The sequence below is a fragment of the Carassius gibelio genome, chromosome A1 (genome assembly GCF_023724105.1).
Source record: "Carassius gibelio isolate Cgi1373 ecotype wild population from Czech Republic chromosome A1, carGib1.2-hapl.c, whole genome shotgun sequence".
Classification (NCBI taxonomy): Eukaryota; Metazoa; Chordata; class Actinopteri; order Cypriniformes; family Cyprinidae; genus Carassius; species Carassius gibelio.
This window is the reverse complement of record NC_068371.1, coordinates 21044420-21332777: the sequence shown is the minus strand read 5'-3', so window position 1 is coordinate 21332777 and position 288358 is coordinate 21044420. Positions and strand designations below refer to the sequence as shown.

At 39.8% G+C, this 288358-nt stretch overlaps 5 protein-coding genes, 2 long non-coding RNA genes and 1 pseudogene across 23 annotated transcripts in view; 4 read left to right on the top strand and 4 right to left on the bottom strand.

The window, feature by feature from the left end:
• LOC128015549 (transmembrane 9 superfamily member 2) overlaps nt 1-83518 on the bottom strand; it is an 88306-nt gene extending 4788 nt beyond the window's left edge. The window contains exons 1-17 of one of the 5 annotated variants that reach the window (XR_008183948.1): nt 83193-83512; nt 82220-82287; nt 75188-75281; nt 74496-74623; nt 74280-74409; nt 74070-74194; nt 73793-73904; nt 67309-67388; nt 66168-66276; nt 64968-65100; nt 64184-64303; nt 60698-60755; nt 60336-60495; nt 60048-60199; nt 58681-58792; nt 58410-58581; nt 57728-57857 (exon numbers count right to left, since the gene is read on the bottom strand). Coding sequence is in view for 4 of the 5 variants with exons in the window: in XM_052599478.1 (XP_052455438.1) it covers nt 57790-57857; nt 58410-58581; nt 58681-58792; nt 60048-60199; nt 60336-60495; nt 60698-60755; nt 64184-64303; nt 64968-65100; nt 66168-66276; nt 67309-67388; nt 73793-73904; nt 74070-74194; nt 74280-74409; nt 74496-74623; nt 75188-75281; nt 82220-82287; nt 83193-83348 (1977 nt within the window). In the remaining variant the exon portion in view is untranslated. Of the gene's footprint in view, nt 1-154; nt 307-442; nt 603-723; nt 782-5645; nt 5766-6358; nt 6492-7055; nt 7165-8190; nt 8271-10202; nt 10315-10482; nt 10608-10692; nt 10823-10908; nt 11037-11705; nt 11800-13877; nt 15192-15270; nt 15339-29496; nt 29832-56866; nt 57858-58409; nt 58582-58680; nt 58793-60047; nt 60200-60335; nt 60496-60697; nt 60756-64183; nt 64304-64967; nt 65101-66167; nt 66277-67308; nt 67389-73792; nt 73905-74069; nt 74195-74279; nt 74410-74495; nt 74624-75187; nt 75282-82219; nt 82288-83192 lie in introns of those variants that run through there. The other 4 variants (XM_052599478.1, XM_052599451.1, XM_052599469.1 and 1 more) reach the window with 4 other exon arrangements.
• Nucleotides 83519-83838: 320 nt separating this feature from the next.
• Nucleotides 83839-111379, bottom strand: LOC128015525 (zinc finger CCCH domain-containing protein 13). 5 transcript variants are annotated; one of them, XM_052599414.1, is made up of 22 exons: nt 104481-104644; nt 103398-103498; nt 103175-103321; nt 102910-103019; nt 102701-102815; nt 102482-102593; nt 101731-101858; nt 101584-101628; nt 101298-101473; nt 101017-101217; nt 100488-100643; nt 97772-98142; nt 94433-94879; nt 93978-94193; nt 93174-93693; nt 92362-92471; nt 90975-92240; nt 89701-90252; nt 89465-89608; nt 87017-87217; nt 85640-85803; nt 83839-84455 (listed from the first exon to the last, which is right to left on the bottom strand). In XM_052599414.1, exons 3-22 carry the CDS (start codon nt 103310-103312, stop codon nt 84288-84290), a joined length of 5340 nt encoding a protein of 1779 aa, XP_052455374.1. In that variant the 5' UTR covers nt 103313-103321; nt 103398-103498; nt 104481-104644; the 3' UTR covers nt 83839-84287. The 5 variants fall into 5 exon arrangements, with proteins under 5 accessions (XP_052455374.1, XP_052455382.1, XP_052455368.1 ...); XM_052599422.1 differs by lacking the exons at nt 103398-103498; nt 104481-104644 and adding an exon at nt 111308-111379; XM_052599408.1 differs by lacking the exon at nt 103398-103498 and having other exon boundaries at nt 104481-104649.
• A 5464-nt stretch (nt 111380-116843) lies between these two features.
• LOC128015517 (GDP-Man:Man(3)GlcNAc(2)-PP-Dol alpha-1,2-mannosyltransferase-like) lies at nt 116844-123481 on the top strand (annotated as a pseudogene).
• Nucleotides 123482-127473: 3992 nt separating this feature from the next.
• Nucleotides 127474-182374, bottom strand: LOC128015489 (ras-associated and pleckstrin homology domains-containing protein 1). Of its 6 annotated transcripts, XM_052599363.1 has the most exons (17): nt 182119-182374; nt 152128-152252; nt 151270-151372; nt 150006-150589; nt 146037-146123; nt 145599-145673; nt 142272-142349; nt 135678-135837; nt 135451-135572; nt 134780-134845; nt 134272-134415; nt 133610-133720; nt 132324-132422; nt 132004-132124; nt 131687-131826; nt 130749-131547; nt 127474-130706 (listed from the first exon to the last, which is right to left on the bottom strand). In XM_052599363.1, exons 2-17 carry the CDS (start codon nt 152245-152247, stop codon nt 128746-128748), a joined length of 4770 nt encoding a protein of 1589 aa, XP_052455323.1. In that variant the 5' UTR covers nt 152248-152252; nt 182119-182374; the 3' UTR covers nt 127474-128745. The 6 variants fall into 6 exon arrangements, with proteins under 6 accessions (XP_052455323.1, XP_052455314.1, XP_052455321.1 ...); XM_052599354.1 differs by having other exon boundaries at nt 127474-131547; XM_052599361.1 differs by having other exon boundaries at nt 127474-131547; nt 152128-152249.
• A 1666-nt stretch (nt 182375-184040) lies between these two features.
• LOC128015464 (T-cell-specific surface glycoprotein CD28 homolog) lies at nt 184041-188041 on the top strand. Its single transcript, XM_052599315.1, has 4 exons — nt 184041-184384; nt 186311-186637; nt 187130-187248; nt 187666-188041. The coding sequence occupies exons 1-4, from the start codon at nt 184300-184302 to the stop codon at nt 187765-187767; spliced, it is 633 nt and encodes a 210-aa protein (XP_052455275.1). The 5' UTR covers nt 184041-184299; the 3' UTR covers nt 187768-188041.
• A 76-nt stretch (nt 188042-188117) lies between these two features.
• LOC128015462 (cholecystokinin receptor-like) lies at nt 188118-235752 on the top strand. Its single transcript, XM_052599301.1, has 5 exons — nt 188118-189008; nt 210253-210501; nt 226207-226468; nt 230405-230532; nt 234335-235752. Exons 1-5 carry the CDS (start codon nt 188870-188872, stop codon nt 234868-234870), a joined length of 1314 nt encoding a protein of 437 aa, XP_052455261.1. The 5' UTR covers nt 188118-188869; the 3' UTR covers nt 234871-235752.
• On the top strand, nt 192666-195191 carry LOC128015481 (uncharacterized). Its single transcript, XR_008183920.1, has 3 exons — nt 192666-192913; nt 193621-193720; nt 194434-195191. It is a non-coding gene; the product is annotated as an uncharacterized LOC128015481 (long non-coding RNA).
• LOC128015470 (uncharacterized) lies at nt 197157-199733 on the bottom strand. 4 transcript variants are annotated; one of them, XR_008183916.1, is made up of 5 exons: nt 199607-199733; nt 198492-199441; nt 198289-198373; nt 197657-197783; nt 197157-197536 (listed from the first exon to the last, which is right to left on the bottom strand). It is a non-coding gene; the product is annotated as an uncharacterized LOC128015470 (long non-coding RNA). The 4 variants fall into 4 exon arrangements; XR_008183919.1 differs by having other exon boundaries at nt 198492-198607; nt 199607-199731; XR_008183918.1 differs by having other exon boundaries at nt 198492-198642; nt 199607-199726.
• Nucleotides 235753-288358: the final 52606 nt, after the last annotated feature.

The following is a 288358-nucleotide window of genomic DNA, read 5'->3' as shown; positions in this document are numbered from 1 at the left end:
AAGCTTCAGATCTTCCAGTGTTTCTCTACTGATGTCAGAGTTCCGCTTCCCATGCAACTGATACTCAAATTCTATTGGCTCATCTGAATTTGAGGGGAGGGGCTTACTGATAGGTCAATGGGAATCATGGCAACCGTTAATCATCAGCACTAACCAAATGCTGTTGAGGATGAAGAACAGCTGGATGTAGATGCAGCCGAATGGCAGGATTCCACCCATGACAATGCCAGGAAGAGGTTTGGTGTAGAAGGACTGCTCTGGAATCTGTCTGGGGATCTGATTGGTCCGCACAGGATGTTCAATGCCCTGAAATAGAACCAAATTTACAAACATATTAAATTATAAGAAAGAGAAACAGGTATAATTGGATCATTTGACACCAAACACAATTAAGTTTTAAAAAAGGCTCTTGGGAAACAATTTGATAGTAAAGAAAGCTTACGGTCTTCTTAAAACCAAAGTATGCTCCAATAAAGGTGAGGGGCACTGAGACACAGAACCACAGAGCCAGGATGGCCACCAGAGTACCAAAGGGCATGGCAGCTGATGAACCCTCGCCCCACAAAATCAGATTCATTTCGAAAAAATCTGCAAACACCACCCTGAAAACAACAAGTCATATTTAAGCTACACATCAACGATCAATCACAAGACTTGGGCAAGGGCAAAATGGCGAAATGAAATTTCAATTCAAAGAAATGATGTATTCCTCCATTTACCAACCCTGGACAAAGAAATGCTGTCAGCAGAACATTGGTCTTCCACTTCTCCCCATCGAAGGCTGGAATGAGAGAGAGACCAGTTCACCTCACATTTCAACAAGGATCACAAAACGAATATTAAATCACAAAGAGAAACTGCAGTCAAAGTAATACAGTTGTAATACATCATTACATCAGCCTCTACAGACAGATATTTTCTTGTTCCTTAACCCTCTGGGGTTCTTCATTTATGAGTCACACTCAGGAACTTCAGGTCAAAAATGGCCCGGAGGTAGGGATTCAGGTATACTTTTTTTCAGTAAAATCAATCAAATGTATTTTTGTTCAATAATATTTTTTCTTTCTTTTTTGGTGTTTTGAGAGAATTTAATGATAAGGAATTTCTATGCAATAATTATGATCATTTTTTTCCCATTGAATATAATAGAAAATACAGTCAGGTCCATAAATATTGGGACATGGACACAATTCTAATCTTTTTGGCTCTATACACAACCACAATGGATTTGAAATGAACGAACAAGATGTGCTTTAACTGCAGACTTGCAGCTTTAATTTGAGGGTATTTACATCCAAATCAGGTGAACGGTGTAGGAATTACAACAGTTTGTATATGTACATCCCACTTTTTAAGGGACCAAAAGTAATGGTACAGATTAACAATCATAAATCAAACTTTCACTTTTTAATACTTGGTTGCAAATCCTTTGCAGTCAATTACAGCCTGAAGTCTGGAACGCATAGACATCACCAGACGCTGGGTTTAATCCCTGGTGATGCTCTGCCAGGCCTCTACTACAACGGTCTTCAGTTCCTGCTTGTTCCTGGGGCATTTTCCCTTCAGTTTTGTCTTCAGCAAGTGAAATGCATGCTCAATCGGATTCAGGTAAGGTGATTGACTTGGCCACTATTTACCACTATAGAGAATTTACAGCTCTCTGTAGAAAGGCTTGTGAATTCTAGTGATTTTTGCACATATTTGCCTATTTATTTCAGGTTGTGGATCTTAATATATAATCACAGATTCTCAAAGACTATTTTTGTCAAATTTTTGTTTTGGTTTGGTTGGTTTAAATGGTAATTTTAAGTGCCAGTTTTACTTTATAATACAGTCAAACCTGAACATTGCACTAGAAAGAGAACAAATGGAAAGCATTTTGTTACCCATTGTTTTAATTCTAACTTAATAAAAAAAAATATTTCAATCATAAAATTTTTATTAACCTTTTATTATAAACATTCCATTAAAATTATTTTTTGCAATTCAATGAACAGTAACTCTTCAAAATTGCCAACAGCAATTATGAACAAAAAACAAAAATAACAGCAAACGTATAATAATTTTCAAACAGTACATGTAAATGGAAAATAGAAAAATTGAAAGGGTTTTAAATATCATCATAACTAGGGGTGCTCCGATCACGATCGGCCGATCGTTATGCACATCTCGTCAGTAAAGCCGGTTATCTACTCAGCGGTTAATTCCATCAGGTGCGTGATTTCACATAGAGCAGCTGTTACTACACAGAGTCATTGTTAATAGAGAAGATGCGCAAATCCACTTCATTTTCAGCGTTTATTGGCGCATCTTCTCAGTTAACAACGGCTCTGTGTAGTAACAGCTGCTCAATGTGAAATCACGCACCTGATGGAATTAACCGCTGATTAGAGAACCGGCTTTACTGACGAGATGTGCATTAACGATCGGCCGATCGTGATCGGAGCACCCCTAATCATAACTAAATATTTACATATTATTATGTCCATATTATTTAAATTGAATGAACAGTAACTCTTATTCAAAATTGGCAACGGGCAATTTTGAACAAAACTAAACTAACAGTTATCAAACTAAATTAATTATTAAATATAAACTAAAAATTATCAAAACAGTAAATTATCAAACAGTAAATTAGAGAAATAAAAAAAATCTAACTATTTTTACATATTATTTACAAACTAATTATCACAGTTGTCACACATCACAATAGAGTGTCCCTTACAAGTTGGAATGAGCAAACGATGCCTGTTTTCAAATCATCTGGTAAGCAGTAAGCACTTTCTGCATCATCTTCTTTTGGTGGGGGAGGGACCAGCTCGGGAGGGACCAGACGTGGAGGAAACTGCTTCCTCATCACATTGCTGCACCGTCCTCAGAAGTTGCAGAGAGGCTGAATCCTCAGTGAAGTTTGGGTCAGCTCTCTGTAAAATCTTCCTCTTCAGAGACTTGTCATCTGGCTCTGTTCCCTCTTCATCACTGCTATGTAGTAAATAAGCCAGGGTCTCCTGAGCAGTATATCTCTTAGCCATTGTGGAGAATGAACTGTGGGCTGGGTTCAAAGTGGCAATATTTATACCCCAAGTTTTTGTTTTCATAAACAAATGCTGTGATTGGTTTTTTGTTTTCATAAACAAGTGCTGCAATACGCCTGAAGGTTACTAGGGAAGAATTCCATCCTTTGACCTTACTCTCTGTCTGTGTGTGCATGTGTATTTGTGTGTATAAGTGTGTGTGTGTGTGTGTAAATTTTCTTGTCCGTTTTGCACTCTTGATGTATTAAAGACTCACCCCTTCACTGTTGTGTGATTTTTTCTGCATCGTGGCTGATTTGTAGATTGTACACACAAAAAAACTTAGTATTTTCATATTTTTTGCCAATTTCCCATTCATTTCCTATGGCGGGTAATTTTTGACCCGAAGACCCTGAGTGTGACTATTTTTTTACGACCGCTTAGACTTTTCAAATCCTGTCTCCAATTTTTTTGGGTGTTCATATACCAAGTAACAATTAATTCACCAAGTTTCAGACCATTCCGATGAAGCTACGATTTTTAACATTAAAAAAAAAAAGAACCCCAGAGGGTTAAAGCAGTTGCCAGAATTAAATTCATTTACATTTTTTTTGTTTTGAAAATTATTATATTTCATTACTTTCGTTATCTAGATGCAAACATTTAAAAAACAAACTAAAAATGAACAAATCTCTTGAAAGAATCAATTTCCATCACTATTTTTCAGTGGCTCCTAAAACTAAGGAAACTCATTTTCACATTTAACATACTGTTTTATATACTATTTTATTACATTTTGAGAGAATTTAGGATTTGGGGTGCAACATATGTCCTTTCTTATGACTTATGAGTCTATGAGACGGTTGCACTATTGTGAGCCAAGCATTGAGAAACACAGAAGTCAGAAGTTACTACAATCCTGTGCATTAAGTTTGGTGGTTGACGGACAAAAAAAAAAAAAAGAATTAGGTAAAACTTTACAATAAAATTAATTAAAGGTGGGGTGAAATGCTCGTTTTCACTCAATATCCTGTTAATCTTGAGTAGTACTGCATCCTTCATAAATCCAAAAAGTATTTAGTTTTATTATATTCATAAGAGAAAGATAGTCTGTACCGATTTTTGCCGGAAAAACACGACCGACTGGAGGCGTGACGTGTGGGCGGAGCTAAAGAATCACGAGCGCGAATAGGCTTTTGCGTTGAGAGCATGTGGAAGCTGTGACATTACTGTGAGGGAAAACCCATCATCCAAAACAAACCATGGCTTACAGTCAGATTCAACCGTTTATTTATGATCCAGAATCAGATCCCGAGGCTGAAACTGAACGAAAGCAGCATCAGCAACGACTCGCTCCGAGCGGGGCTCGAACCCGGGTCTCTGGCATGGGAGGGGACGCACTAACAAGGAGGCAGAGATATTTGAAGCAGTTTTACTCACCGCCTGCGATTCCAACACAGTGACCCTTTTTCCTTGGGACTGCATCATCCTTAAGAAATAAACGATGTGTAAATCTGTCGTCAAACTGGGCCTTGTTTGTAAAACAAGCATCTTCGAAATGCAGGGAACAAACAAAAACACTTGCACAACTCCGTTGATGCTCTGTAAAAATAAACTCCATCCACTGGTCCCTTAATGCTGATTTTTTAAAATCTGTGCAGGGTTGTCTTGCCCTGGCAACCAAAAACACACTTCTTTTGTGACTTTTCGCGACGCTCTCGCTCTGATCAGTGAAGTCTGTTGTGCTCTCAGTGCTGTGCTATACGTGAGCGCGTGCTCTTCCGGCAGAAGTGCCTCAGGACTCATATAAGGAAATTCCGCTCCATCTAACGTCACACAGAGCCATACTCGAAAAAAACTTTCCGAAACTTGTGACAAACCGGAAGGAGTATTTTGGGAACAAAAATACTCCTTCAAACGTACAACTTAATTTTTGAAACTTTGTCCATGTTTAGCATGGGAATCCAACTCTTTAACAGTGTAAAAAACTCAGTATGCATGAAATAGCATTTAATTAACAGTTACCTGTATTAGTTAACATGAAAAAAACTCCTACCTACAGCATTTATTAATGTTAATTTCAACAGTTACCATTACATTATTAAAATCAAAAGTTGTATTTGTTAACATTAGTTATTGCACTGTGAACTAACATGAACAAAAAAATGAATAACTGAATCTTTAACATTAACAAAGATGAAAAAATACTGTAACAAATGTGGTTCATTGTTAATTCAATGTTCACAAATGACACCTTATTGTAAAGTGTTACCAGAAATGGCTGTTGTAACGATTGAATGTAAATTCCTGTGTGTCCATGATTCAGTTTCTAATAGGAGAGGAAAAACTGAGAGAAGATCAAAGGGGGCAACTAAATGTGTCATATGAATGATGTTAAAACAGCTCAGCAGATGGATCTACATCTGATATCATAGTAAGCAGAAGAGTAAGCTCTCATTGTATTCTGCACAAGCTGTACAACACAAGTAAAGCTAGAAAGCAGCAGGGGTGGGTCGGCCTGCCTGTTCATGTAAATGGCTCCTCTGACACTAATTCAATCTAACGAACAGCAGACAGCCCTAATGGAGGGAGGATCAGAGATCAAAGGTCAATCCTTTGCTGCGGACTTACATTTGTAGTAGCGGGCAGCCACATAACCAGCTGGAGTACCCAGGAGCACCCACAACACCACTGCACACGTCATCAGAGCCCCACGATTGGCAGGTGACAGGAAGCCCAAACAGGCAAAAACTACGGGGGAAAACATGTCAAGTTCAGGGTTGCAAGAATTCAAAATTTTGACGTAATGTCAATCAAACATTCAACAAAATTCTTTATATCGTAATTTAGATGATGCAGCAAATGTAACAGACCTCCAAACGAACTTTTAAAACTGTCCAGGTTCATACATTGTATCAGCCATCACAAAGTAAAAACATTTCTATGTAGTAACTTATCTGACTATATTGGTCAAATTGCATTTTATAAAAATGTCTTGATTTGTTTTTTTTCATTCTTAGTGTTCCTTTCTTGACAATTTAATGATCACAAGACATTGTAAGGTTTTTAACACTGCTATTTTTAAATAGTTGTATATGTTTACATTCATGTCTAATTTATACTACAGATTAAATGTATGAGGTTGATAAGATTTTTTTTATGTGATTGAAAGGTCTCTTCTATTTACCAAGAATCCATTTGATCAAATATACACTAAAAAAAATATATATCTATTGTGAAATACTATTACAATTTAAAAGAATACAATTTTCTATGTGAATTTCTGTGTGTAAGGAATTCAAAGCTGAATTTTCAGCACTCATTACACCAGTCTATACACTTACAGAGAGTAACAAAGGTCATGATGAAGATCTGAGTCCCAGAGCCCAGGAACACAGACAGCAGCATGCCTTTCCTGGGAGGCCTGAAGACATCTCCGTGAACAAGCTTCCAGCCAAATTCCTCCTGGGCATCCTCCTGGAAAAGATGGAGGAAAAGCCAGGCTTCAACAATAGCAGGAGCTAACAGAACCCCGTTCAGGCGTGGGTTTGGGTCTACAGCCCAATTACAGCTAACAGAGATCAAAGGAAGGACGCCGGCTGCTGCTCAGACCAGTGATATACACTGTGCCACTCTCAGTCTGTCCTTAATGAGTCTGATCTGTCAGGACGAGGAGGGGCCATGGTGAAACAGAAAAGAGAGAGCATGTAAAAGCAACAGATGCATCACGCCTGACCCTGTTTGACCCCAAAACCTAGATTGGGGGGGGGGGGCAAATATAGGATATAGAAAGAGATATCTCTGAATGCTAAAGTGTGTGTGTGTGTGTGCGCACTTGTCTCTCCACATCATTAGCAGTGTTTCCACTATCGAGCTAAGACCGGCGTGCTAGTGCGTGCCAGGGCCAGTCGCGTTTCCACTGTCACTTCCGGGGCTTGATCGTGCCTAAAACTATGTCTTACCAGTTTTTAAAGGCCTTAATATGAAGCTTGTCACATGTTTAGAACAAACTGGATTATGCACTTTCTGAGCTGAACTCACCACAGAGTCCATCTGGTTGTATCGGCCGATGTCTTTATGGAGTGTTCGGAGAATGATCATAGCAACCATCCCCGAGAGGAAGAGTACGATGACCAAAGAGTTCATGATACTGGAGGCAGAAAACAGAACGTGTTAGCATGAACAACTGGAAAATGACTAATAATAATTGTTAATTACACTTCTACTTTCAAATGGTCAAATATAAAGGTTTTATTTTGGCAGGAAACCACTGGGAGGTCTTTAAGCTTCTCTTTAGTTGACAACAGATTTTTAAATGCTTCTCATTATTTCTCTAATTTGGGAAGATGTTTGTCATGTTGCGTTTTCAAATGCAGATTCCAAGACACTGAACACACCAGACCATGAGCATCATGCAATTCTTTTACTTTTGCATTTGCCACTGGTTAAAGGGTTAGTTCGCCCAAAAATGAAAATTATGTCATTAATAACTCACCCTTATGCTGAGGAGCTGAATGAATCGTTCGCGAACCGGATATCCAGACTGCTTTGATTTGAACTCTCTCTCACACAGACACGGAAGAGAAGACAATGCTGAATAAAGTCGTCGTTTTTGCTATTTTTGGACCAAAATGTATTTTCGATGCTTCAAACAATTCCAACGGACCCTCTGATGTCACATCGACTACTTTGATGATGTTTTTCTTACCTTTCTGGACATGGACAGTATACCGTACACACAGCTTCAATGGAGGGACTGAGAGCTCTCAGACTAAATCTAAAATATCTTAAACTGTGTTCCGAAGATAAAAGGAGGTCTTACATGTTTGGAACAGCATAAGGGTGAGTTATTAATGACATAATTACATTTTTGGGCGAACTAACCCTTTAAGTGCTTCTGGACCCTGGCTGAGGGTATTCTGCAGACAGCCACTAGATAGAACCGCTAGCTCATAAAGTGTTAGAAGCTATGGTAAACAGATTATATATTCACATGGGTCATAATTCTGTCACACTGGTGAGTAGTTTGCTCTGAAGCCCACACCAATGTGAGCTTTGCAAAGGATGCATCTATAGTACACACCAAGGAGGAGTTTATATGAATGCATGTCCACTTTGAGTGTGTCTTTTAGAACAGGGCAATAGGATGCGTGTAGTGTGTGATATGTGCCTTCACCTGAACCACTGAATGTTGGTGTGTGGCATAGACTCAAGAATATAATCCCATCTAGAGGCCCAGCGAATCTGTTTGTCCTCCTGCAAACACCAAACCAGCAGTTATACATAAAAACCAAGAACTCTGCAGAAATATTGATATAATAAATCACTTTACACTAGGGAGCTACAATCTCTTACAGGCTAAAGGCCCCTTTGGTTGATAGTGAGATAAATATAAACCCAAATTAACATATTTAGATAGTTATGAAGTATAGATTGCAAAGCGTTTGAAAAGCTAATTTTAAATGTAATGACAATTAAATTTTTCATGCATCTAGCATGGGATGAACAATGACGCTTTCGCTTTGGATGAAGTTCATGTAATATGGTATTTTCCACAAAAGTAAATTACATTTATTAGACAATAATGGGCAGATACCCTGCAGGAAACCACAGCTTTACAGAAAACCTGGCATGATGCCAGTATGAACAACACTTCTCACTTTGAAATTAAGAGGAATAGTGATGTAAAGAATAAAAAAGGTTATATCCATATAAACTACTATAAATAATGGAAGACACTTTGAATCAGTTCAGAGTAATATAAATTCACCCCAAAATGTGCATTCTGTCATTTACTCGCCCCCAACTTCCAATTTGTCTTTCGTTGATCTTCACACAAATTAAGGCCTTTTAAACATTTTCAGGATAAATAACCATTGGGCAAATATTGCAGACATTACGCTTAGTAATCTGAGAGAAGAAGAAATTGTTATCACAAAAAAATTATTCCTTGTGGAGTTCTATCTGAATTGACTGAAGCTGACTAATGACACTCCTGTCTTAATCTGAACTTTGAACTGAGTTTCCATAACTGATTCTGCTATTTACATGTTAGTCACTGTGAAGCTGTATTGACACAATCTGTATTGCATAAGGTGCTAAAAAATTAAAGGGGAAGTGACTTTACACTTAATATTTTCTTAACATTTTTGTGCATACATTGAAACCTAACTGTGCGTTCACACTGCCGGCGTCGAGAGCGTCAAAAATGGCTCTTGCAACTCTGCTCACGACGCTGCAGAAAGATTTGTGAGCGCTCAGACGCTCTGACGTAGATCGAATGCTTATTTTGTGTTTAAAGCAGCCGCAATGCAAACAACCTTGTTGATCATAGATTATTGCAAACGCGAAACAGCAATAATCAACCTGTCCTCTGTTGAGCTTGGGAACTAATGGTCGGAGCTGCGTTCTCTGGAATCCTCTCAAGCGTCGGACTTCTACGCGTCATAGCTCATTACCATAAAGTTGCCTTGATTACAACTCTCTTCGACGCTTTCAACGGCCAAGTCGTGTCGCGCCGCTCCTCGCCACTGCTCGACTCCGGCTTACATTGAAAATGAATGACTTCCGGCCACTTTGACGCTCTCGGCGCCGTCGGTGTGAATGCACAGTAAGAAATTAACATTTTCAAGCTTTAAAATGTTATAAAGACATCTTTAAAAAATCCATATTAATTGAATAGTTAATCCAAATCTTTGCAACGACATCTTTTTCTAAAATGAACAGATTTAATTTAGCCTTTTATTCAACACATAACACGCATACAGTACACAGAGCACATTAAATATGTTAAATGGAGGCCCAAACTTGATGCATGAGAACAAAAATGCTTACGTGCTCTATAATGATGCGCTATTCGCTGTTTATTTGTAAACATTAAAACAAAAAAACTAAATTAAAATCTAAAGTGATAGGCTCTGTTAAATGCTTGATTTTCATGGATTACATTTACAGTGTAGTTTTCGAAGCTTGAAAATGTTGACTGTCTATACATAAAAGATAATAGATAAAAAAAAAAAAAAAATCACAGAAATTGAGATTAATACAAATATCTTCATTTCTGTTCCAAAGATGAATAAAAATCTAATGGGTTTCAAACGACAATTGGGTGAGTAAATGAGTACAGAATTTTCATTTTAAGATGAACCAATCCTTTAAGGCTGATATGTAAGTATCTTAATCACTAACCACAAACTTGACGGAGTAAGTGTAGGGAATCTTGACTTCTCCTTTAAACTTTTTGTTCAGACTCATGGGAGGTCCGTTGCAGTCTGGTTTCTCCAGGTTGGTGCATTTATAGCTTTAAAAATAAACAAGAAACATAATCCATATTTACATTTTAAACCCAATATATGCTCAATTTGACAAATAAATATTTAAATATACTGTTGTTTTTTTTAAATTCAATCTTAATCAGCTAAATGGCACCCTTTTTATCGATTAGAATTGATTAAAGACCCTCAAATACCTTTTGGGCTCTAATTTAGCTGCAACCAGTCTGGCACCAGCCGCCTCGTTCTCCACCACGTGGTAGAAAATGGTGATGTCCACATGGTTGAAGATGTAGAAGGTGTCTTTGTCATTGAAGTCGGCCTGCATGAAAATGACCACTGCTTGAACAAGTTGCATTAAACCGAACCCTCGTATGACCTTGAAAAGGCTGGTAAGCGTCACTCACGCTGACTACGCAGGCATCTTTGGGCCGTCCCGTATCAGTGACATAGCAACCAATGGGGAACCCTGGATTACAGAACTTCTGATTGTCCTCCACATCGTAACACCAGGTCACCGGCATATTATCGACGATCCTGAGAGAGTCAAGTGAGTGATGAGATGCTATGCTTGATTGTAGTGCTGTGTTACAGCCAAGAGAGAGACTGAGAGACTGCCTCACCAGTGGTGTTGGTAATTGAGGAGCATTCCCTTCTTGAGAAAGTCCAGCTTGGCTTTTTCCTCAGCTTTTTCTGTGTTGTAAGATTTAAGACAGACACTCTGGCACTCCAAATCCTTCTTGAAGGAAAACTAGAAGAAAAACATTCATTATTAAGTTGTTTTAGCACCATTTGCCTTTAATACAGCTCCAGACCTTCATAAAAAACATTTATACAACTTTTGAATGTACAGATGAATGTTGTCTATCCGAACATCTGCCAGTTATTTCAGAGCTGTTTGATGAGGCAATTTGTATCTCACTCTTTTCTTCAAAACTGCCCAGAGTAGAGGATAATATTCAAGTGATTTGCGTGGCCTGGGCAGAGGTTCGTCTTGGTGCTTCAACTGTCCAGGTTTTATGATCATGACACCATTCTTTTTTTGACATTTTAGCATTGGTGTCTGTGATTAAAGTTTCATTATCATGTATGTTAGCTTTATAAATTCTCTGTAGTTGGATTTTGTGGAAACAGGGTGTCTGTAGTAAATACTGAGGTTTGTTTGGTTGATGGTCCCTATCATTCACTTTCGCTGACTACTCTTCTTCACTGATGACTTTGTCTACAAAGTCATAATCATAAAGACGTTTGTTCTTAAAACACCAAAGAAGTATTTATGCTGCTCCTAAAGCTTCCATGATCCCCCCCCCCCTCCATTAACCCCTATAGTAATGGGTGTTCACATTATTTTGTCCAACCTCTGTGTTGCATCAAGATACACATTATGTCAGTTCATGCATTCCCAAGGGATTGAATATACCTTATACGGGGACAGCTCAATTCTTTCTCCAAACAGCACCTGACCCAAGTTCTCAGATGGACGCTTCTCGGACTCAACAGCACAAAAATCAAACCTGAAAGAATACAAATAATCAAGTATTAATCAGACATAATCAAAAAGCTCAGCAAAAAGGTAATAATTTATCAGGTGACATGACAGATTTTTAAACTGTGTGTGTGTGGCCATTTAAAGAGTGCAAAGGTTTTCAAATACATTTTATTGTTACTTTAATTTAACCCAAACATTAAACTTAAAAAAAACAAACATGCATGGACCACAGAGGCGTTTTTGTATCACTGAAAAAACAACAACAACATAAGACAGGTGCAGTTTGCAGCAATGATGCTTGAGTAGCATCTTAAAAACTTGTATGTGAGAACATCCTTACATATGCCTAGAAATCTTTGTTTTGATGCCTCAGAGGAATTCAGAACTTCAAGTTCAATCAAAATTTGAATTACTTCTTCTGTGGAACATAAATGAATATATTTTGAGAAATATTGCAACAGGATTCCTTTTTGCATACAGTGGAAGTCAATGGTAATAAAACCATATGTTTACCCACATTTTGTGTTCTGCTAAATAAAGAAATGCATACAGGTTTGGAACAACATAAGGTTGAGTAAACTGGATGAACTATCCCTTTAATTGTAATATACACGGTGAGCAGAAAACCTCTGATAATTGGCTGGAAGTCACCAATTAAAGCAAGCTACCTACTAGTGCCTAGCAAAGTTTCCTTGAGCAAAAAATGTTTACATTCGCTGTTTTGGATGTATTTTATTAAAAGAAAGCTGCCATATGGGTACTTGTGTTAATTCAGACAGAACACCCTCAGGACCTTGAGCACAGTAAGTGTAAGGCAGATTAATAATGCAAAGCATACAGTATGTCATATAATTGAATGTCTTATGAGTGTGTAAATATTGTGACAAAAATTTATTTGATCACAATTTAAACCCAGATGATTGTAACCACTCTAAGTTCATCTGTCTTGGGAAAGCTAGCGTCTCTGACATAGTGATAACACTCGGTGCCTTCTCTAGTGCAGCTCAACCAGGCATTACACTGGCATTTCAGCTGCGTTTCAGAAACAATCTACGTCTACACTACATAACCAAAAACGCATGTCACGTGACCATTCAAGCACACTGAGCATGCGCGTAACAGTGTAAACAAGAAGAAGTCGGTTGCTAGTCACTGGCAGGTTCAACAGTGAGCATGATGAGCAGGAAAAGCAAGGACGTCTTTGTGTGGAGAGATGATGAGGTGGAATTGTTACTCAAAGAAATGAATGATTACAAGGCACCCGAAAATGTCGATTGGGAGTCATGCCAAAACAAATACAGCCACATACTCGAAAGAGACATGATACAGTTACACGGTCATCAAGGATACGCAGAGATCATGTGGGCAACCATTCAATTGTTTTTAAAGGAACACTCCAACTTTTTTGGGACTTTAGCTTATTCACAGTACCCCCCAGAGTTAGATAAGTCCATACATACCTTTTTCATTTCTGTGCGTTCTGCAAGTGTTATTTGACGCACCCACCGCTAGCCTAGCTTAGCACAAAGACTGGATGTAAATGGATACTGGTAGCATAGTAATCCCAATAAGTGACAAAATAATGCAAACATTTTCCTATTTACATGTTGTGATCTGTATAGTCACAGCGTGTACAAATAACAAGGCTATATGAGACAGAGATCATTTTTAATCGTATAAATACTGGGAACTATATTCTCACTAGTTGTAGGAGCACAGCTAATGTTACTTGGGCGGAGTGGCTACTTGGACGGAGTGATTAGCACACGAGACGCGCCGTGGTGAGGAGCAGAGAGTTCGCTCAGAGTTGGAGAAATAGAGTCAGCAATTACTAGATAGTAAATTTAAAATACAGCCATCCCATCGATAATAAAGACAGGACAAATTGGATCACCTGTTGCTGCAGTAAGTGTTCCGTTATGACTAACATTAGCCATACTGTAACAGTGCCATGCTAATGTAATATAACCTTAGTAGTGACACTATTACGTGAATAAGGGCTCCGTGTATCCCCTTTATTGTTATTATTGTGACACACTGTATGCAATGGCTATACTACAATTTAATTGAACTATGAATGATCATTATAACAAAATCACTTACTTGGTGGACAGCTGACCATTAAGTTCACTCGGCATGGGGCGTTTCTTCCAGTTGATCTTGTCACAATGGGAAAAAAACAACAAATGCCGCAGGTGTATTAGGGCAGAGAAATCTTCCGTGGCAGTGACGCAAATATTTAGATTGTCATCAAGCCTTGACATTGATGGCAATACCCAGCCCCATTCATTACAACAAAGGCACTCGGTTTCTGTCGGCATAGGTTGGCATGTTCCACATTTACACAGCACCAGTCCGTGTTACTCCTGATTCTCCCTTCGTCTAACAGCTTCCAAAGTTTGTAACTCCTCGTCTGTGTATTCTGGCTCAAAAATATATGGTTCCGGATCTTGGTTTGATACACAGTAAAATTCCTCTGAGTCTGACAATTCCTCAAAGTCAGCCATGATCACGAGTCACGTCTAGCTAGTTAGTCACATTTGTTTTGTTTACGGAACTATCAACAGGGCGTCTCGTGTGCTGCGCTAATCACTCCGCCCAAGTAACATTAGCTGTGCTCCTACGCCTAGTGAGAATATAGTTCCCAGTATTTGTACGATTAAAAATGGTCTCTGTCTCATATAGCCTTGTACACGCTGTGACTATACAGATCACAACATGTAAATAGGAAAATGTTTGCATTATTTTGTCGCTTATTGGGATTACTATGCTACCAGTATCCATTTACATACAGTCCAATCCAGAAATGAAAAAGGTAAGTATGGACTTATCTAACTCTGGGGGGTACTGTGAATAAGCTAAAGTCCCAAAAATTCGGAGTGTTCCTTTAAAAGTCTCCATTTTGGTCTGTTTACACTGAAACGCAACCCCAGAGTTTTCAAACTAAAACAGGGTCAGCATTGTTTTCAAAAGTCTCCATTTTCGAACGTGGAAAACGCCGGAGTAGTGTAAACGATAATCATAGCGAAAGTTTTGTGTTTTAAAATGAAAATGCACTAGTGTAAACAGGCCCTAAATAAAGTTGAAAAAGCATAATGGCACCTCTTCCTAAATCTCTACAATCATTTTTTGAGTAAACCCCCTGAGAAGAACTTAAACCCCCTGAGAAGTACTTAAACAAAGTCAGTAAGTTTAAGTCCACTGCAAAAACATTAACTAGTATTTTTGGGAAAAAGAAAATGTTCAGGTCAAAGTGACCCGAACACAACCAGAGGGTTAAATATATGTTTATACTAGATGAAAAGCTCACAATTAAAACATTGCTTTGGGTAATAAATTAAGAAAAATAAGTTTAATCTAAGTACTCAAATTACCAAAACTGCAATAAAATAAAATGTTTTTAAATAAATTATTAAAACTAAGATATAAAACTAGATGGAAACAGATTCAAACGATTAAATGGGCTACCATTACACATAGTATAATTCATACTCACGCGGTGTATTCATAGGGCAAAACAGACTCCACAGAATCCAGCCTGTTCACAAACAGCTCGATGGTTGACTGACAAAAAGAGAAGCATCAAAGGTTACAGCAATGTTTAAATATTTCCATTTAAACTTTTCTGACATGCAATTACTCATTTGAGGGCATCTTTTCACAACACATCTTTATAAATTATTAGAATAAAGGGCTTTTAGAAAAACAACAACATGTGAACCACAGTCCCCAACAAAAATGTCATAGCTACTACAATTATTGTTATTATTATAAAAACATAAGGTATATCTGACAACCCACTTGTTAATGGAGTATATTAATGACCGACCCCCACATGAGGATATGGACATAAAGACCTGTTTGTTTACATGTGTCACGTAGAGAGACACACAGATCATATTAAACAACACGTTTACATTACACAATTCAAAAAAGCATTATAAAAAAAAAACTTCATGACAGAATTTTAACGAGCCATTTATTTAATCAAGCTCTAAATACAGCTTGTTCTGGATCCATGGTAGAGGTCTTCACGGATCCAAAAATTCTTGCCCGAACCCGACAGAGACCCGTAATGTACTACACCGAACCGACCCGGACCCGTCTATTATTTCAAAAGCTGGACCCGGACCCGTGTAGATCCGAGAAATGCCTACCCGGACCCGACCCGGACCCGTATATTACTTGAAATCTGGACCCGAACCCGCCGGGAAGACACAGACCCGACTGGACCCGACGTTGACAATTTCCACCTTAAATTGCTATTACAAGTCAATAAACCTGTTGCGAAGAACACAGCTTTTTGTCTTACCTAATTTAAAGAGCCGTGGTCTCTCTTCCTTGTACCTGACTGCCTGTGATGCATTACAATCCTCCGTCAAGAAAGTTATTCATGTTATTCCTCTCGTTATTCCAAGTCCAAGCTGAATCCACTCATTATTTCAGCTTCAAAAGTCCACTTGATGTCACGGTGACGGATGACAAATGCTACTGTGCACATGTACATTCTGACTCGAGTTAATTCGCATAATAACTTACACTGTTTGCCTTTTGAACTATAATAACGATCGCTCGTGCAATGCCATGGCCGCTGACATTATTTATTTACTATCATCTGATCTCTGTCTGTGCTCTCTGCTCAGCATCGAGTCTGAATCTGAACCACTAAAACTTTAAGATTAAACGGTTCATTTATAATATTATAAAAATGGGAGAAAATGTAAAACGGGTTTGGCGGTCGAAGTGTCCCTCACTGCTTGCCATAGAAACATGACTGCACATGCGTGCTAGCTTCATCAACCTAAAATGCCTTAACGCAATTTGAGCGTAATAGAAAACATTCATGTGACAGTTCACCTCAGATTGTGTTGCTGATTTGAAATATATTAAACATGAGTGTGTCGAGTCTGCAAGCATTACCGTGTGTGCACTTGTATTAACTCTTGAGTCTGCAAGCGAGAGAGAGAGATCACTTTTTTTGGCTCACTCTTTTCTTTTCCTAATTTTACAAGTTGCAAGTTACAAAAAACACAAGCAGTCTTTGATAACGGCCGGATGTTCTCCGAGTCCGATGACTCCGATCAGCGATCGCACGGGTATTACACACAATGTTAAACAGACCCGGGACCCGAGGTAATAGATTCGGACCCGACCCGGACCCGGCTGATGATTTAAAATATAGACCTGAACCCGTACGGGTCCCGGGTCGGGTCCGGGGTCGACGGGTCTCGGGTGCACTGTGAAGACCTCTAATCCATGGTAAGAAGTGACGTCACGGTGCGAAGTGACATTCCAACCATTTGCATATGACCGCCTCCAGCACAAGACAACTACGCTCATTTCGGATCGTTGTCGCGCCGCGCGCCTCACAAGTGTTCAGTCGATGGACAGCGAGTGGGTCTGTGTACAGGAAATTTACAATGCCACGCAGATGTGCTGTGGACAAACAACATCTTTGAATACGCTGCCGAAAATCCTGACGTCACGGAAAAAGGGATGCAGTTTATTTTTTGCGGACGTCCCAGTCACGGCAGTGCTAATTTAAGTGTTTGTTCTATACATTTTAACGATGACCCAGGTGTCGTAGCAAAGGTATTATTTATTTAATCCTAACCTGTGTCATCATAATTATAAGAAGCTTAAAAGCTTTATTGCCAAAAATTACTGCAATTAAAATTGATAGAATAAAACTTTACATTGTATTTTCTAACGTTATAGAAACACAAACAGATCAGTTCTCACCTATTTATGTAGAATTGTCATTCAATTTCCAAGTTTTACTGCCCGAGACCCTTTGCACTGCAACAGACGATGAACTGTTTTTGCAAGCAAACAGGCTGGTGGAGATTTACAGAGATGGCATTACTACTGATTTCCCAATGCAATTGTTATCATTCCGTTCATGCTTGAAAGACAGTATTTCACAATTGAAAACAGTGCAACAGCTGACAAAGATGTTGATCGTCGAGAACAGCTGCATCACTGCGAGTTTCGGGGAGGTTTGCACTGCTTTCATGGTTTTTCAGACCATCCCAGTGACAGTGGCCTCTGCAGAGTAGGGATGCACCGAAATTTCGGCCACCGAAAATGTTCGGCCGAAAATGGCCTTTTTGGTTTTCGGCCGATAGACTTTTATCACCGAAACAACACGGCCGAAATGTTGTGATGATGCAAACAGAAACCGAGACCTGCACGTGCACCTGAATAGCGCAGACCACGAGCTCCACGCAACATTCACTTAACACCAGTGAGAACATTCTCTCTCTTCGTATTCCTTTATTCGCAGCACTAAAACATCTCCTAACAAAGAGATTAAGACGGACCACGAAGTAAAAACAAAGAAAAGTACAGTCTTATAGAGTCTGTTAGCACACGTCTCACTGAGATCTTGTCGGATCCTCTGCACTTCATCCCTAATGTGCTTGATCCGCGTTATAAAGACCATTACTTGGATGCGGAAATAAGGCAGCGCGCACGAGAAATGATCCAGGCCGCGCTGGATGCGGAGAACCCGTGTGGAGGCGGAGAAGCGCCAAGCGCAGGAGACAGATCCTCAAATAATACTAATACGTTGGCTATTTTGTTCTTAGGCTACTATATATATACACATACATACACACACACACACACAAACATATATAGATACATAATATCAGTTTGTAGCCATATTTATGCTATATTTATGCTAGATTTCTGCTTTAATTTGATAAAAATGTTTATTTATGCCCTGGCCCTATTTAAATACACTCTCTCAAATATTTCTCAAATGTCAGGCAGATGACAAGCTCAACTGCTCAACAGCTAGATGGTTATCTGTCTGAAGTCCCCATCCCCAGAAGTGATAACAGTCTTGCCAACTGGAGAAGTAATTCACTTTCCAGTCCGACATAGAAATATTTCAAATGCACTTCACCTAAATGCACTTTGTTTTTATGAGAACTGTTCATTTTAAAACCTTTCTGCAGGCCAGTAGGCCTGTACATTATTATTAAATATACACATGAGTGGGATACATTTTAAGTTTGAATTTTATTTTATACTGTGCATTGTTGCAATGTGCTTAATAAATATTTGCATCATTTGTAATTATGTATTTTTATGTTTTTAAGTTATGTAATTGTAATTATCTTTGAAACTTTAATATTAATTTATGCAATTGCAATGTCTTAATTTTAGTAAAGTTAGTACACGGTCATAGCAATAAATGCAATGATACTAATAATTGGCATAATTTCTTTCGGTGTTTCGGTTCTCGGCCTTGGTTTCTCTTTTTCGGTTTCGGCCAAGAATTTTCATCTCGGTGCATCCCTACTGCAGAGCGTTCTTTTTCAAAACTAAAACTGATAAAAAGCTATCTCAGGAGCTCAATGGGACAGAGTCGTCTCTCTGGGCTTGCCATACTGTCAATTGAGAATGCACGTGCACGCAATCTGGACCTTAAGGATATTATCGACAACTTCGCACAGAGGAAAGCCCGGAAAATGCAGCTATAATGTAAGTGAGCATCTTTTTTATGTATTTGGACCTATGCCTATGTGTATATATAGCAGTGACAGTAACAGTAACAGTGTGTTATTATGGTGCACCGACAACAGCAGTTTTTTTTTTTTTTTTTTTGGTGCGCTTAGCGTCATCACGTGTTGTAGTAGGGGGGCCCGCCTTTATAATCCTGCTTAAAGGCCCGGTGTTGGCTCGTTACGCCACTGGTGGGCAGCCTGTAACTGTAAGAATGTGTTTTGCCAATTAACCAATGGAACTAAAGCCGCGTTTCCACCGAAATTACCCGGAACATTTGTACCAGGAACTTTTTTTCCCAGGAACTTTTTTCCCCCCAGACCTGTTGCTTTCTGTGTTTCCACCGCGGTGTAAAGTACCGGGTAGATTAGGCAAATAGACTGGTGACGTAGGTCTGCGCGCGTTTCTCAATACAAAGTACCGCTGATTAAAAAAAAAAAAAGTACGCTGATTTTGGACGTGCATCCTCGGTAGTTGGTTCAGACTTTGTGCATTCCTCTGGGGAGTGTGATGTCCGCGACGACGCAAGTCCGGTAAATCTATAAACAGCAGCGTACTTGATAACTTCAGTCTGCTCGTCCTGGCTACTGCAATTTTCCTTACTGTATATTTACAATAAAACGAAATATGATATCAAATACCACTGCCTCCTTTCGTTTTCATTTAAGCATAATAACAACTGCAGAAATGTACTTAGTTCAGGGAAATGTGTATACAGCCATTACAAAGAAACGAAATATTATATAAATTCGCCTTTTTTATTTTCATTTTAACATATAGATAAATTGAATACAGACCAAAGAAAACCTGTTAGATTTACCCCGCAGCTGAATTATATGTTATGTTTAACCACTAAAGACACATCAGAGCCAGCGGCACATATCAGAAGGTCTATCCCAGGAGAGGCTGCTTCTCGGCGGATACATGAGGACTGAGCTCCCGCTGATCGAGTGGAGCTCACCGTCTCAGAGATCGGCGAAACACATTTTTAAATAGGCGCTGTCTTCATAAATAAACCACAGATTTGAGTTTTAAACAACTACATTCTCGCCTGAAATACTTTTAAAATTACATTTCATGACACAATAACAGTAATATTTGAAAATGATCCAAATAAATGGTGTTTGAACTCAACCAATGCTGCGTGAACTCAGATTGCTTTGGCTACTGCAATTTCCCCTCAGTATATTTACAATAACACAAAATAGGATATAAAATACCACTGCCTCCTTTCATTTTCATTTAAACATAATAACAGCTGCAGAAATGTACTTAGTTCAGGGAAATGTGTATGCAGCCATTACAATGAAACGAAATATTATATAAATTCGCCTTTTTTATTTTCATTTTAACATATAGATAAATTGAATACAGACCAAAGAAAACCTGTTAGATTTACCCCGCAGCTGAATTATATGTTATGTTTAACCACTAAAGAGACATCAGAGCCAGCGGCACATATCAGAAGGTCTAGCCGAGGTAAGGCTGCTCTCTGCGGATACATGAGGACTGAGCTCCCGCTGATCGAGTGGAGCTCACCGTCTACGAGATCGGCGAAACACATTTTTAAATAGGCGCTGTCTTTATAAATAAACAACAGATTTGAGTTTTAAACAACTACATTCTCGCCTGAAATACTTTTAAAATTACATTTCATGACACAATAACAGTAATATTTGAAAATTATCCGAATAAATGGTGGTTGAACTCAACCAATGCTGCGTGAACTCAGATCGCTTTGGCTACTGCAATTTTCCCCTCAGTATATTTACAATAAAACGAAATAGGATATAAAATACCAATGCCTCCTTTCATTTTCATTTAAACATAATAACAGCTGCAGAAATGTACTTAGTTCAGGGATAAGTGTAACGTTATATACAGCCATTACAATGAAATAAATATTATATAGACTTGCCTTTTTATTTTCATTTTAACATATAGATAAATTGAATACAGACCAAAGAAAACCTGTTAGATTTACCCCGCAGCTGAATTATATTTTATGTTTAACCACTAAAGACACATCAGAGCCAGCGGCACAGAAGGTCTATCCCAGGAGAGGCTGCTTCTCGGCGGATACATGAGGACTGAGCTCCCGCTAATCGAGTGGAGCTCACCGTCTACGAGATCGGCGAAACACATTTTTAAATAGGCGCTGTCTTTATAAATAAACAACAGATTTGAGTTTTAAACAACTACATTCTCGCCTGAAATACTTTTAAAATTACATTTCATGACACAATAACAGTAATATTTTGAAAATGTTGATCCGAATAAATGGTGGTTGAACTCAACCAATGCTGCGTGAACTCAACCAATCAGCATGTTTAGCGCCAAAGTCCCGCCCCCGAAAGTTCCGGAACTTTAAAAAAGTACCACCTCGCCAGCAGGGACTTTCTGGGGTGCATTTTTTTACCCGGAACTTTTATTTAGTTCCTGGTTCCTGCGGTGGAAACACACCAAGTACCGGACCAAGTCCCTAGTTCCTGGGTAAAGTTCCTGCGGTGGAAACGCGGCTTAAGCTACTTAAACTTTGGGCTGTTGTTATGCATGTTTACATTAATGGGATTCGTAATTTTTGACGATGAGTAATTTTTCAGATCGTATCAAATCATTGAGTAGCTTTAGAAGCGCTTTGGCTGGAATTGTTAACTTATAGCAACAGTAAAATTGGATTTTGGCTTGCAAACAGAGGTCACAAGTTAACAGGTCACAGTTCCTTGATTCAGCCCTGTGCTGAATCCAGAGATCTGGAGTTGCTAATGTGAAGATCGGTGGCTCGGTGATTAGTGAGTGTCGTATCGCGGCGCGTCATCTTTTAGCGCGTGTTCGAACCCGTGCCAACACATATTTACTTTATTTGTTTTTTGTTAATCCTACTTACTTCGGCTGCTACGGGCGATCATACCAATAACTTATATCTTCAAGAATATCAAAATCATGCGATGAGCAAGTCTGAGTTTATTAGACACTTAATATCACGTCAGTTTGTGCTTTCAGAATCGGCGAATCTGCTGCCGTCGTTCCAGCACATCTGCAGCGGAGACCTAAACAGGAAGTTGGTCACAAGACCAGATAACACAGTAACCAGTTAAACCGTAACACGAGGGAGCTGCCAAGATGGCCGCGTGAAATGACGCGTTTACCGAGCTCTTCATCACGAAAGTTAAATAAGTAAGCCCAATTAGTTTAAAATTCTATTCCATCTTTTATAGTGATCTTTATATCACTTGGGAATGGCTGAAAGGAAAAGAAATCGAAATCTGAATGCTGTGTTGAACGACATGTCTGCTGATAAAGTGCTACTTAACCCTTTCGAGTCGATTAACGCATATATGCGTTTTGAGTCATTTTCACCTGATAACCCCGAAAAGAACTTAAATTACACTCTCAGTTTTAATCGTACAGATAAGAGCAATACATCAATCGAATCTGTAAAGGGTCTAGTTTTTTTTGGATACAGACATAATAACAAAAAACCTTTGTGCACTTATAAAATAAAGATAACAAACAAGGTGCGCTGTCTACAGTCTTTGTCTCCGCTGATCGTCATGTACAAACATTTCATTAAAATGAACTGTAACTCCGTGAATACTCAACGAAGAGACATGAGAGAGATATCTATAGAAAGCCTGGAATGTCTACTTTTAAACTAAACAAGGGCTGCCGAAAACAAATATTCTGAGATAAAGTAATCCATATGAAAACAACGCAATGTCTGTTTTTCATATCTCCGCTCATTATATCTAATGTGACCACGCCCCTGCGCTGAACGCGCTATTCAGATTCAAACTGAAGCGCGCGGCTTGAATACGCCCACACAGAAGAAAAAGCAGCCAGACTATTCTTCAAGTTTTTATTTTATTTTACTGTTTGCTTCGCGATGAGAGGACTAAGACATAATTCACCCCAAAAAGATGTGATGTGGTTGAGGATTTGAGAAATGGATTTCCTCAGAAAAAAGAATGAAGCACTTTATTCAGCAGAGATCATAAACATGAGTAAGTCTCTTTTTATTTATTTGTACTAGTTTTCACATAACGTGTAAACATTTTACTAGTTAGACTTTTTCCAAATACTTTTTCCAAACTATAATTCCTGACTAAATGTATAATCAAGTGAAACATTATGAAGTTTCAATAACAATATACAATACTATACCATTCAAAAGCTTGATGTAAATAATATAAATGTGACAAATAGAGATAACTCTAACAAATGTAAAAACAATGCAGTTCTTTCGATTTATTCCCCCTAAAAAAATATTATCAGCTCTTTTCAACATTAATAATAATAATAATAATAATGATGATGATGATGATAATAAATGGGGTTTATTTGGTAGAAAATAAGATTGTTAAAACGATTTCTGAAGGATTGTGTGACTAGAGAAAGGATGCCAAAAAATTTGAAAGTCAGCTTTGATTGTCCCTAATAAACTGTTTAACTGCTCCCCCAAGTGGATATTAAATTATGTTGTGGGATAATTAAATATATTCTTAATAAACTACAAACATAAAATTATATACTTTTATTTTGTTCTCTTTCTTGTAAGTCCTCCCTCACAGTGGCACAGTTGAATGGGAGGCTCATTATGCAGCTCATTATGCAGGCCTTTGTCTTCTCAGGTGTAAATCACAATGATATTCATGATAGTTTACGCCTACTCGCATATGACTTTTACCAACAAAAAGTGTTTTAGAAAATTTAAATCAATATATTGTTTTCTGTGAGTGAGTAAACAAGATGATTTTCACATCATTCAGAAAGAAAAATTCTAGGCTACAAGCTCCAGTTCTCAACTTTTCCGGCAACCAATTTTATGTATGTGTTTTATTGCCTTATTCAAGTGATTTAACATTTTTAGTTTTTCACTAACCATGCATAACATTTTTTTTCTCAAAAATACAATCATGTACATGCATGCATTTCACATATTATTATAGCCCAGTTTGTGCTGATTACAGTGATATTAGACTTTACCCATTTAGATATTTATAAGAAACTGAAAAAAACACAAATGTCAGGGCATGACAAAACTTCTCAAGGCCCCAAAAATACCCTTAGACTCCAGAGGGTTAACAGTGATCACGATTACAGTCAGTGTTGTACTGAAGGAAGAGATTTGGAAATGATGATATTGGATGAGAAGGAATTCCCAGCATTACCGGTAACCCCGAGTGAACCTGCGGCAAAAAAGAAAACTACTAAATCCGTTAAGGATTCTGATTCTGACATCATTGGCACGTTGTCTCGACTTATCAACGAAAGATCTGATAGCATCGAAAAATTGGTGAGCGGCAACACAGAGAGAATTGATGAGCTGAACAAAAAGATTGACATTGCTTTTGCCGATATCAAAGAGATCGAAGTCAAGATATGTAAAGTGGAGAGCCGTGTGTTAGAACTGGAACAGCCCGTCAAAATACTTGAACGGAGGATGGATGAGTTTGAATCATATTCGAGACGGTGGAACTTGAGATTGTACGGTGTCCCGGAGAATAAGGATGAAAACGTGCGTTTGCAGACCATAAAGATATGTCAATCCATCTTGCCAGAAGAGTCATCGCGGCTGTCCGAAGTAATTGATATCGCACATCGGCTGGGTCAAAAAAGCACAACCGATTCCCGTCCACGGCCTATCATCCTTCAGTTCACTTCACGTATGCTGAGAAATGAAGTGTGGAAGCGAGCTAAGACCTCTACATATCTCAAATCTAATGGATTTCTCTTCAAGGAGGACTTCTCTAAAGGTGATCGAGAGAGGCGCTCCAAGCTCTGGCCGTTCGTGAAGCAGGCGCGGGATGCGGGGAAAACGGCTTTCTTCGCCGGAGCTCGAGCATTTATTCAGGGAGAAGGTGAAATCAAGTTATGAATCTCTCTGGATGTTGCTATTTTTCTTTTCCAGAGCAGGTGCTCGTTCTCTGGGTTTTTTCCTCATTTTGTTTTTTCTTTCGTATTTAGTGATTTAGATTCCAGACTGTTCAAACTGTTACTGCAGTTTTAAGCTGCTGGTTGCATCTTTTTGAGTTTACAACACGATCTATCCAAAGAACTTGTGTGGGCTCGAACTTTACTGTTTCACGTGATGTGGCTCGGGCAAACTACGTGCATCGTTCTCGTTTACACTTTACACTCTAATCTGTTCCATATTTTTTGTGTTATTTTGTTATATGTCGTTGTCTGTAGTTTCACTTAATACTAGGGGATTAAGAGAAAATGTTAAAAGGAAAGCTTTATTTTTATTCGCAAAACAGTTCAAAACTGATTTTGTTTTCTTTCAAGAAACACATTCTGTAGGTAATGATGTGAAATTCTGGAGGTCGCAATGGAATAATGACTTATGGTTTGCTCATGGCTCTGAGAGGTCTGCAGGGGTCGCTACGTTAAAGAACACTTTTTCTGGAAATGTTCTGGAGGTTTTTTCAGATCACTTTGGGCACTTTCTTTGTTTACTTTTAAGTTGGAATAATTCAGTATTTATTTTGGTTAACATTTATGGATATAACCTTAACACTGAAAACACTAAACTTTTTGAATCTTTAGAGGAAAGAATTCTACTCTGGTTTCGTAAACACCCACAGGCATTTTTATTGATTGGTGGGGATTTTAATATTACTATAAATGACTTGGTTGATAGATGGCCCCCAAAGCAGCCATGTTCGTCCAGTGTTACTTTGAAGACTTTTATGCAAAAATATAATCTGATTGATGCATGGAGGGAATTATATCCTAATAAGTGCTCTTACACTTGGAGTAACAAAAACGGCACAAGGCAGTCCCGCATAGATTTCTTTTTGGTTTCTAGGAGCATTTTAATAGAGAATATGTCAGTAAACATAATAATTACTCCCTTAACAGATCACAAGGCAATTTCTATAAATATTAGATCTTCTTCTTTTCTAACTCCATGCCGTACTTCTTTTTGGAAGATGAATATTTCTCATCTAAGGCATGAGGCAGTTAAATCGGAACTTAAAAAATTAATTTCCTTTCACTGGGATCTGGCACAAAAGGAAGGTTCTTTCAGTAGGTATTGGGAACTTCTAAAATATGAAGTTGGTAAATATTTAAGGTCTTATGGGAGTTTTCTTTCTAAGCTTAACAGAATTTTGGAGGAACAAGTTGTTTCTGATATTACCTGTCTTTCTATGGTTTCGCCTGATAGACTTTTACCTGAGGAAAAAATTAAACTAAGTGATTTACAGAATAAATTGGATGAGATATACAAACGTAAAACAGAAGGTGCATTTGTCAGGTCTAGAATTAAATGGTTAGAACAGGGGGAACAAAACTCCTCCTACTTCTTTAACCTTGAAAGACAGCGAGGTAAACGTAATACAATTCACCACCTTAATATTAATGGTACTGTTACTAATGACCCAAAAGCTATCTCTCTTTTTTGCTATAATTTTTATGCCAATCTTTATAGATCTAACTATTGTTCTGATTCTGCTACGTCTCTTCTTAACTCTCTTAAAAATACTAATACAATTAGTGATCTGGAGAAAGAATGCTGTGATAAAAATCTGGTTTTAGATGAAGTAATAGATGCTATCAAACTTCTTAAATGTAACAAATCACCTGGCTGTGATGGCATTGCATCAGAATTTTATAAACAATTCTCAGATATTCTTGCCCCTTTTCTTTTAAATGTCTTTACTGAGAGTATCAATAATCATGAACTCCCTCCTAGTCTATCTCAAGGAATAATAAACCTCATACCTAAACCAAAAAAAGACTTACTTCTGATTGAAAACTGGCGCCCAATAAGTTTATTAAATAACGATTATAAAATTCTGGCTATTATACTGTCTAAAAGAATTAAAAATGTTTTAAATTCTATAATAGATGAGACGCAATCTGGTTTTCTTAACAATAGACACATTTCAAATAATATACGTTTAGTTCTTGATATTATAGATTACTCTAATATGATTAGTGATGATAGCTTTCTTCTATTTCTGGATTTCTACAAAGCGTTCGACACACTGGAACATCATTTTATTTTTCAGTGTCTTGAAAAGTTTGGCTTTGGAACATTTTTTTGTAGTGCCATTAAAACTTTATATATGAACGGTAGTAGTTCAGTTATTTTAAAAAATGGAACAACTCGTCGTTTTGAATTACTGAGGGGCATTCGGCAGGGATGTCCTATTTCCCCCTACCTTTTTCTTCTTGCTGCTCAGATTCTTTGTTCTCATATAAAAGCCAGCAGTTTAAAAGGGGTGACTATTGCTGAAAGACAGGTCATTATCAGCCAGCTCGCTGATGACACAACCCTTTTTCTTAAAGATGAAAGTCAGATTTCACTTGCAATAAATATTATTGATTCATTCTCTAAAGCCTCAGGTTTATACTTAAATATTAAGAAATGTGAACTTTTTGCTATTAAAGACTGTAATGAATCATCTGTCCAGAATATCCCAGTAAAAGAAAGAATTTGTTATCTAGGTGTTTTAATTACTAAGGATCCAAAAGAAAGATGTAATCTTAATTACCAACCTCTTATTGATAAAACAGAGAAAAGATTTAACCAATGGCTACAAAGGGACCTGTCCTTAAAAGGTAGGGTACTTCTCACAAAAGCTGAAGGTCTTTCAAGGCTTATTTATGTTGCTCAGTCTGTTCCTATGGACCCAAAATTAGGTACTCGTGTTGACAAGCTCCTCTTTAATTTTGTATGGAAGCGATCAATACACTATATAAGGAAATCTGTTGTGATGAACACATATGATAAAGGGGGTCTTAATTTTTTGGATTTCTGTACTTTAAGTTACACCCTCAAGATTAATTGGCTTAAACAATTTAGAAAGAAGCCAGGATCTATATGGAACTTCATTTCCAATTATATTTTCTCTCAGTTTGGTGGTCTTGAATTTCTTCTAATGTGTAACTATAAAATCGATAAACTACCAGCTGCATTATCTGATTTTCATAGGCAAGTTCTCTTGGCTTGGTCACTAATATTCAAGCACAACTTTTCACCTCATAGATCTTTCATTTGGAATAACTGTAATGTTTTATACAAGAATAAGTCCATATTTTTTCAGAGTTGGTTTGATAAAAACATACTGTTGATCAGTCAGTTGATGAACTCTCAAGGGTTGTTATTGTCATATAAAGAGTTTTTAGATTACTTTCAATTTCCTGTTTCTCCAAGAGAATTTTCCATAGTTATGGACTCTATACCATCAGGTGTTATTGCTTTACTGAGAGGTACTCACTCTCTGTCTCAGGTCTCTCTTAATTTGGTTGATACCTTTATTGGTAGATTATGTTTTGCCGCTCCATGCAAAAATAATAATAGGATAATTCGTTCAATATTTCAGCAGAATATTGTTACTCTACCAGCTGTAACTGCGTATTGGAATAATGCAATGGGTGATATTTGCTGGAAGAAAGTGTGGTTGCTTCCTCATACGTATCTACTAACTAACAAAATAAAGGAGATTTCCTACAAAATAATTCATAAGTTCTATCCAGCAAAGCATTATATGAAAAAATTCAAAAGTGATATTTCCTCTAACTGCTCTTTTTGTGATGACTCTGTTGAAACTGTTGTTCATCTATTTTGGTACTGTTCATTTACAAAGAAATTTTGGCAAGAAGTTTTAAGCTTCATTAGGAGTAACATTTATAATGAATGCACTCTTTTCTGGAAGAATGTTGTATTGGGTTTTTTTGAGTATGAACAGTCTAAAAGGAAACAGTTTTATGTGATAAATCTGATTTTGCTTCTTGCAAAATTCCACATCCACAGATGCAAATATTCAAATTCAAGACCTCTTTTTCTTGTCTTTATAAAAGAATTTGAGCAATATCTTTTATTAATCCAGTTATCAAAAAACAAAAAAGCTTCTAAAACCTTATCTGTCTGTAACTCCTTTCCTATTTTTAATGCTATGTAAACCTCGATTTTACTATATTTTTTGTTTGTATTGTTTTAATCCCCCTGCTGTTTTATTTGTATAATTTATTTTTTGTTATTATTGTTCATTTTTATGTTGTTGATTTATATTTTTTGTATACTTTTTGTGAACTGTGAGCTGCAATAAAAAAAAAAAAAAAAAAAAAAAAAAAAAAAAAAAGTTAAACCGTAACACCAGCATCACACAGCAGACACCCCACTACAGAGAAACACTGCAAATCTGAAACAGTTTAATGAAAATCACTTATTACGCTTATTTATGTGAATATTTACCTTGCAGTCTGGAACGTCGTCCTTTTCTTCTGTCTCGCAGAAGCTCACAGGGTCCAAACCAGGGAGGTAGAAACTTAACGCGTCCCTCAGCGACCCGCACACAAACAACACAAATACAACACGGACACCGTGGAAAACGGCCATTCTTCCTCGACCGACTAGTTCAGGATTCGGTAGAAGTATTTACATGCGTGAAATGTAGATGTGCATGTCAGAATTCAGACATTGGTGCTATCTACGCGCTTTCGGAGCTGCTGCTTCTTCTTCTTCTTTAGTTTTTTTATGGCGGTTGGCAGACCAGCTTAACGGTGCATTACCGCCACCGACTGGGCTGGAGTGTGAATCTTCTTCTTCTTCTTCTTTTAACTTTTTATGGCGGATGGCAAATCAACTTTTGGTGCATTTACCGCCACCGACTGGGCTGGAGTGTGAATCAGGAGATATTGGATCTTAAAAAAAAAAAAAAAAAAAAATTAATCCTACTGGCTAAATCGGTGTCTCTAAGAAACTTAAAAACAAATTGATGAATGTTACTGGATGCTTTCCCTAATAAACCTTGCATTGTAAAATTATTCTGATTGACACTTCTGAGAGACTGAAAAAGCTGGTTTCTTTCTTGGCTGTACTTTGTGCACTGAAATAAAATATGCTCTACAGTTTCTAAATGACTGCAATATTGGCAGTTCCCTGTTGGATGTTTTCCTATTATGTTCAATGAAGAATTGAGCCCAGTGTGTCCTATTCTTAACCGTGTAATTATACTTTCTTCTTTTCTACTCCTACACTCTGTCCTTCCTATATCCACTTCTGGTTATATATTATATAAATGCCTTCCTTTATCTTCATCCACCCAATACTCCTGCCATTTTGATCTTGCATATGCTTTAATGAATGTTTTAGCTTCAGATTTACTATATGGAACTTGTAATATTCTATTGTGTTTCAGTTTTTGTTTTGCAAGTTTATCAACCTCCTCATTCCCTTTCACTCCAACATGTGCAGGTACCCAGAGAAACCTGATTTTTAAATCCTTTGCATTTAACTTTTGCAAAACCATAAAAATGTTATGAATTATATAATCTATTATAGATTTCCCATTTTTTATGCTTTCTAAAGCTGAATAACTATCAGATATAATCACTTATATAAATAGTTATTTAACTATTTTCCCTCTACCCATTCCAAGGCCAACAAAATTGCAACCAGCTCTGTTGTGTATACTGGAAGACAAAGTTCTTATGCAGTACATTATCACACGGTAACACTTTAGAATAAGGTTCCATTAGTTAATGTTAGTTAACTACTTTCGTTAACATGAACTAAGCAAGAACAATCCTTCTACAGCATTTATAAGTCTTAGTTCATGTTAATTTCAACATTTACTAATGCATTATTTAAATCAAAAGTTGTGCTTGTTAACATTAGTTAATGCACTGTGAATTACCATGAACTAACAATGAATAACTGTATTTTCATTAACTAACATTAACGAAGATGAATAAATACAGTAATAAATGTATTATTCATTGTTTGTTCATGTTAATTAATACATTAACTAACATTAACTAATGGAACCTTATTCTAAAGTGTTACCTATCATACTTCTGATTCAAAGTTCAAGGTTGTGAAATCTCCACAGGCTAGTATGTCCAGTCTCTATGGTTCTGTGGTTCTTCTGAGGTTTAGGACAGCAATCCTCCATCAGCACCGACTTAAACAGTTTCATTGTGTGAAAATAATTGAGTTGAGGGTGATCTGAGATCAGTACTTTCAGACTGTACCCACTGAGCACAATCAGGGAGATAGGTATAAACGGAGGTCGGAGCCAGCTCCAAATGGGCGGGTCAGCTCCAAATGGGTGGGACTTCAGCACCAAGTGGGCTGTACAAGCCTCCAGAGCCTTTTGATTGGTTTATTTAATGTCATGGGGTTAATGCACACTGTGTGGATAAATTATGTTCATACATTAAAGGTGGACATTTGCAACAGTGCTTGTCCCTAAAATTGTTCCAGGGGTATGGTCAGAGAATGTCCTAAATGACAAATGATGGAATGTAAATGACATTACATTCTGTATATGTCTCGCATAAATGTGCATTGTACTTTAGTTAATGTTAACTTGTCAACAGTGAATTATTTTAGGATGTCATTGGACTGAATGTTTAGTGACTAATGACACTTCATTCCAGTAAAAATATAATCCATTGCCTTGGAGTGAAAGCAGCAGCAAAGTGTTAAATTGCTGATAAAATGCTGATTAAAAATCAAGCAGGTTAAAACCTCAGGTTCCTTAAATATCTGTTCTACAGGACTGTTTGGGGTTGGACAGATTTTGTAATGGTTTTGAAGTCTGATGCTCACCAGACCTTCATTTATTTGTTCAGAAATGCAGTAGAAACAGTCATATTGTAAATTGTAATAATATTTTACAATAACTCTTTTCTATTTGAGGCAGCAGCGGATCTACCCCAATCATCATTAACGGGACCCCAGTGGAGAGAGTGAGCAGCTTCAATACCTTCAAATGCCCTGCAAAGAGTTGCTGAGCACATGTCCAAAACATCTCTCCCCTCTCTGCAAGACATCCACACCAGAAGATGTAAATCTAGGACTGTTAAGATCCTTAAAGACCTTACCCACCCTGGGAATCCAATGTGTCATCTGCTACAGTCAGGCAGACGCTTCTGCAGTCTGATGGCAAAGAAGGAGAGGCTCAGGAGAAGTTTCTTCCCTCATGTTATCAGACTACTAAACATGGACATTAACACACTGCACTTTATAGACTGTTTGTTTAGGGCTACATAATAACTCTCTGTACACTGCACTTTTTTGACAACCTAACTATGCAACTCCTCCTCACTGCACATTGTTTACATCTCTGCACATCATCTGTGTAGCAGTTTCTGTGTAGCATCTCTACAAATCATCTGTATAGTAGTTTAATACAGTATATTGTGTATATTTCATTATTTGTATTTAATTATCTCCAAAAAAAAAACTTTGTATTTTCTTTTCCTGTTGTTTCATTATTTGTATTATTATTATTATTTTTTTTTTTTTTTTTTGCACGGTCTAAAAAGAGTATGCCAGACCTACATTTCACTGCTTTTTGCATGTCATATAACAAATAAAACTTGAATTTTTAATGGTGTGGAGCATTACCTGTGATTTGAGTTGGTGATAAAAAGGAGATGGGGAAAAGAGTGTCTTAAATTGGACTTTGGTACCAATAATATTTTCCTCTTAAGTCTTGGAATGTTTTTTTATTATTATTAATTCTTGTGTAGCTATTTAGATTTTTTTTTTTCCTTTTTTTTTAAATTAAATGTCTATTTGCAAAATTGATTTCCACGTGTGGCCTTTTGTAATGTTTTTTCACCTAGAGCCAAGGGGGTTGTAACAATTTAAACAATATAATTCTCCCTCAGATTTCAACTTGCATTAAAGAAAAACATTAACATACAGTAAACATTTTATTGCTCTAAATTACTCATTCACTTTCTCCATACTGATAGAATTCTAAAATTAATATAATTTAATATAGGCTACTTGAATGTTTGCAGGTGTCACAAAATTATATAACCTCTTGTTAATAAAATTTAAACTACAATGAAAAACAATAAATCTGTTTTCCATTACTGCTACTTTATGCCATTCTCATTCGCGCGCACCCCGGCAATGACGCAATGTGAAATTTCCGCTTAAACCCCGCCCATTTGTAAAGTCCCGCCCACTCGCGGCAAAAGTTCCTCCCACTTGGAGCTCTCCGTGAAGTCCAGCCCACTTGCGGCAAAAGCTCCTCCCATTTGGAGGTCTCCGGGCTGCAGCGATACCTACTTGCGATCAGGAGACACTCAGCTCTGCCAGTGTGCCAAGCTGTTGGGCTGAATCAGTCTTCTCCTGTCCACTGGACAGGCTGGAAGCCATTTTCTTTTTAAAGAGACGTAAACTCTGTTGCACAAGTTCATTGTCCACCACTAGAGGACTGGTGTAGATCTGCTTGGTTGTGCCCTACACGAGAAGGAATTCAGAAGCATTAAACCAAATACTGAATCATGTGCATCTTAGCTTATTAAACTAAAGGAGAACAAAAAAAAATACTTAAGAAAGTGTAAGTGATGTAGTGTCCCCATACTTGGAATTTGTGCTCTGCATTTAACCCATCCAAGTGCAGACACACAGCAGAGAGTAGTGAACACACACACACCCATTTACTCCCCCCACGACAATCCCTGCCAATACTGAGACTCGAACCTGCAACCTTTGGGTTACAAGTTTTTAAAGGAACACTCCGACTTTTTGGGACTTTAGCTTATTCACAGCATTCCCCAGAGTTAGATAAGTCCATACTTACCTTTTTCATTTCTGTGCGTTCTGTAAGTGTTATTTGACGCACCCACCACTAGCCTAGCTTAGCACAAAGACTGGATGTAAATGGATACTGGTAGCATAGTAATCCCAATAAGTGACAAAATAATGCAAACATTTTCCTATTTACTTGTTGTGATCTGCATAGTAACAGCGTGTACAAATAACAAGGCTATATGAGACAGAGACCATTTTTAATCGTATAAATACTGGGAACTATATTCTCACTAGTCGTAGGAGCACAGCTAACCCATGGGCGGAGTGGTTACTTGGGCGGAGTGATTAGCGCAGCACCCGAGACGCGCCGTGGTGAGGAGTAGGGCTGTCAAAATTGCTCAAAAATGACATTCGAATATTCCCTCTAAAGAAAACACAAATATTCAAACTATTCTGACATCTGTTGGCGCATGTTGTCAATGACGCGCATTACTTCAATAACAGGACAAAATAATACAATGAGACATAACTACTTGTATAGGTAGTTTATTTAAGTTTAAACATATTTGACAACCTATTACCTACAACAAAACAAGGAATTCAACTAATGGCCAAGACTGCAGACCTCACGCTCTTCACACCCTCTCTGCGCATAACGGTTTAAATGAACAAACAAATTTTTCAGTGCTGATCAAGAGCAATTTAAGGTCGTGAATTCGGTCCCAAATATAGCAGGCTTCATTCAGTGTTTGAAACAAATATTAATATTAATTGAAGTTTTACAGCATATAGAACTGACATTGAATGCTCCGAGCGAGCATTTCTGTGGTAAACATGGACCTTTTCCTTGACATGAAACGATAAATAATCAAACCTCGGATCCATTGTTTGACAAAACTCCCCGAAGCCTGCCCCATCCGCGATACTGATCGGCCTTATGTCCTTACAAATGAACGAAATTTATTTATCCATTATGGACTCTTGTCGTGTTGCAGACAAAAAACTTGTGGCGGGCGATGCAAAGTAACGTTAAGTGTCAAGACGTGACTGTTTATCTGGAGTTCCACACATTATGCCATGCTCATTTGGTTCACATTTTTTAAGATGTGACCTCAGGGTTGAATGGTATGCTAACTGTATCTTGAATAGCTTGTATACAACTTTATCTCGCAGGTCAACAAATTTACCTTGCTTTCTCTGCTGTGGTCGAGTTGGGCTCTGCACTAGCTGCCATCTTCCATGAAGACGCGTCAACTTTCAGCAGTGATTCTGTGCCAGACAGTGCCCAAGTACTCCTCGCTGCAGACTGTAGCGCGGCGACGTCACGTATGTACATCACGTATGTGTAAATGTACGTATGTGACGTGTGTTAACCGCGCATGCGCAGTAACGTATGTATTTACCGTAAATACGATTGTGCGCCATACTGACTGTCATTAATGAGAATATTCAAGTTCATTCTCTTCCGGATGTTCGTAAGGTATGGTGGATATGAGATTATTTAAAATATTTAAAATTATTTATTTGGATTAGAAAGATTATATATTTTCAAATTCCTCTTTTTGTAATTGTACATATCCCAGTTGGTTTATTTTAGGTGGTTAAATTTACAGTCTGAGGTAAAATTATGATGATCCTTTTTAACTTGGTTATTAAAATTGGACACTAAAACAGGTGACCGTAATTTTTCTTGATCAAATAAAAGCAACGGTTTTGTTATTTTGTATATATTTTTTTCTACTTTTCAGGACGGGAAAACGCAACAAAAAAAGTTTAACTTCTGATTCATAATCTACACACTCTAATGGTTACGTTAACACTACTGACACCTAGTGGTAAGTTTTAGGAACGTTACTAGCAAATACAAATACATTCTGTCACTACATTAACAATACTCTAAGATTTTCAAAACTTTGTCTTGTGTGAAGTGTTCGTTCTTGTATTAAAAAGCCTTTGTGGTATCCTGGATGCTCACGCGATCCTGTAAAATTAGGCAATTTAAATTTTAAAATATTTTTTTTAAATCACGTTTTGAAATGATTTACTAAAGACAAAAAATCAGTCTGGTAGAATTTTCTGATCATATCTTCACCACAGAGGTAAAAATGATCAATGTGAACCTATATTTGTATTTATGATAATCATTTATATTTAATCTGTGTTTCAGGGCAGTTGGTAAAGACCGAGAGATGTTGTGATGACAGGACAGTTCCTCCTCACCAGTCTCTGCTGTATATGGATGCTTGTCCACTAGCACAGGACATTTACAACATTTTGGAGCCAGGGACCCCTTGCAGATAAGATTTTTCAAGGACACCCTCAGAATTACAAGATTTGAAGGTTTAAAATTATTGTGGGTTGTATTATAATGAACATAATATGATTGTTTTGTTAATTCATTTAGTTTTTTTTAATTGATCCCCAATTTTTAAATAATACATTTGTTTAATACAGCACAATATAGGGCTAAGTTGCACCAGGACAGGAAAAAAAACACATAAGTTGTCGGTGTATAAGAAACATTTTACTATTAATTTCAGAAATAATTTAAATAATAATAAATAAAACAAATGTAAAGAAACTTAAAAACTATAAAAAAACTGTAAATGTTTTATTTTCCCGCACTTTCAAATCATCTATTCAAAACAGAACAAAAATAAAAATATTTAAACCTATGTATAAAATAAACTAATTCTAATGCCATTAGTTACAAGCAGTATATCTTTTGTTAAATAAAGAAACCAAAAAAAAAGCTTGCCATCTCAGTTTCTGTGAACCTCATCTTGAAATGTAGAAAACACAGAGGTACAGACAATAAAGATAATATTTAGGCACACAAACACTTGACTATTACATGAATAAGGAATACCATTTTTAAGAATTTTATGGTAATTGCAGTTTAAATAAAAGTGAAAAAGCTTAAAAAGTGAAGCTCCAACAGGTGCACATAATGTGTGGACCCAACTAAACTAAATTGTTTGTTGTTATTTGTTATCCACTGTATAATGAGTGGAATGTATTTTATTTTGTGTGTGTGTGTGTGTGTGAACACACTGTTTTTTAAGTTTATTTACAAGTAGAAAGATAAATTGCATGGAAATAAACATGATTTAATTGAATGCAGCCTAAGAGTGTTTATTTTGTCCAGAAATCTGAACTCAATTTTAACCTCCTAGAGACATCCTGTGTACGTCGATATTGGACGTCCAAAAGACGTCGAAAAAAGATGTCATAAAAACTTTCATTCTGGCTCTTCAGGGGACGTCATTTCTACGTCCGACAAAGATGTCAAAAAGACGTCATAAAAACTTTCATTCTGGCTCTTCAGGGGACGTAATTTCAACATCCGACAAAGACGTCGAAAAGACGTTGTTGCGACGTACTTTTGCTCAGTGGGATTTCAAACGCTTATGACATGTTTTATGATATAGTATTTGAATGCTGGTCTTTCATAGTCTTATTTCCCCTAAAATGAACCATTAAAGATAGAGTATATAGAGAATATATCAGTGATGGAGGTGAATTTCCAATTTTTTTTTCTTGTGTCATGTCTATAGTCTTAATCTATATTTGTATATACAATTATATTTTCTGTTTTGTTGTTTGAAATAAATAAAAAAAGATCACTGTCATCAGTTTGTTTTTTTTGGAAGCACCTTGCATAAAATGGGATGCAGTCACTGAAAATATACTGTATGTAGTCAACTGAACTTAAAACTACTTTATTGGCTTAAATGTTTCACATGCAGAATTGCCAAAGCAAAAGAAAATTTTTACAGATTTATAGTTAAAAAATAGATAAAAAAGAACCATAGCAAAAGAAAGATTAAAATAAGAACGGCAGTGGCTATTTACACTTAGAGCAAATGGCTATAGGTTCTATTTATACTATGTTTAAATAGCAGGATTTTCTGCCAATTATATATTTCTTATTGTTAAAGGTGGCAATTATTTGCACCTCAGTATTGTAGTACATTATAAAACAGTATGCAATAATGACTGAGTGTAAATTATAATTTTAATTTTATTTTTAATTTACATTTTTAATTACTACCTTTCTAATCTTTTTGTATTCTATTTTCTTTTCATTTATTATGCAATTGTATGTGTGTGTGTGTATGTGTAAAGATCTCTAACACTAGCTTGCTCTATTCTGTTTTCTTTTTATTTATTATATTATTTAAAATCCCATGCTACGTGTACTGTGTTTACCTAACTGAGACTTGTTATAGCAGTTATATATAATTGCTCTTTTTGTTGTTTTTGATTGCTTCCACTGTCCTCATCTGTATGGATAAAAGCGTCTGCTAAATGAATAAATGTAATGTAAATGTAATTCAAAATATTAAATGGATGCCAGCATATTAGGACTATAAAGCCCTCCCTCAAAACTGTTTGATTATTTCCTTCGTTTTTATTTAAAATAAATGCTTTTCTGATGTGATTTGAAAAGGGAGAAACAAACTGTCAAAAGGCAGATTCGGACCCGGATCGATTGCATCAAATTGTGAACAACATTTTACCATCTGCTCTATTAGAGCCGACGACTGTACTTTATCCGTTGTAATTTTGACTAGCTCAATAAGAAATATAAGGTGCCATTAAAGTGTAAAATTACAATATACACAGTGAAGTAAAGTGCAACAGAATGTTAATATATTGTAAGTAAGATACTACACAGATATTGCACAATAAACTTTAATAGGGCTTGGGCATCGTGACGTCATTACTTGGCATTGCCGCCACGTTGACTGCCTCCTTTACTGCCACTCGGACTACTGCGCAGTGTTTAGACATACTCCCTTTCATCAGTGTGTCTTAATTTGATTAATTAAAAATCTATTTTAACCATTTTCAACCGTTGCTATATTGTGGGGTGTAATAATAGCGCAACACATAATCGCCATGGGGAAAATAAAATGAGAATGGATTAACTTTACAACGCTTTCCTCATTGGAGGCGTGACTACAGAGACCATAACATCTGAATATTAATTTATATAGCTTACGTCAACATTGAAAATAAGGGTAATTTCTCGAGTTACTCATCCAAAATACGGGAAATTTCAACATTCATCTTTTTGTTGCTATCCCTCTGCTGACAAAACAAAAATTCGTACAATAAAACTGCTGCAGCTTAACTGATTACTGTATACTGTTTTGCCACTGTTCCGTTTCTATGATTTGCAGCTCCTGAACCCATCCATTTGTGAACTGTACATGAGACTTGTAGCTTCGGAACTATTCTGAAGTGTAGGCGCTCACAAAACAAACAAGGTAGCCGAAGATATCTGTAATGCAAAAGTGCGGCAACAAGTCTCCGTCGGTACTCCACTATTTGTTGGGAGTTTTCATATGGATCCAAACCGTTAATAGTGCCGATTTTGTCCACATTTGCGAAGCTGGCAACATGGCCGCCACATCCCAGAATGCAACTTGGCGCCCAAGCCCTATTCAGTATAATTCTACCTCAGATGAAACATGGTTAAACATGGTTGTTTTTCCCATCTTTTTACACCTTAATGTTCTTTAATACTTTAACATTTTATTAGTTTTCTTTTAAGTATTAAGTATCATTTTAATGCACGCACGATGCGAAAACAACTAACGTCATCACACAATGCAGATTTCAAGCGCATGTGCGGTAAACACATATGTAACGTACGTAAGTGATGTACTATATATATATATATATATATCAAATATATATTCAAATTTAGAATATTCGTTGACAGCCCTAGTGAGGAGCAGAGAGAGTTCGCTCAGAGTTGGAGTAATAGAGTCCGCCAGACATGGGGACTTGTGACTTGGTGACTTGGACTCGAGTCGACTCGAGTCACTATTTTTATGACTTGTGACTTGACTTGACAAAAAATTAAATACTTGAGACTTGACTCGGACTTGGAAGTTAAAGACTCGGGACTTGACTTTAGACACGATGACTTAAATGACTTGAGTGTTAATCACATCATGTTTTCAGTTTGAATATAAAATATATAAATTATTTTTTTAAATAAAATGTATTACTCAGCTGGAGCGCAGGCTGAGAATAGCATTGTCATGACTGGATCAGGACACTATCATCAGTCATGCCCTCTCTACCTTACGCACACCACGCCCACTTAGATCAGATATCACATCAACATCTCAGATGGGGGGTACCGAGGGTCATCGCTTTTGTAGTCAATAATTTGCACCTAAAAACGTGTGGAAAATGCTAGGCGCGCCGCTATCTCCTCCTTTCCAAAGCGCTCGGGCAGTTGCGCCCCTGAGGCGTCTGCCGTTGCTAAGCAACCATGACGCGCTCTCTCCATGAAGACGCGGAAATTTCAGCAAAGGATAAATGGTTTTGTAGCACTAAAAATCGCTTGCAGTAGCTCTGCTACAACATTTATTTAAAAATGGCAATCCATATATAGCTATGATCAGCTGTTCCTTCATCTTGGCTGAGATTTTAACGTTGTTACGGGAAAGGATGAAGCTGATTGTTTAGCTATTGTCACATGACCTGCGGTGCGCTTGCGGAATTCTGAAAAGTTGAGATGTTTTTAACTCGATGCGGTGCGGACACTCCTGGAAAAAACGAGTGCGTCGCACCACGTGCGCGTCGCGACCGCGTTGCTTCCATTATGAGCGCGCATACTGGTGGCGTATACATGGTGGGATCTATAGGCCACATCGTGCTCGGCTTGCAGACAAGACTCTCTCGAATCTTATATTTTGCAAGTGCAATACCTTGTTATAGACTTGTGACTTGACTTGCCCAAGAAAAAAATACTTGGGACTTAGGCCTACTTGAGACTTGAAGGTTAAGACTGAGACTTATTTGAGACTTGCACATGTGTGAGAACACTTGGTCCCATCTCTGGAGTCCGCAATTACTAGATAGTAAATTTATAGTTTACAATCATGGGTGTTCGCGGTATTGTAAAGAGCTGCGACAATAAACAGGGGAGACCAGGTAATAGTATGTTTCATAGAATTCCAACCAAAAACGCTGACCTGATGAATCGATGGCTGCTTGCTCTGGAAATAGATCCAAAACACCTGTAAACACATTTCGTTTGCTCTGAACATTTTACTGTAGACGTCTATTTTGAAAAAATGCGAGTTGCCACACGGACCGTGAAATGTGTGCTAAAGGATACATGCAGCCATCCCATCGATAATAAAGACAGGACAAATTGGATCACCTGTTGCTGCGGAAAGTGTTCCGTTATGTTTTGAGATTACTAACATTAGCCATACTGTAACAGTGCCATGCTAATGTAATATAACCTTAGTAGAGCTGACGATCTTTGCCCGAACCCGACCGGACCCGACGGGTTCGGGCTTAATTTATATCATCTTATGCGGGCTCGGGCCGGGCTCGGGCTTGCGCTCCGGTTTGCGAGGTAAACGAGCGTTCATGTGATGTGTTTCGATTAGCACGAGAAAGATGCAAAAATGAATGCTGAGCAGGTGTAATAGAGGCTTGCCTCTGGTGATTACGTTTTGGTTGCACCAGCAGGCACCAGCAACTAAAGCAAACTCTGAGGAGGTGTGGAAAAGTTTTGACCATGTCTATAATGAGAATAATTAGTGAATAATGACGCACTATCAGTGAGAACAGGAACGCGCTGAAGATATCTACAGTGAATTCAATCATTTTCCTCCACAAAAACATGTAAACCTAGCCTAATCTCTGTGAGTAAAGTTTTTTCAAATGATAACTAAATATTCATTGAGTCTTAAATGCACAATGTTGACAGAGTATTTACACTAATGATGGCATTATTCTTTTATAAAATAAAGCAAATCCGGCAGAGCCTTTATCTTAATTTCGTTATTGCCAAATACCCATCTTAATTTAAAATTTATCTTAATTTAATTTTTTTTAAATGACTCGTTTTTATTGGTGCGTTGGTCTATTTATAGGTTAAATGAGCCCATGTCTAGAATGCTGAGATGTTACGATGTTACAGAGGACTTATTTTATTTCTTTATTCCAACTTCCAAGTGGTCTAGTCTACGTTAGTTATGAGTAAATTATGTTAAAACATGAATTAATTACTCATTGTTGACAAAAGGCAAAAGAGCTGTGTGCGTGCACACATTTGAATAATGTCGGGCTGTAAACGGGTTCGGGCTTTAAAAAAGCTGTCAATCAAAATGTACTTGTCGGGCTCGGGCCGAAACCTGTCGGGCCTAACTTTTAAGGCCCGATTACAGCTCTAAGTGACACTATTACGTGAATAGGGGCTCCGTGTATCCCCTTTATTGTTATTATTGTGTTGTCATGAACACACTGTATCGCTCAATAATATTTTGTGTATTGACACACTGTATGCAATGACTATAGCTACTACAATTTCATTGAACTATGAATGATCATTATAACAAAATCACTTACTTGGTGGCAATGGCGATTCTAGGGGGTGGCCCGGGGCCGGGGCCACCCCTGAAAGGTCATTGGCCACCCCTGTGGCCACCCCAGATCTGATAGCTAGTTGGTCAAGTTCGTCAACACAAGAAAGGAGAAATGCTGTCAATCAATGATGACAGCTGATCAACTGATAAAGGGCCAGTTTAAAATTTTTAACTAACACAGTAACGGTCGTACGGAGACTGAGAGCTGATTTCTGTTCAGTGGACGTTTGGCCATGCAGGTCAGGTGACCTATGAGATGAAAACAAACGTGGAACAAACAGGAGGATGGTCACACACAGAGTAGCAACGACAAAAACGCTGGAATCAGTTGATTGAGATGTATGGTAAATCAATGTTTAGTTATATCGTAGTTCTCTCAGAATGTGAAGGAAAAATGTATCTAGCACTAAGTAGCAGATTAAAGTCGAACTACACTGCACTGGCTAGCTTAGTAGCCTGCAAACTAAGTTAAGCATTGGAGGTTAGAATACCGCCGGTGCAGAAGCAGTCGATCTGCAGTCGATCTGTTCCCCTCGAAATGTCTGTTTCCCCTTACGCAAACATAGTCAAATGACCTTTATTTCTATAGCGCTATTAACAAAAAGGATTGCGTCAAAGCAACAGAACAACATTAATTAGGAAAACAGTGTGTCAATAATGCAAAATGACAGTTAAAGGCCGTTCATCTTTGAATTCAGTGATGTCATCATCTCAGTTCAGTTGCCGAGTATGATCAGAACTAGTGATGTGTCGTTCGTGAACGAATCGTCCTTTTTGAACGAATCTTTTAGGTGAACGAATCGTTTTCGTTCACGCAATCCACTGACTCATATTTCTCGTTCACTGAAGTTCCTCCCTCCACAGCAGTGCGGCGCTATAAGCAGCGCATGCGCAGCTCAGTGAACCGGGTAACAACCATTTCATCCTGTCAAAGAATTACTCAACCTCGAGCCAATAGCCTTCGAGTATGAGATGTGACCGAGTATGTGATTTGTTGATTGTAGTGAACGAATACGCCCTTCGATGAACGAGTTTCATATGAGTCTGAACTAGATCTAGAGATTTTATTGTTCGTGAATGAAATGACTGAACTGGTACACATATCATTCGTGCATGGGTTGAATGATTTAGTACATCTCGTTCGTGCATGAAATGACTGAACTGATACACATGTCGGTCGTGAATGAGTTGAATGAACGGAAATAAGTCTTAGTTTAGTCTGCCATTTAGCATGTCAATCTCGGAAAATGCAAAGCGCAGTTACAGGTACTGTGCACATACGCTTGTTTTGATATTTAGCAACTTTTAATCCCCGATTTATGAATGTGAATATATAATATACAAACTGCCTGACCAAACAATTAATGCTAATTAGGCAAGAAAACAATAGGTTACTGTCATAACCCCGGTTCTCTGAAACATCGAGTGGAGAGATCCACATATGGGAAGGGCACCCGTACCTGACCTCTGAAGAAGCATCCAATTGCACCAAGTCTGGCTAGACAGACAGAAGCGCGCAGCCAATGCCAGGTAAGGCCCCGCCCCCTTACCTAAGGGTATAATAATGGCTGCAGCGCTGCTATTCTCCAGTAAGTATATTCGCTTCTCGTGTGGCAAGCGGGGCAAAACTGGTGGATCTTTCCACACGATGTTTCAGAGAACCGGGGTTACGACAGTAACCTATTGTTCTCTTTCATCATCTCATGTTCGAGATCCACCTATGGGAGAGACATGGACTGCTCCCCAATTGCCCAATACACTCACAGTGAGGTTCTGAAAGCCAGAGAAGGACAGTCGCCCCAAAGAGGCGGTGCCTGACACGTCCCATACTCATGAACCTGCAATACTGATGCACAAATCGTGACTACTGTGCATATGCAGCACATGAAAAAATGTTAGCATCACACACATGGTAACCAATGTGCATATAATTACACCCAGAAAAGCACTGTAAAAACATGCTTGGTGACAGGGATGTGCATGGCCAGCCGGCCCATTCACTCCTTCATCACTTCCAACAGGGTTGCAAGGAAGGGCTAAGAAGACCCCACCCCTAAAACCGAATGTGCTACCGAGATGCTGGTGACATCCAGCTGGTAATAACGCACAAAGGTATGAGAAGCCCAACTGGCAGCGGAGCAGATGTCCTTTAGCGACACTCCCCTAAACAAAACCCAAGAGGTGGAAATGCCCCTCGTGGAATGAGCTCTGATGCCCCCTGGTGGCTGCATTCACTTTGATTCATAAGCCAAAGCTATAGCATTCACAAGCCAATGTGAGAGGTGTTGCTTAGAAATAGGATTCCCTCCATGAGGGGGTGCCCATGAAATAAAGAGCTGGTCGCTCTTCCGGAAAGCACTGGTCCTGTTCATATATGTCCGTAAAGCACGGACGGGACGGGAATCCCTGATTCATCAGACTAGGGGGCACCACCTGAATCGCTCCCTTGTTTAGGAGGAGGCATTCTCTTCCATGTGTGAAGAGAGAACACCTTTGAAATGAGGATGGACTGAGGCAGGGCTGCGTGGCCGCTAGCCTGGGGAACACCAGACGGCGGGATGACCTCCTCGTCCTCTGAGACCCCGAGAAGGGCCGCATCATCCTCATCGCCGGAACCGGCCGGTCTGTCGGCGAGCATGAGGTTGGCCGTGAAGATGTCCTCTTCGGGGAATGCGGGATTGGGCTGGTCAGCTCAAACAAGTGAGGAGGCGCCCCGGGAGTCCCCCGGTAGCGCGTCGTCGTCACCGTGTCCCCCATCTGAGTCAGAAAAACCCAGCTCGGCACACTGGGTCGCTGCAACTTTAAGATTTGATCTAAGTCGCAAATTGCAATCTCAATTCAGTTAAGTAGAAATTAATTGTACTCAGTTGTGTTTAAGGCACTTAAAATAGCCCATTACGCCTACATTATAGTAACACATTTTTTATATAAAATAATGAAGATTTCTGTGCCACCCCAGACTGGTTGCTGGCCCTTCCCTGGCCACCACTATAAAAACATCCTGGCTTCGCCACTGCTTGGTGGACAGCTGACCATTAGGTTCACTCGGCATGGGGCGTTTCTTCCAGTTGATCTTGTCACAATGGGCTAGGCTAGCAGTGGGTGCGTCAAATAACACTTACAGAACGCACAGAAATAAAAAAGGTATGTATGGACTTATCTAACTCTGGGGGATACTGTGAATAAGCTAAAGTCCCAAAAAGTCGGAGTGTTCCTTTAAGAAATGGACACTTAAAACAGGTGGATAACGCTGATCCTGGAGGGCCTGTGTCCCTGCAGAATTTAGCTCCAACCCTAATCAAACACACCTGAACAATATCCGAACATTGCACTTGATATTATTGCTTTTTTGTTGGTTTTGATTGCTTCTACTGTCCTCAATGGCGCCATCTAGTGGACACACCAGGGGCAACATGCAAGGTTTCAGACAGATTTCCTCTCTCCGCTGGGAGATTGACTTTCTCTGCGGAGAGAGATCCTCTCCCCGTAACAAATTCCTTTGATTCGTTTGTTTTAATGTGTTTTTTGTTTTTTTGTGTGTTTTGTGTTGGGGAAACACTGGGGCCGAAGCCTTTATTGGTTGGGTGAGGGGAACAGAGTGTATGCGGTGTGGTGACACTGCTTTTGCACTTTTCCCTCACAACAGGCCCCCTGAACGTGAGGGGGGAACACACACCGTTCATTAAACACATGGGCTGGGCAGCCTCGAGTGGAGAGGAACTGATCCATCCACGGGAGACCCTGCGTCTTTTGAACGGGGTTCCTGGGACAGGAAGAGAGTCCGAAGGGCTCGTGGCCCGTGACAGCGGACTCGATGTCCCCATCAACCAAACATCAGGCAGGCCACTTACATTTCGAGTCGATGGGGTGGGGTTAGATGGTTTTCCCGCCGCAACGGCACAGGAAGTCGATTTTCCCCAGTGCTTAGCAGGTGGTGGGTTATTCAGCTGTGGTGGGGGTTTGTTGTGGGGCCTTTCCTTGCCCTGGTGGAAGTGTCGTCCCATGGCAGGAATGTTAGGCAAACACGCAGGGGGTGCCTGGCGTGGGGCCGCCTTCCTAGGAAGACATAACTTGAAGGCCTCGTCCTCCTCCTTTTTGTCGTCACACCGTTGTTGCATTAATGCGACGGCGGGACTGAAGAGAGCCCGGCCGGGCTCAACCGACGCGCCCGCGATGTGCCGCTTCTCACTGTCAGGAAGGCCTGACAGGTTAAGCCAGAGCGCGCGCTCTCCTACCACAGAAAGCGCCATAGAGCGCCCGGAGGCTTGGACGGCCAGCCGAGCGTTACAAAGGACGAGGTCATTCACCGTGAGGATCTCCTTCCACAAGGGTAGAGAAGGAGTTCCCTTTTCTAGCTGTTGGCCTAATTCGTCCAAAATCTCCGCCTGGTAAGCGGAGAGGAGAGACGAGACGTTGAGGGCCCTGACAGCCAAGGCCGAGGACTTGTATGCGGCCTGGTGAACTGAGACAGAGAAACGGTCCATCTTGTTAGGCAAGACCGGCTTAGGGGGAGCGAGCAGCCCGCCCTGAGCGGGATTAAGATGCCAGGCGATGGAAGGCTCGATAGCGGTTTTCACCCATACCATGAGCTGCCATATCTTTTACTTCAAGGCCTGAAAGGAGGAGGTCCCAACACTTTTCCGTCGTAAATATCCCTCTCCTGGTCGGTGGCGCTCTGTGGAGCCGGCCACTCAATGTTGAGGCGAGCGGCCACTCGTTCACACACTTCCAGGAGGATGGACTGAGGCAGGGCTGCGTGGCCGCTAGCCTGGGGAACGCCAGAAGGCGGGATGGCCTCCTCGTCCTCTGAGACCCCGAGGAGGGCCGCATCATCCTCATCGCCGGAACCGGCCGGTCCGTCGGCGAGCATGAGGTTGCACGCGAAGATGTCCTCTTCGGGGAATGCGGGATTGGGCTGGTCAGCCCAAACAAGTGAGGAGGCACCCCGGGAGTCCCCCGGTAGCGCGTCGTCGTCACCGTGTCCCCCATCTGAGTCAGAAATACCGAGCTCGGCGCACTGGGTCGCTGCAACTTTAAGACTTGATCTAAGTCGCAAATTGCAATCTCAATTCAGTTAAGTAGAAATTAATTGTACTCAGTTGTGTTTAAGGCACTTAAAATAGCCCATTACGCCTACATTATAGTAACACATTTTTTATATAAAAAAATGAAGATTTCTGTGCCACCCCAGACTGGTTGCTGGCCCTTCCCTGGCCACCCCTATAAAAACATCCTGGCTTCGTCACTGCTTGGTGGACAGCTGACCATTAGGTTCACTCGGCATGGGGCGTTTCTTCCAGTTGATCTTGTCACAATGGGAAAAAAAACGACAACTGCCGGGTGGTAGTGACGCAAATATTTAGATTGTCATCAAGCCTTGACATTGATGGCAATACCCGGTCCCATTCATTACAACAAAGGCACTCGGTTTCTGTCGGCATAGGTTGGCATGTTCCACATTTACACCACCAGTCTGTGTTCGTCCTGATTCTCCCTTCGACATCAATCTGTTCGGCATCTTGTCTTACAGCTTCCAAAGTTTGTAACTCCTCGTCTGTGTATTCTGGCTCCAAACTATATGGTTCTGGATCTTGGGTTGATACACAGTAAAATTCATCTGAGTCTGACCATTCCTCAAAGTCAGCCATGATCACGAGTCAGGTCTAGCTAGTTAGTCACATTTATTTTGTTTCCGGAACTATCAACAGGGCGTCTCATGTGCTGCGCTAATCACTAACTCTGGGGGATACTGTGAATAAGCTAATGTCCCAAAAAGTCAGAGTGTTCCTTTAAGAAATGGACACTTAAAACAGGTGGATAACGCTGATCCTGGAAGGCCTGTGTCCCTGCAGAATTTAGCTCCAACCCTAATCAAACACACCTGAACAATATCCTAACATTGCACTTGTTATTATTGCTTTTTTGTTGGTTTTGATTGCTTCTACTGTCCTCATTTGTAGGTCGCTTTGGGTAAAAGCATCTGCTAAATGACACAATTTAAATATAATGTAAATGTAAATAACAAAACTAAATTAAAATTTTAAAACAAGCCCCAAATCAAATACATAACACAAATAAAACAAATTTCTTCATATAAACAAAATAAGGCTTTGTCTGTGCTTTCCAAATAAAATTATAGGCAACCACTGCATGTTTATCATGATCCAAAAAAGATGCTGCATACACGCAACATGAGCAGTTTTTAATTTAAATTAGATTGTATCATTTCTGAAATTCTGTATTTTGAATTTATAGTTTTGTAAAACTATACATAAAAAAGTTTCTGCATGAAACAGCAGATGAGTTGAATGAGACGCAGATTCACTCTCTGCCAGTAGGTGGCACTTAAAGAGTTTCCTTGGTTTCGGCTGTAAACGAAGCAGCGCTGAACTTATGAACTTTAATATGCATTATACAGAGGCAACAATTTAAAAAAAAGCAAACATCTAAACTTGTCTAAAGACAGTAAGTTCCCCTCAGACATGCATTCATATAAACTCCTACCTGTGAACAAATTGCGATTTACTTATCATCTCAACCGATTTGGATCATCACATATTTAAATCGATTTTCCACCGGTTTGCAGTTAATCGTTACATCCCTAATTAATACTGTTTCGGAAAGCCCAAGTTATACCAAAAAAAGTGCCTGTGATTAAAGACCAAAAGAGCACCTTGTCATTTTTCAGGAGCTGTCTACGTATGGCAATGTCTCTGCGAGCACACAGTGCCTTGCAGCAAGGGCCCTGGCTCCGCAGTAGGTTGGCCCTCTCCATTCTTCTGTTGTATGCAGCCATGTTCAGAGCACCCAGATCATGCTCTAAGAGTTTATCAGCATCTATGGATCCAAATAAGATTAAAATCACTCATTAAATAGCCATGTTTGTATAGCTACACTGATTACCAAAAACAAATGTTTTATGAGGCAACATACGTATATCTAAAACTATATACATATAATATACATATAGAGCCTAATTTGAAACAAAAAGAAATTTAGGAAAAAGAAAAAAAAAAATGTAACAATGGATCCTCTGCGGGTGCCATCAGAATGAACATCAAAACAGTGGATAAAAACATCCTTCCAGACTCTCTCTTGAAACCAACATGGAAGTGACGTGCAATTGATTGACTGGCTGCTAGACACTGGCTCAAAAAGGGACATGTTAAAATGGGCAACTTCACAGCAGAAAAAAATATATATTTACAGCCTGCTACAAAAAGTGGTTTTGATTTATATAGAAAATTTTGCCCTTCATGACCACTGTGAGGGGGGTGAATTTTTTAATAACTCATCCGTTTACATTATATCAAGCCTTATAGTTCTGTATAATTAGGGGAGTGGTCACTTAAATGACAGGTGAATTGCTGCTGCTGTCACCACTGTCGAGGACACGACGTCCATGTTTTTATACAGTCTACGATTAAAACAAAATCCACATGACTCCAGTCCATCAATTAATGAAGGAAGTGTGAAGTTTGTAAGAAACAAATCCATTTTTAAGGTGCTTTTACTTCAAACCATTGTGTCAGGCTAAACTACGAGTCCTTAATCCATGACGATGCTTCCTCCAATGAAAAAGCCCATCCTGTTTTATCAAAATATTTGTTTTTAACTGTTTTGTAAACGGTGCTTGATCTGTGCAAATGTCTCTCCTGATTCAGACGAGACAATATATTCACTGGAGAAAGCAATATTATGTATAGAGGACTCGTATTTTAGCCAGGAGCAGCAGTTTGGAGTTGAAATGTTTCAATGATGGATGTTTTTTTACAAACACACAGCTTTTCACTTCACAAGACATTTAATTGATGGAGTGGAGTTGTGTGGATTTTTTGTGGATTTTTCAGATTTGGGTGTAAACTGTTCGGACCCTCATTCTAATGGCACCCATTCACTGCAGAGGATCCATTCCCAAGCAAGCATTGTAATGCCTCATTTCTCTAAATCTATTCCAATGAAGTAACCCATCTATAACTTCGATGGCCTGAGGGTGAGCACATTTTCATGTTTGGGTGACCTGTTCCTTTCAAACGGGATTATTCCTTCAAATAGGTAGATTTGCAAATTTACCTTTAGGGTCTTCCAACTCTCTGGAACACACTTCTTTAACTCTGGCAAGGAGCTGAGGCCCAGCTAAGCGTCTGGAAACTGGACAGATAGGGCATTCAGTATGGTTTTCCGGCCTTGATCCTTACACACAGAGATTGTTCCAGATTCTCTGAGTCTTTGGATGACATTATGCACTGTAGATGATGATAACTTCAAACTTTTTGCAATTTTTCTATGACAAACTCCTTTCTGATATTGCTCCACTATTTTTCACCGCAGCATTGGGGGAATTGTTGATCCTCTGCCCATCTTGACTTCTGAGAGACACTGCCGCTATTTTTTATACCCAATCATGTTGCCAATTGACCTAATAAGTTGCAAACTGGTCCTCCAGCTGTTCCTTATATGTACATTTAACTTTTCCGGCCTCTTATTGCTACCCTGTCCCAACTTTTTTGGAATGTGTAGCTCTCATGAAATCCAAAATGAGCTAATATTTGGCATGACATTTCAAAATGTCTCACTGTCAACATTTGATATGTTATCTATATTCTATTGTGAATAAAATATAAGTTTATGAGATTTGTAAATTATTCCATTTCTTTTTTACTCACAATTTGTACAGTGTCCCAACTTTTTTGGAATCAGGTTTGTAAATTATAAAATTGTGTTTTGTTCTGAATACATAAAAAAAAAAAATATATATATATATATATATATATATTAAAATGTTTTTTTTTTTTAAGTGAACAATGTACATTACCGCAGTGTGAATGAAAATAATTCCATGTATAATCTGTCTTTGATTTCCGAAAGTATAGAAATTTTAGAAAGTATGCTCAAGTGCCTTTATAAAGTTGTCAGAGGTGTTTGGGATGGTAATTGTGAAACATCACCGTTTGAATGAATGACAGACAACGAGTCCTTTCTGTGCAGGAATACATTCACCGGTCTCCACTACTGGGTTAGAAGATGATTGAGAATATCACAACATGAGCGAGACATCTGAGTGAGTGATGTGTGTTATTATGTGAGTGATGTGTCAGGTTCTGCTTCTATGGTGGAGCAGGACCTACAAGCCAAAGTGACAGTGGCATTTGTCAAAAAAGGGAAAACCTGACAAAAATTTTAAACTAAGATAATTTTGTTACTTCTAATACAGAAATGACTCTTTTTGTTTTGTGTTTGAACATTTTCGTAGGATCTGAAATATCTGCAGACTGGTGTGAGCACTGAAGATTCCTTTGTCTCCTTGAAACAATTGCGAAAAAATGATTCATTTAAAAACATACTTTTATTTTTAGTATAATATCAAGTCTTCTCTAAAGGCGAGATCTTCAAACAACTGCCCGATGTCCCCTTTGTGCAGACATCGCAAAGGCTGAGGAAAACCGTACTAGGTAGGGTTTACGGGTTAGTGATGCTATGTTAGTGCATGTGTTTAGTTTTTTTTTTTTTTTCAGGACACAGGGATGTACTTTTAGTACATATTGCAGGTTACAGAACCAGTGAGTGGTATAGAAAAAAAATAGGAACTAGATTTTGTTAAAAAATATACTGAAAAATATGCTAGTACCTACATAATTTTTTTTCTATACATCGACTCAACTGGGTCTCTAATCTGCAATATGCTCTTTAAAATTACATACAAGATCAGAGAAATATTCCATGGTTCTATCTTTAACAATGAACAATCATAATAATAAAAAAGGGTAGGGGAGGGTTAAAAATACTACGCAAAATTTATTGGCTATAACTACAATCACAAAATAAATGGGCAGCCGTTTCTTCAACAAGACCACAAACTGAGTTTCAAGTTTCATCAATATAAAGATATTTAGAGATAACTGAACGTGTCGCTCATATATTTTGCTTTTAAGTTGTTGACGTTTGTTATTACGTCGTAGGTCACATGATAACGTTAACATGACACATGAAGGCCGGACTGCATTCAAACCTAATGCATTCAGGCTAGAGTACTGTTAGCGCTCATTAAGTAATTACTTAAAGGTTTAGTTCACCCAAGAAATGAAATTTAGGCTGCGGATTACTCACCCTGAGGCATCCTATGTGTATATGACTTTCATCTTTCAGACGAATCCAGTCAGAGTTATATTAAAAGTTGTCTTTAATCTTTCAAGCTCTATCATTGCAGTCAGAGAGGGTTGCATTGAGAAGTAAAATAAAAAGATGTTTAATAAAAAGCACCCATCCATTTAAAAAAAATGCATAGATTGAATTTATGGATGTGCACTTTTTTATTTTTTTTATTTAACTTCTTTTGGACTGAAGCAATGACTGCAATGATAGAGCTTGAAATATCAAAGACAATTTATAATATAACTCCGACTGGATTCATCTGAAAGAAAGTCATATACACCTAGAATGCATCGGGGGTGAGTAAAACGCAGCCGAATTTTCATTTTTAGGTGAACTAACCCCTTAAGTACTGAAATTAAGTACCTAATAAGAGAGTATGCAGTTTTGGACGCAGTCACATGTCGCCACTTACTGATAGCACGAAAAAAAATCCAACGGTTAAAAAACAATTGGAGGAACACCAGGTTCCATTTCAATACTTCACTCTTACTGCGTATATGGGAAAAAACCCTTTTTTCTCCTGAACTGAAGCCTTATTCAATCACGCAGTGAAACTGCACAGCCATTGGATCGTGCAGTGTTATTAAAACAAACCAATGGCTTGATAGTGGTGCTGCACGAACCTATGGCAGCGAAGCCCGCCAAAGCCCGCCGAAATGGGGGGGGGATCTGGCTATATATTGGCCGTTTCGCCACAGGAATTCAGATTATTTCTCCTTCAGCGACGACGTCACATCGCTTCCCTGATCTCCGCTGAACTGCTCGCCGTTGACACGCCTCCCACTGGAACGTGACTGCCGGTCCCCACTGCAGATTCTTCGCTTCCCTGCCGCCATCCGGTGAGAGAGAGAGAGAGAGAGAGAGAGAGAAACAAAGAGCAAATCTCTCTAAAAGAGCCTTTCTAATCCTTTCTGTCTCGTCATTGCAGCTGATGACGGGCACAGCGAGTGTGTCGCGTGCTTGGGGAAACCCCACGCTGACACAGCACTCGCGGGGAATTCATGTTCTCATTTTTCTTTTCAGAGAGCGATCTCGCTCCTCGCGCCCTCCCTTTTTCCGCGTTCTCTCCAGGGCAGTGGATGAGCTGGGTCTGGATTGGTCTCCTCCAGAGGAACCAGCCCGTAGCCGTCTGGATGAATGGTTTCTGCCGGGGTGCCAGCAAGCCCCTCGTCAGCGAACTGCTCCGTTCTTCCCGGAGGTCCACGACGAGCTCACTAAATCGTGGCGCGCCCCCTACTCAGCGCACCTGCGTACTTCATCTTCATCCGCCCTCACCTCAATTGACGGCGCTGAAGAAAGAGGATACGAACGGCTGCCGCCGCTGGACGAGTCTGTGGCCGTGCATCTCTGCCCGCCAGCAGCTATTGGATGGAAAGCCAAAGCCAACCATCCGTCCAAACCCTGCCGTACGACGTCGGCGCTCGCTGGGCGTGCCTACTCATCGGCAGGGCAAGCAGCCGCGGCGCTCCACTCTATGGCGGTGCTCCAAGTCTTCCAGGCCAAACTTCTCGCCGCCGCCGACGAGTCTGGCCCAGATGTCGCCACGCTCAGGGAGCTGAGAAGTGCAACAGACTTGGCGCTGCGTGCTACCAAGAGCACTGCCCAGGCCATTGGGCGCACGATGGCTAACCTGGTCGTCCTGGAGCGCCACTTATGGCTTAACCTTATGGAGATCAAGGATGCTGACAGAGCCCAGTTCCTAGACGCACCCATCTCCCCCAGTGGCCTCTTTGGTCCGGCGATAGAGGGATTCGCCGAGCGTTTCACAGAGGCGCAGAAGTCGTCACAGGCAATGCGACACTTCTTGCCGAAGCGCGGTTCATCTGCTGCTGCCAGTCGCCCCAGACAGGTGCCGACTCGTCAGCCTCCTAAGCAAGCACCCGCTGCTACCACCGCGGCCCAGCCGGTGAAACCCGAGCCTCGACACCATTCTCGCTCGGCCACCAGACGGTATCAGTTTCAAGCGCATGGGACCCCAGCCCAAGATAGTGCTGGACCCTGCGCCGCCGCCGTCATCCTGATCAACAGGAAAGAAAGAGGAGGGGGCTAAGTCTCGCCACAGGCTATTCCTTTCAGTTCACACGACGGCCACCACGCTTTCGCGGGGCGGTCACCACTTCGGTGCACAACGAGAACGCTCACGTTCTTCGTGCCGAAGTGGAAAATCTGCTGGTGAAGGGAGCTATAGTAATCATTCCCCCAGCACACCGCGACTCAGGGTTTTACAGCCGTTACTTTCTAGATCCCAAGAAGGATGGCGGGCTGCGCCCCATCCTCGATTTAAGACATCTGAACCGTGCCCTCATTAGACGGCGCATCAGAATGATCACATTGAAACAAATCCTCTCGCAAATACGCTCAGGGGATTGTTTTTTTTTTGCTGGATCTGAAAGACGCTTACTTTCACATGCAGATAGCCCCCCGTCACAGGCCGTTCTTGAGATTTGCCTTCGAGGGCGTGGCTTACCAATACAAGGTCCTCCCCTTTGGGCTGTCTCTGGCGCCTCGCACGTTCACAAAGTGCATGGATGCGGCTCTCTCCCCTCTCAGGCAGAAGGGAATCCGCATTCTCAATTACCTCGACGACTGGCTAGTTCTGGCTCAGTCAGAGGGGGAGGCATTGGGTTACAGAACTATGCTCCTCAGCCATCTGGAATGCCTGGGGCTCAGGGTGAATTTTGTCAAGAGCTCACTGTCCCCCAGCTGATGGATATCGTTTCTGGGAACAGTGTTAGACTCAGTGACTATGAGGGCAACAATGGTGAAGGAGCACGCTGCGGCTCTACAGCGACTTGAGGCCCCTTTCAAAATAGGTGCTTCTCGACCCCTAAAGACATTCCAGAAGCTGCTGGGTCTTATGGCGGCGGCATTACCGGTGCTGGAGCTCGGGCTGCTACTTATGCGCCCCCTCCAATATTGGCTGAAACCACGTGTTCCACCTCATGCATGGCGTCACGGATGCTTGAATATCAAGGTGAGTCAGGACTGTATTTCAGCCCTGACCCCTTGGAGGAACATGCAATGGATGGAACGGGGTGCTCCACTTGGTATGGTTTGCAGGAGGAAAGTGATCTCCACAGACGCGTCCAACAAGGGTTGGGGCGCGCTGTGCGAAGGGAAACCCGCTTTCGGCCAATGGTCGAAAGAGGAGAGCAGGCTTCACATCAACTGCCTCGAGATGATTGCAGTTCAACGAGCCTGCCAGAGCTTCCTGTCAGAGCTAAAGAGCCACCACGTGCTGGTCAGATCGGACAGCATGACGGTGGTCTCTTACATAAATCACCAAGGTGGGCTGTCATCGACGCGTCTCTTCAGACTAACGTCGCGACTGCTGGAATGGACCCAAAGCAATTTGGGGTCCCTGAGAGCAGTGCATCTTCCGGGCAAGCTGAACAAGGGCGCGGATATGCTGTCAAAAAGTGGAGTCTCTTCAGAAGAGTGGAGACTCCACCCGCAGACGGTTCAGAAGATATGGGAGGTCTTTGGCAGAGCGTAAATAGACCTCTTTGCCTCAAAAGACAACTCTCAATGGCCAACATATTTTTCCTAGATCGAGGACGCGTTGTGCCAGGACTGTCCCAACCGTTGTCTTTATGCTTTTCCTCCGGTTCCTCTGATTCCCCAAGTAATCAGGTGGGTCAGGGACCAGAGATGCAGGGTTCTGCTTGTAGCCCCATTCTGGGAAAATCAGCACTGGATAGCCGACCTGTTGCAGATGCTGACTGCGGCCCCATGGCCCGTTCCCCTGAGACAGGACCTCCTTTCTCAGGCGGATGGGATGATTTGGCATCCACACCCAGAGAGGTGGTCTCTGCACCTTTGGTCGCTCGACGGGAGCCCGCGGGACTCCCTGAGCGTGTGCTAGACACAATTTCACAGGCTAGAGCTCCGTCTACACGACGTCTCTATGCCTCCAAATGGTCTGTTCTCTCCACATTGTGCTCAGACCATGGTGAAAACCCAACCTCTTGTGACGTATCAGTGATACTGTCATTTTTGCAAGAGCTCTTGGAGAAGGGACGATCCCCCTCCACGCTCAAGGTCTATGTAGCAACTATAGCGGCGTCACACGCCCTTATAGCAGGCCAGTCGGTGGGCAGAAACGACTTAGTCGTCCGATTTATGAGAGGTGCCAGACGGCTTCATCCGCCTTGCCCTCCCACCGTCCCTTCTTGGGACCTGCCCACGGTGCTTAGAGCCCTGAAGGGGGCCCCCTTTGAACCGCTACAGTCCATAGGCCTTAAGGCCCTGTCGCTAAAGACCGCTCTGCTGTTGGCACTAGCGTCTGTTAAGCGTGTGGGCGATTTACAAGCACTCTCGATAAGCCCTAATTGCCTAGAATTCGGGCCTAACGACTCGAGGGTCGTCCTGAAACCGAGGCATGGCTATGTGCCAAAGGTGCTCTCCACACCTTTTAGAGCACAAGTGGTCACCCTCTCTGCGTTACAAAACACAGAGGAGGATTTATCAGCAGGGAACAACATCGTACATTAAAACAAACAACATTTTTGGAGACAATGAGATTTAATTTCTAATATATTTTTATGGTTTTCTTGTAATCTCATTACCTCAAAATCAGAGAAGTCAAAATCAAAACTGAGTGGCTATCCAAGATTTTAGTTTATGGACACATTTAAATGCTATGCATATATACAAAGAAAATCATTTCGCTGCAGTGCACCTGTGTATGTATGGGGAACTTCATATTTTCACAAACCTGTTCTAAAAAAAAAGAAAAGAAAAAAAGGTTCTTGATTTTCCTGTGATAACGAGGCACACAATGTGTTGAGGCATGAACGGAAACAAGAAAAAAAAAAACCTAACAGTTAAATAGACCCCCCCCCCCCCCACTGGTTATACACAATAATAAACAAGCATTTTTACAGTATCAACATGGAGAGAAATTTCACACAGCCTCACTCTTAAAGCAACTTACAACGAAGTCTTTCCATTTTTAATCTCTAGTTTCTTTTTTGATGCATTTAAAGAAAAAATGCTATTTACAAAATCCTACTTCTGACACAGTGAAGATTCAGTAGCTGGAGATAGTTTATTTGAAATGTATGCATTAACCTTTAATTTAAATGTTAGCAAAAGAAACAAAAGTAAGTAATATTTACAAGGGAAAACTCCAAATCTTAATTACTTTTGTGAGTCGCAGTGACCAATCTGCACATTTGCTGTATTCCATTCCAACTCAAGAAGCAGATGTGTTGATTTTTTTCAGATGGTTGAATATGCACTACTAATGCATGCACACACACACACACACACACACACACAGCAAAGTAACTGGAATTTGTTGATTCAGAGTTGTTGATGTAAAGCAGAGTCGCTGTGGTAACTCCAAGTTAACCAGCGCTCAGGTCCCTCTCTGGGATCTCACATTGGGCGGAGAAGAGTTCAGTCAATCAGAGATTGCTTTTATTTAATCCACTTTGACCACGCTGTAGATCTTGGTGACAAACCAAAAGCAGGCAAAGAATCCAATTGTACCTAGAGGCAAAAATACACTATAGATTACTAAAATGTTACAATTTTACAGACCATTATGTCCGTCAGTTTATTAAATAAATGAATATAATAAAACTCAAAGCACTGTTTGTGCAGAAGTGGCTACAGATATTTTTTTAAGCCCAGTTTGGCCTGTAACAGCAAATAAGCATCTTGTTTATCTACTCTCTTACTCTAACTTGTCTCTTGACTAAAGAAAAAAATTAAAAAGGATTAAAGAAAATCAGCAACCATTATCAGAATGGCCCACAATCAAACATAATCTGAATCAGTTATTAAAAATAACGATTGGTGCACCAATACTTAAATGTATTTAAAATGTATACATTATTATTAATATATTCAAATACTCCAACTCTAACAAAGTCAAAATCAAGATACAAACTGAACCATATTTCAGTCAATCTAATAGGAATCCATGTGATTAGGATTTTCACAAATTTTCACTCAATTTGGTCGCATGAATTGTTTGTTTGTTTTGAAAATGCCTCGTGTGTGAGCTGTCTGTCACTTTAACTCTACACACACACAAACCTGTGAAGAGGAAGAAGATGAGTGCCATGATCATGGTGTAGCCGAAGTAAAGAATGGTGCTGGCGAGCCCACTGATCTGCAGTTTAGAGAAGAAGTAATGGATGGCATAGACCAGGAAATAAACAGCTGTGAATCCGCTGGTGAGGAAGGAGCGCCACTGCCAGTGATAGTCCTGAGACAGCATATACACAAACTAATTAATAAAAAATAAAAAGACTCGATTGTCCAAAATATGCATATCGTCACATGTGTATGCTGTGTGAACTCTTACCTCAGCACACAGGTGGAAGTAGCATAGCAGGATGGTGGCCTCAGAACAGGTGATGACCAGGATGATAAAGACCAGGAAGAGGAAGCCGAACATATAGTACATCTGATGAGACCTGCAATATCGACAGTTTACACAATATTTCAATAAAACTGGAAGTGTTTTAAAGGAGATTGGATTTTATTTTGATCTGAACCCTAAACCTGAACTTTGGAATTTGCTTTTGCAGGGTTTCCACAGGATTTTAAAGCTCAAATTTAAGAGTTTAAGACATTTTTAAAGACCTGCAAAATTAAATGTAGCTTAAGAAATTTTTTTGATTAACATTGTTTTTCAATAATAAAAGATTTTTGAATTTTTGAACGGTCGCTTGAAAGTTAAAGTCATGTCATTTGCCAAGTATGGTTACTCTGAATTGGTGCTCTGCATTTAACCCATCCAAGTGCACACACACATCAGTGAGAAGTGAACACACACCCGGAGCAGTGGGCAGCTATAGATCCAGCGCCCGGGGAGCAACTGGGGGTTCAGTTCCTTGCTCAAGGGCACTTCAGCCATGTGTGTTGAGGGTGGAAGAGAGCGCTGTTCATTCACTCCACAGAGCAGAACATAAAGCAGCACAGACTTTGAAACGACCAGCACTCATAATGATTTAATAAATTAATTGCCTTCGAAATTTAATCGTCACATTCAGCCATATCCCAATTCTTGTCCCCTAATTTAAGACCTCTTGAAATCATAATTAAGGCTCGAGACTTTTTATGGCCTTTGATACAACTAAATTGAAGACTTTTTCAGGACTCACGGAATCAGTGTTTTGTAAACACTGGAATTGACCTATCGGTAAGCCCTGCCCCCTTAAATACTGTTGGTCACTCGGACAAACAAACGGAGTTCCTCACTGTCTCACAATGATAGCCAGAGACACGTTGCCGAAGCAGAAGATGACATTAACGTTCTGCTTGAGCAGAAGAAAAGTGCAACTTAAATGAGTATGCCAACCAGAAAATGAACATTTTCATCTTCATTGTGATTAGGGTTGAATGCTTAGGGACATTTTGCTCCGTTTTGGATGGATTTAGGAAATGGAATAAAATTAATTACATTGCCCATCCTCTCAGGATACCTGGAATTAGTGTTACAAGTACCACAGGCACATAGTTTTCCCATTTTCGTAGCATAAACTCCATTAAACCGATGAAAGCTTCAGATCTTCCAGTGTTTCTCTATGACGCTGAAACCTACTGATGTCAGAGTTCCGCTTCCCATGCAACTGATACTCAACTTCTATTGGCTCATCTGAATTTGAGGGGAGGGGCTTACTGATAGGTCAATGGGAATCATGGCAACCGTTAATCATCAGCACTAACCAAATGCTGTTGAGGATGAAGAACAGCTGGATGAAGATGCAGCCGAATGGCAGGATTCCACCCATGACAATGCCAGGAAGAGGTTTGGTGTAGAAGGACTGCTCTGGAATCTGTCTGGGGATCTGATTGGTCCGCACAGGATGTTCAATGCCCTGAAATAGAACCAAATTTACAAACATATTAAACTATAAGAAAGAGAAACAGGTATAATTGGATTATTTGACACCAAACACAATGAAGTTTTAAAAAAGGCTCTTGGGAAACAATTTGAAAGTAAAGAAAGCTTACGGTCTTCTTAAAACCAAAGTATGCTCCAATAAAGGTGAGGGGCACTGAGACACAGAACCACAGAGCCAGGATGGCCACCAGAGTACCAAAGGGCATGGCAGCTGATGAACCCTCACCCCACAAAATCAGATTCATTACGAAAAAATCTGCAAACACCACCCTGAAAAAAAACATGCATTATTCATTTATTATTTTTATAGTTATTATTCACAACAAGTCATATTTAAGCTACAAATCAACGATCAATCACAAGACTTGGGCAAGGGCAAAATGGCCCAAATCTTCCACTAACTGTAACATTTAACTGCTTAATGAAATGAAATTTCAATTCAAAGAAATGATGTATTGCTCCATTTACCAACCCTGGACAAAGAAATGCTGTCAGCAGAACATTGGTCTTCCACTTCTCCCCACCGAAGGCTGGAATGAGAGATAGACCAGTTCACCTCACATTTCAACAAGGATCACAAAACGAATATTAAATTACAAAGAGAAACTGCAGTTAAAGTAATACAGTTGTAATGCATCAGTACTTCAGCCTCTACAGACATATATTTTCTTGTTCTTTATTTCTGACTTTAAAGCAGTTGATAGAATTAAATTCATTTACATTCTTTTCATTTCAAAAATAATTATATTTCATTTCTTTCGTTATCTAGATGCAAACATTTAAAAAAACGAACTGAACATGAACAAATATCTTGAATGAATCAATTTCCACCACTACTTTCCAGTGGCTCCTAAAGCTAAGGAAACTCATTTTCACATTTCACATGAGCCAAGCAATGAGAAACACAGAAGTCCTGAGTTACTGGGATACTTCCTAGAACTTACTACTCCTATGCATCAAGTTTGTGTGGTTGACGGACAAAAAAAAAAAAGAATTGGGTAACACTTTACAATAAAATTCATGAATTAACAGTTACCTGAATTAGTTAACATGGACAAAACTCTACCTACAGCATTTATCAATCTTAGCTAATGTTAATTTCAAAAGTTACTATTACATTATTAAAATCAAAAATTGTATTTGTTAACATTAGTTAATGCACTGTGAACTAACATGAACAAAAAAATGTATAAGTAAATCTTTAACATTAACAAAGATGAAAAAATACTGTAACAAATGTAGTTCATTGTTAATTCATGTTAGTTAATACATTAAGTAATGTTAACAAATGACACTTTTGTAGCTGATCTGACTCGAACCAGACAAATTAAAGAGTCGAAACAGTCATGACCATCAGTTATTTGTCAAATGTATCATATTCTTGTTATAGGAATCATGTCCAAAATTAGACGCTGCAAGAGAGGGAAAATTCGGACCACATGCTTGATAAGATAACATATGATTTATGATGCCCCCGAGCCAAGACAATATCTGATTGGTCAAGACAACATTTGAGATGTGGCCAACAGGCCAATTTAAATACTTAGGACACCATAAAATCTTGCTTTTAGTTTTAGCTATGCTTCTTAGCTTCTGCTATTAGTCATGCCTGCTTTTAGCTTGTAGCTTTGCTTCCTAGCTTTAGCTTTTAGCCATGCTGTTAGTCATAACTGTTCTTTGAGCGCTGTTCCAGCGTGCTTCAGCCTGCATGTCTGCTGCTACTTAAGCCGCGTTTCCACCGCAGGAACTTTACCCAGGAACTAGGGACTTTGGCCTGGTACTTGGTGTGTTTCCACCGCAGGAACCAGGAACTAAATAAAGTTCCGGGTAAAAAAAATTCCCCTCAGAAAGTCCCTGCTGGCGAGGTGGTACTTTTTCAAAGTTCCGGAACTTTCGGGGGCGGGACTTTGGCGCTAAACATTCTGATTGGTTGAGTTCACGCAGCATTGGTTGAGTTCAAACACCATTTATTCGGATCATTTTCAAATATTACTGTTATTGTGTCATGAAATGTAATTTTAAAAGTATTTCAGGCGAGAATGTAGTTGTTTAAAACTCAAATCTATGGTTTATTTATAAAGACAGCGCTTATTTAAAAATGTGTTTCGCCAATCTCGTAGACGGTGAGCTCCACACGATCAGCGGGAGCTCAGTCCTCATGTATCCGCAGAGAGCAGCCTTACCTCGGCTAGACCTTCTGATATGTGCCGCTGGCTCTGATGTCTCTTTAGTGGTTAAACATAACATAATTCAGCTGCGGGGTAAACCTAACAGGTTATATTTGGTCTGTTTTCAATTTATCTATATGTTTAAATGAAAATAAAAAAGGCAAATTTATATAATATTTCGTTTCATTGTAATGGCAGCATATACACATATCCCTGAACTAAGTAAATTTCTGCAGCTGTTATTACGCTAATATGAAAACCAAAGGAGGCAGTGGTATTTTATATCCTATTTCGTTTTATTGTAAATATACAGAGAGAAAAATTACAGGATTCGCATCGTCGCTGACATCACACTCCCCAGTCGAATGCACGAAGTCAGAACTAACTACCGATGATGCACGTCCAAAATCAGCGTACCTTTTTTTTTTTTTTTTATCAGCGGTACTTTGTATTGAGAAACGCGCAGACCTACGTCACCAGTCTATTTGCCTAATCTACCCGGTACTTTACACCATGGTGGAAACGCAGAAAGCAACAGGTCTGGGGGGAAAAAAGTTCCTGGGAAAAAAAGTTCCTGGTACAAATGTTCCGGGTAATTTTGGTGGGAACGCGGCATTAGCCACAATGAGAAGAAACACTACCTAGTCTCGTCAAACTTTACGTCTTTTCTTTTCCATTTGAGACTTTCGTGTTCTGAGTTAAGTTTTGTAACGCAGTCTGACCTCGACTGCCCATTCAACTTCAACCAGCCCACACAACTCTGGGTCTTCAGCCAACGCCCAACCAGGGCTTCCCAAGACGTCACTTCAACGACAGCTGAACTTCCAGCCAATCAGCGACATCGGGAAACCCCCTTTCAACGACAACTTTACACAGGCAATGTACCCTCAGACATTTGTGCTGTGTATCTAATATAATTTTAACCTCATTGAGGAATTCAATGCAAGGGTTAATTAAGTGATTGATGGTTGTTCATGTCGATGCAACTTAACGTATTTTTGTAAACTTGGGATTCCACATTTCCATTCTCTTAAACTCATCTTTCCCTGACTTTCAATCTTCCTGCAATTTGTGTGAATGTGTGAGTGTGTGCGTTTATGTGTTAGATTAGTTTATATGTCTTAGATTTATCTAATAAAGCCTTATTCATATTGAAAAGAGAAGGATCTTTTGTTTTGTGCTTATAAGTTAATTTCTTAAACTGCCGATCTTGTTACTGTACTAATTGATAGTGTTTTTACTATACTTTGGATATTAATATCCAGCGCAGATTTGATGTTAAACGGCTCGTTCAGTGAATTCGCAGGGCGTCTCAGTGATCAGCCGTGAAACAGTGATTCTGTTCAAATTCCCTTTAAAATCTTGATTTAAAAAAAGATTCCCTTTGAGCTAAATTGACCTGTTTCCCTTACACCTTATTGTACAGTGTTACCAGAAATGGCTGTTGTAACGATTGAATGTAAATTCCTGTGTGTCCATGATTCAGTTTCTAATAGGAGAGGAAAAACTGAGAGAAGATCAAAGGGGGCAACTAAATGTGTCATATGAATGATGTTAAAACAGCTCAGCAGATGGATCTACATCTGATATCATAGTAAGCAGAAGAGTAAGCTCTCATTGTATTCTGCACGAGCTGTACAACACAAGTAAAGCTAAAAAGCAGCAGGGGTGGGTCGGCCTGCCTGTTCATGTAAATGGCTCCTCTGACACTAATTCAATCTAACGAACAGCAGACAGCCTAATGGAGGGAGGATCAGAGATCAAAGGTCAATCCTTTGCTGCGGACTTACATTTGTAGTAGCGGGCAGCCACATAACCAGCTGGAGTACCCAGGAGCACCCACAACACCACTGCACACGTCATCAGAGCCCCACGATTGGCAGGTGACAGGAAGCCCAAACAGGCAAAAACTACGGGGGAAAACATGTCTAGTTCAGGGTTGCAAGAATTCTAAATTTTGACGTAATGTCAACATTTTTAATCATATATTATAAATTTGTCAAAAAATCTGACTACATTGGTCAAATCGCATTTGATAAAAATGTCTTGATTATTTTATTTTTTTATTCTCAGTGTTTTCTTTCTCGACAATTTAATGATCACAAGACATTGTTAGGTTTTTAACACTGCTATTTTTAAATAGTTTTTATGCCTGCAGTTTGTCAATTTTTTTACTACAGATTAAAAGTATGAGGTTGATAAGATTTTTTTATGTGGTTGAAAGGTCTCTTCTATTTACCAAGGAACAATTTGATCAAATATACAGTAAAAAAAATTATATTGTGAAATATTTTTACAATTTAAAAGAATACAATTTTCTATGAGAATTTCTGTGTGTAAGGAATTCAAAGCTGAATTTTCAGCACTCATTACACCAGTCAAAACACTACGTTCTTTAAAAATAAATGCAATTTTACTGACCCCTTTTCAATGGTAGTATACTTATCTTAATTTTTATGGCAAAGACAAATTTCTAAAGCAAACTAAGAAAACCACTTTTTGACCTGGTATTGGTCTTTTTCTAACAATCAGGGCTTGAATTTTCCTCGATTGCTCAGCTCTCTATACACTTACAGAGAGTAACAAAGGTCATGATGAAGATCTGAGTCCCAGAGCCCAGGAACACAGACAGCAGCATGCCTTTCCTGGGAGGCCTGAAGACATCTCCGTGAACAAGCTTCCAGCCAAATTCCTCCTGGGCATCCTCCTGGAAAAGATGGAGAGGAAAAGCCAGGCTTCAACAATAGCAGGAGCTAACATAACCCCGTTCAGGCGTGGGTTTGGGTCTACAGCCCAATTACAGCTAACAGAGATCAAAGGAAGGACGCCGGCTGCTGCTCAGACCAGTGATATACACTGTGCCACTCTCAGTCTGTCCTTAATGAGTCTGATCTGTCAGGACGAGGAGGGGCCATGGTGAAACAGAAAAGAGAGAGCACGTAAAAGCAACAGATGCATCACGCCTGACCCTGTTTGACCCCAAAACCTGGATGGGAGGGGCCAAATATAGGATATATAAAGAGATATATCTCTGAATGCTAAAGTGTGTGTGTGTGTCCGCACTTGTCTCTCCACATCAGTGTGACCCTCACTGTTGGCAGCAGACGACCCAGACCACAAACATAAGTGACATACATTAACACACATTGTTAAGTTATAAACCAAACACATTGAGTGCCACACATTCACACACATGCAAACATAAACATTGTCTATTATGTTTTAGAGATGGGCGATATGGGAAAAAATGTAAAAAAAAACAACAAAAAAAAACAAACAGAAAAATCTCTCTGCATTTTTGGCCAATTTGCAATATACGGTACATGTCTCTGTACTTTTATTTTTGTATTTGGAATACAAAATAAATCTATTTAAATCTGTATTATAAATATCTATATATATTTCTTTTTGACTAACCGTTCAATGTTGTCCAACAAAACAATACATATTAAAGGCTATGAAAACAAATAAACTGAATGTAACCATGTAAGCCTTTATATTATGGGCAAAAAAGGGTAAAAATTACATTTCATTCTGACATTGCAAACTAAAAACTAAAATAAGGCTTTTCAAGTGGAAGTTAAATTACTAAACTAAAAATGTCAATAAATGAGAACAAAATTAGCCTAGTCTCTAGCATCTGATGGGCCGCGCCACTTAATTAATGTGAAACTAAACATTAAACTATGTCTTACCAGTTTTTAAAGGCCTTAATATGAAGCTTGTCACATGTTTAGAACAAACTGGATTATGCACTTTCTGAGGTGAACTCACCACAGAGTCCATCTGGTTGTATCTGGCGATGTCTTTATGGAGTGTTCGGAGCATGATCATAGCAACCATCCCCGAGAGGAAGAGTACGATGACCAAAGAGTTCATGATACTGGAGGCAGAAAACAGAACATCTTAGCATGTGTGTTTTATTTGCTCAACTACATCATAGGTTTATTAGGATATGGACCCTGGGCCAAATGACACACTCAATCCTGCAATCTAGCTTTGGTGACGTAATGCCAGAGGTCCTCCACATTAAAGCTAAACTAGAGAGGAGATGATTAATCAACATCATTATTTTAAATATATATATTTTTTTATTTATATTATACAAATGAATGTAATACTATAGTATTTAACAATAACAACTACTACTCAAAATATATTTATCTTTATATGTATTTGTAAAAATTAAAACAAATAAATACATTACTACTGCAATAATATTTACTTTTTCCACAACTAGTACTGTAAGAATATAATTTAAATAAAAAAATTGAAAATTATTTAATAGGAATAATAATATGATTAATATAATATTACAGAACAACAGGAAAATGACTAATAATAAGTAACATTTTTACTTTCAAATGGTCAAATATAAAGGTTTTATTTTGGCAGGAAACCACTGGGAGGTCTTAAAGCTTCTCTTTAGTTGACAACAGATTTTTAAATGCTTCTCATTATTTCTCTAATTTGGGAAGATGTTTGTCATGTTGCGTTTTCAAATGCAGATTCCAAGACACTGAACACACCAGACCATGAGCATTATGCAAGTCTTTTACTCTTGCATTTGCCACTGGTTAAGTGCTTTTGGACCCTGGCTGAGGGTTTTCTGCAGACAGCCACTAGATGGAACCGCTAGCTCATAAAGTGTTAGAAGCTATGGTAAACAGATATATATATATATATATATATATATATATATATATATATATATATATATATATATATTCACATGGGTCATAATTCTGTCACACTAGTGGGTAGTTTGCTGTGAAGCCCACACCAATGTGAGCTTTCCAAAGGATGCATCTATAGTACACACCAAGGAGGAGTTTATAAGAATACATGTCCACTTTGAGTGTGTCTTTTAGAACAGGGCAATAGGATGCGTGTAGTGTGTGATATGTGCCTTCACCTGAACCACTGAATGTTGGTGTGTGGCATAGACTCAAGAATATAATCCCATCTAGAGGCCCAGCGAATCTGTTTGTCCTCCTGCAAACACCAAACCAGCAGTTATACGTAAAAACCAATAACTCTGCAGAAATATTGATATAATAAATCACTTTACACTAGGGAGCTACAATCTCTTACAGAGATAAATATAAACCCAAATTAACATATGTACATAGTTATGAAGTATAGATTGCAAAGCATTTGAAAAGCTAATTTTAAATGTAATGATAATTTAATTTTTCATGCATCTAGCATGGGATGAACAATGACGCTTTCGCTTTGCTTCGGATGGAGTTCATGTAATACGGTATTTTCCACAAAAGTAAATTACATTTATTAGACAATAATGGGCAGATACCCTGCAGGAAACCACTGCTTTAAAGAAAACGTGGCATGATGCCAGTATGAACAACACTTCTCACTTTGAAATTAAGAGGAAGAGTGATGTAAAGAATAAAAAAGTTCCCTTATCGAGTCGGTCTCTCGACATTACGTATAGGGAAATCCATTTCCTCGAAATTATGAAGTCTGATTGAATAACTCTTTTGCTTGCAAATAGCCAATGGCGCCCTCGCCCTCACCTGATTGGCTGACAGCCATCAATATAGGTGACGGCGGGTGCCAAAAACCTCAGAATCTTTTTTCTTCACTTGAGTCTGGTTTCGCCGTGGATTCATGCATACAGAGCGGAAAATTGTGGAGAATTATCCCCTCTCGTGTTCCGGTGAATTTTACTATTAAAATGTCTCTTTGCCGCATGTGTGGTGGGCCCATTGATTTCCTAGACGCACACGAGCAGTGTGTGCTGTGCCTGGGTCGGGCTCACGCAGAGGTGGCATTCGAAGGACCGGGTTGTCGTGCCTGTGAGGAGCTTCCCATCAAGATCCTTCGTGCAAGGCTTGCTGTTACCCGTAACGGTGGCCCTGTATCTCCTGCCTCTCCCCCGTCCGCCGCCGTCGAGCTGCGAACCGGGAGACTGCAGACAGCTCCATCGACGGATTCTGTCGAGGTACTGGCGTCAGCCCAACGCCCAACGCCCACGCCACCCTCACGTGGAAGATCCCCTCTCATACTCTGAGGCCAGTTGCCGCCCTCCACCAGAAGCGCGGGAAATGGTCTCGTTTGGATATGACGATAACGTAGCCATGTCTACTAATGCCTCAGACCCGGGAGCATGGTCCGAGGTCCCGTCTGAAGCCGCCTCGCTGGATGCCGAGCTTATGGCGATCCTCACGGAGGCGGTGGCAGATATGGAATTGGAGTGGACAGCCCCCAAGGAGCTGCCGTCTAAGAGATGGATGGACGGTTCATTCCTCAGCCCGGGCCGCCAGGCTGAAGCCCCGCAGAGACCCGCGCCCTTTTTCTCTGAGGTCCACGAGGAACTCACCCGGTCATGGCGCTCCCCTTACTCAGCCCGAGCCCATGCACAGGGGACCCAGCTGCTGATGACGGTGGAAGGGGGGGAGAAATTAGGATACACCGCCAAGGCGTACATATCGGCTGGACATGCAGCATCTGCCCTCCACACGATGGCAATCCTGCAGGTCTTCCAAACGCATCTACCTAAAAAGGTAGTGCAGGGAATCGGCCGCAATATGAGCAGCCTTGTGGTCCTGAGGCAGTTCCTGGATGCACCGGTGAGCCCCACCGGTCTTTTCGGTGTCGCGGTGGAATCTCTGTCGGAGAAACATCTTTTGCCGAAACGCTCTCAAGCCCTCCCTGCAGCGAGGTCCAGGTCTTCTTCGGCACAGGGCCAGGCGGGAAATACCAGGCACGCGTTCCCGAGCGCGGCAGAGCGTCGTGAGACAGAGCCACTATTCCGCCAGAGGCAGCCCAGGAAGCCTCGTTTTGGTCTTAAACCGGCCTCTAGCAGCCAAGGGCGCCCGGCGGGCAAGAAGGAGCAGCATTCCTGATGCTCGTGCCAGGGGGAAGAGAGCGCGGGACGTGTTCGTCGGACCCGCGGCGAAGAGGGCGTGTTCCTGCCCAGAGTTCGTCAACGATGTAAATGTTGTGATAATGAAACCGCTGTGTTCTGTTTTAATAAACATGCATTACATGCCTCAGCAAAAGAGCTTTCTTCCTCCCTCTACTATTACCCGCTACATAAGCGAAGCCTCTCCTCCGAGAGACGCTTCGCAAAGCGGAAGCTCGGGGAAACCCGAGGATGTGACTATGTATGTTCCCATGCAAGAAGCTGCGAACGAGTAACCTGCCATTCATATAGCGGTCAATGCGGCTGGTGCGCAAACCCCGCTGCAGCATGCATTAATACCCTCTGTATTGAGTCATCTGAGCGTGTGGGCGACGCTCCCCGTGGCATCTTATTGGGTGATCAACACGATAAAACGCGGCTATACGCCCCAGTTCGCTCGCAGACCACCCCGCTTCAGTGGTGTGATTATGACAGAAGTATCAGAACAGAGCGCCCCGCTGCTACGATCAGAAATATCCTCTCTCCTGGCCAAACAAGCAGTAGAGATAGTGCCCGAGGAACAGAGAAATTCCGGGTTCTACAGCCGTTATTTTCTAGTTCCGAAAAAGGACGGAGGTATGCACCCCATCTTAGACCTGAGATTACTGAACAAAGCGCTCGTGAAATGCACGTTCAAGATGATAACTGTGAAGCAGATCCTCGAGCACATTCAGCCTGACGATTACTTCATTGCAGTGGATCTAAAGGATGCTTACTTCCACATCCAGATAGCCCCACATCACAGGTGCTTCCTGCGTTTTACATTCGAGGGTGTGGCGTACCAGTTCAAAGTGTTGCCGTTTGGGCTCGCTTTGGCTCCCCGTGCATGCAATGTGCATGAATACAGCGCTCGCTCCCCTGAAGCTCAGTGGAAAGCGCATACTGAACTATCTCGACGACTGGTTAGTCATCGCATGGTCGAGAAGCGCTCTCGAGGAACACAAACACAGACTCGCCCATCTGACAGGTTTGGGGCTGTCTGTGAACATTCAGAAGAGCACACTGCAGCCGTGCCAACATATCACATTCCTGGGTATGATACTGGACTCGCGCACTATGATCGCAAAGCTTTCAGAGCCGAGAATCCAGTCGATTCACAATACACTAGCCCTCTTCGTTCAAGGCAGAGCTATCCCCTTAAGAACATTTCAGAGGTTGCTCGGTCTGATGGCGGCCGCAGCCTCCATCTGCAGACTGGGCTTGTTACACATGAGACCGCTTCAACACTGGTTACAGAGCCGAGTGATGCCGCGGGCGTGGAGAACGGGAACGGAACGCCTTATCATAATGCGTTCATTTCTCGAGACTCTGTCGCCGTGGTTCGGCACGACCATATTCGAGCAGGGTGCTGCTATGGGCAGAGTGGTCAGACGTGTAGTGGTCACTACGGATGCTTCACTGTCAGGCTGGGGAGCCCTATGCGATGGCAGACCAGCATTCGGTACGTGGACAGGGGACCAGACGCGCTGGCATATAAACTGCTTGGAGATGGAAGCGGTTCAACACAGCGGTGGGGGCATACATCAATCGCCAGGGAGGTTTGCGTTCGCGATCCCTGCAGGGATTAGCGAGACAGCTGCTGTTATGGACGGACAGGGTACTTCTGTCCCCTGGGGGGAGATGCGCTGTCGAACCGCTGGCCCAAGGGACAGAAGTATGGTTTTCCCCCAGTCAAGTTAAAGCTGCTGGTGCTGCAAAAGATCAGGGAGGAGAGATGTGCGTTGATCCTGGTAGCACCCAAATGGCCCAACCAGCCATGGTTCCCGGAACTGGTGAACATGGCGCGGCTTCCCCCGTGGCGGATCCTGCCGAGAAGGGACCTCTTATCCCAGGCGAGGGGCACCATATGGCATCCCAACCCAGAGCTTTGGGACCTGCATGTGTGGCAGATCAGCGTGGAGCATATCAGCGAGTGCTGCAGACAATAGCAGAGGCTAGAGCCCCTTCGACGAGGCATTTATACACTCTGAAGTGGAAAGTATTTGCTAACTGGTGTGTTGTCAAAAATGAGGACCCCAGGAGTTGCAATATCTCTATTATTCTGACCTTCCTACAGGAACGTCTGGATGCTGGCAGTACCCCATCTACAGTGAAAGTCTATGTGGCCGGGGAGGCACCCCCTGATAACGAGCTTTCTTCGGGGAGCTAGGTGGCTTAATCCACCCCGCCTTCGTCAGATGCCGGTCTGGGAGCTGTCGTTATTGCTTAGTGCGCTGTCCGACCCACCTTTTGAACCAGCCGAGTTTAGCGACCTTAAAGTGCTTTCATTTAAGACGGCGCTGCTGCTCGCGCTAGCTTGCGAGAAACGAGCGGGAGACTTGCATGCCCTGTCAGTGTACAGCACGTGTATGCAGTTTGGACTGGACGCTTGTATGGTCAGACTTTTACCCAAACGCGGCTATTCGCCTAAAGTACTCTCAACGCCGTTCAGAGCTCAGATAGTTAAAATTCAAGCATTTTGCCCCGAGGAGGACAGTAATTCAGTGTCTCAGAAGTGCGCTTTGTGCCCTGTGCGTGCCCTGCGTGCATATGTGAACAGAACTAGCCAGTTTCGAACTTCAGAGCAGCTTTTCGTCTGCTACGCGGGTGCCAAGAAGGGCAGTGCGCTGTCGAAGCAGAGGCTATCACACTGGATAGTGGAGGCTGTGTGACTAGCTTATGCTTCCCAGGGAACCGCCTGCCCAATCGGGGTGCACGCCCACTCCACAAGGAGTTTGGCGTCGTCATGGGGTTAGGCGAAAGGCATGTCTATTCAGGACATTTGTTTCACAGCGGGCTGGTCGTCTCGCAACACGTTTGTGAGATTCTATCATTTGGACATTCCCTCGTTTGCATTACATGTGCTGTCAGTGCAGGAGGAGGGAGTTGAGCAGTCATTGGACTAGGCTATGGGCACGCCTTGCCTGGCGCGTGCACTAGCCATGTCATATAGACAGCGTCATTTATTTTAGTAATAGCTGCGGTTGAGTTATTCATTCACTATCTAATGTGGTCCCTTTATTATGCCCGCATTATAAGCCGGCAGTGTATTCCCAAGCACCAACATATTGCTGCATTTTCCCCATATCACACCAGTGTTGCTTATCTGGGTGCACTGGATTACGATGGTGTAAGAGCTGATTTGGCTCTGTGTCAAGAGGCATTTCAACCAGGTCCGGTACCCAACCTAGAGCTAATGCGCTGTAAGAACTAGTGCTTATGCTCTTCTGTGGCTCGATGCGAGCTAGGCCGGACAGCATTTCCCACACAGCGGGGGTTTTATTGTTCCCCATACGTAATGTCGAGAGACCGACTCGATAAGGGAACGTCTCCGGTTTCTCACGTAACCTTAGTTCCCTGAGAGGAGGGAACGAGACATTACGTAACCTGCCGTGTGTCAGTTTCCATAACTGATTCTGCTATTTTCATGTTAGTCACTGTGAAGCTGTATTGACACAATCTGTATTGCATAAAGTGCTACAGAAGTAAAGGGGAAGTGACTTAACACTTTTAATATTTTCTTAACATTTCTGTGCATACATTGAAAGTCTAAGAAATTAACATTTTCAAGCTTTAAAATGTTATTAAGACATATTTAAAAAATCCAAATGAATTGAATAGTTAATCCAAATCTTGGCAGCAACATCTTTTTCTAAAACGAACAGATTTAATTTAGCTTTTCATTCAACATATAAGAGACATACAGTACACAGAGCACATTAAATGTTAATGTTAAATGGAGGCTCAAACTTGATGCATGAGAACAAAAATGCTTACGTGCTCTATAATGATGCGCTACTCGTTGTTTATATGTGAACATTAAAACAAAAAAACTAAATTAAAATCTAAAGTGATCGTCTCTGTTCAAAAAACTTGTATTAAACTGCTTGATTTTCATGGATTACATTTACAGTGTACTTTTCAAAGCTTGAAAATGTTGACTGTCTATACTTAAAAGATAATAGATTAAAAATAATAATACCGTATTTTTCGGACTATAAGTCACACCTAAGTCACATCAGTCCAAAAATAAGTCATGATGAAGGAAAAAAACCTAAGTCGCACTGGACTATAAGTCACATTTATTTAGAACCAAGAGAAAACATTACCGTTTACAGCCACGAGAGTGCGCTATATGTCTTCAGTGTAGACTACAGAAGCACTGCGAAGCATAGAGCAGTAGACGGTAATGTTTTCTCTTGGTTCATTTCTCTTGGTTCATCTCAAATTAATTTTGATAAATAAGTCACACCTGACTATAAGTCGCAGGACCAGCCAAACTATGAAAAAAGTGCGACTTATAGTCCGGAAAATACGGTAATAATAATCACAGAAATTATGAGATTAATAAAAAATCTTAATTTCTGTTCCAAAAATGAACAAAAATCTAATGGGTTTCAAACGACATTTGGGTGAGTAAATGAGGACAGAATATTCATTTTAATATAAACCAATCCTTTATGGCTGATATGTAAGTATCTTAATCACTTACCACAAACTTGACGGAGTAAGTGTAGGGAATCTTGACTTCTCCACTGAACTTGTTGTTCAGACTCATGGGAGGTCCTTTGCAGTCTGGTTTCTCCATGTCGGTGTATTTATAGCTTTAAAAAGAAACAAGAAACAATCAATATTAACATATTAAACCCAATATATGCTCAATTGGACAAATAAATATTTAAATATACTGTTGCTTTTTTAAATTCAATCTTAATCAGCTAAATGGCACCCTTTTTATCGATTAGAATTGATTAAAGAGCCTCAAATACCTTTTGGGCTCTAATTTAGCTGCAACCAGTCTGGCACCAGCCGCCTCGTTCTCCACCACGTGGTAGAAAATGGTGATGTCCACATGGTTGAAGATGTAGAAGGTGTCTTTGTCATTGAAGTCGGCCTGCATGAAAATGACCACTGCTTGAACAAGTTGCATTAAACCGAACCCTCGTATGACCTTGAAAAGGCTGGTAAATGTCACTCACGCTGACTACGCAGGCATCTTTGGCCCGTCCCGTATCAGTGACATAGCAACCAATGGGGAACCCTGGATTACAGAACTTCTGATTGTCCTCCACATCGTAACACCAGGTCACCGGCATATTATCGACGATCCTGAGAGAGTCAAGTGAGTGATGAGATGCTATGCTTGATTGTAGTGCTGTGTTACAGCCAAGAGAGAGACTGAGAGACTGCCTCACCAGTGGTGTTGGTAATTGAGGAGCATTCCCTTCTTGAGAAAGTCCAGCTTGGCTTTTTCCTCAGCTTTTTCTGTGTTGTAAGATTTAAGACAGACACTCTGGCACTCCAAATTCTTCTTGAAGGAAAACTAGAAGAAAAACATTCATTATTAAGTTGTTTTAGCACCATTTGCCTTTAATACAGCTCCAGACCTTCTTAAAATACATTTATACAACTTTTGAATGTACAGATGAATGTTGTCTATCCGAACATCTGCCAGTTATTTCAGAGCTGTTTGATGAGGCAATTTGTATCTCACTCTTCTCTCCAAAACTGCCCAGTGTAGTTTGATCATATTCAAGTGATTTGCGTGGCCTGGGCAGAGGTTGAGGTTCGTCTTGGTGCTTCAACTGTCCAGGTTTTTTGATCATGACACCTTTCTTTTTTGACATTTTAGCATTGGTGTCTATGATTAAAGTTTTATATCATGGATGTTAGCTTTATAAATTCTCTGTGGTTGGATTTTGTGGAAACAGGGTCTCTGTAGTAACTACTGAGGTTTGTTTGTTTGATGGTCCCTATCATTCACTTTCGCTGATTACTCTTCTTCAGATATACATTATATCAGTCCATGGATTCCCAAGGGATTGAACCCATGGCCTTGACATTGCTAGTGCCAAGCTCTGACATACAAGGACCTCGTGTAATATACCTTATACGGGGACAGCTCAATTCTTTCTCCAAACAGCACCTGACCCAAGTTCTCAGATGGACGCTTCTCGGACTCATCAGCACAAAAATCAAACCTGAAAGAATACAAATAATCAAGTATTAATCAGACATAATCAAAAAGCTCAGCAAAAAGGTAATAATAATTTATCAGGTGACATAACAGATTTTTAAACTGTGCGTGTGTGTGGCCATTAAAAGAACGCAAAGGTTTTCAAATAAATTTAGTTGTTACTTTAATTTAACCCAAACATACATGGACCACAGAGGTTTTTTTGTATCACTGAAAAAAAAAACATAAGACAGGTGCAGTTTGCAGCAATGATGCTTGAGTAGCATCTTAAAAACTTCTATGTGAGAATATTCTTACATATGTCTAGAAATCTTTGTTTTGATGCATCAGAGGAATTCAGAAAAAATTTAAGAATTACTTCTTCTGTGGAACATAAATGAATATATTTTGAGAAATATCACAACAGGATTCCTTCTTGCATACAGTGGAAGTCAATGGTAATAAAACCATATGTTTACCCACATTTTGTGTTCTGCTAAATAAAGAAATGCATACAGGTTTGGAACAACATAAGGTTGAGTAAACTGGATGAACTATCCCTTTAATTGTAATATACACGGTGAGCAGAAAACCTCTGATGATTGGCTGGAAGTCACCAATTAAAGCCGTTGTTTAGAGACAGGCTGTCCTCTGGTGCTGCCTCCGAAGCATACAAACAGCTGCTCGGATTGCCGAAACGCAGCCGCGCGGTTGACAGAGTCGTAAAGCCCTCACCGGACAGAACACCTGACTCCGGGGTGCCGTCCAATGAAGTCTCCGATTCTGGAGAGAAGGCAGAAAGAGCCACCACTTGCGCTCTAAATGGTGTTGAGAGCGATTTAGGCACATAGCGAAACTTTGGCTTGAGCGTGACGTTACAATCACCTGGTCCAAACTGCATACAGTCCGCATTCACAGAGAGCGCTTGCAAATCCCCCACGCGATTGCATGAAGCAAGGGCGAGCAGCAGCGCGGATTTAAGCGTGAGCTCCTTCAAGCCGACAGACTGAAGTGGTTTGAATGGCGGAAGGGCTAGCGCTCCCAGCACCAGAGCCAGATCCCAGGATGGCATTGTAGGGGGGTGGGAGGGTTTTAGTCTTGGATGGGCCTTTTGGGAAATTTTTCATTTCGATCATCGATAGGTTTCAAAAACGGTTAATCGATTAATCGGGGGTGGGGATTATTTGGGGCATGGTCATAATGTATATAATGAAAAAATCTGAAGATTGTTATGAAAATGAAAAAAAAATCTGACATGAAAATCTGTCTATGAAAACATGAACACATGATTAGGACAGGTTAGATAATGATAATGATAAAAAAGGAGCAAGAAATATCTGCCTGAGGTGAAGGGTATACCAATAAACGGAAGCTAATTCTATGACACATCCTTTGATAAATCAGATAACTGAGATACATATCAGACGTAACATTGCAACTTGTATCAGCAAAATAGGATGTTAAGTTATGCATTAGACAGAGAGAGAGAGTGCGTGCGAGCTCCCGCTGATGCGTTTTCATGACAGCGCCCTGAAAGATGGGCAAGGACAGATTTTACTATAGATTCCTATAAAGTTCTCATTATAAATGTATGGCAGATAAGTGCTATATTTTCATCTACATTATTAAGTGTAATAGTTGTAATTAAGTTTTATTTTTAAGTTAAGTTTTAATTTCCATAAACCTGCGCGTTTTCGAAGCCATATGAATTGAATTATGCCCACAAATATGACGGAAAAAAAGCTCGGCTGCATTATTATAACATCAGTAATAAAATATCAATAATAATAGAAAAATAAAACATTTAAGAGCAATATCATTATCGGGCATTGCTTATATGAGCATGAAACGAATCTATGATATGCAGCGATTTCAGCATAATTGTTCATGTTAATTAATCAGACGTAGACTAGCTCTTGCAACTTTTATCTGAATAAAATTTGCCGATGCAGATGTGAACTTGACCGAAAGTGTAACTCGATCGGATTGTGCTTTACAAACACAAACGTACAATAAATCTAAATTAGTGTCACTATCGTTATTTTTTTTATGTATTTTAATGTTTAATTAATATTTTGTATTCAATTTGCACTTTCTGATCAACCAAAATATTTAAATATTATTTAACAGTATGGAAATCACTGATTATTGCTAAATAATTGAATGAGATTTAAAATATATTTAAGATAAAAACTATGACAAACAAATAATTTTGATTTGTCATCTCTACAAATATAATGTAATTAGGCTACAAATATATCCAGTGCATTTTTATTTTATAAAGACCATTTCATTATTTGTCTGTGATTTAAAAATTAACACACAAAGATAGTTTTTCTTTTTTTGCTACTTTATTCAACCGCATTTTTTTTATTGTCTTCCAGTATAACTTTAGCAGCATATTTTGATCGAGCGGTGAAACGTAGTTTTTAAAAGATAAGAAAAAAGTTCACCAAGTTTAACCAAACAAGGCTATTATAAGGTATAAAACAGAGACCAAATAGCCTAGATATTTTAACTATGTCTAAAACTCAAAACTAAAATAATTATATTGTTTAAAAAAATGGACATTATATTTACCATGACCGGTGAAACATTCAAATGTCTATTCAAAAAGATAAGGTGGTCTAAGTGCTCAGATGAGAGCCGAGTGCACAGCCTGTTCACATTTAGTGGAATAAATTAACTCCGCTGGAACAGATGTTGCAGGAACAGCCAGGCACCACTGGACAAGTAAACCTTCTCTGTCCCTGAAACTAATGGGCAGCACATCTTTCACCACCATTTCAGCGAATAGCTTTGTCGTCTTCTCGGTTCTGCCCGCATTGCATTTAGGTCTTACGGCAAGTGATTCAATGCTCGTCTGAGTTGCCGCTCTGTTATCGCCAGATATTTTATGTACAAATTTTAGATGATAGCACATTGTATTTGTTGTAGATTTGTGTGAAAGCTTACCCTGAACTGTTTTTTCATTGTTCTTCTCAAAGGGAAGCCAGCCATCACTACGTGACTTTGAGGCCATTATTATGTCTTCTTACGTCTTTTGAGGCATCCAGTGGGAAGCTAACCAATCAGAGATCAGTGCGCCGCCCAACGTTGTGCCATAACCAATCAAAAAAAATAAAAATAATAATTTCGATCATCGTTTACATGATCGATCATCGCTGTTGCGGTCGAGTACTCGAGTACTCGATCACTGTTGCACATCCCTAGTCCATTCGTTGTTGCAGAAAATCCAGAATGTCAGACACGGGGCAGCTTTCCGGGTCTCGACCATTCGATTCGCACCACCTCTCAAAGACTGCCCATTTACAAGCGTACAGGCGTCTCGTAGAAGGGGCTCGCGCCTCCGCAATAGTGTACATAACGCGGTGAGACAACAAACCCGGGTTTACCGGTTCCCGCACACCATCCACACATGAAGTTTCCACCATTCTGGGTTGGGGTGCCATATCGAGCCGTCTGCCTGAGACAGGAGATCTCTTCTCAGCGGGATCGGCCACGGGGGAGCTGTTAGTATTTCTAGAAGATCGGGAAACCAAGGCCTGCTCGGCCAGTACGGAGCGACTAATAACACTGACGCTTTCTCCTCTCTGATTTTGTGCAGCACTTGTGACAAAATCTTTAGTGGGGGGAATGCATACAGATGGGCATTCGGCCACGGCGTTGTGAGAGCAGGGCCCAGGGGAGAGCGCGACAGCGAGAAGAACAGAGGGCAATGCGTGTTCTCCTCTGTCGCGAACAGGTCCACCTCTGCTTTCCCAAACTGTTCCCAGATCAGCCTCACTGTACCAGGGTTCAGTCTCCATTCTCCGTGAGGAATCCCATTCCTTGACAGCATATCCGCGCCACTGTTCAGGCATCCCGGAACTTGCGCTGCTCAAATGGAGAGCAGATGATGATCGGCCCACAGCAAAAGGCGTGCTGCCTGACTGTACAGGGCTTTCGAGTTTACTACGCCCTGGCGGTTTATGTACAATACCACCGTCATGTTGTCTGTGCGAATCAACATGTGGTGCCCCCTGCATCATAAAACTCTGAAGGGCTAAAGAAACCGCTCTCAGCTCGAGGCGATTTATGTGCTATGTTCTCCCCGACTCAGTCCAGTGGCCCGAAGCCGGTAAGCCATCGCAGTGAGCTCCCCAGCCCGTCATTGACGCGTCTGACGTGACCACTTTCCGCCGCGTGACCAGACCCATCTGGACGCCGCGCTGGTACAAGTCGGGGTTCTGCCATGGTTTCAGCGCGCTTAAGCACCTGCGAGTGACCACAATGCGGGCATGGCCCAATTTCCACGCCCTTCTCAGTACTAGTGTTTTCAGCCATAACTGGAGTGGGCGCATATAGAGTAGACCGAGGTGACAGACCGTCGCGGCCGCTGCCATCCGCCCCAAGAGCCTCTGATATTCCTTCAGTGCTACGGGACGGCCCAGTCTGAATGCGTTCAGAGTGGACATTAAATCTTGTATGCGCTCCTGGCTCAGACGCACCCTCATTGTTATCGAGTCCAACTGCACCCCTAGATACATGATTGTTTGGGTGGGGAGTAACGCTTTTTTTGTACATTCACACAGAGACCCAAACTCTCCAGGTGACGTAACAGAGCGTGTATGTAGCTGTTGAGCACATCCTCTGAATGTGCCAAGATCAGCCAATCGTCCAAATAGTTCAGTATACGCGTTCCGCTCGTTCTCAGAGGGGAAAGTGCTGCATCCACACATTTCGTAAACATACGAGGTGCAAGCCCTAGCCCAAACGGCATCACCATGAACTGATATGCTATGCATTCGAACGGAAATCTCAGAAAGCGCCTGTGACGAGGGACGATCTGGATATGAAAATATGCGTCTTTCAGTCAGACTTTATTGCATTTTGAACAAACACAGACATTTTCGTAGTCACCTGCAACCGCCAAGGGGACTTCATAAGAATATCTCAGATGCTTCGCAGCGGGCCCGCCGCTCAGCGCTCTCCTCCTCCGCGCCCACTTGTCAGGAACAAGGTTTTTGATCCGACGGAGGAGCTCCCCTGGGACGGTTCCCGCCTTTCTTGAAGCAGTGACGCCTTTCTTTCGGTGTCCTCTGCCAAGGGGTTTCGGCGTGAACAGACGGCTCAGGATCTGGTGCTGATGCAGTGGAAGCAGCGGGGGGTCGCTTCGACGGCCGGTTGGAAGCAGATGAGGATCTACTGCGCGCAGAAGGCTGTGCTGCAGCCCAGCGCGGCAGGAAGTGACTCATCGCCCTAGAGCGTTTCTGTGCCTCTGAGAAACGCTCCGCGATAGCCTCGACTGCATCTCCAAATAGGCCAGATGGAGATACAGGAGCGTTGAGCAGCGCCCTCCTGTCCGCATCTTTCAGCTCAGTGAGAGTAAGCCACAGGTGCTGGTGGAGCACAACCATGTAGCCCATGCTCCGTCCGATCGCCTGGGCCGTCTTCTTTGTGGCTTTGAGCGCGAAATCCGTTGCTGCGCGTAGATCTTTAAAGGCCTCCGGATCCGCCCCGCCCTCGTCCAGGGATTTCAGCCATTGTGTGCAGAGCAGAAATTGCTTCTCCCAAAGCCGCGTACGCTTTGTCCGCTACATGTGCGGTCAAACGACAGGGCCTTGACGGCAATGTAGCACCTGTCTTCAGAGAAGCAGAGGAGGGGCAGAGGTGCGCAGCGATGGATTCCTCGACGGGCGGAATGTGCGTATATCCACGGGCTTTCGCTCCATCGACTTTGGTGAAAATTTCTGACCCACCAGCGTGAGCGCGAGCCGATTGGGGCACAGCCCACGCCTTAGCGACCTCGTCATGCAGGTCTGGGAGGAATGGGGCTCGTTTCCTCGGAGCAGTAGCTCGGCGGCCCGAGTAAAGGAACCAAGAATCCAGCTTGCTCTTAGCTGGTTTGTCGGGGGATTCCCACTCTAAGCCTAGACCACTCCCGGCCTTAGTGAGAATCCGGACGAGTTCATCCTGGAATGCAGCGTGTCCCTCCACTTTAGAGCACTCCTCCGGAGAGCGGGCCCAGTCCTTCTCGGACGTCGTTTGGGACAGCGCCTCGTCGAAATCGTCGCCCCCCGCCGCACCGAATGAAATAATCTCCAATGCTCCAGCGGCAGGTTGAAGATCCTCCTCCAAGCACATTGGAGAGCGGGGGGAGGTGAATTGCGCCATTCTGCGTGGTCGCCCACGTGCGGCTGTCGTCCCACCAGCAGCTCGCTGGCGGCGGTGGGACATTGCCGAGAGAAATCACCGAGGGCAATATTCTTCCGGGCCCTAAGCACCCGCACTGAGAATTCTTCGCAGTGTGGGCAGCCTGACCCGTTGAGTGCTGCCTCCGCATGGGCGAGACCCAGGCAACGGATGCAGAACTCGTAGGTGTCCACAGCGTGCAAACTTTCGACATGCTGGAACGCCAAGAGGGAAATCTGTCTTCTTGCGTCTTCTCAACAGCTGTCTCGTAGGATAATTGAAAGAGGAAGATTCTGAGGTTATGCCGCCAACACGGCACAATATATAGTGGCGAGGCCCCGCCCATATTTGCTGTCTTGACTGGCATTGGTCAGTGAGAGTTGCAAATTCACTGGTGTTGTGCAATAGGATTTCAGGTAGGTTAGGAAGGAAGGGAGTCCCCAAGGCGTTAACGCCATGTCGAGAGACCGTTCTCGAGAAGGGAACATTAACTACGGTAGTATTTTTGGGAAAAAGAAAATCATATTCAGGTCAAAGTTACCCGAACACAACCAGAGGGTTAAATATATATTTATACTAGATGAAAAGCTCACAATTAAAAAATAAAAGAAAATGAAAACATTGCTTTGGGTAATAAATTAAGAAAAGTTTAATCGAAGCACTCAAATTACTAAAACTGCAATAAAATACAAATGTTTTAAATAAATTATTAAAACTAAGATAAAGAACTAAAAACAGATTCGAATGATTAAATAGGCTACTATTACACACAGTATAATTCATACTCACGCGGTGTATTCATAGGGCAAAACAGATTCCACAGAATCCAGCCTGTTCACAAACAGCTCGATGGTTGACTGACAAAAAGAAAAGCAAAGGTTACAGCAATGTTGAAATACTTCCAAATAAACTTTTCTGACATGCAATTACTCATGTGAGGGCATCTTTACACAACACATGTTTATAAATTATTAGAATAAAAGACTTTTAGAAAAACAACAACATGTGAACCACAGTCCCCAACAAAAATGTCATAGCTACTACAATTATTGTTATTATTATAAAAACATAACAAGGTATATTTGACAACCCCCTTGTTAACGGAGTATTTTAATGACCGACCCCCACATGAGGATATGGACATAAAGAGCTGTTTGTGTGCGTGTCATCAACAACCTCACGTAGAGAGACACATAGATCATATTAAACACCACATGATTACATTACATAATTGAAAAAAGTATTATAAAGAAAGTGACTTCTTGACAAAATGTATAACTAGTTAATGGGATTTATTCAATTCATTCGTGAAACACTTATCTTCATAAACATGCATATGAAGGTACTTATCAAAACAAACTTATTTGATGATTATTCCGAATGTCTCCTTTAATGATTTATGTAATAAAGGCACAGTTAAGGAACAACATCGGCTGAGTAACTGAATACAGTATTTTAGGAGAACTCTCTTTACAGTCAAAGTCCAGCTTGAGAGAGAGACATGATCACTTCACTTCCACCAGCTTCACAGACAGATCGACTATGAAAGACAGTATTATGATGAAAACGTTACAAAGTTTTTGAAAGCAACGGAATTTGCAAATGTTATCTTTATCAGTGCAACAGCGTCTCCACAACTGACACCCAGCAATAGCATTTCGTGCTAGCATCACACAGCAGACACCCCACTACAGAGAAACACTGCACATCTTATACAGTTGAATGAAAATCACTTATTACGCGTATTAATATGAATATTTACCTTGCAGTCTGGAACGTCGTTGTTTTTTTCGCCCTCTTCTTTCTCGCAGAAGCTCACAGGGGCCAAACCAGGCAGGTAGAAACTTAACGCGCCCCGTAGCGACCCGCTCACAAACAACAACACAAATACAACACGGACACCGTGGAAAACGGCCATTCTGCCTCGACCGACTAGTTCAGGATTCGGTTATAGTATTTACATGCGTGAAATGTAGATGCGCGAGTCAGAATTCAGACATTGGTGATATCTACGCGCTAGCGAAGCTGCTGCCTGCGTAGCAGCATCTGATTCCGCTCAGACACGTCATCCATCACGAAAAGCATGATGGGATAGCAGAGGACTCCACTGCGAAAGACAACGAAAGCATTATACATAAATCGTGAAAATTATGCGCTTTCTAAATTTGAGCTGTTTGAATATCTCATGCAGCACCTTTTTTAAATACAACCAATACTTAAATAATACCATTTGCATATTTACTACCAATGAATTATTATTTTTCCCCAGAAATTTCTTATTTATACATAGTAGGGATAAGATTTATTAGGATATAATAAAACATCATCCTGTGTCTCATTTTTTTTTTTTTTTTTATAATTTAATACAGATACCGCTTTAAAGCAACAAGGTTAATACACAAACCACCTTTTCTTCTTGAATCATATTTTAATAAAACAAGGAAATCACTGAGAACAAGACTGCTGAGACTGATCACAAATGTTTTAAAACTGAAAAGCAAGGGGAACAGAAGTTAAATGCACATAACAAACAGTAATTTTAATGCACATATTCTGTACTCATTGTATAATCCCACAAACATTGTTCACACATCTAACGTTACAAAAGTCTTCTCTAAAACAAATGTAAATGACAAAGTTCTTATGCAGTACATTGTTATCACACTTCTGATTCAAAGTTCAAGGTTGTGAAATCTCCACAGGCTAGTATGTCCAGTCTCTATGGTTCTGTGGTTCTTCTGAGGTTTAGGACAGCAATCCTCCATCAGCACCGACTTAAACAGTTTCATTGTGTGAAAATAATTGAGTTGAGGGTGATCTGAGATCAGTACTTTCAGACTGTACCCACTGAGCACAATCAGGAGACACTCAGCTCTGCCAGTGTGCCAAGCTGTTGGGCTGAATCAGTCTTCTCCTGTCCACTGGACAGGCTGGAAGCCATTTTCTTTTTAAAGAGACGTAAACTCTGTTGCACAAGTTCATTGTCCACCACTGGAGCACTGGTGTAGATCTGCTTGGTTGTGCCCTACACGAGAAGGAATTCAGAAGCATTAAACCAAATACTGAATCATGTGCATCTTAGCTTATTAAACTAAAGGAGAACAAAAAAAATTAAAAATACTTAGATTAAAGTGTAAGTGATGTAGTGTCCCATACTTGGAATTTGTGCTCTGCATTTAACCCATCCAAGTGCAGACACACAGCAGAGAGTAGTGAACACACACACACACACACACACACCCGTTTACTCCCCTCACGACAATCCCTGTCAATACTGATACTCGAACCTCTAATCTTGGGGTTACAAGTTTTTAAGAAATGAACACTTAAAACCGGTGGAGAACGCTGATCATGGAGGGCCTGTGTCCCTGCAGAATTTAGCTCCAACCCTAATCAAACACACCTGAACAATATCCTAACATTGCACTTGATATTATTGCTTTTTTGTTGGTTTTGATTGCTTCTACTGTCCTCATTTGTAGGTCGCTTTGGGTAAAAGCATCTGCTAAAAGACACAATTTAAATATAATGTAAATGTAAATAACAAAACTAAACTTACATTTTAAAACAAGCCCCAAATCAAATACATAATACAAATAAAACAAAGCTCTTTATATAAACAAAATAAGGCTTTGTCTGTGCTTGCCTATTACAATTGGAGGCAACAACTGCATGTATATCATGATCCAAAAAAAGATGCTGCATACACGCAACATGAGCAGTTTTTTTATTTAAATTAGATTGTATCATTTCGAAATTCTGAAGCAAAAACAAAATGTTTTGACTTCAGTTTTGTAAAACTTTACATAAAAAAAAATATCTGCATGAAACAGCAGACGAGCTGAATGAGACGCAGGTTCACTCTCTGCCAGCAGGTGGCACTTAAAGAGTTACCTTGGTTTCGGCTGTAAACGAAGCAGCGCTGCACTTATGAACTTTAATATGCATTATACAGAGGCAACAATTAAAAAAAAAAAAAAAACATCTAAACTTGTCTAAAGACAGTAAGTTCCCCTCAGACATGCATTCATATAAACTCCTACCCGTGAACAAATTGCGATTTGCTTATCTCAACCGATTTGGATAATCACATATTATAATCGATTTTCCAACAGTTTGCAGTTAAACGTTACATTTCTAATTAATACGGTACCGGAAAGCCCAAGTTATACCAAAAAAAGTGCCTGTGATTAAAGACCGAAAGAGCACCTTGTCGTTTTTCAGGAGCTGTCTACGTATGGCAATGTCTCTGCGAGCACACAGTGCCTTGCAGCAAGGGCCCTGGCTCCGTAGTAGGTTGGCCCTCTCCATTCTTCTGTTGTATGCAGCCATGTTCAGAGCACCCAGATCATGCTCTAAGAGTTTATCAGCATCTATGGATCCAAATAAGATTAAAATCACTCATTAAATAGCCATGTTTGTATAACTACACTGATTACCACAACAATTGTTTTACGAGGCAACATACGTATGTAGAGCCTAATTTGAAACTTAGAAATTTATGGGGAAAAAATAAATATATATATTTTTTTAACAATGGATCCTCTGCAGTGAATGGGTGCCATCAGAATGACCATCAAAACGGCGAATAAAAACATCCTTCCAGACTCTCTCTTGAAACCAACATGGAAGTGACTTGCAATTGATTGACTGGCTGCCAGACACTGGCTCAAAAAGGGACATGTTAAAATGGGCAACTTCACAGCAGAAAAAAATATATATATTTACAGCCTGCTACAAAAAGTGGTTTTGATTTACATAGAAAATTTTGCCCTTCATTACCACTGTGAGGGGGGTGATTTTTTTAATAACTCATCCGTTTACATTATATCAAGCCTTATAGTTCTGTATAATTAGGGGAGTGGTCACTTAAATGACAGGTGAATTGCTGCTGCTGTCACCACTGTCGAGGACACGACGTCCATGTTTTTATCCAGTCTACGATTAAAACAAAATCCACATGACTCCAGTCCATCAGTTAATGAAGGAAGTGTGAAGTTTGTAAGAAACAAATCCATTATTAAGGTGCTTTTACTTCAAACCATTGTGTCAGGCTAAACTACGAGTCCTTAATCCATGACGATGCTTCCTCCAATGAAAAAGCCCATCCTGTTTTATCAAAATATTTGTTTGTAACGGTTTTGTAAACGGTGCTTGATCTGTGCAAATGTCTCTCCTGATTCAGACGAGACAATATATTCACTGGAGAAAGCAATATTACGTATAGAGGACTCGTATTTTAGCCAGGAGCAGCAGTTTGGAGTTGAAATGTTTCAATGATGGATGTTTTTTTACAAACACACAGCTTTTCACTTTACAAGACATTTAATTGATGGAGTGGAGTTGTGTGGATTTTTTGTGGATTTTCAGATTTTTGTGCAAACTGTTCGGACCCTCATTTTAATGGCACCCATTCACTGCAGAGGATCCATTCGTAAGTAAGCATTGTAATGCCTCATTTCTCTAAATCTGCTCCAATGAAGTAACCCATCTATAACTTGGGATGGCCCTAGGGTAAGCGCATTTTTTCTTATTTGGGTGACCTGTTACTTTCAAATAGGATTATTCCTTCAAAGGTAGGTTTACCTTTAGGGTCTTCCAACTCTCTGGAACACACTTCTTTAACTCTGGCAAGGAGCTGAGGCCCAGCTAAGCGTCTGGAAACTCCCGCTCGGAGCAAAACAGCCCCTGGGGTGAATCGGAGAAGAGCTGCCCCAGGAGTTCTGGGCTCCTGTTTTTGCTTGGGCATCAAACTGGACCAATCTACATCAATCACATCTAGAGGCCCTGAAACAGAACATGCAAATATCATATTATAAACAGCTGAGATATGGGATATAAATTAGTGGATGGAAAGACAAGAATGGCAATACAGCTCTATGTGACGATTAAACTTTAAAAGGCTGCGATTTCACTGAATAAATACGATTGTTCCAAGTTTCAAAGTCAGTTGCTGCACTGCTTTGTGTACAGCAGTTACCAGAGAAACCGCTTTATTTCTGCTGTTCCAAAAGTGCCTCCAGCTGGCAGACAATGAATTTACATTTCGATAAGCTAGTCTGCTGTTTTTGTTCAGATCAATGTGAAAATCAACCAATGTTTTTGCGAAGAGAACATGCAGAGCTGTAAATGTGAACTGATGAATCGAAAAGATGATGATGCATTATAAAATTATAAACAAGACAGTATTGTAATGTGTATTTATATGTTATTTTATTAATATGATTGATAATAATTGTTGAAATTAAATGATACTTTTGTCTAAAAAATAAAAAATAAATGTGAAGGTTTTTTTTTTAGAAAATGTTTTGTTTTTCTGAAAACCTGTATCTGAACTGTAAATCATGCTTCATACAGTCATTTTGTGCAGGTCTTAAAAAGTTCTTAATCTATTAAACGTGCTTAAATATCCCGTAGATAACCTGGTCTGGTAAAACTGTCAAGTCATGTTTTTAGGTAAATAATTGTCTGGATCTCGGCTGGGGAGGAGGGTCCATTACTGGAACTCAAGCAATTTTAGTTGAAGACCCCTGGGATAGAGGAATTTTCAGACTGTGATTACACAGTTTCTGCTTATGTCTTTCTCAGTGTGTGCATTATTCTGTAAAAATTAAATGAATAGACTGTTCAAAATAAAAGTTACATACGGCCAGAGCAGAATTTGTTTTTGTTGGCTAGAATGTCCACATTCATTGTTACAGTCACAATGCAAACTTGATCAGATTATATTTTTCAATTATATTTTGACTATCCAAATCTGAACACATGCATTGTGCAGACAACAATGATAAACATGACAAAGGGAGGCATATGCATTTATGCTGCCTTTGTCACTGCAGACACATGCATTTTAAGGTTTTTTGACCCGATTTAACAATCCATTTCAGCAATCACAGAGAAAAAAATAAATTAATTTTGAGACAATGGTGGGTGGACCTCAACCCCTCTAGATGGGTAAGGAGTTATTCTCCCCCAGAACAACACTTTGAACACTTTAAATTTAAATGCATTAAGCTGCTGCATTGTGATAAAGTATAAAAATAATAATAATAATAATAATAATAATAATCAAATTAATAGCTTTTGTATGGAGCAATAAAAAGTCTTTGCAATGACTTAGTTGTGACAGTGTCTCAGTACACGTTGTTATTAAAATAAAAAAAAGAAGAATGTTTAATGAAAAAGAAAATAATATAGTATATTAAACTATATTAATTACTTTAAAGTAGTAAAATTACAATATGTATGTTTTTCCTTCACAGTTTCTTCACATTAAATCTTCAAGCGTTTTTTGTTTTTTTTTACATAAAACTACCCTTTAAGGTTGTGTGTTTAAGTGACCACAGCTTAACAAATCTGTGTCATTACAAATTTAGTGAAATGGATTAGCAAATATTGCCAATTTGAAAGCAAAGCATTACTGCTGCATGTCGCATTCACAAAAGCATTAAACTCATAGTTCACACAGAGATGGTGTTCACTGTATTTACGAAGTCATGCTTGACCATCTTCAACATCTGACTCTATATTTACATCGCAGCCTTTTTTGAGAAGCAGTTTAAGCACACCAAGCCAAATCAGGATTTCAATTTAGTATGACTGATGGATATTTTTCCAAAGCAACTGGGCAAAACACAAATCAACAGATTCTTTGTAAAGAGATCTTAAATATGTGTTCTGAGTTTGTAACACCACAGAAAAATGTTTTATTAACCACCCAGCCAGACTTGTATTTTATAAAAAAAACGGCAAGTAAATAAAATAAGGCATCAAGTATTCTCAGCTCTAAAACACTGTGGGTGTGTCCACCGGTGACGCTGAAACCACGAAAATTGTGAAAGACCGTTTTTAACAGTCTATTAAGTACTACAAGTTCACAGTCTTTGTAACGTTTCAGCAATGCATTTCTAACATTTATAATGCTAAATTAATTTTAATTTAATTTATGATGTGTTTAAAAACAGTCCTAAGAACTGACTTTGCACAGATTTAAATGTGTCTTCATGGGATCCTGTTTTAAGTGGTGTTATGTACCAGAAATCTTTTCATCATCTTGCTGTTCGTCCCTCTTTTGACTGTCAGCCAGAATCTCGTCCAGTTCATCATCACTGATGGGCTCATACTCCTCACCATCTGAGACCGCAGACTGCGCATCATCACCCTTTCCATCCTCCTCTTCTGAGAGACAGAACAAATGCACACATTAAAAAAAACACATTTTTCTTACGCATCAGGCAATAGTTTGAGAAAGGCTGAGGAAAAAACCCTACCATCAAGACTATCCATTTTCGGTTCAGATGCTTCCCCTTGCAGGTGGGAGTTGTCGGCCGGCTTTTCTACACCCATGAGGGCTTCTCTGGGTAACAGAGGCTCATACTCTCCTCTCTCCATCTTAGTTTCAGATCTGGTCTTTAGTTCCCTGTCAAACGGAAGCATCCTTTCCCGTTCACGCTCACGGTCCCTTTCACCACGCTCACGATCCATTCGCTCATGTGCCAGCAACCCTTCAGGTAAGAGTCGTTCCCTTTCACGCATCTCCCGCAAGTCTCTCTCTCTAATTGGCTCGCGGTTGCCACGGAGGAGGGGCTCTCTGCCCCGCCCACCCCACTCACGAGGTTCTGGGTCCCAGTCTCGCTGTTGGGTTTGTTGATTTTGCATCTGACGTTGATCTTTTCTCTCACGCTCTCGATCCAACGGATCACGATCTCGATCCCGCTCCCGCTCCCGCTCGCGGCTGTCGTAGGAGCCGGCTCTGGAGCGAGCCTGACGCTCAGACTCTGGAGAACTACGACGAGAACTGTGACTCCGGGAGTCCTGCCGGTCTGTGGAAGCCAATACATGTTTACATATGTATTATGGAGAATTCAAAACTTACTTTGAATTTTGCATTCACATTGCATTTTGAGAACTTCTTTGTTACTTGTTTGCTTTAATACCAAATTACCGTATTTTCCGGACTATAAGTCACACTTTTTTTCATAGTTTGGCTGGTCCTTCAACTTATAGTCTGGTGCGACTTATCAAAAATTAATTTGACATGAACCGAGAGAAATGAACCAAGAGAAAACATTATCGTTTCCAGCCGCGAGAGGGCGCTCTATGCTGCTCAGTGCTCCTGTAGTCTACACTGAAAACATAGAGCGCCCTCTCACGGCTGTAGACGGTAATGTTTTCTCTTGGTTCTTGGTTCTAAATGAATGTGACATATAGTCCAGTGCGACTTATATATGTTTTTTTCCTCATCATGATGTATTTTTGGACTGATGCGACTTATACTCAGGTGCAACTTATAGTCCGAAAAATACGGTACTGGAAACGATCACTTGCATCCAAAATCTCTAGTTTAAAATAACTTTTACCAGAAATTCTTTAAAGAAGTAATAAATTCTAATAATACAACTACTAAAAACATATTAGGATTAGTAGTAGTAGTAGTTCTTAAACACACACCATTGAACTTCTTTGCAATATAAAAATAATATAATTTTTAACAATAATACTAACAAAAATTCTTCAAAAATCCAAGATTTCGGAGTAGTCTCACCTGAGGACGTACTTCGACTGGGTTCTCCTCTCCGGAGCTGATCAATCCTCGACTTCCTCTCTCCTCCCATCTGTTCGCTGGCCGCGGCCCTGTCCCTCTCTCTCTCCCGCTCTCGTTCCCTCTCTCGGTCACGTTCCCTCTCTCGCTCTCTCTCCCGAGAATTGCCACCTTGCATGAGTCCTCTGCGGGCCCTGAGTCCCGGTGGGCCTTCGTCAAGGTGGGCCGACTCATTGGAGGGCGAGCGTAGCCTTCTCGAAGACGCTCGGCTTTGGTTGCTTCCCATGCTACTGCTGCGCTGCTGCTGCATGTCTGCTTGCTGTGGTTTACGCAGCATGTGTTGCGGCAGTAACGGTTGTAAAGGAAGAGACTGTATCAGCATTGGAGGGTCAGGAAGCAGCGGGGCGATGGGGGGGTCCGTACGGTCCCGGCCGCCACCACGTGCACCCCTTCTAAGGGGACGTTCAGAGGGAAGCAGCCGCTCCGGAGGCCTGTCGGATGGCAGGGAGGCAGAAGTAGTTTCGCCTCGCTCTGGTACATCCTCATCAGACCAGTCACTGAAGTTGGCATCTATTTTAGCAGGAAGAGAACTCTGTCCAGCCATTAAAGCCCTCTGGGAAGGAAGGTCATCCTTGTTGATTGGCGGAGGTGTACGTGGGCCTCGTCGCCTCTTGCTGAGGGGATGCTGGGCGACCAGCTCATCCTCAGATACGTCTGACTCAGGACCTCGCGAGCGCTTGCGCTTCCTTTCTAAGGCTTTCTTCTTGGCTGTCTTGCGAGGTGACAGGAGAGCCTGGGGGGCTTCAGCTACAGTGGAGGAGGTCGGGGGCTCAGGGTTGCTACGGTCCCCTCCGCCAGATTCCTCCTCTTTACGGTTCTTCTTCAGATTTTTCTTCTGAGATTTAGTCTTTTTCTTCCCCTCTTCATGAACGGCTGATAAAGAGTCTCTGTCCTCCATGGAAGGAGGAGGAGGAGGAGGTGGAGTGAGGGCGACAGTAGGGAGGTCCCTCTGCTCTTTTCCCCTTTTAGAATCAGAAATGCCTGTAGCAGAAATGTCTGGAGCATGTTCTCCACGTCGCTCTGCTCCTCTTCCTGCTCCTCTCTCACCGCGGGAATCAACCTCCTCGTGACGGACACGGCTTTCTTTTTTATCCCCCCGACGGTCATCATCCTTCCAGCGGTTGTGTTTATCATCAGTAAAGGAGTGGGCAGGAGAGCGGGCAGTTTCCTGAGGACGGACCACTTGACTCAGCAGTCGGTGCTTCTCACCTGAAACAAAACCCTATGTGTAATGTCCAAATATTCTGCATGTGTGTACAACAGACCTATGTGGAAGGTTACACCAAGTGCTAATGGGTGTAACCATAACCTTGCTCAGTTAAACTCCTACCTTTCTCCTCAGTGCTGTTGTAACCGTCACTGTCTACAGGGCTCACATCTCGACATCTTTTAGGAGATGGTCGTGGACTGGGAGTGTTCTCAGCACGATGTCTCTTACGACTGCAAACAAAGTGAAGGGCAAACAATATTAAACACCTGAGAATATCTCTGACATCAAACTGTTTATAACGTGAACTAGCGCTCAAAAGTTCTGGTCTGTAAAATGTCTTAATATGTTTGAAAGAAGTCTCTAATGTGACTAAGCAGCACCATCATGTTCCCATGGACAATCAAGTATTTTACAGTTTAGCAGCCATTATACAATATGTGACCCTGGACCACAAAACCAGTCTCAAGTTGCTGGGGTATATTTTTAGCAATAGCCAAAAAAAATAAAAAAATTCACTGTATGGGTCAAAATTATCAATATTCCTTTTATGCCAAAAATCATTAGGATATTAAGTAAAGATCATGTTCCATGAAGATATTTTGAAAATATCCTACTGTAAATATATCAAAACTTAATTTTTGATTTGTAATATGCAGCGCTAAGAAATTAATCTGGAAAATTCAAAGGCAATTTTCTCAGTATTTAGATTTTTTTTCCACCCTCAGTTGTATCTCGGCCAAATACTCGGTCCGATACTTCTAAACCATACATCAATCGAAAGCTTATTTATTCAGCTTCCATATGATGTGTAAATCTCAACTTGACACTTAAGACTGGTTTTGTGGTCCAGGGTCACATATTTGCTCAGTAAATGGTTGACCGATTCCAGAGAGATTGTTCATAAAGATGACTAATAACACTGGAGCACTTACGTGTTCTTTCTCTCTTCGTGAGCATCTCGCGTGGGGCGGTCATCTCGCGACTCATCTCTTCGGTCCCGCCTCTCTTCCCTCCCTTTTTCCCTCTCATCCCACTCCCTCTGCCGTTCCCGCTCTCTTTGCTCCCTTTCCCGTTCCCTCTCCTTCCTCTCTCGTTCCCTTTCTTTCTCCCGCTCTTCTCGCTCCCTTTCCCGCTCCTCTCGTTCTCTTTCCCGCTCTCTTTCTCTCTCCTCCCTCTCCCGCTCTCGCTCTCTTTCCCTCTCTCTCTCCCGCTCCCTCTCCCTAGCTCTTTCACGTTCTTTTTCAGCCTCTCTTTCCCGTTCTTTCTCCCTCTCTCTCTCCTTCTCTCTTTCCCGTTCCCTCTCTCTTTCTCTATCCCTGTCCTTGTCTCTATCGCGCGTGCGGTCATCTCGTCTTTCATCCCCTCGATCGGTCCTTCGATCATCTTTTCTCTCTTCACGATCGAGGTCCTCACCACGGTTTTGCTGTCGGACGGGAGAGGACGCTCTTTGTTCTGATGGACAAAAAATAAAAAGAACAAAAACACTAAAAGTTTCTCTCTATGTCCTTTGATGTTAAACATTCGTTGCAAACCACAAATCAGTCAGAAAAATTCAAGCCTTATATAAAAAGATTAATTAAAAAAAACAGATTCATTAACACTAGATCCAAATTACAAGGAGTTTAATACGACGATATGCCAACGGTCAGAATATTTGAGGAGGATGTATAGTGTTTTTCTCTGTAAATCTCTACTTGCTGTTGGAGTGAACTTTTGCTCTCTTGCTTATCAGTCACCTCTTTCTCTGATGTCACGGCGGTCTCTCTCTACATGTCCTCCGCGCCGTTCATCTCTGGGCTGTTCTCCTCTCGGTCTGTCATTATCGTAGCGATCACGATCAGTGTTTCTCTCCGAGCTCCTCTCTCTTAGACCACTGCTGCGGGACTCCCAGCTGTCATGCCCACTAGCACTGCTAGTGTCAGCCTGTGACGCTCTACCACCACGAACAGACCCTGAAACACAAAATTCATCAGAACCCTCTGCCCAAGATTTGGGTTTCAAGCACTCATATTATTGCAATACTCCTAAAACGCAATTTTATTAAAAGTACAATTTGTATTGATGTTTACTACCATTTTTCAAGTTGAAGCCCTCTCTCCTCCAGCTTTTTATACATTAGAGTGGTATTTTGATGTGTAATAGCCCTTTGTAGATGTAGTTGAAGAATATGGCATGTCGTTTATCTTCTCACCTTTCTCTGTGGCATCCCCTCGGCCCCTTCCTCTGCCTGTTCTTTCAGGCCGAGATTCATTCCTGTTGTCCACTCTACTGTCATTTCTCAATTCCTCCCTTCCATGTCCCCTTCCATAATTCCTTTCCTCCGGGGCTGTCATTTCCTCTTTTCTATGGGTTTCATTTCGTTCTCTCTCCCTTTCCCTCTCTTTTTCTCGGTCCCGATCTCTCTCTCTACGTTCCAGGGATTCTCGTCCGGAGCGGTCTCGCGTTTCTCCTGCACGGGTATCCCGAGTGTCTTTGGCCTCCCCGCGGTGCTGGCGCTCTTCCCGGACATCTCTTCGGTCCCGTTCACCACGCCGGTCTCGGCCATCCCTGGCATCACGCTCATCTCGAGAAGAGCTCTGCTCGATCTCATAGTCTCGCTCGTCACGGCTGCTGTCTTTCTCACGCTTTCCGCGGCTCTCTGAGGGCAGAAAGTAAAAAAGTAAATGAGCAGCAGATGTAAAAGACTGTCACTGACTAAATTATTCATTAGCTGCACATGGCCAAAAGTATGGTGGAAACCAAACACCACATCAATAAAAAATAAAAAAAACAACACTGGAAGGTTTAGCTGTTAAACAGTGTTACAAAAATTAATCTCACCACTACTCATTTATTAAAACACATCTATACTGTGAATGTAAAACTAGAGTTCAAAAGCATGGGGACATTGAGGTTTTTTTTTTTTTTTTTGTGGAAATAAATTAATTTCACTCAGCAAAGATGCACTTAAAAAAATAAAAAAATCCAGAATATTTTTGATGATTGTTTCTACAAAATATCAAGCAGCACAACTGTTTTCAACATTGAAGAAATTAAAATCAAATGTAAAAAAACCCATACCAAGTAAGATTTTTGAATGGTATTTGTACTTACACTGACATATGAACAACCAGTTAAACAGAATAATGCATGCGTCATGAACCTAAATTATGCATCACATGGTTAAGACAACAAAAAAATGTGCCATGGGTGGGTCAGTGAAGTCAGTCATGGGTCTGAACAAGTCTCTGAGTGTTTTGATGGACAAGAATAGGTTAAAAACAGACACTGAGTTGGACTAGTCCCTCTACATAATAGAAATGGCCAAATTGTTGCCCCCAGTTTAAGATGGTCAATCAAATCAAGTGGGCTTTACTGATCACTGATACTGAACAAGAATTCCAGCATGATGCTTCAATTAAAGTGTGTCGGTTAAGACTTAACTAACTAAATATCACAAAATAACAACTGTTTCACGACAGAAATGTTAAACAACCAATAGTAATATCAGGGCTCCAAACAAAAAAATAGAGTAAGGAGCCATTGGCTCCTATAAGAAAAAAACTTAGGCGCCAAATGATTTTTTAGGTGCCACAGAATAAACATGTTTTATGTGTTTTATTTAAATTATTTATTTTACATTTTAACTTTTTAATCATACTGATGTGTTTGTGTCTCATCTTTTCTTGACTTTATCAGCATTTTAATCCATCTTGTAGATGACCTGGGAATGAAGGTTCACTTAAAGTGGGAGCTAAATGTTTTTTCCAACTTGAAATATACAGTCATGTGTTGTTTATTACACAAAATCTGTACCAATATCATGGACCATAAGCAACACTTGGCCCCTGAGTATAGTTTGGGGTCCTCCTCAATGCATCCTGTAAATGCTGTCATACTCTCTTAAAAATAAAGGTGCTTCATGATACTATAGAACCTTTTTTTCCTGTCTAAATGGATTCATAAAGAACCTTTTACATTTGAAGACAATAACAGATTATGAAAAGGTCAGAAAGAGATTGTTCTTCAAAGAGCCTTTGACTGAATGGTTCTTTGTGGAACCAAAATTGTTCTGTGAAGAACCTTTTAAGCTCCTTTATTTTTAAGAGTGCATGGCTTTCACACTTTCAGTCTGTTTTTCTTAATTAGTCAAATTAAATTTTATAGGAGGAGTTGAATCATGTAGACAACAGGTTAAGTAAAATTATTAAAATTCAATAGCTCATAAATATAGCAAAATGCTCCTCTTTATAGTTATTTTTCTAGCTGACTTATGATGGACACCGAAAGGTTACTGAGGTTAATATTACCTTGCAATGTTTACAAGCTTTACACGTTTTCTGCAGTTTGAAAGTGTTGTACTGTAGAATCTCTTATAAAAAAGCCTACCTTTTGATGTTAATTCATGTTCATTATGTACTCTAGTAGTAAAGAGCAAGGTATGATAGGTTCACGTGCTGCTTGAACTGAGGCACTACTCGCGATCGCGCCTGCCGCATTAGGGACCGTTCACATGTCAAGTCTTTTGCGCGGTCAAGTTCATCATTTCAAATGAAGGCGCGCGGTATGCGTGCATGCTCATAATGGAAGCGACACGCTCGTTTTTTTCCAGGCGCGTCCGCACCGCATCAAGTTAAAAACATCTCAACTTTTCAGAATCCCGCAAGCGTACCGCAGGTCATGTGACAAGAACCATTTGGAATAATTTTAAAGCTGATACTTTGTAAATTAAAAAGTAACAAAGAACAAAGCTTTTTGCGATTACTGGACGGCAAGTGCACGTCAAATAATGAATGGACTAAGATCTTGTTAAGAAGAAGCCTTATGATTATAAACGAGAACTGCTAACGATATTGCCAATATCCACACAGATGACAGCTTTACCTGTTGTTGTTTGTTCAAGTTATGAACGAAATAGACGCTGTTTTTCTGCACTTTCTCTTCAAGTCTCCATCATTTCTCTCTCTCGCGCGCGTTTATCAGGTGTGTGTCAGCGCTGCTGCGCGGCAGATGAGGACTGTTTAAAACTCTTTTTCCCACTAAAACTTCGATGCACATTCTCTCAATGCGCAAACATAACAAAAGATGTGAATGCAAAACAATCAGTAAAAAAGGCATCATGCAATTTATAACATAACATATGTATTATAACATGTAAATACATATGCCTAGTCGCCAGTGGCGACCTCAGCAAAAACTTCACTCGCATTTTAATATTTATGGTCGTATGTTTTAGTCGCAGTTTGGAGCCCTGTAATATCCTGTGATGCAATCTACTGGACTTTGTAAAATATTGCCGTTTGGAATTGAAAATATAGGATTCATTATTTTTGTAGGCATGTAATGTAATTCATATCTGAATATGAGGAGACAAGAATCATTTTGCCGTTTTGTGTTCTCAACATCTGCACACATTTGCTCTTATACATATGGCTATTTTAAAATAAATATTTTTTTTACTGTTCTTTTTTTGTCTTTATCCATTTAAATCCTTTATTTAACACCCCCCTCCCCCGACTCCTCAATAATAACTCTGTGACATGTGCCTCACCATCTCTGCGCTCATGCCGTCTCTCTTGCAGTGCGGGACTCCGGTCTCGCTCTGATCTCCCCCTCTCCCTCTCTCTGCCCTGGGAGCGGTGACGGGCACTGGGGCTGGACCTGCGAGGGGCGGGAGTCGGTGAAGAGTCTCTCTGCGGGGTGAGCGGAGATCGGGAGCGGGAGCGGCGTGAGGACTGAGTGGGAGGTGGTGAGGACGAGGATGGAGGAGGAAGGTCTCGGTAAAGAGGAGAGATAGAACACCGTCTGTGGCGAGGAGATGGGGAGTGTCTCTGGGCTAAGGAGCCAGAGCGTGAAGATGGGGAGAGGTGCTGTCGGGACGGAGGGGAGGGGCTGCGGCGGTGACGGGGTGGAGTCCTAGACCTGAGAAAGGAAAACACAAGATGAAGATGGAACTGATGATAATATCTTTGAAACAAACTACTAATGCAAGTTAAATGTCAGGAAACTGACGTCTGTCAGGTCACATGCTTTTTCTAAAATTTGATGAATAGAATGTTCAAAAGTATTATTTTTTTGTAACAAATGTATAAAAACAAAGAAATTATAAACCTCAATTTAAAAAAAAAATTACACTACATACTATTATATACTAGGAATGTCAATTTTCCATCATTTCCATGATCGATCGTCGTTTAAATTAATGATCAATTACTCCAATATATTATTAATCTTAATGCTGCAAAATGCATCTATTGCAACGGCACGCATTCACCGATATGACAGGATGTGCAAAACCGGAAAAAAAAGGCACCAACGCAATTGAACAGCCGAGAATTTTTTTTTTTTTAATTGATAAAAAATAAACTTTTTGGAGTAAGATATATTCAGCAAAAGTGTTTACTTTTATTTGTGCACACTAACAATAAAAACAAAAAATTCGTGCTCTTTTAAAAAAAAAAGCAAACAAACAGAATAGGTGTTATCATCCTTATCTTTCTGTGATCTTTGAGTGTCAGAATACTTCTGTTTTAAATCCATTATCTTAATTAAGTCAGATATATTTCACACACACCTTTTTTTTTTTTTTTTTTTTATGAACACAAATTGTCACTTACTTTAGGTCTATTACTTATGCATTTTTTTAAAGCATCACATTTTTTTATGAATTAAGAATTTGTTCTATTTTAAAGTGTACTTTTAAAGTACAAAATATATAACACTAGCTTAGAGGATTTTGGATATTTTATGCAAATATATTACAAATTGTACCTTTCATTTTCAGTAATTAAAAGAAAAAATGAAATTAATGTTTCATGCCTTGATTTGATAATGAAAATGTTAATACACAGATCTTCTGAGGGGAGCCTAAAACATGTCATTCTTGTTAAACTTATTAAACTGATGTGAAAATGTGTAAGTTTCATGATTTTAATTAATTAGACTTTCTTTATTATTAACAAACTAACTATTAAAAAGGAGTGGAGAAAATGAAAAAAAAAAAAAAAACAGAATACAGAAAAATTAAATAACGCAATTTAGAAGTAAATAAAGTGGAATTTAGGAATAAAATAAAACTGATTTCATAGGGCCCTATTAGAGTGTGGTAATTTCAACATTTACTATAACCATTATTATTAATACTACTACTACTAGTATGGTACAGTACCGGTGTTTTTTTTTAATGTTTTTTTTATATTTTTTTAAATAAAGCACTATTTCATTTTTGTGCAGTATCCACTTTAAAAAAAAATTAAAAAATACATTAAAAAAACTATTGCTTTATTAATCGGTATTGGCCAGCGTTGTCCAACCTAGCTATCGGTATCATCAAAATCCACTATCGGTAAACCTTGAATATTAGAGGTCGACCGATAGTGGATTTTGCTGATACACACATATAGACGGTTTCTTCGGGCGCACGCGCCTGGACCTAAGTTAACTTCCGGTCTGTGTTGTGTATATCGGTCTGGCTGCGGTGCCGTCTACAAACGCAGTTAAAGTCAAGGTGATGAGTAGACTGAAGTTGGGCTCAGGTGGTTGTGCTGCAGGATGTGTTTCCCATACATTTATTTATTTTTGGAGACTCGCCACAATTTTAAAACTAATCGATTTTCAAAAAGGCTTCGTTAAATAAACATGAGTAACATAACATTACGTAACGTACTGCACGTTTAATAATAATTCCTTACATTTATGTTTAAATATCAAAACGAGGCACGGGTGTTTTTATATCGCTGTATTTCTGAAAGAAGACTTGCATGTTATATGCCTGATAAAGCAGCGTGTGAGCGTACCAGCTCTGCTTCGTTTACAGCTGTTACTGGGGAAACCTCTATTTCTCGCGCTTTATGTCTATGCTTTAAAACATCTCCTGCTGGCAAATAATGAATTTGCATTTTCATTAAGTCCGCCTGATCCACACAGAAAACACATTTTGTTTGTTATCAAAAAATATCTACTCTAGATGGACTTGGCTGTTGTTATTGATTCTTTTTGGAGTCTACCGGAAGTTAAGTTAGGTCCACAAAAGCGCTCACGCGCATTAACGTTTGTTTATGTTGATGCAGTTGAAACCGTCTATACACACACACAAAGCTTTAGAACTGAATGATTTATTAAAAAAGGATCTGATTGATGATTTGGCCCTCTAACTCATATCACATTATTTAAAAACTAGATGGATATCTCAAAGATATGTCAAAAGTGACAATGCCCTAATCAGTGAGACACTGGATTGATATATAATTAAGTGCAGCTCTTCTCACCTCTGCTGCGAGGACTGTTTTTGGGAAGTGGATTTAGGGGAGGAGGACCTCCTTCTGGCTCGGGGCGATACTTCCCTGGAGGGTGGGGAAAGACTTCCAGAACGTTCCTCTGATGTTATTGAGCGTTTGGCTTTATGAGAACTATCGGACCGATCCCTGCAATGAAGGAAAGGTTAAAGATTATTATGTTTTATTATTTGTTTTCACATACACCAATAAAACATGGATGATCAAATGCATCTTGGCCAGCACCACCGATATCAGCAAATATAATACATTACGACAATCTATTGATGTTGTCACGATTCCAAAATCCCAGCAGTTGGCACCTGTAGTCTCTGTACCAATTTCAGTACCATAGCTAAAAGTAGTGAAAAACTATCTCACATTGAAAATAGAAACTTTTGGTACTTCTGTACAGAACATAAATATGCAAAACAGCGGTCACATTTTTGAAAAGTATACAATTTGTACCAAATCACACTTGTTTATGATACTTTTTGGGGATTTCTTTCGAAGTTGACAATACCTGCGTTTTTCCTTTTTCTCTTTGTGTTTCTCCGTATCACGTCCTCGTTCTTTGCCTTCTTTAAGCTTGTCTTCACATTTCTCCTTGTTCTTGTGTTTATTTTTGTGCTTCTTCCCAGTCACTGGGCTTTCCACAGGGACAGGTGGTGGAGGACTGGGTGTCCGTGGCCCTTTTCTTTTGCCATGGCCACTCTTTGACGACCTGGTCAAAACATTAAACAATCGTCAAATATTTAAGTTGATAAAACACCTGTTCAGATTAAATGCTGATCATTTTCCAACCTGCTGTCTGTCTCCTCTGCCCTGGTCTGGTCAGACACTAAAGAGGAGATGACTGAGGAAGTGGAGGACTTCTTCTCTTTCTTGCTGGAGGTCCCACTCTTCCCTGCTCTATGTTTGGGTGAGCTGGATTTATGGGACGAAGGTGACCCCTTAGAACTGCTGCGCTCAGGTGAAGCCTAAAACAGATCAAGATCACACCAAAATAACAGTCTGTATTAAAAGGCTACATAATACCAAGAATCTCAATTACTGTTCACTTCCGTTTGTCTTTGGTAAAATAACTTACCCTGTCCTTTGAAGTATTACTCGTCCTGGTCTTAGGGACTGGGTCCTGTTGAGAACATACTTGCCATTACTCTCTTTAGGATAACTGACATTCACTTTCTTTCAATATTTGGAGTTTATGCGGCAAACCTAAATTTATGCAATCTACCTCTTTCTTGATGACAATGTCTTCTCGTTTGTCCATGTTCTCCTGTTCCAGCTTCATCAGCTCTCGCTGAATCTTCTGTCTCTTCATCTCAAGAGATAACTCGTAATCGTAGTCACCGTTATCAGAATCTAGTAAAATCAATGACAAATATAAAAGCGCTGGACTAAAACTGACAGGGAGACAACATAGGAAAGAGAGAGAAAAAGATGGCACAGCATTCAGAGAAGGAAAAAAGGAAAGAGAGAGGAAATAATGTATTGCATTCAAAAACCCAAACATCAATCATCCTTGTTTTCTTTTAAAAACCAGTTCAGAGGATAGCTCACCCAAAATGACCTTCATCTAGTTCCAGATTCATAACAGATTCATTCATCTTCAAAACGAAAATGAAGATATTTTACATTTTACACACTTTTATTTGATGCACAAAAACAAGCACGGTTAATTTCTTTGCATCAAGCTAGTATGGTTAAGTTTCCGTTTACCATATTGGATGTGCTCTGTGTGTGTTGCTTGCTCAGTGTTTATACCTGATTAAAAGCCTACATTTAATTGGTTCATATACAGTGATGGAGGGACAGAAATATCACAGGTTTCATTAAAAAGGAATACTTAATTTGTGATTTCTGGATTTGGAATGGTATAAGGGTGAGTTATTAATGACAGAGTTTACATTTTTGGGCAAACTATTCTTTTAAATGACTTCTCATCATATACATCAATTTTGCAGGTACTTCAGAGAATCTTTCACCTTCACGACTGGCTTCCCAATCTGCGGTCTCTTCCTCACTAGCTGGAGTGCGTTCCTTTGTGATTTTAATATCCTCTTTCTCTCTGCGTCTGCCTCGGGATGAATCTCGCTGCTAATGAGAAAGAGACATTTTATCAACAACAAAGACATAAATCAACAAATGCAACAAAAAAAAACTCTGTAATGAGACTTTAGCTCCAAGCTGTTAGAACATCGTACTCTGGTTGTGGGTGAAGTGGGCTCGTCTGTATCTCTTTTCTGAGTGTCACCATCTACATCCTGTCTCTTATTCTTCATCCTCTCCCGGAGATCCCCAGTGGGCCTCTCGGCTGACCTGCACAGCAGACATACATGTCGAAAGTCAACCATTCAGCCAGATACTGGAGCAGATACACTTATAAAGCAGCATCTCTTCACTAGAATCGCACCTGTTGAATGTTCCAGAGAAGCCTTTTCCTCGTGATGGGGTTCCATGTGTGTAGCGACACGTGTTACCGTAACTGCAGTTCCCAGTCTTTAACCAGTTTCTACAATGAGTCTGCAGGGGAGGCAAATGGGGGTCATTCCTCTGACTTCTACACTTTACAAAAGCACAAAAACTAAGTGAGCTACTACCTAGGCACGGGTAGTACTGTCTAGTTAGGCAGCTCACTAGGATTTCAAAGCAGCAAAGTGGGTGACCAGTATTCCTACCTCTGCTGCATTACTGGCCGTGCTGGGCCCGAGTCTCTCAAACACGCTGGGCCTGCGGGAGGGGGTGGTCGTGCTACTGCTGCTGTCCGATATGGTCTTCGAATTCTCCACTGTAACCTTCCGCCTGATTTTGGACATTCTGCAGGGCTTTGTCAGAAAAACAGCAATTCAAAGGCACCAGCATGATGAAGCCGAATGCAGTGTTGTAGTCAAGCCCACTCACTTGAGTTCAAGTCAAGACTGAGACCAAAGGAGCCTTGAGTTTTAGTAAAGCCCAATTCCACAAGCTCCATGTAAAGACCAAGGAAAATATGGTCTTGTACTCTGTCCAGACCAAGAGCAAGTTATTTACATTTTTGCATTTGGCAGATGCTTTGGTGACTTACATTGCATTTTTAAGGTATACACATTTCTACAACATGATTGTCAACAAAACTTTGTTTCGACCTCAGCCTACAGCATAAAATATGGATTATGTAATTTATGTTTTTCATTGAGTGGGTGTGGCTTCCAACACTTTTCACTTAACCAACAAACGTCTGTGACTTTTATTATCAATGCAAATGTATTTTTAAAACTATTATAAAGAGATTATAATCTTATAGAGTAAGATTCATATCCGGTACCAATACCTACATTAACAACAACAACAATAATACACAATGATAATCTACTTATTTTGGTACCAAAGTCTCAAACACAGACTGAGATTTGTAAGCACCCCAACGAATGACTATGCTTTCCTATCCTCCATGCAGAGCAATTTACTACCACCACCACAAATTCCCATGATGCGTAACAGTTTATTACATTTCCGTGACAATTTCATGTCTGAAAAACAATGCTATCCCCAACATTGTAAACATTAGCACAAGCACTACATTATTTACATTTGTACAAATGCGACTGCCTGCCTCTCTCTATAACATTAACACTATAACAGTTAAAGCTACTAGCTCCGAATGCGAGATTTCACTAAAAAAGGAGAATTCTATTCATTTGCGTGTTTCAAATTGTCATTCATTTGTAGAGAGAAGCGGTACGTTAAAGCAAGGCCTTTTTCTTTTATTTTATCTTATTTGTTGGTTTTATATACACATGTATGATTAACATATACTTTTTCTGTTGTTGTATTTCTGTGTGTATACCCTTGGCACTTTTGTTTTGCATTTGGCGTTCAAGCATTAATAAAAAAAAAAAAACGTGCAAGTGTCGCGCGGCCTACACGGATAACACAAGCCTCCAAAATGACACCGCTGAAACTGTTGCCAAAGAAGCCGTAAACAAAAACAAAAAAACGCTTTACCCGAATATGAATGATGCGTCAAGTCCAGTTTCACAGACTGTTGGAGAGAACCTCCTAATCACATGCAAAAATCTTGCAAAGCGGTCTTCCTCTTAGCCGCCGTCATGATGCTTGCGAGAGAGCGCAAACTCCGCACACTAAGCTTTCCCGAAGCACTGAGGAGAGGAGGATTATGGGAAACTGGAGGACTGGTCTTCATATTGCTTTACATTTCTTGTTTGTCTGAAGTTTCAATAAACTCTTTCGTTAATAATGATAATGATAATAATAATACTTTTCTGACTGTTGAAAAGTGAAACAAAAAGAAGAAAAAAAAAGAAAATAAATAAATAAATATTTAAAATATTTATATTATATATATTATATTATATATTATATATATATATATATATATTTTTTTTTATAGATGAGCACTTTTTTTTTTTTTGACTGATGCATGCAACTAACCCTTTAAAGCATATATAATGCTTTAAAGGGTTAGTTGCATGCATTGTCTGAAGTTTCAATAAACTCTTTCGTTAATAATGATAATGATAATAATAATACTTTTCTGACTGTTGAAAAGTGAAACAAAAAGAAGAAAAAAAAGAAAATAAATAAATAAATATTTAAAATATTTATATTATATATATTATATTATATATTATATATTTTATAATATAAATATTTTAAATATTTATTTATTTATTTTCTTTTTTTTCTTCTTTTTGTTTCACTTTTCAACAGTCAGAAAAGTATTATTATTATCATTATCATTATTAACGAAAGAGTTTATTGAAACTTCAGACAAACAAGAAATGTAAAGCAATATGAAGACCAGTCCTCCAGTTTCCCATAATCCTCCTCTCCTCAGTGCTTCGGGAAAGCTTAGTGTGCGGAGTTTGCGCTCTCTCGCAAGCATCATGACGGCGGCTAAGAGGAAGACCGCTTTGCAAGATTTTTGCATGTGATTAGGAGGTTCTCTCCAACAGTCTGTGAAACTGGACAGTATATATATATGAATTCAAAGTGATCACCCACCTCCTAAAAATTACTCAAGGCCATGTCCAGGAGAACACTGGTATTTTTATGAACAGAGTTCCCTTTCATAGGTCACTTTGATGCTGCAGAAATGTCACCGTATGGGAACACCCTTTGGTGTGATGAATGTCTGAAGCCCTGTACCATCCTGCCAATTTTATTGGCCAAATAGCACTTGGCACTGCCCTATGCACCGCACGTATAGTATACCTGGTGCTGCGTGCTATTTCGCTCAGATTTCATTTCATTCAGGAAAGCAAATATTCTGTTCCATAGGAAAGCATCTCGTGTTCTCAGCAACAATTATATGAGCAGTATTAAACTCCTCTTCACAGATGCGATGAGTCAACGAAAGGTAAGAAGCAATGTAAGACGCTTATCACGGGGGTGGGGGGGGGTGTTGGTAGGGGGATTGGGGCACTCATGAGAGGTACGCATAGCAACCTCTCTACATGTTCTCACTGTGATAGCCTGCGGCTAAGTTCTGTGCTCGGGAGTAGAATTTTCTCTAGTTTTTAGCACTTCGCTCGCTCTCCCCCACTCAAGTGGGATAAATCAGCAGAATTGCTTTTACAAACAATATCTTGCCCACTGCGGATTCAGACTCACATACGGTTCTCTCCCTCCGAGTGGACAGGAGAAATGCACTTCTCCTTCCTACAATGAGCTGTCAGATGTGGTTACCTGTGTGGTGGATAAACTGGGTTTGGATTGGGAAGTGGATGCGGCCCAGGCCCAATCCCTATTTAAGCTGGACGACATTTTTTTAACTAGTCGTGCACCTGCCCAGCCCTGTAAGACACTGCCCTTCTTCCCGGACCTCCACCAAGGGGTTTCGAGGTCCTGGAAGCCACCTTAATCAGCGCACATCACAAACGCTGCAGCCGCAGATTTCGCCACCATTGCTGACATGGCGGACCGCAGTTATACAATGATGCCGCCGGTGGACGACACTCTAGCCAAACATCTCGCACCGAACTCGGCCACGGCATGGAAGTCTCGCCCCCTTCTTCCTTTGAAGGCATGTCGAGTCATGTCTAATCTCCAATAAAGAGCGCTGTTGGACTGCTAATGTACATCCAATACTCTCACTGTAGTCCCCAGGCTCTAACATTGCCACAAATGCGTTTCGAGTAGTGTTGGACCGAGCAACCACTCCGAGCACCCCCTCAGTCACTCTGCGCACTCCAGCCTTCAAAGTTTGAGGGACGGCCCAAGGGTCTGTCAAAGACAACTCGTTTTATGACGTCCACAAAGCTGCCACTTTCTTGCTAGCAGCGGGGGCCGATGTGCATCCTGCTGGAATAAATCCTGCTGTAAATACGCTTCAGGCTTATATATAACAAAACGCAATCACCTTGACACATGCATTTCCTGTTCTTACGGACGCCGCAAGCTTTCCGGGCTCGGAAATTAACGACCAATATTGGATTTACGCTGTTTGAATCTTGCACTCAGGGGGAGCAAATTCAAGATGTTGACGGTAAAATCTATTCTGTCTCAGATTCAGCCAAACGATTGGTTTGTCACGTTCGATCTGAAAGATGGATACTTTCATATTCAGATCATCAAGAGACACAGGAAGTTCCTCAGATTCGCTTTAGAGGGCAAAGCTTATCAATTCCATGCAGTTGTGTCATATTTGAATCACCAAGGAGGATTACACTCTCGCCCCCTATGCAGGCTGGCGAGGAAAATCCTGCTATGGTCTCAGAACAGATTTCTGTCGATCCGAGTGGTTCACGTCCCCAGACATTTGAACTTTGGAGTGGATTTGCTCTCGAGACAGAACCTGGAGGAAGGGGAATGGGGGTTGCACCCCCAAACAGTGAGCTATATATGGCGAGCATTTGGAGAGGTGGAAGTGGACTTATTTGCATCAAGCATGACTGTGCATTGCCCGCTATGTTTCTCCCTATCCCCCCCATCGCCCCTGGGACTGGATGGTCTAGCCTACAAATGGCCCAGAACCACTTTGTGTGCCCTTTCCTCTGATTCCAGCAGTGTTATCCAGAATTCAGTGAGGTTTGTATTATTTCAATACAGAATTCAGTGAGGCCACCGAGACTATAATTAATTCTAACACAGTTTCTATGAGACATTTATATGCCTTCAAATGGAAACTGTTTACTTCCTGATGTAGACTTTGTAATATGGATCCAGCTTACTGCCCTGTCGCTTAAGTACTGGAGTTTCTTCAAGACTGTTTTTCAAAGGGAGTATCACCAGCCACTCTTAATGTGTACATGGCAGCCATATCAGCTAACCACGTGTACGTAGACGGCGTCTCATTGGGCTGTCATCCCCTGGTCTCTCGATTTATGCAGGGTTCGTGATGGCAGTGGCCTTTCCATCCTACGCATGTTCCATCATGGGATCTATCCTTTGCAGAGATGGGGACTCGAGTTTGAGACTCGGACTCGAGTGCGACTTAAGTCGCACAAACAGTGACTTCAGACTCGACTTGAGACTCGTCCTCGAAAGACTTCAGACTCGACTCGGACTCGAGCTCCGGGACTCGTGAACAATGTTAATTTTTAGTAAACGTCAGATGAGCTCGCTGTTAGAGTTGTGACGTTCGCGAACGAACCGATTCTTTTGAACGGCTCATAAACATGAACGATGGGAGCCGAGTCACGGCTGGAGGGGAGCCCTTCTTTCTGTCGCTCTTTTTTCCTATGCGTGTTTCAGAGCGCGTGTTTCACACAGATGCACACAAATGAGCTCCTCCGCGAGACAGAACAGTTATAGGGGGAGGGGCGCACCCAGCGCAGGCCAACCCTTTATAGCGTGATGATATTAGTTATTAGTTGTGCACGCATCCTTCACGTGAGTACTCCAGTGGAAAAAAACCTGCGTGCCTCTGTCATTGGGTAGGAGCGGAGCCATGACGTTTTGCACAGATATTCATTGCAGCCCACTTTGTTATTGTTCATTGACTTGAAGGGGCTGATGTCCTATTTGCAAAGTTTACAGTAGTAATAGTATGTAGACATTTCCATTTTATTTATTCTAATTTTATCTACTTTAAATATTTTTGGTTCTCTATCAAAATGTTCTTGTGTGATAACAATGTTCTTGTGTTGAAGTGTTTGTAGTAAAAGCTGTTTTGCACAGAAATTCATTGCAGCCGGCTTTGTTTTTGATGTTTATTTGTGAGTAGGTATTGTATGAATAACATAAGTCAGCGTAGCTTTGTTCTTTCTTAAGCCAGACAAGAGGTGTGCAGCTATACAGCCAGGACAGACAGAAGGCCATTACTGAATCCATAAATGCAAAATATTAACTATTAAAAGATATTAACTTAAAAGTAAAGCATTCTTGGTGTTTTTGTCATGTTGCAATAGCCTGTTTACACTGATTATATACCAAAATCAAAGTTGATATTGTATGCTAATAAATAGAGTTGTCATAATAACATATTACATGCTTTGAATTCCTTATATATAGCTATGCAGTGTTCTAAGCAGCTTGGATGGGTCGCTGTACGTGATGCAACATTTATTATAACCAGAGACTTAATATAATAAAGAGACTTGAGACTTGACTTGGACTCTAGCTCAGAGACTTGAGACTTGACTTGGACTCTAGCTCAGAGACTTGAGACTTGACTTGGACTCTAGCTCAGAGACTTGAGACTTGACTTGGACTCTAGCTCAGAGACTTGTGAGCATCTCTGATCCTTTGTATTATGAGGATTATCAGGACATCCGTTTGAACCCTTGAAAAAAAAATCCTGACTCTAAAGACAGTTTTACTGTTAGCTTTATTCTCCCTCAAGAGAGTTGGGGATTTATAAGCTCTATCTATTTCACCTTCTTGCATGGATTTTGCACCAGGATTCGTGAAAGTTTGCTGCGACCAAGGCCTGGCTATGTCCCTAAGGTTGCTTTAAATCCTTTATCTTTTACAGCAGGTGGTCCTGGAGGCTTTCTTCCCCACAGAGGCGGGGTTAGGAGATCTTCATTGCAAGCCTTCCTTAGTAGATCTTCTATGGTCAATGTTTGTGCTGCAGCAGGATGGTCCTCACTGAGCACTTTTGTCAAGTTTTACAGTCTGGATGTGGGGATGGCTCCTGGCTCCCGGGTTCTTCGCTTGAGCAGATGCTTTCCTCGGATCCCAGCTATCTAAGGTACGTCAGGCGTGATGGTATAGGGTTCCCATACAATGACGTCACCGCAGCATCGAAGTGACCTTTGAAAGGGAACATCTCGGTTATGTATGTAACCACGGTTCCCTGAATAGGGAACGAGATGCTACAATTCAGGCCGTTCTGTACCTTGAAAGCGTTTCCATAGATCATGAAATCTGAGTGAAATAGCACACGGATTGCAGGTATACTATGCGTGCACATGTGTAGGGTGGTGCCTTGTGCTATTTGGCCAATAAAATTGGCGGGATGGTACAGGGCTTCAGACATTCGTCACACACAAGGGTGTTCCCATACAGTGACATCACCACAGCATCTCGTTCCCTATTCAGGGAACAGTGGTTACATATGTAACGGAGATGTTTTTCCCTCTTACATAAAAAAAAATAAATAAATACAATTCCACATGAAAATGCAAACGCATGCTATGATGCATTGTCAAAAGCCTGCCAAGCCAACAGGTGATGATGTAATCTCATGCGTAAAGCCATGTTGGCCAATCAGAAGCCTGAAAAAGTTTCCAGTGGGCGGAGATATCAGCGCCGGTTTCGCTGTCATGAAAACACTGCAACTGGAGTTTTTGAAAATCTTCACCCTGGCAGGCATTTTCAAAAATGTTTAAGTTTCAGTCACCTGGTGCTGCATTTGACTTTCAACTGTGATCTATGGTCAGCTTTCCTGGAGCATTTCAGTCCTAGGCAGTGAAACTGAAGCATACAACATACTATGGGTGGCAAGGCACTGTCAAAAGATCTCCTGGATAAAGTTGTGGCTAGGCACAATTCAGGAGATGGATAAAAATGTCAAAGGCTTTATCCATGCCTAGAAACACAGTGAAATCTATTATTACGAAGTGGAAGGTATTTGGTACCAAACAGACCCTCCCTGGATCAGGACATCACTCCAAACCAAATAAAAGAGTCGGAGGAAACTGATCAGAGAGGCGACCAAGAGACCTATAGCAACTCTGAAGCAGTTGCAGGAATTTATGACAAAGAGTGATTATTGTGTGCATGTGACAACAATATCACAAAGTCTCCACAAATATGTAATAAATGCATTTGTACAAAACAAAATACTGACAAAAGGGATTCTTCTTCTTATGATTTTTTCTGACATGTTGGTTTTTCTATATCCACTGTATATATGTATAGTATGTATAGTAGTGTGTGTGTGTGTGTGTATATATATATATATATATACTTTTGATATATAACAATACTAACAATTACTACATAATTGTACATAATTATTCACAATAAACACTTCAGCAAAGAAAGTACAATTTTCTGTTTATTTCAGACTTTTGGTTGTCATAACATCTCAACTATTAACAATGTGCTATTTTACTCGTAGTGTTTTAGGTAGTTATTATGAAGCTACAATGTTTGTATATTCACATTTATTAGATAAAGATACAAACACTGTATCTATTATTATTCTATTACCCAAATTAAAAAACTAATGTGAGATCACATTTTTTTCTACAGCAGGTAATGTTTTTCACATTTTATTGTTTAAAGTGAAGTTTCACATTGATTACAATAAGCTAATGCTGACATACAAAAGAGATCTGATTTCAATCCTGGGTGTTGCTAGAGCAACAACTTAAACATATGATTGTATAATGCATAATATTAGGAAAAATATGACTTACTGTTCCGATTTGCTGATACACTTCTCAAGAAAGATGTTAAAACATATTAAGTAAGTCAGTTGTATTGGGGGCCTCATGTTTTTGTTCTGTTCTGTCTCCCAATAGTTTGTGCAATAAAGCAGACAAGGCACTGGGCCAGTATTGATCTAGAACTGTTTGTTTGCTGGTTAAACTTTTCTTTGAATTAGATCTGTGTAGATTATATTTTAAAAGATTCCAAATGGTTGTTTGTAAAATATTTAAGAGAACTGCTGTTTCATTCCTTTTAAAATAAATAAATTACGTTTTTTATTTTGATTAAGTATAATCAGAAAACAAATGCTGTTATTTCATCTCAGCTTGAGTAGAACATCTCGGTTACGTATGTAACCTTGGTTCCCTGAATAGGGAACGAGATGCTGCGGTGACGTCACCACGTATGGGAACACCTCTGGTGTGACGAATGTCTGAAGCCCTATACCATCCCGCCAATCCTATTGGCCAAATGGCGCATAGCACCACCCTGCGCATGCGCACGCATGATATACCTGGGTGCAGCGCGCCATTTCGCTCAGATTTCATGACTGAAGATAAAGAGTTATCAAGGTACGGAACGGCCAGAACCGCAGCATCTCGTTCCCTATTCAGGGAACCAAGGTTACATACGTAACCGAGATGTTCCCTATCATAGGTCACTTCGATGCTGCGGTGACGTCACCACGTATGGGAACGATATACCAAAACGCCTGACGTACCTGATAACTGAGATCCGAGGAAGCATCTGCTCAAGCGGAGAGAACCCGGGAGCCAGGGGCCATCCTCACATCCAGACTGTAGGACTTGATAAAAGTGCTCGGTGAGGACCATCCTGCCGCAGCACAGATATCATCCATAGTAGAGCCACTGAGAAAAGCTTGAGAAGAAGCTACAGCTCGAGTGGAATGAGCCTTAATCCCTAAGGGTGAAGCGAGTCCGCGCGCCTCATAGGCCAAAGAAATTGCCTCCACCAGCCAATGGGACATGCGCTGCTTTGTAACTGCATGGCCCTTACTTTTATGTCCAAAGCAGACAAACAGCTGGTCAGATTCACGCCAAGGGGCTGTACGATCCACATAAGTCTTTAAAGCTCTCACAGGGCAAAGACTTAGATCTCCTGACCCAGCTTCAGCAGGTGAAAAAGCTTCCAGAACCACTTGTTGAAAGCGAAAAGGGTTAGATGCGACCTTAGGAACATAGTTAGGCCTGGGCCGCAGCAGCACCTTCACAGAGCCCGGTGCAAATTCCATGCATGAAGGTGAAACAGAAAGAGCCTGTAAATCCCCAAATCTCTTGAGGGAGGATAAAGCCATGAGAAGAAGTGTCTTCAGTGTCAGGAATTTATCTGATACGGTCTCCAAGGGCTCAAACGGATGCCCTGATAAACCTAACAACACAATGGATAAATCCCATGAAGGAACTCGTACAGGGCGGAAAGGCCTCAGCCGTCGCACACCCTGTATGAAACGAGAAACTAATGGATGACGCCCCACAGAGGCACCGCCTATGTATTCGTGGTAAGCTGAAATGGCTGCCACGTAAACCTTTAAAGTGGCTGGTGTAACGCCATCCGAGAAACGCTCCTGGAGGAACTCCAGCACTGAAGCCACTGGGCAGTAAACTGGATCCACATTATGATTGCCACACCAGGCTGCAAACAGTCTCCACTTGAAAGCATATAAGCGTCTCGTAGAAGCTGCTCTAGAATTCAATATAGTCTCAGTAGTTTCAACAGAAAGACCGGGACATACTAATGCACTCCGCTCAATGGCCACGCCCACAGTTTCCACAGATCTGGCCTCGGGTGCCAAATCAGCCCCTGTGCTTGTGATAATAAATCCTGTCTGAGGGGAATCTCCCACGGAGAGCCCGCTAGCAGACTGATCAGATCCGCAAACCACGGCTGCGTGTGCCATCGCGGAGCCACCAGCAGCAGCTGTTCCACTCTGTCCCGCCGTATTCTGCATAATACCGCTGGGATCAAACGAATCGGAGGAAAAGCATACAGACTGGTCCTGGGCCAGCTGTGAGCTAACGCATCCACGCCCAGGGGCGATGGGGAGCGTAGGGAGAACCATAGCGGGCAATGCGTAGTCATGCTCGACGCGAATAAATCCACTTTCGCTTTGCCGAATATCCGCCATAAAAGATCCACCGTCTGGGGGTGTAATCGCCATTCTCCCTGTTCCAGAGCCTGTCTGGATAGCAGGTCCGCTCCGAAATTCAATCGTCCGGGGACATGAATGGCCCGGATCGACAGAAACTTGTCCCGAGACCACAGAAGAACACGCCTCGCCAGCCTGCACAGGGGGCGAGAGCGCAATCCTCCTTGATGGTTCAGATAAGACACAACCGCTGTGTTGTCTGATCTGAGCAGCACATGACGGCCGATCAGCAGATCCGCGAAATACTGGAGAGCCAGAAAAACTGCCAGAAATTCCAGTCTGTTTATGTGCCAGCCGCGCTGAGCCGCTGTCCACACTCCGTGGGCTGGTCGCCCTCGACACACAGCTCCCCAACCAGTCAAAGACGCGTCCGTCGTGACAGTCTCTCGGAAAGCATACATTCCCAGTCGAACTCCTGACAGGAGAAATTCGGTTGACATCCAAAATTTTAGCGACATCACACACCGCCGTGTCACCGAAATCGTGCGATGCGGGAGACAACGGGGTGAAATATTCCGTCTTTTCGCCCACCACTGAAAGGGGCGCATTTGAAGCAGTCCCAGACGAATCACGGGGGATGCTGCTGCCATTAGACCCAAGAGCCTGAGGCACAATCTCACTGTCACCGTGCGACCCGCTTTGAAGTGCCGCACGCATGACGCAATCGACTGAGCGCGCGGGAGAGAAAGCTTCGCTGTCATCGCGCGAGAGTCCAGATCTATTCCCAGAAAAGTTATCCGTTGAGAGGGAGTTAAAACACTTTTCTTGAAATTTGTTCGTAAGCCCAGGCTGTTTAAATGATTCAGCACAAGATCTCGGTGAGAGTGTGCTTGAGTCCGCGATTGCGCTAACACCAGCCAATCGTCCAAATAATTCAACACACGAACGCCCTGGAGCCGCAACGGGGCCAGAGCTGCGTCCATGCATTTTGAGAAAGTACGGGGCGCTAAAGCCAAGCCAAAGGGAAGAACGCGGTACTGATACGCTTTGCCCTCCAAAGCGAATCTGAGGAACTTCCTGTGTCTCTTGACGATCTGAATATGGAAATACGCATCCTTCAGATCGATCGTAATAAACCAATCGCTTGGTCGGATCTGAGACAGAATAGATTTCACCGTCAACATCTTGAATTTGCTCGGTCTGAGTGCAAGATTCAGACGGCGTAAATCCAGAATGGGCCGTAACCCGCCGTCTTTTTTCGGTACCACGAAATAACGGCTGTAAAACCCTGTCTCCATCTGAGAGGGGTGTACTTCTTCTATAGCCCCTTTGCTCAGCAGAGCTGACATTTCCTGTCGCAGCGCCGCCATTTCCGTAGACTTCACCGTAGTGGAAAGAATTCCGCGGAAAGGGGGCGGGCCTTTCCGAAACTGAATGGTGTATCCGTGACAAACCGTGCGTAACACCCATTGAGGAATGCCGGGCAAGCGTTCCCACGCGGCCCGAAACAATATTAGCGGTTTCAAAACTTCCGCTCCCTGCAACGCCGTCATACGCGTTAAAACAACCGGACACGAAAAACCCGTGGTGTTCGTGCACCGGGGAAGCGTATGCGCCAGAGTCGTTGCGTTCCGTTGAGTATAATCCTGAAACGTGTCCACGGCAGGAATTAGGCCAACAGATGGAACATCGGGCTCTGCCGCTAGCGAAAAAGCGGCGGCTGTGCGAGCCGTCATAAACGGGCCGCTTGTGCAGGGTCCTTGAGTCGTCCCTCGAACTCCGAAAGCAGGATTGCGCAGAGTGTCTGAGGGAGCGTCTGTTATTACAGCTCGATCCAATGTTGCTCGAGGCGCTGTTTGCGGCGAGACAATCAATGTTTGAGCATGGGGACTGCAATGAGAGTGTAGGATGCGCGAAAGCGGTCCGACAGCGCTCTCTAGCGGAGGGCACAGTCCCTGGCAAGCAGCAAAAAGATCAGGAGCTGCTATTCGGTACCCGAGAACGAGAGGCTTTAGCCGTCGAGGTCAGGTTCAATCGCTTACGTTGACGCTGGTGCGCCGGAGGAAAAACCCTAGGGCCCCAGTCCTTACGAGGAGGCGCCATAGGTGTGGGTTCCTCTCGAGAGGCTGCTCGCTGGCGGTGAGAGGAGGTTGAGCGAGAACGCGCGGGCGCTTGCCGGCGTTCGACCTCCCTGGGTCTGCGGGGAATCAGCTGGCGGAAAGCGGCTGATTGCTGTTTCGCTGCCCTGAACTTTTCCACTACTGACGTGACAGCCTCACCGAACAATCCATCCCTGGAGACAGGGGCATCCATAAGGAAAGATTTATCCTTCTCCTTAATATCGGTGAGATTAAGCCAGAGGTGGCGCTCAACCGAAATCAAACCGGCCATAGTACGGCCCACTGCACGAGCGGTATGTTTGGTAGCACGTAGCGCCAAATCCGTAGCTCTACGCAGCTCTTTCACTGCCTCCGGTGTGATGCCCTCACCTTCATCCAATTCCTTCAATAACTCCGCTTGGTAGGCCTGAAGGACCGCCATAGAGTGGAGCGAAGCAGCCGCTTGACCAGCCGCCATGTAGGATTTACCCACCAAACTAGACGTGACTCGACACGCCTTCGAAGGAAGAAGGGGGCGAGACTTCCAAGCCGCGGCCGAACTAGGCGCAAGGTGTTCGGCGAGAGTCTCTTCCACCGGGGGCATCATAGTATAGCCATGGTTCGCCATATCAGAAACGGTGGCGAAATCCGCGGCCGCAGCATTAGTAATCCGCGCCGAAAACGGCTGTTTCCAGGACCTCGAAACCTCCTGGTGGAGGTCCGGGAAAAAAGGCAAAGGCCTCCGGGGCTGTGTAGGTGTCCGACTGGTTAGAAAACGGTCGTCCAGCTTAGAAGAAGGTTGGGCCTCGAAGAGATCGCTGGAGAACGCGAGATGATAGGGCACAGATGATCCGTTATTCCTGAAGGAATGAAATCTGAGCGAAATGGCGCGCTGCACCCAGGTATATCATGCGTGCGCATGCGCAGGGTGGTGCTATGCGCCATTTGGCCAATAGGATTGGCGGGATGGTATAGGGCTTCAGACATTCGTCACACCAGAGGTGTTCCCATACGTGGTGACGTCACCGCAGCATCGAAGTGACCTATGATAGGGAACACTCCTTGCCGGTCATTAGCAATACAATTACAAAACACAACACAAAGGCTAGAACGCAGCCGTAAATTAAATCTTAACACTAGGTGGCAGACAAGGATATATACATATATTTTAATTAATTATTTTTTATTTATTTAAATATTTTACAAAAGGGCTCCAGATGATCATTTAGACTCGTGTCCATTAGATGGCGAAAATGTTGTTTGCCAACGTCCATTAAAATGCCAAAAGAAGTAATAAAACCAAAACATCCGACCAGTGGTAAGCGCTTCCGGGTTCTGACGAGAGATGTTTGAGGAAGATGTCAGGGCACGATCACCTGTCTCCTTGTCTGTGCGATTTAATTAGGTAAACATTTTTAATTATTTATTCATTGTGTAACGTTAGAGTTTAAAGCCAATGCCTGAAATGAGAAAACCACTGAAATCTTGCTGAACCCTTGCTGCCACAGGAAGAACGTTTTATTAAATTACTTGCTCAGTTTATTTTTTTGTTTTGAATGAATGAAAGAATAAATTTATTTGAAAAAAAAATGTATATAATATAAATCTGAATATATATATATATATATATATATATATATATATATATATATATATATATATATATATATATATATATATATATATATATAAAGCGCTGTATTACTTTTATACTTTAGATATACCCAAATTAAACCGGAGCCAATAAAAGTTCTGTTCATATTAAGGAGAGTATGCATTTTGATAGGACACACTGTATGTAAACTGATATTAATCATCAAGGTGTATTATGGTATGTGTTTTTTTTTTTTGCCTTCCGTAGGTTACTGTGGTCCCTGCTGTTTCCATGATTCTATCTGAGTCTAGTCCTGACAGCCATCCTCTTCCTCTTCATCATGGGAGTGAGAGCCTGGCTGCAGATGAAGAGGACGAGGAGGAGAGCTCAGGACGGCCGGCCCGCCGTGGCCTTCTTCCACCCGTACTGTAATGCAGGAGGAGGAGGAGAGAGAGTGCTGTGGTGCGCTTTACGTGCTCTTCAAAACAGGTCAGATATTTCAGCTCTTAAGCGTGTGCTGTTTAATAAGCCAGACATCTATGGGTCATTGTCAAATAGGGAGTGAAAGCCTGCAAAAGTATAAATATTACATATAATAACATTAATACTAATCCACAATTTAAATAATTTCATACTATATGAAAATTGTTATGTGTATATTTCCTAAGCTTGTAGACTATTTTCAGGTTAATGATTGTAGTCACAGAAAATGTCTTAAAGAATATTTACACAATTATAATTTATTTCATATATATGTAATAAATAACAAAGACTGGCAAGTAATAAGTAGTCAGAAGACTTATGGTAAAATCTATTGTAACATAATCATGCCTAACTACAATGTTATCAGCATGACTTGAACCTTTTAATTTGGCTGCTGGTGGAAAACTATACCATGACTTTCAATAGATATTAACAATGTCCTCCACTTACATGCAACTGAATATTATAAGTAAAATATATAATTAATATATAATAATGTATACAATATTTACATCACATATTATTTATAAAATATGTAATTTTCCATGACATGGTAATTTACACATTTTACAGTATATTTAAAGAAATTATCTGGACAGACTACCTTTTAACACTATTCCTTTAGGATCCTTGTTAATATTTAACTTCATACACCAAAAAGTATTAAGACAAAATCCCTAGAATACATCATGTGGGTTAAGACTATGCAGTTGAATCACTAGGCATTCTTAATTTAAAAGCTATATTCTTATCATTTGAATTAGCCTAGGACAGCGAAGTGAGCATTGCATGTCACTGACCCTTATATAAATGTATTAAGTTTGACTAAAGCTATCTTGAATGCTTAAATCAGCAGGGCTGGGCTTCAGTATGAACTTAACCAAAGAATTACCATGAGAAAAATTCTTATAATTTATGGATTCATTCACACTTTTAATCCCATATGCTTTCACAGGTACCAAGATGTTTCCTTGGTGGTTTACACAGGTGATCAAGGCGTGACAGCAGAAGAGATTTTAGATGGAGCGCGGCGGCGCTTCAACATCAGACTCCCCCGAGCCGTTAAGTTTGTGTTCCTGAAGCATCGTCTCCTGGTGGAGGCAAAACTTTACCCACACTTCACCCTTCTGGGGCAGCACGTGGGCTCCATCTTCCTGGGGTGGGAGGCCTTGACTGAGTTTGTTCCAGACCTCTACATTGACTCGATGGGCTATGCCTTCACTCTGCCTGTGTTCTGTTATCTGGGTGGTTGTCATGTGGGAAGCTGTGTGCAACCCAACCATCAGCACTGATATGCTCTCAGTGGTTCGAGAAAGAAACCCAAGGTTAGTCAAGAAAGTCACATTATTGTTATTGAATTAAAACGTGAATGGGTGATTCCACTGTTTAATGTTTAATGACTTAAAACCTTAGTTTCGTAGCTGATGTAGAGGTTAGAAGAACTCCATAATGACTTCAAAACTCATATAGGCTACTGATAATATTTTTTGGAATTTTTAATGTCCATGATGAATTAATGCAGTAAACCAACTTACAATAGGGCCTGAGAATAATATATATTTTTTAATTAGACAAAATAAAACATTTAAAATAAAGATTTTTAATATTTTAATTGAACCCTTTCATCATTTTTTTAACCCATTTAAAGAACCTGGATATATAAGGAAGCTTAATTTTAAAGTGTAATATCTGGACCTGGAAAAGTCATGCAAATGAATATAATTAATTTCCATAGCCATTTTATTTTTTTATTATTATTATTATTATTATTATTATTTTTATTATACAATGTAGTAATATTGCCAAACTCTAAAATATTTTATCAGATAAACATTATGCATGAAAAAATATTCCTTAGCTAGTACATTATAACTGGAAATTTAGTACTGCCTTTTTCTGTTTATTATCCTTTTTCACTCAAATAATATGTCACTTTACGGAAATAAAATCTGTTCTTAATGTCTCTGACAAGCATTTCTTTGTCTTATAAATGCATCTTTTCTGTGTATGATGCATGAATTGTTTCATGTGCATAATTTACATACACCACAGTTAAAAAATGTTTGGTCAGTTTTTTTTCTTATGAATGAATGCATACTTTTCTTCTTCAATGATTCAATAAATTGTTAAAAAGCAACAGTAAAGACATTTAAAATGTTTACAAAAGTTTTTTGTATTATTAAATAAATGTGCTTTTGAACTTTATATTCATCAAATACTCAGATTTCAGTTTCCACTAAAAGCATTGTGGAACATTTTCAATATTGATAATAATAAGGTCTTTTTTTTTTTTTTTTTTTTTTTTTTGAGAAGCAAGCATATTAGAATGATTTCTGAAGGATCATGTGACACTGAAGACTTGAGTAATGATGCGGAAATTCAGCTTGGCATCACAGGAAGAAATTACATTTTAAAATATATTCACATGGAAAACAATACTTTTAAACTATATTTTATAATATTACTGTTTTACTGTATTATTGATCTTCTTACAAAAACAAAATGTCTAACTGACCCCAAGCTTTTGCACAGTGGTGTATATATATATTTAGCCTATAGAAATCTGATCTATATCTTTATTCTAGGTTCAATAATGCAGACTACATCTCCAGTAACCCTGTACTGAGTGCCATCAAAGTGATTTACTACTGTGTCTTTGCGCTGCTGTAAGGCCTGGCTGGCTGCTGTAGTGACGTAGTCATGGTAAATTCTACCTGGACTTTAGGTCACATTCTGACACTGTGGCGTGCCCCTAACCGCACCAGTGTGGTCTTTCCACCATGTGACGTCCAGGCCTTCTTGGATGTCCCTATTAGGGATGAAGATGAAGAGAAAGAGAGAAAGAAGTGTCCCTCTGTGGTCTCTGTGGGTCAGTTCCGACCTGAAAAAGACCACCAACTGCAGGTCAAGGCTTTTAGAAAGCTTCTGGACAGGAAGGGGGTGGAGCCTGCTGGCCAAGAGACCGTGAAGCTGGTGTTGATTGGTGGATGTCGGAACCAGGAAGATGAAGAGAGGGTACCGATGCTGCGGGGATTGTGTCTGGATCTGGATTTGGCAGATCGGGTGGAGTTTAAACTCAACATCCCATTTGAGGAACTGAAGAAAGATTTAACAGATGCCACAATCGGGTTGCACACAATGTGGAATGAACATTTCAGTATCGGTAAGAAATCTCATGCTCTAAGCAAAACTGTACGGATGTACATAAAAAAAAAAGAACGAAAAGATGGTGGATGGTTTATGGACCAGTAATAAAATGATTAAATATTAAACAATTAAAAAAAATCTAACTTAGTTATTTTTCAAATGTAATTAAAACAGTATTATATTAAAATATTAAGTTTAATATTTAATAAAAAATGTAATATTTAATACAAAATGTATGTATTATATATATATATATATATATATATATATATATATATATATATATATATATATATATATATATATATATAAAATTCGGATACTATTTTTCTCTATAGTGCTTATTTTCCAGTGTAATTTTAGTATGATTGATATACATTAAATTTTTTGTTAATATTTTGAATTAGATTTTATTTTATATTTTCTGTTAATATCCTTAATTTTAGTTTTTTATATTGTTGTTTTTGTCATTCTTATATATATTTCTTTAAATGTCTATATAGTTTTTTTTTTTTTATATATATATATATATATATATATATATGTTTTTGTTTATCAGTTTAAGTTACTTGCTCAACTGAAAAACCTTTTTTTTCTGATTTTATTTTTTATTTTATTTGCATGAGTGTTCCACTGAGAAGGCTCATCTTCTCTCACATCTCCACAGGTGTAGTGAAGTGTATGGCTGCAGGAACAATCATTCTGGCTCACAAATCCGGTGGTCCGAAGTTGGATATTGTAGTTCCCTATGATGGTTGTCCAACTGGTTTCCTGGCAGGCGATGAAGACAGTTATGCAGAGGCCATGGAACGAATCCTTTCTATGACTCCTGCAGCTCAGTTAGAGATCCGACGCCGGGCCCGTCTGTCTGTCACACGCTTCTTAGACCTGGAGTTTGAAGGCTCGTTTCTTGCAGCTGTGGAGCCTCTAATGTCAACACTAAGACTGTGAGTGATCCAGGAGGGGGTCATGGTACTCTGGTACATGGTGACTCAATATAGTGAATCAGCCTGATGTAGTTCAGTCTAGTTCATACAAGCGTGTGCTGGTCCCATAATGCTGACTCCGAATCATTCCTTGTCTAGAGCAGAAGTGAGCTCTACCTGTTTTGTGAAAATTTGCTCTTTAAGTAAAATCACTAAGGTAAGGGATGCCTCATGGGAATGCCAGTTCTGTTGAGATGTCACCTTTTGCTTTAATTCAATGAGACTGGATGACAGATTACTGCAAATAAAAACAGAAACCAGTGGTTTTTGTTTAATTTAAAAGCAAACGTGCAGTTTTGCCTTCATACATATTATATGTACATTATATGAGATGGTATGTAATTATAACAGGCTTTTTTGTTTTTGTTTTATTGTAACAGGTTTCAGAGATTTACATAACAAGACTGAAATGTGTGAAAAAAGTGACATGTTTCAAACATTATACCAGTGCTTTATATATATATATATATATATATATATATTTTTTTTTACAATAAATTAGTGGTGGTCTGGATATATAAACAAGATGTTTGTCGGAAAATAGTTTTTATTCACTATTACCACATCATTTTTAGTAATATTTCCATGCAATTATTAAATTTACTGTTATTACATTGAAAAGTTGTGCACCATTCTCATTTTTGTCACTTAACATATGTTCAAAACTTTTATATCATTGACCAACTGTCAGTAACTGATAATAATTATTTTACATTATTATTATTACATTATTTTTACTATATACTAAAAAGCTGTCCCAGGAGCATAGATTCTGGGAAAGGAAACCAGTGTTTGTAGATAGGAATAGTGAGAGAGAGGCCAAATTAAACAGTGCATAGTATCTGGGAAAAGAGGAGGGACTGAGAGGGTTGAGAGTATTTGAAGAGCTAGTAACAGAATTCTACCTTCAACTTTGTGTAAAACCTAACAATCAAATGTACTAAATGAAACAAGTAAATTTGTCTTAAATACTGCTTAAAGTGTATTGTACTTGTACTCTTAAAAAGTGAACTCCGTATGTGATTATACTTAGCAAAACTCAAAACTTAAGTTAGAGCAGATATGATTTTCTCAGCATTTTTTTACTTTGCTTCAGACTGTTAAAGGAGATTAAATGTTGAGGCTGTGTTGTCTGTGTGTTTTTGCAGGTAACATTTTAATAAGGGAGATCTCTTAGTGTTTTAGATTTTATGCAGTTTTATCAAGTGGCAGAAGCTACTCAAAGTATTTGAACTGATTTATAACAATTGAGAAATTGTTCTCTTTTTTTTTTTGTGGACTCAAATTGATCAGGCTCAGAGGAACAAAAAAATATATTGATTTTAAACTTCAAGGCAATCAGTTTCTTTAAATGGTAAACCTTAACTAAACAAATGGGATTACAGTGTGCACGTGGAATAAATAATTTCTAATATATTATTAACAATACTGTATATACAGCAATTGTCAAACGTTTGTAAACATTGTGATTTTAAAATGTTTTTAATGAAGTTCCTTCTGCTCAACAAGGCTGCATTTATTTGATCAAAAATACAGTAAAAAACATATCATTGTGATATTATAAACAAATTATAAACACAACACTTTTGTTTTTGCTCCCTTTTTAATGAGCTGAACTCAAAGATACTTTTTCTGTGTACTCAAAAGGCCTATTTCTCTCAAATATTGTTCACAAATCTGTCTAAATCTGTGTTAGTGAGCACTTCTCCATCCACCTCACAGGTGTGGCATATCAATATGTTGATTAGACAGCATGATTATTGGACCCGTGTGCCTTAGGCATGCCACAATATAAGGCCATTTGAGTGAACTAACGCTCACATTCGATGGTGTCTGGCACTTTGGCGAGGTGTTCTCTTCACAGATGAATCCCAGGTTTCACTGCACAGGACAGATGGGAGACAGCGTGTATGGCGTCGTGTGGGTGAACGGTTTGTGGTTTGTTAACATTGTGGATCGAGTGGCCCATGGTGGTGGTGGGGTTATGGAATCGGGAGGCATATGTTACGGACAACAAACACAGGTGCATTTTATTTATGGAATTTTGAATGCAGAGATACTGTGACGAGACCCTGAGGCCCATTGTTGTGCCATTCATCCACAACCATCACCTCATGTTGCAGCATGATCATGCTCGGCCCCATGTTGCAAGAATCTGTACACAATTCCTGGAAGCTGAAAACATCCCACTTCTTGCATGGCCAGCATATTCACCGGACATGTCACCCATTGAGCATGTTTGGGATGCTCTGGATCAGCGTATACGACAGCGCATTCCAGTTCCTGCCAATATCCAGCAACTTTGCACAACCATTGAAGAGGAGTGGACTATCATTCCACAGGCCACAATCAAAAACCTGATCAACTCTATGCGAAGGAGATCTGTTGCACTGCGTGAAGCAAATGGTGGTCAAACCAGATACTAACTGGTTTTTAGACCCCCTCGGAACCCGAATACAGTAAAACTGCACATTTTAGAGTTGCCTTTCATGGGCGTGGTCCAGCGGCATTCTATGCCAGATTCTATAACTTAAAAATCCCGGTTTAATCTTCCCATGTTGATAGTCCCTTAGGGCCCTTATTAGTGCTCTAACACTGGGCTCGCAGAGCAGCATGTAATTGTTTCTTGTAGTGTGGCGTGATTGATTACTTAACGGTTACTTAACGTAACCTTGGTTCCCTGAAATAAGGGAACGAGCGTTATGTCACTTGCTGCACTACAAGCTGCATGAATTGATGATCGTCGCTTCAGGCGAATGATCTTATGTTTGATCTTTCCGTTTTTGTAGACATTAAATTTGCATTGAACTTTCAGCTTCGTAACTTTGCAGATATGGTTTACACTCAAACAGCAACATTATCCACTACTTAACGTTAAAAAAGTGAAAATCACAATCAACCACTCCTTTAAATGAGTAACATGACCTCCAACATGCAACCATAGGCTTTCCTCTGTTTTAAGCTCAGCTTAAAAGCAGACGATGCTCTGCAGATGGCATTCAATTGGATCAATGCAAGCATTGCGACAAATCACCTCTACAGAGTGTCCAGGGCATCTGAAAAGAGGGTTAGTACACTCTTACAACAACTGTTTCATTTCTGCATCTCTAAAAACTGGCATAAGGTGAGAATGCTGAATGAGAAAAATTGCACCTAGCAACTGTAAAAAAAAACTAAAAAAAAAAAAAAAAAAACACTATACCGACCCCAAACTTTTGAATGATAGTGTATATCACAAAACATTTTGGACTTTAAAAAAAGTAATGTTATGTGTGTTGAACTTGCAGCAACATTTTTATGTGTATATTAGCATTGCTTTGTATAAACTTGCATTATGAAATAATAAGTAATTTTGATCAGTAATATTAAGATTATAAAGTTCTTTTTTAGTGAAAATTATTTGATTCTTTTCCACACCATTGGGAATTTAATCAGAGGCAGGGTGCTTTATCAGAGCCAGAGTGAACTAGGATGTCACTCGCATCATCTCTCTCAGATGCACAGAACAGTGAAAGTGAAAGTGAAGTGACATTCAGCCAAGTATGGTGACCCATACTCAGAATTCGTGCTCTGCATTTAACCCATCCGAAGTGCACACACACAGAGCAGTGAACACACACACACCCCCTGAGCAGTGGGCAGCTTAAGTTGGTGGTTCGGTGCCTTGCTGTCAAGTGCACCTAAGTCATGGTATTGAGGGTGGAGAGAGAACTGTACATGCACTCCCCCCACCCACAATTCCTGTCGGCCCGAGACTCGAACTCACAACCCTTCAATTGGGAGTCTGACTCTAACCATTAGGCCACGACTTCCCAGGAACTGAATGCTCACAGAGTCCAGTGAGGAGGTAAGTGTCAACATAAAGCTAAGAGATACTGTATTTCCCCATGCGCATACAAACATTTGCATGAGTAGATACAGGCCAAAATGTAAGTGTGGAAAACAAGCAAGATTGGCTAGAATGAAGTGCTGGTTTGCATCAGTAAACGTAATTTGATTAAAGGCTATTTCAAGTTTCCCTTTGTCTTTGGAGTGAAACAAGCTGTTCATAAGCTCCCTAAAGTTGCAAAGACTAAAATCTCAAACCTAAAGATATATTCTTTATAAAAGTTAAGACTCGTCCACTCCTTCCTAAAACACCTTGTTTAAACATGCCCCCACGTCTACGTCACTGTATGGAAAGATTTGCACACCGCCCAAATGTTCACGCAAAGAAAGGATAAGTAACTTTGATTCTCGCTGTAGTATTGTTGCTGCTGCCATGTTGTGGAGACACTGTGTGTTTCATTGTGAAAGCGAAACTACTTTGTTTTGGTCTTCCAATGGAGGACACAACTAAAAATCAGTGTGTGTGAAAACAGTTAATAGAGGAGTTTCCTGTACCTACAATGCTGGCTTTTCTGACTCACAACCAGTAACTATGTTTTCATATTTAAAGAATTTGCCAATGACGATTTAAATGAGTTTTGAGCAGTGTAGAGTAGCGCTTGTTGTTTATTGTTTCTTCGATCACAAATACAGACAAATGGTTTTATGTTTACGTGGCACAAGACGCAATGTGTAAAGAGACAATATAAGTAATTATAATCCGTAATTACTGTATGTCTCCACTGGATGCAACAAATGCCTCATTTGTAATGGGTTTTATTGCTTTTGTCTTGTTGCGCCAGGGCACGGCATCACAGTATGGTAAGTGGTGTAACATTTCCGTTACACGCTTGAGGTATTCAGCCAATCACATTGCATTGGATAGCTTAACATATTGCAGACAATATAAAAAAAAATTACTTACAGGTAGGGATGCATCGATCCGATACTCGGGATTGGTATCGGCTCAGACACTGTCATTTACTGCGGATCGGTTATCGGTCAGGCGAGACCGATCCAAATCCGATATTGTGTGTATACTATTCTGTGTTATTTTTATGCCCAACGAAAGGCACAAAGACATTATAAAGCACCAAAACATTTTCGTGGACATATTTAAAGTGTTCTGAAACTGTTCCATACTGTAGTTCCATGTAAGGTACAGATTAATATTGAAGTCATTAAATTCAAGTTCACATAAACTCTTCTTTCCGCTGTGGCTGTCTGTCATCCCCCATTTAGCAATCAAACTATGTGTTGCATTCTGTTACTACAGTCAAAACAATGAAACTCTCTTCAAGAGCGCACAGTAACAGTTTAAAACTGCTCAAAGAAAAGGCTCAATAAACAAGATTTTTCTAGAATCTAGAGTATCTTTTACTGCTGAATTATCCACTAACCTAGTTTATAATAGTATTTTTTGCCATAGACTATGATTATTTTTATATTTTCTCACTTATGTTTCATTAAAATTAAGTTTGTTTATACTGTATGTAGTAGATTGTGTTTAACACAAAAGAGTGTTGATCAGGTCAACACTGAGAAGTATAGAAATTCTACATTGATAAAAAAAAATGGGCTGGAATCTGCTTGTCCACGGTGAAAGCCGATCTGGTGATCCACCCTTTATGAGTTAGGATTATAATCTGATTTATACTATGGGGCCGTTCAATGCTTGAATCTTGGAGACCATTTTGACAATGCAATTGTCAATTTTGACAATTTGAATACAACTAGAAACCTGCTGGCATTAACCTTCACAAGAAACCCAATAAGAACAGAAACATGGATGACATTAACATGTATGATTTCATTTTAAATTACACATTTTGCAGAGAGATATGCAAAGCATGATGTTCATAGACCTTCGATGGATCATGACCGGAAACTTTAATAATTTAAATAATAACTTCTGTTAGTCACTTCTCAACAGCCTGAAATGTTTCATGATAATGTAAATACATTCAATAAACAAATTCTTCAAAATCAAATGTGGATAAGAGATAATATGCATTCTTGTTTTTACTAATGCAAAGTAGCTCTTACAGAGCCATTATAGGTGCTCACTGTAAGATTATGAAGTTGAAAAATATGTCAGAACCCTTTAACAAGTAAAACCTACAGGGAAATTTTACTTCCTAATGGCCTCTTTTTGAAAGATGATAATATTTTTTATCGGTTATTGTACACGCATGTTATAGAATCTTAAGGCATGGCTGTAATCATGAGCCAATAATACAGGTTGTAATACAGGTTATACGATAAATCTATGTGAATAAGGTTTGTGTCACTCAGTCACATGGTTGTGTCACTCAGTCACATGGCTTAGAAGCCTATCTCTCCATAGGTGAACAATTTGTAAGTCAGCATGGATGTTCACCAGAGGAAGCAAGGACCAACATGGAACAGCAAGGCAGTCATTTGTCTTACCTAAACAAAGATACTGCAGAAAATGAGAATATCTACAATTTAAACAGTTCTAATAAAAAAGCAAACATTCCAGTCTCTAGAACTAGACAATGAGTCAACTCCCTGAACAACAAGTCCTTCATGTTATAGTTTTGACAATAACAACTAAAACGCATTTAAAGCGACTCAAAGAACAATAGTGATCAGGATACATTCTAGATCCCTCCATTGAGCACTGGATCTGCCACATAAATGGCTAAAGTTGTGCCAAACTAATATACCAACCGAACACTGTCTAAATCAACTTACCCATCTAAAACTCCTCAAACCGCAATAACCATCCAACCATTTAAAAAACTTCAGTCTGAAATAACAAAATATATTCAGATTATTAAATAAACGATAATATATAAACAATATAAAATTAAAATTGAAAATCCCACCCAACCCCAAAGTTCAAAATGTTTGACTTCCCAAAAAAACTATAAGATTTATAGACTAATGTATTTTTTTCTTCCATGCAGTACCAAGGTGTTGAAGTGGAATCACTCCACAGTTGTATGGAACTGGAACTGATGCACTGTCACAAAGTCACAGTAAAGCTGAAACTTCTTGAGCTGTTTTGTACAGAGGAAGCAGAGGATATCAACAAAGGTATGGCTTTCTCCTCTACAACTACATGACACAGACATGAAAATAGCAAGCAAGAGAGTCCAGGAAAAGTTGCAGTTTTCTAGTTTGTTAGTTTGGTGCTGTGGTCCCGCTTGGGAGGGGCAGGAGGTGGCCCTCGCCGTAGCGTTGCATAGCCTGAGATATTCCCGGACATGAAGCCACTACCACTGTGTCTCAATTGATCATGCAGAAGTTCAGGTGGAGGTGGTGGCAAAGCCATGTCATCCATTGTGGTCAGAGGGTCCACTTTGTCTCCAGAGACTCGTAAGGACTTCCGTTTCAGTGTCTTATTAAGGTCCTCAAAGAAGTTTGGCTGTGTGGTGCCTTTGGAAGAAGGAGGAACAGGGCCCCCTTGTATGGAAGGTGGTGAGAGGGATGGAGACTGCCTAAAAGTATTGTTACAGTGAACTGATGCTTGAGGTTGTGTCTTCTTCATGGAACTCTTGCCCCAAGTAGACTGGGGCTGAGGATTGACCACAGCCACCTTTGGAGACAAACCATTTGGATCACCTGGAAGGGGTGGTGGTGGAGGAAGGTCAGACTCCTGTGGGGGAGGGGGGAAGATGTCATTTTCTGGGGGTGGAGGGGATGGGAAGTCTGCAGTTGATTGGTGGTTCTGATTCAATTTATTCTGCAAAACCAAAGGAAGATTTGCCAGATTGAGCTTCCCTGGTTTGGGGGGTGCACGGGGACTTGTGGAAAGATCCTTGGAGGTTGAGCTATTAGAGGTTGTTGTAGATGAAGCAGAACTGGGGTTAAACTTGCTCACCAAGTTCCTGCAGGACTCCTGGTTGTCCACAGAGGCATTGTACTTTGCACTGATGTTGCGTTGAGGAGTCGGTGGAGGTTTCTTGACCCCTGCAGATGAGCCAGAGGGGGATTTCCTGATAGTGGAGCCTGACATAGGAAGAGGAGGAGGAGGAGGAGGTGGTGGTGGCGGAGTTGGGGGTGAAGGAAAAGCAAGGGTACTTTCTGGAGGAGGCAGTGGAGGTTTCTTGACCCCTGCAGATGAGCCAGAGGGGGATTTCCTGATAGGGGAGCCTGACATAGGAAGAGGAGGAGGAGGTGGTGGTGTCGGAGTTGCAGGTGAAGGAAAGACAAGGGTACTCTCTGGAGGCGGCAGTGGAAATTCAGGTGACCTCTGTTGCTGCTGGCCTTGACCTACAGCCTGCCATTTTGGTTTAGCCTTCACTGCAGGTGGGGACTGGGGAGCTTTGTGACTTTGAGACTCAGTTTGATTGGTCGTTGCAGGAGATGCAACAGGAAACTGGCTAGCAAGCTGCTTAACCAGAGATGGCACTGAAGAGGTTTGGCGTGTCTTGGAGATGCTGTGTTGCTTGGGTAGTGTAGGTGGGGGTTGGTTCTTCAGTGGTGCATTAGGTAGAGGAGGAGGTGGTGGTGGGGGAGGTGGTGGTACTGGAGTTTGAGGTGATGGAGCCACTGGGGATGCTGGAAGAATGCCATACGAAGGTTTTGGTGCTGTCAGGGGTGGAAATCCACCAGTGAAAGTTTTGGGCATAACTGCAGGATGAATCGGCAGCTGCATAGTAGCTGATGGAGGTGGTGGAGGAGGAGGCGGTGGTGGTGGATTTGGAGCTGCATGCTGTTGAGGAGGGAGTGTAGGTGCTGACGGTGGCGGTGGTGGAGGTGGAGGATAATGGATCTGATTGGCTGGTGGTATTACATCCTGGGGTACACTGGGAAATTTGTGGGCAAGGACCTGATTGTGTCCATTGGATATGAAAGTTGCCTGTACTGTAAAGGGAGGCGGAGGAGGGGAAAGGCCATTAGCCTGCAGAGGGGGTGGAGGAGGTGGGAATGGCTGTGACTGGATTGGCACTATGGGTTGAGGAGGTGGCAGGGGTTGTGACTGGATTGGCACTAAGGGTTGAGGAGATGGTAAAGGCTGTGACTGCACAGGCATTATGGACGGAGGAGGTGGTAAAGGCTGTGAATGCACAGGCATTATGGGAGGAGGAGGTGGTAAAGGCTGTGACTGCACAGGCATTATGGGAGGAGGAGGTGGTAAAGGCTGTGAATGCACAGGCATTATGGGAGGAGGAGGTGGTAAAGGCTGTGACTGCACAGGCATTATGGGAGGAGGAGGTGGTAAAGGCTGTGACTGCAAGGACATTATGGAAGGAGGAGGTGGTAAAGGCTGTGACTGCAAGGACATTATGGGAGGAGGAGGTGGTAAAGGCTGTGACTGCACAGGCATTATGGGAGGAGGAGGTGGTAAAGGCTGTGTTTGCATTGGCATAATGGGAGGTGAAAGTGGTAGAGGCTGTGTCTGCATGGGCATTATGGGAGAAGGAGGTGGTGGAGATGAGGGGGAAGGAGGAGGGTAGGACTGAAGAACTGTTGCTGGGGCTGGAGGACCAAGTTTCAAAACAGCCATAGCTGATCCAGGTGGAGGCATTGGGGCAGGTGGAGGTGGAGGAGGAGGGGGTGGGATATTAGCCCCTGGTGGAACATTGTTTGATTGTGGTTTGGAGGCCAGTGGGACAGGTGGCACTTGCTGCTGTACTACAGTCTGAGGCTTGTGGTGAATTGTGGCCTCAGTGGCATTCTGAAGCCGAGTGATTGTGCTGTATTTGGCGAACACTGTAGGTGTGGCATGGTGGGGGATATTGGAAATTGGAGGAGGGGGTGGAGGGGGTGGTGGAGTAGGTGGTTGTGGGGCTGGAGTTGCCTGGGGTGGTACTTGTGCCTGTGTCTGTGCCTGATTGACACTTCCATGTGACAGTGGAACTGAATATGGATGTGACTGTTGCTGTGGGTGTGAAAGCTGCTGTTGAGGCACACGATGAGAAGAATGGCTGCTATGGCTTGAATGGGTAGAACGGATTGATTCTGGCCTTGTCTGAACCAATATAAAACAAGAAAAAAATAATGTTATTTCTTAGTGTAATATTCTATCCGCCTTTAGTGTGGTTCATCTTACTCTGTGGTGTTTCATCAAGAGATTAACTGAAGTAAAGTAAAGCTGAAGTAAAGCTCACCCTTGTGCTCTCCTCTATTTGAGTCCCTCTCTTCCATGCCTCAGAGAAGATTGAACTGACTACACTCTGGGAGCGGGCATGGGAGGATGAAGTACCATCTGACATACCACTGTCTGCCTGGCTGGAGTGTGACTGTGACTCTTTAAGCCCAAACAAATATGCATAAACATCAGACAGTAGCAAATAGAATTTACAGTAACAAGTCAAAGTCAAAATGAAAGGAAAATGCTCCATAACTTTCAATGATATTTGAAAAAATTAAAAAAGATTGCATAAAAGATTTTACAAAGGTCAGTGATCAGGTTCAAGTTACTCACCAGGTATACTGACTGAGCTTGTTTCTGACTTGATGCTGGTGCTGGAGAGAGAAGACCAGTCATAGGCAGCCTCAGTGCGCTTCATGGCTTCCTGATAGTTCACATACAATTGCTTCCCATACTGTAAATAAAACACCATCAATGATGAAGTTATATAAGCCCAACATATACGCATATATGGTTGAAGATTGAACAATTTCCAACATGAGCTCTGGTTATAAATTCAATTTCGATAGTTTCAGATAGCTTCAGAGGACAATTTATTGAGGCCACAGGTCATTAACTGGACAGACAACATAATAGACAAGCTGTGGGATTACCTTAGCAATACGAATGCCATTGACCCATTGGTGTAGAGTTCTGACATCATCACAGCATAAGTATTTGATATACTGTGACTTCTTCTGGATCTGAGGGTGCTGTGGACACAATCAACAATACTAACAAGACACTCAAGAAGTCAATGGTTCAAGAGATTTTCTTTAGACTGCTAATACTAGAGGGCAGTAAATATGTTTTAGACTAGGGGTTTTAAAACCTGTCCTGAAGCACCCCCAGCATGGCACATTTTGTATGTCTCCTTTATCAGACACACCCAATTCAGGTCTTGCAGTTTCAACTAATGAGCCAATGAGTTCAATCAGGTGTGTAAAGATGAGGGAGACATACAAAATGTACAGTGCTGGGGGGTCCTCTAGGACAGGTTTGAAAACCCCTGGTTCAGTCAATGTGCATAATGCAAAGCCCTCTGTCACACAATCACATCTGAGTCCATACAGTTAGCCACAGAGTCACAGAACTGATTTTTTTTTTTTTTTAGATAAGCAAGAATTTTTTTTTAAAGCACAATGACGTGAAGCATTTTTAACATTAGCTAATTTTGTGTGTACATACAGTATATGCAAATAGAACAGTGCAGTGAGTATCGAATTGAGCTCTCTTTTGTTTCTTATTCTTGTTGTTTAAAATTGATTGAACATTTAAATTGGCAAATTAATCTGCGAATCAGGTGCGTGCTGAACAGTATAGGGTCTCGTCCGTATATATCAAGGATCAACTGCAATCCGTTTAGCCCCTAATATGTAACAGATCAGAGCAGAAAAGATCTTTAATTTACTTATTCAACATGAAATCGTCAAATTGCTACTCCATGTAAATCGCATACAATGAAAATACTGAATAATAAGAACAATTATTAACACGCAATAAATAACAGAGTGTCATATCTATACACATTTTTCCCAGAATGTTCTCCCGACCCGGTAGCAATTCTTCCACGACTGGTAGTGGATTGCAACCCGATGGTTGGGGACGTCTGCTGTCTATGGCTCAGAGGTGGTCTCATTCAAATAGCTAGCTATCTACAATAGAAACCGGCTGCAAATTAAAACAGCTCGCTGGATGAAACAGTAAAAAAGGCTAAAAAAGTGAAAATTTCATCCGATGTCCCCTTTAACCCCTTTTTAAAAAAAAAATAAAAGTATTAATCGTTTTTAACAAAAAAAGTCCCCAAAGCTATGAAAACTAGTTTTATAAAAGGTAACCGTCAAGTGCAAATCACTTAAACTGGTGAAGTCAAAAAAAAAAAAAACATAACATCACACACCTTGAGGACCAGGCAGTAGTCAGTGGGGGCCTTGAACTTGCTCCGGTATTCCTGACCATAATAAACATTAACATGGTCCAACTGCAGGAAGCACACCAAATCCCTTGAAGCCTACAGTGATCAAAATAAACATATTAATATGGTTTCATGTTTATTACTGTCTGTTGTCAAATTTGGATGGTTTATTCTTTATAGCTTACAGTGATCAAAATAAGTGATGAAAATATAAAGGCAAACAAAAATACTATATACTCAAGGTACCAAGCAGAAGCAAATACCCAGGATCAACCACAAGAGGATATCAGTGAGTCTGTCCCAAAGCATATTACATACAGACAAGCCTATGACCTTAAATGTCAGAGAATTTAATAATAACATGAAACAATTATTCACTTGTTTGACTGATTTCAAATTTTATAAGAGCATGAAAATTCTATAAGAAGATAATGCCAAAGGTCTGTCTGGGAATTAAAGTGTCCCAGTATCAATGTCCGTGATTTATTGTAAGTGGATGACAGAGAGCATATGGTTTGTGTAGAACTTCCAAAGAGAATGCATAAACAGGAAATTCCACTTGAGTTCATTACGATCTGTGTCCATCTAATGGGAACATGACACCAAATCATATGATAAAAGAAAAACACACACACAATAACACTGACCTTGGCTTTGCCCTTTGGCACAAAATAGATGCCAGATGCCCTCAGAAGAAAGTAGCGCTTCTTCCAAGACTTTTTGCCATCCTCCTTCAACCACAACACTCCCTCGATTTCAGGAACAGACACTGAGCTTCCACAAAAACATTCCTTCAAGACATACAGATACAAAATACTTCCATCACACTATCAAGCATTCTGAAATTGTATCTTTAAACTCTGTCGGACATCACAATCAACACTTCCAAATTAACATTATAGTGATAAAGGCTTTGGCTCACACCAACTAACTATGTGTATGTATTTGCATGTTAAACAAGGTAAAAATCAATTTATGCACAGCAGGCATTGAGAGGTTAGGCTAGTAAGTCTAGGCCTTTATAAAAAATATTTGTGCTTCAGCTGGTTTTGAGTTTTCTGAGTTTTACTTGAGACCCACTGTGCTTTAATTGAAAATGTATCATTGTACTATAATGATATCAAACTATAATTAGTATTATAATGTGTGCTTCACCTCAAGCAATGCCTCCTTGTTTCTGTCTGCCATCTCAGAGGACTCCTTCCTCCCAAGTAAATAGTTCTTAGAAACATAATATGCAACAAGTAAATCAGGGTGACAACATAAATCATTGAAAGAATTATAACTCTTTGCTATTACTTTAAGCCTAAATTTGGATCAGAGTGCACACATATAAAAGTTTAGGCATGGTACAATCTTTTTATATATTTTTATATGAACTTTCAGCAGCCATAACTTTAGTCTGCAGTGTCACATGATCCTTCAGAAATGCACTTCTTATTTTTGTGGAAACCACAATACATATTATTTTTCAGGATTTTTTTTTTTTTTTTTTTTGACGAATAGAAAGTTCAAAAGAACAACGTTCATTTAAATATTTAATTTTGTAAAATTATTAACATCTTTACTGTCTGTTTATATAAAAATCTGTAATTTCCTGGAATAAAAGTATTTAAATAATAATAATAATAATATAATAAAATAAATAAATAATAATTGTACTGACTGCAAACTTTTGAATGGTTTAGGTGTGTAAAAATGTTTCTAATTTGGCTACTTCTAATTCAGCAATTTGTATTACTTTTTATAAGTGTTTTATACGAGATTTTGCATCTCTGTTTAATCAGATTTTTTTTCTGTATATATGTCACAAAAAAGAGCTTCACCTGTGGATTTTTGAAAAGTGCATACTTTTCAATCCGTTCAATGAACATGAGTTTGTTTTGGCTGTCTCTGGTCCAGTTGAGCAAGTTCTCCACCAGGTTCTCATGGTCTTCAAAAATTCTCTCTGAAGAAAGAAATTGAAAGAGTGAGCGAGAATAAGATACAAAAAATCATCTTCCTGTTGTCCCTCAGGTTCACAGGTCATCTAAGCATGTGCAGGTATCCTCACCCATCTGTAGCTCAGGGATGGTTTCAACCAGAGCCCAGTCTGGACTGTAACCACAGTGAGATTTATCCAGCAGACTGTCCAGCACCTGCCTGACCGTCTGCCTCTCATCCACCATCATGGTCTTTGAGCTCTCATCTGACATGTGTACACGTATCACCAGCTGATGAAGAAGATTAATAGGAAAGAAAAAAAAAAGTTTAGTTTATTCCAGCGCACATACATTTTCATGGAAAGTCACATTGTGTAGATCATATACAGAACATTGTGTACATTTTTTACTAAAATAAATAAATGACTGTTTAATAAATCTTCTTGAATTTGCAATAGATCAACTGGAGGGGAAAAGAAAGAAAGAAAAGTAATGAACAACTGGAAATATGGAAAATCCATCAATACGGTTCAAGATTCATCCTAGGATGCACCTGATGTTGGACAGTTTGGACAAGCTGGTTGACCAAATGCCCAAATGAATGAATTAATCAAAATAATCAGGTACTGAAATCAACATGCATCAACCTGAAAAATGCATTAAAAATAACCGTGGAAGTCGATGCCATCAACTCACTTGCTAATTTGGCAGGTTATGCTTTTTATTAAATTATGTTCTGTTCCGTTTCGTTCCAACAAGAAGTATTTATCAATAGAAAAATGGCGTAATGATGAAAAGACTATTTAATCTGTTCTCACTGCATAGGCTTATGATAAATTCTACATTTCCAATATTTTTTTTACCGCTATACAGACACCAAAAGCACCCTTTAGTATCTTTATTGTGACACAGCCAGAAAACCAGCTGAAACATTAGCTGTCAATATACTGACATGAAAGGCACAGGAATGCTGTCATCAGGAAATCATAAGGTCATAGGGAACAATTTTGTTATCATTAAAGGGGTCACATGATGCGATTTCAAGTTTTCCTTTCTCTTTGGAGTGTTACAAGCTGTTTGTGAATGGATAAGATCCCTAAAGTTGCAAAGACTAAAATCCCAAATCCAAAGATATATTCTTTATAAAGTTAAGTCCACTCCCCCCTAAAACGGCTCATTCTAACATGCCCTCACATGTCTACATCACTGTGTGGGAAGATTTGCATAACACCGCCCAAATGTTCACGCAAAGAAAGAAGGCGTAACTTTGATTCTTGCTGTAGTATTATCGCCATGTTTTGGAGACGCTGTGTGTTTCCTTCTGAAAACAAACTATGTTTGGCCTTCCAAAAGAGGACACAACTAGAAATCAGTGGTTAAGTTGTATTTACAACACTGTTACAGAACAGTTCAAACAAAATATTTGTGTGTGTGTGTGTGCAATGCATTTAACGGAGGAATTTTTCCTGAACCTGGGATAGTAGCCTACAATGCCGCCTGTTATGATTTAAAGCCTGTAAGTATGTTTTCATGTTTAAAGGATTTGCCTCTGATGATTCAAACGCAAGTTATGAGCAGTGTAAAGTAGTGCATGCTCTTTATTGTTTCTCTGATCACAAATGGTTTTACATTTATGTGGCACGATGCAACGCATAAAAAGACAGAAAAGTCATTATAATCAGTAATTATGTCCCCACTGGATGCGCACCAGGACACAGAATCACAGTATAGTAAGGGGCGTAACATTTCCATCAGATCGACCATGAGCATGGATATTAGAAGAGTTTTTTGAAGACACACTGATCAATTTATTAATCGCTTATGTTCTGATCTTCAACATGTTTACCATTAAACATTTATTTTGGAGTGTGCTATATACAAAATAAATGTTGCTTTATAAGAGCAGTCACAGAGAATTTTGTGACCAGAATTCAGAATTCAGATCAGAATTAACTTAATGGCACTACTCTTTCATTTTTCAGATTTAGATTTTTCAGAAATTAATGAAATTAATATGCTGAAATCTAAGCAGTGACTCATAAAATATGGAATTAAGGAATTAGGGAATTCATGATTTTTTTCATTCAGAAATGTAAATCAACATGTATAAATTGTTAGTAGTCAATTAATGGGGAGATAATCTAAATCGAATCGGTCTGAAAAAATTCATCTTTAGATTAATCGATGCATCGAAAAAATAATTGCTAGATTAATCGTTTAAAAAATAATCGTTTATCCCAGCCCTAGTACACACTGTAAGTCCCATAATATGAAGTGCAAATTAACATCATGCTGATGCTGTCTTTTAATCAGTTTTGACAAATGTGATTTTGTAACATGATCTTACAAACGTCTCCTGACAGGCACCCTTGTTAAGACCTTGGGTCACACTTATATCCAATTAAATATATCAGGAAGATCAAATGTTTTAAATACCATTTATTAAATAAATGTTTTTAACAAATTCAAGAAAAATGTGGCATGCATCTAAAGCTTGTGCATTTGTTGGGATATTGTATAGATGGAAAAAAATTATAATGAGTACAAGATGTTACAAATATGTTCAAATCTGAATGTTTTACTTTGCTCAAAAATGTATAGGCCTGAATTGGAATATGATGTGGATCTTCAGAAACGTGGCTTTAATAAAGACTAACTGGGAACAGGAAGTACAACTGGCTTTCATCCCTCTCTATTTCACATTCCATTTTATTTCTTCTTGACAGTAAGGAACACAGAAAAGGGAGAGAAAAGTGTTAACAGACAGCCCTGCCAGGGGTCCTGAAAGCCATCAGAATATTAGGGAGCATGTGGCAATTTTCCAAGCCTGACCTCAGCAGAAAACACTCTACAGGTTTATGCTCTCGTAGCTCTCACACATGGTGCTCCAACAAACACACAAATGACATATCTGGCCTGCCTCATTCTTTGACTTCAGCTCAAACATTCTATCAAGCTGTGCAATAACATTCCAACTGAAGGAAACAACACAGAGTACAAACTCAGAAACATCACAAACTGACTCTGATGAATGTAGGAAAGACTTATTTTGACAGAACAATCACTCATTCCCTCTTATCGACTAAACCGAATCACTGTGGCTTTACATGACTTGAATTTTGACTAAATTGAACGTGAATTTTTATTTTTTTTTTTTTTTGGCTCAGGTCAGCAAAATCAGTTTTTCCCTCCACAAGCGTTTACACTGTGGTCCAAAGATCTGAGAACGCTTGTGAAAATGTTTCTATTCTATATATGAAATTCTGACATTTTATTGAGTTAACATGGTCAGTGTAAGAAATTAGCTTTTTGAATGTGACCTTTGTTACGTTTTATTTTTATTTTATATATATATATATATATACATATATATTAAACCTAAATGCTAAAATCTCTAATCATTTCCAGCTGTTGATATTCAATGGGGTCTCAGACCTTTGGACCACTGTATATTATTATATTCTGCTGTTTTTGTTCTTGTATTATAGAAAGCGTGTTTGACGCAGTATCATACCGTATCAGTCTCACTGCACCATTGCTGCTCAATGCTGTCAGTTTTCTTTATACACATAATGAATGGAAACAGTCATCTGTCTCAGCCACAGAGGCCCAATCACTGTACTGTGTCTAATTCATTCACTTAGTATTTGTCATGATTCTGCCCTCGTGTCCTTGATTTTTCCTAGTCTTGAGGCAGGATCATGACAGACCCGTGTTTTGTGTACAAGCACATGGCCTTGCCTTTGGGCCATGTGCTTGTGTTGTCTCGTTCCCTTGCCCCGCCCCCCTTGTTAACCTAGTCGTGTCTTGATTGTCCCATCTGTGCCACCTGTCGTGTCTTAATTGTTCCCCCTATTTAGATCTCCTAGTGTGCTCTGTCCTGCGTCGGTTCATTGTGTTTCTCAGATGTGTACTACTTATGTGTTCTACACTTGTGATTGTTCCTCTGAAGTCCCTGTATAACCGTGAGTGTTAGTTGTAGTCAGTGTTCTCCTGTTTTGAGTCTTTGTTTATCTTGTCGAGTCAGTCTTATTTAGTATTGCTGTATTTGCCCTAGTCCTGTTTTCCCCCTCGTGGGTTTTGTTTTCCCCTTTTTGTATTAATAAACTCTTTGTTTTGTGATTCCCTGTCTGCACTTGAGTTCCTCCCCTACCAAAACCCTGACAGAATGAACCGACCACAAAGGAACTCAGCAGACAGGAGGCAATGCTGGATGGCATCAGCCAGCCAGCGAGATTGTTTTGAGGGCTCTCGCCTTGTGGTGTTCCGGGGGACCAGGGGAGGTCGTTCCGGAGCGAGCGGGCGAGAGGAGGAGCCCCAGAGGTCTCCACCTACCCAGCTGCCAACGATCCCTGAGGGTCGTGTCCTGGCCGTGGCAACCCTGGGGGATCAGGCAAGCCCCTCCCAGAGTCCTGAGGTGCCCTCCACAGCCAGCAGTCTCCCCATGAAACGAGGGAGACGGTTTTCATGGGAGTCAACTTCTGAGTCTTCGGCGTCCGAGACTGCCCTGCCCGAGACCAAACTCCCCCAACCTGCCTCTGACCCAGCTGTGGCCTCTGCACCGCGCCCAAGGAGGAAGAGGAGGAAGAGGGGGCCTGCCGGTCCTGTGACCCTGTCTCCTCCCGTGCCAGCAGCGGAGAGCGCTGGCGTGCCCGTGCCAGCAGCGGAGAGCGCTGGCGGGCCCGTGCCAGCAGCGGAGAGCGCTGGCGTGCCCGTGCCAGCAGCGGTGGGCGTGCCCGTGCCAGCAGCGGTGGGCGTGCCCGTGCCAGCAGCGGAGAGCGCTGGCGTGCCCGACCCAGCAGCGGTGAGCGTGCCCGTGCCAGCAGCGGTGAGAGCTGGCGTGCCTGTGCCAGCAGCGGTGAGCGCTGGCGTGCCCGAGCCAGCAGCGGTGAGCGTGTCCGAGCCAGCAGCGGTGAGCGCTGGCGTGCCCGAGCCGGCAAAGAAGAGGGCAGTATGCAAGTCGGCAGTCGTGAGAGCGCAGGAGAGTGCCGCGGCCGACTCTGCAGCAAAGACTTTAGTTCAGTGTGTCTCATCTCGTAAGGAGATGCCAATTGTCTTAGCGGCTAAAGCCTTTTCAGATTATTTGTCTAGTCTTGTCCGTATCCTAGAAGTCCCCGTCAGTCCTGTCTTGTCCTCAGACCCTGTCCCCAGAAATCCCGAGTGTCCTGATGTCGCCTCCCCGTGTCCCGTAGATGTCGCCTCCCCGTGTCCCGTGAGTGTTGCCCCGTGTCCTGCTGATGTAGTCATGTATCCTGTTGATGTGGCCCCGTGTCCCGTAGATGTCCCGTGTCCTGTTGTCCCCCCGTGTCCAGTAGATGTTGTCCCCCCGTGTCCAGTAGATGTTGTCCCCCCGTGTCCAGTAGATGTTGCCCCGTGTCCAGTAGATGTTGCCCCGTGTCCAGTAGATGTTGCCCCGTGTCCCGTAGATGTCCCGTGTCCAGCTGTTGTTCCCCCGTGTCCAGCTGTTGCCTCCCCGCGTCCCGTAAGTCTTGCCCCGCGTCCCTTGTCTGCTCCTATCATGCCCCCTGTCAGTTCTCCCGAGACCCCTCCCCGCCCCTCACCACCCAGACCTGCCCGTACCCCCCGTCGTCAGCCTTCGTCCTGTCCTCCTAAAACTCCTGCCCCACCCACTCACCCTGGTCTGTCCCCCATGAACTTTGTGGTCCCGCCTCCTCCCCTTCCCTGTTTGTTTTTTTTGATTTGTCACCCTAACCCTGCCGTCGTGTATTCATGTCTGCCTTTGTTATTATTTGTCATGTCTTGTTGGTTTGTGTCGGTGTCCCAGTCCGTCATGTCAATCATGTCTCGTGTTTGATGTTCCCTTGAGGAGCGTCTGGAAGCCGCTCCTTAAGGGAGGGGTTCTGTCATGATTCTGCCCTCGTGTCCTTGATTTTTCCTAGTCTTGAGGCAGGATCATGACAGACCCGTGTTTTGTGTACAAGCACATGGCCTTGCCTTTGGGCCATGTGCTTGTGTTGTCTCGTTCCCTTGCCCCGCCCCCCTTGTTAACCTAGTCGTGTCTTGATTGTCCCATCTGTGCCACCTGTCGTGTCTTAATTGTTCCCCCTATTTAGATCTCCTAGTGTGCTCTGTCCTGCGTCGGTTCATTGTGTTTCTCAGATGTGTACTACTTATGTGTTCTACACTTGTGATTGTTCCTCTGAAGTCCCTGTATAACCGTGAGTGTTAGTTGTAGTCAGTGTTCTCCTGTTTTGAGTCTTTGTTTATCTTGTCGAGTCAGTCTTATTTAGTATTGCTGTATTTGCCCTAGTCCTGTTTTCCCCCTCGTGGGTTTTGTTTTCCCCTTTTTGTATTAATAAACTCTTTGTTTTGTGATTCCCTGTCTGCACTTGAGTTCCTCCCCTACCAAAACCCTGACAGTATTAGCATGTGCCTGGTGGCATCTATTTTGACAGTGCCTTTTAGATGAATAGCGTAATAGGATAGATCATCTCTCAAGAATAAAAGCAAACCTCAGACCAGCTTGAATGACAATAAAAAACCACAATGAACATTTTTCAACAAGTAATTTGAAGCGAAAGCGTCACCGAAATCTTGTTTGTGCATTTTGCGGTCTAAGCAGACAGAGACTCACAGACACATGAGTGACCTATTTTCTACTCTGCCTTCATCCTCTGAATTCTCCCACTAGATCGTCTGAACTGCATCATGCAGTGAAAGAGGAGGTTCACTGACCACTGAGATTCACAGGGGCTTTGACTCACCTTTTTCACCTGGGCTTCTTTAATTTTCTCTAGTGCCACACGGATTTTCTCAGCCTTCGCTTTGGCCGCCTGCTCCTCCTGTGAATGACAAAGTGACAAGTTAACAAAGAAACACCCTCACATAGTATTACGCCAACAGTCTGCTAGTTTCATCCATTACTGAGGTATGAAATCAGACATGTGAATTTCTGTTTACACTTACCTGCCCTCTCCAACATCCAGTCAACACATCCATTCAGACCTTTTAAAACAAACCCTAAACCCTAGCAAATCTGATCAACCAGCAACCAGGACACAAAAGGAAGTTACATGATCACTCCTGACCACCTTTCATGTTAATGGTTCCTTAGAGAAATGGCTGTCCATTTACGCAATTCAAATTTAAAGAGATAGACAGATTTGTATCAGCTGAAATATTTCTTAAATCCATTAAATGGACGTTCTCGTCGCAAATGTCAACTATTTCGAGGCCTGACAGGTACTTCCGGCCGAAGTTTCAGAGCTGCTGCAGGACTGGCCTCTGATGGAAATCATTCAAAGAATCCCAAAAATACGTTTATTGCTGCTTAATCTGAAGGAACGTAAAGGCGAAATGTGCATTGGACGCGACACACAGATGAAAACGCTTCCCCTCACATATCTTTACACCCAGAGCACCTTACACACAACTCTACTCCTCAACATTGGGAGGGATTGAGACCTCCCCTTCTCTTCACTGTCTCGCTCTCTCTCTGTGAAACAGCTGCATGTCTCTGGTAGCGTGCCCAATCACATGGTTTATTCCCCCTCACCAGTAGACCAAGCCACCATCAGCTATAAAAGACCCTCTCGTAGCTCTTCTCCAATCAGAAAGTGCATATATTTCTCTGCAGCCAATCAGTGAGGTTTGTTTCTTTGAGCTTATTTCCACTAGCCAATAAAGCTGAGGCCAAACGTAGATGATACTGTTCTCTGATCCCTTTTCTGTGGTTGTGGAAAAACACCCTCCCTTTTTGGGGATACCATGGGGATGAATAATATCCAGGTCTTGTATTTATTGTTTTTCACATTTTAAAAAGGGTTTTTTTATAAGGACAAGGGTTTTAATTGACACTGTGTTAACCCCTTAAATCAACTATAAATATTACTGTCATTTTTTTTATAACAGGATGGGCAGGTTATGGGCTGATTAAGAAATACATAGTCAGAGGCAGTCAAATAAAGATCTCAATATGCTAGGTATATTCAAACAAACGCATATAATGAAGAAGAAGGAAAAAAGTGCAGTATAGGTGATATGAAAGGACAGTTTCTCTCACTTGAATTATTATGGCAGATGCATATTTATGATGCAGAGACAGAGAGCGAATGGAGAGCTCTGCAAACAGCCGAGGCAGAGAGTTCGATAAAAAGCATTACTTTCCCTTGTAAGTCTTTTTTTCCTTTCTCTGGTTCTCTCTCGGTCTGTTTGAGCAGAGCAGCAAACACTGCTCTGATGAAATCATGAGGAAATCAGAGTGGGATTTCATGAACATCTCTGTCTCGGTTTGTGTAATAATGATAATGACTTTGTCTAATGTCATGACAAATATATTAAGCTGACTCTGCTTCATTTTAAGAAAAAATCATAATATTCCTAAACAGCTAAAAAAGACAAACTCATTATTTAATGACACTTTGAAAACACAGGAATAAACAGTCATAAAGGGAAATCTTTAGGATTCTGAAAAATGTAAACAAAGTAATAATATGGTGTAAAATTAAGAAATATAAAATTTTCTGCACTATATATATATATATATATATATATATATATATATATATATATATATATATATATATATATATAATTTAATATACAACTTCAAGTGCAAATTCAATTGGATGCTCTCATTAAAGCAAATGAGGGATGCAGCAAAAACTTCTGAATTAAATTCAAAACAGCTGTACATTTCTGTAAAAACTTCATTTACATGTAAAACTTTCATTCAAAAACTTCCTATACTATCACATCAACTGGAGATAATGTAGCAATGCAACACAATGAACTTGAGAAAGTAATAAACCATATTAATTTGGCTGTAGCAGCTTCAAAGTTTAACAAAAGCTCACACAACCTTGAAAAATCAATGTGGCATCAGATTTGGATGCTTATTATTTAGCTCCATGTGACAAAAGCATTCTTACCCACAATGCTCTGCACCTGCTTTGCTTGTATGACAACATTGGAATTACATGCATAATAATAGCTGTTCTCTGGAATAAATGAAAAGCAAGAAGTTATACAATATGGAGGCTTTTGTTTCAAGTAAGCCAAAATGGAAGGCTGTCTGCTGCATGGCTAACAGCATTATTGAAGGGATAGTTCACACAAAAATTAAAATTCCGTCATTGTTTACTTCCTGTCACCTCATTTCAAATCTGCATGATTTTCTTCGTCTGTGAGAAAATTTTATGAGAATTTTTATATTTATTTATTTTTACTATACAATGAAAATCATATACAACATTTAGAAACTATTATATTCTTTGTGCTCTGCAGAAAAAAAAGTCCTACGGATTTGGACCAAAAAAAGTTGAGTAAAAAATAAACATTTTATTTTTGGCTAAACTATCCCTTTAAAATAATACTGTTAATCACACAGAAAGTCAAACTGTCTGTGACAAAACATATTTAATAATTTCAGGCCAAAGAGAGTCAGTAGTGTTACTACTAAAATAGCCCTAAAATGAAATGATTTAAGGGATGAACAGCCATTTCTTCAGGGAACCAGCGATAACTTTGATAACGCCCCAAAGCATCCAACATAAACACAAAATGCAGCTCACAAAACCCAGAACCTCTTTATAAACCTGTTCTATCTACTAAAAATCGCCGTTGCATTTTAGAAACCCATTTCTTAAGTGAGGTCCAAAAGGATAATACATTAGTCATGAAAACCACATAAAATCATAAACATACTACATACTTCATCTACACATATATATTCTAATAACTGTCCATTATGAACTAGAAAATCTGACTGAATATATTTTTTTTAAGAATTCCTGTAAGTTACAAAATAAAAGACATTACCCATGAGAGGTGCTTTAAGTTGAAAGCATTAAAGAGGACAAAACATTATAGACATTTTATGAGCTGAGTTTCTTCTTTAAATGGCTGCACACATATGAAGATGGCAGCAAAGAGAAAATAGGAGATATAGCACTTAAAAAGTAAGGCAGTGTGGGTGGAGCAAAAAGTCTGGCAAGAAGACTGAGGTTAAAAGGCTTTCTGTGGAGAACCAAAATAAATAAATAAAACAACATGCAGAGAAAAGAAAAGAAGCAAGCGAAAGGAGGCGTCACCTTGGTCAGCAGGTGAGAGGGTTTTCCTGCAATGTTTTTCAGAATCAGAGAGGTCTCCCTGTCCAGATACGAGTGCTTTAGGGTGCAGGGAAAAGACAAACAGAGATTAATCAGTGCAATGATTACAGTGATTTCAAAAATGGCACAAAATACATACTTGATTGTGGTAAAGCACAGAAAGCGTGGAAGCATTCCCTGAGCATTGATTATTCAAAATCAGAAAAAAATGGCATATAAAAGTGTGGATGGAAAACAAATATATAAAAGAAGAACTGTTTTGTATATGAAATTTTTGAAAAAAAGAGCTGAGAATAAACCTCTCCTGACATTCCAAAATTTTCCTTTCATAACCAAATTGATGACGTTATAAAACCTGGAATTAGTACAGTTATGCTATACTGTGTACACATATCCCCTGTCGTGCACAAACACACTTACAGTACTTTGATCCACCTCCCCCTCCTGTGAGGTGAAGTCAAGATGCCGTCTGGTAGCTTTACCATTGGCCCTTCGCAGTGAGACATGCTGGGAAAGGGGTGGGGAAGGGCAGTGACATCACATCACAGAAAAGGTGCAAACATAAACACATTAATCATGCAGCAGACAACGCAAAACAAGGCATGCACAAGCAAGGGTCAATATACAGTATGCTGCCACTCATGTTGTAAAAACATGTTCTGGTTTAATAGAATATCACTTCCATCTAAAAGACAGTATGTCACAGATATTATCAATAAGTACAGAAAGTAATTTTGACTTGTCCCTGAATTTACACTATTGCATGTACAGTGGAACTCTACAGGGCATGTTTTTGTTTTTTTCATCTGAAATCTTGTCTTTCCTAACCCATGTGACTTAAATTATTAATATTCTCTAATCATTTTGGTTCATCCATTGAATGTCCATGCAACCCAACATTTTTGAATCTTCAAAAAGAAGATAAAGAAAAAAGACATTGTAAAGTAATCCATACATATATGGAGTGGTTTAATCCAGGTCTTCTGAAGAGCCACGATTGCTTTATATGATGAATGGATTTAATTGAGCCTCATAAGCACATACAAACATTGATCAGTGCACATACACAGAGCACATCAAATGTGGTAAACAGCAGCTTAACCGTACTTGCTTGATGCATGAAAACAAACCTCACTAAATGATGACCAAAATGATTAAAGGAACACTCCACTATTTTTGGAAAGAAGCTTATTTTCCAACTCCCCTAGAGTTAAACAGCTGAGTGACCACGGGATATTACACAGCAAGTGAAATGGTCCCCAGCTAGTTTGTGTAGTTGCAGCAATAGCAGAGATGCTGGGGACTATTTTCAGGCGCTGTGTGATATCATTGTGCGCAAAGTCCCTTGATTATTACGCCGATATGAGAGTATAACTCCTAGCCATATCGACCTAGAAAATCTCAAACCTTCATTTTCCGTTAGGAAAGGGCTTGGTACAATATGTAACTACAGAAGAGTCGCGTTTTAAATAGGAATAAATATAGAAACTCTTTGGTCATTTTTGATTTATGCTAAGCTAAGCTAAAAGTGCTACTGCCAGACCCTGAGATTGGCTGAATTGATTCAAAAATGGTAAATCTCAACTGTGTAACTCTAGGGGAGTTGGAAAATGAGCCTATTTCCAAAAATAGTGGCGTCTTCCTTTAAGAATGTTAAAAATATCTCTATCCGTTCTGAAGATGAACACAAGTCAATGGGCTTGTACTAGCTGTTAAGTTCTCAAAATGGTCATTTTAGCTGTGGGCCTATAGTTAGAGTTAGGCATTAACAGTGTAAGTCCTGTGGCTGTGAGTTTGCTTAATGTAGCCAATAATTTGCAGATAGTTACGTCACGTCCCTTCTAAGGTATCATTGCACAAAAAGTTATTAGCTTTATGTGGACTTTGACCTTTCATCATATTTGACACAAATAATGCAAGTCTTTGGCTACATTTGTCTATATTTTACATTACCTCTTGCTGCACTGCCTTGCCAGACAGAAATCCATTTTCAGATCTTTACTGTAAACATGCTTTTTGTTTGTTTTTACAATTAGCCCATAGAATTTAACTTTTACTGAACATTACACGCTTTCAAGCTTTATAAGCAAATGAGTCCCTGCTCCAGTATAAATAAAAGGTTGGTATCATTTTCAAATAACCTTCATTAAAGCATCATATAATGCTTTGACAATGTCAATTGTCTGTTTAATACTGTGTATCGTCCCTGCAGTACATTCATGGAGCCCCGGGTCCACAGAGCAGTGGCTGAAAACCCTTGTTTTATATCAATATAGATGACATTATAGAAGCCGTGTCATCTGTTGCTGCTATAGAACTAGTTTTCTTTAGTGTAAGCATGCAGTAAAACAACAAAGATGTTGCCAAAACACAACACATCATGCATTTAGATAAGTTAGAGTAGCATAGCCATATAGCATAACAGGTGTTATTGTCACACTACTGTTTACAGGGACCATGTACAGCACAGTGTCTGTGACTGTGTCTCTACATGTCATGTAATAATGTCATGCAAGATTATGACAGCAAGATATTTGCACACATTCTCCCACACACAATCATGAAATCCTATTCCATCTGTGAAACAGTGCTTTTTTACATCTGAAACCACAGTATGCATTTTTTAAGACGGAGGTGCTCGGGTCTGTACATCCTGGAGCGGATGAGCAACGCCTAAGGATACAAGAGTGGTGAAATAACATCTCAAGGTCTTCAAGGTTCTGACAACAGTACTGAAAAACTATAAAAGCTCAGTGTCTTTGCTTGTGAGAAATTGGTTGTAAATAAGTGTGTGTGTGAAAAGTATGTGGCCATTTATTGATTTAATGATTCAATGGTGTATTCGGGGAGACCTCGATCATCATATTTCCCAAAGCCACAAAACAGACTTTGCCCTTAAAAAAAACAAACAAACTGCAATGAATAGAACTCTACGCGTTTGGTGTGTGTGCGTGTGTGTGTGGGGGGGTCAGAGGGAATGTTGACTGTCCAAGTAAAGAGACGCTCTTTGTTCTAAATTGTTCAGTGAATAACAGGATAAACTTGCTAAACTGTCAAGGACTATTATTTTTTATTTTATTGGTAGTAATTAGACTGATTTTAAGAAATTTATTCAAAATAGAATTATGATTAAGACAATAATTAGTCTTAGTCATAATTCTATTTTTAATAAATGTCTTAAAGTTCCTGTCTGAAGTTGCATAGATGGGAAACGATTATTAAATTTAGAATTTTCTTCTCTTTTACACCCATATTATACACACAAACATCCATACTAAGCAACTCTTAATTAATGAACATGGCCAACTGATATGAAGTATTGAAGTCAGCATAAAATGAAAAGTTGACTATTTGCTGTGATGCATTTTAATTGTTTTTTTTTAGTGATTCATCTGACATCACATATTAGGGGGATTTTTTTTTTACTCTAAAGTTTTAACTTGTTTCAGAATTAAAAAAAAAAAACATTTTAAATATTAATAAGCCATTATGTGACAAAAATATCAAAATAAAATTTAATTCAGAAGTTAAAAACAAAACCAAAAAATGCTCACTATAGAAACGATGCATTCAAGTTACCGTTTGTATAAACTGCATACTTCATGTATTTTTGAATTAAAGGTGCACTGAGTAGTACTTTATCTAGCTTAAGCATCGCTGTTGTACCAAAACCACAATGCTGAAAGATGCAGCAATTTTCATCTATCAGCGTGGATCAGCATCATCATCTCTGAGTTTTGTCAAAGGAGATGGATACTAATGAGTGTGAAGTGAAACATCACCGGTCATGTCATGTCAACATACAGTAGAAAAATAAATCACGTCATGTCAACATAGCGAAAAAAATCAGGGTGACCAGCACCAATTAAAACCTTTTTTAAAAAGAAAACTACTAGGAGTAGTCTTCTTATCATGCAAGTGAACCCCATTCCGATGACTCTTCAACACTATTTCCTAATAAGTAAAACTTTTTCAATAATCATGAAAGTAAATTAAAAAAAAAAAATGTAAGAAAAGAAAATGTAAATGGGGTTGTAAATGACTTCACACTTGGAATACATAACCTGATGTTGTGAGATTCGGCTTTAATCTATGTGCTTAAGAATGCAGCGATTGTGACTGAAACCATTATCCCTGTGTTGACTGAAAATTCCTCTTTATACTTTGTCTTTAGTGGATATTTATTTTCTGGTTTTGTGTTTTAGATTTGAGCCCCTCACATCTGCTTTCAGTTTTCTCTCTGCTATGTCTCACTCTGCTGAAACTCTCAGAGTAGCATGGTCTCTCATGCCTTATAAACATCAGAAATCTAAGCACCAGCTATGCAATAATTCAAAAGGAAAAACAAAAGAGTGGAAAAAGATTTCATATCATGTTTGTGTGTGTTACCTCTGTGCTAGTCTGGCTTTGGTTCTGATTCTGTGACTGCACCTCAGTCTCCTGCCCTCGGATGTCCAGTGAGTCCATGCTGGATGCCGAGGCAGAATTGATGCTCGACCTGGATGAATGACCGATCGAGTGCACTTCCTGGTCACTGACCGTACCAACCGATCCTGTGCGGCGATGATGTGTGTGAGAAGTCGGGTGAGACAGAGTTGCAGATGAATATGAGGAGGAGGATGACGAGGATGATTGAGAAGTCTGCCTTGCTGCCTCGTCCATGCTCAGGGAGGCCCTTTCTAGCTGAGCGGTGATGTCATCCAGGGAGATGTTGGAGGCCAGGGGTCGTGATTGGCTGCTGCCAGCGCGTACGGTGGAAGCAGGAGAAGCTCTGGTGCTGCTGCTGGTGCTTCCTCCGCTGCTGCCCCCTCCGGTGTTTTTGGTGCTGGCCGAGCGGCCTGTGGGTCTTTGTCTAGATTTGCCATCTGAGGTCTTGCTCATGGGTTTGCCAATAGTGCTGAGCTCTTGTTCTATTGAACACAGGTCAGCCATGAGGGCGTCCAGGTCCACTGTCTCACCTTGGTTAATGGCTTCTACACAGATAGACAGAAGACAATTTTAATTCAATTAATCCAAGCATGCTACCATTTGAAAGTTAGTATTAGTTAATACTTTAATTCAGCAAAGATGCATTAAAACGGATTAAAAGTGACTGTAAATACATAATGCTACAAAAGATTTCTATTTTAAATAAATGCTGTTCTCTTAACCTTTCTATTCAGTAAAGACTACTGAAAATGTATCTCAGTTTCCACAAAAAATATGAACTGTTTTCAACACTGATAATAATAAGAAATATTTCTTGAGCAGAAAAGCGGCATATTAGAATGATTTCCGAAGGATCATGTGACACTGAAGATGAAAATTCAGGAATATATTACATTTAAAATACACTACAATACAAAACAGTTATTTTAAACTGTACTAACATTTTTTATGGTATTTTTGGTCAGACAAATGTAGCCTTTATGAACAAAAGAGGCTTATTTTTACAAATATAAAACAACCCCAAACATTTAAACTGTAGTGTTTGTGCATGGCAAACTATAATTGCAACCATCTCTGCAGTTATGCTGGTGGTCTAATGATAATCTCTCTGCAGCATGTCACAACACCATCATATCAGATGCATGTGAAGGCGTTCTGAGCAGGAATTGGAGTGCCAATGAATGCTGAGTAATCGGAGGTGGTGTGTTTCTAGGTGTAGTCTAACCGTTGATGTTGTACATAGAGAAACGGTAGGAGAAGTTGGCAAGATTTGTTTCCTGTCTGAGTGGAGCTTTCTGCATTTTCTCTGGACGCCCATCATCCAAACTCTACATTAAAGAGAAAAAGAGAGAGAGAGAGAGAGACAGGGCAAAGTGAGATCCGAGGAGACATACCAATCATAACATATTAATCATCAATACAGTCAGTACATAAAAAGTGAAGAATCTGAATTACGTCTGTGAACTATAAACTAATAGAATACTGAACTCTGGCAGAAAATAATGTTCATGATAAGGCCATGTTATAACCGTTAAACAGCTGATATTTAAATGTTAAACTATTTAGACAAAAGTTTATTAATAAAAAATTAAGTATATTCAAGATTTTAAATGCTACAAGCTAATATAGGTATCACAACATTATAATGTACAATATGATCGATATACAAAATAGATTACATTTAACGGTTTTACTCAATTAATCGTGTTTTTACACGTTAATTGTTTTATCTTATTATAAATCATTTAAAGTCATCTTTAGGCCCCTTTAGAAGTCTGCTGAGGTCCCCGGGCCCCTGATCGAGAACCACTGTATTAAATGATGGTGATAATGAAGATAATCTAAATGTAAAAATAGAAGAAACGAGCATGTACAGTTAAATGTACAATGCTAACCAATCACTGATCATAAAATAAATGGAAAATCTCTGATGTTGGCCAACATATTATAAACAGAATGAATTACAAAAATCAAACGTATTGCACATATCAAACTTTCCTGCGAAAAGCCCCCAAAGGGAAGACACATCATGTTAAAAATACGTCACAATGTCACACTGAGCGACTGAGGGTGAGAGTGTCACCTGTGTGAGTTTGTCCAGTTCTCCCAACCAGGTGCCAAACATCTGGTCCAGATCCTGGTCCTCCTTATCACTGTCTTCCTCAGCAGCATGGTCCAACTCTTCATCTGATACCTGCTCCATATCTGCTGTAACACACACACACACACACACACACACACACCACCTCAGTACATGATACAGTCAACTAGCGTGCCATGTCCACATCAACAGACATCCTGATGTCTAAACATACAGAACATCACAGATATTACAGCCTGCTGACAAAGAACCAACATTTCAAGAACGACTTGTTGGGTTTGATGCGTCTTGTCAACACAGTTGTTGATTCATTCATCACAGGTTGTCATGATGATTGATTTAGTTTCCACTTATGTAACCCAGTATACAATATTAATTTAGCGTTCCTTATCTCACATCCCCATCGAAGCCCTTAAATCTTCCTTTCGAATGAGGGTTGTGATATGACACCTTCCAATCTGCATTTGACACTGCAATCCCGTAGGATATCATCTGTTAGTCTGGCACGTTTGAGAAAAACAAAAGCTTTATGTGTGCTCTGTCACAGTGTTCGTCTCTGTGTAAACTCAGTCATTATTTCAAAGCTGCCTTCTGAGAGGGTGTGATGTGGTTGTTATGGTAACCTTATCTCCATCTCTAAGACTCTCTCTAGATCTCCCACTATCAGTTTTCACCCCCGTCATTGCCATGGCAACCCCTGCTGTATCTTCCACTGTGTTTTTAATTTGTTTTATTAATTAAAATATTGTTCATTACTTACTAATATATTAAAAATAACCAAAGCACACGAAGTACTTCTAGGTCACTTCTAGGTTTTAGGCCTACACTTGTTACTGATACTACACTGCGCCAAGCACACATAAACAAAACACGCTGATTCGACTTGTAGATCAACATTAATGTTTCAATGCAATGTAATTAAATCATATTTTAGGTGTGAAATTGTAAACACTGACTGTAATAAAGAGGATGCTGGGTGTGCTGGTAATGAGCTCATTAGAGGGAGGTTTGAGGGTGTCAGGCGACGGTTGTCCTCTAGGGGACAGTAATGTAACTGATGCACAGTCACAGCTACAACTGGGACAAAACACAGGAGTCAGCATGTGTGTGTGAGTGTGTGTGAGCATGTATTAGGCTTTCCATGCTGAGTCAGGGTTGCGTGAATGGAAAACCGATGAACTTTGGTGAACAACTAACTATGCATTGAGACATATTAATGACAGCCTCAGCGTTTATGATTCACTTTCACAGTAGGAGAAACCAGCAGGGGCCCCATGACCACACTTCACTATTACATGTAATATATATTTATTATTACACGAAATGTCAGACTGTAGAAACCTAAACTGATCACATTCCCATCTCTCTTTTTCATTTTCCATCTTTTTGTGCTACTCACATGCCTCATGGGGCCCAAGAGAGCAGAGATGATCCCTCAGAGATTCTGAGCTCACTTGAACCCCAATGAGCCGCTTCACTCTTTGATCCAACAAGGGTTTGTTTGTACTCATGTAAAGTGAAGTGACATTCAGCCAATGTCACTTCAATGTATGAAGCAGACATGAAAGCAGACAGAAGGTTTTTTAACATCTACATAGAAAAATATTGTGATCAGAAAGCAGAATCATATATTCCAGGAAGACGTGAACTAAACTAAAGCAAACAAAGGCAAAATATACAGTAACCTTCAAATGTTTGGGATCGGTGCGACTTTTTGAATGTTTTTAAAAGAAGTCTCTGCTGCTCATTTATTTGATCAAAAATACAGTAAAAACAGTAATATTGTGAATTATAGTATATATATATATATATATATATATATATATATATATATATATATATATATGCTCAAGATACATTTTATTATCATTATCAATATAACAAAATATATTTGTAAAATATTTAGAAACATTACACATGTATTTACTGTCACTTTTAGACAATTTAATGCTTCCTTGATGAAAAAAAATATTAGTTTCTATAAAAAAACTAAACCTGTACTTTAACTGAACTTTAATGCATTTCTAACAGCTCATTAAAACAAACTATTATCGTAGTTACAGAGTTACAGTAGTTACAGAGCTTAGACCTTGAGACAAATGACCGTGTTGAGAATGGTTCTTCAGATGTTCTTGAGATTAGCCTTGTTTGATAAATATTGCTCCAACCCCGCATGGCAAAGTAGCTGCACTACCTAACAGAAACAGAAACAGTATCAATGTAAGAGTCTCTTCAGAATCAGAATCTAAACGGAATGCTTGAACCATTATGAGATGGTTTCAGACCCTGCTGAGTGAGCTGCTTCTTACAGGGTTCAGTTACTACAAACAATCAGAGGCGGTTCTGTTCACCCAGGTGCTTAATTCAGTACACTCACACTCGCAAATATATCAGATCAGCAGGAAACTAATGATGCCTTCAGTCACTCTACAGCAAACGGCCACAGTTTTGCATTATCCGTCAAGCACAGAGAGGATAAATAAAAACACAGAGGGAAAGAGAGGGGACGGTGTGGGGCAAAAAAAAAAAAAAAGATTTTGCTAAATTATGGAACAGCAGAAAATTTAAAGAAAGTGTGGATCGAGAACGAGAGCAGATGAAAATTAAGAGAGGTGTGTTATCTTGGCACCCTGTTGCTTAACAGCTGCTGATTTAGACTAAAAGCTCTGCTAAGCTATCTGTCTCTCTCTCTCACACACACACACACGCAAAATGGTGATGGTGCCACTACACACAATATAAACTTTTCTGCTTCATTTAAAGCTTAATAATATATGAATGAACAAATATCTTGAGGAATGCTGTGAATGTGACAGGGTGGAACATTACAAAGCAAAATGGTTACTGCTCTCCTCGTCATCAAGGTTATGGCCTGCTGTCAGCAGTAAAAAAACAACAACTACTAAGCTAACTAACTAAACAGTAATCAAGCCTCACGAACACAGAAAAGGATTCCGTTGTACTTGAAAATAATTGGGTTAGGGTCTGAATTCCACAAGGATGCATTAAATTAATCAAAAGTGACAATGTCTATTTCAAATAAACTAAATTATTTTTAACTTATTGGCTACTGAAAATTTAGCATGCATCACAGATATAAATTACATTTGATCATACATTTGCATTGAAAAAAAAAAGAATATTGTAAAATTATTTTAATAATATTATTTATTAGTAATAATAAATTGGTAAATACAGCCTTGATGAAACTAAATGAATGGTAGTGTATTTAACACACACACACACACACACACACAAAACATTAAACAAAATAACAAATGTTCAGAATTCATAATTATGAAAAATATATTTTAAGCATTCAAAACAAAGTAGATTGATCTGCTTATAGTATTTCAGAAAATCATATTGTGGACAAACATGGAAAGAATGATATAGTGATATATAGAGAAAAAAAGAGAAGGAGGTAGAGAGGGAAAGAGAGGAAATGTCCAGGATGTACAGAATTCTTCATTTTTCCCACGAGCTGTTCTGCTAAGAATCTCCCAACACCCTCCAGCAGCTGTTCTCTGACACACACACACACACACACACACACACACACACACACACACACACACACACACACACACCACACACACACACACACTCCATCTATGAGGCTGAATATGACATCATGGCTGGCCAAGGATGGGGACAGGAAAAGGAAGAGGGGTGAACAGGCTAACACCCTTTTCCATGTGTGCAGTCTCGCTCTTTCAAACACACAAACACACACACGGTGTGAAAGAAGAACAACAAGAAACACTACAGCTGGCACTTTTAACTCCCTGACCTCTTGCTCAAACACACACAAGTGTACTTGTGAGTTCGGCCCCAAATAAACACAGACACACAATTAGCATGTGTGCTAATGTTATTATTCATCCCTACCCAAACACTACATATGGCAAAACACACACAACACATGGATCTGAGTGCTATTCAAATCTAATAAATCACGTACAGTACCAGCAGATGCCAACTTCTGAGTTAACTTAACACATCAGCATAAAACATGGTCTTTCCATTGGTTCTGAGCACACACTGATATTACAACAGCAAAGCGGACTAATATTTATCCGTTCCAAATTAAACACACACACAACTAAACCATAAAAAAAAAAAAAAAAAAAAAGAACGTTTTAATTTAATTGGGTAAGATGTTGTTTCCAGATTTGAATAACACACTTTATTTTCATAACCAGTAGTAACAGCCGTTTTAACACAACACTCCTGTAAATGCTTTACGAACACACCAGTCATTCTGTGACCAAAAAAAACTAGCTATGACCTTTGACCATGTCCTATTGAGACATTTAAAGAATGTTACTGTACTGCCATACAAATGTCTGATTGTAATCTGCATGGGCAGAAAATCAATTAAAGTTTCACTAAAAGAGGTTAAATTTGGGTGGGTAGAGCAGCAGGTGTTTTTAGCTCTGCTTCTATTCTTCAGACTCATATCGTGTGGTACACAAGGTGAAGAAATGGCTTTGTGAGGAAGTGAGGAGAAAAGGCAGATGAATTTGTGGCATGAAAAACCATGTATGACAAGTGCTGAAATTACTCCTCCCTACAAGCTCTCATCATCAGGCATAATTTACTGCAGCAAAAAATGAATTACAAAAAAATAATAATAAAAAAAAAAAAAAAAAAAAAAACCTTCAGTGGATGATAATGGATCAGAAAGCCTGGTAAGTAATTAGAAACTAGAAAGTAGAATTAATAATTATTAACTTCAGCAGAGTTATAAATTAAACATCGGTAGCTGAAGACACTTTCAAATCCATCATCGCTCAGTGTAAAGCACAGCTGAATGCAGCACACTCTCCAGACAGAAATAGCATCATATCTCATGTGCTGAGCAATTGTGATGCTCTGAAAATATCCTAGATTTAAAACATTAGATGATTGTATGTGTGTGCATGCGTGTGTGATGCCAGACAGTCTCTGAGGGATGATGGCATATGACAGCATTCCTCTACAGTGCAGTGGGACACAGATTAGCTCTAACAAAGAGAGAGAGAGATACAAATTGAGCATCTTAAGAGCAGAGTGAAAAAGAGGACAGTGAGAAGGGAGAATGTAACCTGAGGGACAAATCTCCTATTATTTAGCACACAGACATACACAATGTACAAATAAAAACCAGTGAAAATCAACAGTATGTGAAACATTCAAAACACATATTAAGAATGTTTAGTCACACAAGCTGACTCACCACTTTTTTTTTGCTTGTCCACACTTTTCCTTTACCTCACTCACACACACACACACTGCTGAGTGTAATCTATCATCACATCCTGAGCTGATGGGGCTGCTGAATCAGAGAATGACTGATTTCAGTGAATTCTAAAATAAGCCCTAAACACCCTCTGTGAAGGCATGACTCCATGCATCTCCTTGATATATTTGAAGTATCCATTCCATTGATATCCATCCATCCATGATATTCCATTCACCATCATGGATGACACTGTGGTGTAACAGAATTTACATTACACTGAATGATATAAACCTTAACCTGAATGAAAAATCGTATCAATAAAGTCACTTTGCTGCAGGAACGCAGTCTTTTGTCACAACTGGTCAAACGATTATCATATAAAAAAAAATAATAATAATAATAATAATAATAACAAAAATATTATATATATATATATATATATATATATATATATATATATATATATATATATATATATATATATATATATATATAATTTCAGAATGGCTTCTTGGTTCCAGTGAATGACCTCTTAACAGACTGCATAATCAGGACAAAAGTACCCTGGTTATTTCATAACTCAAAACAACAAGAAATATTCCTTCTAATAGACAACCAACACTTACTTGAAAAGCAAGAGAACAAATATAAGCTACTTATTAACTTGGTATTTTATATGTTTATTTAAAGATGTAAAGATAAAATCAAAGTCTGGACCATTACACTGAATGACAATTTTCCTGTTTGCTTATAAAGGAACCAACGTGTCAACGCAATAACTTTACACCACACTGGTTCCTTCTCTGTCACTCTGGAGTATATGTTTCTTATCTTTTTCTCTGAAACCCAGAGAGCTGGACACTCTATTAATTTCACATTCTCACTTGCAGAATTGTCTCTTTTTTTATTGCTCCCTTCACCTCCCAGGTTTCCCATTATGCCTCTGTATTAAAGACAATATCAAACCATTATCTGCAAAGACTGAAAAAAGAGGGACAACTGGATAGGGTTATTCTAAATATATGTTTAGTGCAGGCACAGAATCACTTTGTATTGAAATGAAAGTGAAAACTGAGTCATACAGGAGGTGTGAACATATTTATTTCAGCATTCAGCATCCATTCAGTCATTGTGCTGCATGTGGCAAAGTAAAGTTTGGGGAGATTTATCAAGCATACACAGTGACAGATATAAAGGAGTTTTAGTCACACAAACTCTCTCAAACAAAATTATGTCAGGCCCTATGGAAAAGAGTGCATTATCTAATTTCCTTTTCTCTTCAGAACAACAGATTGTTTTTGAATCATGAGAAAGAGGCAGATACGGCACATACAGAGTGAAATGCAGTCGGAGAGAGAGAGAGAAAAGATTGTGAGAATCAACTGACATGGTGTCTTAGGATATTTCATGAGGGTGTGGACTCATTCTCACTCAGCACTTCACGTCATATCCTTATGGCTATCCAAATGGCACACAAAGCAAACACCCTCACACACACACACACACACAGCCGGTGGCCCAGTGAAAGAGCTCCTTTCATTGAGGAGCCACACAAGTCCAAAGTTCGCCAGGGAAGAGGTGTGTCAATTTTTCATAGGTTGACCTTCACTCTGTCTGACACGGTTAGCCAAAATGTTCAAGCAACAAGGAAGATCCTAAACATGAACTTCATCGACATATAATCATATAAGCTTGTGTCAGTACTGTAATCACCAAACTGAGAAGCATGTAGACTCTGGGAAACCCTTTGGAGACCATTATGGTGAAATGCTATTCGTTTTTAGAGAAGATACATCCCAGCTGTGAAAGAAAGACTGTCACAACATCCCCCGAATGTCCCTTATGAATATTCCCTCAACTTCTTTATGTAGAGTTCTTTACTTCACCCAAAAGTGAAAATTCTCTCATCATTTACTCACTGTCAATCCATCCTAGATGTATTCTGTGGAACAAAAGTTGAATTTAGTTTTTTTTTTTTTTTTGAAAAAGCATGTTGTGAACTTGCATTAGAAGTGGATATTTTGCATGGTTTTTGAAGGACTTGTCCATTTGCATTAAATGGAGTTACAAAGATGGATTATTTTTCTGAAAATAATGTTTCACTGATGAAAAAAGTAATATACTCTACATCTGGGATGGCATAATTTTTGGTTGTGTACCCCTTTAACCATTAAAAGGACATTCAAGCATGCCATTTGGAGGACGTCCAGGAAACATTCAGGAACATTTGTTACCAGGCATGAAGAGATGAGAGATGAAACAAGGAAATTCGCAAACATTCAATGGCGTTTCCAGAACGTTTTGCTTTAAAATGGGACCCATTTCAAACATACAAAATAGTCTGTTAACGCCCTGCATTGATCATTACAAAATTAACCAAATTGTGACCTAAGTCAACATTAGTAGAAGAATAACATCAGATATTTTACTCTCTTTGAGAAGTTTCAGAAGACACAAGCACAGTTTGACTACTTTAATGGTGGGATGTTTTCTCGTTTTTGGAGCTTTGTGGTTACCATGAACTGTTTTATGGAAAAAATCTGTCTTTAGTTTTTAGTTCCACTGAAGAAAGAATTAATTTGGTTTTGGAATTATATAAGGGTGCAATGAGCAAAAGCGTCCATTAATGAGGGTTACTGGGATAAAGTGAGTAGCATTGAGCTGGTCATATGATCTTATTATGTCAGCTCCCGTGAGGCAACCCACTCACTTGAAACACTTTCTCATCTTACATCAGAGCTCTTGATGCAAGTCTTAAAACGGGGAGTATGCATAATGAATACTCTCCGTGTAGAGCTCAGAAACTTCAACAATTTTTATTGGTCTTTAAAAGCATGCTTGGTATGTGATTTTTTTTATTTTTTAAGTAGAATTAAAGTGGTTCCATGCATGAGCTGTATCCTCCAGATGTTCTACTCTGCTATTCTTCATATGTATATTTCTTCCACATACTGGCTGAAACAAAAACCAAAAGGCACATGCTTACAGGGACAGTGCTGACTGTGGGGTATGCCCCTCTATGTGTGTGCGTAAGTGTCTAAAATGCATGTGTGTATAGCTTTAGGGCAAGATGAGTAAGCAATCCCTTTTACCGCGGTCCCAGGTGGCTTGAAATGTGTAGTCATCATAAGACTGAGCTTGAACACCCAAATACACTGCACCACGAACCAGTGCTGCAGATAATGCAGCTGCCTTGCATGCATGCAAAAAAAAATATATAAATACATTCTCCTGCAATATACTACAGAGTCTGAAATGGATATATTTTTAAAAAATAAAAATAAAAAAAACCCAGAAGAAATGTTAAGAATAGAGAAATGTGTCCATGAAGACAGGCGAAAGCTCTGGAATGCCAGATATTCCATGTGATGGCCCTACAATCAGCTATTTATGAGTTCAGTCAGGAACTGCAGCTCTAAGTATCACCAGAGACTCCAGTCACTGTTCTCACTGCTTCTATTAGACAGACAGTACCACAGCATCAGGTCTCAGACCAGCTGGCTGCGGGACAACTTTTTTCTAAAGGACATCAGACTGTTGAACTCCTACATCAAGTAATATTAGAACTGAAACCCCTCCCAACCCTTCAGAACAGCACTCGAACAATTATAGAGGGGATATATGACCGGTCATATTCCACAGTATAATTGCTGCCTGTTTACTGCATCCCATCATGCACATTATGCCCACTAGTATCTGCCAGAGGTGGGACAAAGTAATTGTTATGCAAGTCACAAGTAAGTCTCAAGTCTTTGCCCTCGAGTCCCGAGTCAAGTCGAGTCAAAGATGAGGTAAGTCCCGAGTTGAGTCAAAAGTCAAAGCCAACAAGTCTCAAGTCGAGTCCAAAGTCCTACCATTTTAGTTTCGAGTCATTTCAAGTCCTCTTACCACAGAAATAAAAAGGACGTTGACATGATGTTGGCGAGGTTTTCCATCTGAGTGTGCTACACTCATGTACCTCATATAATCCGGGTTCAAAAATCCCTATTTTTGTTAGCATGAACCAACAAGGGAGATGTGCGTTTACTGTCTCATTGATACAGTATGGTACATCCGATTAGGTGCTTAGCATTCATTCAAAATTTACCTTTCTTTGTGCAACTTCAGGTGTCGTACGTCACCTGTAGGAGAAAAAAAAATCTATCCGTGGCGACGGTTTCGCATTCCATCCCCTCAGTTAATAAACTGTACTCACGAATTCATAAACTGTTCCCTTGGTTTAACAAATCGTGCCCACGAATTTCCAATCCGTGCGCTCAGATTTTGTAAACTATACCATACCATTGTTTTTGAATCCGGACCCACAAATTCATAATCCGTGCGCACGTTTTCGCAATCCGTTCCCACGGATCTGTAAACCGTACTCACTGATTCATGCAGCAAGCTACGTGTTAACATACAGTTTTACTGAATATTATTATGTGGAATAGGTTTAATAATAATAAAGGAATAATCTTGATTGTTATTGTACAATAAACCTGGCATTGTGACTAACTCTGGAGTAATTTTTTCCTCTGTTGTAAATTGTTTTGGATAAAAGATTCTTATGCATAACCTGTATAATAATATATAATAATGATAAAAATAAAGTTATTTTTATAATTTTAATTTGTAGGCTAAATAAATGAGTACAAGAAAATAATTCATGAATTGCTTTATTTTTAAATAACCTTTTACAGTTTTGTAAATGCTTGTGTACAATTCTTTTTAACATGCATGAAGACTTATTTTTGTGATTTCATTATACTAAGCTCCATCCACTCCACCCCACCTGCCGGAGTTAGATGCATGTTTCACTGTTAATGTTATTATTAAATAATGAGGCCAAAAATAACATTGCATTCAGTTAGAAGGAAAAGGAATGAAAACATAACCGGCATATTATTTGTTTTGTATTGCTTTTTACCCTTATTTTCTAATTCTTTTTAGCATTTATTTTTTTGGCCGTAAAACACAGGTGGCTGTGTCTTATCCCATTGGTGATTAATGTAAAATAAACGCTAAAATAAGACTATTTTGTGAATGCTGATCGTGAAAAATAATGTTTAATAAACAGAAATGAATCGGCCGGTGGGGGCGGAGCTACAAATGCGTGTCAGTTTACAGATTGCGAAAGCGTGCGCACGGAATTTGAATTCGTGGGTACGGATCATAGACTGTAAAAAAAATATGGACGTAGTGTCCGTGACGTCACCCATAGACTCCTCAATAGCATTTTTGAAGTGTAGAGTGTGCAGAGCGCAACGCGTCACCGCGCGACTCTCCCGGATAATCGAAAATGGGCAAAAGGGCGGGAGCTGATTGCTGAAGCTACGCCGACCTAGCACGATGGCATTGTCAGCAGTGGCAATCCACCTAACATTCAAGTGGCCACGCCCTTAATTATGCAGAACTTTAAGTCTTAATATAATTTAAACGGATGAGTTTTTAAAAAATTCACCACCCTCACAGTTGTCATGAAGGGCAAAATTAGCAATATAGACTAAAATAATTTTTTGAACCAGGCTGTAAACATGTTTTTTTCTGCTGTAAAGTTGGGCATTTTAACATGTGGAGTCTATGGGACTGACTCCCTTTTGCAGCCAGCTTCAAGCGGCCAGTCGATGAATTGCAGTTTTTGTCACTTCCTTATTGGCTTCACGAGAGAGAGCGTGAGGTTGCTGCTCGGTACGGATGCAAAAACCGAGGGTACGGTTTACAAAATCTGAGTGCACAGATTGGGAATTCGTGGGCACGGTTTGTTAATCCGTGGGTACGATTTGTTAAACTGAGGGAACAGTTTATGAATTTGTGAGTACGGTTTATAAACTGAAGGGACGGATTGCAAAACCGTAGCCACAGATGGCTTTTTTTTTTCTACAGGTGACGTGCGGGGCTCTGTAATACAGAGAGTGGCGCGGCCGTGTGAACTTTTTTCCCCCCAGGTTTTCATGGGAAGTAGCAAGTCTTCTCGAGTCAAAAGGCGAAAGTCCAAGTGAAGTCACGAGTCATTGATGTTAAAGTCCAAGTCGAGTTGCAAGTCTTTGTACATTTTGTTGAGTCGAGTCTGAAGTCATCAAATTCATGACTCGAGTCTGACTTGAGTCCAAGTCACATGACTCGAGTCCACACCTCTGGTATGTGCCTACTTTTACTCATGAGCAGCACAAGGGTGGGCTTTTGGGGCTTTCATCTGCAATAAAGAACAACTTTCGACAAAAACCTCCTGCACATCCATTCAGCTTGTCAGGAACGAGCAGGAGGAGCAGCAGGGTAAACAGAAGAGAACCAAATGTAGCAGATGTAATTAATGTTCTCCTTCTAACATTCGCTCAGTATCTCACTATGGGACAGCCTCAGGAAGCACCTATAACACCACGTCTGCCAACCATGGCATACCAATCACTGCAGCGATCAGAGAGGCATATAAACCACAGCTAACTGCCATTTCGTCATTCTCGTACTCTTCCCCGTAAAGATTTCGGAAGCTGTCCTCTTTGGGACTTTGGGACTTATTGCTAAACTGTTTATAGACGGAGCTGCAAGGTAACGTCCCAAATGCAGTTTTTCTATTTATTTTTCTTTTGGTGCTCAGCACGCACCAAAAAGTAGGAAAAAACTCTCTGTCGCAGCATAGCTCTGTACTAGTTGTCATGTTGTGGTGGGCTTACCGTAAGTACAGGCTTCATGGCCACTGCAAAAGAGCTGGAGAGCCCCGGATGAAAGGGCTGTCCTCCTCATCCATGTGCGTGCCGAATGTGGATTTCTGCAAAAGAGTCACATGGTCTCTGCATCTCCTGCTTGGGTGCTAAACACGCTCAGGCGGCATTTATTGATATTTTAACAACCCCTGAGGGCATCCCCACTGCGAGCGAAGGATTCGCGCTGCAATAGCTCTGAAGTCAGACCCATGCCTCTCTGCTCAACCCAGAGAGGAACCAATGGATTGTCCACAGGCCTCCAGCTCCTGGGGTGAGATGATGGAGAAGGTGTCACCTGTCCTTCCCCCGCTGTTTGAAGATCCGTTAGCGGGAGAGGAAGATGTTCGCTGTAAAACCTCCTGTGTTCAATGGAGTGGTAATTTCAGTGGCCCAAGGGGAAGAAGCTCAGGTTTTAGAGGAAGAAATATCCTCTTTAATGAGAAAAGGAGTGATGATTCCAACAGAGGAAAGCCAGATGGGCTTTGTAAGACTCCAAAAAGGAATTTTAGACATTTATTATGGACCTGAATTTTTTTTTTTTATTCCCCTCTTCAGTTTGAAGGTTGGAGGGGGTAATTTTTAGACATTTGAAAAATATACGTATATATATTTATTTCACCTAAATGTTTCATAAAGCACTACATTTTTGGTTTTTACAATTGTGCAATTGTTGCACAACAGTTTACACACAGCACAAGCATGATTTTGTGAGCTGTATGTGAGGTTCACACATACTCTGTTTGCAGTGCGCATGCAGTCCATGTGTGGTACACAAGCGGTGCAGAAACAGCAGGTGCTGCAACTGATCCGTGGCTGTTTACTACATACAGTACACAACATTTATTCATTATTTTGATTTGTAAATTCAAACATTGTTACATAAAATTCCAATTATTTTTTTACACAGTGCAGTAGCTAATACAATCTTTCATAGATGTTTAAATGCAATAAATATCAGAAACACATTATTCAATGCTTTCTGCTTTGTATTTACTTCTAGATTTATATATTAAGTTTCTCAAGCTCGTGGCAAAACATTTAAACTACTTTTCTTACATTATCACAAACATTCTTAGTTAAAACTTACCACTGACAGAAAGTCTGCTCTAGTGCCTTTTCTTTTGCATTCAAATCTTTATTAAAATCATCAGTACTGCAGTTCTTAAAGAACCTTGTTTTCCTAACTTCACGAGTGCCATCTATTATTGCCTTGTTTATATAAAAGTGCTATTTTCCTTTAAACCTAGCCAAAAAGCCATAGCCTATGTGTTGATAGTGAAACACAGTAGACTTTAATTATATGAATTTATGGTGTAATTACTACAGTTTTGTGTCAATCCATGTTCAGATATTTACCACAAACAATCTGCTGTCACTTTAATTTAGGGCTTGCAACGGAAAACGATCTCTGCACTGCTCCTGGAACACACTGCCGGATGCAACCATGTGCAGAGTGAACGCTTTAATAATCCGTTAACATGAGTGTGGGAAAAATATGCACCGCATACGCTCTGCAAACGGAGTACTGTGAACCTGGTATTATGTGTTCTGCGAGTGTGCATGAGCACTCATTCTCCAGGAGAGCATGTGAGCGCAGAATGGTTTAAATACTGGCAATAATAAAAAAGAAATGCATTTTATAAACATTAGTGATGACTTGACACTCTCTATTGTGCAAGTGACAATTACGGTGGTAACTGTGCAGCATGCAGCATGCAGACATGATTTGAAGCCATTTATGCATTTTGAGAGAAATAGAGAGCACACAGTGATTCACTCACGCTGGTTGTGAAATTGTTTCACAAAAAGTTTTCAAATTAGCTACTTTATAAGTTAATTATTGAAGAAATATAAACTGTACCTCACCTTCAGTATTATTATTATTTTACCTGCTCTGGACAGAGACTGAAATGGTGCCGCTGCATGTCGTGCCAAAACGATTATCGGCCGATACTGATTGGTAGCCAAACAATTGGAGCACCCCTAGCTGTGACAAAAGGAGCAGCTGGGGAAGGTGGAGGGAAATTTGCTCCTGAGCAAGCGATAAGGCTGCTGAATAATACTGAATAAATTTTATACAGGAATGTTGTGATAGGCATAATATTCCTATATGTACTGTAGATGTGGATCAGCTGAGAGTCATCTGATGCAAGCTTGACTCATGTGACCTGCCAGAACTAACACTATGCTTGATTTGTCACTTTCATACAATGAAGTTACTAGACTACAGAAAAGCGTGAAGGGACAATGTTTTTTTTCTGAAGTTTGAAGATGACATTTAATGAGACAGTTTTAGGTTCAGGAAAATTCCTTTAAAAAATTATACTTTACACTAAGTGTTCCAACACTTAAGGCAATGTTATACTCATCACAAAGTTCTTTGTTCTGTGTTCTTAGCTTAGGGGTGAAAACAATTTTGAAACAGTTGCTCAAAAGCACACTTTTTGAACATTCTGACACCACCCATGCTGCTAGGGACTGTGTTTAGCTGAGTTGAGTATGTAAATAAGTAAATCTTCTTAGTTACACAACAACATAAAACAGCAATAAAAAAGAGAAGTTAAGAAAGCATCTGATCATAGGCATATGGAAATGTTTGCACCAACTCTGTAATTCAGCATTCCACTGAATTCAGGATTTCACTTGTGTCTAACCTCTACGGACTGAGTGAACAAATGCACGAGCGGTTTGACAAGCGGTTTCATTTAGATAAGCAGAACTGTTTAAAGTTTGCATGAACCAAAAGTTGTGACCAATGATTCTTCTCTATTGTGACCTATACATTTACCTTTACTTATATTCCAATTACAACTGTTGTGTTCTGTTATACTTTCTATATTAAGCATATGTTTTATGTGCATACTGTGCATATTTCTGTATTATTTATTCTGTTTCTGCATGTTAAGGAAGAATGATAAGCAAGTGAATTTGATTAGTCTGTGGCACTCCAGATATCCATTTCCTGTTTCTTGCATGCAACCTTCTCCCATAGTGCTTCCACAGACAATAGTAAGCATTTGACTATTTTACATATCGTTCCTCTTTTACACTTCATGTACAGTTGGAATGTGTGACACTGGCCAACTGCTAACTTTGTGAGGGCATGTTGCGTGTCAGGCTGGACACACAGACATGACACGAGTCTCAAACTCTTCTTGTCTCCAACAGCTGGGAATGGCATGTCCATCCCCCCAAAAAACAAACGTTGCTGTGGCCTGGGCGACACACTGTTGCAATAAGGGAATAAGGAAAGGTTGTTAGTGACCAAGAGTAATCTAAAAAAAACACATCAACCCAGTTTATCTAGATGCCAAAGGTGAGACAGCGAGTGAATTAATCTGGAATTGACACAGCAAAGTCACTTGAGAGCCTTGTGTCACTGAGTCTTCACATCAGAGTATGAGTGGACATACTTTAGGTTCTTTTTTACAACAATTTTTAGTCTGAACTCTACAAAAGCCTTTTAAACTGCAGGCTATGGATGGGCAATACATAACCAGGAAGTACGACCATATTAGCCCGGTTCTGTCAACTTTGCACTGGCTCCCTATTGAACATCAAATACATTTTGACATCTTGATAATTACTTATGCCTGTACAGTTTAGCCCCCTCAATACTTGAGTGAGCTCATATCGCATTTTAGTCCTATACGTCCGCTGCAATCTCAAAACTTGCATTTTTAAAATTCAAATCCATTAAAGGAATTTTAGGCTGCATTAATTAGGTCAACCGGAACCAGGAACACTTCCCATAACACCCGCTATACTGGATACATCATGAGAAGAATGGCATCTATATTAATATTAGTCTGTTTCTCTCTTATTCTGAGGCCACTATAGCCATACAGATTCAGTCTGTATCCAGATCAGATGGTGGATCAGCACTTAGAGACAACCTCTAAAGCCCTGGATGTCAGCAGAGACCATGTCAACTAGATGACCCCAGACACAGATCCCCTGCGAAAACTTCATCACCTGGATGACAATCGGCACAAGACCACGGGAACCAGACAAGACCTCTGCACCTGTGTTGCAGCCTGGAATTAAACCACACTATGCTGGTTTCGTCTGGCCAGAGGAGAACTGACCCCCCAACTGAGCCTGGTTTCTCAGAAGGTTTTTTCTCCATTACTGTCATCGATGGAGTTTTGGTTCCTTGCCACTGTCGCCTCTGGCTTGCTTAGTTGACGCTTGACCGATTGCACAGACACTATTGGAAAAGAGCTGAACTGGATGATGACATCACTCAATCATAAATTAACTGACTTTAGCTGAAAAATAAGCTGCTTTGACAATCAGTATTGAATAAAGTGCTATATAAATAAAGGTTAAAAAAGACAACAACAACAACAAAAAGCTTTGTTTAGTTGTCATAAAAATTGTCATAAAAAGAAATGTTAAAATTCTCTGATATTTTAGGCTTACTGGTCGCACTAAATTACTTGATTTTATTGATATTTTAAAATAAATAAGGCAAAAAATATATACAAATTGCAACAACAGAAATAAAAATTATGTTCATTTTAAAAGAGATAAATACAAGTTGCTGCGAATTGGATTTTTGCGATTTTTAATAAAAAAACATTCAAAGAGAAAAAAGGAACGGCGTCATGCCCCTGAATATTTTTATAAATTGTTGACAAAATACAAATTGTGCATTTGAAAAGGACACTTTACTTTAAATCATCTTGTAAGTACAGGTGTAAGTCTAATGCAAGCGTAAAAGTGTTCTTCCTATTTGGATCCACTCTCTATCATTTCTAAGTGGGTCAAGAGACTGGAGTTCAGTCTTCAGAAAAATAATCATTACAGTAAAAGCACACATACACACAAACACTCCAAACTAATTCCAGAGAAATTCCAGTTTAAACACTGAGCTGTCCAGATCCTCCAGGGCTTTAATGGCTGCACTCATTCCTGGCATTATTCTCAAAAATCCAGCTGTGGTGTCAGAATGCTAAACCTTCACCCACCGTGTCTCCCAATCTTCCATCATTCTTTCCACCCTCACTTCCTTTCTTCTTCTCAGACATTTCTGCACTTCCAACAGTTTCTATGAAAGCACATGTAATGTACACAATGGACATCTTTGTCGAGACATTTTTTCCTGTTAGCGTGGGGATAAAAGTTGGCAGAAATAAAAAAACAGTCACCTAGATTCCTCCAGACATTATCTGTTATGTAAATGTTTAAATGACACATTTCAGTCGCCTCAGAGCTTTTTTTCTTTTGGTCAAGCTCAGTATTACGCAATATTTCAGTATTTTACATTATTTCTCTTGAGACTAGGGCTGGGCGATATATCTAACGATATGATCATACGCATCTGGTCAGTAAATCTGGTTCAGTGATTACCTCTAAATTGCCATCACCTGCTTTCAAATGGAGTGGCATTTAATAGACAGAGCCGTAGATCACTGACAAGCTGCACAATTCCGCTTTCATTATTGCAGATGAAACGCCTTCGATAATGAACGCGATATTGCGTAGCTTGTCAGTGATCTACAGCTTTATCTATTAAATGCCACTCCATTTGAAAGCAGGTGATGGCAATTTAGAGGTAATCACGGAACCAGATTTACTGACCAGATGCGTATGATCATATCGTTAGATATATCTCCCAGCCCTAAGTGAGACTAGTGTACTATACACAAAGTTTAGGTATACTGCTTTATTACCTCTACCAAAAAATTGGAAAGGACAGAAATCAAAATAAACAAATACATAAAACCGAACAATAGAGCCTTTCGTACCACTTTAGTTCCAGAACTAAATGTATAGTACTAAAGTACTGGGACAATTTTGCGTGAACTATTTCCCAGTACCATTTAAAGGGTTGCATTCACACCAACTGTGTATACTAGGAAGTGACGTAAGCCAGTCAACATTGATGTAATTTGTGCCTGACGTTCAACAACGTTAACAAAGAAGAACAACGTTAACAACAGGAGGATGGAGGATGCTGTGATCGGAGATGTGTTCTTGTTGTTTCTCGTGGGTTGCACAATAATGGACATTGAACGTCGATTTATGCATGTAGCGGTTGAAAGAACGAAAAGGAGGACTAAGAATCTCCAACGACAACTGGCAGTGCTACATTTGCTACAAGTGCCTGCACTTCAGCGTACGTCCATCTATTGCTGTTCATCATATTTGCAAAATAAGTTGACACAATGTTTACGGTGTGTTTACACAGCGTTATAAATCATGGCAGGTGAGGGCGTTTTCTAAAGGCCCTATAGTATACAGCCATCAAACCACCGGTCTATGCATATTATACTATAAAAGCTACACAAAATATATAAACTGGGAATTTGAGATGACTTGGTTTTAATAAATGTTAATTCACATTATATTATAAATATTAAAGCACTGGTTGATAGTCCCATTTGAAAGGAAAACTATTTTTTAAAAGACTAACTCTGATAACGTGTACATACATCAAAAGGAACTGGAACCAGAATTTAAGTTGAAATGAAAAACCTCAAACCCAGAGTGGGGGATTTGACTCATTTCAAGTCCACCACATGCCACTTATTCCACAAAAGGGATAAAGAGAAAGAGGGTTACATTAATTAAAACCAAACAGGCATTTTGAACAAACAAATATTTTCCCAGACAACAATGACTCATAACCCTTATAAACCCTTTCAAAGCGAATAACAAAAAGTGTGGGGACTCAATTGTGCTCTTTCCTCTTAATCAAGAAAGTTGTAACACACAATCTGTTACTCGGCCTCAAAACCTTGCCGTGCACACACACGCCTAAACTGATGAGAGACAAAAGTAAAGAATATGAAAACGGGTGTGTGTCCCATTGAGCAAAGCAGGTCACAGCTGCACACTGAGGCACAACTGTGCTGACCGTCTGTCCACATGGCAGCGAGACTCTGTGTGCGCCGCATGACAAAGCCCTGGCTCACCGACTTGCAGACCATGTGGTGTTCTTGCAAAAGATTCCCTTATTAGATCTTTTTTTAGACACTGGGGGTGTGACTCATGTGTGTTAGATATCCTGAACAACACATTCCACCAAAGGTGCTGAAAAACAGCTCTCTGATTAAATATTGTCTTTAGAAAGTTGTTAAAAATTAAGGAAGGTGTGGGAGAGTGAGGGGACAGTGAGTCAGTATAAACCCCCCTGATCATGTGACTTCAGACACCATGGTAACAAAATCAGTAAGCAGCCTTAGTATCAAACACATGAGAAGCAAACAGTTTTAACTGTTTAATAAAACAAAAGCAACTTACTCATAGTGATGTGAATGCTCACACGTCCCAAAATGTAAAAACCAAGAAAGCAGTGATGCAAAAATCATATTTAGAGAATACATATGGCTAACTGAACTCTTACTGCCATCCAGGGTTTCGCGCTCTCAGATGATAAATTAGATAAATTAAACTTAGTAGTAAACTTCTTCGGCAACCAACTGCGATTTGAGTTGAACAAATTTGACTTATTGCTAGTTCATCATTTGGGTCTCATTGAAGTCTATCCACACTACTGACATTTTAACCTGTTGTAGTTTATCCCAGTTATATGCATGAAACAGACACAACACCTCAAACTTGTCACCTGAAGGTCGCAGGTTTGAGTCTCAGTCCCGGCAGGAGTTGTAGGTGGGGGCTGTGAATGAACAGCGCTCTCTTCCTCCCTCGATACCCATGGCTGAAGATGGGTTAAATGCAGAGCACCAATTTCGAGGATGGGTTACTATACTTGGCAAAAGTCACGACTTTCACTTTTTCATTCAAATAAAGGTTAGCAAACCTCACCATTTTGGTCCTTCCAAAACTATTTTGAGGGATTCAACCAAATACTTTCAGTTGCCAAAGTTTTGGTGCATCACTACCTGAAAGCCATATACATTTGTATTACTTGGTGTTTTACAAATGTAGCTGTGACACACTGTTGCAGAGTGTGTTGTTGTGAGTTTGTGAGACAGTGTTTGCTAGTTTAGGATTGGGCCAAAATAATTAACACAACTAAGTGGCACAAAGCTATGAAATCACCACCCGGGTATCAGATGAACTAGATTCCTGCTTGATAAGAAAATGACTTGGCTGTTATAAAAGGCTGAAACATCATGTATCAGGTTTTTAAAGTATATTTTGGCTAATTCAACATGTACAGTATATTATCTACAGTACGTTCTTACGGAAGATCAAGATACATGTAAAGTACAAATGTTCATCGGTATTTCTTCCTTTTGTAGAACTGCTTACCGGTATAGCTCAATTGGCCTCATTTCAAAATGATATACTTCACATTGTTATTGATCTAAACCAACACTGAACTGACTTGAGTCATAAATAATGTCACTATTGACTCTTTGAGTGTGCAATACTGAATTTGATGTTCTCCTGTTTATCTTTGTAAAGATCCTTTGACACAATCTGTATTGTAAATTGCTATAGAAATAAAGGTGACTTAACTTGTTTAATGAGTTTAGTCATACTTCATAATGTCATAACAAGTCGCAACAGAAAGGGACAGGGATTCGGACCAGGGGTGCCCATCAGCATTTCCTGCCATGGGCACAACCTAGCGGAAGACTATGCAGAGACTTCCTGTTTGAACAGGAAATGGGGAGTATGGGGGCACAGAACAGAACCCAAAACAGTGGAGGTGATGTCAGAGGAAAACCCTAATAGTGAAACCATGAACTGTCAATTGTTACTGAACAGACAGACCAAACAGTCTCCATTCATGGGGACCGATAGTGAACTGCACAGCATCAAGTTGAAGCTTGAAACAAATACTGTGTTCCACGCTGACTGGCACATTCAAATGACAAGCTTGAACTAACACAAAATTGCATTTCTTTCTTCCCTCTCCAAACAGACGCAGATGCACAAGTCCTCAATTAAAGATGAAAAGAGTATGTTATTCAAAGTTAATGCATTAACACAGCTATGTTCTTCTGTCCATACTTCTCACTAGATTATTTGATCATGCATCAAAGCATATGGGGAGCACAAACAGAATTAAAACTGCAATAATTTGATTATATAACAACTCCCCCACGCCTAACAGACTTTTTCTTACATATGCTACTCTGTTGCTGCTCTCATTCAGTGTTCTCTAACATTTGTATTAATTAGTTAAGCATCCTTGTGAAAGACTTTTTAAACATTTTAAAGACTCATTTTAAACAACTCTTGTCTTTTACATGATTTGGGAGTAACCAGTTGCCTCAAGTGAATCATTCATTGTTTTTGTGCAACACATGCGCACACCCTTCGTTCATCAAATTTGATTTTCTGTTAACAGCCTAGCTGACAAAAGGATGAAAAACTTAAAAGTTGATTGGTGAATTATTCATCATTGGTTTCTCCTAATTTGTCTTTAGCTGATTTTATAATGATCTTCTAATTTAGAATATGATCAATGTAAAAATATGTTTTGGGCACATTTGTCTATTAAAAACTTAACATTTAAACTCTATTCTGGTCAAATGAACAAAGTTACTTGAATAACTATAAATTTAATAAAGATTTGTTCATTTTGCTGAGTGAGATTCTGATCTCCCATTACAAGTACTTACTTTGAAACATATTCAATCAGAAATTGCAAGCAAATGTCACAAATAAATACAAAGAAATTGCAAGTAACACATTGAATAAAACATACAATTTGGAAATAGAAAGACGTAAATATAATTTTCTCCAATAAAGCTCCAATAATTTAGTTTTGTTTGCAACTTTGAAAAATCACTTTTACATTGTAATAGCAATTAAAGTAAATGATAATATACAATAATAGTGTAAAACTTATTTAAATTTAAAGTGCCCTTATTATGCCATTTTGGATATTGCCTTTCATACAGTGTGTATTGTAGCTGTATGATTATAAACCATCTGCTTTTTAAGTTAATAAAGTGTTTGTCTCCCAAAAGAAAGAATCGACTCTGAACAGCTGAAACAAGTCGTCTATAATTTGTGCAGCTGTCACTGGTTAACGTATTTGCATAATAACTGCCTATGCTTTAAGTTGGCTGGCTGCAAACAATTTGACCTGCCCCTTAAGCACTTTAGCTTGTTCGCAAGGTAAACATCATGTCGAGAAGACCATGTCAAAGTAAATTTGTTTTATTTTCACCTCCGAATGAATGAGGCTACAAAGAATCACTGGTTAATTTTTTTTTTTTTTTTTCCTGTACCACAGCAGTACAACGCCAGCCTTTTTGTATGTTCCAATCATTTTACTGACAACAGCTTTAATAACAGGAAGTTCAACAAAATGCTTGCTTTTAAAAGATGGCTCTGTACCCTGTTTATTTAAACCAGTTGGCTCTACTGAATCACAACCTGTAAGTATGATAAATAATAGATGTTTATATTTTCTATGTAGCATTCAAAATACGGAACTATGGCAATAAACGTATTGCTTCCGATAAGCGCCATACACAGTAGACCAATCACAACAGACTGGGCCATCTGACCAATCACAGCAGAGTAGGCTCACAGAAAGGAGGGGTTTAGAGAGGCTGAATCTTAGAGCTGCTTCTATTGAATCGTTTGAGAATCATTGGAAAATGAAGTGAGATTATAAATGCATATTTTGAGAAAAAGTTTTTTGACCTTGCATGCATGTAAACCTATTGTACGAGACTCCCAAAACATATCAGAATCCTTTTAACTGGTATAATAATGCAAGAAACTGACTCGAATGCTGACAGTTTGCCAGGTCCCATTAGCAGACCTCAAAAGAAAGGGAGAAAACGGGAAGAAGCTGGCACCAATACTACATAATGGATTTTTGAAAGCTAAGAGTAAAAGAATGAACATTTTTCTAATTCATATGTTCTCTCGGGATGTCCTAATGCTATTGATTAACAACCTTCAACTTAATCACAAACACACACACACACACACACACACACACACACACAGCAGAATAAATGACATGAATCAGCAGAAATGCCTGAAATGGAGAAAGCAAGATACAGATGAGCATGAGTATAAAGTGAGAGCACTCTTAGAGAGCATTAGTGCACAAAAATATAAACAATACTTTCAATATTTAACAGTAGAAGATCTCAAATAGTTATGTTAAACATCTGGTTTAAAGGGAACAAATCAATACAAATGATCAAAGTCAACATGAAACAGCAAAATATATTAGCATTGACTGGATGGCACTTATGCTGACAGAAATCTCTCAGCAATAGTTAAGAGTGGATCCAAATAATCTTTCTACCATCCTTAAATGGGACACCACTGATATACATCGCAGTGAAATTTATTATATGACTGTGGAGACCAAAGGATGAGTATCTTTGAAAACTGTGGTGCAGGTCACTTTTTCTAATGGATTTTATATATATGGCCTCGAGGTTTCCACAGCGATTAGGATTTAATCAGTTCTCTATAAATTCTCAATATATTGTCATTAAGACATATAGATAAACTCTATAGCCACAAATAGATCCTCTATGCTCTACAAAGTACATGTTGTGGGAATTTCATCAGATGTAATATTCCCACAGTGAAGCGGTTTGATGGGCTCCATTCCAGCTACAGTTCTGAAATCTTCCATTCGATGACCACTCACCATACAGCTTTATGATCCTGTCAGAAAAAACTGCTCGCTATAATTCCTCTGAAGTATTTCCAGATTTTGATTCTGGCTGCTGCCAGTCCCCTAACACTCTTTGGACTGATATGTGCACAACTTTGAGGAAAACAAGCTGGAAAATTGTTTGAGCAAAAGATAAACTTAAGAGTGTAGACTGAGTGTAAACTAGGGATAGGCCACATCCAACAACCAACTAGCTTATAAGTGAAGATGATGATTTTATGTAGATTATTGGGGATAAAATAATTATTTTATTATGTAACAACAATTTGTGGAGTTATTTTAGCTGTTGGAAAGTTGGAAAAAAAAAAACATGAATTCTGTTTCATTAAACTACGGAAGTAGTTCTAAGCGGCCATGCATTATAATTTTTTTTCTTCTTGTTTCCTCGTTATAACGACAATTTTCTCGTCATAACGAAGGTGTTTTCTCATTATAACGACTTCATTTTCTCTAAGAAGTTACAAAACTATAGACCTGAATATAACTGATGGGGTGTTGTCTATCCACTTTACTGTACGCGGACCTTCCTCGTGATCGCTATAATTTGTGCAGTCTTGTTCATTACTGACATTTAATTAATTAATAAATGGTAAATGCTTGAATCATTATGATTATTTTGTGTATTAAGTTCCTGCTAGATGCATGAGTTTCACCAATGCGTTCTGTGTCATATAATAATTGCTTATCAAACCAAGGTTGACGTCACTGTATTCTGTTTGCACCTATATCTTTATTTGTGCTTCTTTTAGGCACATGATTAGGTAGTTAATAAGCGGATATGTTCTGTTTATTGTTCTGGGATTTAACGATGTATAACGTTTTTAAGGGAGAACTATTCCTTTAAAACGGTTTAGTAGTTTTAATCAGCGCAACTCACAACTAGACTATTTAGTGCTTACCTAGTGTAAACACTAAACAATTTCTGCACATTGCAATAAGAACATGTTCTCCAATTGTAAGCCGTCTGCTGAAACTGGCACCTGTCGAAGTTTGTTGACCCGGAATCTGTGTGGGCCACAATGGCCACAAAGAGCCACTGAGAGCCAAACAATGAGGCTGACCTGAAAACAGGCTGAAAGTTTCCTGTCTGGCACATGAGAGTGCAATTTGGAGCAGCCGCATAATAAAACGGCCATAGTGGCCATGAGATTAACCGGAGGGTGACTAGGGGTTTGGAATCTCCCAAGGATGTGTGTATGTGTGTGAGAGACTGCACTGCACACGTACCTTCAACTGAACCCATATAATGGACATAAACCTGTTTGTGTACAAAGCCTATGACAATCCCAAACTTTGACTCATAACCTGTGTGAGTCGTTGTGAACTTGACTAGCTTGCCAGTGCTGATCCTGCTGAGCAATTGCAATGATTCCCAATGTAAAGGAAAATATTGATATCCAAACTGTTTTATTACACTTTTTAACTGAGGGATAAAATCTTACAACATAGTATCGTAATTGTACATTAGGTATAAGTAACCCAAAAACTAATATTATGTTACTCACAATCATGTCATTTTAAATCCCATCCACTGTCATTCACCTTCAGCAAACTAATTAAGATATTATATTTATCATTATTAGTACAATTATTAAATGTATAATATTTTCTCATAATGTTTGGCCATTCATTAAATTCCATGCAACCACTATTTTCATGCTTCAAAAGTACAAAAATACACTGTTAAAGACGTACATGAAGCAGCAGTTTAATCAAAGCCATCTGAAGAGATGATTACTTTATATGATCAAAAGAACAGAGCTCATTGGTTGAACCTTGTGTACAAAAGATTTTTGGGTGAACTAAAAATCACAGACTCTTTTAACAGTTAAGCAGGATTTCTGGGTCAACAGCTATTGAACATTATGAATTCTCCCAATCATGAACATTCCTTTTTAAATATGTATGCCTTTATTATTTGTAAAAAAATAAAAAAACCTGTTGAATGTACTTTGTTAGGCTCTCACTATCCATTTGTTTTGGGGAGTTAAAGTCTTTATAACAAGGTCAGACCCTCCCAAAAATTTACACTCTGTCATCCATACTCAAATCTGAACCTCCAGATAGAGCCGGTTTTCTTAACACATGCTATGTCTAGTCATACCCCAATCAATCGACCATCAATAGCCAATCAATGGAAACATCAAATGGCAATATATACTTAGGTTTGGACTATAGGTGTAATTAACTTAAGTCTAGCCTAGATCTAGTTTTTATCTGGGAAAACAATTTTATCTGAGGAAAACCAAGAAACAAACGAGATTAGAGGACTGGCGACACTTCTACCTCCATTACAGGGACACGCAAGCCTAGCCAGAAAAGTCAGCAAACAATAGAAGGACCTTCAACTATCAGCGCACACATGTTCTGTGAGCTCAAACATTCTGAATGACCCTGGAGTGTTTATGCACATGGCTGCAAGACCACGCTTCATCCCCTTCTCATGCTTCACTATACATACCCACCGTGATGTATAAATGTAATGAATAAAATAAATAGGCCTACCGCATTTTTAGAAGGAAGTTTGAAAAATGGGTAAAAAAATTTAATTCATCCAGTTACACGCTCAGGTTTCTTACAGTCAGTCCCACAGTATCACTAAGACTAAGGAAAAAATAGACTGTCCCAGAAACCTCCATCTGAAGGTGTGTAAAGGTTTTAATATTGAAGATATAAAAACTGCATGTTCTTATTTTGCTGAAATCAACATTTGCAAAAACATGCTTTTATAGCTAAAAAAAAAAAAATTGTTAAAGACTGTTAAAGTTACTGGTAGACAACTGATAGCAATGGGAAGAGAGTGCTTCAACTGTATAAAATAACTTCTTCTAAATCATATCAAGCCATACGTCATCTGTGCCAGGGCACTAAAAACAGTGCAAAATGTCTCATTTGCAAACATAAGACAGCACCAGTAAATCATCCTCCTGTACAACCAGACACTGCTACAATAACTGCATATCTTCATTCTAAACATTTAGTTTCTTTTAATCTAAATTTTCCAACACAAATTCACTGCTTTCAGATGCAACTGTATTTCCAAAAGGATATGATGCAAACATACTGGAATTTGCAGCGGAAGAATAAGCAACAATATCGCAAACATAAACAATGAAGCAACAAATAAATAACTCCATGAGGGAGTTATTTCATGAGACATTTCACAAAGTGGTGACCCGATATAATTCAATCCTCTCATTCATTCACTCTCAGAGCAGAGTCATGACCTTACAGCTGATTTCAGGTCAGTTTAATCCTTTTTAATGAACTAGATCATCCCCATGCTGTATTTGCTGCATTCTTCTTTCACCTTTCTTATGCTCTATTAATGTATTTAATTGTTTAATTCATTAAATTAACTTGTTTTAATTTAGTGTATTTGTTCTGGTCTTTCCTCTCTTTCAATATTGTAAATTGACTGAATGGGAAACCCCTGTTCTGAGGGAAGGGAAGAACACTCAGTGATATCTTTTCCAGCTGGATGAAGTAGAGCTGACGTCATGTGAGATCACTAATGTCACAAGAGGTCAAACATCAATGGGAGAGAAATGAAACGGAAGAACAAAGTTCAGAATCTGGGCAACGAGCCACTTCATTTGTTCTTTCAACGCTGGCAAGTTTAGTAAAGAGTATTGAGTAGCTTTATTATTTTATGGAACAAAATACTAAATATAAGCTTCCGCAAAGTCACAATGAAATCCAAGTTGAAAGTGAATCAGCAGTGAATAAGCTGAAACAAGACAAAGCCATCCCTAAAAGCTTTTTTTAATGTGGCGTCAGAACCTTTGTCACTTTGGTCCAGAATGACAGTCGGTGTGTGGCTACACCACATTAATGTCTGAATCATTGCAAAGACTATGAATGAATCTAACGTGTGATCTGCTCTGTACACCAGTTTCTTCACAGTTACACAGTTAAGCCTACTGTTCTCCTGAAGCAATTTATTTTATAAGTGGATAGTAAATGCAGTTTAAGCATGGTAATTTAGTATTTAAATAACAGACGCACACAACTCACAGTCTCCCCAATGTCCAAAGCCACAGGATTCTAAAATCTGCTAAAGAAAATAAAATGCTTTTATTTATTAAAATCTGTGCACTCCTGGCTAAATCAGTCTCAGAAGTTTCTTAATCAGTTGTGTTTGGGAGGTAACACTGGATAAATTAGCTCAGGGAAATCAGAGATAGTTGAGTGTGAAGAGTTTGCTCTGGAAGGCCTGAAAGCAAAGAACCAAGCACACCTGCTGATTTGTGCCAAGCATTTATACAAGCAGGTCATTCGCTGGCCTCCAGGTGCTCCATTGCGGGTTCTTGTAGCTGCTGAAGACCTATCTGGTTTCACTTTCCCTGGTGACTGTTTCACGGAGGGTTACAGTTCTCTTTGAAGGTCTGCCTCCTTTTCTGAGGGGGAGCTTTGGTAAAATTACACCAACTAACATCTGAGTCTTTTGTGTGTCCCCAGCTCTAGACCAAAAAAAAAAAAAATCCAACTCAAAGTCTACATTTTTTAATAAAGACATTCAGTCAAATAAAACCTATAAAATAACCAAACATTATTTTAAGAAATTTATCCATGTAAAGCTGGATTATTTACAGCAATTTTGGCATTGACTGTAAAATCAATGTTTAGTTAAACAGATCACCACACAGACGACTTCGATATTCGTCTCGCTGAGATGCATTAGCGACAGCTGTTTTTCTCATCTAAACTGCTTTATCCACACTCATGCCTAGAGGACTGTGCATTCCCTTCTCTGCGTGGCAGTGTACAAGTAACTGAGAAAAGAGGGAAAACTTGCCAAGTACTTATTTTCTTAAGGTCAGCAATTTACAGACTGCATCCCACAATTCCACCCATTAGCTATCAAGGATGCAGACAACACACTCTGACAGTGAATAACAAGTGCAGACTGAAATAGACTTAGAAAGAGGAAAAAGTGACCCAAGAAATAGAAACTTCCTACGATTCAATCTCGCCTTTTATTTGGCAGAAGGCTTGCAAAGCACTTGAAAAGCATGGACACCCCTCAGTGGATCTTGTCAAATTTATTTAAACTGCAGTCAGTCATAGTCCTACAAGGAAAATATCAAATTAGATTTTCTTTACTTACCAACGCAGTTACAGCCTACACTTTTTTTTTATTGACACAGTTATGTACAATAAGTCTGGTTCAGATGATCTGTTACATATTTGTGCAGAAATGATGGACACTACAGTTTTACATCCTGCTTAGACATGTTCTGTAATGAGGTTAAAATCTCATAAACAATTTCAAACTATAAAACTGAGGTGTGACCATGAACATTAAACACGTTAAGAGTAGCTCTTGTATCTCCCAATAAACTACAGGGCTTGATGTCATTTCCCTGTTCTTATGAACCAGGCTTTGTAAGGGACAATCCCTGATACCCTGTGTGTCAGGACAGTACCACCTAACTAGATTATTCTTCTAAACACCAATTATATGTAGTCCCACTTTAACAGGGGCAATGGCGGAATAGTCATGGATATGGATGAAGAATAAAAAAAAAAAACAATAATAATAAAAAAAACAATATTGAAAAAATATTGAATATTGAAAAAAAAAAAATACGTGACAAAAACATTTATGACTTCAGTGACTGTAAGGACAGTGAACATTCTGGACACATGGACTGGAGCGCACGCGACATGCAAATAAAAAAACGGTTAAACATGCAGAAAAAATTTACATAGCCTGCATTTCCAATTCATTCATTTTTTTTTTACCCTATAGGATTATCAAATGGAGATGTATGGTTTAAAGTCCAGAACTACATGCTACCCTAAGCAAGATGACAACATGTCTCAATTAATATTCATTTTAAAGCGCAGAGATGGAAGCATAATAACAATGCGTGGAAATAAACAGCTACACCAACATGGGGTGAAATGTATGGGCGTTATGAACACATGCAGCGTTGAATGAAAACACTTGACGGACTTTTTATTCTCTTGTAAAGTGTTGTAGGTGAATAAGTGTAACATGCTGAAATGATCAAACGCTCAAAATGTCACATTGATCACTGGACCATACTTTAGCCACAATACATAGCCCGGCCACACTCCCAGAACAACCAGAGGCTTTCTTTGGCTCAACTGGAGATGAAGCCAAATGTGGAATTATAAGAGTTACAGTTCTACAAACTAACCCCCACAGTCAGCAAAATTCTGACTGATGATGGAGAGCTTTTGTGCACGTGGGAACTGTCCCATTGTCAAATGACTAAGATGAATTCGCTCCCTTTTATTTAACACGCTCTTCTCGTCGTTTTGTCCAGGCAATTTTCTCATAGGAACAAACAATAACAGCACACAGTATATCTAAGTCAGTTTGTTTAGAATGGGCTCTCCCAGCCCTTGCCTAGTGTAAACCCACTTTTACAACAAAACCGCCGCTTAAGTTAAAAAGCCTATGCTTAAGTATCAGACATAAGAAAGATGAGATAATAGTAGCCACTCACCCAGCGGCGAAGAGCTCTGCAGTTCTTTTATGTAATAAAACAGCCGATAATTCTAAAAGAATGTTAAAGGTGTATTTCCCACGTCCCTGCTGCTGAACAGTGCGGTATATAAACTAAAAAGGCAAATAGTTCATTTGCCCGATTCAATCCTCAGACACATTTGAGTTTCCTCTCCCATTCTCTCTCTCTCTCTCCCGGAGAACGGAGACTGCTGCGCGTTCCCAGTTTCCCAGGCGTTCCTCGCGTCCCGTTTCCTGTCCTGCCCAGATTCAGCGCTCGACCAATCAGGAGGTGCGTGGATCCCCACTTTCTCCACACAAGAACAACAGCAGCAGAACGCTACTGGTGCGAAACGACAACAGGCAGCACATGTGCATCTTGTATTAAAACACTGAAATATAGGCAGTTAGAATAATAAAAACCCTATATGTTTTAACACCAGGTTTGGATGATTTGCTATGTTGTGAAGTGTTAATGTGGGTATTTCAATTTTTTTTTCTTAGTCACATCAGTGTGGTAAAGATCTGCAAAGTGAAACGTAGCAGTTTGTTTTCGAGAACGAATTCAACACATTTTTGGGAAAGTGTAGTAACGTCGTTCTCCCCCCAGCGGACAAAACCATAAATGCAACAGTCGTGCTTTGTTTATTATAAAAGGTGTATTCTTTTGCTAAAAGCCGGTGGAAAATAGTTTTTGTTTTTTTTACTGAATTTTTTGGCAAAATTTTTAATATACAATGTTTCTAAAAGGCTATAACAGACTTAGCAAGATGACATTTAAAAGCTTAGTTAAGCTCTCTCGTTTTAAAATACTATACAGTGATGATTGAAAGATGAACGAATAAACATTTCTCCAAACCTGATGATCATGTTCAATATATTTAGTTTTACAGTTATAATAAAAGGCTTTTACTTGCTAAGAAAATATAAACTATAAGTCAGATGACAGAAGGCCTGTAGTAGACTGTGTGCCAAAGGATTTTCAGCAAAGTTTTGAATCATGTTGTTCATTTAGAAATAAATGGCTTAATGGGGTTAAAACAACCACTAAGTCTTTAACAAGTTAATAATAAATTAATAAAAATAAAATGATAATATAATAAAAAGTAAAAATGTAAAATAAACAAAAGCAATAATAACAATTATTGAAAAGAATTGTCATTGAATATTTTTCCTGATTAAATATATAAATTAAGTAATATATATGTATGTATATATGCACGCGTGCAGACACACACACACACACACACACACACACACACACACACACACACACACACACACACACCTTTATGAATGGTAGGCTCTGTAAACTTGTTATCATGTTTTGTGGTTCATGCAGGAAGTTTAAGGGGTTGCTAAGAATGCAGGGGTCTGAAACCAGTTTAGGTCTAAATATAAATAAAACCACAAAAGCAAAACCTCATTATGTATCTCATTCATAATATAAGAAACTTGATTAATCAGAATCTTTTGTTTTTTCCATCAAGGAACATGCAGAGAACAGCAGCATCAGCATCGTGGGTTGGGGATGGTTTCAGTGTTCTGTGAATTGGTTTCCATAGAGATCACAAAGTGCACTGGCTCTGACGTGCACCCAGATTTAGAAAAAAAAAAAAAAAAAAACAGGAAACATGAAGACTTACAATAAATCATCTTAAAGGCATTTTCCTGTCCGCCACATGAGGCAGCCCGCGACTGCCAGAAAATGCCTTTAATTCACTTGATTAAACAAATGCACGCAGGTCTTTTCCGATCAAGGGTTTCTGTCATTTTAACTTTGAAGAGTTCGCTTTCATTTTTCTGCATCTGTTACTCTCAAGTACAAACCCACTTTAACCCTACATAACCCTGTCAACTCTTCAAACAGACCATTTACTAGAAAACCCCTACAGGGGTCTCCTTTACTACCTCCCCTCATTGAGGAAACACCAGCTACTGTATGATGCCCTGAGAATCTGTAACTATCACACTATATGAAACATGCAAATAACATCAACCACAAAGGGTGCAAGAAGAAAACGGAAACTTCCTGTTTGGCTCGTGATGAGATCTTCTGTTACGCCAAAGGTTGAATTTACCATACAAAACGACATACTTGCAAAACAGTCTCAAAACGAAAGGTAGCAGCGCTGTCGTTTTCAACACCATTTCTATTGTGTGAAGACGTCGACTACAACAGATGGAGATTTTCAGGGCATCTGTGGCCCTCTTAAGTCTTTGTCTCTTCCATAGTTGCCAATCTGAAACAGAGAGCATGTGTAAAGGTAAGATCTTTTTTTGAGATTTACTTACTTACTTAAATTTGAACTTTTTTTTTTTTTTTTTTTTTACAGTGGGTTATTACTTTTGTTTGTGTAACCTACATGTGTTACAGGTGATTCTGTCACATTAAATCATTTTAACTTATAGCTCATGAAGCATGTCTTTGCTTATTTGACATATTTAGGATGGGACAGAATAAGGCCTTGAGCTGTGGGACAAATTTTTTTTATATGCAGGGGCTTCGAGTCGAGAGGCCTACAGTGACCTGACAGCGCAAAACAAGGCACTACAAATATTTAAGTGAAATACATTGCATATATCTGCATGAAAATCAATTTACCTTCAGTTTTATCAGCCATTTGGGAAACCACATTTTATGAGGTTGGAATTACAACAATGTAAACGAGTAATTCTTAATTCTGATATGAAATTTCAATTTGGATAAATAAAGTCAAAATATGTATTACATGAAAATTATGAAATATAGTAAAGATTGCAAGATACCATAGGACCTTTTATTTGTTTACATCCAGCAAAAATTGTGTGGGATGAAAGGGATGTGGGAAATGCACTTATAGTAGTCAAATGTATAAATAAGAAAAACTCAAAATATTTATAAAGCATACAAGTGGCAATAGGATTCAAGAAATGTTACATCTTGTTGCCAGTGTATAAATCAAATCCATATACAGTCTAACTGACTGAATGAGATTTGTTAACTAAAATATTGTGCAGTCAGACACATTTAAACTGTCACCCCGTCCCGAATACAGGACGCCTAGGTGTACTTCACTATATTACAATCAAATCTAATCTAATCTTGACAAACTATATATTGTTGGAAAGGTCGAAGACTCCCAAATATATATATTTTACCAATGTTTTTTGTTAAAAATTATGTAGTAAAAGTAATAGATTAATTTATTAAAAGAGTGCACCCTCAAAAATCTACATTATAACAGGCATTTTGACCTTTGTTTAAAAAAAAGACTTCCTCGTTGCCTTTTTCTCTATCACATTTTAGAATTTATCAGAAATTACATATCGACTGAAAACTTAAAATCTTAAAATTCATCCTTTAAAACCCATTTTATAATCAAACATTGCATTACCATGTAAATGGTACATCAATATCATGTTACAAAATGTTTTCAGTCATGAATTATAAATATTTAGGTTTGTATCATGCACATTCTAGTCTATCTTCAAAAACGTGAGTGACAGTTAAGGGGTTGAAACCAACTTTACCACAAACTTCTAATTTGCAAGGCTGCAAATTACAATAAAGTACATGAATAGTGGCATTTTGCATGTTTGGCACCGACATCATTAATCATTCTGCAAAAAGATGATTCATTCTTTCCTTTTTTTTCTACAAAGTGATGTTCAAAGCAATTTGTTCAAAGAAACGTTGTCTCTATGACAATATTTCTCCATTCTTACATGGAAAGGTTCATGTCTGTGCAATTAAGAAACCAGTCAAAACTGTTCTTCAGTTTTGTTATTCTGACATTTAACATTTAATTTTTCAGCTTTTTCAGCTTTTTTGTTCATGTGTTTGATATATAGGAAAGTGCCTATGCACATTAATTTTACATAAAAATACTCAGACCTCTGGGAATTAAAAAGACAAAAAACATATTTTCTTTCCTAATCCAGAAAAAAAAAAAAGTCTATATACTCTGGCAGTGTGAGTGAACTTGAGAACAGGAACCATCTTTTGTTAATAACGTGGTGGTGATTTTTGGGTTGAATAACCACTTCTGCAAAAACTACAGACAAAGTAAAAAAAATAATATAATAATAATTAATAATAAAAGTGTATATTGTACCAATCAAAGATTTTAGATTTAAAAGCTTTAAAAAGTTTAAAAACTGTCTATGAAGCAGTTCTTTGATGTTATTGATGTGTTGTCTCCTCACCGCAGGTAATCTACCATCATTTCAACATGTGGCATTGAACAGCAGTGTTACTGTACCCTGCCCCGTACTCAGTGCACCAGAAATGGTCTACAGATTATTTAAAGGCTCAGACGACATTTTTTCTGTCAGTGTTAATAATACATCCATCAGCAAAAATAACAACATGCCAAGGATGGATTTCACAGTTAATGTTGCGGATAACAGTACCAGTTTTATCCTGGAAGCTGTAACAAAAAATACTACAGCCCTGTACACCTGCAAGGCCCAGAGAATCTTTCCTCCACCATTTCAGGAGGTGGAGAACAAACCACAAACTATTGTGTTTGTTGAAGGTATGTTCACTATGGTTGTTACGGAAAAACAGACATTGTCACTGTCAACAGCATGCAGAGAATTAAAGCAATGGTCAATATGATTAGAATATCATCAAAAAGTTGATTTATTTTTTACTAATTCCATTCAAAAAGTGAACCTTGTATATTATATTCATTCATTACACACATACTGATATAATTCAAATGTTTATTTCTTTTCATTTTGATGATTATAACTGACAACTAAGGAAAATCCCAAATTCACTATCTCAGAAAAAATAAAATAAAAATAATAATAATAATTATATATATATATATATATATATATATATATATATATATATATATATATATATATATATACATATTTTAATCTAAATATGTAGAAAGTTTTATGTGAGCGGTAGGTTTATGATTTTTAGATTATGTTAAGGGGAGAGAAATTACATTTTGTACTATATAATAAGCATTACATCTATGGATGCCCCCCTAAAACGTGTGTTTCAACAGAGAGACCAGTTAAACAGCAAGCCGTCTGTCAAAATGTCAGCTACCAGTTTTATTGGGTGTTGCTTGGAGCCATGGTCATATATGGGCTGGTAATGACGTGCATCGTTTTCTTTTTGCAGGTAAATAAATATATTTACATTTAGAAAATGGGTCATTCAACGTAGTATATTTCTATAATTCAATAGAATGTATTACACAATATTAGAAAAGTTAACCATTTAATTGATGTCTCATTAAAAAAATCATGCAGACTGTGGCTAATATCATTTTTTTAAAATGCCATTTAGTATCCATGGCCTCTCATTATAATATTGGTTGGCAAAGCTGTGTCATTATATTTTATATTATATTATTTAAAAAAGTAACATTCAGTGATTATAGTGATTACATTTTTTGACAGTATCATTTGCCAATAAATATTTAGTTACTTATGGATTGACTTACTTTGGCTTCAGGTCTTTGAATGTGGACTAAATGATATGTTGATCTTGGCTGATAATTGTATTTTTGACGTCTTTCTCGTGTTTGCACATCAGATCAAGCTGAGGCGAATGGATATTCCTTTCAAGGACAGAGAATGCAGACGGAAATGGCAGGGGGTTCAACATCCAACCTGGCAGGGCTTTTACATAGAGTAGTATGAGACTGTCTGACGACCTTTAACGAACCCTGCCAAGAACAAGAACAACCACTAAAGCATCACATCAGCCATGTTTTAAAAAGGGCACACTGCATTCGGAGAACAATCCAACTACGTTTTATTTTTTTCACAGTTTTACATTTTATATTTTCATTTAACCCACTATTATATGTAGCCTAAATGTAATTAGCTATTTTTGTAAAGTATTTTTGTTTTGCTAAATTTGGAAAATAAATAAAACAACAACCTTTTCCTTTTTTTGATACTGTATGTACATTTGCATGTCAGAAAGGAGGCCTATGGTAGACTTTTTTTTTTTTTTTTTTATAAATCAAATTATATGTTAACCCAAGCCTGCACAATAATTTACTAGATCCACTTCAACATTCTCAGGTTCTGAACCACATTTCTTTTTTAAGAACATCCCCAAAAGGATAATTTGCTGTTTTCAGCTATTTTTCCCCCCAAGATTTCGGTCTCTCTCTCTCTCTCTCTCTCTCTCTCTCTCTCTCACACACACACACACACACACACAGGAAAATGACAGTGTGAGTAAGAAAAGGTAATCTCATGGAAAAATCTGCGGTTAAGAGTTCTGAACCTCTTATTGGTATGCCTGAAGCAGCTTTTATTTTCTCTTTCTGTCTTGCCTGTACCTTCTTCACTCTTTTTGGTGATCAACAAGCAATAACACAGGACATCCACTGGAGGGAGACGCAGGACTTAGATTCCATTAACCAAGAGCCGCTAGTTTGAAGGGCACTGCCAACTGCTGTTAACTCCTAGTGAGTCAGTTACTCTTGTAATTCGCCCTCCCTTTCTATAATCACCCCACCCTCTGTGCTAACACTCTTAAAGAACTGTCAACCCACGCTGCTCTCTCTCATCAGAGCTGTAGCACGCTTTCCAGTGACTACAGTTTCACGCGCACAGTCATTCGCTCACAGACGCGCGCGCAATGGGTGCGCTGAATATTTTAGCGCGTATTAATACATAACCTTAAAATATACTCTTAGTGCAATATCGTGAATAAGTAGTTTTAAATTGATTTAGAAACCTATACTCCTAGCAGTTTTCGAGGGTCAGCGGATTTACAGAAAATGAATGCAAATCAGATCCCGTTTTGGGAATGTTCAAGAGCCCCAGACAATTCCAGCTTGAACACCTCTGCGTTTGAAGTTAACGCGACCTGTAGCAACGCGTCAATAATTCAGAAGTTCCAACCCACACGACCAAAAGGTAAGGACAAACTAATCCATGCCCCAGCAACCACTACCTTACATAGCCTTAAATATAAACTTCAGGAGCTTGTTTTTTTTTTCAGTGTGTTTGTGTGTTTGTTTAAAATGCCCATTAAAGATGAGTGGTTATTTTTCTTTTAAAATGTAAACCATTTTAGTTCATATTATCAAAAATTTATATAATAATAGCAGTGATAAAATTAATATTTTCATTTTGTATTTCAAGAACTATGCCAGTGGTATTTTTAGTGTAATTAAACCCCAAGGATGTTCTTTGCATTTTTTTTTTCTGCTCACAACATTATCATTATACTCTCTGAACATGCAAATTAAGTGTTTACTTCATTAGAAAAAAAAAAAAGAAAAAAAAAAACACCACAGCCTCAAGATTGATTTATGTGCACAAAAATAAATAAATAAAACAATTAATAAATAAACTAATTTGTTTTAAATCTATCCATTTGTGCAAGGTTGTGAATCAGACTGACATGTCAGGGGAGAGTGTTCGTCTGGTAGCAGATTAAACTCCATGTAAGGCTCTTTAGGTGGAAAAACTTCAGCCAATAATTTAATCTGCTCATTTCAAACATATGTAATATGTTTATACATACATGTACATATGTCCAACTTGACATTGATGAACCTAATGAAACCTCCCAGCTGGGACAAAAATAATTCCATTTGATTTTATGCACCTTAGCAGCATCTTACCTCTGATTACGAAACTGCTACAGCATTTCAGTCATCCTTTTCTATTTTATGAATCCACAAATTTTATACGTTCACACATTGGTGACTCACTCAATCAGGTGGTTCTGCTCTTATTACATATAATACAGTTTTAGCTTTCTCATTTGAGAGTGTTCTGATGTCTAAATGATGAAAGAGGGTGGTATACATTTGTCAAGACTGTGCATGAGCATAAATGTGGAGCAGGAGTTGGAGGAAAAAAATGCAGTAGGTTTTGAACAAGATCATAGATTACCTGTTCTTAAATAATTTGTTAATCACATTTTATCACAGACATATTCACACATATAAACACATATTAGACCATCAATAGTCTACCAAATGTTGTCCCAAATAACCCAACTGGGTTATTTTAATGTACATTAGTTTGTTCCATTCTATAATTGTCATGTTTGGTTATTATATTTGCATGTTTAGTAATGAGAAATGGCAATTACAGTATAGGACTGGAAAAAAACTAATAATACATAGGGTTACCACTTGAGGGCACAAGTTGTTGCCACCTAGCATGGCCCCATTTGGTAGATGCAACCATCTGGCTACAAAGAGCATGTTACTCCATTGGCAATCATTAAGAAATATCAGTGTACACTGTAAAAAATATTACATGCTATCTACTTAAAAAAATTATGGTAAAAATATTACACGTATTATATTTAAGTAGATTTTAAGGTTGTTGTTTTTTGTGTGAAATTTACCCAAATAAATTAAGTAAAAATTCCTAAATTATTTACTCTATGGCACAATAAATTTAATATAATTAGGGAAATGTGCTCATTTATTTTAAGTTTATTCTCAAAAGTCTGTGATTTTAAATGAGATCTGTTTGTATTTTGTTATTTTATACATTTACAAGACTGTATACAGCCAATCAGCTCAAATAGGAAAATACTTTAGAAATACTGGAAAGTACTGCACTAGCACTAGCAAGGCTACTGCTCATTAAACAAGGTTTAATGCTTTAGAAGAGTAGTATCCATAACTACAAGCTCTAGTCTTCTGCACAGTGGCAACGATTGCACTGTGCAATGGAAACTTCGATGTTACAGAAACTCTTACAAATGTCAAATGTAACTGAACATTAAACATTAATAGATGCCTCCCTTCACTCAAAAACATAAAGAAGCATTTAATTTCAAAATTTACTCTCCATATCCAGCCATATGCAAAGCATGCTGGGAACTAACAATCACCTCTAAAATAAAACTGCAAAATTGAGCTAATTCACTTAAATTAAATAGGCAGCCTTCTTTCCTTAATTATTTTAGTTTAATCAGTTCCCCAATTCAAGCACCAAAACTGCTTAAGTCTCCTAAAACAAAATGAGGAAAACGCATCTCTTGGTTTTTCTAAGTAAAAAGTCCTCATTATTTTCTATACAACACTGAATCACAGTTTCTTAAATGAAAGCCACACATTATGTTTAATTATCACCTTAATTTTTTTGATGAAAATTACAAGACCCATGATTCATTTTTTACAGTGTACTCTGTATATTTTTGAAAGCAATATATCTGCCTGATTTTTCCAGTCTTAAAAGTGTACTGTTCCTATCTCAGCTCTGTATAGTCACTAACATTTGTATAAAAACAAGCAACCTGATCTTACCCCCCCCCCCCCAAAAAAAAAACACTAAATTGAGCAAATTGTCACACCAAAATAAACCCAAACAAATGACCCCATTAAAATAATAATACAAAAATTATTCATGATACAACTGACCATCAAAGTCAATAAATACATCTCTCTATGTGCACACACAAGTATGCACTTATGGTAAGGAAAACAGCATGCATTTAGGAGAGGGGGGGGGGGGGGGGGCTGAGTTATGCAGGAGGAACTGCTTGATAATGACATATAGAGTATGGGTTGAACAGTAGGTGGGGATCTTTGACAGCTGCTATTAAGTAGGCACTAGCAAGCCCAAATACATTACTCGGTTATGGAAATAAGCTCAAAATACTGCAACTCTATGAAAAAAAACATTGCTTGCACAATTTCATGTGACTGGCAGCAGAATTGAACACTCATGAGCCACCATGAGCAAAGATTACAGATTTCACTGCGTACTCCCAAAGTTTTTCTGCGCTAACCAATGAAGAGGCATTGGGATAAATGGGAGTGCTAATACATAGCTTGTTTATTTTAATGTGGATCATTTAATATAGTTATTATAATTCCACAGGTGTCTATATAAGAGTGTTTTACTTCTAGTTATGATGACAATACATTAGTATGGAGGGATGATTCTTTGAAATATTTTGAATAGACACCTCAACAAGGAAAGAGAGAGACATATTAGCCTACCCCATGTTTTCCATGTGAAAGGAATGTTTTTCTCAGTACATATCTTTTTTTTATTATTACAAATTGTAAGGTTCTGACTAAGCATTTATATTTTGCTGATTATATTTTACAAATCTATATATTTTAAATTCTGACTGCTAATAGCCTTTCGACACTTCTCATCCTGCTCTCTCATCTTTATTTTTCCATTTCTGGTATCCAGATACTAGCTGCAGCATCTTTTGCTAACTACCTGATGGAGTGTGGCATTTTGGGATAAACCACTCAATGTCTTTAGGCGGAGCCCACATATCTAGTCTCATTACATCTAAGGGCAGTTATTTAAGGCTACATGTACTAACTGACAGTTTAAAACACAAAATCATACAATAGTTGGGGTTTCTTCCTTCATCCAACTTTCCTCACACCCTACGACACCCTTGCCTAATTGCCATTGCATCATGAATAAATTATGTGGTAATATAGTTTGTATAGTAATGACTGCTGCTGCTTTAAATGTATGTAGTTGTTGTTGAGGTGGGCTGATGCTAATAGCTCTTATCTAACTGTTGAGGTCCATATACAGTATGAAGTAACAATGATAGAGCTAATTACCCAACCCATTCTCACTCCAAAGGCGTCAAAAACCGAAGCATGGTCAAGCGCCCCTAGCGTCACTTTTATGACGCCAAATGTGCCTCTCGGCGTCGACTATCGAAGCACTACGACCTTCATTGCTTTCAGTGGGAAACTTTTGGCGTCAGAATTCGACACGAGGACATGAGATGTTTATCGCTATGAAATCACGTTCAAGAAGTCTCATTCAGCACACATCGCGCGATACTTGCTATCAGTTCCACAGTTTGGGTGAGTAGTCGTATATACGCTCTTTTAATGCCTATTATCAAATGTATTCTGTCTTCTTTATTAATCAGATTAGTGCCATATGTTTAATCGCTGTATTATATCGGTCATCCGCGGCTGTCTTTGAGTTTCATTGCGTTTAAATAAATGAACACAGCTGCTAATTAGTGTGATTAAACGTGACGTGCCATAGACCTTCGATCCGTTTTATATTATTATTAATTTCAGGATCAATGATGTAAGTTGTATTTGTAGTAAAATCATGGTAATCACGACACAATAGTAATAAATGAAATGTGAAGTTAAAACACAGTAAATGGGACATTAGTAACTGTAACTGTAGTTTTACTATGATATATTAATAATCAATACAACAATACAATAATCACCAAACCAGCTATGTTTGTATCACTGTAATGTTAGTGTTTTTATGTGCTTTTATATGACAGATATCACAGTAATCATGTGTTCTGTACCATGCTTTTAATACCTTTTAATGTGAATCCAAAAAAAAAAAAAATCAAATTAAAAATAAATAATAAAACATGTATTTTTCCATCTTGCAGTTCATTCATATCAGTTTATATATATATATATATATATATATATATATATATATATATATATATTTTGCTCACAGATCATTATTAACATTCTGTATATAATTCAATTTTATTTTCTCTCCCCTTTTTTATTATTTATATTTTTAGCTGAAAAGACGTAAAGGCAGTCAGCCCAGTGGTGTTTCTGGAGAGGGATTCCTTCAGAAATGGAGAAGACAGAAAGCTGCGGAGGCAGATATTTGCAGCAGTAAGTCTGTGATAGTTTGTCTCTTTTATCAAAAATTCCTGCTGTTATAATTTGTACAGCATTTGTTGTTTCTTAAACTGTTGCACTGTCCAAATACCCACACTTGCCATCTTTTCACTTGACCACTTGATTACTTATTTGAAGTCTTTCCTGTATTTGGCCTAGTGTTCGAGTGAGCATGATGACCACGAGTGTGTGTCGAACTTTTCATGACCTGATGACTGTGTTTCCCAATCCTGGTCCTGGAGAACCCCAGCACTGCACGGTTTTGGTGTCTCTCTTATCTGCCTTGGAGTCTTCACTGATGAGCTGATGAGTTGAATCAGGTGTGTTTGATCAGGGAGACATCTCAAATGTGCAGTGTTGGGGTTCTCCAGGACCAGGATTGGGAGCCACTGCCTTATGGGACACTTATGTGTTTAAAGAGATTTTTAATATCTAATTATCAATATTTCACATACTGTACTAAACACATCACAGTCTTAATAATCCAGTTTAACACTTGTATGATATTGTACAAGCCCCAGGACGGTCTCATCTGACACTATCAAAAGAATTCATATGACTATAGCTTGTTATTAATTACTTGCTTTCAATAATGGATTCATTTAACATTTAATTTTACAGCATCTTTACAGAGGCTGCTTTTATGGTCTAAACAAAACACAGTGTAATGTATAAGTTGAATGTAATGTAATATTTCTGTTTTACAGGATTGTTTGAGGATAACACTGCAGTTCTCCATCATGCACAAGGACTCACCTCGTTAACTCTTTATCCCCCACACACACAGATATGGTCCCTGGATCAGTGATTAGACTTTGCAGTGGTTTGATTTTTGCAGAAGATGTAACTTTGTTTTATTTATAAGCTCATAATGAATACATTACAGAACCAGTGATGAAAACAATAGTTAAAAATAGTATTTTTCGTATTGATAAAGCATTTTGTTCTCTTTTTCAAGCTTCATACAGTGAACTTTTTAGACTTTAATTAAGAGTTTTAGTAAAGGAGATATTCATACACAGTCATCCCCTAGCTCCAGTCATGAAGTGAATTCATGATGTTATTGTCAAAGCTAGCAGGTGTTTGTTTTCCTGAACACTTTCTCTGTCTTCCATTGTTCAGACAATCAGTGTTTATTTGATGCTGTGCTGATTGAGTTTTATAGATGATATTGCACACTTGACATGCATGTCTTCATGGTGTTTTTTTGTGAGTTTGAAACATTTACATTGTGTTGTATAACATTTTGGTCAATTTAATTTTTTTAATAAAATTGATCTTTTTCCAGTGTTCTCTGAAAGACATACTGTATTTACTGTTTTGTTTTTTAATAAAAGCATTTTCATTTGCATACTGAAAATAGTTAATGTTTACAACATAACTGCCTTTTTATTCTTTATGGTGGCAAAAACGAGCTTGGTGACAGAGGATGCAGTGTAGTAATTTGGGCATGTTGACTTTAAATGAGTTTGACATATCAATAAATAATGGAAGATCCTTACAAAAATATGCATGTTTATTATGCTTTATGTATTTATTTGTTCATTCATTCATTCATTAATTTATAATTTCTGTTTTTATTCCTAGGGTTCAAATGGTAGAGAATGGTAAATCACAGAAACACAAATGTGAACAATTTTAACTTTAAAACACAATGTAATATACAATGTAAATTTTAGAAGCACGTCATTTGATTAGTAAATATATTTGTCTTTGGTCAAAAAAAAAATATACAAATCTTAAAAATGTGTCTTATATTTAATGAGAGGAATCTATCTGTTGGATACAACTGCGACTGCTGGGCATATGCACATCAATATTGCCCAATTTTTGTCAAGCTGAACAACGGAGGAAGGTGAAGACGTTAATAAAACAGAATCTAATAAGTAGCAAGCTTAATCTATTGTTAACCGAATCTATCCCTTCAGCCGAAAAACGAAAGACATCTGTCATACATGGATAAGGAAGTGTGACGCTGCTGCTCAGCTTAGATGCCATTGGCTATGACTTTTCAGGACAGTCTGTGGTTGGACTATCTTTTAACCCATATTAAACAGCGCATCATGTTAAAAAGTATGTTTTGCTCCTATCATCACATTAGTAATATATTAAGTCAACAATGAAGTGTTGCTATCTTGAGAAAAATGACATCTTTAGCGAGATCCTAATCCTAACCCTAAGCATAACTTCAATGAACTACAAAAACAGCCCCCTAGTGTTGCCTTTGCATAGATAGAACGACGGAGGCTTGTGGGTAATGTAGTTTAAAACTTTTTATTAACGAAACTAAATAAATTATTTATTTTAAGGTAAACTGGATATCTAAATATGTTTATTGTGCAAACCTCTATGATATATTTGAGAGGCAGGCTGAAATGTGGTATTTTACAGTGAGCAATATTTAAAATGCTTTTATGCCAGCTTTCCACTTATTTCTGAAAACTGAGCTCAACATTATTTTATCAGCATAGCATAAGTAATAATCCTGCCCATTTTCTCTTTGATATGTTAATTGGACTCTGATTTACAGCCATTTGAAATGTACAGTTTTGGGCTCTTCCGGGGGGTGCTACTGGGCCCCTGGGGGTAGCAGGGCAGTAAAACCTACATATATGTATTCTCCTCATCATGAACAACAAACTGAGCTGAGTCACATTTATATCTGACAGTTTTCACAGTCCTCTGATTTCTATTCTATTCATCATGGCTATTATACCTTTTGACAGGACATTGTGAGGCCATCTGATGAAACATGGAAAAATTATAAAGAAATGATTTAATAATGAAAATAATAGATTATTTCTTTGATTTTTGAAGTAAATGGCAAGAAATATAATGGATGAACCTGCAACAACTTGCCATTATCTATTCCCCACTGTAAAGCAGTAATCAAGGACAATGTATACACATTGTGATACTTCACTATTACACAAGGACAAATTCATGCAGTGCTAAGAATATTAATTTATATATATATATTAGCATTATATATAACTAATTAGCCGAAATCAGTGTAAAAATGTCCTCCTCACCCCTGTATCTTGCTCCTCATGTGCTGGACATCAGTAATGTGCGTGCTCTTGGTTTTAATGCAGTACAAGATCCACGTTGATCATTCCTGCTACATTCTCAGTTATCCGTCAAGTGCTTGTAACAATAAAGCCCATGGCACCATCTTGTAATGCAGAATAATTAATCTTGTAACTCCCTGTATTTCACAAAAAATGTGCATATTTGTTACTAAAATATAAAAAAATTACTTTCTGGTGTACTGATGTCCCAGATGTTATTAATCCGATCAAAAATGTTCATGTCTTAAATAAAAAAATAATCCCAATAATTAATATGTCGTTTTTCCAAGTCTAAAATAAACACATATGAGCCTACCTAGTAAAATGATGTATTTACCAAGAATCTTCAGAACACAATATTCACCATTTTCATTTTATTGAAGCATAGACTATAAACTTGATAAAGTAGCATCAAGACAAATAAGATTCAATGAAAATAATTATCATCAAAGATACATTAACCTCATATATAAATCAGTTCACACAGATGAGTGATGAAATGTCCTTAAAAGTCACACAGTCCCATCCAGTCAACTGTGATACAGATCATGTGATACATATAAGACATGTGATACTGTTTCAGAAAATAATGATTCCCATCATCACATCTAAACTGGTTTCATCTCCCCATCGTGATCTTCTTCTCTCGTGTCTGGAAACAGTTTGTGGTTGATGTCCAGCACTGATGAGGTGTAGCTTGTTCTCAGCCAGATGATCTCTCAGTCCTAAGATCCCAGACCTGGTCAAAGTGAAACAAACAATGCAGAAGAAGTTGTTTAATGGACAGAGAGCGCAGCTTATGTTCTGTGTGGTTTTAGCAGGGTGAGTAACTATGACCCTTGTAGTACTGTACACTTACCATTCTTCAAGCTGTTTTAAGATCTTTTGAGAAGCTTTTCTCTGAAGACAATTTACCACATCCTCTTCTTTCACTCCTTTCAAGAGCATCACTTGGTCAAAACCCCTCATTTGGCTGATGAGATCATCTGTACAAATAAAAATACTGCAATAAATATGTCATTCTGCAAGAATTAAGAAAAAGTTACAGAAGCAAAGGTCTTGCTCATGAGACATTAGCATGTGTAGTTCTCAGAGACTCTAGAATTCATCTGTTGTTGCAGTAAATGTGTTTTTTTCCTCTAGAATCTTTCTCCAAAGTTCCTGACTTCTCTCACAAATGTGTTTTAGTCTGTGCAGTCTAATGCCTGGCTTCAAACCAATCAACTATCAATTCACAATTAATAACATAACATTTACAAAACAATGAAATAATGTCAATTGGTGTTTATATCAACTAAACCAATTTCATGACACTTGTCTGCTGATAAAACAGGTGGTGTGTTTTTAAAAACATAATATTAAAAATGTCCAGTCACACTTTGCTAACATGCTGTAATTGTAATAGTATAAAACGAAATCAAGGCTGACATGACCAGTTCTGTGAGAGATCATCATAAAATGTTGTATAACATTGCTTCAACACACACATACCAGAGGACTTCTGTTTGTTTGAGCTCAAGATGGCCATCTTCATTCCTCATCCTGAGCAAATCATTTCCTTGGTCTTCCTTCTCTTCTGTGAAACAAAATAATCTCTACTTACTCTCTGTGCAATTAATATTGCTCATTAAACATAATTAAGTTAATTTAAAGTAAGATTCAGACCAGAGCATTTTTGGAGTAAACAAATGTACCTGGGAAGAGCTGATCATGGCAAGATTCGCTGAGACTCAGTAATAGCTCTTTTAGGTTTTAGGAAGGTTTGTGAGGGTTGGCTCTTAAAATAGCTGTTGAGCTCGATATTTTAGACCTGAAAAAGAAGAACAGCATTATCTGGAAAAAATCCTGTAAGACAGAAGGAAGGACATATTATTAATTACGTGCAGCTTGTACATTACACCTCTGTAAAGATGCTGTATAATTAAATGTTAAATGAATCCATTATTGAAAGCAAGTAATTAATAGCAAGCTATAGTCATATGAATTCTTTGATAGTGTCAGATGAGACAGTCCTGGGGCTTGTACAATATCATACAAGTGTTAAACTGGATTATTAAGACTGTGATGTGTTTAGGGATCATTTTTAAGACTTTGACCCTGTCCAGATACCCACACTTGCAGTCTTGGCCACTTGAGAGTGTGTGTACGTGACAGTGTGTGCACAAGACTGTCCCCGGTCTTAATAATGCCAAAGCACAGCGTCCTTAACACACACTAAACCTCTCCAATACTGCTCCGGAGCGCTATACAAAGCTTAGTGTATCCCATCATGCATCATGTTTTGGAATAAATCGTCAGACTTTTTGCCGAGATCTCACAAGAGGTCATGGAAAGCTGTCCAATGTACAGTATGTGAAATATTGATAATTAGATATTAAAAATCTCTTTAAACACATAAGTGTCCCATAAGGCAGTGGCTCCCAATCCTGGTCCTGGAGAACCCCAACACTGCACATTTGAGATGTCTCCCTGATCAAACACACCTGATTCAACTCATCAGCTCATCAGTGAAGACTCCAAGGCAGATAAGAGAGACACCAAAACCGTGCAGTGCTGGGGTTCTCCAGGACCAGGATTGGGAAACACAGTCATCAGGTCATGAAAAGTTCGACACACACTCGTGGTCATCATGCTCACTCGAACACTAGGCCAAATACAGGAAAGACTTCAAATAAGTAATCAAGTGGTCAAGTGAAAAGATGGCAAGTGTGGGTATTTGGACAGTGCAACAGTTTAAGAAACAACAAATGCTGTACAAATTATAACAGCAGGAATTTTTGATAAAAGAGACAAACTATCACAGACTTACTGCTGCAAATATCTGCCTCCGCAGCTTTCTGTCTTCTCCATTTCTGAAGGAATCCCTCTCCAGAAACACCACTGGGCTGACTGCCTTTACGTCTTTTCAGCTAAAAATAAAAATAATAAAAAAGGGGAGAGAAAATAAAATTGAATTATATACAGAATGTTAATAATGATCTGTGAGCAAAATATTTATATATATATATATATATATATATATATATATATATATATATATATATAAATAAATATATATATATACATATATATATATATATAAACTGATATGAATGAACTGCAAGATGGAAAAATACATGTTTTATTATTTATTTTTAATTTGATTTTTTTTTTTGGATTCACATTAAAAGGTATTAAAAGCATGGTACAGAACACATGATTACTGTGATATCTGTCATATAAAAGCACATAAAAACACTAACATTACAGTGATACAAACATAGCTGGTTTGGTGATTATTGTATTGTTGTATTGATTATTAATATATCATAGTAAAACTACAGTTACAGTTACTAATGTCCCATTTACTGTGTTTTAACTTCACATTTCATTTATTACTATTGTGTCGTGATTACCATGATTTTACTACAAATACAACTTACATCATTGATCCTGAAATTAATAATAATATAAAACGGATCGAAGGTCTATGGCACGTCACGTTTAATCACACTAATTAGCAGCTGTGTTCATTTATTTAAACGCAATGAAACTCAAAGACAGCCGCGGATGACCGATATAATACAGCGATTAAACATATGGCACTAATCTGATTAATAAAGAAGACAGAATACATTTGATAAAAGGCATTAAAAGAGCGTATATACGACTACTCACCCAAACTGTGGAACTGATAGCAAGTATCGCGCGATGTGTGCTGAATGAGACTTCTTGAACGTGATTTCATAGCGATAAACATCTCATGTCCTCGTGTCGAATTCTGACGCCAAAAGTTTCCCACTGAAAGCAATGAAGGTCGTAGTGCTTCGATAGTCGACGCCGAGAGGCACATTTGGCGTCATAAAAGTGACGCTAGGGGCGCTTGACCATGCTTCGGTTTTTGACGCCTTTGGAGTGAGAATGGGTTGAATTACCGGAACTCTGTAAAAACCCTTTCATATGCAAGACTATGGCTTAAAATTACAGCAAATCTTTTTACCCTGTCTAATTACATGACATTCTAAAAATCACAGACTTTCTGTGTGACTCCCATTGACTAATTTCAAATGTATTCATCATAACACTGGCACAAGCAATGCGTGCACATAATTTGACATGAATGAAGTAGCTGAACTGACCAATGAATAAAATATCATAGAGATGAATCATTGAATAATGTACATCAGTGCTTGAAGGGTCATACAGGCTAAAGTATATTTACTCAAACTTTGTTCACACAAAATAGAATAGATCAGGTTTATTCAAATCTTGTCCTGGAGGGTCAATGCGCTGCAGAGTTTAGCTCCAACCCTGATCAAACACACAAGAGCATGCTAATCAGTGTCTTCAGGATCATGAGAAAATCACAGGTAGGTGAGTTTGATCAGGGTTGGAGATAAACTCTGCAGCACATTGGCCCTCCAGGACAAAATTCGAATAACCTGGAATAGATCATATGTCAAGTGTTGAGTTAGAGAAGGGCAATGACTCAATTGCAGAGTGTAGATAGGCTTTTATTTCAAATTTAAAATCAAAACAAAAAGGCAAAAAACTACCCTTGTAGTGGCAGGACTAGAGCAAAATGACAACGAAAGCCATGACAGGGCAAAACAGGAACACTTAAAACAAGGATACAGTAAATTCAGGACTGGAAACAACCACAACAATCTGGCACAAAACAGAGCACACATGGAGAATAAATAGGAAAGGAAATTAGGAGGGTAACAAGGGAGAACAGGTGGGGCAAATTGAACTAACAATAAAATAATAAGGGGAGAGGGTCGAACGTTCGACAGGAAAGCAGGTGACACATGTGCTCGACTTAGGATGTACTCGAAACGAGCCTGGGCGCCATTATCCCTCCTCCCCACTCCTCCGCTGGCCTGCCCTCACACTTGCACTAAACTTTCCGTGCCAGAGCACATTTACATCATGCATGAGATAATGGAGAAAACCACATAATTAATAATAATTGATTTATAATTTATGCCGAACATTGATTTTTACATGTATGTATCAGACAATTATTACAGAGACAGCTGAGGATGATAAAACAATTAAGTTAAATATTAAAGCTTTACTCGAAAACTACATTTCCTGAAAGATTATTCCTGAAGAAATACCAAGACATTTTGGAGCACTTCATACTTCCTTTTGCTGACCAGCTTTTTGAAGATGCCGATTTCATTTTCCAGCAGGATTTGGCACCTACCCACATTGCCAAAAGCACCAAAAGTCGGTTAAATGACCATGGTGTTGGTGTGCTTGACTGGTCGGCAAACTCCTGAACCCCATAGAGAATCTATGGGGCATTGTAAAGAATAAAATGAGAAACAAGAGACCAAACAATGTAAATGAGCTGAAGACCACTGTCAAAGAAACCTGGACTTCCATACCATCACAGCAGTGCCACAAACTGATCACCTCCATGCCATGCAGGATTGAGGCAGTAATTAAAGCAAAAGGAGCCTCTACCAAGTATTGAGTACATGTACGGTAAATTAACATACTTTCCAGAAGTCAACAATATGCTAAAAATGATTTTTTTTTGGTCTTATGAAGTATACTAATTTGTTGAGATTTTTTGTTATATGCGAGCCAAAATCATCACAATTAAAAGAACCAAACACTTAAACTACTTCAGTATGTGTGCATTGAATTTATTTAATACACGAGTTTCACAATTTGAGTTGAATTACTGAAATAAATGAACTTTTCCAAAGACATTCTAATTTATTGAGATGCAACATTAAAATCCTATCCCCACTAGAATAGTTGCCTAGTCTTCAGCAAAAATAGAAATATACTTTTGCTTTTTGAATAAAATAATTAATGATATCTAAAATAAACCACATACAAAAAAATAAGTAAAAAAAAAATTTGCTATCTAAAGAGAATGGTTAAAGCAATGGAAATACACATGGATGGGACAGCAACTTTAAGCTGCACACTCACACAAAGACAGATACCCCCCCCCCCCAAAAAAAAGTCAAGAATTCTGATTCTGACACCAAACTAAGAACAAGATTAACCAAAGTGACAGGACCCTGACATCATATCATTGATTAAAAAATGTACCCTAAATTACTGCATTTATATAGAGTTTTAGTTCCTCTTATTTTGATATTAACTAAATCTGACATGCTAGGAAGAGCCAGCTGGTAGATACTGCTCCTGTGAAAACGGGTTCTGCTCCCAACAGAGCTGCAATACAAATGAACAGAAGAACTGTCAGGGCAGGTCAGGGAAACATGAAAAGTGAGGAGCTGTCACAACAATAACAGCTATGACATTACACGCAGACTGACACTGAACACTAGAATGAACAATAAAATATACCATTGGGATGCCACTGGATTAACTGTAGTGGTGCCGACACCACTGACTGTACAGTGACTGGAGGCACCACAACTTCACGAATGTCAGTTTTATGCTTTCTTGAGGTTTCCATTGTACTCAGAATTCCATCTGTTTATGCCCAGGGACAAAGATCAATGTTTATGCATTCTGTTATGAAACAGAAGTAAAAGAGGGAGTAAAGAACAGAATAACACTTTAAATCAATCTCCGCTAAACTATTATTGATACTATACTGCAGAATGCATATTTATATAAGCTGCTATTAAATGAGAATATATATAATTTATTTATTAATTTTTTTTTTTGGCAAATATGTCTAATAAAGTTTTAAGGATCTGAAGAATTTCAAGAAATACTAAAGAATCCAAGTGAAAAGCTTACGGTCAATCAATCAATCAATCACCTTTATTTATATAGTGCTGTAAACAAAATACATTGCGTCAAAGCACTTAACAACATTCATTTGGAAAACAGTGTCTCAATAATGCAAAATGATAGTTAAGGCAGTTCATCATTGAATTCAGTGATGTCATCTCTGTTCAGTTAAATAGTGTCTGTGCATTTATTTGCAATCAAGTCAATGATATCGCTGTAGATGAAGTGACCCCAACTAAGCAAGCCAGAGGCGACAGCGGCAAGGAACCGAAACTCCATCGGTGACATAATGGAGAAAAAAACCTTGGGAGAAACCAGGCTCAGTTGGGGGGCCAGTTCTCCTCTGACCAGACGAAACCAGTAGTTCAATTCCAGGCTGCAGCAAAGTCAGATTGTGCAGAAGAATCATCTGTTTCCTGTGGTCTTGTCCTGGTGGTCCTCTGAGACAAGGTCTTTACAGGGGATCTGTATCTGGGGCTCTAGTTGTCCTGGGGCCTCATGTACAAAGACTTGCGTTGAATTCATTCTAAAACATTGCGTACGGACAAAGCTGTAAATGTGCGTACGCACAAAAAAAAACAGATGTATGAATCTCTGCGTACGAAGGATTCCACGCATATTCTCTTTGTACATCCCAATTAACGTAAAATTGAGCGCACATGCACAAGCACAACGCCCCACCCAGTCTCCTCCCCTAATTAAATCAATTTAAATATGGTAATGAGTCCACTTTGGCAAAAGATAGCAGTAAGAAAATGGCTAAGGCAAGCGGCAAGAAACGAAACTTTACTGAAAGTGAATTGGAGGTGCTACTATCGGAGGTAGAGACTAGAAAACATATTTTATTTGGAACGTTGTCCTCTGGAATTAATAACAAAAGGAAAAAATATGAGTGGGAGAGTTTGGCTGAAGCCGTCAATGCAGTGGGATCTGAAAGTCGCACTGTAAATGAGCTTAAAAAGAAATGGTCTGATATAAAGGTGGACGTTAAACGGAGAACTGCTGCGCACCGACAAAGTGTGGACAGAACAGGCAGTGGTAAAGGGGTCGATGAACTTACACCCTTTGAGCAGAGAGTTGCCTCAATTATGGGTGACACTTTACTCTCTGGAGTAGTATCTTCTGCTGTGGGAGACTCCGATTTACAGGATTGCGACGAAGGTAACCAATTTCTCATTTGTTTTTACTTTGGTACATATAGCGTACCTATATTTCATTGTCAAATGCATTCAGTGTAGCGGACCAAAAGTATACACCAGAGATTTTACGGATCCATTTCATTTATTGCAAATGTGTGTGCCCCTTAAAAATGGAACGTACTTAAATTACAGTTAACATTTGCCTTTTTATTTAGACCCATATGGCGCAACAGCCGAAACATCCACTTCCCAGGAGGGGCACTCGGAGTCCGCCCCTCCTGAGCAGCCAGCCCCCACTGTGCCCAGCGTTTCCAGTGCTCTCCCCAGTGCTGACGCCCGTCCGTCTGGTCGCGTCTTGACACATGCTGTTTTGGAGTCACAACAGCAAATCATTATGGCCATCGGGGAAATTAACAGTCACCTGAAAAATATCACTGACGCACTCACAGACATAAGCCACTCATTAAAGGAATTGGTCAAAAAGTGAACTTTTGTCTCTGATTACCATTTATATTGTCGCAATCACATGTTGGCGGGCATGAACGGCTTGTTGGTTGGGCTGCACATAAATTGGTCCTGGGTCGGGGTCATCTGGCGGTGCTGCCACCTCACCAAGTGGTATGCCATGCCTATGCGCGACATTGTGCAGCACACCACAGGCCAGCACAATGCGGCACACCTTGTCAGGGCGGTATAACAACATCCCCCCAGTCCTGTCAAGGCAGCGCCACCGACATTTCAGCTGCCCAATCGCCCGCTCTACAACTGAACGAGTGCGAGAATGGGCATTATTGTATCTGCGCTCTCGGTCAGTTTGTGGGTTGGTGAGGGGGGTTAAAAGCCACGTCTTTAGTGGATAACCGCGGTCTCCTGAAGGGTTAATTAATAATTATATGCAAAAAAAAAAAAAAAACTACAATTAGATAGGATCATAACTTTAAAGGCACTTACCAAGAAGCCACCCATCACGCACCCTGCCAGCTTGGAGCCTCATCCCAACCATGCTGTTTGTAAGGATGTATGAATCATGGGTTGACCCAGGCCACCTTGCCACAATATTTGTTAGGCGCATTTGTGCATCACATATTATCTGCACATTTATGGAATGGAAATGTTTCCGATTCACATATGCAAATTCTTCTTCAGATGGCGCCTTTATAGCAATGTGTGTGCAGTCGATCGCTCCGATAACATTAGGAAAACCGGCTATCGCTGCAAATTGCATTTTAATGTTTGGCTGGTCAAATGCATCATATGGGAACCTGTCTGATATACCTGGCAGACATGCGAATGATCCCGTCCCATACTGCTGGCATTGCCCGGCTCAAAGACGACTGGCTTATTCCTGAGCGGTCTGCCAGTTCCCTTTGGAAAGAACCAGTTGCCAGGAAACCAAGTGTTGTCAGCACCTGCAAGGGAACGGGTATTGCGTGGCTCCTCATTGTCTCTCTCTCTAGATTCGGACCCAACTCAGCACAGAGCTCCAAGAGGACAGCCCTTGCAAAATCTGAAACGGCTGATAAGCCAGTCATCATCCTGGGCCAGAAAATCATTGTGGTCCCTAAAAACTCGTTCTCTTCTGATTCTGCCATTAGCAATGTCCTCTAATAAGGCCAACGGTGCCATTGCCATAGACTAAGGGTTGTTTCAACCGTTATGCTTTTATATGTTCTTATTTAATTGCATAATTTATATAATTATAAAAAGGCTCGTGTGACAATATATGTCAATTATTTTATAAATTGCAAATTAATTGCAATGCTTCCCACAGGTGGTGGTGCGAGACTTGTAGAACAATTTGTTGTGTAATGTTTGCAACTTCACTTTATTGCCTGTAAGAGTCGCCAACGGACAAAAACAATGAGAAATGAACGTACGCCAGACATGAAATTGGCTTGGAGGAACGCACATTCTTGCGTTAATTTCACTGTTAGTACATCCGACCGTGAGCGTGAAAGCTGGCGTACGCAAAGTTTTTGTGCGTACGCAAGGTTGATACATGAGACCCCTGGTCTCCGCTGTCTTTCTGGGCAGTAGAGGTCCTTTCTAGGTGCTGATCCACCATCTGGTCTGGATACGTACTGGATCCGGGCGACTGCAGTGACCCTCTGATCTGGATACAGACTGGATCTGGTGGCCACGGTGACCTCGGAACAAGAGAGAAACAGACAAATATTAGCGTAGATGCCATTCTTCTAATGATGTAGCAAGTACATAAGGTGTTATGTGAAGTGTTTCCGGTTCCAGTTTACCTAATTAATGCCACCTAAAAATCCTTTAACGGATTTGGATATTAAAACTAAATTAAACACTAACACTAACTTTAGTGTGTTATGTGTATGCCAGGTTAAAGAGATGGGTCTTTAATCTAGATTTAAACTGCAAGAGTGTGTCTGCCTCCCGAAAACTGTTAGGTAGGTTATTCCAGAGTTTAGGCGCCAAATAGGAAAAGGATCTGCCGCCCGCAGTTGATTTTGATATTCTAGGTATTATCAAAATGCCTGAGTTTTGAGAACGTAGCGGACGTAGAGGAGTATAATGTAAAAGGAGCTCATTCAAATACTGAGGTGCTAAACCATTCAGGGCTTTATAAGTAATAAGCAATATTTTAAAATCCATACGATGTTTGATAGGGAGCCAGTGCAGTGTGGACAGGACCGGGCTAATATGGTCATACTTCCTGGTTCTAGTAAGAACTCTTGCTGCTGCATTTTGGACTAGCTGTAGTTTGTTTACTAAGCGTGCAGAACAACCACCCAATAAAGCATTACAATAGTCTAACCTTGAAGTCATAAATGCATGGATTAACATTTCTGCATTTGACATTGAGAGCATAGGCCGTAATTTAGATATATTTTTGAGATGGAAAAATGCAGTTTTACAAATGCTAAAAACATGGCTTTCTAAGGAAAGATTGCGATCAAGTAGCACACCTAGGTTCCTAACTGATGACGAAGAATTGACAGAGCAACCATCAAGTCTTAGACAGTGTTCTAGGTTATTACAAGCAGAGTTTTTAGGCCCTATAATTAACACCTCTGTTTTTCTGAATTTAGCAGTAAGAAATTACTCGTCATCCAATTTTTTATATCGACTATGCATTCCATTAGTTTTTCAAATTGGTGTGTTTCACCGGGCTGCGAGGAAATATAGAGCTGAGTATCATCAGCATAACAGTGAAAGCTAACACCATGTTTCCTGATGATATCTCCCAAGGGTAACATATAAAGCGTGAAGAGTAGTGGCCCTAGTACTGAGCCTTGAGGTACTCCACACTGCACTTGTGATCGATATGATACATCTTCATTCACTGTTACGAACTGATGGCGGTCATATAAGCATGATTTAAACCATGCTAATGCACTTCCACTGATGCCAACAAAGTGTTCAAGTCTATGCAAAAGAATGCTGTGGTCAATTGTGTCAAACGCAGCACTAAGATCCAATAAAACTAATAGAGAGATACAACCACGATCAGATGATAAGAGCAGATCATTTGTAACTCTAAGGAGAGCAGTCTCAGTACTATGATACGGTCTAAATCCTGACTGGAAATCCTCACATATACCATTTTTCTCTAAGAAGGAATATAATTGTGAGGATACCACCTTTTCTAGTATCTTGGACAGAAAAGGGAGATTCGAGATTGGTCTATAATTAACAAGTTCTTTGGGGTCAAGTTGTGTTTTTTTTATGAGAGGCTTAATAACAGCCAGTTTGAAGGTTTTGGAGACATATCCTAATGACAATGAGGAATTAATAATAGTCTGAAGAGGACCTATGACTTCTGGAAGCAATATATGTGAGCGGTATATGTGAGCCAGGACCACAAATCCCGTCTTAAGTCGCTGAGGTATATTTGTAGCAATAGTCAAAAATACATTGTGTAAAATGTAATTTTTTATTAGTAATATGCATTGCCAAGTACTTAATTTGGATAAATTTTAAGGTGATCTTCTCAGTGTTTTGTTGTTGTTTTTTTTGTACCCTCAGATTTCATATATTCAAACAGTTGTATCTTGACCAAATATTGTCATATCCTAACAACCCATACATCAATTGAAAGCTTATTTATTCAGCTTTTGGATGATGTATACATCACAATTTTGGAAAAACTGACACTTAAGACTGGTTTTGTGGTCCAGGGTCACATACAGTATGTACTGTAGGCACAATATTCCAAATCTACACTGCAAAGCTAATGCTGCTTAGAGGAGGCATAAAGGCATTTACACAACAGTTACAGCTCTTGCCAAATAACTGTGCCGATAAACGCACACAAAGATGAGATGAAGATAAGCAGTTTTTAAGAAATCCACAGATAGGTAAATCCAAACAAGGGAAGGCTGGTGACACACATTGACAAGAGCTGACAACCTCAAACTGAACAGACAGGAACTTAAATACACAGACCAAACAATGATAATAACAAGACACACCTGAGCATAATAACACAATTAAATCAATAACCACGACAACCACTAACGAAAGTTGGGAAAGGTGAAAACACAAACGCATGATGGCAGGTGCCCAGGCCACAGCCAGAACGGCGCTCCATGGCCATGACCATGGAAAATACTGGAGGCAACGACAGCAATGGAGATGGAGCCCTTGGTGCAGAGAGCGGAGGAGGTGGAGTGAGGTCAAGGATTCAGGCGGCTGTGAAGGAGCCGTAGCGACAACTGAGTAAGATGTAGTTGGGGATCCAGAGACCAGAGGGCGAGCTGGAGGAACTGAGGAAGGAGGCTGAGCCTGAGGGAGGCTAAAGCTTGCCAGAGCAATAAAGTACTATTGTAATAAAGTAATAAAGTAATAACAGGAAGCTGTTTCTGGGGAATCAAATTCAAATGTTTCATAAAATATTTTTCCTTCTAACTTCTAACTTCTTTCTCATGTGTAAAGCAAACTATCAGATAACAGATTAAACACCACAGTACTGGCTGGATATTTAGTGAATCACATTAACTCACAACAACTCAGTCTGTTTTAACTCGCTTGTAACTTATGAATGCAGAAACAATAAATCAAATGTACATTTTAGAAGATTTTGAAAGTGTTCATAAAATATGGTTGCTTTGACTTCACGATGTCTGAGTGAAGTTTTATAGGCTATGTGGCTTTACTTCAGGAGTGTTAAAGATGAGCTAGAATCAACTACTGAAACAGGGAGAATGATTATTAACATCGTCTAAATGCTTTGTGGTGAAAAAAGCATAGAGAATACTTTGAACTGTTTGACCGATGGTGAATTGATTGTTCAAACCTGAGGCAAGGAATTCACCGTCAGTCACCTGGTTGCGAGTGTGATTACTTTACAGATTCCTCATGTGAAATAATTTTTTTTTCCTGTCTGCATCAATACTGTCCTGATGAGGAGATGAATCCATGTAAACAGACCCCCCTTCTTATAACTCATCATACACCACGTATACCTTGGCTCGTCATTTTGTGCAGTAAAAGATATGCAACTTTGCAACATTCAACATATGCAACATTCCCTTTGGAAAATGAAAATATTCAAAATATAAATATTCAATATAAAAAATGTTATGTGAGAATGTATTGATTCCTTTGACCAAAATAGCATTTTCTCTTTCTTCAGAAATGGACTCACTGAGGATTATCCTTTACTCACTTGTCTTTCTTCTGAGTGTTTTTGGGAATCTTCTGATCATTGTGGTCCTAATAGTAAACAAGAGAATGCGGACCGTCACCAACTCCTTCCTGCTCTCGCTGGCTATTAGTGATGTCATGATGGCCATCTTCTGCATGCCCTTTAATCTCATTCCCAGCCTGCTGGAGGACTTCATCTTTGGCTCTGCGATGTGCAAGACAGTCGCCTATTTCATGGGTGAGGAACGTTCATTTAAGCTTTCTCAATTGGAAGATTCATATTTGATTATTTTTTGACAATTTTGACAATTTATCCTGCAGTGCTGCTTTTTAATTACTTTTTATTCATTTTTTTTCATTTATTCCAGAATTGTCTTACAGCAACAATAATATTTCACAAATTATTCCATTGTGATTTAAACTGTTAAAACTTGAGCCAACTGTCAACTAATTAATTCCATTTCACTTATGCATGTTCTTGTGGCTCAGTGGTACAGCATTGCGTTAGCAGCACAAAAGATTGTGGGTTCAATTCCCAGGGAACACACACATTGGTAAAATAAAAATATATAGCCTGAATGCACTGTAAGGATAAAAGTGTCTGCAAAACATAAACATGTACAGTGTGTGAGGGGCTAAATCTAAATGTTCTGTCTAAGTCACAGATAAAAAAAAAACAAAAAAAAAAAAACAAGCTACCTACAAACAAAAATACATATGTATTTATATACACAATTCAATGAGTTTGCACTTACATACAATCAGATTGAACAAATGGTTGGAGTGCTCTCCCTATCCCAAAAGTGGGCTATGAATAGTTAGGAGTGATTTGTTGAGGAGGAGAGATGTTGGAAAAACTGTTGTGGGACAGAATTATGTTGTCTGTATATATATATTTATATATATATTGTGGTCCAAATGCACAGACATATTTGCATTACACTGGCTCGTTCACCAGTAGTGGTGTGTAAGATATTTTATGTACACCCACAAATACAATATGCTTAACATTACCTGGTGTTAACAGGATGCTCCAGTGTTAATATGATTGACCAGGATATTGTTGCTTTCTCAAGAAGGTAAAAAAAAGTGAAGTGATGTGTGGCCAAGTATGTGACCCATACTCGGAATTTGTGCTCTACGTTTAACCCATCCAAGTGAACACACACAGTAGTTAACACACACAAGCCATATTATTGCGGCACCAGGGGGGGCAGTTGGGGTTTTGGTGCCTTGCTCAAGGGTCTCACCCTTCAGTCATGGTATTGAAGGTGGAAGAGAGCGCTGGTTGTTCACTCCCCCCACCTACAATTTCTGCTGGACCTGAGATTTGAACCCACAGCCTTTGGATTACAAGTCTGACTCTAACCATTAGGCCACAACTGCCCCTGGATGTTTATCATTCTCACGTGTTTTAAGCCTGGTCAGTTTAAACATTAAAGTGTTTCAAGCCATTCAAGCATGAGACAGCATGAAAGAGATTTCAGAGTGTGACTCACGTGCTGTGATAGACCATTTCTGCACACACACACACACACACACACACACACACACACACACTCATGCTAGCACACACACAAAAAGCAGCAGCTCAGACAGCATGTGAGAAACACATTTAGTTCTCTTTTATGTCTTCTTTAACCAATGGACAAAAAAAGATGTCAGAATCATGGTCTTGACGAGTATCCACATAAACCCGTACGTAAACACGTATTGTCTCCAAACTGTTCTTTACCCCAAATCAGCAGATTCATGACTTTTTCCACCTGTTATGTTAGTCCTGTTGACTCCCCTCATCATATCGGCTCAATTGCATAAGCAATTGCACTTATTATGGGCTCAACATTCCTTTTATGTTTGTCTTCCTCAGTTTTAAAACAAGTGTGTATTCAAAAAGTAAAGAAATGCTTAAATTACTACACTGGACAATGGAGCAAACCAACTCTGTGACATCACAAGCTGTACTGCAAGCTGGTGGCAACCTTGCTCCAAAAGTGAGGAGAAAACATCCTTTTTCTTTAAAATGGTTAATCAAATTATATATATATATATATATATATATATATATATATATATATATATATATATATATATATATATAATTTTTTATGGAAATCAGTTTACTCAGAGCCAATTCTAGACTTCTGGGGGCCCTACACAAAACTGTGTCGGCCAGGTGGGGTAGTATGACTGTTATGAACGAATGAATGAAATGCATGTTTCACTCTGTCTTGAATCCCGCTCGAGGAAAGCGCATGAGAAAAAGTGGGCCCTATTATACACCCACCGCAATGCAGTGTTTCTTGCTAATTTCAGCCCGGTGCAGTTGTCATTTTCATGTCCCGTGGGACGTTGTTTAATTAGCAAATGCATTTGCACCCATATGTGCACCCATGGGCGTGCTGGTCTAAAAACTAGGTGTGTTCAGGCGCATTGCTGGAGCGTTGCTGAAGTAACTGAAATAGACTGTGCCTTTGACCAACTAAAACCTGTGGCGCGGTAGTGGCGCAGTAGTTTTTAGTTAGTATGGATGGTAGCCCAAAATTCGCACCTACGTCCTGCGTCATAAGCTGGGAAGCAACTTATGTACACGTGTACAACAGTTAGCGGAAGCAGGAGATTACAGGTTATACAATTTTAAATATGGATTATTTTCCTACACAAATGCACTGCTATACTTTAGAAGGCCTTTATTAAGCCCCCGGAGCTGTGTGGACTTCATTTATAATGGCCAGTAATATGCATTGGTTGTGTGTTTTTTTTTTAGTGTTTTTTTACTCTTCTCTTTACATATGGGAGATATTTGTGTTGCAACTCTAAATATAAACGGAGCCAGAAATAGTGGCTATATAAATATTTATTTCTCGGAGGAGATTTTAATTGTGTTGAGGAAAATATTGATTGTGACCATGTTGAACCACATATGCCTTCTCGTAAACTGCTTACTCAGATAAATAAAATGAATGATTTATGTGAATTATAGAGATGTTTAAATGGAAATGAGAGACAATAAACGTGGGCTCATGCCAATGATGGTTAGTTGTCTATGGCAAGGTTAATTAGATTTCATAGTTTTGAACACCACTGTAGTATTTTCAAGAATTGTGTAATAAACCCTGTTGGTTTCTCGGACCATAGTTTAGTTATATGTAATGTTTTCTTGAACTCTATAAAACCACAAAGTGCTTATTGGCATTTCAATACTGGTTTACAAAAATTTGTAATAAATGTACAAAACAATACAAAACATTTTGGGAGAGTTTTAAAAATGAAAAAGGTGATCTTAGCTCTTTGTAAAAATGGTGGGATTTTGGACGAATTACATAAGGCTCTTCAGAAAATGGAAAATGGCAAAGTACGATGAAATCCCAGTTGGATTTTTTAAGTCCTTCTGGTCTATTATTGGAGAAGATCTATCGGCTGTTTTGAGTAGCAGCTTAGCTGAAGGTCTTCTGCCATTGAGTTGTAGAAGCACGATCCTTACTCTTCTGCCTAAGAAGGGCTATTTGAGTTACATAAAAAACTGGAGACGTGTCTTCGATGTGTTCGGACTATAAACTGCTTTCTAAGGTACTGGCTACCCGGCTGGGGAAGGTGTTGGCTGAGATCATCCATCCTAACGAGTTGTACTGTGTGCGTGGTACTGTAGGTCAACTTTGACAACATTCATTTGATTAGAGATTTGTTTGATGTTTCCCAATTTTTTGGAGTTGATATGGGCTTGATTTTCCTAGACCAAGAAAAAGCCTTTTCAACGTGTAGAGCACAATTATTTGTGGAAAACTCAGCTTTTGGGCTTTTGGGTTTAGCTCTGAATTTGTTTCATATATCAAAGTCTTATATTGTGATATTGAGAGTGTACTTAAGTTTAATGGTGGCTTATGTGCTCCATTTAAAGTGGGCCGTGGCATAAGTCAAGGTTGTTCTTTGTCTGGGATATTGTATATAAGTGCAACAGAGCCATTTTTGAATACTATAAGGCCGGTGACACACTGGATGCGTGGCGCAAGCGTCTCAGCCGCGTGGCGTGTCGGTTTTTAATTCGGCTCCCATGTTAACAGGTTAGAGCTTACAGACCGCCTGCGTGAGACGCGCGACAAACGCTTGCTTGCTAGAAATAGAACCGACGCCTATTTTTACCGCGACACGCGCGCGTGTTGGAAGCTTTTCCAGGCTAAATATAATAGGAAAATGTGTTTAAATGTCATTTTGTACACAAATACATATGAATTCCTGATATTTTGATATTTGAAAGTCTATAAGTTGACATAAATTCAGATATAAATGTAATAAAAAAATAATAATAATAATTATCGATTTTCAAATATTGCACCTGTCAAACATAATCTATTTCGCGGTTAGTACTTTTGACGGTTTCCTTTATCAGTAGGCATGAGCCTGGTTTGTCAACGGACTTCCTCTACAGCAGCAGCGCGCCAGCGCGCCAGCACGCCACGCATCCAGTGTGTCACCGGCCTAAGGAGATGTTTGGAAGGAGTGTCTTTACAAATTTATAAAACTTTTCCTTGTTTATCTGCTTACGCTGATGACATTATTGTTATAGTCAGTTAACAAAATGATGTAGCTGTATTATTAAAAGTTTAAAATGATTTTAGTTTAATTTCTTCATCAAGAAAGTGAGGCAGTTTTACTAGGTGAATGGAAAAATAATAAGATAATGCTTCCAGATGGATTATTGTGGTTAAAATTACAGCTGATATTATTAAAGAATTGTGGCAGACTGCTGATCTTTCTCTCCGGGCCACCAAGGAGACGGCTAGATCTATTGGCCGTTCTATGGCAGCCCTGGTGGCCACAGAGAGGCATTTATGGTTAAACCAGTCTAAAATAAATGAGAGAGAAAAATCTGTTCTTTTAAATGCCCCAGTTTCTCCTAGGGGTCTCTTTGGTGAGGCATTACAATCTGTCACTGAGAGGTTCCCGGAAGAAAAGAAACAGTTTGCCGCTTTTCAGAAATTTATCCCGCTCAAAGTTAAGATTTCTGGGGCTGCTGGGCAAGGGCAGCCCCAGCCGTCGAGTAGCTCCTCAAAGAGAGTGTAACAGAAGCAGAGCATCGCGTCTCGTGCCCCCTCACAGAGAGACTGGAGGGACGGTCAGGCGCGGTCTTCGAGGGGCAGGGCTGATCTGAGGACAGTCATTGCCGCCAAGCAGGCCACGTCGAAGAGGTCCTGACCCCAAAAGTGCCAAGGCTCTGAGAGTGGTCCCCACCGAGAGAGACTTGAGTTCACCTTACTTGACGGTGCCCTGTCTCTCCCGGTGCCCTTAGGGGTCTGTTCAATTAACCTTCTATATGCTATTCGTTCTATTGCCAATACAGGGCATAGAGGGGCCCAGCGAGTGTTTTCCCGAGGGACACTCGCCCCTTCCGAGGAGGGCCTTGGAGTGTTCATACCAGTCGTTCCCTGCCGGTGTGCCTTTACAGGGCACTGTGTCTGTCACTCACAATATTCAACCAGAGACCAGCCTTGAGAGTAAAATCTCTGCTGCTAAAAGGAGCTATAGAACGGATTCCTCCCCCCAGCAGGGTGTCAGGTTATTACAGCCGTTACTTTATCGTTCCAAAGAAAGACGGGGGATTGCGTCCCATTTTAGATCTGCGTCTCTTGAACCGCTCTGTAGGGAAGCTCAAATTCAAGATGCTAACACTCAAACAGATCGTGTCACAAATCAGGTCCGAAGACTGGTTTGTCACGGTAAATCTAAAAGATGCTTACTTCCACATATCGATCCTCCCTCAACACAGGAAGTTCCTGAGATTCGCTTTCGGGGGCGAAGCGTACCAGTATCGGGTTCTTCCGTTCGGTCTAGCACTGTCATCCCAAACATTCACAAAATGTATGGATGCTGCTATAGCTTCTCTGAGACTTCAGGGAATTCACATTCTGAACTGTATCGACGATTGGTTAATTCTAGCTCAATTGGAAGATCAGGCAGTTCGGCATCGAGATGTCGTTCTTGCTCACATCAAGAGTTTGGGGTTGAGGCTCAACGCCAAGAAGAGTGTACTTTCTCCACAACAGAGAACCATTTTTCTAGGTGTAGTATGGGATTTGATGACGATACAGGCACGACTGTCACCTGCACGTATTGCTTCGATTCTCAACTCTGTACATCAGATCAAGCTAGGCCAGTCACTCACTGTGAAACAGTTTCAGAAACTATTAGGTCTCATGGCAGCAGCGTCCAATGTGATACCTTTTGGCCTCTTGCACATGAGACCACTACAGTGGTGGCTCAGATCCAAGGGGTTGTCCTCGAGGGGATATCCACTTCGCACGATCTTGAGTTTGTGACAGTGTCATCGCGCCCTCATCATGTGGAAAGATCCTTGGTTTATTTCTCAAGGTCCCATGCTGGGAGCTCCTTGTCGTCATGTTACGCTAACGCGGATGCCTCTCTCACGGGCTGGGGGGCGATCATGAGTGGTCGCCCAGCTCAGGGTCTGTGGCAGGACCATCATCTCTCGTGGCATATAAATTGTTTAGAAATGTTGGCAGTGTTTCAGGCCCTGAAACACTTCCTCCCAGATCTGAGGGGCCACCATGTTCTTGTCCGGACAGACAACACATCGGTGGTCTCTAATATAAACCATCAGGGGGGGTCTGCATTCTCGCCCGCTTTACAAACTTGCACATCAGATCCTTCTTTGGTCCCAGGGGAAAATTCTTTCGCTGAGAGCTATTTATCTCCCGTGGTATCTGAATCAGGGGGCAGACATCCTGTCGAGACAGGGGACAAGGCCCGGGGAATGGAGACTTCACCCCGAGGTGGTGGAGCTTCTGTGGGAAAACTTCAGCCGTGCGGAGGTAGACCTATTTGCTTCCCGAGAGACATCACACTGCCCACTGTGGTTCTCTCTCAGCCATCCAGCTCCCCTGGGGTTGGATGCCATGGTGCAGGCATGGCCGAGGTCATGCCTGTATGCTTTTCCCCCCGATTGCTCTGCTCCCGGGAGTTCTGGAGAGGGTTCGCCAAGACGGGCTAAGTCTTTTGTTAATAACCCCGTTCTGGCCGGCCCGAGTATGGTTTGCGGACCTAGTGTCTCTCCTCAACGGCTCTCCCCTGGAGATACCGGTCAGGAGAGACCTACTCTCAGGCGAGTGGGTCGATCCTTCACCCCCACCCAGAACTATGGAGGCTGTGGGCTAGGCCTCTGAGGGGGCCCAGCTCATAGGATCTGGTCTCTCGACTGAGGTTGTTGAGACCATCCTCCATTCCAGAGCTCCCACCACGAGGAAGCCTTACGCCGTGAGGTGGAAACTCTTCACTTCCTGGTGTGGAGAGCGCCAGCAGGACCAAGTTAACTGCCCGGTTGGTATAGTGATGGAGTTCCTGCAGGACCGTCTCTACATGGGGTTATCCCACTCCACACTGAAGGTGTACGTGGCGGCCTTAGCTGCTTACCTTCTTATATCTCGGGAGCAGAGCAATCGGGGGGAAAAGCATACAGGCATGACCTCGGCCATGCCTGCACCATGGCATCCAACCCCAGGGGAGCTGGATGGCTGAGAGAGAACCACAGTAAATAAGAGAGCTAGTTAATAGCGCTAATAAGAGATCCAGTAAAGAAAGCATTTGAATTTGCCACAGAAGTAATAACATCGCTGTGAGATCTAGAGAGAAACATTCACATTTCTCCGTTATTAACGGATCAAACAGCGCGTGGAAACCAGGAAGAAACATTGTGCCATGAATGAACTATCCAGTGTCCAGATCTGCAACATTCACCATGGATTTACTGTAGTAACACTAAACGAACCATGAAAGTTTGGCAGGAATAGTATGCATGTATATATTTAATATTTTTATTTATTTATATATAAATTATTTATATATAATATAAATTATGTATAAATGTATATACATGCAAAAAAAATTTAATTAATACATGCATATGTGTGTATTTATATACAAAATAATTATACACAGTTCACACACATATATTATGCAAACACAAACTTTTATTTTGGATGCGATTAATTTTTTTCCCAGCACGAATATATATATATATATATATATATATATAGGGGTGTAACGGTTCACAAAATTCACGGTTCGGTTCGGTACGATACAATTGTGTCACGGTATGGTTCGGTACGTTTTTGATACAGCAAAAAGAAAGAAATGCCAGAAGAATTTCCTTGATTTCTTTTTTTTATATTAAAACTAACATAGAAAAAAGAAAATCGAACAAAATTGTGATCTTTGTGTTGTAATGGTGTTTTTTAGCTTAGGACCTAAGTTAACTTCCAGTCTTTGTTGTGTATATCGGTCTGGCTGCGGTGCAATCTACAAACGCAGTTAAAGTCAAGGTGATGAGTAGACTGAAGTTGGGCTCAGGTGGTTGTGCTGCGGGATGTGTTTCCCACACATTTATTTATTTTTGGAGACTCGCCACAATTTTAAAACTGATCGATTTTCAAAAAGGCTTCGTTGAATAAACATGAGTAACGTAACGTTACGTACTGCACGTTTAATAATAATAATTCCTTACATTTATATGATTAAATATCAAAACGAGGCACGGGTGTTTTTATATCGCTGTATTTCTGAAGTAGGACTTGCATGTTATATGCCTGATAAAGCAGCGTGTTAGCGTACCAGCTCTGCTTTGTTTACAGCTGTTACTGGGGAAACCTCTATATTTCTCGCGCTTTATGTCTATGCTTTAAAACATCTCCTGCTGGCAAAGAATGAATTTGCATTTTCATTAAGTCCGCCTGATCCACACAGCTAACATATTTTGTTTGTTATCAAAAAATATCCACTCTAGAGGGACTTGGCTGTTGTTATTGATTCTATTTGGAGTCTACCGGAAGCTAAGTTAGGTCGACAAAAGCGCGCATGCGCAGTAACGTTTGTTTATGTTGATGCCGTTGAAACCGTCTATATATATATAAACAGCTGGCTATAAACTTAATTCTAGCATTCACTTTTCATTCAATATTTCCCTGGCCATACTAGTCCCACTTAAATGATTATCCAAAACACATCCTAGATAACTGACTGATGTTTTATTAGTTAGCTTATTCAATGTATGTGAGCAGAGATGAGTGGGACTAGAGCAGGGAGTGGAGTGGAGCCGTGTGATTTTGCATGGAGCTAGGAGCGGATTTTTTGAAAGTCTTAGCATTGAGGTTTTCACTCGCTCCGAGAATGCTCACCTTTCTGTCATGAGCACAAATTATGCCAACTCATACATTAAACATAATTAATTCGCTTGACAGATATGTGGATCACATACGAAGGTTAAAATGGTGATGGACGAGTGCGGGAATTTAAAGCGTGTTGTAAATTGTACAGTTTGTTAATCTCTGCTTGAAACTAATGTGCTGCTACATTGATTCACACGGACAGAGCACACAAGCTTGTACATAACGCACAGAATGCACACATACATTAAGGAATGAAGAAAAAAGGAAAAGTTACAGCATATTCTTTCTGTTTCTGAAGTAACTACCCTCAGCTTCACCATAGTAAGCTAAGCGAGTTAAGCAGCCATTTAATATGGACTTGGGCTAATTACACTACGTTCCAATAAACCATGTTAAAATTATTCTTCTAGTATTATGTATTTATTTTTTGTTTAATATAATTTCTGAACAGAGCTATGATTTTTCAAGAATAGTGAAAAAATTTCGATGTGGAGCGGTGTTTCTGATCAGTGGAGCGATGAGTGGGAAATGGTAAACCCGGAGCAAAGTTGGAGCGAAGTAATTACTAAATGCTCGGAATGACGAGGGGACATTGTTGCCACTCCACTTCGCTTACATACTCTGGTTCATACCCTCAACTCTGACTACCAAATCATTGTTGCACTAATTAGTCATTAACTGTACTATTTCTCATGTGATGTCTTTCTCTCTGGAAACCACCTTTTAATGTACCACATCATCCTAACACAAATCCACATGAGATATACATTGTTCTAAAAACTATAGGGCATGAGATTGAAAATAAATTATAATTTGCGTAAACATGCACTAAAGCACTTGCGAAATCAGTCCACAACCATGAAGCTTAAAGGGGGGGTGAAATGCTCGTTTTCACTCAATATCCTGTTAATCTTGAGTACCTATAGAGTAGTACTGCATCCTTCATAACTCCAAAAAGTCTTTAGTTTTATTATATTCATAAGAGAAAGATAGTCTGTACTGATTTTTCCCGGAAAAACACGACCGACTGGAGGCGTGACGTGTGGGCGGAGCTAAAGAATCACGAGCGCCAGTAGGCTTTTGCGTTGAGAGCGTTTGGAAGCTGACATTACCTTGAGGAAAAAAACATCATCCAAAACAAACCATGGCTAACAGTCAGATTCAGCCGTTTATTTATGATCCAGAATCAGATCCCGAGGCTGAAACTGAACGAGAGCAGCAGCAGCAACGACTCGCTCCGAGCGGGGCTCGAACCCGGGTCTCCGATGGGAGGCGGACGCACTAACAAGGAGGCAGAGATATTTTAAGCAGTTTTACTCACTGCCTGCGGTTCCAACACACGATCGTGACCCTTTTTCTATGGGATTGCATCATCCTTAAGAAATAAACGATACGCAAATCCGGCGTCAAACTGGGCCTTGTTTGTAAAACAAGCATTTTCGAAATGCAGGGAACAAACAAAAACACTTGCTCAACTCCGATGATGCTCCGTAAAAATAAACTCCATCCACTGGTCCCTTAATGCTGTTTTTTCTTTGGTAATCTGTGCAGGGTTGTCTTGCCCTGGCAACCAAAAACACACTCCTTTTGTGACATTTCGCGACGCTCTCGCTCTGATCAGTGATTGTCTGTGCTCAGCCTCTCATTGCTCTGCTATACGGGAGCGCGCGCTCTTCCGGGAGAAGTGCCCTTTAAGACCCATATAAGGAAATTCCGCTCCATCTAACGTCACACAGAGCCATACTCGAAAAAAACTTTCCGAAACTTGTGACAAACCGGAAGGAGTATTTTTGGAACAGAAATACTCCTTCAAACGTAAAACTTAATTTTTGAAACTTTGTCCATGTTTAGCATGGGAATCCAACTCTTTAACAGTGTAAAAAACTCAGTATGCATGAAATAGCATTTCACCCCCCCTTTAAAGGCGCATCCAGTGTTAACAGCATTACATTTTGATTCTTGAGTAAGCGGTCTCCATTTTTCTGAAAAAATATGTGTGTAACTGTCTATTATAGTGAGTGAGAGTAAAACGTCTCATACACCTGATCTAGTGCTTTCTCTCTGGGATCAGGAGACTGCTCTGTGGTTTCTTTCCCCCGGAGAGAGGTCTCAATGCTGTACCTATCTTCCACTGAGGAGTGTAATATGGTGAGCATCAACCAGGATGAGACTGAAGACTTGCCACCTCAGTCCATCCAGTATGAGGAGCAGCTGGAGATAGTGACTAGGGCAGTGGCCAAACTTAAGATCGATTGGCCTGCAAAGAAGCAGGAAATTGGACGAGCATTTCCAAGGTGTCTAGATCATGGGGGAAACTGTTTTTATCATGCATCTTCAGCCCTACAATGACTGAGGGAGCATGGCTATCGGTGATGCCTCAGGTGGAAGAGATGCTTGCATTACCCACCAAGCTGCATAGAACATCTTTGGCTCTGGTGGGTAAAGCTTATGCTACAGTGGGTGAGAAGGTTGCTTGTTTAGGGATCTTGAAGAGGGTTAGGAGGTTGGTCCGACTATGTGAAAGAGCTCTGTCGGACTGCAGATTTTTTCTCTCTGGGCCACCAAAGAGATCTTGATGGCCTTGGAGAGACATCTCTGGCTGAAACTGTCTGAAATCAAGGATAAAGACAGGTTCTTCTTGTTGGACAACACACTAGTGCCTTCTGGCCTGTGTGGTGACTCAGTCAATTCTGTCATTGACAAATTTCAGGAGGCCAAAGAAGCAGGCAGTGGCGGCGGCAGCATTCCAGCACTTCCTCCATCATTGCCTCCAGCCATCTACCAGCTCCTCATACCATGAGAAACAAAGAGTCACCTCTCAAACTCCCCTGCAAAAAGTTTTTTGAGTCTGAGCACACTCCAGGTTGAAGTCTTTGAAGAAGAAGGTGGATTTGAGGACTGTGATTTTGGCTAAGAAGTCTTCGGCCAAGAAGTCCTGATGCCTATGTTGCTGAACTTCAGAGGGCAGGCCCATCTATGGAAGAGCCGTGTACACCTCATCATACAATGCCTGTCTCTTCTCAGTGCCCTAAAGAGATCAGTCTGTAAACTTTGCCACCACTGGTGCCTCAGAACACAGCGGTCTCCAGAAAGTGCAGTTTTCAGAGCTCACCTGGAAATGTATTGACTCTGAGAGCCTCGCATCCTCCAAGGAGGTTGTTAGAGAGGCTAATTTGGTTGTTTCCTGATGGTCATCTGCTTCAGGGCACCACATGACATGACACATTGTCTGCTGCATGCAGTTGTACAGATGTGTTTGCATTTCTACCAATTATTTTGCAATTTACCCCAATGGATTTTTGAGCTTCCGGGTCACTACGTCATCCCATCTATGATGTCTGCCAATCTATTCCACTGATTTCACACATGCTTCATAGTATGGTCACACAGAGGTTTTTTCCAAAGAGTTTCCAACTCAGCATCTCATTCACTTTGGGAAGCAAAAGGATTGATGGATTTCATTTCATTCTCATTCTGCTTTTCTTTGGCAGAAATTGACTGAATCAGAATCAGAATTAGAATAAGCTTTATTCACCAAGTGTGTGCAAATACACAAGGAATTTGTTGTGGTTTTTAAGGAGCTCTTAGTGCATACATACTGTACATACGTACATACATGACATGAAAACAAAAAGAAAATTTGAATTAGTAAGAATTGAATTAGTAGTAAAAAAACAAATAATAATAATAATGTGGTAAAATCTGGAGCAGAATATTTATGTACAGATTTGTGCATTATTTACTGTATAGTTGTATAAATGAAATATGCATATGTATTTACACATTACTTAAAAAGAAGCAATTGCTGGAAATGGAGAAATGAATTACAGAAAACAGGTAATAATTTCTGTACTCTATGTGCATAAAGAAGATCTGTAAAGTTGCAAAGACTAAAGTCTCAAATCCAAAGAGATTTTCTTAATAAAAGTTATGAGTCAACCACACTCCTAAAGCAGCTCATTATAACACGCCCCCACATGTCTACATCAAGATGTGGGAAGATTTGCATAACCCCACCCAAATGTTCATGGAGAAAAAAAAGGCGTAACTTTTATTCTCACTGCCATGTTGTGGAGATGCTGTTTTTTGTTTTGAAAGTGAAACTACTTTGTTTAGCCTTCCAAAAGAGGACACAAATAGAAATCAGTGGTTAAGTTTTTACAACACTGTTAATATTTAGATGTACAGCCCATTTTACAGAGGAAGAGAACCAGTATCCTACCAGTATCCTACAATGCTGTTTACACACAAAGGCTGTTTCTATAAAGTGGGGCAATTCCAACTTTGCCTTCCAAGGACAGTCTGGTGCTTCTGACTCACAGCCTGTAAGTACGATTACATATTTAAAGAATTTGCCACTGATGATTCAAACTCGAGTTTTGAAAAAAATAGTAGAGCTTATTGTTTGTCTTTTCTCTGATCACAAATGCAGACATGGTTTTGTTTACACAGCGCGATATACAACGCAGTGTGCAAATAGACAGTATAATTCATTATAATCAGTAATTATGTCCCCACTGGATGCTGCAAATTCCTCTTTTGTAATGTGTTTTAATGGTTTTGTCTCATCAAGCCAGGACTTGGCATCACAGTATGTTAATGGGCGTAACATTTCTGTCACATGCTTGAGGCATTCAGCCAATCACAAAGCACTGAATAGCTGGCCAATCAGCGCACAACTCGCTTTTCAGAACAATGAGCTTTGTAAAAATGTATGCATTTCAGAAAGGCAGGGCATACATACTGAGCAACAATAATATATAGTATGTGAAATAAAAAAATAATAATAATTAAATCCTTAAACTGCATAAACACATTGCATTACACCAAATACACAAGATAATGTCATTGCTCCTCTCATACTATTGGTAGGCAAACTTATGGACTCAAAAGTGACATCAATCAGCAAGGTTTTTTTTTATACATTTTTTTTGTTTATATAGGATTCTTTTTTACCGCTGCCAAATGCTGCACGCCGGAATTCAGCACAGTGCCGGAGAACTTTAAGCCCTGTAATCCTTTACATAGTGTTACATATTTATGAGTGTAATATAGCAATTTCAGCTATAAATCTTGAGGATCTGTGCAGCACAGCCTGGTCCTAAATCAGATTTTTTTTTTCTGAATTTACTTGGCACTGAGCTGGACAGCAATAAGTTATTCTCACTCTGTGAAGTGTTGGCCTTGAGTCAGAGGAAGAACATGCCGCCTCTGTGAGAACATTCCATCACATTCTACAGCTCCACTGGCATTCTGTTTCCATTCTTTTGGATTACCTTGCTCACTTTATTGCATTAATCTGAGAATGCTTTGGGCTCCTGGTATTAGTCAGCCAGTGGCAATCAATGCACAAAATCCATTATGAGCCATTGATTTCATACCCTCAGTGGTCATATCTGCCAATGTCTACCAACAAGAAAGAAAATTACCTCAGAGCACAAATCACTGTCTTTGCGATTGGTAAATGTGGTTACAATGACTTCAACATAAGTGAGTTTTAAATTAGGCATCATTGTCATCCAGTGTGAATTCTTTGAGATTAAAAATTAGATCTGGAATATTTCTGGGAGCATAGGACACAGACAAATATCTTAAGACAATTGCTAATGTGAAAAATATCACTTAAAATATTCCTTTAACCAAAGAGGAAAAATCAACAGTTCTATGTGGAACGTAATAGTTTCAGACCGAATAGAGTCCAACTATAGACGGTTTAACCACAGAAGAGCTTCAGAGATTTGTCTTTTCAGAAAAGTTCTTAAGCATGTCATGCTGTACTGAACATTTCCCTGAAAGTCTGCTGTTAAAAGCTCAGTGTTTGTGCAACCTTGGCAAATACAGGCAAAGACAAACCATTGTATATATGTAACAAAGTGGAGCGCATCTAAAACCAGAGGTAAAGCACAGACAATGAACAAGAGGCTAGTACTCTGCAATAATAAGAACTTGTATACACGATCAACTTTTGAAAAGCGAAAACACACACGCACACACACACACACACACACACACACGCACACACACACGCACACACGCACACACACACACACACACACACACGCACACACACACACACACACACACACACACACACACACACACACACACACATATATATTTGCAATACAATTTACTTTAATATTTATATATTATATAGATTGTTATATATATTACAGTCTCAGGAAAAAGGCCAAAAGGCCAACTATTTACTAGGGTTAGGGGTAAAAATAGATAGAGCATTGTGATATTTTCCGGGGCAATACTGTATACACGGATGCCAAGTATTATCCTGTTTGGTAGAATAATAAAATACATTTCTTAACAGCCCACTAGATGGTTGTGTTGGATTTTTTTCATGCCAGCTGGTTCACCTTCTGCATACAGTAAGTTAGTAAAATAAAGATGGCAGCAGATATAAGACTATTGTATGTTTTATTTATTTAAAATTTAGCAGTAATTTACTTTTAAATGCCCCAATTTTTGAAGGGTCTGCACTAGGGCTGCACGTTTAATCGAATGCAATTGTCATGCATATCTTGTCAGTAAAGCCGGTTCTGTGATTAGTAATAAATCTCCAGTATCAGTACAACTCTTGTGAATAGATTGCCTTTTGCACTTTTTTCTGAGAGTATTTATAAATATTTTACATTGTAAGCATATATATATATATATATATATATATATATATATATATATATATATATATATATATTTTTTTTTTTTTTTTTTTACATAAATTTTCTTCCTTGTATGCATTCTCTTTACAGGTATATCTGTCAGCATCTCCACCTTCAGTCTGGTGGCCATTGCCATTGAAAGATACAGCGCCATCTGCAACCCGCTGAAGTCCAGGGCATGGCAGACCCGTTCTCATGCCTACAAGGTCATTGCTGCCACATGGATAGTCTCTGTGGGTATCATGGTGCCCTATCCTGTGTTTAGTGTACTGGTGCCATTCAACAAGCCAGACAACATCACAGCTCACATGTGCAGGCTTGATTGGCCCATCAGTCAGGTGGAACAGACTTGGTGAGTCTTTTGGCTACATTACTTGTCTTAACATTGAAAAAAAAAAGAAAAAAAGAAAAAAAGAAAGTGTATGTATAGATATACAGCCTATTAAATGTAAAAAAGGCTTTAAATTGTACTTTAACGTTGGATGGCTTTAATTAATGGCTAAAACTGAGGGTGTAATGCATTTAATAGGGACATCAGTAGCAGTACTGGTATTAATTATAGTGGACTTCATTAATAATTGGCTATTTAGTAAAAAGATTTAAACACACATTTAAAATATACCATCTTAATGTTGTTCAGTGTGAAATCATGACAATATAAAAGTGATTAAATACATAAAAATGTATAGTTAATTAGGCAAACTAAAAAATAACAATAATCAATTGAAAGCATACACACACACACACACACACACACACATATATATATATATATATATATATATATATATATATATATATATATATATATATATATATATATTCTGTGTCTGTGTGAGAGGAAATAACTTTCTATACCAGCAGGCGGTAGTAGTCAATATTTGTCTTTCAAAAAGAAAAGGCTAAACTAGCACTGCGCCTATACGAACCTTGAACAAAGCAGTGCTTGTGTAGCATTTTGAATATGTATCATTTTAATCACTTTCTTCATTCTAGACGGCCACGTTGTTATGAAACTATTTGCATTTTGGTACGCTCAGGTAAGATGACAAAATGTCAAGCACTTCTATGTGTGTTCTCTTAAGTTCATCATTTGTTTGCTTTTATAATGTTAGCTTTTCTTCTAATGCTAAGATAAATCAGAGTGACCTTTCTCACTGACCTTTCTCACTAATTTCAACAAATTACCATAAGCAAAGACACTGCATCCATTGTGTCTGTCATGTTTACTCACTAACATGGCCCAAATTGTAAATTCATAGCTTGATGAAATCCTAGTTCTCCACTCATTATTCTGAATTTGTGGTGGCATTCATGTGCAAGTAACATTGCAAATACATGTGATCTAACTCTCATTAGAAAATTAGTAGACCGTTATAGGTTAAGGTTAAGTTTAGGATTAGTAGAAAAAGATGATCATACTCCAATAATGACTGGTAGTTGAAATGTAGTTGCAAAATTACTTTTATTTATTTTTATATGGACTATTGCATAATAATAATATAAAAAATAAATAAACTAATAAAAAACTATCCAGTCTGAACTGGACTATCTTTTATTGTAACACACATATTCTTGTATATGTGGTTTATTGGTACTACCATAGGTAATGGTAATGGTTTTCATCCTGTACAAACAGTATTTTCTATCCCCTTTTATATATATTTATGGATCAGTTTGTGTTCATTTCTATACAGAAAGGGTGTGAGAGGAAAGATGACATGTCCAACAAGCATTTCCTGCTAATACAGTGAATAAAAGTGAGACAACCACAATCACAACCACGATGTATAGCAAGGACAAATGGCAGGATAAATAGCATAAACCAGAGCCTGGAAATTCATGCTGGTTTAAGCTGGTCTGTAAACAGGGGACCTGCTGTCAGGACTCGGCTCTAAATAAGTTCAAAATGCATAACAAGAGCTCATTAATTTTGAAGCTGAAGTCCAAACCTCTATATTCATGTATAAATATTTTATATTCATGTTCCCTCTCTGTTCAGACATTCATGTCAGATGCATCAAATCACTGAACAAGTCCCTCACACAAATCACAGCCTGCTGGTTCAAGTCATGGTCAGAGACTGGCTCAGAAGGAAGTTAAGCTCCAGGGGGCTCGGATTTGTGACTTTTATGCAACTGTATAAACAGATAAAGTGATCATGATGCACTAGGAAATCTTATTTATTTATTTATTTATTTATTTTTTACATTTTAGCAGGATTGAACACTCCTAATGTACACATACACCAGCTGCATTTAGTGACTGACTGTGTCCCACCAGATATAAAGAATCAGAAAACCACTGATATTGATACAACCCAAACCAGTCCATTTAAATGAGCTTTATCTATCAATATTTTTTGTCACATTTTTACATGTGATGTAATGCTGCACTCCGTAAATTAATTTCTCTTGCATGAGTTTATATAAAGCTGTAAACTTTTATCTCACCTTACCTTGTATTGTAAATATGCATGGTTGTATATAAGTGTTTGTTTGTTTTTGTGAAAAGTGGGGACATCCCATAGGCGTAATGGTTTTTATAATGTAGAAACTGTATATTCTATCGCCCTTCACCAACCCTACCCCTACCCCTAACCCTCACAGCAACTTTGTGCATTTTTACTTTCTCAAAAAAAAACTCATTCTGTATGATTTATAAGCATTTTGAAAAATGGGGACATGGGTTATATCCTCAAAAGTCACCCTCTCCTTGTAATACCTGTGTCATACCCATGTCATTATACAAAGTTGTGTCCTGAAATGTCACAAAAACATGCCCACACACACACACACACACACACACACAAACACACACATACATATTTTGCATAAGGGTTTCCATCTCACTACCCATGATATTGGTTTTGTTTGCTTTGTGCAAATAAGAAAAAAAAATTCTTGCTACACGCAGGCATTGGAGATCACACATTATACATTTGTTTTGCATAAATAGGGGCTTCCCAGTATTACACCCTCCTCTCTTACATCCACTTTGTATGGATTAGTGTTGCTTTTATTTCCTTTGTGCTGGAGCTTGTAATGAATTTGAAAGCCACAAAGGAAACAAGAAGAAAGAAAAGTGTCTTTGATATCAGAGAAGTGCAGCACGGAAAGGAGCTGCACACCCAAAGCTGTCTGATAGATGAAAAGATCAGAGGAACAGACTACCAGAGATGCTTTCAGGGAACAGTCCCATACTTTCATTTGAATATTAGAAAATATTATCATATGGGGTAGAGCTGTTTAATTTAAAGTTTGACATTCAAGTATTGCATTGTCTTTTTGTATGCCAGAGCTGATCATCTGACTACATTATTTTAAATACCGTGTGACTGAATCTGAAGCTTGTGTTGTTCATTGCAGTTAATTTAAATACATGCAAAAGCTACAGTAGTTAAACAATACTATATTGCCGTTTTACTGAATATCACCATTTCTGCAAGTAATCAAAACAATCAATAACATTTAGAATTCAGTAGAACAGTTACTTTTGTGAGACTTTTGGAATACTGTCTCTGTAATTATTGTGTACATACTGCTCATGGAGGTAACTGAAACTATCTTAGCCAATCAGATTAGAGGACTGAAACTAAATTTTGACTAAATTAATTTCAGGAACTTCAGAATTTCAATCGAACCTTAGATCTTTTTTGAAAAATTGCACCAAAACAGATCAGGACTGTGTTCCCAAAAGTGTTGTAAGCCTAAGTAGACAATTGAGGGTTGCACTTTATTTTACAGTACGTGTACTAACATGTACTTATAGTGTACTTACATTGTATTTATCTAAGAAAGTTCTGGTAACACAAGGTAACTACAATGGGGTAGGGTTAGGTTTAGGGGTAGGTTCAGGGTTAGTACCTAGTTATTACATAGTTATTGTAATTACTATAATATGTACATAGTATGTACATGAGGAACAGGACTGTAAAATAAAGTGCTACCCAATTGAGAGTTAATGGGGCATCAGATTATGTAATGGTTTATCCCATATTTATATTATAAAACCCTTATTGGGTTTTCCGACTCTCCTTCCATTGTGTATGTATTGTATTTTGTTTTTCTTGTATTGTATATATTTTTATGTAAATAAATAAACTAAATCTACTTAAGCTTATCTTTTGGAAAACACAGCGCAGTACAGTATCACTAGTGATTTATTCTAATTTGTCCACTACTGACTTGTTTTTTGGTTTACATACTGTTTATTACATTTTGGTTCCATTATCTGCATACACAGTACATTTCACTGACATATATTTTGCTCTTTCTCTCTCTGTTAGGTACGTCCTGTTGCTCTTCATTCTGTTCTTCATCCCAGGTGTGGTGATGATAATTGCCTATGGTCTCATATCCAGAGAACTTTATAGAGGGATTCAGTTTGAACTGGAGCAGAAGAAAGACTCTAGTGGTATGAACCATTTTCTTAAGCCTTCACACCACAACATCAGTTATTCCTCAAAGCAATGAGTTGATGTTCTCAAAATCTCAAAAGACTTTTCTGTTCTCTCTCCATTTGTGAGAGAGTCTGCTTGACCCATGTGTCCCATGGCGAGGACTGAATGCACTAAGGTCATGCTAAGTACATCCCTGGGCATTAAAGCTGTTGTACTGGATGTAAGTTTGTTAGGTGTAAAGATGTACGTATGGGGGCATTTCAGTTAGACATCCAGAGGTATCTTTTATTAGAAGTATTCTTCAAAAAGTATTACCTTGTGCAATGGCTGTGATCTAAAAATTAAGCAGGGAAAAGAAAATGAGAGTAAATAGTTAAGTTATTGTTTTGGAGAAATCTAAGTAGGGACATGCAAAACCAGGTCTTACATATTTAAATAAGATTCTGGTTATACAGGTTGTTATTTGCACTATGTAACTCTTTTGTATCCGGTGCATACGGAGTGTTACAAGATACTTTATATATAAATGAGCTAATGCATCCTCTTTATGTTGTTTTGCCCTGCCAAACCTACATTATGCCATCTGCATTTTACCTCAGTGTCAATAGATTTATCTGGTGTCTTTGGACAGCACAATGAACAGGTTATCGCATGCTCAAGGACTTTCATGCTTAGTAAATAAGTAATAATATACTGTATAATCTATTTTTTGCAACACTGCAAACCTGCAGTTCAGAAATGTGGATATTTTATTTATATATGCAACATTATTAAAACATCATATATACATACATACAGATACATACGTATATATATATATATATATATATATATTGTCACGGGAGGAGCACAAGACAGACACAGTGGGCGTGGCGTCAGGCCTCGGAGAGGCTTTTATTAACAGAAATAATAAAACACAGGGAATAAAAGTGGCCAAAGGGGGAAAGTGTCCAAAATAACAGGGAATCTGGTGTCCTCGTCGTGCTGCGGGGTATGTGTAGGTCGGGCAGTGTTCATCGAGGAAGGGTCCAGGTAAGGGGCGGAGTCCGGCGGCCGCACGCGCTCCCCTCCTTGGTCCGGGGCGCGAGGGGCGGCGGCTTCCTCTAGCGGCCACATCTCTCTCGTCGGCCGCGGCGCTGGTAGGGGATGGACGGCCCGGCATCCTGGCCCGTCGGCCGTGTATACGGGTGCGGTTCCCATCCGGATCGCGGGTCCGGCAGCTCACGTCTTGGTGGCCCCATCACACGCCGCCAGCCCTGACTCGTCCAGCGCCCCTCCTCTCACACACCTACTCCAGTCGGGAGCCTGGTGAAGGGCGGCGATTTAGGACGGGGTGCCGGTGATAATCAGGGAGGAGGCAGCTGACTCGTCACATTGGTGGAGAATGCGGGCACACCTGAAGGAAGTGGAGCCTCATTACCGCCGCTGTTTAAAAGCCCAACGCACATCTCTCTCGTCGGCCGCGGCGCTGGTAGGGGATGGACGGCCCGGCATCCTGGCCCGTCGGCCGTGTATACGGGTGCGGTTCCCATCCGGATCGCGGGTCCGGCAGCTCACGTCTTGGTTGCGCGGAAGTCCCTCAACGCACCCTTCCTGGACCCACGAGGACACCAGTGTGCATGCACGGGGAAGAGACCGGTCTCCTGAGGAGAGGCGCGTTGGGCTTTTAAACAGCGGCGGTAATGAGGCTCCACTTCCTTCAGGTGTGCCCCATCACACGCCGCCAGCCCTGACTCGTCCAGCGCCCCTCCTCTCACACACCCACTCCAGTCGGGAGCCTGGTGAAGGGCGGCGATTTAGGACGGGGTGCCGGTGATAATCAGGGAGGAGGCAGCTGACTCGTCACATTATATATATATATATATATATATATATATATATATATATATATATATATATATATATACGTATGTATCTGTATGTATGTATATATGATGTTTTAATAATGTTGCATATATAAATAAAATATCCACATTTCTGAACTGCAGGTTTGCAGGTTTGCATATATATATACTCACCAACAACTTAGGTATACAGGTACCTTGCTAGTACCAGATTGGACCTCATCGCAAAGGTGCTAAAATGGATTCAGATTTGGTGACTTTGGGGGCCATTTTAGTATGAAGATGAAACCAGTCAAGAAACCAGATTGAGATGATTTGAGCTTAGTGACATGCCACATAACTCTGTTGGAAATACTGTAGTCATAACCAAATGGGTACACTATGGTCATAAAAGGAAGGACATGGTCAGCAACAAAACTCAGGTAGGCTGTGGCATTTAAATAATGCTATTTTGGTACTGAATGGACCCAAGTATGCTAAGAAAATATTCCCCACAACATTAGACCACCACCACTAGCCTGAAATGTTTATACAAGGCAGGATGGATCCATGCTTTCATGTTGCTTACACTACATTCTGGCCCTACCATCCGACTGTCCCATCAGAAATTGAAACTCACCAAAGTAGGTGACCTTTTGCCAGCCTTCTGTTGTCCAGTTTTGTTGAGCCCATGGGAATTGTAGCCTCTGTTTCCTGTTCTTAACTTACTGGAGTTGCAGCCAGTGTGGTCTTCTGCTGCTGTAGATTGGTTATTTGAGTTACTGTTGCCTTTCTATCAGCTCAAAACAACTCTGGCCATTCTACTCTGACCTCTTGCCCACAGAACTGACGGTCACTGGATATTTTCGATTGTTTTTTTTTTTTTGACGATTCTCTATAAACCCTGAAGATGGTTGTGTGTGAAAATGATGGATCAGCATTTTTTGAAATTCTCAGACCAGCCCGTCTGGCACCAATAACCATGCCACATTCAAAGTCACTCAAATAACCTTTCTTTTGCTTTCTTATACTTGACTGATACTTGCTTTCTGATACTGATACCATGGCTGCATCCAAAAACTGAAAAATGCTGCCTTTGGAGGACACATATTAAGGTAGGAAGACATTAAGGCACACCCGAATTCATTGTTTGCTTCAGTTCCTGCTGAGATGCCTTCATCTGGCCGATTTTTGAATGCAGCTTAGATGTATCCTTCGCTGCCTTTGATATCACACAATCCTGTGTGTTCAATTTTATGACAGTTAAGCCAAGAAATAAAGATGGCATCTGAAAGTTGTGGTCGTTGGTCAGTTTGTGTGTAAATGTACGTTTTTGATCAATGTTTTCCACTTTTGAAGGTAATTTCTAGCGAGAAATGAATATTGCAGTACTGAAATATTCACTTAGTTATCACCAAAGCTCTCTATATTTTGCTGTAGATTATTAAACCATTACTCTGCCTCAGAAGCCTGTCCAAAATCAGTTTTATGAGGTGCCTTCATGCAAATTCGCTGCCTGCAAAGTCATTGCCTGAAACGGAAGCGAGTCAGCTGCCTAAATTTTCACATGCAGTTTAGTTTATTAGGCTAAACTACCTAATAAAGTGCCTGGTGAGTGTATACATATATATGTTAAATATATGAAATAGTTTCACTTTCTAATAGGTTTCATATTTGTTTTTACTTTATATATCAATATATTTAATATATAGAAATGTAATACATGTACATACTGTTTATTACATTTGCATAAAAGCTTTGAATTCAAGGTTGTGACGTTGAGGTCCTCTGTTGGTCAGAGGTCTTCTCATTATCGAGATTCAAGAGTCAGAATTCAGTGAACATTCATATGCAACAGAATGTGAAATTTCTTCTGATTTCTTGTGTTCGGATGGGTATGAATAGAGTGCAAACTCTAGTGTGACTGCAGCTAAACAGACATACCACCAATATGATTTTGTAAAAAAAACACTTTTGTTTCTTTGATGTATAGGCGTAAAGAATGGGTTGAACAGCGCACAGTCTTCTGGCCATGATGAGAGTGATGGATGTTATATCCAGGTCCCAAAGAAGCCCCCTGCTATGGAACTTTCTGCTCTGACCACCTCTGGCACTGTAAAAGCGGACCGTCCACGGAGCAACACCTCAGAGGCAAAGCTCATTGCCAAGAAACGAGTGATCCGTATGCTGATCATTATAGTTGCCATGTTCTTTGTATGCTGGATGCCTCTATACTCTGCCAACACCTGGAAGGCTTTCGACCAAAAGTCAGCTCAGAGCGCACTTTCTGGAGCCCCCATCTCCTTCATTCAACTGCTGTCCTACACCTCAGCCTGTGTCAATCCCATCATCTACTGCTTCATGAACACCCGCTTTCGCAAGGCTCTCTTGGCCACCTTTGGGTGTTGCAGGCGGCCATGCAAGAACAGGAAGAAGAGGAGGGAAGGTGATGATGAGATCACAGGAGTCACAGGGGCATCCATAACAAGGTTCAATTATACCACCGTTAGCACGGTAGGACCGTGTTAGCATTAGCATTGCAGGTGTCTCCAGTTTGATCCATGAGCTGTGTACTTGTGATATGTACTACTTGTTTAAGAGTTCAGATCACCAGATGTGTTCTTCTTTTTCATGGTGGCAACATGCTTTGTTCAATGTGTCAGTTTTCGTTTTTTATTTGGAAAAGAATACCTCATTTGTCTGTTCTTTCTGTGGCAAACTGTCGTTCTATGGTTGTGTCTTCAATTTATATAATTGTGATAAAATCAAAAGGTGCGGTACACGTGATGTGCAAAGATGTAGCTTTATTTTTATTGTTTAAGATCTTTGGAGAACTTTTCAGAGGATGATCTTATCCTGCAAAGGAAGTGTACATAGGCAAATAGCATAGAAATATTCCTTGTATCTTCGATGTTATGGAACCAAATATTGCATGTTGCATGATCAAACAAAAGACTATATACTGTACTTATAGAAAGCTGCTTTCTGTCTACAAAATGGTATGTTTTATTGTCTATTTTGAGTGTTGTAATGTAGCATCTGTATTTTGTTCTCTGTTTTATTAAAATGCTATAATGGCATATTTATCGTAATGAGCTTTGCTTAAATAGCACCACTGAGAGTCCTTCTTTTGTATAATCTTTTTGTAGGAGATTTGTAGGAGACAATGTTTAATTTGTGCTCCTCTTTTTCTGATGTAAATCTCTTACAAGTTATACTACATGAAGATGTATCAGGTGGGGAAGGCAATTCAGTCTTCAATGGAATCAACAGTCTCTTGGAAACCTTCACCTCATTTGAAGTGATGCCATGGTCAGTACTGCCAAGCTGCATGACAGGTTGGAAATTGCAATGCCCTGGCACTAGAGATGCGAAAGGAAAATAATAAACTGTAGCGGGAAGTTTGATGTGATTGCGTTAGAGGCACTAATGTTCTAATAGTTTTCTCAGACAAACACTGCCCCCCCTTCCAAAAGAAATAATAATAATAAAATAAGCAAACCTTCCAAATTGCATTGCTCTAATCGATTTCTTACTTATTGCTGAAGCTGATGAGACATCTGGGATATTCCAATTTCTCGCCTGGCCCCCAACGAACCCTCTCTGAACATATGAAAGGAGATAAGCTCTTGTTTGTACTGAAATTAATGTATTCAGCGGTTCATGCTAAACATGAAAGCTGGATTTGCAGAGCGAAACCAAGTGTTTTAAAATTCAACCTCAAAAGGACTGAACACACATGAGATGTTTGTGTGCTTATACTGAGTTTATCTTATCCACTGAACTGCTGAAATACCTGAATGGCCATATTTGATAAAAGTAAGCCTTCAAAACATTTTCGTTACTTTAAATAAACATTAACTTAAAATATTTTTACATGCTAAGGCAATGTTTATGATTTTAATTTAATTTAACTTCATGTAGCCTACAAAAATAAATAAAAATAAAAAAAATAATAAAATAAAATATGAATTAAAAATATACAGACATATACAAAAACCCATATAGAAACATATACAAAAAAAAGAAATGACTTCAACTAAAATGTTAATTTTGAGAAATTTGTAAAAAAAAAAAAAAAAAAAAAAAAAACTTGTACAGTGGCCAAATGATCATTTTATAGGCATTTTTAGGACCAATTCAATTGTGTTACTTTTTCTGTCTAAATAAATATGCTAACTGCATAAAATTATCAATGAAAAAAAAAAAAAAACATCTCTCTGTTTCACCTTTCTTCTCACCTCCTCAATGGATTTGGGGGTCAGCACCAGAATTCACAGCTTCATGAATTGTTTATGTGTCCCCCAGGATATATAGTGAAAAAATATATCATCAGTTCTCACACATGCCCACCCTTATTACCTCTTTCTTTTCTGTCTGCTTCTCTCTCTTGATTATCTCTCCCTTCTTACAATTTTTCTTTTCCCTCTCTCCATTTTCTCTAAAGTACCAACTGGATATGTGGCAGACCTGTATCAAACCCAAGTCTTGGGGATAAACAGAGAGTGCTATTTCTCACTCAGGCACACAAACTGTCTGCTAAGCAACTGCTGTTATTTCTCTTGGTGTCAGCTACATCTGCCAAAAGCGACAGAAAGTTGAGCTGTTTTTTCTTCCAGGTTTGTTTTGTTTGGGTAGAGGATAGGTAACATAATTCTGGCCCAGGGCCTGATACCTATATGAGCAGGCTATTGCCTAGGGCCTCAAGCTTTGAGGTGGGCCCTCCATAACCATAGCATACCCTATACACTAGTCCACCAGTCAAGACAGGCAGTAAAATACTAGAGTCATTGTTCAATGGATGTAGTCAAATTATCACTCACCTGCAATCAAATCAATTAATGTTGCCGTTTCAAAGTGTGTCTTTCCTTCAGAATGTGTGCTGTAACAAACACATCCGAAGCAAAAGGCTAAATACACACACAAAGAAATACAGCTCCTAATGAAGCTGTGTGAGATGTCGTCATCTGTTTTGAAGTGATTTCTAGGGCTGTCCTTAGCTGACGCGGGGCCTGGTGCGAGGTATGGTGTTAGATGCTTATAGACTTCACCTTTTTTAAAACTGTGATGGTGTATTATCACAAACTGCGTTGCTACAATAAGCATCAATACCACAGTCTAAACTATATATTCACATATTGGAATTTAGATGGCATCAATCAACAAAACCACTTTATTTCCATACACAATGTTAAGAGCGGTCAAAATCATCTTCTGCCACGGTATAATTTTTTTTTATAAACAACCGACATTAGTCAAAAATGGAACATTAACCACCAAAATGATGGGCTCAAATGAATTGTCCAATAAAACAATATCAGCAACACTCAATAAAGCTAAACCTCTGCTCATATCACCATATCACTCTGCTCATCATATTTGGAAACATTAAGAGTTAATTATTATTGGTTACTTCTAAACATGTATTATATTTGCAGTTGATTCCATTTAAATCTTTATGGCTGTAAATCGTGTTTTTTTTTCTGTTTTTATTCTTCTTCCTCTCTCCTTCACTAGACTTTGCTCATTAACAGCTGGTTTCATTACTAATGGTCAGTTATCATTGGTGAAGTGAAGCTAACTGATTTTACCTACATGGATAGTTCAACAGTCGACACTACAGGTGTAAATCCTACACTGCTTCAGTGTTAGTTTTTAACATCTGTGGGTGAGACTCTTATGTAGACCACTCATATGTACTTTTAACACTGAGGATTTTACTCTGTTACAATATCACAATAGATTAATATAGACACATTCATATTTTTTGTGTGTGTTTTTGAAAGAAGTCTCTTATGCTCATTAAGCCTGAATGCATTTAATAAAAAATACAGAAAAAACAGTAATCTTCAGCAAGGTGTTAAATGTATAAAAAATATATAAATTGATACTAAAGACTTATATTGTTGTAGCAGATTTTTATTTGTTTGTACATTATTAAACGTACATTTTAATAATGAAAAAAGTATCACAGGTTATAGAATAAATATTAAGCAGCACAATTGTTTCTTACAGTGATAATAAATAAGCATATTAGAATAATTTCAATCACATGACACTGAAGTCTGGAGTAATGATCCTGAAAATTCAGCTTCACATCACACATTATATTTTAAAGTATAGTAAAATAGAAAACAATTATTTTTAATTGTGATCATACAGTATTTCACAATATTCCTTTTTTTGGCTGGCTTGATGAGCATAAGAAGCATAAGAAACTTCTTTCAAAAACATTACTTTTTAAAATACACAAAATGTAAAACGAAATTATTCCTATTATTACTATTATTAAAATGTATATATTAATAATAGTAATAATTTATGTTGGGGGTCTCGAACATAAATTTTGTCAAGGGGCTCCAAATGTCCCGAAGCAGTCCTGGTCTGGCCATTAATTTAAAATCACTACAACAGAAGACATGGAAACTGTTTCCATGACAACCATTCATACAGAGGTTTGATTCGGACTGAACGCAACAAATAATAAATAGAAACTGATTGAAATGAAAGCTACATTGAATGAATAACAAAGCAATGAATTACATGGAAATAGCTTTAGATAATCAGTCAAATAACAAAGAACAGAAAAATGCATCTATTATCAAGCTGGACATGTGGTGCAGTGATGCAGTGTGGAGCCCCTTTTGATGTTTGGCTGCTAGGTTAAATAAGAGTGTCACATCTTCTAGCCTTGTTGAGATACAGATCATATTTTCTAAAATGCTTCTGCTGTCTACTGTGGCAGATGTAAATGAGCAATAACAGACTGATAATTATGCAGTGTGTCAAAGTTTGTCTGCTCTAGATTGTTCTCTAGGAGGAATTATCATCTGCTAGTTCCCTTCTGAAATATAGAAACAGAAATGTGTTGTGTATTTCTTTGGAGGACTTCGTGAACTTAACCAAAACAATGTGAGATATTGAATTAAATATATGCACTGTCCTGTTCTATTCTGTACTATTATTATAAGATAAATCTCTAAATGTAAATATCAAATAATTTAGAAATCAAACTATGTGATTGGGGAAAAAAAAATCTATGAGTATAATGAGTTTTTTTTTTTTTTTTGCAATAGATACATATTACCAAATAAGCCTCACAAACAGCAAAATACTAAACAGACAACAACAACAAAACAATACACATACACATACAAGTACTACTGGTCTTCTGCATAGAGGATTGTGGGACATTTAGTTCAGCACCATATGAAACATAATTAAGCGATAAAGAAAATGTAGTTATAATGCAGTGTATTGGCTAAAACATCACGATGCACCATGGCCACCACCATAGCCTTAAATGAAGGAGAGAAATGTATAAGACTGTATGTGTGTTTGTGCATAACCATTGATTGTATTGTTAGGCCATATTTTGTAGCAAATTATCCTTTTCAGTGGTCATTATCTAAATGTAAATGTGGTTTATAGATTCATCAGCACTCAGTTATGTACAGTAAAGTTAGCTATTTTGCACTATGTAAAAGTTATGTTACTGTATTTGAGGGTTTGGTTGTTTTTCTTTTTCATTGAGAATGACAAGTAGCATAAACAGATGAAAGGTTCCATTTATTATTATTATTATTTGTGCTAAGCTATTTCTCTGAAGCAAACTATAATGTATAGGGTTGTTTCTCAAAGATTAATACTTTCTCACAGTAATATTTTCTCACAGTGTTTCACTCTTTCATCTCCAGCTAGTTGCTTTTGTGATGGATGGATTTCATAGGGCAAGTTTCTTGGCAGAGTTTTAAGTGCGTATACATGCTTTGAGTGTTGAATGAAAATTTGGTGTTCTAAAATGATTGAACTACGTGATGTTTGAACAAAAAACAAATATGTCTGTCATGGTCTTGTCATGATCCTGTCTCTTTCTCTCTCTTTTTTTCTCTCTCTCTGTCTCCCCCTGCTGGTTTCTCCCCTCCTGTCTCCCTCGCTCCTCGCTTCTGTGTCACAGCTGACTTCACTTCTCATTAAGATAATTCCCCCTACACCTGGTTCTCATCTTGCCTTGTTATTTGGGCTACTTCTACCCTCTCGTTCTCGTGTTTCTTTGTCAGATTGTTACTTCCGTATGAGGCTGTGGTCTTTGGCATCTTCACTAGAAGTTGGTCTTGTCCTGTCGTGTCCTGTATAATCGTTGTTGGGTTAGTTAACTGCTATCACTGCCCGTACTTCTCTGTGCTCACCATTTGCACCCCACAGAACCTTACCTGCCGTCCAACGCTGCGGCCTCCCCGCTCTGCGAGCTCTCATCTCCGGTTCTCCCTTGAGCCCGGTCTATCCTCCGCCTCGCCAGCCTGCTGGTCGTTCCAGCCACAGAGGTCACCTGTGTTATTCATACCCAGCCTTCGGGCCTCCCTCGGTTCTCATCGTTTGTACTCCTTGGTTGGATTTACCTGTGGCTTTCCCTTGTTTAATTAAAGACTGTCATTTTTGCCCTTGCATTTGAGTCCTCTCTCTTCAATACCCATCACAGAACAATCTGACCAGAATGATGGACTCAGCGAGTGGCAGCCCGTTCCAGAGCGCCGTTGAGCATCAGGGCGCCCTCCTCGGGAAGCATGAGGAGGACATCTCCGCTACCCGACACGCCGTCGGTTCTTTGGCCGCCCAGATGTCCGAGCTGTCCAACCAGGTTCACAACCTCCGTCTCCAGCCATCCGCCTCTCATTGCCCTCCTGTTCAGACGGAGCCTCGCATAAATAATCCTCCGGCCTATTCGGGTGAGCCAACACAGTGCCGCGCTTTCCTTACTCAGTGCGAGGTGGTCTTCTCGCTCCAGCCCGTCACATATGCTAAGGAGAAGGCCAAGGTTGCTTTCGTTCTTTCACTCCTCCAGGGGCGGGCTCGCGAGTGGGGAACGGCCAACTGGGAGACTGAGGCGGGGTGCATCTCAAGCTTTGAGCGGTTTAAGGGGGAGATGATCCGGGTCTTCGACCGCTCCGCCTATGGAGAGGAGGCTTCCCGTCGGCTTTCCACACTTCGGCAGGGGAGACGATCCGTGCCGGATTTCTCCATTGAGTTCCGGACCCTCGCTACCACCTGCGGGTGGAACCAACCCGCTCTGACCGCTCGCTACCTGGAGGGCTTGTCTCCAGAGGTGCGGGACGAGGTCCTCGTCCGTGAGATCCCTGCCCGGCTCGACGACCTTATCGACCTGGCCATCCGTGTGGAGAGACGGTTTGATCAACGCCGTCGTGCTCATCGCCTGGAGGAGAGTCTTTTCTCGCCGCCCCGTGTCAGCCCCTCCCACTCTGAACCTGAACCCATGCAGCTGGGTGGTCTGCGTATCTCCGCTAAGGAGCGTCAGAGGAGGATTCATAACCGCCTCTGTATGTACTGTGCTAGTGCCTCTCACTGTGTGTCTTCTTGTCCGGTTAAGGCCAACGCTCGACCAGTAGGAGGAGGGTTACTGGCGAGCGCTACCTCTAAGACTATCCCTTCCACTTCCTGCACGACACTTCCAGCGCATCTCCAGTGGGCGGGGTCGTCAGCCTCCTGTGTGGCCTTGATCGATTCTGGGGCCGAGGGAAACTTTGTGGATGAGAAGTGGGCGCTCCAACAAGGTATTCCGCTCACACCGCTAAGAGACTCCACCCTTTTATTTGCCCTTGATGGCAGCGCCCTACCTAGGGTACAGAAACAGACTATCCCATTAACTCTGACCGTCTCTGGCAACCATAAAGAGACAATTTCCTTTTTTATTTTTCAGTCTCCTTTTACTCCTTTAGTCCTGGGGCACCCTTGGTTAGAACTTCACAATCCACACATTGACTGGGCTAAGGGGTCTGTTTTGTCTTGGAAGTTGTCATGTCATGTTAAGTGTTTAGCCTCGGCTGTTCCCCCCGTGTCTTCTGTTTCTGTGTTGCAGGAGGAGACAGGAGATCTGACTGGGGTACCGGAGGAGTATCACGATTTGCGGGGGGTTTTCAGTCGTTCTCGAGCCATGTCTCTTCCGCCCCATCCCCCGTATGACTGCGCTATTGATCTCCGCCCGGGGACCACGCCCCCTCGGGGTAGGCTCTACTCTCTTTCCGCTCCCGAACGGGAGGCTTTAGAGAATTATTTATCTGAGTCTCTCAGCGCCGGCACAATCGTTCCTTCCTCGTCGCCTGCCGGCGCCGGATTCTTTTTTGTTAAGAAGAAAGACGGCTCTTTGCGCCCATGCATAGATTACCGGGGGCTGAACGACATCACTGTAAAGAATCGGTACCCACTGCCGCTGATGTCCTCAGCCTTTGATATCCTGCAGGGGGCAAAAGTCTTTACCAAGCTAGACCTACGTAACGCTTACCATCTCGTACGCATTCGGGAGGGGGACGAGTGGAAGACCGCCTTTAACACGCCCCTCGGCCACTTCGAGTATAAAGTCCTTCCCTTCGGATTGGTTAACGCCCCCGCTGTCTTTCAAGCTCTGATTAATGATGTTCTTCGGGATATGCTCAATTTATTCGTTTTTGTCTATCTCGATGACATTTTGATTTTTTCGCCCTCTCTCCAGATTCACGTGCAGCACGTTCGCCGCGTTCTCCAACGTTTGCTTGAGAATCGACTCTTTGTTAAGGCCGAGAAGTGCTCCTTTCATGCTTCGTCTATAACGTTCCTAGGCTCCGTTATCTCAGCAGAGGGGATCAGTATGGATCCTACCAAGGTCCAGGCCGTGCTCGATTGGCCCGTCCCTGATTCTCGTGTCTCGCTACAGCGCTTTCTCGGTTTTGCTAATTTCTATCGCCGCTTTATACGCAACTACAGCCAGGTGGCCGCGCCACTCACCGCCCTCACTTCGGTTAAGTCTCGTTTCGGTTGGTCCGGTTCTGCGCAGGAGGCGTTTGACCGGCTTAAGACCCTTTTTACGTCTGCGCCCATCCTCCTCACTCCAGATAGCTCAAGACAGTTTATCGTTGAGGTCGACGCCTCCGAGGTAGGAGTGGGAGCCGTTCTTTCCCAGCGGTCAGCGTCGGATAATAAGATACACCCTTGCGCGTACTTCTCACACCGCCTCTCCCCCGCGGAACGTAATTACGATGTCGGGAATCGTGAGCTCCTCGCCATCCGCTTGGCATTGGGTGAGTGGCGGCAGTGGTTAGAGGGTTCCTCTGTCCCTTTCATTGTTTTGACTGATCATCGCAATTTAGAATACATTCGCTCCGCCAAGAGATTGAACTCGCGTCAGGCGCGTTGGGCCCTTTTCTTTACGCGTTTTGATTTTGTCATTTCATACCGTCCGGGCTCTAAGAACGGTAAGCCGGACGCGTTGTCTCGACTTTTCGATCCCTCGACCGGCCGCACCCCCCAAGAGGCGATTATTCCTCCCGGTCGGGTGGTGGGGGCTACGGTCTGGGGAATCGAGAAACAGGTTAAGCGCGCACTCTCTCACGTCGCTACTCCCCGTAACTGCCCTAGGGACAGCCTCTTTGTCCCAGTTCCCACACGATTAGCCGTTCTTCAATGGGCTCATTCCTCTAGATTAGCGGTTCATCCCGGTGTTCGAGGTACTATCGCCTTTATCTGCCAGCGTTTCTGGTGGCCCTCTTTAGAACGTGATGCGCGCCGTTTTATCGCCGCCTGCTCTGTTTGTGCCCAGACCAAGGCGGGCAATTCCCCACCTGCTGGGTTTCTCCGGCCGCTACCTGTTCCCTCTCGCCCGTGGTCCCATATCGCTCTCGACTTTATCACCGGTCTCCCTCCCTCGGCCGGCAAGACGGTCATCCTGACGATAGTCGACCGCTTTTCTAAATCGGCGCACTTCATTCCCCTTACCAAACTGCCCTCTGCTAAGGAGACGGCCCAGATTATGATTGATAATGTGTTTAAATTTCATGGGTTGCCCACCGACGTCGTGTCCGATAGGGGTCCGCAATTCGCCTCGCAGTTCTGGAGAGAATTTTGCCGTCTCATAGGTGCCACTGCTAGCCTTTCCTCGGGTTTTCACCCACAGACTAATGGCCAGGCCGAGCGAGCCAATCAGGTTGTTGCCCGCATGCTCCGCAGTCTAGCCTTTCGCAATCCCTCGTCTTGGGCCGAACAGCTTTCCTGGGCTGAGTATGCTCATAACTCCCTCCCTTCCTCGGCCTCTGGTATCTCTCCCTTTCAATGTTGCCTCGGCCTTATTTTCTTCCCAAGAGACCGATTCTCACTGCCCGTCCGTTCAGGCCTTTATCAGCCGCTGTAAGCGAACCTGGAAGAGGGTGAGATCTGCTCTATGTCGTTCTAAGAGACGCATGTGCGTGGCTGCTAATAGATCGCGTGTCAAGAGTCCTCGCTATGTCGCGGGTCAGAGGGTTTGGCTCTCTACATCTAACTTACCACTCCAGTCTGACTCCCGTAAATTGGCCCCCCGCTTCATCGGACCGTTCCGCATTATCAAGATCGTTAACCCTGTTGCCGTCAAACTCCGGTTGCCGCAGAATCTTCGTCGTGTTCACCCGGTGTTTCACGTCTCCTGCATTAAACCGGTCTCCCGCTCCCCCCCCCACATCTTTCTCTGCCGTTCGTATCGAAGGGTCCCCGGTCTACACCGTCCGCAGAATCATAGATAGGCGGCGTCGGGGTCGTGGTCACCAATATTTAGTCGATTGGGAGGGGTATGGTCCTGAGGAGAGGAGTTGGGTCTCCCCTAAGGATATCCTGGACCCCTCGCTCATTGATGATTTCCTCCGGTCTCGCCAGCATTTCCCCGCTGGAGCGCCGGGAGGCGCTCTTTGAGGAGAGGGTACTGTCATGGTCTTGTCATGATCCTGTCTCTTTCTCTCTCTTTTTTTCTCTCTCTCTGTCTCCCCCTGCTGGTTTCTCCCCTCCTGTCTCCCTCGCTCCTCGCTTCTGTGTCACAGCTGACTTCACTTCTCATTAAGATAATTCCCCCTACACCTGGTTCTCATCTTGCCTTGTTATTTGGGCTACTTCTACCCTCTCGTTCTCGTGTTTCTTTGTCAGATTGTTACTTCCGTATGAGGCTGTGGTCTTTGGCATCTTCACTAGAAGTTGGTCTTGTCCTGTCGTGTCCTGTATAATCGTTGTTGGGTTAGTTAACTGCTATCACTGCCCGTACTTCTCTGTGCTCACCATTTGCACCCCACAGAACCTTACCTGCCGTCCAACGCTGCGGCCTCCCCGCTCTGCGAGCTCTCATCTCCGGTTCTCCCTTGAGCCCGGTCTATCCTCCGCCTCGCCAGCCTGCTGGTCGTTCCAGCCACAGAGGTCACCTGTGTTATTCATACCCAGCCTTCGGGCCTCCCTCGGTTCTCATCGTTTGTACTCCTTGGTTGGATTTACCTGTGGCTTTCCCTTGTTTAATTAAAGACTGTCATTTTTGCCCTTGCATTTGAGTCCTCTCTCTTCAATACCCATCACAATGTCAATGTGCAGAGTATATTTAATGGCAAAGCCCAGCTTCTTTTCTTTTCAATTTGTTGTTGCTCATGTCACAAATAAGTGATGTGATGCTCATTTTTGTCATGTAAAGACTAATTACAATAAGAAACCCTTGAAAAGAAAACTATATTAAGTAGTTTGACAGTATCTTCTCATATTATTTCTTGGAAAAAATATTTTTATAATAATAATAATAATAATAGTTAATAGTAATAATAATAGTAATAATAATTGATTAATTATATTAATATTTGAAAACAAATTGTACACAAAATCATGTGTAGTAGCAAACAAAAAATGCACATAATAATATAATTGACTTTTTAGTTAATAAAGTCTCAGACTTTTCTTTTAAAAAGGCAAGGTTAGTATTAGTTTGAAAATATGTCTATACGCAGACATATTCAAGGTTAAATAAATATATAATTACTTTTACTTGATAGTTGCGCCACTCAACATGTCAAACCTTTATTTGCGTTAATATCTCTTAAAAATCAGATAAAAGATTTTGTGACAAAACCAATATGAACAGAGTACATTTCTAAAAAACGAAAAGAAAGTGACACATGCATTAGAATTTTTTACAAGATTTTTGTTTTCTTACCAAAGTATTGATTTCAATATATATAACTTGCATGCATTTTCTTTTTTATGAGACTTATTACTTGAAAGAAATCTTGAAAAAGTTGTACCCTGTATGTTATTTTTACTATGATTATGCCTTCTTGTCTCCTAAGCTGTGTGAAAACTCAATGTCTGTTTCAAAGTCAGTTGATCTCATTATATGCTTGATATTTTTTTAAATCCCTCTGGCAGCTTGTTTCACCATGTGTACAAGTCTTTGCTGTTTTCTGGGTTTGTAGTTCGAGGCCAAGGCTAAAATAAAGCTTTCTGTATGTTGCCATAGTAATCTGTCTTCTGCTGTCACGTCTTTGAAACTCCCACTTCTTCATCCTTTAGAACAGAATGTTTATTCAGCTACTTAGTTTGCAGGTGATATCTCTCAGAATCTCTTTCTCAGGAAAAGCCAGTGTTGTTACAGTATGGCTACTCAACTACAGCTTGTGTCTTTTTTGTCTGCATAGCTTTGAGCAACAGGACAAGGGTGTATGTATTTACTGTGTGTACATGAGGGTAAATAATTTCATGATCAGATTTCTTTCAGTATAAAACTGCAAGAAATTTTTGTGTTGACACAAAGGAATTGCAAAAGAAGAAGAAGAAGAAGAAGAAGGAGAAGAAGAAGAAGAAGAAGAAGAAGAAGAAGAAGAAGAAAAAGCATTTTAAAGTAAAATTAATTTTACTTAAAAGGTGCCTTTGCAACCAGTATCAATAAATACTCTTTACACTTTAGAATAAGGTTCCTTTCATCAGTTAATGTTAGTCAATGTAATAATTAACACGAACAAACAATGAACAATACATTTATTAATGTATTTATTAATCTTAGAATATTGACTAATTCAGGGGTCGGCAACTTTTTCGTCATGACGTGCCATTTTTAATTCTTCTGGTTAACCCATTTGTCTAAACATCGCCCAAATCAATAAAGCTGGTTCAGTGATTAGCGGTATATCCCAACTGGCTTTACTGACAAGATACACATGATCATATCGTTTGATATATTTTCCAGCCCTAGTCAGAAAACGTAAAGAAAATGACACACATAATGTGACGGCGGCAATGGAGGACAGGAGACAAATGCAAGTAAAAAGGAAGTTTATTGATAGGATGAGATGATGGAAGGCCGGCGAGTGACGCAGGAACCACGATGGCAGCACAGACGGGTGAGTAGAGAAGTTGAGTGCGCTGATGACAATGATAGTGGTGATAACTCCAATGGTGGTGAGTATATTCCGTGTGTGAAGACAGGATCAGACAGAAAACCAGTACGAAGACAAATCAAGGCAGGAACTACACGAACACGACATCAAACCCCAGGATCTACAAACAACGATCAGACAAACAGGAGACGAAAGACAGGGCGTTATATAGTCTGTTAGAATGAGCCGCACCTGCCGCTGATCAGGCGATCAGCGGCAACACCCACATGAAACAATCAACATGACTACAGCTGGAGACGGTGCATTCACGAACCGTGACAGTACCCCTCCTCCTAAGGACGCCTCCTGGCGTCCCCAGAATCTCTTACCTGTCGATTGTAATCATCGATAAGGGAATGATCCAGGATGTCCCTAGCAGGTACCCAACTTCTCTCCTCCGGACCATAACCCTCCCAGTCCACCAAGTACTGAAATCCGCGTCCCCTCCTTCTAGAGTCCAGAATACGATTAACCAAATAAGTGGTTTCCCCCATCTACGAGACGCGGTGGGGGAGGAACCGGGGTAGGCGGATTAATGGGAGAATGAAATACGGGCTTGATTTTGGATACATGAAAGGCAGGGTGAATTCTCCTGTACGTAGAAGGGAGTTTGAGGCGGACTGTCACCGGACTAATGATCTTGGTGACAGTAACCGGGCCGATAAATTTGGGAGCCAATTTATTAGATACGGAACGGAGAGGAATGTTCTTAGTAGAAAGCCACACCTTTTGACCCACGACGTATACGGGAGGCCTAGACCGGTGGCGGTCGGCTTTAGCCTTGGTGCGCGCCCCCACTTGGAGTAGAGTCTCGCGGGCTCTGGTCCAAGTGCTGCTCTGGTCCAAGTGCTGTGGCACCTCTGGACGAAGGCGTGAATGGAGGGGACCGCAACCTCGGATTCCATACTGGGAAAAATAGGTGGCTGGTACCCTACACTACACTCAAAAGGAGATAGGCCCGTAGCTGATACTGGTAAGGTATTGTGGGCGTACTCCACCATAGACAATTGTTGGCTCCAGGAGGAAGGATTCTTGGAGACCAAACATCGCAACACTCTTTTCAAATCTTGGTTGGCTCTCTCGGTTTGGCCATTGCTCTGGGGGTGAAACCCTGAGGACAGACTTACAGTTGCTCCCAGTAATTTACAGAATTCTCGCCAAAATTTAGACACAAATTGGGGTCCCCTGTCAGAAACCACGTCTATCGGGAGGCCATGTAAATGAAAGACGTGGTCTATGACGGTCAACGCTGTCTCCTTGGCTGAGGGCAACTTGGCCAAGGGAATAAAGTGGGCGGCCTTCGAGAACCGGTCCACCACGGTTAAAACAACCGTGTTGCCCTGGGACGGCGGGAGGGCGGTAATAAAATCTAGTGCGATGTGGGACCAGGGTCTCGAAGGTACCGGCAGCGGTTGGAGTAACCCATCCGGGGGCCGATTGGAAGCCTTACCAGTGGCACATACCGAGCAAGCCAACACAAAAATTGTGAATGTCGCGAGCCATAAGTGGCCACCAGAATCGTTGCTTGACTAAAAATCTAGTACGGTTAACCCCTGGATGGCAAGCCACATTAGAGCAATGTCCCCACTGGATAACGTTGGACCTTAATCCCTCCGGCACAAATAAGCGGTTCGGTGGGCACCCGGGCGGAGGCGTTACCCCTTCTAAGGCCGTTCTGACCTTCGATTCGATCTCCCATGTGAGAGTGGAGACCACTAATGTCTCAGGAAAAATACACTCGGGAGTGGACGGGCGTTCGGAATGGTCAAAAATGCGAGATAAAGAATTGGGTTTGATGTTTTTGGAACCCGGGTGGTACGAAATAGTAAAGTCAAAACGTCCGAAAAAAAGTGCCCATCGAGCCTGCCTGGAGTTCAACCTTTTGGCGGTGCTAATGTACTCTAAATTCTTGTGGTCAGTCCATACTATAAAAGGAACCCCCGATCCTTCTAACCAGTGTCGCCATTCCTCCAATGCCATCTTGACTGCCAACAATTCTCTGTTACCAATATCGTAATTACTTTCTGCAGGAGATAAACGATATGAAAAATACGCGCAAGGGTGGACCTTGTCGTTTAAGGGAGAACGTTGAGATAACACCGCTCCTACCCCCACCTCTGACGCATCGACCTCCACCACGAACTGACGTGTAGGATCAGGGGTTATCAGAATGGGAGCTGAAATGAAACGGCTCTTCAGTTTAGCAAACGCAGCTTCCGCTGTGTTTGACCACCTGAACGCAGTTCTGGCGGAGGTCAAGGCGGTCAGAGGCGCGGCTAGTTGGCTGAAATTGCGAATGAAACGCCGGTAGAAGTTAGCGAACCCCAGAAACCTCTGTAGGGCCTTACGAGAATCTGGGCTTGGCCATTCTACCACAGCCTTAACCTTCTCGGGATCCATGCGTATTCCCTCAGTCGACACGATAAACCCCAAAAATGGAATAGACTGTGCATGAAACTCGCATTTCTCCGCCTTGACAAAAAGCCCATTCTCTAGCAACCTCTGAAGCACTCGTCGGACGTGCTGCACATGTTCCTGGAGACAGGAAGAAAAAATCAATATGTCGTCCAGGTAGACATAAATGAACTGATCAATCATATATCGCAGCACGTCGTTGACGAGTGCCTGGAAGACCCCTGGGGAGTTGGAGAGCCCGAAGGGCATAACCAAATATTCAAAGTGCCCTCTGGGGGTGTTAACCTGTTAACTGTCACTCACGTTTTTGAAGATAGACATGAATGTGCATGATACTATATTTTTATAATTCATGACTGAAAACATTTTGTAACATGATTTTGATGTGCCATTTACATGGTAATGCAATGTTTGATTTTAAAATGGGTTTTGAAGGATGAATTTTGAGATTTTATGTTTTCAAGTGATATATAACTTCTGATGATTTCTAAAAAGTGATAGGGAAAAAGGCAACGAGGAAGTATTTTTTTTTAAACAAAGGTAAAAGCTCCTTTTGTAATGTAGATTTCTGAGGGTGCACTCTTGTTATAAATTCATCTATTACTTTTCCTACATAATTTTTAACAAAAAATATTGGTAAAATATATATTTGGGAGTCTTAGACCTTTCCAACGATATATAGTTTGTCAAGATTAGATTAGATTTGATTGTAATATAGTATAGTCAACGTAGGTGTCCCGTATACGGGACGGGGTGACATTTAACAGGTTAAACGCGGTCTTCCATTCATCCCCCTCCCTGATCCGAACCAAATGATACGCATTGCGTAAGTCCAGTTTTGTAAAAATAGACGCTCCCTGCAACCTCTCGAAGGCTGAAGACATCTACGGCAAAGGATAAGTATTCTTTACCGTGATGTTGTTCAGCTCTCGGTAATCAATGCAAGGTCGCAGTGATCCGTCCTTCTTTCCCACAAAAAAGAACCCCGCCCCCGCAGGAGAAGAGGAAGGGCGGATGAATTTGGAAGCTAGAGAATCAGAAATATATTTCTCCATAGCCTCCCTCTCTGGGACAGAAAGTGAATAAAGTTTGCCTTTAGGCGGAGACTTAACTGACAATAACTCTATGGCACAGTTGTAAGGATGATGCGGAGGAAGAGAAGCAGCTTGAGACTTACTGAACACTTCCTTCAGGTGGAGGTACTCAGCGGGCACGTTAGATAAATCCACCGCCTCCTTCTGTAACACAGACACAGACGGACAAGCAGACACTAAACAAGACTCATGACACTTTCGAGACCAAGAAAAATGGAATTAGATGACCAGTCTGTTTTGGGGTTATGGAGAAGGAGCCAAGGGTGCCCGAGGACAATGGGTGCCAGGGGAGAGTCAAGGATGTGAAAAGAGATAGTTTCGGAGTGATTGCCAGAAGTGATGAGTGTGATGTCCTCAGTAGTATGAGAAATAGTGGGGAGTTGCTGTCCAGTGAGGGCATGGACCGTGATGTGGTGCGGAAGAGGTTTGAGGAGAAGGTGGAGCTTGTGTGCAAGAGTACGGTCCATGAAGTTACCTTCTGCCCCAGAGTCCAGTAGTGCCTGACAGTGGTGTGTCTGTGCTGACCACCGCAGTCTCACCGGAAGGAGCGTAGATGATGGTGATGATGAGGTCTTCTCGGCAGAGATCCCACCCGATAGTAGCCTCATGCGTACTACCGGGCTTGGCCTTTTACTGGACAGGTATGGGCTTGATGCCCGCAGTACATGCATAGGCCTAGGGATCTCCGCCTCTCCTTCTCCTCCCGGGAAAGCCAAGCTCGCCCTACCTGCATGGGCTCGTGATCGTAGGTGGGACTGACCACGTCTCCGCCGCTGAATCGCCCATCCGCCGGGCCCCTGGATGGGGTGTTGAGCAGCCCCCTCCTCTCCATCCGAGTGAGGCGGGCATCCACCCGTAACGCTAGCTCAATGAGTCCATTAAGAGAGGGGGGCAGATCCAGGGCGTAGATCTCCCTCTGGACACGGTCAGCCAGCCCATGCAGGAACATGTCCCACTGCGGCTCCCCGTTCCAATGGCACTCTGCCGCCAGGGTCCTGAATTCAATCGAGAAGTCTGAGACGGATCTCTCCTGCTGGCGTAACTCCGCCAGCATCCTGGCCGCCTCCCGTCCTGCGACGGCCCGATCAAAGACCCGCCTCATCTCGGCGGAGAGCGCCTGAAACGAGTCGCAGCATGGGTCCTGGTTCTCCCACACCGCCGTCCCCCATAGTGCCGCCCTCCCAGAGAGTAACTTGAGGACAAACGCCACTTTGTCTCTCTCATTGGCGAATGTTCTAGGCTGAAGAGCAAAATGCATATCACAACGGGTTAAAAATGCTCTACAGAAGCTGGGCTCACCTGAGTAGGCTTCCGGGATGGGAAGTCGTGGTTCCGGCTGGGAGGCGGTCACTGGTGGTATTGGGAGAGCGGGCGGTGTGAGAGAGGTGCCTGTTGTTCTATTTAATTAGGCCTACTTCTGTAGCCTATAGTTATAGCTCCCTTAATTTTACATTTGCATATATACTGTTTGAATGATAGCTTGGAATTTTTTTTTGAGATCAAATTTTCAATAAAAAAATTTTTTCGGGTTTCGGATGATAGATGGACCGAGCAAGAAGATATCATGTGCCCAGCCTGACCGCACTAGAGGCATAGTTGGTTCTGCATACAGTGTTTGCGTTCTTCTAGAGTTAGGTGAGTGAATTCATGGGTTCTGTTGCAGTGTTGTTCTCTTGCGTAAATCAAGGCATGGATCAGGGAGAATGCTGTGAGCAGACCAAATGATCAATTTGACTGGCGAGTTCATTGAATTCACTCAGACTTTTTCCCTTGTTTCGACAAGCTAACTCTGATTGGAGCTCCGAATTCAATCCCCTCTGAAACAGTAGTTTTAGCGTGTCCTACCCAAACTGTCTTGGCAGAGAGGGTGTGAAAGGCCAGGGCGTACTCAGCTGAAAAGTGTTAGCAGTTGGTCATCTGGACTTTTCGCCTTAGCAGGATGTTCAAAGACTTCACGAAAGTGTTGGAGGAATGCTGCGAAGGTATGAAATGAGGAGCCGTCCATTCCACAAACAGTGGTAGCCCAATCCAGCGCCCTCCCAGTAAGCAATGAACACACAAAGGCAATTCTGCTTCAAGTCTGTGGGGTATAGCGAGGTCTGTTGATTAACAAAAAGTGAACTTTGAAGCATCGAATTTCTTTGGGAAGGATAGTCATGGGTTCGCTAATGATTCTGTGGCATGGTGTGACCAGGTGGCGGGGCTTGAGTTGATGCGGCCGCAGGTGGTGGTACTTAAAGGCCTTGCTAGCTTAACTAGTTCCTTTGTGAGGGAGGTAAGCAGGTTTAGTTGGTGTTGATGCAAAGTGACGTGTATGGCCTATGTAGATAACTCAGTGGATAATTACATGAGTGCTACTGGATTGCTGTTTGGTGAAGTCTTCTGTTGTGAGGCAACAGCAGAATTTGGATCCATCTGCAGCTTTTTTGAGACTAAACAGACAAAACAGGGTCAATCACCAGTAGAGACAATAGCGGAGGCTAGACAGGGACAAAATGTGGTACAGGCAGAAGATCGGGTCAGGCAGTAAGCAGTCACAGTCCAAAGAACAATCCAAGCAAGGGCAGGCAGAGAATGATCAGAAAATGATAAACAGTCCAAGGTCAAAACATGTAGGCAAGATGCAGGAAAAATGCTAAGTAGTGTCAGCGGGGGCAAATCAAGACTTTGCAGAGAGCTACTGTGAGTGTGGGGCTTAAATGTGTGTGTGTAATTAAATGCTTGTGTGTGTGTGCAGTCAGTCCCAGGTATGAGGCATGATGGGAACTAGTGTCCGAATGGATATAATCAATAATCAGGAGAGAGTTCCCTCTGGTGGTGAAGAGGAGGTGATGGGGGGCCTCCTCTGTAACAATAAGTAACTTTACAAGTACATATCAATTTATTCTAACCCTAACCCTATCAGTCTACTAATACTCTACTAACACACTAATGAGAGTTAGAAGACATGTAGGTGCAACGTTACTTATAGTAAACAGAATGTGTCAAAGAGACCATCAAAATAAAGTGAAAAATGATTTTGAAAAAATGGAAATAAATTCAGCCTTACATGCATAAATTGGGTGGGAGAAAGTCAATTTAGAACATTCAAGATAAATGTTAACAACCCAACATAAGGCATATTCAATACTGTCTGTCGTTGTGTGTAAAATTACACTTTTAACAAAATTAAAGTAACTATAATTTCTAAGTTAAAATCAGCACTAGAACTAACAATGAAGTTCAAGGAAAGGTATAACTTGTGTCCTTAGATGTAGAAGAGCAAATAGAGCGTGTATGGCTGTGAGTCAGGCCTGTGCTAAGATTCACTTTAACCAATGGTTTTTATTTATTTATTTCTGTATTGTTCCCATTGTGGCAGCCATAATTAGGCTCAGGTTTATGGTTCTGCCCGTCAAAAATAAAATTCCTTTCGATTATTAATTAGCAGCATGTGTGCACAGGATTTTTTTTTCCCCATGTTACATTGATCCAAGTCAATGGTTAATCTCACATATGAGATATGACTAATCAAATACACATGCAATTACCACTGTGTGTGCATGATGGACGCATAGAGCTGTCAGGGGAAGCTAAGTATTTCTATCTGTCTGAACGCTGAACATCAAGTCAACAAGTCTCTTCAGTTCGCACACACTGTCATTGTAGCTGTTATGGGATTCTGTTTCCATGCTGCCCATTTCTGTGGCTAGACTGTGTAAGGATTGATCCAGGAGAAACATTACGTCCAAGTAATGTCTTGTGAAGGATAGAATCTCTGTGTGTGCAGTATTTCATTTATACGCCATATCTGGTGCCAATCTCCAAAACCACGGTCATATCATAGGTGAGTGTATATGCGGTGAGCTTATGTGAAGGAAATGTTAGTCTTATAACAAAACAGATTACAGTGTCAGGAGACATTAAACTATAGGTCTTTCACTGGGTCTGTCCAATTTCACAGTGTTTTAAAGAGCAATTTTAACAATCTAATTGAAAAATGCACTCAACAAAAGAATATTAGAATTTTCATTTGCCTCTCACTTCTACTTTCCGTAACTACTTGTCATTGTGGATGTTCTAAATAATTGTCTTCCTCTAATTTTTCCTTCTATTTTGGTATAAAACTGTTGTTGTTTTTTGGATACAGTGAATCACAAATACTGGCCTTGATGGAAATGAACAGATGTAAAGTTCCATTAGTTGCTTTATTATTCAATGTCAATAAAGCAAATAAAGAACACAGACAAATGTATACACTTAAAGAATCCTCTGAAAATGTTTGTCCTCTTTCAAATAAACAAGTGAAAACCTTTTGACTTGCCTCCTCAAAAAGAATAAACGAAAACTTCAAGGTTAATTCAGAAAGCATGTTCACTATATAAACAGCTCAGTTCAGTACAGCAGAATTTACAGCTCAGTTTACACCAGGATATTTGTACCATGCCTACACAGGCAGAGAGGCCTTATAAATTTGAGTTGAGATTCAAGCCATTACGATCTCATTACACTTCTGACAGTGATTCAAAACTTATTTCACATAGTATACATTTAAAAGGTGGAAGAAGAAAATAAATAAAATTATGCTGAATTTTTACATTAGATATAAGCAGTAAAAGCAGAGAGGCTATATATTTCTATGGATGGACACTCCTCGTCGCTTCAGTAATGAGACGGTGTTGGAGTATTCACTGTCAGCCAAATAGTCCTTTTACACAAACACACACACACCCATATACATAAGCTGTATGGTGCCCACTGCATACTGACGGCATGGAAAGCCCTAGAGAACCAAGCTATTCATCTTCCCTGGCCCTCACATTTCTCTCTGACCTTCTCTCTTCCTATTCTTCCTTTCATCTGGTATTACAACTCTTGTTGCTTCAATCCAACTCTTTTGTTCTCTCTGTGTAAAATTCACCCTTTGGTCCAGCAATTTGCTATAATTTGGCCAAACATAATGACCCCATATGCCGCTCACAGGCACATTTTACATACTGGTCCATGTTACATGAGTGAGACAGGAAATGGGAGGCAGTAATTGTCCATGGACTACACATTAGTTACCAACCCCTGACCCTTGGTGTCCTCGGGTGTACTTCTTGTGGTTAGCCAATTTTAAACCCGGGATCAATCCTGGAATCAATCCTGGACGTGCTTGCTTTCACACAGAAGGCGACCCGGCAATGTTACGGCAATTTTCCGGGCCCAATGTGCAGTGTGAAAGGGGCTAAGAACATTCAGACATACAGCACAGGAAGAAGAACCCTCTCCCACAAACAAATAATTCAAATAAATATTTCATGTTTGTTTTAAACAGATCTTTCAGGTTCGAAATGTCAGAATATTAATGGTTAGTTATTTTAATTGATTTATTTTAGATTCTTTTGAAACCCCTTGCATGATCGAAACCTATTATTTTATAATCACAACTGAGATTGCTATCTATTCATTTATATTACACAGTCAGCCATTTTGGATTTTTCCCATAATGATTGCTTGAAAAGCAATAAATTCAATATAACATACAATAATATACTTTATACTGTATCTTTCATTCCCACTTAAACAAACCTATTAGTTAGTTGAGACTGCAAGACCTGAATTAGGTGTGACTGATACTGGAGACATACAAAGTGTGCAGGGCTGGCATTGTTCCAGGACTGGTTTGAAAACCCTGCCCTATAGCATTTCGCATTGCGCTTTCAGAATTCCTCTTAAATTCTCCAATTTCCCCAGCTCCACCTGTATAGATCTGCTACGCATCATTATATATGCTATTTGTGCAGCAGCAGTATGTCTTAAATAATCACAGCACTGCATCAGTGTATGTATTGGCAGGAGAAAGTTTCTGAACTTACTTTGGAGTAGCAGCAGCAGCAATAATCTATAACAACAGCAATAACCGAACAGCAGGAGCAATTCAGCAGCATAGTAGATCTATACAGCTAAGACCAAATACATTAACAGTGTCACATCTATTACCATGCTAAAATCTTCCAAGAGTAGTCATGATATAACTGTATTACCTTTAAGGTAAAATAAATGTTGAATGGAATGAATGAGATGAAGTTGTGAAGTATCAAGTATATGATGGAAATTTACATAATTATCAAAATTATCATATTATCAAAATAGCATAAGGAAGTTAAACAAGTGTTTTATTATAGGTTTAAACCATTTTCAAAGCTCTTTGCATTGTGATTATAACTGACATGACATGTCAACATGTTTGTAGCTTTAAAGCAGCTGTTTTATATATGAAAAATAAAGATATTTGTTTATAGAACACAGGGTATCTAAACCCTTGCCTAAAGGGATGTTTTAAACAGCAACTCACCATTGTACAAGTGCATCATTACAAAGACAAAAAAAAAAAAAAAAGATGGACCTGTTCGTGTAAATATACAAGAATAATTCACTTTTGATTTGATCCTGTTCAAAGACTTGATCAAACATTGGCAAGCCGTATAAATTGGTTTGCAAATCAGTTTGTATTATTTGTTCAGTTCTGTCAGGACCACTATTGTCAAAGATGATTGACAATAAGCACTGTTTGGATTGGTGGTATGGCTCTCTTCTGGGGAAAAACCATGGATAAGCCTAGCATGGATAAGATAAGGAAGAGCAGCGATAATGTAAGCGCAGATTGGTATGCATAGACTTTCAAAGTATAGTCCATTTGAGGTAGCATGAATGCACATACTCTACTCTATACACATACTATTCTGGTGACAAAATTAGTGTCCCTTGTGTATGCAAAAAAAAAAAAAAACATATTAATGATCCTTGTGTACATTCAAAAACATAAGTATACTTTGCCTTTAGAGTAAAAGCAAACAGAAGAACAGAACCTACATAAATATAGCAGGTATCATTAATGGTTTTATGGCAGTTTAATGATCTTTATCTTTAATTCAAGATAAAGTAATCTTATTCAGTGAGGAATATCAAAAGGCCAAGTCCTGACTGTGGAGGAAAGAGGAGCTAGGGGTGGAAGAGGGTAATAAGCTCCAGAGTAATTTGATAAGCTGCTGAATAATACTGAATGGACATTATATATATATATATATGAATGCTGTGATAGGTGTCGTATTCCTATAGGTAGACGTGGATCAGCTGACAGTCAGCTGATGTAGTCTTGACTGATTTGACCTGCCAGATCTATCGCTACGCTTGATTTCTCTACAGGCACTAAATCTGATGTGATTTCTCACTAGAAGTTGTAACAGGAAATGTAAAGGCACAGAGAGCATAAATAGTGTTGGATGAAGTGACCCTAAACATATGGTCAATTGAAACCAAATCTGCAAATGCATCCTATTGTTTGCCACAGAATAAGATCTTTATTAGTTGAACACTGTGTGTGATATTTGTGAAAGATTCCACAGGTATGCATTCGATTTCATTTCATACAAGTATACATTTTCCAACCAAATAGGTTATATGGTAACCTATAATAGGTTATATTTAAAATACAAAACACTATTTAATGTAATTTGTATTTAAATACTTTTAAGATTGGTATTTTTGTATTTTCAAAATACATACAATACTGTGTGCCAGTCAACCTCTTTATCAGAGTGCTGATTTAGTTCAGACATGCCCACAGTATTCACGTGTGGGCTGCAACTCCATTCAGCATTGAGTAAGTGATTTTTCTGGAATAAGATAAGGTGAGGATGTCATCGTCAATTGCACATGTTGATTAAAGTTAAATAGTGCATCATTCAGATCTGCCTTCAGTTAACATAAAAAAGCACTGATAGGTAAAACAGTGTTAGCTAATCAGTTTTAATTAATTGGTTGTTGTTTTTATCAACTAGATTGTCAAATGTGTTTAAAGCATTACTGCATGTTAGGGATGTGTTATATGAAAATACATATCGTGACGATGACATAAAGTGTGAATCAACCGAAACTTTTTCTAAATTGTTTGCATAAATAGGCCTATCGGGGTAAGCAAATATATCCAAGCAGCTTTTAGTGTACATGAATTATTGAAACGTTGGAGTGGAAAAGGAAGCATTGATGAATGAATAATATAATGTGATGTTCTTGGTGGAATTGTGCATATTATAAGTGTACATGTGTATGTGTCCTTTATAATTCTATGGCTCTCAATAGATTCAGTGGTTGGGTTAATTCTCCTCGACCAGTTCTGTTGCTACTTTCTGATGACGTTTTCTGGCTACATCTAAAATCAAAACATTGATCTTTTAATAACTGTTGTTTCAACTTCCAAACAGGTGTCCAATGATTGATAACAAATATTTAATTGCTGAATATTGTACCCTAATTGAAGTAGCAGTTTAGTACGATCATGATTTTGCATACAATTGAATGAATGACTGCCTGACACATAATATTTTTTTCTATTTATGATTAAAAATCAAATGATTAATTAATTAGAAACTAGTTGCTATGAATACAGATGCCATCATTTGTCTTCTTATGAATGACTTGTTTGTCACTGAGTCAGTGTTGCTGATGCAAAGTAGGCCCTTCATTGGCAAACACCCATTTTTGTGTATTTTCATAATATCTGGACATTTAGTGTGTCTATGACATGCCATTGTGCAACACAGTCTTTTAAAACAAAACATAAAGTAATTCTGTCATATACAAGATCTAATTTCCATGTCAATTTCATCTAATTCAAATGCGCCTCATTTGGTTGTCACTTCCCACACTGAAGGCTGTTACCTTGACTCATATGTGAAAGCTCTTTAAACAGTCAGTAGAATCATTTAAGTAGTATATCAAGGTTAATTTTCATACACCCCAGAGGACCATTTACCTCTTATAGTTTAGTTAAACACAAGGATATACCAACGATTTTTCTCTCTTTTCCACAGTTTTTGTCCACCCACCGCTATGGCACCTAACTGTGCTGTTTTATCTGAACTTATCTGATCCAGATCTTTAATTTCCTTTCATGGAATTAAACATTTTTGGTTACGTAATTCACTGCCAACAAAAGGTGAAGAATCCGCTTTGGATGAAGTGAGAACTGACATCTGACATGTGCTTCAGTTAATCATCATTGTTGCCTGGGTGAACAATTTGTACTTTTTAAAATGTCATGTAAATTTTCCTATTTTTGTGTATATTGCTGCAAATTAGGTAATGATGGACATATTATTTTTTCTTCAAATATTATTTTATGTATTGTTTCATGTAAACTTGGTACAGAGAGTTAGAGATTGTGCAGGTAAATGCAATTACTGATAGATTGTACCTCATAAAGGCAAAGAACGCCACAGCGGACAAGCTCAAATGCATTTCCTATAATGCCCATTTTCTCTGGCATATGTTTTATAGATTAGACATAAAAAGTTTGCAATGTTTCGTTAATGGTAGCAGGAGTTTTGGCTAAATCAACACCTGTGGGAGATCTAACTTCCAGCTGCCATTACTTTTACTAGTATATGACTATGGTCATGAATCTTAATCGGTGGAACGTCAGATTTCCTAACGGCTTGTGCTAGTGATTCAAGGGATAAACAAAACAATAAAGGGGAAAGTGGACATCTCTGCCTTGTCCCACGCTGTAAAGGGAACAGGGGTGGGAGTAATATTACCAGTTAAGACTGATGCCTCAGGTGAGTGGTAAAGTGTCTTAATCATAGAAATGTAATGTTCACCAAAGAAATTGCAGAATTGCCCACATATAGTTGGCAAAAAAAAGTAAAGTAGAGTGAAAAAAAGTAAAAAAGTAAAAAAGTAAAAAAAAAAAAAAAAAAAAAAAAAAACACACAAGGACTCGGAAGAGAGTCTGCAAACTGAAGTACATGAAACAGTCCATGCATATTATTGGACACGTGATGCCCCTTTATAAAACCAGATTGGTCCTCTTTGATTAAGCTATGAATTTCATTCTCCATGCGAGAGGCAAGAGTTTTAGCATAAACTTTTAGATCGCATGGGATGATTGATACTGGACTGTAGTTAGAGCAATATAACAGATCTTTACCCTTTTAAGAAGCAATGAAAGCCTGGTGCCCTTATGAAGGCTTTTTAGTGCTTCATGGAGCTCCTCCAAATATAACTGGTCCTCCAAAGAGTCTTTATTCATTATTTGAAAAATAATCTCTGCCTATGATTGTGAAAAAAGGTCATATTCCTCTTTCAAAGAGGACAATCATGTAGCTTGTTGATCAGAAAAAAAAAATATATATATTGTTTTGTAAGGTTTGTAATAATTTAATCGTATTTTCTAATTGTGTAAATTCGCGGGTTTGCACTTTGGCAAGAGCAGAAGAATAAGATATGCAAAATCCTCGTATTGTACACGTCGTCGTTTCCCACAATATTTGATGGTCTACATCACAAGATATATTAATTTCGAGAAACTCCTTTCTATGAACTTTTAGTGAATTAATGCATGTCTGATTATTTAGTAATGATGTGTCATCTAGGGGCCTTGGTCTTAATGTCGGAAAGGTGAACATTACATAACACTGCAGAGTGATCAGACAATAAAATTCGTAATATAGAAGACTAAAATGAAATTTGAGATGGGCTGAGAAATATTTAATCCGTCCTAGAGAAAGTCTTATGTCTATTAGAAAAAAAAACTGAAGCGCTTAGATGTGGTATTCTGGATTCTCCAAAGATCAATTATATTAAGTTCTGTGATAAATTTATTCAATAACTTATAGGATGGTTTAGCTGTAGTACTGTATCAGGGTGAGATTTATCCAGCGCAGGATTAAAGACAGCATTAAAATCACCACCCATCACCAGGGGCGGATTTAGTGAATTGGGGGGTCCCAGGCAAATATAGGAATGGTGCACTATACATTTGCACACATTTACCTAGATCAACCTTGAGGTTCCTTTTTGTTGTGATGCTTGCTGCTGCACAATGGTGCCAGATTGTTTGTCCAATGTTTCTACATTTTTTATGTACATGTTATAATGGGATTCTTTCATTTACATTTATAAATAAAACAGACACTTTTATTATTTCATGTTGTAGACCACAAAATAACAATTGGTTTACCATTGAGATACAAGTTTTAACAAAAAAAAACCTAAATAAATGATAAAATGATAAACCTCATAATTGAACCTTTAAACCATTTTTTTTTTTAAGAAATGGGATGAGTTGGAAGTATAAATTATTATATTATTTAAAACGGATTTATGTGGGCAAATTTTTGCATTGGTCTGAACAAAAACTGCAGACTGGATTATTGAAAATGCACATTCATTCTCTGCCAGTAGGAGGTGCTTTTGGAACATCAGAGATATATAGTGGTTTCCACGGTAAGGGCTGTAAACATAGCAGCTCAGCTAACAAATTATACTTTATCAGATAAAAAGAAAATGTGATCAAAACATTTCTGAAGACAATCAGTTTCCTTCAGAGATTCATTCATATAAAAACTTGAATTAGTGACAATGAGGAAACTGTGAAAAAATAGCCTATATCGACAAAGAAAGTCCACTGGTGAGTTACCAGCATAAGCCAATTTTATTTTATTCATTTTAACTTAGGGCTGTCAATCAATTAAAATATATAATCACAATTTATCACATGATTGCCATGAGTTAATTCGTGAATTACCACAATTTAATCGCACATATTATCTGTTCTAAATGTAACTTAAATTAATAATTTTCCCCATGGTTTCACAGACAAGGCTTAAGGCCCTGATATGCTTCAAACAAAATTGAAGAACAAAGTGACAAAGTAAGCAGACCAAAAGACTATCTGTGCATTGTTGCTGAATGGTCACGTGATCTTCTAAAGTAACAATTCTGAGATGACTTCCTTCTGCTTCTCCAAACCCTGGCCTAAAAAAATACCAGCAAGGTGACAAAACTGACCTGTGATTACTACCAAAGGCCAGTGTCAGGAAGTTTAAAACTAATGAGACAAAATGAACCATTGTCCAGTCACCATGCTGAAATGCCATGCTAAAACAGAGGGTTAAGTGGGATCAGAACATATCAGAAGTGCAGTTGATTATGTCGGATGGCAGTGTGCTTTTCTATAGCTGAACAAATTAATATGGAAATGATGCAGCATCACAGGACAGCAGTTAATCACAGCTTGAAGTGTGATCATACTTCAAAATCAATTGAAAGGGTCAGTGTCTGGTAAGTACAAATCAAGACTTCTCAAAAACACATGGCTGAAGAGGAATGTCCATTTGAAATGCAATACACACACAATGTAAAAAAAATAAAATACAATTATATATATATATATATAAATATATTATATATTATATATATATATATATATATATATATATATATATATATATATATATATATATATATATATATATATATATATATACAGTATTGTTCAAAATAATAGCAGTACAATGTGACTAACCAGAATAATCAAGGTTTTTCGTATATTTTTTTATTGCTACGTGGCAAACAAGTTACCAGTAGGTTCAGTAGATTCTCAGAAAACAAATGAGACCCAGCATTCATGATATGCACGCTCTTAAGGCTGTGCAATTGGGCAATTAGTTGAATTAGTTGAAAGGGGTGTGTTCAAAAAAATAGCAGTGTGGCATTCAATCACTGAGGTCATCAATTTTGTGAAGAAACAGGTGTGAATCAGGTGGCCCCTATTTAAGGATGAAGCCAACACTTGTTGAACATGCATTTGAAAGCTGAGGAAAATGGGTCGTTCAAGACATTGTTCAGAAGAACAGCGTACTTTGATTAAAAAGTTGATTAGAGAGGGGAAAACCTATAAAGAGGTGCAAAAAATGATAGGCTGTTCAGCTAAAATGATCTCCAATGCCTTAAAATGGAGAGCAAAACCAGAGAGACGTGGAAGAAAACAGAAGACAACCATCAAAATGGATAGAAGAATAACCAGAATGGCAAAGGCTCAGCCAATGATCACCTCCAGGATGATCAAAGACAGTCTGGAGTTACCTGTAAGTACTGTGACAGTTAGAAGACGTCTGTGTGAAGCTAATCTATTTTCAAGAATCCCCAGCAAAGTCCCTCTGTTAAAAAAAAGGCATGTGCAGAAGAGGTCACAATTTGCCAAAGAACACATCAACTGGCCTAAAGAGAAATGGAGGAACATTTTGTGGACTGATGAGAGTAAAATTGTTCTTTTTGGGTCCAAGGGCCACAGGCAGTTTGTGAGACGACCCCCAAACTCTGAATTCAAGCCACAGTACACAGTGAAGACAGTGAAGCATGGAGGTGCAAGCATCATGATATGGGCATGTTTCTCCTACTATGGTGTTGGGCCTATTTATCGCATACCAGGGATCATGGATCAGTTTGCATATGTTAAAATACTTGAAGAGGTCATGTTGCCCTATGCTGAAGAGGACATGCCCTTGAAATGGTTGTTTCAACAAGACAATGACCCAAAACACACTAGTAAACGGCCAAAGTCTTGGTTCCAAACCAACAAAATTAATGTTATGGAGTGGCCAGCCCAATCTCCAGACCTTAATCCAATTGAGAACTTGTGGGGTGATATCAAAAATGCTGTTTCTGAAGCAAAACCAAGAAATGTGAATGAATTGTGGAATGTTGTTAAAGAATCATGGAGTGGAATAACAGCTGAGAGGTGACACAAGTTGGTTGACTCCATGCCACACAGATGTCAAGCAGTTTTAAAAAACTGTGGTCAAACAACTAAATATTAGTTTAGTGATTCACAGGATTGCTAAATCCCAGAAAAAAAAAAAATGTTTGTACAAAATAGTTTTGAGTTTGTACAGTCAAAGGTAGACACTGCTATTTTTTTGAACACACCCCTTTCAACTAATTGCCCAATTGCACAGCCTTAAGAGCGTGCATATCATGAATGCTGGGTCTTGTTTGTTTTCTGACAATCTACTGAACCTACTGGTAACTTGTTTGCCACGTAGCAATAAAAAATATACTAAAAACCTTGATTATTCTGGTTAGTCACATTGTACTGCTATTATTTTGAACAATACTGTATATATATATATATATATAATTGATCATTGTGAATATATAATGTGAATAAAAAAACAAAAACAAAAAAAAACAACAACAACATAATCATAAACCTCGTGATGAGATAAACAAGTATTTGTCTTGCTAACTTTTTGGCTTGTATAATTTATCCTTATGCTGTGGAAATAATTGCCAATGATTTCTATTTCTTTGTGTGCCTGGTGTGTGTGTGTGTGTGTGTGTGTTTGCGGGAAATATAAAAAGACTTTTTGAGTTAGTTCATCAGTATAGAAAAAATCATGGCTCAAGTTTTTCTTTGTTCTGATTTCATGCATGTGGGTGGGTTTCACAATGTCACTTGTGCTATTCTGGAGGCATTCTTTTATTGAATTATGTTTAGTATTTAATTATACCTTCAATAAGAAAGGATGCTGGCAGTTGATTAATCCAGTGTTGATTTAAGCAAGCTACATATGAAAATGAAGCCTATAGTTCTGAGCTCAGATTAAATTTTATTTTAATTTTAGGTTTGGGGGTATTTCATCATGGCCTGCTAAAGTGTCGGTCTTGGGTTTTTTAATAATTCCATTAGTAAGTTCATAAAGGCTGAGATTAAATCTTAATGTTTCTTTGGTTTCTCTGAATTAAAAAAAAAAAGTTATTTTATTATAGATAATGTGAATAAACAGATGAAATGTATCTCCCGGTGACCTGTCATTAAGTATTTTTCTTAAATTATAGATTTATAAACATAGATTATAGATTTATATAGATTTATTATATAAATAAATAGATTTATATATAGATTTATTATAGATTTTTTTTCTGCATTCTTTAATGACCATTCATTATCTATAGTACATTTTCACACATCTGTGAAGAAAGCTTTGTGTGATGGATGGGAAATGAACTAGCTGTTTTGAATGAACGAAGCAAAACAATGGCCTGTCTGCACAAGAAGACCTCTCACTGTGACAAAATACTGTAAAAGTAGTGTTGATTGTTATTTCTTGACATATAATTGAAGGGATATTTCACCCATAAAATTACAATTATTTACCCTCATATCATTCCAAACCTCTATGACTTTCTGTTCTATGGAAAATAAAAGCATATATTTTGAATAATATAGGTAGCCAAACAGTTACTGGTCACTATTGACTCCCGTAGTATGAAAAAAAAAAAAAAAAAAAAAAAAAAAAAACACTTATGGGTGAGTAAATGATAACAAAAGTTTAATTTCTGAGTTAACTGTCCCTTTATCCCTCATGTCATTACAGTAAAAAGTGCATAATATTACAATAATAAGGTCTTCCATTCTTGCTTGGTCTGCAATAGTGTAGTGGAACGCACTTATGATTTATCATGTCTGTGCAAACAGGGCGCGAGGAGGTTTTCGAGTACATACGTTGGCAGACAGGTAGGATGCCCTATTATAGCCCTTGGACTCAGGTATATGATTGGACGAACATTTTATGGTCCTACACCTTCCACAGACAATATAAATATATTTAAATTAAAACACTTAATTAAGTGATTGCTATCAGGATGTGAAGAGACTTTCAACCAGCATAACAAAAAATGTTTTTGAACCAAATCACCTACCATGCCTTTAAGTCATTTTAACAAGCTGGAAAATGTCAAATGTTACCAAAAGGTGTTGTAATTTAGATAATAGCGTATACTTTTTCGATGATGTTTTGTAACTGAGACAATAACAATCCATTTATAGCTATAATTATATCTAAACTGGTTTGAAATTAATAACAAAAATATATTAATATGCTATAGACCAGGGGTTCCCAAAGTAGGGGTCGCAAAACCACGAGGAGGGGTCGCACGGTGATTTCCAGAAATAAAATAATTTTTTAAAGGAAAAGAAATAGCATATTTTACCCATAAATAAATAAAAAATATGTTGAATTAAAACTAAAACTCCAGATGCCCACCCAACTAATTAGGTAAGATTAATGTTGATATGGAAGTAATGAGCACAGACTGTATAAAATCATGGACGTAGTGTCCATGACATCACCCATAGGTTTCGGAAGAGCGTACCAAAAGTGGGCATCTTGGCAGCGCATCACCTCACGTCACTCTTAGATAATTGAAAATGGGCAAAAAAGCTGTGGCAACCCACCTGTCACTCAAGTGGCCATGCCCTTAATCGTGCAGTTCTTTAATGCTTAATATAATTTAAACGGATGAGTTATAAAAAAAATTCACCTCCCTCACAGTTGTCATGAAGGCCAAAATGATCAATATAGACCTAAATAATTTTTTTAACCAGGCTATAAAGTTGGGTGTTTTAACATGGGGAGTCTATGGAATTGACTCCCTTTTGTAGCCAGCCTATAGCAGCCTGTTAATGAATGATAGTTTAAGTCACTTCCGTACGGGCTTCACGAGAGGGAGTGGGAGGTTGCTGCTTAATAAGGAAATTACTATAAAAAATATTATTTAGTGTTAGACTGTTTTGTTCCTTTGTGCTGTTTTGCAATAAATGCATGTGTGCTGTTGTGCAAAACATTTGTACTTTAACCACCTCATAAGAAGTGGGGGTCCCGAGGTACTGGCACTGTTATTTTGGGGGTTGTGGGCTGAAAAGTTTGGGAACCCCTGCTATAAATCATACAGGATCATAATCCATAAGAGCTGACAGAAAGAATGATGTGAACATAAGGACAATAGTGTTCTCTAGTTGGACTCTTAAAATTATCTTCCATTATCCAAAAGTGCAGTGGAATGTATAAATCAGTTCTTTATGGAGGTAACAGTACATCCCAATAGGGGTCAGATGTTATACTGATTGTCAAGGGGTGACCTGTGGGGAGTTTTGAGCCTGAGTCAAACAAGCTCTCTTGCAAATTACATTGCTGAGGTTTCAGTATCAAGGTTTACCCACCTGCTACTCTGTTACCAGCTCATGGCCATTACCTCATGGACATCACAGCAGATATTTGTTAGAAATAGTAAAATAGTTTAATATACAAAAGATATTTGACATGGTTATTGACCTAGGAGTTGTGCTGTAATAAAACCCTTCTGTAATGATCTCAGATGATTTAAGGGTTTTAATAAAGATTTCACTTCTCTGTTCTGGGTAGTGATCCTGGAGTCAGGAAATCTGCTGAGGTCTCATCTGCGTCATTCCTTCATAATACATTTCAGATGGAAAAATTTGCTGATGTCCTTCTATCTTGCTCTCGAGATATACCGTGTTTTTGAGACTGAGCACTGAGCAGTGCTGTATCATAAAACTTTAAAATGCATACACTGCTTTGCATTTTTACATATTTCACATTTTACAGGCATGCACATAAAGCACAAAGACATTCTGCATCGATTATGTTCCTCTCCTGTTTCTGATTGATGTTGCACATCTAATAATTTACGGTGGTTGTGTTCCAGTCACTGACTCATTTAATGTATGTATGGCTATTATTGGCCACCAACATCTTTTAGTGGACTTTCTCCTTGCCGTTGACCTGCATACACAGTACAGCCTATTTAAATTGTTCCCTAAGAGACCTTCATGTAAAGATTTTGTAGTCCCTGTTCTTCAGTGTATCTGAATCAGTATTTTCACACTCAGAAATACCAATCATATGATTCAGAGATTAGCATTCTGTAGCCATGCAGCTTTATTTTCAATGGCAGAAACATCCTTCCATCTAGCAGTCAATGAGATGCAATGTAGCAGCAGAGCAGAATTGTCTAATTTAGTAATGAATGCAATTTTCTAATTGTATTATTCACAACATGGAGAGTGACTTGGAGTGACTAAGGTTTTGATTCTGTTACAGAAATTTGAACAGGTCTGAGTGGATGTGTGAGACTTAGTTGTGTATGTCTACCTATTTTATATTCTCTAGTGCCTCTAGTCACAAGTCCCTTGTTAAAGTTTAATCACAATGACAAATATATGTGTGAATGTTCACACAAGGTAAAATCACTTGCACCTCTTATTTAAGTGATTGCACACTGCCCAGTTGATTAGAAAGGTGTCCACTTGAAAAGCAAATTTTTGTGAATCCTAGAAACACCTCCTGCAAGAAATGTCTGAAATACCTCAGGCATAGTTTTTTTTTCTTGCAAAAACAACAACACTTATACATTTGCATAGCTGGCCAGATATCTGTGAGGTTTACCTGCACAGCACTACCAGCTGGCCTAGGTTACACCAGGGACAGTTAAACAAACTGATTCAATTTAACAATTTAATAATTGTGCCACTTATTGGTCAAAAGTGATAAACCAGTAAATCTTATTACTATTGATTATCTTTATGATTTTTCAGCCATTTTGAATAAATTATGCTAAAGTGGCTTTAATTGTTGCAGCTGGTGTTTTGCTTGGCCCCTCAATTGCTTTGTGCTCTTATATTCTTCTTTTTCTGCTGCTGCTGCTCTAAAAGCCTATGGCAGCCCATCGAACTGCTTGCAGCAATGTTATGAAATTGGCACACATATTTTGAATTTTGTAGTTTCGGCCACCTACAAGTACAAAATTGACATTTTTATTTATAATTTCTGAACGATTTGAAAAATCATAAGATTGATCTTGTTAGATTCAGAGCAGCTTACATAATCAAACAATAACTTACAATTTTCCTATGTCAGCCATTTTGACAGTGGAGGACGAAGTACACAAATCAAGTACTCAAGTAAAAGTACAGATACGTCTAATAAAATATTACTCCAGTAAAAGTAAAAGTACTCCTTTTTCAATTTTACTCAAGTGAAAGTACAAAAGTACTCAATGTTTTAGAAAAAAAGTACCAAAAGATAGAGTTTGCAATTTTACATAGGCTACTTGATTTTATTTTATATTAGCACATATTTTTTTTTATAATCCTACTCCTCAAAATACCTGGGATTTTCCCAAAATAACCACTATATGGAGTCGAGATATATTTTTGTTGTTGATATGGACTATGCTGATGAGAGTGATGTTTACTGTGAAGCTTACACTGTGATATACCTGAGAGAAAGCAGAGTTGACCATCTGTTTTTCCCCAGTAAGAATTTTTTTTTTTTAAAGCTTGTTGTTTTACAGAACATCACAGTTATACAGGTGCTTCTCAATGAATTAGAATGTCGTGAAAAAGTTCATTTATTTCAGTAATTCAACTCAAATTGTTAAGCTTGTGTATTAAATAAATCCAGTGCACACAGAATAAAGGTAGTTTAAGTCTTTGGTTCTTTTCATTGTAATGATTTTGGCTCACATTTAACAAAAACCCACCAAATCTCAACAAATTAGAATACTTCATAAGACCAAAAAAAAAAAAAAAAAAAAAAAGTAGTCAATTGATGGCCTACTGGCAAAGAATGTTAATTTACTGTACATGTACTCAATACTTGGAAGGGGCTCCTTTTGCTTTAATTACTGCCTCATTTGATGTGACATGTGGCGATCAGTTTGTGGCACTGCTGAGGTGGTATGGAAGCCCAGGCTTCTTTGACAGTGGTCTTCAGCTCATCTGCATTGTTTGTCTCTTGTTTTTTATCTTCCTCTTGACAATAGCCCATAGATTCTCTATTGGGTTCAGATCTAGTGAGTTTGCTGGCCAAGCACACCAACACCACGGTCATTTAACAACTTTTGGTGCTTTTGAGAGTGTGGGAATGTGCCAAATCCTGCTGGAAAATTAAATCAGCATCTACAAATGCAGGTCAGCAGAAGGAAGCATAAAGTGCTGAAAAAAATTCTTGGTAAATGGGTGCAGTGACTTTGGTTTCCAAAAAACACAAATGGACAAACACCAGCAAGTGACACTGCACCCAAAATCATCACAGACTGTCAAACTTGACCATGGACTACAAGCAACTTGGGCTATGAGCTTTCTCCACACTTCCTCCAGACACTAGGACCTTGGCTTCCAAATGAAATACAAAACTTGCTCTCATCTGAAAAGAGGACTTTGGACCACTGGGCAACAGTCCAGTTCTACTTCTCCTTAGCTCAGGTAAGACGCCTCAGGAGTGGCTTAACAAGAGGAATACGACAACTGTATCCAAATTCCTTGACACATCTGTGTGTGGTGTCTCTTGATGCCTTAACCCTAGTCTCAGTCCATTCCTTGTAAAGTTCACTCAAATTCATAAATTGATTTTGCTTGACAATCCACATAAGGCTGCAGTTTTCTTGTTGGTTGTGCATCTTTCTCTTCCACACTCTTTCCTTCCACTCAACTTTCTATTAACATGCTTGGATACAGCACTCTATAAACAGCCAGCTTAATGTTAATGTGGGAATTAATTAATGTTTGTGGCTATTTGTGAAGGGTGTTAATGATTGTCTTCTGGACAACTGTCAGATCAGCAGTCTTCCCAATGATTGTGTAGCCTAGTGAACCAAACTGAGAGACCATTTTGAGGGCTCAGGAATCCTTTGCAGGTGTTTTGAGTTGATTAACTGATTGGCATGTCACCAAATTCTAATTTGTTGAGATGGGTGTTGAATTGGTGGGTTTTTGTTAAATGTGGGCCAAATCATCGCAATTAAAAGAACCAAAGATTTAAACCACTCTGTTACTGACCACCATCAAATTTTGTAATAAAATACTGTATTTCCCAAATGTTTTAGTGTATTGTTATGAATATTATAGAACCACTTGCAATAACATTATCAAATTTGCCACTCAGATAGAGGACAGTCTCATCATTTAACCACAGCAAATTTAGAATCTTAAACTCTCTAGTGCCACCAACAGGCCAAATTTGCAGACATGTTTATGCTAATAACTTCTGAATTGTAAGCTCTAAAAGCAAAACTTTTCCTCTGATCCTTTGGCTCATACCAAGTTGAATGCAGACTCATGATTAATTAAAAACAGCTCCTTAGCTCTTCATTTTACCTCTGTTTTTGCTTGGTGCTTTATTTGCCTTTTATTATTATTTAAATAAGGCATGTGCAGAGATTAAAAATTAATAAAAAGTGCCCCCTTAAACAGAAAGCAATTATAATATTGTGGTCAATAAAACAAAATGCATTTGAATTATAATTATCATGATGTTTGGAAACCTAGGCTCTTGAGCTGTATATGGTTTTCTCAGTGAGTGCCTATGGTTTTTTTTTCAACAATAATCAAAGCATGTCAATTAAGTTAAAAACTCCATATATTATATATATTTTTAATATTATATAGTTAATCAGTGATCGTTTGTAATGTATAATATGATATGGCACAAGAAGTTGACATTTTATTGGACAATGTTAAGTGGAGTGGAAATATTCTTTCCACTCCACTTAAAAATACCTTTGGAAATACCTTTCTTATTCATAAATTGATTGAAAATTACATGGATAGTCACATTAACGGTAAGTAGTGTCCACTTAACTTGTATTTATGTATATTGATACAGTTTACTATTTCAACATGACTATCGAAGTTAATGAAGCCCAAGTGCAACCTATATGAAGCCTATGTGAAGCATAGGCTGGCAAAATGGTAGGGAAGGACTTTATTATATCACCATTTTTATAATTATGCAGTTTTATGAAAGTCTCTTATGCTCATCAGGTATGCATTTATTTGATCAGAAATACAATATCCTTAATAAATCATTCTAATATGCTGAATTATCTTCAATGTTATAAAGCGCTGTACTGCTTAATTTTTTTATTTTTTACAGTGTCTTGTAGGGCTGGGCAATTTTATCGATTCTGCGATATAAATCGATATTTTTTTTCCAAAGAAAGTATCGATTTTTTAGCCGCGAGTATCGATACATATGTCCCATTCAAATTCCCCGTGTTTACCCCCGTTGGCGTTGCAGGAAGAGTGATTTGGTCAGCCAGCCGCTAGTGTTGCTGTAGAGCAAGTTACCCGTACTAAGTTTACACAGACGCAGACGTCTACCTCTTCCTGTTTACGAAGTCAGAGCGAGGATATTCAGAGAATGGCGGCGAATATAAATCCGCCACCCGCCTGCTTCAAAGCAGATGTGTGGGAGCACTTTGGTTTTAAAAAAAAGAGGGAAAGCAACGACTTGGATAAAAGCGTCACGGTTTGTAAGTTATGTGGCACTAATGTAAAATATTCCGGCAATACCACGAATTTACGATCGCACCTAAAACGTCATCACCTGGAAAAGTTTATGCTTACGGAGGACCCAAAGCAGCATCGGCCGCGTGACCCAAAACAGACTACACTGGACATTGATGGCGGTTGTTCCCACAAGTTTCCATCTACTTCACCACAGTCGCAGAAAATTACAGAGTCCATTGCCTAATTTATTTGTCAGGATTTGAGACCGTATTCAGTGGTGGAAAACCCAGGCTTTAGGCGCATGGTGAACGCGATGGAGCCCCGCTATCCTATTCCAACCCGCGAACACCTCACCAAGGTTTGCATTCCCGGGCTGTACGCTCAGACAAGGGCACACGTTAAAGCTTCCCTGCCCAGCGCGGAGAGAGTTTCCCTGACATGCGATGGCTGGACCTCGCGCACACCTGAAGCATATGTCACCATCACGGCACACTTTATCATCGAGGAATGGGAGCTCGTTACGTATGTTTTACAAACCAGGGACATGCCCGAGAGCCACACCGGACACAACCTGGCAGAACATCTGAGAAAGGCCGTCGCTGAGTGGGGAATCAAAGAAAAGGATCCAGTAATCGTCACTGACAATGCGTCAAATATGACAATCGCAGCTGAGGAGGCAGCATTCACACTTCATGTCAAATGTTATGCACATACACTTAGGGTGTACTCACACTAGGCACGGTTGCCATGAACCGGGCCCGAGTACGATTGTCCCCCCTCCCCACTCCCCCTCTGGCCTGCACTCACATATAGGGTTTCAGCATTCGTGCCGGAGCACGCTTACATCATTATGGTGCGACGGTTTCGGGATAAACAGGAAGAGCGGCGCTCTCTGAACACAATGGAGTGCATCGCTCTGTTTTCTTTGTGGATAATTTTGTGTTGTTTGGTCCACAGCCTGTTGTTAAACAGATGTGTCGCCTTAGTGGCGCGAACATTTTCACGTAATCGTGCTGCTCGTATGAGGATGTTTGCAAGATACCAGCTGAAGTGCAGCAAGGACTTTGCAGTTTTTAGTTTTTTTATGCGTTTTGCACCTCTGCCGTAGACCAAAGCGACCCTTTCCCTGCCATGTTGGTTTTGGAGCGTCGCAAAACCGTGATGCAAAGCGTCCATTTCCGTGCCCCGGCACGGTTAGCGCTCACACTGCATGCGAACCGCGCCCGAGTCCAACTGAACCGTGCCCTGGCCCACCTCTTCCAAGCGGGCCAGGGCCGGCCAATCGAGCCGCGCCCGGGCACGATTCGGAGCACTCACACTAGTCAAACGAACCGCGCTTTGGTGGTCAAACGCACTCGGGCACGGTTCAAACTGGCAGTGTGAGTACACCCTTAATCTAGCTGCACAACGTGCCCTCAAAATCACAGCAGTCGCAAGCCTGCTGGGAAGGGTGCGACGCATTGTGAGTTTCTTCAGACGGAGCACCACAGCCAGCCACATGCTGAAAGAGAAACATAGGCTTCTACGACTACCAGAGCACAAGTTGATGACAGATGTAGTTACCAGGTTAGTGTGTGGTTAATTTTTTATTTATTTATTACTTATTAATTTATTAATTAAATTATTATTTAATTTGTTTAGTCTTTTATGTAAAGCATCCATGCTGTCTGTAAATAAAATATAAATAAAGCATATTTCTTTTATTTAACTACAGATGGAATAGTGCGCATGATATGCTGGAAAGATTCCTGGAGCAACAACCGGCAATCTGCGCAACCCTGCTCTCAAGTGAAGTCAGGAAGACCGAGAAAGATCTGTGCACACTGACTGAGTCAGACGTGACAACAGCTGAAGAAGTAGTCAGTGCTCTAAAGCCCATGAAAAAGGCTACACAGTACATGTCCAAGGAGAAGACCCCCACACTGTCAGTTGTCGCACCCCTCCAGGACACATTGATCAATGGATTGAAACCGATCGAAGGTGAATCTGCAGCCATAAAAGAGATGAAGGCTGCCATGGCTGGGGATCTTCAGAAGAGGTACATTGACCTCAAGGCAACTCTCCATGCATGTTCAGCGATGGATCCAAGATTCAAAAGTCTTCCCTTCCTGACAGAAGATGAAAGACAGGAAGTTTATGATGGACTGATTGTAGAGGCTGCAAGACTGAGCATGCAGCCATCAGAGGTATGGTAAGGCAGTGATGGTACTGCTAGTTTAAAAGGCAAATCCTACATCAGTTTAAAATAGATAAATATTAAATAGTTTTAAAAGCATAATTAAATACTATATTGTTAACAGGTTTAAAGGCATATTTAATACATTAATTAAAAGATTTATACAATAAAAGCTCATTTAATTTCATTTAATTTCATTTCACTTATTTAACTTAGATTCTTTGGAGTGTGGATGAAGAGGGCACAGCAAATGCTCGTGCTGATGATGAGGGGATGGAATCTAAAGAAGATGAAGACGCTTTGGATGAAGGAGAGCAATTCATGGAAGGAGTGCGAAGTCAAGGTCAGTAGTATTACCCATTGTTATCCAGTGAAGCGCCCTGTGTTGTCTGAACTTCTGTGTAGGAATTTTGGAGTGTGCTTAACTATAAGTAATGTTTTTTTTTGTTTTAATTGTTTATTTTTTTGAAGGTCAGCGTCCCCCACCCAGGAATCCAAGGCCGTCTTGTCCGCTGGCTGCCCTTCTTGGTTAACGATACGGTGGTGGTGCAGCACGAACCAAGAAAAATACCCAAGAGGACGAGGCCAAGCCACAACTTGCTAAACGGTACCTCTGTATCCCTGGCACTAGTGTTTCCTCTGAGAGGGTCTTTTCCACTGCCGGAGATATCATCACTGCTCAGAGAAGTGCACTTCTTCCAGAGCATGTGGATCAAATTATTTTCCTGAACAAAAATCTGAAGACAATGTAGATCACTTGGTCTGCAGTTATGTGGAGAAGGGAGTTTGTTTAGTGTTCACTTAAGGCCTTAAGCTACTTTGCTAAGATGGGTAAAACATTTTTCAGCTTGAATTATTGTCTGGCTGCCATGGTTTATTTTTCTCTGCTGGCTAGACTGGCTACCTCACATACGTGTAGGCTTACAGGCCTTAAAATACTCAGCTAAGTTTTAAGTGAAATGTTTTTAGTGACATTTAGTAGCCATGGTCCTACTATGTTTACTTACCTGACGGCTAGACTGTTCAGAACATGCCACTTGCACTTTAACTCCATTGTTAATTGCTAATTGCAATGTTGCACTTTATTTACTTTTCAAAGGCTTGTAAGCTACAGTTTGCACTGTTTCAATAAATAATTTTCTCAACACATCTTTGATTAACTTTGTTCAGCATTTATTTTGCAAGCTGTCTGATGTTTTTTGAGTTTTCATTTCAATTAATTAAATCCCAAGTAAATGAAACGCTCACAAGATGTCAACAAAATCACTCTGTGCCCTTTAAATCTATCACAAAATGATGTAAAAGTATCAAATTATATAGAATCGTATCGAATCCTATCAAATCACATCGTTGGCTGAATATCGTGATATATATTGTATCGTGAGCTGAATATCGTGTATCACATTGTATCGTGAGATTAGTGTAACACTACAGCCCTAGTGTCTTGTCTGTGTTTCCCTGGGTGTCCACTAGTGATCTCAGTTTCCCATAGTCACCCCACTGCAGGCACTACATTTCCCACAAAGCCTTTGTTCCTTTCATCACTGTTAATTGCACACCTGTTAATTCCACTCAGCTGTCTACACTTTCATCGTTTTCAGCAGTCCATATAAACCTGTCTGTTTCTATCTGGATTCCTTGATTTCCATTACCCGGCTTTCTCGTGTTCCCTTGTGCTTTCGTTGTTTTTTACCTGTTTTGGATTTTGACTGTTTTGGATCTGCTTTTGGATTACCGTATTAAAACACTGCAATTGGATCTCTCGTTTCGTGTGTGAATTCGTAACAGAAGGACTCCATCATGCCCAGATCCAGCGGTGTGGGATTTTGTATCTGTTCCCCAACCACCATAGAGGAGCGGATGGGGAGATTGTCGAACCTAACCACCCTCCGTCAGAAGGGGAGTGAGGTGGGTGGTTTGGCTCAAGTTTTTTGGACAATGGCAGTGGGGGTGGGGTATAATGATGAGGCCCTGAAGGACCTATTCAACAACTGCCTGGATGACCCTTTGCCTGGGTGGGAGATGAAGGGGCTGGAGGTCCTGGACTTTTTTGGGGTTCACCAGTTACCTTCAACATCGTAGTCAATGGGATTCACAGACCACACCAGTCTCTCCAGACACGATGGCTGCCAGGCCAGTGCCACTACACAAGATGGCCACCAACCCAGCGCCACTGCACAGTATGGCCTCCAGCCCAGCGTCACAGCACCAGGTGACCGCCAGGCCAGAACCACTGCCCAAGATGGCCACCGGTCCAGCGCCACAGCACAAGATGACTGCCAGCCCAGCGCAACAGCACAAGGTGACCGCCGGCCCAGCGCCACTGCACAAGATGGCTGCCGGCACAGCGCCACGGCACCAGATGGCAACCACAGGTGACTGTCCCTGTGGTCCCTCCAGAGTCGAGTCAGGTCCCCGTGGTCCCTCCAGAGTTGAGTCAGGTCCTCGTTGACCCTCCAGAGTCGAATCAGAATCAGGTGAAGTCACCATTTACACTCATGGGTCAAGCCCAACCACAGTTAGACCTCATGAGTCAAGTCAAGTCACCAATGATCTTCATGAGTCAAGTCAAGTCACCATTGATCTTCCTGAACCCAGTCAAATCATCACGGATCTACCAGAGCCTCTTCATGTGTTCGCTGAACTACCAGAGCCTCTTCACGTCTCCGCTGAACTACCAGAGCCTCTTCACGTCTCCACTGAACTACCAGAGCCTCTTCACATCTCAGTGGAACTTCCAGAGCCTCGTCACATCTCTGCGGAACTTCAGGAGCCTCATCACTTCTCAGCCGAACTTCTAGAGCCTCGTCATGTCTCAGCCGAACTTCCTGAGCACTTTTCCTATCCTGTCATGGCCATGGAGGCCATCCAGGAACTCACCGCCTGCCCTGTAATGGCCATGAAGACCATCTACTATCTCATCAGGGCCATGGAGGCCACGCTTAACCTGTTCATGTTCTCTATTTCAGGCTTACCTAACCAGACTTGCTCTCTTGTGCCATTGATCCCACTGTGGTGGCCTTCTGCGCTGCCCTGGTGGGTTTCTGCCTTGACCTCATGGCTGTGGCAGTCCTCTGCACCACCCTGGTGGGCTTCTGTCTCGACTGCACGGCTGTGGTGGTCTTCTGCACCACCCTGGTGGGCTTTGGTCTCAATCTCACAGCTGTGGTGATCTTCTGCGCTTGCCCTGGTGGGCTTCTGTCTCATCTGCTCGGCTGTGGTGGTTCTCTGCAGAGCCCTGGTGGGGATCTGTTTTGTCTGCTCGGCTGTGGTGGCCCTGTGCCCCGCCTTGGTGGGCCTCTGTCTCGACCGCAAGGCGGTGGTGGTTCTCTGCATAGCCCTGGGGGGCGTCAGTCCCATCTGCCCGGCTGTGGTGGGCTCCAGTTCCATCTTCGCCATCCCCAGTTCCACCATGGATTCCTGCCCTGTCTGCTCTTGCCTGGGCCCCTGAACTTTCTGTTCCCTCCTGGCCTCTGTTTTGTTGTTGTTGTTTTTTTTTTTTTGGTATCTGTTTCCCTCCGTCCCTCCCTCTGGTCCTCCACCAGTCCACCTCCCTCCTGGTCTCTGTGTTCCTTGGTTTGTTCTTGTGTTCGGTGGAGCATCTGTCAGCTGCTCCTTAGAGGGGGGTGGGGGGGGGTACTGTCACAGTGTCTGGTCTGTGTTTCCTTGGGTGTCCACTAGTGGTCTCACTTCCCCATAGTCACCCCATTGCAGGCACTACTTTTCCCACAAAGAATTTGTCTCTTGCATCATCACTATTAATTGCACACCTGTTAATTGCACACAGCTGTCTCCACTTTCATCGTTTTCACCTGTCTATATAAACCGGTCTGTTTCTATCTGTTTAATGGAGTCCTTGTTTTCCGTCACCTGGCTCTCTTGTGTTCCTTGTGTTTTTCATGTTTCTTGTTTTTTGGACTGCTTTGGTTGTTTTTGACCTCCTGCCTGTTGTGGATTTGCTTTTGGATTACCCTATTAAAACACTGCAATTGGATCACTCGTTTCGTGTGTGCATTCGTAACATAAATTTAATCTATGAGCAATTTTCAACCTAAACACAAATTAAGAGTTCCATGTCACCAACTAATGTAAAGTAAGCTGTGTGTATTCAAAGTGCAAAATCTGCTGTTGTATATGTCCATTAAAAAAAAAATTCCTAGCAATACAACTTAATGCATTGTATAATGTATAAAACTTGTGTTCTAAGATATAACAGAAATGTCACTGTGGCTGCTAAACTATCCATTATTTTTAATGTGCAGTATAGTGTGTGTGTGAATACGTAGAATCGAAAATTATGTTGTGCACTTTACCTTCTTTCCATTTCTTAGACGATATTTGTGCTTGTTCAGCTAAAAATATTAATGTTTACATCTATAAACGTCTTTTGAATATTGATAAAAGTTTCTTACCTGAACTATGGCATCAGGTAGGCCAGCTGCAATAATCAAGCCTTCTTATATCTCCAGTAGCTTCGAAATCAAAACTTATATTGTGGGCAGGAGGGTGCCATAGTAACAGTTTTCTTCTCCTTGCAGGATATCCAGAGCAACTTCGAGAGGCTTCATGATGGCACAGTATTCCCTCAGAAACTGAAACTCCCTCTTACCAATACATTTTAGATCTAAACGATTAGAGACTGTACTCAAGTCAGTCATGGGTATTTCAAATATTCTTGCCACAGCATCATAAAATGAATTCCGGCTTGTGGAGCATGGCACAAGCAGTTTTTTGCCAACCAAACTGCCCATTAACTCTGAAGCCATAGTCGACCGGCTAGCCTTACTCCACAGTGCTGTGCACTTGGCGATAGCACTTCTGTAAATTCCTTTAATCCTAGGATTTGAAAGCAGCCACTTGTCCACATCAGAGCATGAGTGAGAGGCACACCTCAGGTGTGGTGGTAAAACAATCCCCTCCTCTGTGGAGGTGTCAAGCACGTCTGCAACATTTGTGAGGGTAACCTATTCGTCCTCTTCATCATCATCATCGTGAGAGAGCGATTCAGGCTGATACATTTGGAAGGATTTTACAAAGTTAGAACTGTTATCAGTAACCGTAGCTGTAAATTTCGTTAACTGTCCTTATAATGAATGAATGTGATCGATCTCAGCAGCAATGACATCATATGTGTGTCTACCTTTGATCCTTTTACAGGCCAATGCAGCTTTCTGGCTGTGATGACATGGCTGAGTCAGTTAGATCAATCTGCAGCAGTTTATTAAGACAGATAATTAAACAGAGAACAGCAGACATAAACTCAGGCAGGCATCAAAAGGGAACTCAGGCAGACGTTCGTAGAGAACTCAGATGAATACAAATAGAGGGGAAATCTAGTATACGGAGTCAGGCACCGGCATAGATCAGGACGGGCAGCAAAGGATCATAAATCAGGTTTCAGAGTCCAGGTCAAAGATACAAAGGAGTCCAGAGCCAAAACTGATACGTGCTACACAGACCATGGGTAAATCAATACTTAACAAATAACAAAGAGGGGAGCAGTCCAGATAAAGGGGAGAAGACAAGGGGCAGGTAGCGTTTCTCGGGACCATACTCCTTCCAGTCAATGAGGTACTATAGATCCCCGCCACAACGTATGGAGTCCAGTACCGGTACCGGTAAGCCTCCTCGCCATAAACCTCAATAGGAGGATTCTGCCCTGGTGTGTTCCCCTCTTGGACCTCCTCTCTCATGGGGGTGAATGCGGGTCTGAAAAGAGACACATGAAAGGTAAGTGAGATCTTGTAATGAGAAGGAAGAGCCAACCTAAACGAGACAGGGATGATCTGGCACAGAATTTTAAAGGGACCAATGAAGCGACGGGATAGTTTCTTGCTGGGTAGCTTGAGACAGAAATCTCAGGCTGAAAGCCACACCCACTGGCCAGGACGGTACCGGGGACCACCATGTCTCCTCCGATCTGCATATTGCTGATATTGGCAGATGGTCCGCTGTAAATGCACATGAGCAGCATCCCAAGTAGCCTCACTGCGACGAAGCCAGGAATCTACCACAGGGAGATCTGAGGGCACACCTGCCACGGGAAGAGTGGTTCTGAAATCCCAGGACACACTGAAAAAGTTTCAGTCCAGTGGCTGGCTTAACCAGGGGAATTCTGAGACATACAAGGAAACGACTCCATCTCAACTTGCCCGTTGGCCTGAGGATGGTATCCTGAGGTGAGGCTAACATTAATATTGAGATTCGAGCAAAGTTCCCTCCACACACGAGAAGTAAACTGACGGCCTCGGTCAGTTACCATATCCTCAAGAAGGACAAAAAGCTGAAACGCATGATTGAGGAGAGCCTCGGCGGTCTGTAGGGCTGTGGGAAGACCAGACAAAGGGATGAAACAGCATGATTGTGAAAACCGGTCAATTGCTGAGAGGATGGTGGTGAAACCCTGGGACATTGAAGGTCCGTAACAAAATCCACGGCGATGTGGGACCACGGGCGATGCTGTACTGGCAGAGGCTGTAAGAGACCAGCTGGTTTCAGGTGAGAAGACTTGACCATGTTACAGGTGGGACACTGATGAACAAACTTGATCACGTCAACTTGAAGGGAAGTCCACCAGAAGCGATTGGAGACTAGCTGAGTGATGGCCGTGATACCTGGATGCCCCGTGCTGGGAGTGCAATGAACCCATGAATAAACCTGCGGTAAAAGTTGGCGAAGCCCAGAAAGCACTGCAGCTTTTTCACTGTCGTGGGTTGAGGCCAGTCGACCACCGCTTGTACCTTGTTGTCATTCATCACCACTTCATCTGCGCTGATGATGTAACCCAGGAACGAGATCCGAGTAAGGTTGTATGCATTTCATAGATCGAGCTTGGTGGAATATCGAGCCGTGCTGAGAATTTCAAGGGCAGCGGAGATGAGAGGCAGTGGATAGCGGTATTTGAAAGTTATCTCATTGAGACCCCGATAGTCTATGCACAGACAAAAAAGTCTTTTTTTAACAAAAAAGAAACCGGCGGAAGCAGGAGATGTTGGAGAGGTAATAAAGCCTTTAGCAAGCTGCTTATCAATATACGAATTCATGGCCTCAATAATGCAATAATGCAAAATGATAGTTAAAGGCAGTTCATCATTGAATTCAGTGATGTCATCTCTGTTCAGTTAAATAGTGTCTGTGCATTTATTTGCAATCAATTCAATGATATTGCTGTAGATGAAGTGACTCCAACTAAGCGAGCCAGAGACGACAGCGGCAAGGAACCGAAACTCCATCATTGAAAAAAAAAACCTTGGGAGAAACCAGGCTCAGTTGGGGGGCCAGTTCTCTGACCAGACGAAACCAGTAGTTCAATTCCAAGCTGCAGCAAAGTCAGATTGTGATGATGAATCATCTGTTTCCTGGGGTCTTGTCCTGGTGGTACTCTGAGACAAGGTCTTTACAGGGGATCTGTATCTGGGGCTCTAGTTGTCCTGGTCTCCGCTGTCTTTTAGGGCAGTAGAGGTCCTTTCTAGGTGCTGATCCACCATCTGGTCTGGATACGTACTGGATCCGGGTGACTGCAGTGACCCCCTGATCTGGATACAGACTGGATCTGGTGGCTACGGTGACCTCGGAAAAGAGAGAAACAGACAAATATTAGCATAAATGCCATTCTTCTAATGATGTAGCAAGTACATAGGGTGTTTTGGGAAGTGTTCCCGGTTCCGGTTTACCTAATTAATGCAGCCTAAAAATCCTTTAACGGATTTGGATATTTAAAACCGCACTATCATATTTGATACACGAGTTTCTAAGACATTTATTGAATCAGTGAGAGCAATACTTTCTTTGAAAACCTGTTGTATCTATTTTGATACGTGTATTCTGCCATCTTGTGGAATTTCACTGTACTGCAGGCACTAGAGGGGTGATTTTTTAGCTTTTCAAAATGGCGGCTGCGATTGGATCAAGCCGGACGCTTTCGGCAGGAAAATAAAGGCTAATTTCAAGTTGTTAAGGTAAAAAATAATATTGAATTACGCCTGATATAATTAATTTAACACTTTCTGAATTGAAATAATGCATAATTACTTAATTTAATCGTTAAATTACAAGTAAATCGTGTTGGAAATTGTGTATCAAATTTGATACTGCAGGTATTAATGGTGCTTTATGTCTAATGGTGCTTTATGTCTAAACAGTAATGTCAAATTGTAGTAATGTTATCTACTTTATGACTACCACAATGCAAACACACACACAATATTGGAATGATTCAATTAATGGAAATTAATGACTGATATGCCATAGTAAAATATATATTGTGTTAAAAATGCACATATTAAATTTGAAACTGTAGGTATAAGGTTTTTTTTATCCCTGAATAGTCGTGTCACATTTTTTTTAATGTAATCTACAATATGCCTACCACAATGTCATCTTACAATACATTTAGGTTATTTTTACACTAACAATTTCTCTAAAATTATAATCAATATGCTGGAATCAAAAAAAATGTATGTGTATTTTTAGATGTCAAAAAGATTAGAGGAAGAAGAGAGAGAAAAAAGCATCTTCAAAATGTGACCTAGAGCAGTTAGAGGAAGAGGAGGAGGAGGATGATGAGGAATGGATTCCTCAGGCCATGCATAATGATGGAAGTTCCATAGACAGTAAAAGAAATGGACACAGCGACCCCATTGGAACTCAACTGAGACAAGTGAAGCCCATTTTTAGCGTTTTTTAGCACTTCCGTTTCTGACACGCAGACTCAAACTAAGCTTGATGACGTCAGCAACCTGTCTGACAGATGTAAATCTTCTAGTAGCTGTGCGTGCAAACTGCCATCGTTAATCTTGCAGAGACGGCGAGCTTGAGCGGGGAGTTCTTTGTCGTGAGTGAGCAGGAGTAAGTATTCTTATTAATTATTTTGTATAGTATTTTAAAATGTAACGCCAGTATGCCAATAGTAATTAATAGTAATGCGTTACTGCCCAACACTGTAAATATGCTAGGGCTGAAACAATTAGTCAACATTATCGACGATAAAACAAATTGATGCCAAAAAAATTTTGAGTAGTGGTTTGATCTCGTATCTACCTGATGTGAGAGCCTGCAATAATGCGGTTTGACCAGTGTGGCGCTGTAGTGCAAGACTGTATTACAGCTCTCCTGATTCAGTTCAAAAGAAAAAGACAGCGCTTCAGTTAACCCCAGGGGGACAGGGTTTCATATTTTATTGAAGCATCCCTGGGCGCCGCAATTGACTAGTGGAGCCCCATCTGCTGTTAGCATTCCATTGACTCCCATTCATTTTGGCGTCACTTTGACAGCAAACAGTTTAAAGACTCCATTTGTCCATTCATTATTTCTAAAGAAACAAGAAAATGTATAAAAGGCCCCATTACCCTGTATCTTACATTGTGGCCCCATAGAAGCAGTTTTTGTAAAAATAGTCTAACGATTGCATCATAACCTGCGACTCTCTGTCGCACAGTAGAAATAACCGTATTGAAAGGAGGAGAAGCTCGCAGGTAATCTTTTACTGTCTATGAGGCTATCAGGGCGACGTGGAGGCATGAAGTCAAGGGAGAAGCCCTTAGAGAGTCCTTAAAAAGCAACGGGACAAAATTATTCAACAACGTCTGCAAGATTCAATGGGTGATTCAGATTTTTCTTGGCACAGCGATTAGAAGACTTGTCAGACAGGTTGCTCATGTGACATCTACGTCATCAAGCTCAGTTTGACTCTGCGCAGTACGCTCGACCCCCTAGGAAGTGCGTGCTTCTAATTGAATTCACTTGTCTCCGTTGAATCCAATGGGGTCGCTTTGTCCATCTATTTTACTGTCTATGGTTAACCCAGAGACAGTTTATAAGAGACATGCCACTTCCTCAGTCCTCCATACAAAGGAAAACCCATAACGGCAAAGATGGCAGTTGTGTGCACATGTCCCGCCACTCCCGGTGGAAAGCCTGCTTTTAACAGTCAAGCCGGGAAACATTTAAGCCTATTTTCTGGTTCCACTGACGCATGTGCATAGTTGAGGTTTTGCGACAGCAGAGACGATTTGGCGATAGTGAGTTGTGGTTTGTGCAAGATCAGATGGAATCCATATAGAAGAGGGTGATAAAAATGTGAAGGCACCAGACTACCAGTTAAAGCATTTTATATCGACCACAAATATGTTACCTTACATTCTAAGTAAAAGACACTGGCATTCTGGATAGAGACATAAATTAAGTTGGTGTCGTGAACCCTTGCGCATGCGTAGTAAAAGTATAACCTGTGGGGAAAAAGGCATTTTAAACCTTACTTTGGGGCAAAGTCATCAAACATTTTAAGTGATTTTTATCATATTTTACTGCTGTTTCAATACATGCAGTTTTTATGTCCGAGTGACCAATAAAAGTGCAGTTCTGACCCTCTGCCCATTCATTTAGATAGGAGCCTGGTCCTGTTGGTCTGAAATAGCTGCCCGGAGGTGTTGCCAAGATGGCGGCCAAGTGGCACGACTTGCCTAAAAGGACTTTAGTTAACCTGAGGCTGCTGAGCGGCATTTGGATTAATATGTAAATATATACTGCGCGCCTTCCTCTCAATAACTTAATAAAACAGAACAAAAACAGACCGCGATGTAAAAGCAGCACTTAAGAACACATTTGATTACAGCGATGTGGATGTTTGCACGAACTCTGAGGTTCGTCACTCCAGTAAAGAAAAGTCCACCCACATGGAAATAACCTATATAAAAATAAATGTTTTAAATGTTTTAAGATGTATGTGCATATATGTACATATATGTACATATAATATAAGAAAACGGCCAATTTTATATATTAAAAACCTATATCAAAACCTATATTAAAACATATCTTTATATAGGTTATTTTCATGTGGGCAGTTTTAAACCACTAAAAAGCCAGAATTTGGTAGGTTGCCAGTATCCCTTTTAGACATTCCACAGGTACACAGAATTTCCCGGCAATGATAATTCACAAAACATTTATATTGCTAGTGTTGCAAAATTGTTCTTGACCAGTTTTTACAGTCCATTTCAAAAGCATATCTGTTTTTTTTTTCCATTTTTAATAAACCTTAATAAATCTCACAAAATTACATAACATTTTTATTTGCCATGGTGCAAAATCCCATGCTGCTGTTTATATGATTGCACATCCATCCTTTAGTCTTTTCAGAATAAAAACATTTTTATTAAGCACCAAATACCATTGACACATTTAAGTTACAATAACCAAATAAGCAGTCCATCTTTCATTCTGATTCTATCATATATGAATTCATAAAAAAAATTTAATGGCATAAGACACTCCAGCATATTTTGTTTCAGTCATTCAAATATTTGAGCCATGTCAACATTTGCATCAAAATAAATAAAACAGTAGCTTACCTTTAAATCTTATGTCAATTTGCTTTGCACGGTACAACCTGTTGCAGTGTTTAATTTCGTGCTACTCTTGAAAATACATGTTTATATTCTGGGAGAGAATTTCTGGGGGTTATGCCAACAAACATTTTCATTTCATGTAAAATGAGCATATCAACAACAACAACAAAAATGTTATAAAATAAAAAAAAAATCAGGATACTATATTTGAAAGATCATTTTGGAATCCAAATAAGTTTTATAGACCAAAATAAAGTGGATAGATGACATTAATGAAACCAAGTTTACTGAAGTAGAAATGGTAGAGTATTTGCATCAGTGAATCGTGAATCATGTACTGCCAGTAGTGTCAGCGCTGCCGCTCCCACCACGTGCATCACGCACTATGCGTAGGGCACCAAGTGCTGAGGGGGCACCAAAAATAGCCTAATTATTTTTTTTTATTTTTTTATGCCGGTATTATTTCATTAGCCTATAGAAATATTAGGCACATTTTAGCCATGTATATGTAACAAAAAAGGGGGAACAAGAAAGATATTTAATAATTGCTCTAGTCTAGTCCCGTCTAGTCTAGAAAGTACGGGAAATGTGCTGCATGTGTGTGCTGCTGCTAACCGTAATGCGCCTTGAACTTGCTGACGTTAATGTTAGCATAAGCAAACTATGTTGTTATAACTTACAATGTAAAGATGTCTTTCCACGCGTCTGGAGGACTCGCGGCACGGTAGACGCGAATTCACCTGATTCGCACATCTAGTTACAAGAGATTCTGAGTTATGAAAAGGACCATTGCAAGCTGATAGCGACCGGCTTTTGTGGTGGAAAATTGGCAGTAATACCCCCACCTTACGCAGCTGTACCTGAGTGTCCTGGGACATCAGTGCGGTCGGAGCGCGTCTTCTCAACAGCTGGACATATAGTGAATAAAACACGCTCTTCTCTGGACCCCGAAAATTATGATCAACTTGTTTTTCTGTCCAATAAATTTGTAATGGCCCTAGATTTTTCCGCATTTCATTATGCCTGCCTAGTACCACCTAGCCTAAGTGTCGGTTACATTCAATAAAAATAAAAAAAACACACGTGGCCTGTTCTCAAGTCCATTTGAAGTTTCTTTTTTTTTTTTTTACCGTTGTTTGAAATGGATTAAATCATTATTTAAAATAATCTTGGAGATTTTTGAATTGCCTAAATCATAAATGCAGCCGGGTTGAAGCCTGCAGTGATGTTTTTCTTTTGTTATGGCAGCCGTCCCCTCTCCATATATATTTTTGTTATTCTGCACGAAACTTAATGCCAATAAATAAGTAATATTGCTGGGTTGAGTGTTACCAGCTCTCTCTTTATGTTCGTCCGTTATTTGACGTTGAAAAAGGAAACGTCTTTTTTTTTAGACATGGAAAATCGATTTTACAATCGATTCAATGAACACTTATGTCTTAAAAATTGAAAATAATTTTTTCACTAAAGTGACAGCCTTAGTACTTATTGATGATTATTTAATTTAATTTATTCAAAGTGACATTGAATTTGCAAAAAAAAAAAAAAAAGAAAAATAAGTCTGGATTATTTTGATATTTTTATTTTGCTATTCTGTTGACTGTTTACAAAGTCAGCAAAGCTGTGAATATTTTACTTTCTCTTTTTAGTGTTCTTAAGTTTTATACTGTGATGCTGCTATTGTGTGTTATTGGTATTGAGTTATGTTTGGTAATAAAAAGTTAAACTGGCAAAAACAAACGTTTTTTTTTTCTTTCTCAGGGTCGGGGTGGGGGGCATCATAAAGGAATAATGCTTAGGGCACCAAAAAGGCTAGCAGCGGCACTGAGTAGTGTTCAGTTTTGTTTCGTTTTTTTTTGTTTGTTTTTTTTGCCTCTACTTTT

Excerpts from the sequence above, each read along its gene's own strand:
- LOC128015525 (XM_052599422.1), bottom strand. The coding sequence starts at position 103,312 with ATGTCCAAAATCAGGCGGAAGGTTACAGTGGAGAATTCGAAGACCATA. Across the intron at positions 101,859-102,481 it reads TTGGGAAGCCAGTCGTGAAG|ATTCTGATAACGGTGACTAC; the intron begins GTGAAAGATTCT and ends TGATTTTACTAG. Across the intron at positions 87,218-89,464 it reads AGATGATGAAAAGATTTCTG|GGCCTCTAGATGTGATTGAT; the intron begins GTACATAACACC and ends GTTCTGTTTCAG.
- LOC128015489 (XM_052599354.1), bottom strand. The coding sequence starts at position 152,247 with ATGGAGCAGGTATCAGATGAAGAGTTGGACCATGCTGCTGAGGAAGAC. Across the intron at positions 145,674-146,036 it reads GGGAGGTGGATCAAAGTACT|CACTCGTATCTGGACAGGGA; the intron begins GTAAGTGTGTTT and ends TGCACCCTAAAG. Across the intron at positions 135,573-135,677 it reads CATCCCTGAGCTACAGATGG|AGAGAATTTTTGAAGACCAT; the intron begins GTGAGGATACCT and ends TTCTTTCTTCAG.
- LOC128015464 (XM_052599315.1), top strand. The coding sequence starts at position 184,300 with ATGGAGATTTTCAGGGCATCTGTGGCCCTCTTAAGTCTTTGTCTCTTC. Across the intron at positions 186,638-187,129 it reads AACTATTGTGTTTGTTGAAG|AGAGACCAGTTAAACAGCAA; the intron begins GTATGTTCACTA and ends GTGTTTCAACAG. Across the intron at positions 187,249-187,665 it reads GCATCGTTTTCTTTTTGCAG|ATCAAGCTGAGGCGAATGGA; the intron begins GTAAATAAATAT and ends TTTGCACATCAG.
- LOC128015462 (XM_052599301.1), top strand. The coding sequence starts at position 188,870 with ATGAATGCAAATCAGATCCCGTTTTGGGAATGTTCAAGAGCCCCAGAC. Across the intron at positions 210,502-226,206 it reads GACAGTCGCCTATTTCATGG|GTATATCTGTCAGCATCTCC; the intron begins GTGAGGAACGTT and ends TTCTCTTTACAG. Across the intron at positions 226,469-230,404 it reads AGTCAGGTGGAACAGACTTG|GTACGTCCTGTTGCTCTTCA; the intron begins GTGAGTCTTTTG and ends TCTCTCTGTTAG.